Consider the following 272,719-nt stretch of genomic DNA (forward strand, 5'->3'; position numbering starts at 1 on the left):
AACATTGGTACTGCAGCACAGCTACTGCAACTACGTACTTCAGGAAGCTAGCATTAACGCTAAAGCACTGGCAGAGCTACGACTAAGAGCATGACTAGCAGTAACATAAACTGGTCATATGGTGCTCTATAAGGTGTTAGCATCTGGACTACAGAAAGCTAAAATTAGAGATTCAGCAGGACTAGGTATTAAGAGTCAACATTAGGATTAGCACAACTAGCCACTACAGGAAGCTAATGTCAGCACTGTAATGCAGCAAGTCATCATTGGAAGCATAGACTGTAAAAATGGCTGCTATGTGATGTTGGTATAGCTCAAAGTAACAGATTTACTCCATTTGAGCGACACCTTCCTACAAGGAAAAGAGCTTATGACTTTGTCACAGTTTTTCTTTGCACCAGAAGCTAGCATAGCATGCTAGCCAGGCCAACTAAGTAACTAGGCCAACTCGTATATTTTCATCCATCACAGGACACAAACAACTATATATAAAAATAGAAGTGATAATGTTGGGAGGCTAAAACTTGAGGTTTACTTTTATCTTTACGCTTTGACAATGTCTTGATTATTATGGTGTGTTCCATTTGTCCTCAGCAGTCAGAATTTCCTAACTTGGCAAGCCATATTAATAATGTATAGCACTCTCTATTCTGCACATTATCAATCTGGGTCTGGTCCCATTGCATACATTCAGGGAGAGACATTCAGCAGAACTGTCCAAGCTGATTGGGCGAAGCGACACCTAGTGTCCGCCTATCAAAATGCCTTAAGCAGCAGGCGCCATGAGAAACCACAACAATTTACGCAGGTCAAAGCTCACTTGTTTGGATAGTGATACTTGTAACAATTGTGGATTCTGAAAAGAGATGTGATAGCAGCAGCTATGCTTGCTGCATCATATTTTGGTTTAGCTGTAGACTCGCAAGCTCTTGCTTTTGACACAGCTTTTTGTCCTGCCTTACAACATCATACTGCAATGTGATTGGACGACCCGTTGTCGGTCGGTCTCGAATGGTTGAGTTGCAGGACAAGATGGATTCTCGTGTGTAAGTGAACGCATAAATATCAAGAGAATCCAGCTTGCAGGAAATTTTGAATAAAACGGCCCCTAAAGTCACATTTACAGGTTGGAAAGTTGGTGCAACAGGATCATACCCGACTTCTGCATTCGTGATGGCTGCTTCTCACAGCAACTCGTTGACTCTTTTTAGCAGTTCCCTGTAATTTATGCAACATTTAGTCAATCGTACCGGTACTACTTTTCTTTGCTCAGGAGACAGGATATTTTAGCGCTGTTTATATGAACAAAACACAGTGTAGAACAGCGCCATTATCCGTGTCATATTCTTAACACAGTGGCCATTGTGGCTAAACGAGCGATAAAGAATCTCCAGCTTTAACGTTTCATGTGCAGTTAAACAGCTCAGCATGGCTTAAAGACAACGATTTTGCAATAAAATGGGACTTAAAAATGCATTCTGAGAGTTAAGTTGGCTGTATTTATATATTTAATAATGGTTATTGTGCGAGTGTTCATGTTTTTCCTACTGTCCAACAAGAGGGAAACTGGAACGCAAAAAGGTGGAGATGATGTAATCTGCGACTTGTTAGTTTCAAATTCCGAGGCAAATGGAACGCCCCATTAATATTATAAAGTGGGGCTTGTATCGTATTGTGCAGCCAAAGAATCGGGGATACTTTATTTTCAGTTCATCCTGCATAACATTTGTCCTCGGAAGCTGTAATTTTCAACCTTGGAAGGCAAAATGTCGGAGAGTGGCGTAATCTCCAATTCGCCAACTTCAAGATCTGATGTAAGTGGAAAGCACCAACATCCTGGTTGCTCGTTTGGCCTACATGCAAACACCGAAAATATTTTTATCCTGCGATGATAACCCGGTATTGTTGATGACCTTTCCTGGCTCTGAATAAAAAGGCTTTTAAGTTTTGAATGGGTTTCTCTATTTAAAGTTTATTTGAACCACTAAACTGTCGCTTCATGCATGCTCAGTATGAGGGATTGCTGCAAAGCCATCAACAATGCAGACGACTGTCCACTGTGGCTCTACGCTCTTTCAGGAGGAGTGAATGCTGCTTGGAGAGACTTGATGCAACCTGCTGGGTTTCCTTAGAGAGGAAACTTTTCTCTATCTGTATGATTTGATTGAATTGACTTTGTAAATTGCCTTGAGATGACGTTTTGTGAACTGGTAATATATAAATAAAATTGAACTGAATTGAATTTGATGAAGACACAAAATGAAACAGAAAGACTTAATGATCTGTTGAGAAATGTAAAACAGAGTGACGCGTTTCATAAAGCAAAATGACTTGGGCTGCAGTTTCATTCATCATTTCTGCCAGCAGGCGCCTTGGATCGATCGTAGGGTGACTCTCCCGCCTGCAGCAGCGACCAACAGAAGTAGGTCACACTGTCTTGGCAGATTAGTGTCACTTCAGCTGGTGGGGGATATGCACACTGTAGTAGTAACGTAAATGGGTAGCTCTGCGATTGGTCAGTTAGAAGAATTAATCACAGTATGACAGCATGATGTTTTCAATGTTTTTAAAGCCTGTAAAAACGAGTTAACCGTCAAATTTAGCTGCTGATGTTTGCACACCTGGTAATGATCCACACAGTAAGTAGCAGAAAGTAACTTAAAACTTCATACTTTGATTATTTTTAACAGTTGTTTATTATTTATGTAACATTTAGCCCGTCATACATGTTTTACTTTTGTAGTTTTCTGATGTTTATCAGATGAGATGTTTCAACGCTGTTTATACGCAGAAATACAGCGTAGAACGGCGTGTCACTGACCTTGTTACTGTTGTAACAGTGTCGTTGACAGCGGCCATGCAGGCACTGAAGAATGGCCACCTCCTGTTTAATGTTTCACATTCACTGGAAAAATTTAGTACAGCTAAGATTTTGTAATAAATGTGACTTTAAATAGCACTCTGTGACTCAAGTTGGCTGTATTTGTACATTCAACAAAGGCTTTGCTTTGACAGTACGGTTTATACAGTATTCTGTGTGTCATGTACAGGTTCATACAGGTTTACTGTCAGACAAGCGGGAAACTGGAACATTTTCGATGACGTCACTCCGGCTTCCAGTGTTTCAAATGAGACACACTGAAGAGAAAAAATTAAAAACAAAGTTTGGCAGAAAGTTTGGTCTGTCAAATAAGATTTGAGCCACTGAAATGCAGAAGTCCTTTAACTCACTCGCTGCTCTAAAGAAGAAGTTAAAATTTCCATATCCACTGTGTCAAAGGCAGCGGTTAAATCTAAAAGCACAACGCAGTCACCAGTCAGTTGCCTAAAGCCCGTTGTTAAACCCTTAAAAAGGTAGATTTGTTACAGAGTAAAGCTTTAAAACCTAAAAATACCATGTCCTTCTAAAAGAAAGCCATTGCTTGTGAATTACCTTTTGAAGTTTTTTTTTTTAGATTAAAGGCATTTTGGAGAAAGGCCTGACATTTTAAACAATAGCAGGACCAAAAGCAGGTTTCTTAAGTAGTGGCTGGATTACTGCCTGTTGAATATTTACAGGTAAAACACCAAAGGACAAGCTACTATTAATAACTGAGTGCACAAAGGGTGTTATAGTGAGGAAAACTATCAAGTAAGGAAAGTGTTGAAGTTTTTCACAGTTTTGCCAAAAGGACCCGGCAAAGACCGTCTATGGAGCATGAAGGACCCACTCAACAGTTTAACATGAAGCTTGTCACAATTTTCCAGATTAATAACATAGAAGTGCGTTCTTCTAGCGTCATTATCAGAATCAGACATACTTTAATAATCCCAGAGGGAAATGACTTTCGTTACACACTCCAGATATTCAGATATACAAACATATATATATATATATATAAATATATATATATAAATATATATATATATATATATATATATATATATATATATATATATATATATATATATATATATATATATATATATATGACAAATATGTCAATTACAGAGGGGGGGGGGGGGGTCTGAATCAGTGAGGGAGGCGTTCAGACAGATAGCAGTTTTATTAGAACTCAAGTCGTTTAATATTCAATATAACACCTGAGGTTTATCCTTCTTCCGTTTACATTCAGCTCTCCTACACTTTCTCCTGACAGCTTGGGAGGTTTCATTAGTCCAGGGTTCAAACATGACTTTTACTTTCCTGAGCTTAAACGGGGGCCAAGCATCTAAAACGGTTTGGCAGGCTGAGTAAAACCACGAGCCGAGTTCATCGTAGTCATTGTCTACGGATTCAGGAAGGCTGCAGCTCTGACTGTGAACAACAGGGAACTGATCGGCACAACTGGGTTAAAAACACAACAATGTTGAACAATAGCAGGAGGAACGAATTTGGTAGAAGGAAGAGAAACATCAGACCCAGTTTAAACATAGTTAGTTCAAAGCTACTAGACGGAAAACAGAGTGGTTTACATTTATAGTTGTTTTTAAAAGCAGTCGCCATTAATTCTCCTTTTTCATAAAGCAGCAATCACCTGGTGAAAGTTCTGGGCTCACCAGCCCACAGCCGGATGTTAGTATACCTAATAAAATCAGAAGGTTACTGATATTAAAAAAAATGTATATATAAAATAAATCAAGAAATAGAGAAAACAATTAAACATTGGGATTACTGCCAAAGAAGAATAAATAAAAATTAGCAAAGCAGTTAATACAACTAGAACACAATTAATAAACAAATTGGTTAATAAATGAAAAAAAAAAACATATTTTAGTTATCTGTGTAAAAAATTAACTATTCAAAACAACAATTTCATAAATACTGAAAATGAAAGGTCACCAGAACATGTAAAGTGTTAACTAGGATAATTAAACAGTCTATAACATAAAACAAGTTAAAAAAACAGAAGAATCTGTGATTAAGAAAAATATCAATGAGATATTTTAAGCTGCTGTTAAAATTGAAATTTAACCTGTTCTCAAACATCTGGAACCAAACAAAATCCTGCAAATCTCACATTTAGTAGCAACTACACCAGACTAAACCACAATTTCTAAATGCAGATCTTGATCTTAGGAAACAGACCTTTTAATGGTTGACTTTACCAAAAACAAGAAACAAATTAGATACAAAATATACCAGAAATAATAAATAAACAAGGTCAACTGCAATCAGGATGTTTACTACATTCTGTACAGAAGGTGCCTTCAAGTGTTGTCTGTTTTTGGATAAATAGCCACAGCTTGGAGTCCGAGCAGTTTGTCATATTTAGATCTTAATGTGACGACATTTTTATTTTCCAGTAAACACGTTTAAACACAGAACAGGAAGACCCACATGGGGGTGAAGGAAGATAGATACCAAGACAAACTATTATGTAAAAGTCGGTGATGGGAAAGTTGTTTGAAGTTCACACATTTTGAGCACTTTAACAGTAACTCATACCAGGTATCTATTCACTATTAAAAACTATAATTATAGGAAAAAAGATGAAAATATGTTATGCAAACTAATTCTGGTTAAATAATGAAGGGATGAATGGCCAAACAAGTACATAAATAACTGCTAAATTAATAATATATAATTGAAATATAACATTAAATTACAAATGTAGAAGTACAACATTAAAATAAAATACCCGTGTTATATAATTTGAATAACAAATTACAGAATGCAAAAATAAATGACATAAATAGAAACAAATACAAATGAAAAAGACAAGATTAATGAGAAAACAATGAAAACATGCATGCATAAAATTCATGAGACATAAAAATAGTTAATTTAGTCAGATATTTTAGATAACTTATTAAAAAAGCTAAATAGTAATAAACAATGAATTAAAATAAATAAAGCAGTCATAAATACTGACCACTGCAGCTTCAAAAATACTAATTAATCCCTTCCCCCAAATCTAGAACTAGGTAATGGCTCATTTCATGGTAATTTTGTGGACTCTGTTGCAAATGAATTGCCCATTGGGGACAATAAAGTATTTCTATTCAAGTCGGCGTTCGTTACAACCAAAATACTCACTGCTGCTGCTAAAAATCTGAATCAGGGTGAAATTGGAGGTTTTTAAAGACTTTTGACCCAACTTTCACTGACAGGCAACAGGAGAGGCGAATCATTGAGCTTTGGCTCCCCCTGCTGGTCTGGTGTAAGAAGACAGACGTGGTTAAGAAAACATAATCCAGATATTTACTTATTTTATGTCAAGTAAGTAAATAAATAAATAAATTAATTAATTAAAAAAACTCACATATTAATTCTTATTTATTTTTGTGTCTAATCTGTCAAATTACCCTCTCAGTTGGTTGCGGAAGGTCCGTTCATGATGAGCCTGGTTCTGATCCTTGGCCTGGTTCTCTATACTTGGCCTGGTTCTCTATACTTGACCTGGTTCTCTATACTTGGCCTGGTTCTCTATACTCGACGTTTCTTCCTTATAAAACGGAGTCCCTCCACAGTGTAATAGTTTTTTATTTTATTTTCCTGTCAGACCACTTTCATGCTGGCAAAGTTGCACGGACCCACAGGCCTGTTATGCCTTCCAGATGAAATGAGGTGACCAAGTGTCATTAACTATTTAATAATATAATATTATAATTACGATTTAAAAACATGTTGTGACAAAAATATATTTTTTTCTATTTCATCTTGCATTAACCATCTTGCTTGTAGGGTTTGTATGAAACATTTTTTTGCTAAATAAAAAGACCTCCTGCATCCCTTCCAGTCGTTATTATTAAGCTTGCTGCTGTCTGGGCATGTGTAAAATGAAGGGCATGTCAATTGAACGATCTATTACCACCAACTGCACTAATACGGTGAGAAGGGAAAGATTTTAAAGAGTTTAAGTTGACCTAATTTATAATTTTCCTCTGAATCGTACACATAGCAAAACAACCGAGACATAAATGATATTTTCGGCTATTTGAGGCTCACAGCGCTTAGTCACATGTTTCTCCCACATCTCTCATTTCCAAATCTTTAGCAGGTTTTCTCATATTCTGACAATTTGTTCAGTTAGTTTGTGCTGTTAGTGGCTTTGACGATTTTAGTTTCCAGTTTTCGCCAACGGAAAACTTTTAATACGGGTGAGGGGGACTGGTTGGAGTGGTGGAGCGCTGCGGAGGGCAGTTAATTAGTTATTGTAACCGTGGGATCAGTATGAATATCAAACATCTTATTTTTCACAAAGGTTCAGGCAAAGAAACATGTTCAAGAACGTGTTTTTTTGTTATTTATGTTGGAACTCAGGCCGTTGGAATGGAACAAACCGGCCTGCCGCAGTTAGCCCTCCCCTCCACTAGAGGTCAGTGTCAGGACCAGGTAAAACCTTCCTACCGCTACCAATTACATTTCTTTACACATAATGCAACCAAGTAAGAAACGCTCAAACACGCCTTCAGACCTGGGTGCACCTGACAGAGGCTGTCGGTGCCGGAGAGGAGGATGAGGAAGAGTCTGGTGGGGTCCTCTTCATATGCTTGTATCCCCTCATCCTCATCCTCAAGCGAGGAAAGAGCAGCACTCTGATCCGGAGTGTCAGGATCCATGCTGACGTCCTCAAACGCGCTTCCTGTCTGCGCAAACAGGAACTCAAGTCTGATGAGCTCAGGTCCAAGCATCTTTTGGCTCTTCTGGTTGAGGGCGTGTATGAGGCAACCTCGTTCCACCTCACAGATCTCCAGGTGTTCCATTCACAAGGAACACCTGGAAGTGCCTGGCACTGGCAGACCTCCCTGAGGATTACATTTAGCATAGAAAAATTCACCTTCATGTAACAAAAACACAGCATCTAATAACGAGCAGTGGATATTTCCTGACCGGCAGCTGCAGTTACCTGGGATGAAGCGGTTCAGGTGGAGGTGGAACGACTCCAGGGAGGCGGAGCCCTCCTTTGGTCAGCGACCCAGTCTGGGTGTAGAGCGGCAGGCCTGGTTGGTCCTGGATGCAGCTGAGGTGCCGTCTCTGCGTGTCCCAGATGTCCTGGATGTGGAGATCATCCAGCAACGGGATGTTCAGGGTGTTGCGTCCTGCCAGTCCTCTGAAGGTGTCCAAGAGGTTCTGGAAGAGGATGGCCACTGCCCCACGCGTCTTTCGGCGACAGCGGAGCCCCCACTGCTCCTTGGAGATCCTCCGGATCACCTCAGCATCGCTCAGGTCCAGCATCCCGTGCGTTCTCCCCAGCTCGGACTGCTTGGCCTCAGTGAGATGGCGGGCGAGGGTCCACCTCAGAGATGCAGTGAGACAGCTGCCTCATGAAGGCGGGGTAGAGCTCGTGGCACTCGCTGGTGACACCACAAGCAAAACGACACATGAAGTGCCAGATGTGGAGTCGAACCACGAGGTCCACCCCCCCTCCCAGGAGACAGATGTAGTTAGAGTTAGATGATGAGATGCCACCAGGATAGAAACCTAAAATCTCCTCAGTTCTTACATGAAACAGGGCAGCTGCCTCCGCTGCAGCAGTCCCGGTCCATGTACAGGACCAGCGGGGGAGGTACCTCGGCGAGTCGGTACCACCTCATCAATCCTGCCGCCATGGCACCTGTTGCAGCTGCCTGATGATGCCCTGTGACCAACCCGCCGTCCTTCTTACATTGACGGCACTCCAGGTACTCCATGGCCATGAGGTACCAGCCATCAGTGTCCAGGACCTCCAGATTGTCCTGTACAGCAAAGCCTTTGTCATGGGCAAAGAAGGGGTCAGAGGAAGCAGGGGGCTAATTGAAGACCAGCTGGGGTTGGGATAGGGAACAATCAGAGGTGGAGGCTGGTGGTAAAATTACACTTCCCCAGGCGGTCCCTCATTAACAGCGTCCGGTGGATCCAGTCCTGCCAGGACTCGGGCAGCAGCTGAAGAAGGAAGACGACATTTTAACTTGTGACTGAGCCTGATGCAGGGAACTTCTAGAAGAGTTCCTCTCTGTCGGCTCACCTCAGCAGCAGATGGAGGATCCCGTCTGAGCTGGGCATCCTGCCTGGAGGTCCAGCGGCTGAAGGGAGGCTCCGCCTTCCGCCGAGGCCTCCAGCAGCTCCTCATCAGTTGGGTCCCCCATCAGCGGAGACGGCAGGTTCCCCCTGAGGCAGGGAGGCGGTGGAGGGACCTGCCTCTGCATCTTTATCTGAGGCTGAAGAACAAAAGACACGTCTCAGTGAAACATCAGTTACTTCTCGAACTACATGTCTCTTCGGGTACTCCGGATCTAGAGAGACCAAAGTAACAGAATCCACTCAGCTCAAACCACCAAACAAGATTTGTGAAAATCAGCCTTCTATGACATGCAGTGTGGTCACGATATTCTCCTAGAAAGACTTGAGCATAATGTAGGGATTAAGGGAAAAGCATTAGGTTGGTTTAAATCTTATCTGTTTGATAGATTCTAGTTTTTTTATGTTAAAAATTAATCTTCTTCAAACTTTAGGGTCACTTGTGGAGTACCACAGGGTTCAGTCCTTGGACCAATTCTCTTTACTATATATATGCTTCCCATTGGCAAAATTATCAGACAGCATGGGATTAATTTCCACTGGTATGCTGATCACACTCAGCTATATTTATCCATAAATCCAATCAATTACTTCAACTGCAGGCATGTTTTGATGGCATTAAAAGCTGGATGACTTTAAATTACCTGCACTTTTTTTGAGGACCAGAGTCCTCAAAAAAACTTCTTAATCAATTACTTAATCTGGATGGCATTAACTTGGCCTCTGGTAATGAAGTAAAAAATCTTGTTGTTATTTTTGACCAAGACATTAAATCCCATATTAAACAGGTTTCCAGAGTTTCCTTTTTTCACCTCCGGAATATCGCCAAAATTAGAAACATTCTGTCCAGGAGTGATGCTGAAAAACTGGTCCATGCATTTGTTACTTCAAGGCTGGACTATTGTAATTCTTTACTATCAGGAAGTCCACAAAATGCAGTTCAAAGCCTTCAGCTGATCCAAAATGCTGCAGCAAGAGTTCTGATGAAAATCAACAAGAGGGATCATATTTCTCCAATTTTAGCTTCCCTTCATTGGCTTCCTGTTAAATCAAGAATAGAATTTAAAATTCTCCTTCTAACGTATAAAGCCCTTAATAATCAAGCTCCATCATATATCAGAGCTCTGATTACCCCGTATGTTCCTAACAGAGCACTTCGCTCTCAGACTGCAGGTCTGCTGGTGGTTCCTAGAGTCTCTAAAAGTAGAATGGGAGGCAGATCCTTTAGCTATCAGGCTCCTCTCCTGTGGAACCAACTCCCAGTTTTGGTCCGTGAGGCAGACACCCCGTCTACTTTTAAGACTAATCTTAAAACTTTCCTTTTTGACAAACCTTATAGTTAGAGTGGCTCATGTTACTCTGAGCTACCTCTATAGTTATGCTGCTATAGGCTTAGGCTGCTGGAGGACATCAGGGTCTATTTCACTCTCTCTCTCTCTGCTGAGTTCTCCTACTGCTCTCCAATCTGCATTGTTTGTTGTTATTTCAACTTTAAATTTTTTGTTCTCTGTCATTTTTCTCTTCGTAGAAGGTACACCTGGTCTGGTGTTCTGTTAGCTGTGACATCATCAAGGGAGACAGATCATCCACTATTACCATCTAACATAGAAAGTACTCCTGGGTCAATGTGAGCTTCTGAGCTTTCTGTGTCTCTGCTCTGTCTTCTCTAAGCCCCAGTGGGTGGAGGCAGATGAGCGTTCACACTGAGCCTGGTTCTGGTTCTGCTGGAGGTTCTCCTCCCTGTTAAAGGGGAGTTTTCCTCTCCACTGTCGCCTCATGCATGCTCAGTATGAGGGATTGCTGCAAAGCCATCAACAATGCAGACGACTGTCCACTGTGGCTTTGTTTTTCTGTCCCTCCTAGCCCCTTTCACGCCAAGCAGAAATGGATCTAGAGACCAAAGTCACAGAATCCACCCAGCTCAAGCCAGCTCTTAGACACTAAGACAGTGTTGTGCAATTACACACTGTTTTAAGTTATTTAATGTTTGATAAATAACTCTCGGTTTGTTTGGTATTGTTTGGTGAATATCAGCTCTAGAGCTGATATCAAGACAATAGTTGAAAGGAATGAATTCAAGCATTGGCGATCTGTTAATAACAAACTCTGCACACATATAGATTAAATGAGTGACAACTTCTCTTCAAGTTTAAGAATTTATTAATAGAAGTAAAATGAACATCTGATGAGCAGTGGAGCGTGGTGAGGCCGGTTCTTCCTGAAGTCGACGATGATCTCCTACGTCTTCTCCACGTTCAGGATCAGGCTGTTGTCTCTGCACCAGACCACCAGCTGCTCCACCAATCCATCCAATCTGTTGTCTATACCTGCTAACAGTCTCTCTGCCAGCTGATATTTTGTATATTTCTGTGTTTTTTTCTTTTTCTTTTTTGGAAAGTGTCTTAGTATCCAAAAAAGATGTATTATTATTATTATTATTATTATTATTATTATTATTATTATTATTATTATTATTATTATTATTATTATTATTATAGGATGTACTTACTTTTCACACAATTTTTCATCCTTGGTTTAATCTATGTTTGATAAATAGTGCTTTGGTTTGAATTATTTTGGATCCTTATAAAGACCTGAAAGTTATTGGGTTTGTTTTCATTGTGTCTTTACTATCTTCCCAAGAATAGCACAGAAAGGAGCAGAAAAAAAATCCAAAACATGCAAGATGCATTTATCTGAGAAACATCAAAATGTTAAATAAATGCTTCAGTTTCAATTTGGAAAAGCTGCAGGAAAAATGCTGACTTTGTGACTCCAGGACCGCAGGTTTAAGCGCATCTAAAGAGGACACACATGTGTGTGAGCAGCAGGTGGCGCTGTGACTCCACGGTCGATGGACCAACACATCCTGCAGGCTGAAGCAGCCTCCTGCAGAGTGATCTGCTGTGTCCTGATCTGCTGACACACCCTGAATGTGAGGAGAAAAAGGCCCTGCTGCTGATGCCTTTCAGATGTACAGGCGTGGATTTTCATAATCTTACAGCATGAGACAGGAGCGGGCAGAGTTAGAGTCCGGGAGGCCAGTGGCGTGATGTGAACTGTGTGGTATGTAGACATGAATAATAGACGAGCTGCTGCTATTTAAATGTAAAGCTTCAGAGGAATGGATGCTTCAGAGAGAGAGGAAACTATGTGACTGAGTTCAATGAAACAACTTTGCCACGTGTTTTTAAGGTATCTGAATTATTTATTGTAATAACAGCTGAGTCTGTGGAGTCAGAAATTAGCTTTACTGAAAAAATAAACACATTACTGTTTGACTCAGGCTCTGCATATGTTGGCTGCTGTCTATCATGGAGCATTATGGTTCATTACAGGGTGTAAATCTCTCGCTCATCACTATAGTTTATATTCTTAGGTCAGCTGGTCATCATTATCAATCTGAAGCCTTGTTCATCCTCCTACATGTCACTGAGACAGGCCAGCCAAGGATGCCACTCTCAGGACTTTATCTCCTTTAGTGCTCCATCAGTACCATCAGAACGTGGAAGAAAGAGGCTTATGGATTATTTAAACTTATTTTTTTTTTTTAAAATCAGAGATTTTCCTAAGAAAATAGTTCTTGTTTTTAGGTCATTGTTAATTAGCATATTTAATTTGAATCAAGAGTTTTAATTAATTGTATTGTTACTGTATTTGTAGCTTTATGTTGTTTTATACAAACAGGTGTATCTTATAAATGAGATCTTGGTTTTCAGTGAGACAACCTGCAGTAATTTATCCTGAAATTTACTGCAATTTACTGTGATTTTTCAAGCTGTATGCAAACGAAATTTCGTTCTGTACGCATAAAGCTGTCTAAGAATAAAGGTATAATTAAAAAAAAGAACAGTGGGTATAAAGGTTTTTGCGATGGACGATGATGTGTGTAGCTGCCATCAAAGTCAGAATAAATAAATAAATAATAGATTAATAAATATTAGGTTAAAAATATAGAGTTCATAAATACATACATTTCTAGTAAAAAATAGTCTAATATTAAAGTCTTAATTTCGTGTATTTCATGTATATTGTTTGTTTTGATATGGGGGAACATGTCTTAATTAAGGGGGGAACCAAAGTTTGCTGCCGCGTGTTGACAGGGTGTTAACTTTTTTAATTATTGCTACCTATTTATTAAGAACATTCTGGACCAATCTAGCAGGCAGACACCTCGTTGATTCCTCTGGCTAAGACTGTGCAATAATAATTAAAGAAGATTGGATAAGGTGCAAAGTGCATGAAGGACAGAAGAGTTTTAATTTTCTCTCAAGGGAAAGCGGCCAATGAGGTACATTTATGTTTGTTACTGTTATCTTTGTTTGACCGTAAAGATGTAACGTGACAAATTTCTGTTGAGTCATGTATGTATGGTCGCGTTGTTTCTTTGATGTCTTTACACTGAAATAATTTGTTTTTATTTGCTTTCTGTCTGCATATAAAACAGTTCTCACAGCACACTATCATGCTCCTTGTGTGATTAAAGCCCGTAACTTTAAGAACGACTTGGTTTTGTGATTTCGACTTGAGGGGGAATTACAATGTGGACGACTGAACTTAGGAGCAGCCGGGATGAGACCCATGTCATACAGGTCAGTAAAGCCTGAAAGTGAAAGCACGAGTCAATGCTACAAGTTACCATTGTTTTATACACTCCGGTGCATAAATCAATCTGTGTAAAGATTTGAAAGAGATTAATGATTTTTTTTTTAACACGTGTGGAATATCTGCAAACTGGAAGAGAAAGTATCCAAGGAAAGAAATAGCAGTAATAACTGGGATAAAACTAGAGGCTATATTGGTGCAGCTATTATTACCAGTTGGAGATAATTCATGAGGGACTCTAAACTGATTGCAGGATTTCTGCTGGATAGGTAAGTTGATTGAATAACAGTGAAATTTATTTTGCCTTCATATTAGAAACAGGGCAGTGTGGTCCAGAAACTACTCTGTCCTCCCAGTAGAGACGGCTCGTTTGTTCGTCTCACTTTCACTTTAACAGATCATATCTGAGTCTGCTGGTCACCAAAAAACATTTCACACAATGACCGTAGCTAATAGCTATTAGCAGTAGGTTGGTACCAGATACATGAAGGAAATACTTGTTGACATTGTCACATTTCTGACACTTCACAGCTTCTGTAGTGGCTATTATGTCTGCTCCAGCCCTGCCCCCACCAGGTCAGATAGGTGTTCCTGGCATTGAACCCCAAAAAGGCTGCTGGCCCAGATGGAGTACCTGGCAAGGTGCTCAGAGCATAAACCTACCAGCTAGCCCTCACCTTCACCAGGATCTTCAACCTCTCCCTGGACCAATCCCAGGGAGAGGTGATGGTGATGGGAGACTTCTTCCCAGTGCCGAAGTAGTCTCCCATCACCAGCCTGAACGCTAACCGTCTGGTGGCCCTAAATCATGAGGTGCTTTAAGAGACTAGTTCTTCAGCATGTCAAGGACCATCTCCCCCAAGACTTTGACCCTCACCAGTTTGCATACAGTGCAAAGAGTTCCACAGAGGATGCCATCGCCATAGCTCTCCACTCTGACCTGAGCCACCTAGAGCAACAGCGGAGCTACGTACGGATGTTTTTTTTGTGGATTACAGCTCATCCTTCAATACAATAATCCTCACTACAAAACTGGACATTCTTGGCCTACCCCCTCTCACATGTGCCTGGATAAAGGAAGTTTGACCAACTGACCTCAGACTGTGAGATTTGGACCCCACCTCTCTTCCACCCACACACTGAGCACCGGCTCCCCACAGGGATGTGTGCTGTGCCCCCACCTATTCTGCTTCTACACCTACGACTGCCGCAGCCTTGTCATCAGGTTTGCTGTCCACTCCACAGTGGTCAGACTCATCTCACCAGGTGATGAGACAGCCTACAGAGAGGAGGTCTTTAAGTTGGCAGCCTGGCGTTCAGTGAATTTCCTTGCTCTGAACACCAAGGAAACCAAAGGAATCATCGTCGACTTCAGGAAGCACAGCACTGACTCAGCCTGCCTCTTCATCAACGGTGAGCGCATCCTCTTGATGAGGACACCAAGAAACCTTCAAGTTTCTTGGTGTCCTCATCTCGGCTGACTTCTCCTGGTCTGAGAACATTGCAGGAGTCACCAAGAAGGCTCAGCAGCAGCTACACTTCGTGAGAGTCCTCAGGAAGCCCACACTAGACTCCAACCTGCTGTTGATCTTCTACCGATCGTCCATTGAGGGTCTGCTGACATACAGTATCACAGTTTGCACTGCTGCAGACAGGGAAAGGCTCTAAAGAGTCGTAAAGTCAGCCCTAAAGATCACTTTTGTCCCTCTTCCCTCCCTGATGGACATCTACACCTCCTGCTGCCTCAGCAGACCCACAGCTGTCAGTGCAGACAGCTCCCACCCTGACTTTGAACTGTTTGAGCTGTTGCCCTCAGGGAGGCGCTACAGGTGCATTAGGACCAGAACAAACAGACTCAAAAACAGCTTCTTTCCTAAACCGATAACCACTCTGAACTCCCACATGCACTGATAAACATCTGCTGGAAAAAAAAAGAAACTTACTACTGCGAAATGATGACCAATGTTCAATATTTACACATATATTTAACAATTTATACAACAATATATTTTATTTCTGCAATAAGCATAACACCCAGGACTGTACCTTACCTCTTAATACACTGTATACATTTTTGATAACTGATATTTTGATATTTGTACACTGTTTGGAGTTCGCTGATCCAGAACCTGCTGCCCGCGTCCTCACTAAGACTAAGAACGTAGATAACATGGACCCGGTTCTGAAGTCCTTCAACTAAGACTAAGAACGTAGAGAACATGGACCCGGTTCTAAAGTCCTTCCATGGCTCCCTGGATCTCAGAGAATAGACTTTAAAATCCTTCTGTTAGTCTATAAATCCCTGAATTAGCACCTAAATACATCACAGACTTGTTATCAGGGCATCAACCCTCCAGACCACTCAGGTCTTCTGGCTCCAGCCTGCTCTGCAGAACCAGAACCAGAACCAGAATTTTATTGAATTGAAGTAAAAGTCGTCTTCACTCCTAATTTATTGTCTCTTTAGGAGCTCTCTTAAGGCATAAGATGCTTCTTGATTTTATCTTACAGAGGTAAAATTCTAAGAAACATCTTTCAGATCATCTGTGAATTCTAAGATGTTTCCTAAAATGACGTCACAAAGAGCTACTTTTAGTCGTAGGATCCTTAGTGAATACGGCCACCGGTTGAGGGAGTACCACGGGATGGAAGGGCCTGACAGGAGGCCATCATTAAAGTTTTCTCTCATGTAAACGTTTCAGTCCAGGCCAGACACAAAACTACTAAATTTGAGAAAGTCCACAGAGTTTGGAGCAACGCTGTGAGTCTGCCAGTGTTTCTCTTCCATCGGGTGTTTCTGCTTATTTTATTTTGTGCCCGGTCTCTGTTCTGCGTCTCGTTTTTATCTGGCTGCTGTGCAGCAGACGGGCTTTACGAGCAGCGTGACAGTTCCTATTCACCTCCTGCTTTCTGCTCTCATGACGGCGGGTCTTGTTGTTGGTGGTGAGTGTCTCTGTCTGCTCGTCGTGTTTCTCGGTGCTAATGCTGAGGTGCCATGACGGGTTTAAACATTGATTGATGATCCCATTGTCCCTCTGACACACTCATTGTCTTCCTGCCAATGCTACATGATTTCCTCCTCGTGTCAACTATTCTTTCACAGCTTTGCATTTACTCTGCATTTCCATCCATGTTTTATTCCTCAATTCTCAACATATTAAAATGTTCTTTACAGGTTCTTTAAATTCTGTTCATCCTGGGATCTCTCTCCATATTTTGTTTATTCATTTTTCTTTCATTCCAGTCCCTGTCTTGTTTAATTTTCCAACTAAACATGTCAAACTGAACAGGCAGAAATAGTGTTTTCTACCAGAACCCTGAGTCACAGCATCTTTCTGTCTGCCTGAGCCAAACCACGGTCTAAAATCAATGAGCCCTTTTCCTGCGCTGAATTACCAATGCCAACATTTTCACACATTTCTTTTACACTTCACGCTTGAATTAAAGTGGAAAAATTTGATAAGAAAAATATCGGCAGGGTTGAAGATTCTGTAAAAAGCAGGAAACAGACCTAAGACCCATGAGCACACGTTGTAATTAATCCAAACTTGCATTAGAAAAGCTCTGTCTGAGCTCTTCCTGTTTCACTAACTCTGAAACACTAACAAGTAGTTTCATGGTTCATTTATAGTGAATCTGTGCAACATATTGTGCAAAGCAAAGCCCACTTTTTTAGTTTGAAGGTCTGAAGTCCCCAAAATAAGAAAATACATTTACACCGTTTGAGAACAGTCATTTTGCTTTATGAGTATAATATTTTCCAAAATCATTCTCATTTGATTTTCTTGTGAGACCTTTCAGTAAATTAGTTTCCAGTGTCCTGAAACAGCCACAGCCGCCACAAAGCAGAAAGATGAACTGATAACCTGTAACTTTGGCCGACCTCTGGTGTCTGCGTGCTGCGTCATCAACAGTGTTATGCATAAAAAAGTTCAATTCAAGTCAATTCAGTTTAATTATAAAGTACCAATCCACAACACATCCCACCCAGAGGCACTAACCGGACGAAAAGGTACTGCAGCTCACTTTGCCGTCATTTAACAGCGCTCTGCTTGGGGGTAGATGAAAGATTTACACTGTTCGTTAGGGGCAAACTTGAGATATTCCTGGAGAAACAGTTGCAGCAATTCCCCTCATGGAGCGCGGTTAAAGCGCTGTACAAGTACCAGCCATTCATCATTTAAGCAGAGGTGGGTAGTGAGTTACATTTACTTGAGTAAGGAGTTTGCCAGGCCATTCACTTTGAAGCAATATTCTGAGCTCACTAAAATGTACAGACCAACAGATAGAAGCATAAAAAATGGTCATAGATTTGAGATTTCAACACATCCTTCAGCACAATGGGACGGGTATACAATAAAAACTGCCGTAGTTCATTTGCCTCCCGCCTGCTTCACTCACCTAGTGTACAAACTCTGATGGAACAAACTGATGGAATAGCCCTTCAAAGCAAGGAGTTTATCTGAAACCACAGAGAGACTAGCTGTCACAGGAGAAGCCAACCACAGATCAAGCAGACGCCTCTTCACCCCAAAGCACACAAAGCGCATATAAAACTGAGGGAAGGTGGCAACCAAGTTAATATCAAGGTTGGAGCACGGTGAGCATCCATGATGGTGGTTTTCATCAGTGGCTTGTCAATACAGCAAAAAGGCAACTAAAATAAGTCACATTTTCTTGAAATTAAGTGTTTTCGTCTTTGATTTGAGCGATTTAACAAGGTTATCTGCCTTGCCTAACAATGGAATTAGTATGTTTACTCCTAAAATAAGATAATTAGACATATACACTTTGAAATAAAATGATCAGAATCAGAAATACTTTAATAATCCCAGAGGGAAATTACTGTTTCAGTACAACCGCCATCACATACATCACAAACATTTCAGGGGGGGGGGACGATTTACTGGCCATGCTGCCAAGGACACTACTGTGCCCACAGGGCGCTGCCATTGAATCTGTGGAAAGATAGAATGCCACAATGGGGGAGAAGAGGAGAAATAAAAGCCAAATAGAACACACCCTATCCTCTCACGGTACAGTGTGAGATATCTGACAAAAAAAACCTCATGCACGTGAAGCACAAATAAGACGAAACACATTTAAGCAGAACGGTAAACATTTAAACATTTGAGACCAGTCGTGTGTAAGTTCATCTGTTTTTGTGAGCATCAGTTATGTGTGTCTGTTTGGGTGAAAGTGTTTATATTTCCGTGAATGCCCATGGAGATGAGTTGTTCCTATTTTAAGTGAAAAAAACTTATTCCTTTGGCAGATCTTATTCATCTGCTCAAATCAAGCGCAAGTACACTAATTTCAAGAAAAATGTGACTTATTTTAGTGTAAAGTCTGACACTGACCTCAGGAAATGTCATTCGGTAACCTATTCTTTTTTTTTCTTGTGTCCTGTCTGGCAATGTAGCATTAATAATTATTGTCTTAATGCCAAAAAGGGTCCAACAGATTTTACTTTCACAAGCGGAGCCTTACTGCTTTCGCCGTAGTGCTCCGCTTGATTTATGCATGCAAGTAGCTTCATTATAATTTATGCTGGGAATATTTCATGTTATATGGACACTAAAACAAGAAGGTAGAAGAGAAAAAAAGGAGAAAAGGTGAAAAATAGAGGAGATAAAAGGGAAAGAATGATACAACATCCTCAGTATGCTTCTTCACCTGCAAAGAGAGATATAAAAAGAACAGCAGAATGGTACCATCACTGAACTACATACAGTATTAATTAATGCAACATGTATAAAGTGACAGCTGAAGATAATAATAGGGGTCATTTGGTTCTATTCTAACATCAGTTAAATGCCACTTGTCACATCAACGGTACACGGTATGTGATTTCACAGCTCTGACAAAGGCTCATGCTGCGGTATCGCACAATGGAGCTGACATTCAAAATGTCTTTCCCTTAAAAGCTCAGCCTGGTGAATTCATTTACAGGAAGCTGCAAATATTCTGACAAAGACTTGGGTTTATAATTGCCATAAAAGAAGTCAATCACTACCGGGTTTTTACTCTACCCCTGAAAAACATTCCAAGCATTGGCCAAAACTGAGTGACCATACTATACATTTTCATATATCTGTAATGATCAGAGGCAGGGGACCCAGAATTCAACCAGACCAGCAGAGGTTTGTTCAAAGGAAAGGCTCTTTAATAACAAAATCAAAAACAAACAGGGAAAAATCCAAAAGAGACCGTCGAACCAAAAGACGGTATAAAAATAGACGGACGAGCAGGGCAGGAACAGGCAGGACTGAATGGCTCAGGTTTCTGGAAAACAGGGGGTCAAAAATCCAAAAGCAAACCAACAAACAGAAATTTGCAGGAGAAGACTCACCGACATTCAACAAGACAACCTGGCACTGATGTCTGGTCTCAGCAGATTATATGGAGGTGGAATCAGGTGAAGCCGGTGAAAGGTGATTGCAGCAGGGGTGGAGTCAGGCAGGTGTGCAGAGTAAGTAATTAGACCAGACATCAGTGCTGAGGCTTAAAACAAGAACAGATCAAAAATTCAAACCTAAACTAAGAAGCTTCTGACAACATAACTAAAACAGTAAACAAGAATCCAGACAAGACAGAACTCAAAAACACCCAGATAATAAAAGACAGGAGAGAGAAGGAAAACTAAAACTAACATAAACCAGAACAGAACTCAGAATATTACAATATCTTTTTATATTTCTATATTTTTTTAAAATATAGCCGTAACTGTCTGAGAAAGACAGTTTTTTTGTAACGTTTTATTGTGTTTTCACAATTTATAAAGAATCAAAAGCTTGTAAAATGCTATAAGAAGGTTAAAATAAACTGTAAACTGATGCACAAAGAAAGTGCATGTAAGGTTCATAAGCAATGGGAATTCCCGTTGACCGCTGTTCACGTGAATGCATCACAGGTGCATTGTGGGTCGCTGATTCCAATGGACACAGAGAGAAAGAATGAACAAGTGGACATTAAAATAAAATTATTCTGCATGTGGTCCGAGAGGTGCACATGGTAAATGTTCATCTGTTGGTTTTACTGTTGCCTTTTATACATAAACAAGAGGCTTTTGTGACTTTTATCTCGTTTACTATGTTAATGTTTAGATTTAGACACTAACTGAAGCGTCTTAAAAAGAATAGCAATATGTAACATTTGAACCAAATGTCCTTTATTTGTTGTTTTTGTGGTGTTCACAGAAGAGTGAAGAGAGAAAAAAATAAAAGCTTCAGACACCTATAAGATAAGTAGCCATTATTTTGTTGGACCTGTGCAGCTGCAATTGCCTTAAATAAATAATTCTCAAAACATTTTCATACCAATATGTGGTACCAGATACCAATTTTAAGAGATTTTGTCACAGAGAGCATGTCGTAATTTGTTCTAAATTTTAATGTTTCTCATATTTTTGCTAAACAACATTCAAATAATTGATTAAACAAACTATAAAAATGGGTTAAAATGGCTGAACTGAGTTTTCAGCCAGTTCAGCTTCCAGTTGAACTTTATTACTATAATTTCATCATAATTAAACATATCTATGTGTCGAATCCGTAGAAATTTCACAATCATTTGAAAGGAATTATTATTAACATAATGATTATAATGATTCACACGTCAGGGTGTGAATGTGTGTGAATGGGTGAATGACTAAAACTGTAGTGCGAAGCGCTTTGGAGGTCGTCAAGACTAGTTAAAAGCGCAATACAAGTACAAGCCATTTACCATTTACCATTTACCATTATTCAAATTGAGTTTGTGCTGATAATAAAACTCAATAAATTAGAAAAAATAAAACTGTTTCCACAACTGGGGGCTCGGGTTTTACAATTTGCCACAATTATTAACAAATGTACTCTACTCTGAATGTTATCTTTTCACAATCACTTGCAAATCCTGCATTAAGAGTAAAAATATTATAAAACATAAACTTGTCAAAAAGCTACATCTACCTGTATAAAATCTTAGTAATGTTTCATTATTTACAGCCTTATGATTGAAAACATTTGCAGCTAAGTTACATTTTAGGCTAACTGCGGCAGTGACACGAGCGTTTCTATTTTACACAATTCCTGAGCTACTTCCAGAGGTGGTAGTAACTACTTACATTTACTCAGTTACATTTACTTGAGTAACTTTTTGAACAAAATGGACTTTTAGGAGTAGTTTTACTGCAATGTGCTTTTACTTTTACTTGAGTCATATTAATATTCAAGTATCGCTGCTCTTACTTCTCCCTGCTGTGAGTAATTTCATGAATAAAGAACAGACTTATTTTAACGAAAAATGCATAAAAGACAAAAAACCCAGAATTTATGTCAAAGTGAACTTATATGTACAGAAGCTTTGTTATTTTAATGTTATTATATCTGCTGAGATCATTGAGCCATCTGGAGGTCAAATGAACGTTGTTTGTACCGGTGTGTACTGGCCCACCTAAAGCTCTGCTGAAGATCCACTGTGTTATAGTTTAGATCTTCATTATTAGCCTTTTTGTCCTGATATCAAGTTGAGATGGCATGTAGTTCAGTGGCTACTTAGCCAAACAACTCTAACTATTGGCCTCTCTTGTGGAGTCTGTGATCAATTATGTGGAGCGTTAGCCAAACAATGCTACTATTAGTGCTATCCTGTTTTGTAATTAGCTTCATAATGCTAACATCAAAAATAGAATTTCAAACATGTTGACAGTATTTATTTATTTACAGATTTAAAATATCTAGTTTGAACCTCTGGGCGTGTCTTTGTTGTCATTTCTGTAGGGACATTTTCCACTTCACATTCACGATTTTAAGGAAACGGAGCCGCATTTCCTGACTGTTTCATACAGAATTTCTCAGGTCAGCCAACAACCAGAAAAGATGCATATTTATTTTTGTTGGATCTTGACTTTCAGATATAATTGTTGTTTTCTGTTTCATGGACACAAGTGTTGGTTTAAAGTTAATCCATCTAATTTGTACTAAAATTATTGCCTCTTTTGTTCCTTACAGTCTTGGCCTTTATTCCTTCTGTTTCTGTCCTTTTCACCTCGTCTTTTCCCTGCTCACAGCTTTCTGCTTTCAAGGCAGATCTCCAGCCGTCCTTCTTCCGCCTCCTCTCGGCTTACTCAAGCTGGCAAGGCCACTTATCACAATTTAATTTTCTTTCTCAGCGTGGTGTGTGGCTGTTTGTGTGTTAGACAAACAAGGAAAAGAAAAAAGAAACGCAAACACTTTTCAATGAAAAAGGGAAAGAGGCCTCAAAAAAGCTTGTGGATAATATACTTTAGATCAGCTTTTAGTCAGCTTTTGGTGCCTTACAAAAGGATAAGAATGTTGTTTTCTTTTCCTCTTACAAAGATACATTGAAGTAGTAATGCTTTAAAATCTAGAGGCAGGCGCTGTCGGTCTGAAATCCTTTGTATGTTTTACTAGATCAGTGCTTCTCAAATAGTGGGGCGCACCACTAGGGAGGCATCAAAGTATTGCAGGGGGAGAGCTTAAGAACAGCCTTGCCTTTATTTGTCCAGAACATAAAGGCCTTCTACATCATTCTAAATGTGACAACAGAGCCCCTGTTTGGTCTGTACCCTCGGTCAAAAGTATGTTGAATACTAATAATAAACTCCTGAAAAAAGTGCAAAACTTAATGTAACTGAAGTTTGCCTTTAATATTAATGGTTTGATATGATTTTGCCATATGAGGTTCATAGCCAGTTAAAAGTTGACTGCAGGCCTGAGTCGGGGTAAAATCCATTTATATTGTTGTTAATATTATATAGTTAAAAAAAAGTGTGGCTATGTTGAATCAGTCTGTTGTTTAATCATTTTAGTTGTTTGAAACCATTGTTATATTTGATTAATGAACCCATATTTGTGTTATACATTTTAAGAGCAGCTTTAATGGATTAAAACAGATTAAAGTAAAAAAAATTGGCCTATTTTGTTGGTATGGGGGGGGGGGGGTACTGCTGGAATATTAGCAAAGGAATGTTCAAAAAGAATCTCCTTTTACTTCATTTGCTACCCTCAGCATGCTATGCTAGCAGCCTGCTACTAGCATAGCATGTGAAACAGCATAACTAGCTTTGAGAGGCACACATGCCCATTGTTACTTCAGTTATAATAAAATATCACAGATAACCTCCAATTTATGTAATGTAATGTAAATTAATCTCGTACGTGTGGAGGAAATAGGGGTTCTCCTTCACTCCTACTGTTTTTGCTCGCCTCAGCTGGTTAGGTTACGCTAGCAGCCTGCTAAAAGCTCCATGTAAAACTGCACAACAAGCTTTGATTCAAACATGCCAGTCTGAAAATGTCATGAATACACACATATATCGTGATATGGCGATGAAATTTTCTCCTCTCACGGCTGCAATCCAGGGCATCTATTTGTTAGTTCAGAGATCCGAGCTCCTCGGCTGTGCTTCCATCCTGGTGAACTTAAAAGTCTCAATCCATTGTTCTTCTTCCCGAAACGATCGTGCTGTGTCATAAACAAGTTAATGACATAGCACGTTTGCATCATGATTTTAGCTTTTTAAACCCAGAAAACAAAGACTGCGTTCTGGATGAAGGCTATGTAAACAAACAGAAGTCCATTTCCCGATGCCCAGGTATCCCACAATACAGTGCAGTTGTGACATCACCCTTTCAAGCCCCATAGTCACTATTCATTGTGTAACAAGACTGCCGACTTTCTCCTTTTCAGTGTAGACACAAACCATATAGAGAAATGGGAGAAGGGTATTTTTTACAGTTTAAATACTATATATTAAAAAGTAATAAAATCACTAACAAAGAAATGTAAATGTATATAAAAGTATAGTTTACAGGTTAAAACAGACAGCGGCAGTGGTAAAATGCATTGCACCGACAGCAGAAAAACAAGATCAGCAGAATACTTTGATCAGTTGAATTTTGTAGGATGTATTTCAACTTTTGAATACATTCCCTGGTTATAGCGCCCCCTACTGCTCAGGGGAAGATCACAGAGTGATTGGAGCCCTTAAAATATTGGTTAAACTGAGAAGTCTGGGTGGGGAAACTGATCATTGTTTTGTTCATACTAAAAACTAGTGTTTCTTTAATCACAATCAGTTTCATGGTGTGGCACTAAAAAGAGTTAATACATAATTAGATAACAAATTATAATTAATGAGATTAAAGATATAGAGAAATAACTCTAAATAAACACAGGAACAATTTCATGTAGTTATGCACATTTTTCACTTATTTCAGTTGTCTTACTGAAATATATCTTTCAAGAAGTATAACTAACAATTCGTTTTTCACCTAAATTGTGTGAATAACCTGCATTCCTTTAGTTTATTTAACTTTTTTCGTTTCTTTGGCCATTTATAGTCATCATACTTTTTATTTATACAGTGAGATCCCTTTAAAAGTACGAACGAGGGAAAAAAAGACTAAATGAAAATTATATGATGTAAATGATTTTTCTATTAAGATTTTTTGCTGTCTAAACAGAAAAATCTGTATTAGGTTTAGAATATTTTACAAAAATATTTATGACGTATATTTTCATGAGGCAGTTTGGACAGCTTTACAAATTTAAAAAATTTGCAAAGCTTAATAAACCTGCATGTTTATTAAGATGAAACTTTTTCTTTACTGTTTGGGACATATATTTTCTTATTATTATTCTTCCTCTTTCTTAAACAGCGTAAACTCAGTTTCCTTCAACTTAATTCACACCAAGGGATGTGACTGGAGACATGCAACAACTGTATAAAGCTCTAAAACATCAGATCTAATCATTACTCTAAAAAAGGACTGCGGTGTGTGTGTCTGTACTTGTTTTTAAGCCTATTCAGGACATGTTCTGGTTTTTTCGGCCAACCAGGCTCTTATGAGGACCTAACTCTGGGTCTAATGCAGCAGACCCCATTTACAGGATTTAGCGTTAGGTTTAAAGGTATGGCTTGATTTAACCTTTGGTTAAGGGTACGTTTAGGAATATTGTAATTTTCTGTGTATTTATTAGGTCTCGGCATCGATGCAGTTAAATTAATGGGAGTCACTGCGAAGTCCTAACAAGGGTAGAAATACAAACGAGTGTGTTCTCTTCTCCGCTCTCGTTGAATAAAAATAAACACGTTATTTATAGACTCAAAGCTTTCTCTGCACCACATTTACATAAATGTCACAGCAGCTCTCACGTCTTGAGCGTTACAACACATCATTGATCTGTGGCAATAGAAAGCTCCGAGTGGACTGTTTGTGGTGTAATTTGAGCATCTGTGTGCATTTTAGAGCACTAACTGTGGGTGAAGTGGGTCCAGTTTGTGAAAATTGCTTCTCAGCCTGAAGCCAAAGGTCAATAACCTTACAGTTTCATTGTTCCTGTGACCGTCTGTCATTTACAGTTCAGTACTGATGTTAACCTGAGGACTCATTTTGGTTTTAGGGGTTTCTGAAAGCTCCTGGTACGGAGAAATAATGGTGGCAAATGCTGCCCACGTTTAATTACTTCTTCTTATTCTTCCTCTTTATAAACACACACACACACACACACACACACACACACACACACACACACACACACACACACACGTGTATATATATATATATATATATATATATATATATATATATATATATATATATATATATATATATATATATATATATATATATATATGTGACTTAGACTTTCTTTATTGTCATTTTGTATGCACAGAACGAAATTTCGTTTTCATACAGCTCAGAAAAAATGCATTAACTCTACAGGATACATTGCTGTGAATTTACAGTACAGGATTAAAATGCAGTAATAAATTGCAGTAATTTACAGGATAAATTCCAATTGATTTCCGGATAAAGTGCAGCAGAGATTTTAACAGTAGACAGTTGCAATGTAAACAAATATGCAGTAAGTTTCCGGATAAAGGGCAGCAGTGATTTAACAGTAGACAGTATATATATATATATATATGTTTTTATGTGTGTAGGTATATACATGTGAATACATAAACGGGTTCTTAGTTTTCTTCTGTTTTGCTTTTCTGATTTCAATAAGTTGTATTATTTGAGTAAACATAATTTATGAATAAAACAATGCGTTTGGATATCTAATGTCTTGGGTTGTCAAAGGAACAAGGTGTCCTGTTTATTGGTGTTTTTCTGTTTTGTAAAGTATAATGCATAAAGTAACTTGTATATAAAAGGAAGGGTGTAGGGTCATATAAGTATTTACTTCTGCCCACCTCCTGTTCAAACAAATTAAGAGCAAATGTTTAATCATGTTTAAATGTGAAACTCAATTTGTTTGAAATAAATATACAAACAAATTTCAGTCATCAGTCTTAGTGTCAAAGCATTCAACACGACAAGCAAATATGATAAATAACAACTATGACATCCACCCTGACATCTCCAAGCCATTGCAACATGTATTCACATTTCTAACATAGCATCAGTTTGCACTGTTCTGTTTAGTCTCTTTTTTTGCCATTCTCAATTCTTTCCAATAATAAAACTAATATTTGTAACAGACAGGAATAACCCCAGGTTAAGGGTTATTTCCTTAATCATCCAATTAATATAGGTACAGTTTGCTCCTGACACTGAGTGGTGCACAAGTTGTAATCTGTGGTCAAGGGTTTTGCTCAGGGAGCCATTGGGACACACTGAGTTTTAAACCAGCAATCTTTGCCACCACAATGGTTCTCACTGTGGTCCAAATGTCTCAGAAATAGCGCTGATGGTTCTGGCCTATTTGCTACCAGCTCTCTTGCTTCAGTGTCATGATTCGCTGCACCTGAGATTTACAGTATGCCCAGTTTACACAATACATCATAACGATCCTGGTCTCTCAAAGAAGAAATACAGACAGGGGCTTATATTGATGATTTTAAACAGTTGCTATCCTACATCTTGATAAATCATTCTTGACGGCATGAAACATTCTGACAAACACTCTTGACGACGTGTCTGGCACCAGGTGGCAGGTTTTATCTGACAGTTTTACAGCTGTTATAGTTATCTTAAAGGTATACTATGCAACCGGGGTTGATTTTCCAGCGAGGCTCCCCCCAGAGGGCGAAAGTAAAAGTGCACTGTCGTAAAGATGCTCAGCTGTTCTGGTTTCTCCATCAAGCCAGGCGCGGTTGTTTTGAGCTTAGCAGACAGGCGAACGCAACGAAAAGTGGAAAAAACGGCAGTACAAACAATGACTAACACAGTGAAAGTATGAACATCAAGCTTCTCGCAGCGCTATCTTGGCGAGGCGGCCGCCGCAGTACCATCTCGCCAACATTCAAAAATAAAATAAAAAAATAATAACAATAATACTCGATATGCTTGCATGTTTATTTGACGTTAACACACGGTTCTTTGTTGTTGCTTTCGCGCGTGCATATAGTGAATGGCAGGGCAAAAACACATGGAGTTCTCGCCGTAAAGCAAGACCGACTCTCGCGGTCTTGCACGAGACTTCTGAGCCTGTGTGTGCGGGCTGTGAGCTCCTGCAATTACAAGTGCGGTATTTCCCCCACAGACCACCAGGGCGGCCGAGAAAACCTTTGTTCGACCTGAAATGACTCATTTAATCATCCAAAATGGTATGGAACACATTAATTAACTGAAAAATGTTGCATAGTATGCCTTTAATGGAGGAGTAAGTAATGATGACACCTAGTGTATCAGATCAGAATAACACAACAGCCTGCAGTTTCCTCGACGTTCCGTTGCTGCTGTGAAACTCCACTGAATTTTTACTTCCACAGGACAGATATAGCTATGATGTTGTATTCTGTTCTAGTTCTGGTCCGCTTCTCTTACCGGCTTCCATGTTTGTTGCAAATATAAAATACCAAATGCTGCGCTCTGTGTTGGGAACACTGGGAACTCTCATATGATTGGCTGAGGAACCAGGAAGTAAACACGGTATACATTCTGAACCAAAGTAGTTCTGGACCGTACCTCTAGGTTTGAAAAGAGAAAAACGTGACTAAGACATTGTTGATGGAGAGGAATGATTGTTTATAGGGAGTGTTTCTAACATCCTGGATAAGAAATAAGGAATGATTTAGGCTGATTTTATCGTAAGTTTAATTTCCATGGTTGAGTGACCTAAAGGAAGCACAGAATCATCTTGAGATGACGTGAGCATTATAAACCACTGTTAGGTAAAAGGCATGCGTGCTGCTTGTACAGAAACTTAAATTATTACGTTTCACAAATATGATTACTCTCTCCTCGGCATCAGCAGTTTATTAATTAAAAGAAATCTGTTAAAATGCATTTCTGGCTGAATTTCCACGTCTGGCTCGTTACCAATCGAGCGCTTTTAGACTGCTTCGTGTTGTCAAGGTTGGCAGGTGCTGTTTTTTCTCGATTCTTTATACTTTTCTTCATATTGCGATGCTTTTGTGTTTTGTTTTGTTTCCTTGACTGATTTTTTTTTGTAACTGTGTTACAAAAGCTGGAGGCGAACTGGAATGCATTCTGTGTCGCAGCCATGTGAAAATGAACGTGTTTGGAGGTGGAGTCCTTCATCATCTCAACCTTGTGTCACATCTTCATCAATAGGCTTCAGCTCTAGATTAATTAATGTTGTAAATCTGTAGAAATGTGGCATCTTAGCCTCCCTGTAAAGCACCATTACAGAAATAAGCAGCTAAACCAAAACATAAAGTGCATTTCTGGAGAGAAACAGGAGCGGTGGGAGCTGCGCGTAAACTCTGATCGACTCCGGTGGATGAACTCTGGAGGATTTAACGTCTGCTGATCGACTGTTTCCAGCCTGCTCGGTCAGCAGGAGCCTGAAATGTGGCACAGGGCTTAAGTAATTGGTTATGCTGGAAGCTCTGACTGATGGGCCTCTGCTCTGTTCTCCACTCAGGCCCTCCTGCTGCAGTTATTGGGCTACGGAGACGGTGCCAAACCGGGAAACCTGCTGATATCCACATTTAGATATTAAAGTGCCAGATGTCATAATAAGATGTTTAACATCTGGGAACAGAGGGGACTTGAGGAGGATGTGCGCTGCAGAGCATCTAGTCACTAAATCAGTCCCATTTCTCTCATGTCTTCTTTTTTCTTAGTATCTTTAATCTTCATTATTCATCCCATTCCTCATTCATCCTAATCTCTCCTTGTAATCTCTCTCCTTCCTTTCACTTTTCCCTTCTTTGCACCCTTTATTCCTCCATCACTCCCTTTTATTTATCCCCTCCCCCTACTCATTGCATTTCCTTCTTCTACTCCTCCTGACCTCCATCTCCTCTTAATCCGCCCCTCTCCTCTCTTGCCCATGCTCACGTCCCGACTCGGCATCCATCCGCGCCCCCGAGGCCAGCCGCGCTCCTCCTCACCCCGCCCGCCTGCGCGCTCTGATTGTGTGTGAGCGCTGGGAGCGAGTCGAGCAGCGGAGGACACTTTCTCCTCTTCCTCTCCTTCACTCCATCATGCTCTCTGCTTAGGCTGCGGACTGGCGCTAGAAGTGACGGTGAGTGCTTCCTCCTTTTTTGCGCATTTTTCGCCCGGTGCGTGCGCGTTTTGTGCTGTGCGCGCTTCTTCTGCGCTCTTGGCTCCTTGCGGGCATCCCTGGCTGCTGATTCTGGGCCATGTGGAGCTGCTCTGTGTGTGGGGGGGACGTGCCTCTTTGCAAGTGTTGCTGCTGCTGCTTTAAAGCCTGTAAACATCCCGTGTTGATCCGTGATTGATTACGCAGAAGCATTTTGTTGAAGGATTGTCATGAGAGACGCTGCGAGCGCATCCTCGTCCCGCCTTTCTCTCCAACTTTAAGGAGCGTGGGTGAAATATTTAAGGTGTGCAGCTGGGTTTTTGTTTTACTCACGTTAAGGTCCCTTTATCCGGAGCGGCTCCCGGTTTAATGAGCGTTCAGCTCCCAGGGGGAGTGGGCGCATGGAGCCGGGGAGCGCTGGGACACCGAGCGGTGTCCTAGGATCAAAAACAAACTCTGGTTTCTGCTCGGACAGCTTTCAGAGAGAGGAAAAAGCTCCGACTCTCTTATATAAAACGGGATTATTCTGAGAAAACTGTAAATAATACATTAAAATTTTTCTGGTTGTTTGAGCTGCTTCCTGGTTGTAGTAATTCTCAGATTTCATTGACGCGCCTCTTTGGATGGAAGGATCGGGCAGCAGGATCTGGTTGGGCTTTTTAGAGCAACAGAAATAAAAGATGCGCTTTGTTTAAGATTCAGGACAAATCATCCCATTTATCCGTATTTCCAGTCAGAAGTCCTCCTGATGTATGTTTCATTCACAGATCAGATTTGATTTTAAACGCTCTTCCTCTCATCCCCACCCGCTCATCGCAGAAACATGGAGCTGCGCGCACTTCTCCTCCGTCTGCTGCCTTGCAGAATGAAGCGCCCATAAAACTGGCACAGCATCAACATTCTCCTCAATTTTATTTCCACATTTCTGCATAATCTCAGCTGGTTTTACGCGAAATTTGAGCTCAAGAAAGCAGCTCTCCCTTTAACGTTGTTTGTTGCAGCCCATTGGTCGCATGGAGTTACACGTTAAAATGATCGCATTTAGCCTAAACAGCATCATTGAGGTGTGATTTGAAGAAGGGCAGGGCACTGTGGCATGTTATCTGTGGCTCTGCAGGCTTGGTGCAGGTCTGCAGGTCTGCAGAGAGGAGCATCCGGCATGAAGTGTGACTGTAGTTTCAATGAGGAGGCTGTGGCTGCAGCATGCAGAGGAGGGGGATCCTCCTCCTGTTTGCAGAAGCTGCAGCGGGGCTTCCCTGGGCTTTTCCTCTCTCAGTCTCTCCAGCTTTTCAGGGGCTTCCCTCCTCCTTTCTGCTCTCAGCTACACCATCAGATTTAGCAGTGATGGCGCATTTCTTGGTGCCAACGTAAAGATCGGAGTCAGTTGTTGTTTCATCTTCATGCAGCCTCAGCTCTATCAGCTCCTCTGTCCTTCCCACAACACAGCGATCAGAGTTTATCCTTTGCAGATTGAAGTTTGCCTTCACAACATGTTTATTGTTTTATGAGCCATGTCCAATTACTGCTCTACTTTATATACTGTCTGCTGGATTATTTATTACCTCCCCTGCTTCCCTCTCCACTGACTCTCCTCCATTATCTCCTATCTTCATCCTCTGCATTTGTTCTTTCATCTCGCTGCTGTAAAACAGTAACCCCCCCCCCCCCACCCCTCTGTTTTCAGCATCCTTCAACCTTTTTTTTTTTCTCTTTGGGGGTTTCTTTGCAGCGCTTTCATCGCTGCCACTCCTCACACTCCTAGATTTAAATAAAACACTTGGGAAAAGGCAAAGCCACATCCCCTTAAAGCCTTGTGGCTATGACCGAGCAAAGATTGGTTATGCAACACATTTAGTCCCCACATCCACTCAGAACATTTATCTACATCTTATCTTATGCTTGGCATGGAATATGAGCCACATAATGAAGAAACAAAGTATTTCTGTAACAGTGTGATGGAAATCTAACCGGACGCGCAGTAGGAGACTATCGCTATCGTGTTTAGGTTAGAAAGTGGAAGGAAAAATACACAAAGTTCTTTGCAAATGACAGTCAGAAGGCATCCATTTATATTCATCCAGGTCAGGTGGGAGAATGTGTCAGCAGAAAACCCCAAAATCTCCATAAATCTGTTATAATAATGGAAGAGTGGACAAACAGATCAGGGCTTGTTGTTAATTCAAGTGAGCGGGTTCTCCTCACTGCAAAAACAGAACTAAAAATAAGTAAAATTTTCTTGAAATTAGTGTATTTGTCTTTGATTTGAGCAGGTAAATAAGATTATCTGCCAATGGAAGGAGTTTTTTTTTTACCCCTAATTTAAGATAATTAGATATAATGCACTTGAAATAAGTTGATGGAGATGACTTTTTCCTATTTTAAGTGCAAAAATCTTATTCCATTGGCAGATTATCTTATTTACCTGCTCAAATAAAGGACAAATACTCTAATTTTAAGAAGATTTTAACTTATTTTAGTTCTGTTTTTGCAGTGCTTCTACTTGTTGCAGGAGGTAAGGTTGAGTTGGTTGTAGTTTGAAGCTCACTTTAAATGTCACTAAGTCTTCCTTCAGAGAAGCAGCAGATTCATCCAGTCTGAGAGTTTCCCCCTAAAATAACACGAAAAACAATATAACCAAAGTGGCAATCATCCTCAGTGTGTTTCTCCTGCTCAGTGTTTTGTCCTCCTCCTCCTCTGTCTCATCCTGATTGTCCTCCTGGGACATTTGCAGTGTCTTCCTGTCTTTTCAGTCACTTGTCTGCTGTAGCGCTGCCTCTCTGGCTCCTTCATTACAGAAAAGATTTGGGCTGCTTTCTCTCTGAGAGGAAGAGTGACGCGTGATTAGGCGGTTTTTGTGGATCTAACAAAAAAAACAAACAAAGTAGAAACACAAGCAGGTGGATCTTTTTCTGGTTTGGACCTCGTTGTTTCGTTTTTTAGGGGAAAATGTGACGGAAAGATGAACAGAAAGACTGCAGCTCAGAGGTTTTGTCATGATGGTTTACATTTAGATTCATGTTTTTCTTGTTGTTTATTTATGTGCTATATGTCTTGCCATATTTAGTTATTAGTTTTGCCAGTTGGGTCCTGCCATAAGGTTCTTGTCTTCATGTTTTAGATTTATTAAATGTGGCGTGCTCGTGGTGCAGTGCGACCCGTTTACAGAGACCTTAGTCCTCGATGCGGTCGACCTGGGTTTAAATCCGACCCATGGTCCTTTGCTGCATGTCTCTCTTCCTCTTCCTGTCAGCCTACTTTCATAAAAAGCGAGCCACTAGAGCTGCGTACCCCCCCCCCCCCCCAAAAAAAATAATAATAATTTGATAACTGTTTGTTTCTAGTTACTGGATGGTCTTACGTTTTGCCTTCTAGTTGTTTTCTTGCATTTATTTTACGTGGAGTCTTGTGCCTTCAGTCATATTATGTCCTTGTATATCTATTTTCTTTCAGTTTGTCAGCTTCCTTCTTATACTGCGTTCCATGAGTCCTCGGTGGTCGGACTTCTTGACCTCCAGGTTGTAAAATTTACCTGGAACGGCCCCTAAAGTCGGTATTAGGAGTCTGAAAGTCAGTGAAACAGGACGGTAACAGACTTCTGCATTCATGATGGCCGCTACTCACAGCAGCATCGAGGAAAACCTCAAACTTTGTCTGTTTTTAGCATCTCTCTATTATTTATGTAACATTTAGTCGGTCGTACAGGTGCTGCCTCTCAGCGCTCATCAGACGGGATGTTTCAGCTCCATTTATCTGCAGAAAATACCGCCTAGAACAGCGTTATAGTCATTGTTACTGTTTTAACAAACAGTGCGAGCATCCATGTTTTGTCCTACTGTCCAACAAGATGGAAACTGGATATGCAAAAAGGCAAAGACGACATAATCTGCGACTCGTTAGTCCCGACCGACTCAAAAGCAACGCACCCAATATAGCCCCAACTAATTAAACTTATTCAGTTCACCTGTTCCTCTTTTATTATAAAGTATTTTCGTGTTTTTGATTTATGGCAGTTGGCTTTAGGTGCATTGCACTGGATCAGTAACTAATATTCTATTTACAACACCTGCTCTTTTCAAGAATTTAATATAATCTACAAAAACATTATCTCCTGAAGACCTTTAACCTCTAATTTGACTTTATTTCTCAGTTCACCTGTCGCCTTATCATCAGACATGCTTGCCACCTGTTTCCCCTGCTATTTAAAATCCTGTTTTTCATTTACTCTCTGCTGGTTTATACTGTATACTATGCCAAGCCTGTTTGCTTTCATCAGTAAGTTTTTGCTTTTTTACTTTTCATTATATTATTTTACTCAGAAAGTTCCTCCTGCCTGCATTCGGGTCCTGCTCTTAAGAACCACTGGCCTGACAGGTTTAGTGATATCTGGGAGAAAACGGCCAGAGAACAAACGTCCCGCAGGCCGGCTAAATAAAACCCTGCAGGAGACGGTATGAGGAGGTTTTACAGGAACAAATAAAACACCAGAGAACATCTCAGACTGGATTAAAACGTATCTGGTATGATGACTGCATAGAAACATTGAAAGGTGGTTTCCTATCTACAGACTGGAATCTATTCTACGCGGAGCAAAATTTGGACACTGCCACACATGTTGACATTGTTATACCTACAAAAGAAACCGAGATCTACCCCAATAACAAGCCTTATATCACAAAGGAGGTTAAAGACTGCTTTAACCGGAAAAAAAACAAGCTTTTAAAATTAAAACCTTTACAAAATGAGCTAAATCAGAAGCTAAACAAAGCAAGAGAACATCATAAGAAGGCTATTGAGGACAATTTGATATCAATGAACTCAAAAGACGTGTGGAAATCGATGAAATTGTCTGTCAACATGAAACCTTCACAAAAATGGATCTATACTGTGGATGAACTGGCTAAAGTTTAATAATCGTGACATTTCTGCTGAAAATGACTCCATCCTTTGTGATGTGGTCCCACAGGAATGGGACAGACGGATTTTCATCATGTTACCGTCGATCAGGTATTCCAGACGGTATTTCTGCTTTCCTGTTAAGAACTTTTGCAGATGAATTAACACATGCTTGGAAACCAATTTTTCAAAGACCTGTTGATGCTCAAACTGTACTATCTTTGTGGAAGAAGGGTAATTATTATACCTGTTGCCAAAAAGCTCTGTCCACAGGAGAAACGAGACTTCAGACCTATCGCTTTAACATCTGTTGTGACGAAGTGTCTTAAAAAAATTGGTGGTAAATTATTTACAATCAGATGTGGGTCCACAACTAGATCTGTACCAATTTGCTTATAAATGTAAGAGAGGCACCAATGATGCGTGCAATAGCTTAATGCATCTAGTGGCTAAACACCTAGAAAACAACAAGGCTTATGCTGGACTGCTCTTTGATGATTTTAGTTCGGCTTTTAAAACTCTCCAGCCTCACGTTCTGTCTACAATGAAAAAAATGAATGTTAATCCATATTTTATCATTCTTTATTAGTCATTCCCAGTCAGGGTGAACAGGGGTGTGTCAGTTCACCTGTTCTGTTCACCTCATACATCAAGTGCTCTAGTTCTTATACACCAAACCACTGTATGTTGAAATGTTCAGATGACACAGCGATTCTCAGCCTCTAACTAGTTACAGACAGCAGATTAAAACCTTTGTTCAGTGATGTGAGGAACACTTTCTGACTCTTAAGGTCCAAAAAAACCCACAAGAACTGATCTTTAACCTGAATGCAGCTGGAGACCCCTCTCCAGTGGTCATCCATAATCAGTTAATTGGCCAGGTAGATTCCTACAAATATCTTGGATTACAAATTGACAATAAATCATCGTGGATTGCTCAGGTTGACTACGTTTTCTGCAGGTTGAGGCCGTTTGGTGTCAGTCAGAAAGTCCTGCTGCTCTTTTACCACGCTGTGATAGAGAGCATCATTAGGTACGTCGTTTCTGCCTGGTTTGGTAACCTGTCTGTCTCAAAACCCCCGTTTACACTACACTTTTTTTAATCGAGCCGAGCCGAGACCAGTCTGAGCTTGGATCAGTTCACCAAGCCGAGACGACCGTTTACACACCACACTATCCCGGTTCCTTGGTTGCTCCTCGCCTCCTAGTGGCGATCTGCGGTACTGCTGCTCTCTGGAATTGAAGGCGGGACCGAGCAAATCAAAACGGCGGCGCCCGTAACATTCAGGATGTTATGGTTAGACAGAGTCGGCTTTTGGGAAGTGGAAAAGAAACAAACGTCTAATAAGGATTTACAGACGCAGGAAACAACAACAGACACTGAGGTTCATCACGCTGCTAAGCAGAATCATCTCTGGAAACCGTGTGGCACGTTAAGGAAGCTAGTATTATTATGAATGTCTGAAATTTGTCTGAATGGAGTGTGAATCGGGACGTGCAGCCAGACACGCCGGAAAAACACGGACAGTCAGCTGACTGTAAGGGGATGATGCGGTCTGCTCATGCGCTCTTTATCAGAAAACCGGGATAAAAAAAACAAACAGTCTGAGACCTGCTCAGGAACTGGTCTGCAGTTAGCGCGATCTGGTTATGTTTAGCGCGGTCCGGTTCAGTCTGCTGACCGTTAACACACAAGAGTTATCTCAGTTACCGAGCTCGGACTGGTCTCGGCTCGGTTAAAAAAATGTCGTGTAAACGGGCCAAAAGACTCAAAGAGTTGTGAAGTTGATGGGAGTCAAGCAGCACGCCTCACTTCAGATCATCTTCAATGAAACAATAAGCAGACAGGCCCAGAAAACATTTATGTTCTTTATCCAGAGTATCGGCTTCTTCCTGCAGGAAAACGTCTCAGAGTTCCTGCCTGTAGACTGAATTCCTAAGAACTCATTTGTTCCGCTTTCCATTAAAGCAATAAGCAGCTTCAAACAGTAAATTGTGGAATAGGCAATGGTATCCAAGATTTTAAACTAAACGGACACGCTTCTTTTATATATTAATCTTTCTTATAATGGATTTATAATTTTTTTATTTTGTTATTGTGAATGTAATGCGACATGCTTCTTTTATGCATTTTCTTATAATGGAATTTTTTATAGTTTTTATGTGTGAATGTAATGTGACAGCCATGGTTTGGACTTTGCAGCAGCCAGAGACAAATGTCCTTTGGGACAATAAAGTTCATCATCATCATCATCATCATCATCATCATCATCCTTAACATGCAGTCCGGTTCTACTGAGTCCTGCTAATGACCCGGTTGTTTGATTCAGGCGTGTTAAAGCAGGACGCAGACCCTCACTGACTGGATACCAGACCTTTTGTTTAAAATCTTTTTGCTTAAAATCGACAAGCGTACATAAAATCACGACTCCGCTGTCAGACTGTGGCATTTTTTTTTTTTTTTTGCTGCTTTTATGATATTTTTTTTCTAGGTAAGCAAGCGATCGGCTCTGCATCAAGACCCCAGAGAGAATAAATTGAGTGATTCTGATCAGTAAATGTGTTCAGTTCACAACGACAAGTCAAAGAAACCTATTATAAGTCTGAAAAAGTATAAATTAAACAGTAATGTCGACATAATTTGAGTAAACGAGTCTATCCCATCTCATTAAAAAACGGTCTGATTACCACAGTAAGTTGAGTGAAGTGAGATTTTCACTTTCTGTCCAGCGCTTTGATACCAGTCATTAAGTTTGATCCACAGAGGAAGGCTGAGCTGTATTTTAGGATCAACTGATGAATTATTTATTATCCTGCTGCCACATGTTGGTACAGGCACTCACCTGAGACGGGCTGCAGCTCGTCTGTATCCACGTTACACAGGTTAGGAGGCCCTGTTGCTATGGTTTTTATTCAGTGTTAATTACCGCCTGGTTTTTGTGTCTGTGTCGCGGTTGTAGCGTCGTGTAACTCCTGCCGCGTGTCGTACCTGCAGTAAGAGCCTGTAACCATATCAACGCGCCGCTGCAACAGCTGCAGTCACACATGAGTTACGTAAAGTTCCTGCAGACCCTGCAGTGTCTGGCGCCGCCGGTGTCCCTCGGCGCTGTCGGGTTGCATCGGAGCTGACAGGCGGGAGGCAGCGCACAGGTGTGACTCAGAGCCAAAACACAGAACTTTAAATAACCAAACATGTCAGGATCCAAAACCCCACAATGCAGCAGGACCAGACAGCAGAGCTGAGGGTGAAAAAAAGGGTCCGACCAGAACCGGGGCCCGGTGGACCATCTGTTACTGCTTATGAGATGGACTGATTGGGTTTATGGAGCGTCTATAATTACAATCAAGTGCAAATTCTGCTGTTTTATTTTTGTCTCAGGATGACATTTGATGTGGTACTGCAAAAAATTATCACAGATCAAAATACTGAAAATAGAAAAAATGGAAATATTTCTTTATATCAGAGGAAATACTGAAATATCAGAACACAAGAAATTAAATTGGAGGTAGTCTTTCACCTTTTTATCTACTTTACGACCTGCTACCAGCAAACCATCCCCACAGCATTATGCTACCACCACCATGATAGACAGTTAGGGTTTAAAAGGTGCAAAGCCACTTTACTTTGACTTTTTTATTTATATGTCAGTAGCTCACTCTGGTTGCATACAAAGTTTTTATGAAAGATTATCATGTCCTGCTGGTGTATTATTATTGTTTTTGGTATTTTATGCTTTGTTTTTGCTCAGTTTCTTAGTAAATAAAATATTTCGTGTTTATTTTTAATACCAGAGGAAGCACGTACTGCACATGTGCAGCAGGGGCTAAAACAAGGAAGCGGCTAACGGCTATTAGCATCTCTGAGCAAAACAATGAAGAAAGGTCCACGATCCAGTGGAAAAAAAACACAAAAAAATATTATTCCAGGAGGGAAAAGCCTGGAATGTCTCTGGGAATCCAGTCTGAACGTTGTTCACTGAAGCAGACGCTAAACCTGCCGAGGCTCAGATGTGATGCAGAGTTGACTGACGTGAGTAAATGTTCTGATATGAGGTTCTTAAAGTTCCTGTAGATCGTTTTATTTGATTAATAACGTTGGTCTTCATCACGCTGAGCTGCTGCTTTACTGTGAGGCGTTGCAGAGAGTCAGGCTCAGTCTGGTATTATTTAATACTGATTTATTAATTAAGCAAACCGGCATTCTGCGGCATTCTGTGATACTGCCAGTAGATGGCGCCACATTTGTTTATATCTGTTAATGGCGCCCGGTGCTGGGGTTATTTTAATTCACAAAAAGGGCCATAAAACTCTATCAGGATGGAGGCTTGGTGTATATAACTTTATTTTATCATGATCAAACAGTTTTTGGTATTTTTTTTATAAGCATATTACGTAACTATTTAACTTTAGAGGACTCTTCTGAACTAGTTGCCCTTTTCTTGACCCTGGACCTGAACAAGCCCTGGATGGAGGGAAGGTCGGCCCTGATCATCTTCTAGGCTGACCCAGTCGTTACGTTCAGTCTGGGCCGGTCCTGTTCTGGTCACACTGAACAGCAGCTCCTGTAGATGCTGTAGCGCCTGAGTTGTTGCAGGAAGTCCAGTTTCTGCTGAGCCTCGTTATGAACGCTTGGTTCAGGTCCAACACAGCCACATGTTTCTAGATGGTTAGAGAAAGTGTGAGAAGATCCAAAGTAGCATCTACGTTGTGCTCCTAACGCCTGTTTTTCTGCACACCTGTGCGTCGTATGTCGTGTAATCCCTGAATCGTTACTTCTGCCGTACTTCTAACCCAGAAGAACCGGGCCAGCCCCTTCAGAGCTCACCTCCTGATCTGTGGCAGACAGGCAGGTGAGGACCCGCTGGAGGATGCTGCATCATTTATGAACGGGTAATGCTTGTGCCGGGAGAATAGGAGCGGCAACGACCGCCTGCCGAGAAGCAAGCGAGCGCTTCCTCTGCCGTCGTCTTCCTTTCAGACGCAGCGAACACACACCTGACCGGCAGAGAGACGTTTTCTGTGCTCAGCTCGTCGGCGGTGCACTCTGGCTGTAAATCTGAACGCCTCTCAGTTCCTTCTGTGCCATTATGTTACATAACCAGGAGAGTAACGCCAATTTTCTGCTGACGTTCCCGTCTTTTCGCACTTCTGGCCTCCAACCAGCTTCCTTCCTCCACTTTAAGCATTAAGCTGAACCATCCAGGTTCCACTATAATTTACTTTATTCTCACTGAAATAACGACATATAACATGCAGACTTCATCTCACATCTCGGTCACTTCACCCAATCTGACGTCACTGGACCTGGCAGAGCGATTCATCTGTCAATGTTCGTTTCATCAGATTCTCTATGAATTTGTGTAGAAACCGTAACTAAATGAATACAGTTGGGTGGATGAGTGGTTCTGCTGTGTTTTTTGGTTTTTCAAGACCCTCAGGTCCAGGGAAAAACGCTGGCCTGCCTGCATTATGACAGTAAATGATTCGGTCGGGCGCTCTGGATCAATCGGCTCCTTTACACACCGATCGTTGGTCTGCATGCGTACCAAATTATAATTTAAATCGGTTTATTCCTTCCGGGCTCCTCACCTGCTGCTTTAATGTTGTTTTATTTTCTAAGCACTGATTTAAAAATGATTGTCCCTTGTTTGTTTTTTTAAAACCGAGAACGAGAAACCTTTCATTACTCGAATATGATCATTAATGGAAAACGGCGGCAGTGCCTGTTTAAAGCCCAGCAAACACAATGAATTATTAGTGGATGAATCCTAATTTATTTGTTGGGAATTATTTATACGTTCAGATCCAATCCAGCCCAGGGTCACAAACCCTCCTCAGTATTTACGCCTGAAATATTTAAAACTGTAAATGAATCAGTTCACACTCTGAGCTCAAAGACGCTCAGCAACAAGTGGCTTTCCTGCAGATCCTGTCCTGATTTGATTTGCGGTGTTTCCGCTGATCATTCATGCAGATTTGCTTTGATAGATTTAGTCTCTGAAGGCTTGTTTGTGCTCCGAGTTCTCTGGGGTTTGTCTTCAGGGCTATAAGTATCAGATTTAGCTGCAGGTCCTTTCCTTCTGCTGCAAACTCGTCTCTTCTGTTTCCCTCCTTTATTCAGCTTCATTCATTCGATCTTGTTTCCTTCTCATTGCATTCAGTCTGTCGTTCATTATCTGCTTTATTCTCATTTTTAACTCCGTTTTCCACTTGTCATCCTCTGATCTCTCATCCCCTCCTTTATTGAAGCTCTTTTTGGCTCAGTTGTAATTTTCTGCCTCTCTGTAACGCTGCAGTAATAACTTCATCTCCCCGCCTGTCGGTGCCGCCTGTCGGTGCCGCCTGTCACGCCGTGATCCGAGGCGCTGCAGCGGTGTTGCAGGAACCTGTGCTGGTTTTGTGTGGACAGGTTCATGCTGGATCAGCTCCCATCAGGCCGTCGGTCTGAAGAACTGAGACTTTTGATCTCTAGGGTTCACAATCTGTCAATTAAAAAAATGTCCCTTTGAGTTTTTTGGTCCTTGCTCTGGAAATATGGACTAAAATATAAAAAAGTTTTATTTTCTTCAACCTTTAAGATCAACCCAGTGAGTTTCAGGGCTGTGATAAAAAAAAGCTCTGTCACCTCTGGATGTGTGGAGGTCCAACAGCAGGACTTTTATAGACCTCAGTACTCCAGCTGAAGATTAAAGCAATAAAAGAGTGACCAAGGAAGGTGCTGCAATGCCATTAAGACTCTTAAACACGAGCAATGAAAGTTTAAAACGTATCCTGGTATGGACAGAAACCAGTTTATGGCGTTTCCTCTTCCTGTTGTTGCATTTTGTTCCGTAGCCTAAAGAGGAGAACATTTCACCACAGATTAAATAAGGCATGTAGGTGGAAAGCTTGACCTCAGTAAAGTGCATTAATTGGAAAAAAGCCTTAATTGACAGCTTACCTGTTTATCACATTAAGGTGTTTAGTGAACTGGTGACAACAGGAGTCTGAGGACAGCGTTGATAAGATGCTAAAAGCGCCCTGAGAGGTCCAAGCAGGACAGAGCTGCAGAAAACTGAAACTCTGGGATGAACGCTGTAAAAAAGGATTTCTGCTGGGATTCACCTTCAGGTTCCTCCTCCTGCTCCTCCTGTGCTCCTGGTACTGGTGTCTCAGTGGGCTTTTCAGAGTCCAACCGTATGATCACTGCAAACTGCAATATTAATGTGGCATACACTGATTATGTAATGATAAAAAAAAAACACACATTTTATGTAGAACGCAGCTTTAAAAAGGTCTTTTTATCTTCATTGATGGTACTATGGTGTCAGATCACACATGCTCATTTTGCTGCAGCTTTTCACGCCATTTCAAATTCTATTCAGTTTATTTAGAAAGCGCTAATTCATGTCATGTCATCTTAAGGCTCTTTACAAAGTCAAATTCAGTCAAACCCTCCAGTCAGGTTGGTTAAAAAGTTAAAAAGTGTGTGAGGAAACCAGCAGGTTGCATTGATGCAACACGGAGCCACAGTGGACAGTCGTCTGCATTGTTGATGGCTTTGCAGCAATCCCTCATACTGAGCATGCATGAAGCGACAGTGGAGAGGAAAACTCCCCTTCAACAGGGAGGAGAACCTCCAGCAGAACCAGAACCAGGCTCAGTGTGAACGCTCATCTGCCTCCACCCACTGGGGGTTGAATGTGTTTTCGTGTTTTAGTCTTGAATGAAAATGTGCATCTTGACCTAAACGAGGCTTCAGCATCACCTGTTGGACCTGAGTGGTTGCTGCTGGAAAGCAGAAGAAGCCTCCAGCAGATAATCTCTGTTTAAAAAAAAACATAACTAAAAACAACGCGTTTTACCATCCCTCACTGCAAAAACAGAACTAGAAATAAGTAAAATGCTCTTAAAATTAGTGTATTGGCCTTGATTTGAGCAGCTAAATAAGATAATTTGCCAATGGAATAAGATTTTTGCACTTAAAATAGGAACAACTCATCTCAATCATCTTATTTCAAGTGCATTTTATCTAATTATCTTATTTTAGGGGTCAAAATACTCATTCCATTGGCAGATAATCTTATTTACCTGTTCAAATCAAGGATAAATACACTAACTTTAGGAACATTTTACTTATTTTTAGATCTGTTTTTGCAGTGCTGCAGAGGTTAGTGTTAAATAAACTCAAATTATCCCGTTATTCTGATAGAGCTTCATCCGTAGAGAGCATCTGAACCTCCCACTCATCACCATCCTGCCTGTGTGACAATCAAAAGCCGCCTCGTCACTCCCCAAGCTGCTCTGCTCCACCGCTTGGTCTCAGCTTTTGATTGGCAGGAAGTAGATGTTTCCACTCGCGCGTGTCCGCTGTCCTCCCTGCGGATCATCAGGAGACGAGGAGACTTCCCAACGGTCCGTGAAGACATTCAGGACCGTGGAGCCTCGTTGTTTTTCTGAAGCAGGTTATTTATTTATTTATTTTTTTGTTGCTCTGGGACGTTGGCAGGATTCTCAGGTACTCAGAGATGTGAGGACGCACATGAAGCGTCCACCGTCAACAGATTGCTGTGGTCCGTTTGAACTCAGCGCCGGCTTCAGGCCCTCAGACATCACACACGCCCCACAGATGCACCCCACCGCTCCACCCACTCACAGCCGTTGGGCTGCGTCCAGGAGCTGCGCCGCCACCTGTCCTCTCATTGGCTGCTGTCCCCACGTCCCTGTGAGCGTCTTAAATCTCCGTCCATCACACCGTCCACTTTCTGTTTCCCTTCCCCACGCTTCAGTTCACACTCCCAGAGACCTGCAGCTTTTAATTATCCAAACCAAGAGACCCCCCCCCCCCCAAAGCTCTTCTAACTGTGAAGAAAGAAATCCAGATCTGAATAACACTTGGTGATCTGGAGGGAATTTGGAAGTGTGTGTATAATGTACGCACCAAACACTACGGCGGGAGTGAAAGTCGTACAAACAGAAAAAGTATTTGAATGTTTTACAAAATTAAAACTTGGATGGTTTGGAACCTCTGAGCTGTAAGATGAATATTCTGTGATTAAATCTCTAAAAGAAATCGCACAACTTGGAGCCTAATTCTCTAAGAATAGCTGAGATCATCAAAAATGAAGCAGCAGCTCTTAAAACTCTGATGCCTGTAGAGCCAGGGGTTGTGTTGTTATCAATTATATTGAAATTCCTTTCTAATATATTGTTTATAAATTTTTTCACTTTTTATTATTCAATATTTTTCCTATTTTTAATTTATCCTAAAAAAATAAAGCGTTACTAGAACCAAACCTTTAACCTGCCAGGGCGCTGAGACTAAATAAATTCCCTCCATGAGGGCGATAAAGTTTATCTTATCTACATATTAAAGATTGTGTGATTGATAAAAAGGTTGTTATTTTTTATTTTATTTTTTTAAATTTGCTAATTTTCTGCACCATTCAGGTGGAAGACCAGCCAATCAGGTCTCTCTGTTCAGGTGGTGGATCAGCCAATCAGCTCTCTCTGTTTCCACCATCTTCCTGCTTCAGACACTCCTCAGCTCGCTAAAACTCCTCACTACTCCTAACATTTTTTACTTTAGGAGTTCTCTGAAGGCCAAACATGCTTTGTGAATAACTTTTATCTCACCGAGGGAAAATCCTAAGAAAAATTATAGAGTTCTGGAAATTCTAAGATTTTTCCTAATAATGACGTCACTGAATATGGGCGCTGGAAGTTAAGCAGCCGTCATGGAACATTAATTCCTGTCCCAACTTTAATATGCGTGCATGTCTTTTATTGCGTTCCTGGTTTGAATAGCGCAGCAATACAGGGACCATGCCTGCAGCCATGACTCCTCTGTCCTAAAATATATTTATCCATATTTAGGCTAAAATAAAGAACCAAGTAGAAAATCCCTGTTGGCCAAGTTAATCAGAAAGCAGGTCATGCTGTCAGTTTCACTTTTAGCTTCAAGATCAGCAAATGTTCTGGTGTGTCCATCCCGTAGAACATTTATGATCAGATCTGAAAAGATGTCAGGAAGCCTCTAAGGTCTTCAACCACTGGACCGGTACCGGTACCGGGCCTGATGGTACAGGACCAGGTCAGTCAGTGAATATGTAGTGACAAGCAAAGTGGGATAATTGTTTTCAACAACAACAGAAAAACGTGTCTGCATGATTCTGGTGGTGCGCTTGAGCAGGAAGAAGACAGACAGGAAGCATCTTATGATATTAACTCTTGTGAAAGTCAGGCTGATCATGTGTAAAGGAAGGGAACCCTTGATTTATACCAAAAATGGTTCCAAGTCATGCAGTTTAAAAGGCAAGGCAACTAAACTTTTAAGAGAAATGGATGCTTACATCAGAATTTGAAAGGATTTTATCTCAAGGGACTTTTTGGTAGAATAAAATAAATGTTACAATAATTTCTCTTTAATAATTTTTTTTCTTCATACTGTGAATTTCAATATCTAGTTTTGGCTATGCTTTATAAAATTAGGGGAAAGCTCATTTATTACATCTATTTGGTCACCAAAATCCTGTCTTTACATGAGGGAATGTCTTTGTTTTAACAGGAGATTCTGTACTTATGTATTTTATTTTACAGAGCATCCGTCTTTAAACGTGACAGCGCTCTTCTCCGAGTGAAAGCACGTTTCTGAGACGCCAAACTGCGGCCGGTAGCTCAGGTCTGAGGTGTCAGTTTGATTGAATCTTCTGTTATTTTTCCAGCAAAAAACCCAATTATCATCACCAGACCAGCAAGCAGTTTCATTTTAGATATTGCTGGATTTTATAGGTTAATTATCAAACCCTATTCTCAGCCTGTCAGCAGTCCATTACTCTCCTCCTCCTCCTCCTCCTCCTCCTCCTCCTCCTCCTCGGCTCTAAACACTTCGGGTTCTTAAATCCGGGCCGTTGTCTCGTCAGATCAGCTCGAGTTGAGTTGCTGCGTTTAAAAGTCGGCCTCCCTGAATCCGGTCACTGATCTCATTAAACCAGCAGCAGCCACAGAGGAGCTGCAGCTGCACGTGTGCGTTTGGGTTTCTGATGTCATATTTGGGTCGTTTAGGTCGGCGTTCAACCGTCTCCTGCTTCCCCGGCTCTGCACTCAGCAGCTGCTGCAGTTTGATTGAATCAGCGTAGAATCACTTTAGTTTCTGCCGGATGCTGCAGAGCGAGGGTCAAGACGCCTTAATGAGAAGCTGGACCGTAAAAACATCCTCTTATTTATCTCACTTTAATCAGATGTGCTGCTTTTATGGTGTTTTATCATATCAACGCTCAAACCTTGTAATAACTTCCTGGGTGAGGAAGGTGATGTAGAAAAGTCTTCTTCGCTTGTCTCCCGGCCCGAGGGAAGCTCACAGACGACTCCAGCTGAACTGGTGCGTCTGTGAAACGTTTTGTTTGTTGTTATGAGGCCACATGGGATCTAAAAGCGTTTCTTCCTCAGATAATGAGTGAGTTACATAAGACGCTAACCCGTCATGTGGAACAAGCCACAGTGACATTTTAGATCTGCTCATCCTCAGCAGCCGGAGGTGAGAAGCTGGTTTTCAGGAAATTATGCAAAAACAAAACTCCCGCGCTGTATTGTATAAAATCTGGAGCATGAGGAGACTCTACAGCTTCACATTAAACCCAGAAAGATGCCCCTGTGAGTTCCTCACCGGTTCCCTGGGTCGCTGCCATCGGGCTTTGGTGCGAGTGCGATTCCCACTGCTTTCTGTTTGCAGGAGCTAAGGTCAGGGCTCAGACAGAACTTTAGGTTTCCAGAACTTTTCTCAGTAACGATGGACGACGTCACATCAAATGACATCTCTTACTCACCGTCTACCTTCTGCATGTTGAATTATCAATTAACGCAAAACTGAGCTTTGAGAAAATAATCGCGTAAAAGATCAAAGCGTTATAGATGTAGCTCCAGATACATTTTACCGTTAAGGTTCGCTTCTGAGGTTGTAACGGTGCTCTAATCCTAAAGATATGTACCGTATGTTTTGGACTATAAGTCGCATTTATGTACACATGTATTTCACCCAATCCAAGACTAAAAACTGACATTTAAACTGGTAAGCCGATTTATTACATCACACAGCTGCATCCACAACCGGCTGAAGAACATGAAACATACCTGTCAGTAAATTAGCAGCTCCTACCAGCAGGTTTTATTCAGCGCATTTCAGAGTAACGGACCATTGTCTGAATCACACCTAAATCAGACCGTGAGCGTAGCGGTGCCACGTGCTAAGCTAACAGTATGACACGGATGTTTCAGAGCAACATAAAGCTCACGTACATCAGCGAAGTTGCAAAACACCTGGACAACAGAGCTGTAAGCTAGCACTAGCTGCTGTTAGCTATAAGCTAGCGCTAGCTGCTGTTAGCTTCACAGACAGCCCAGTAACAGGTTCTGTCTCAGTCTGGGTCCTTAGAGCTGCACCACGCAGCGCTTTGCTGCATTAATGCAGTCCAGTCTTTGTTCTATAAGTTAATCTTTCAATTAATCTTTAAATGTTACAGGAGCAGCAAAATTTCACAAGCCTAGAGCGCCCCTTGTGGCTACAGACGGTAATGTTTACTCCTTGGTTCATGTTGGTCAGTATGAATTACCATTTAAAATTTATATATGAGTCACACCTGAATATAAGTCCAGGATCGGCCAAACTATGAAAAAAGTCTGACTTATAGTCCGGAAAATACGGTAAACAGAGAGAAAAATGTTATTGCAAAGTTTTTTTAAAAGCAGCTTTAACTCTAAAGAGTATTCTACTTTCTATATTATCCAGGTTGTATGCTGGTGAAGGTTCTCAGTCATCCAGGTCATGGTCATTCCAAAAAAGTTAAAAAACAAAACTGGACTTTTTTTCCAAAGTTTGAAGATGTTTCGCTTTCATCTAAGCCATTAGAAGGCCTTTTTGGGCAGTACTATAAAGCAACTCCACATTACTCCAGACATTTTGAATTGAGAAAGCTTTCTGGATAGGAAGCGAATCGTCTTCAAACTTCAGAAAAAAGTCCAGCTGTTTTGTTTTTTTAACTATTTGGAAGTATTATCCTGGTTGTTTAGCAAAAGCAGTTGCTTTAAAATCACTACAGGGTTCAGCCTCTGCATTTAAAATGTAAATAAAATGTCTAATCTACTAACAAACCCTTTGTTCCGGGTTAGTTTGGGTTCACATACAGTGAGCGGCAGAACAAATATAAAGTGTAACAGCCTGACCCTGCAGCGCGCACACAGCAGACAACCAGCAGGAATATGGGTTTTCTGCATAAAGTGGTTGAAAGCTGGTTTGAAGCAGCCTTTCATTGCCAAGCAGAGCGCTGCTTATCGTCGCTACAGTGACTAACGCTGGGTTCAAGTGCCTCAGACACCCACAAACGTCCCCATCTGAACAAATGTGTGCACATTACGTTGGATAGGAAACTAAGTGCTACATTTTTTATTGCTAGAAAACTCTGTGATGCCAGTCATCTTGACTTTTTAAACGGTTACTGCAGAACTATGAATATTAACAGTTTAATTGAGTTTTGGCATTCTCATCCTGGATGGATGTGTGTGTATTTCTTACGGGAGCAGAGAAGGGTGCTTATGAGGCCATCGGATTCCCGGAGACGCGGTGATAAATGTCTGGCTGTGAGTGTCAGCAGGAGCCATTGCTTTCTCATGCGACGGCCTGCCTGCCTCTCCTGATAACACGTCGCCGTCCTGTTCTTCTGCTCGTCTGGCGGCTCGTTCACAGCCACGCACATCTCATCTCACGCTGAACGCTGCTGTGGCTCTGATGGAAATACGGGACAACAACAGGGACATTAATCAAATATGTGAAAGCAAAACATTTAGAGATTATCAGGACCTGCTGCCTGTTCTGTTTAGTGTCTTAGCAAACAAAACACAAGTGGGTCTCAAATTAGGCTTTGTTGACATGATGAGGATTTTAAATGTCTTTTCTTTGTGTATCAGATTTATTAGCTTTGTTCTTGTTGGAGTAAGAAACGTGTCATTATTGAGACGCCGGACCTCCAGTTCTGATCACGATTGGTTCTTATCAGTAGAACCTAAACACACAGAGACATTCAGAATGTCTAATTAATCTAAAACATTGTTCATTCTTCCATATTTTTACTCTCCGGGTCGCTGTTCCTGCATTTCTGTCCACTCTCCTCAGATCATTTCAAAAACAGAATCCCATGTTTTTTGTTCTAGATAAAATTCAGAAGTCTTATCAAAGCTGCTGTCAATGAACTATTATACAGGATGACTGAAAAGCAAATTACATTTTGTGTTGAATTGTTTTCCTGTTACTTGTTGTTACACATCTTAACATACATGTGCGTAACCTACACTGCAAAAAGGAAACTAGAAGTAAGTAATTTTTTTTTTAAATGAGTATATTTGTCCGTAATTTCAGCAGCTAAATAGGATTATCTGCCAATGGAATGAGTGTTTTCACCCCTAGTATAAGATAATTAGATATTCTGCATTTGACTTGGTAAAGTGCCTTGAGATGATATGTTTCATGAATTGGCGCTATATAAATAAAATTGAATTTAATTGAATGTTTAATTGATATAAGATGATGGAGGTGGGTTGTTCCTATTTTAAGGGCAAAAATCATATTCCACTGGCAGACCATTTAAACTTAGCTGCTCAAATCAAGGACAAATACACTAATTTCAAAAAAGTTGTATGAACTTTTAGTTCCGTATTTTTTAGTGTAGACGTTCTGGGTGAGTTATTGGAAAGTTTGAAATAGTATACAAGTTCCAGGAATGTGAATTGTAATTTTTGGAAAAAGTAACGTTGCAAATTGTGCATTTTAAGTTTTCATGGAGTAAGCTGCAAGTTTCAATAATGTGTAATTTTACAGAAAATAGCCTGTAAGGGTTAAGAGTCAGCCTCAAGCGGAGCAGGTTAAACATCTTGGTGTCCTGTTCACCAGGAAGGACGGACAGAACCAGAGATGGACAGACGGCAGAAACGCTGATCCGGTCTGTTGTGGTAAAGAAAGAGCCGAGCCACAAGGCAAAGTTCTCCATTTACCGTCCATCTACGTTCCCTGACTCTCATCTATGGCCAGGCGGTCTGGATCAGGACTGAAAGAAGGAGATCCTGGATACAAGCGGCTGAAATGAGCTTCCTCTGGTTTCAAGGCTCAGCCTTAGAGAACGGGGGAGGAGCTCAAACTAGAGCTGCTGCTTCTCCGCATCGAAAGGAGGCAGTGGAGGTTTAGACGTCTGATCAGGATGCCTCCTGCTTCCCTTTGGAGGATCTCCACTTGAATCCCACTGGGAGGAGACCCAGAACTCCCTGGAGGGATTATATACATCCCGTCTGGCCTGGGAAGGCTTTGGGATGAGCTGGAGGATGATGCTGGGGAGGGGAAGGCCTGGAGCTCCCTGCTGGACCCGATTCCCCTGCAGCCTGACCTCAGATAAGCAGAAGACGATGGATGGATGGATGGATGGATGGATGGATGGATGGACGGACGGATAGATGGAAAAAGTAACCTGTGCATATTCAGATTCTGCTGGCTACCTCCAGTAAGGTCACTGCAACTTAAATTATATTTTTTTCTACAAAAAAGTTACAGAAAAATTAACGTGAAAGTTCCAGAAACATAACCATCAGTGATTTTTAAAATAACCTGTAAGTTCTCAGAAAGTAGGCATTATCATCCAGGACAGTCCGCTCTAAGTTACATGAAAGTATAGTAGTAACCTGAAAGTCCCAGAAAGTAACCTTTACTGTAAACCTTTTAGGACAGCCCTGGTCCTCAGGACCCACATGTCCCCCCCCCCCACACACACACACACACACACACCTGACTTACATAAACCGGTGATGAAGAGGCGTCTGCAGTCCTTTCACTCAGGTGTGCTGCAGCAGAGACCAGGATTAAAAAACACTGTTTTAGGGGGTAACCTAAAAGGCAGTAGCCTTTAACATCACTCGTAAGTTCCCAAATAATTTACCCAGAAAGTAACTTTTCTACATTTTTCAGAAATTAAGCAACCGAAAGGTTTCCAGAAAGGAAATTAAGGAAAATTAACTGATTTGTTTTAGAAGGCTGTTTTTGTCCCTTCCAGTTTCTGTTGCCATAAATTCCTGCTTCTGCAGCACATTTGTTTGATGAACTTATCTTCAGATAGTGTGATGATGATGATGATGATCCTGATGATGATGATGATGATGATGATGATGATGATGCAGAGCAGCACCCAGATTCCTGGACCTGGAAACGACTGGGAGTTGCTGTTGCTGACTCTTTATTGTTTCTGTCGCAGCCTGAGATTAAACTGCAGATCAAAGCCAGAAAGCATCAAAGTCAAGCTTTCAGAAACAAAACTGCTCCATTTTTATAGTCACTCAGATTCTGTCATGCATCTCCTGACGAACAAACACCGTTTTCCTGGTCTGAGATCTGCTGCAGCGTTAAAACAGACGCCTGAGGCTGATCCGGCAGAAAACATTCATCTCTACGGGCCTCTGCTGCTCCTCCATTAGAAACCACGTCTGCTTTATGTCCCTGGCTGCTGTGCAGGGTTGTTTTCATATCTGAGCGGCCTTCACGGTCCCTACGACCAACACCAAACCGACCATGAAGGCAGAGTAAATGAAAATGCCAGCGAGCGACGGCGGCTCTGCCTGAAATGAAGACGCTGTGGAAGGCGGCGGAGAAGAAGCATGAAAGAGAAGAAATGGGCTTCAGGGGAAACCTGCAGACAACGGGCGCCGCGGCTGCAATCACGGCGGGTGACTTAAACGAGCCGTGGAAGTCATGGAGATGATGGCGGCTACATTTCACAGCCGTTAACCTGGAGCTGCCTGGGGAGTCAGGGCGGAGACACGCTGTGGCGTTTCCAGACCAAACAGAGGACTTCCCTGCTTCTCCCCAGAAGAAACATTCACCCAGAAAAATCCAGAAGCTTCTGATTACAGCCAACCTGAACCTCCATCGCTGCAGCGTCGGACTCGGTCCCAGTCGGAGGATTCCTGGGAGTTTCATGGAGAGGGATGCTGAAACTTTAGCCTCGTGAGACCATCCTGATCTCGCGAGCTTTCAAGGTTTCACTCGCAGATCAGTCTGGCTACTCTCCGTTAAAGAAAATTTGGAGCCGTTCACCAAACGAACGTCCAATCAGCGTTTGGCTTTGAGGCGGGTTGAGGTGTGACGCAACGAGAAGATCGACAGTTCAGTCTAAAAAACATGGCGGCTTCAGCCGATGAAACTAGCGTTAGCGTGGCTATCGAGCAAGTTTTATCGGAATTACAGAGTATTTCTTTGCCGAGCTAACGAGCCTTTACCTGCAGCAGCAAGAGTAGCTTGGCTTGTGGTTGTGTTTTCGTCGTCGAAGCATGTTGACGAGTACGTCATATGCTTCGTTGATCTGATTGGTTTATTTGGCCCGTCTATCACCAACATAGGCCAATCAGCTAACCAGTATTATCGCCCCTTCCCATAATTACTTCAACGGAAGGTTTCCAGATGGATATGCGGAGCAAATCCATCAAACTTGAGCTTGCATGGTAAAAGGATTACTAGAAAACGTTTGGATTTTGTGAACTAAAGCCTGAGACGTTCAGGTTTAGGAGTCAGTGCGAAGTCAGAAAATCTGATGTTCGAGGTTCAACAATTGTTCACAGATTCACACCATGAAATCTGCAGGGAAAAGTGAGAGCTTTAAGTATTTGCCCCATCAGAGTTCTTCTAGTTTAGCTTATTAAGTCAAACAGTCACGTCACAAAAGGCCGTTTTCAGGTAACAGTTTCTCTGCTCTTTGTGTCTCTGACCGGTTGGACGATGACAAACTGTCCAGTCAGATACATTTTTACAGATCCAAAAAAGAGTTTTCCTGTAGATTAAACAGAAGGATTGTTGTTTCCAGCATATTTCAACTAATAACCCGTCTGAGACGCAGAAAACCCAACTGTCCATTGATCGGACGGAGCAGCAGAACCTTAAGGACCGGTTCTCCGGTGGGAACGGGTCGATGCACTGCAAAAACAGAACTAAAAATAAGTAAAATTTTCTTGAAATTAGTGTATTTGTCCTTGATTTGAGCAGGTTAATAAGGTTATCTGCCAATGGAAAGAGTAATTTTACCCCTAAAATAAGATAATTAGATATAATGCACTTGAAATAAATTGATGGAGATGACTTCTTCCTATTTTAAGTGCAAAAATCTTATTCCATTGGCAGATTATCTTATTTACCTGCTCAAATAAAGGACAAATACACTAATTTCAAGAAGATTTTAACTTATTTTAGTTCTGTTTTTGCAGTGTGGCTCCCATTGACTCAGGGGGTGAACTGATGTTCCTGGGGAGGAAGATCAGGCGTCAGGATCTTTCTCAGGACCGATGGCATATAAATGGCCTCTGCTGTGGTTCCTCCTGATCCGCGGGGCACAGAACGCCTGAAACAAGCAGCTGATATCAGCGTCCTCAGAGGACACCGGGGAGGAAGTCGGAGCTCTGGAGCTTCACAGAGAATAAACTCTTCACACGCATCAGCAGCCAGTCCTCTGTGACGAGAAGCAGGACTCTCCTGGGAGGAAGTAGAGAGTGTTCCTCTGAGGAAGGACAGTTTTATTCTGCCTTCTGTTGGATCAGCTTGGAGTCTGGTCCTGCTCAGGGTCCTGAGGAGGATGCTGGGCAGAGGCAGCGCCTCACCTGGACAGGTGATAAGTCACTCAGGTGCCAGTCCCTCTGTCTTTGTAACCAGACATGAACCCGAGCAGAGAAACAGTCGGTGTTGGCTGATGGTCTTCCTGCACTGCAAAAACAGAACTAAACATAAGAAAATTCTTCTTGAAATGAAAGTATTTTTCCTTCATTTGAGCAGGTAAATAGGACTATTTGCCAATGGAATAAGATTTTTGCACTTAAAATAGGAACAATTCATCTCCATCATCTTATTACAAGTGCGGTATGTCTAATTATCTTATTTTAGGGGTAAAAATACTCATTCCATTGGCAAATAATCTTATTTACCTGCTCAAATCGACAACAAATACATTCATTTCAAGAAAATTCTACTTATTTTCAGTTCTCTTTTTGCAGTGTGCTGTTTCCTGAAGCTCTAACCCCCACTAAGTATTCAATAGATCTTTTTTTTTTTTTAAACAATAGACAAAATGCTGAATTGTTTCCTTCATGTCGCTGAGTTAAGACTGAGTCATTCAGCTGGAATTAAAATGATATCACAAACCACAATTTAGCAGATTTTTATGGCTCTGCAAGAACTTATTATTGATATTATTGCCTCAGCGTTGCGACTTCATTAAATTTTACTCTTCATATCAGTGCTTCCTGCATTGATCTGCTATTTGCTTATGTTGCATCATAAAATATGTGCATGCTGGAACATTTTGAAAAGGGACTCTAAAAAACTGGATAATGAGCTCCTTATTTTGCAGCAAATCAAAACTTCTCAGAGCCAAACAGCAGCAAAGTGCCGTCTTTATGTCGTCCTAAAAGCCTCTAAAAGTTTTCTAACCAGCAGTTATTTTGTGAAAAAAAAAGGCATATAGAGAATTTGAAGCATCCAGAAGAACTGGTACAAACATAAAATGTATAAAATAAATGTTTTATTTTAGATGGAAACAGACCTCTGCAGAGGCACAAATTATCTTCCAAAAATATTTATACTCACTAAACTTCACAGATTTTGTGAAGCCGCAACCACAAATTTCAGTCTAATTTATCTGGATTTTAAGTTATAGATCAACAAAAAGTTTTCATATTTTCCACAGATTGATATCAAAAAGTGTAATATTTATATTCCATTTATACAGGTTTAAAATTAATTGCAGTTTTTAGATTTTGCCACAGATTCTCATTAGATTTACATCTCTATTTTCTAGCAGAGAGTCGTCTTAGACTCCAGACCTGCAGCTTTTAGACGTGTCCCTTGCTCTACATGCAGTCAGACTACAGAGCTCTGCTGATGAACTAATACTGGAGTCAAGTGTGCTGAAGTGAAGACGCAGCTAAATTAATTATAGCATGAATAATGATAATAATTTTGCACAAAGTAATAGAAAATAGTTTGAGTAGTAAGCGTAAAGCACATTTAGATTTAAAAAGATTAAGAAATGTGGTTAAAAAATGAAGGAAGAAGTTGATGAAATCCCAGCCGTGGACCAACTACTTTAACAGTCATGTTTTTGGGCCGTGGGAGGAAGCTGGAGTACCCAGAGAGAACCCACACCTGCACAGGGAGAACATGCAAACTCCATGCAGAAAGACCCTAAGCTGGGAGTGCTGCTACCACCTGTGCCACCATGCAGCCCTTTAGGTAAAACCTCTTTTAAAGCAAAGCTGAAGGTTTTTGGTTTGTTTTCAAATCATTTAATTCATATAGATAAAATTTATCTATATAGTTCCAATTCACAACATGTAATCTCAAGTCTCTTTCCAAAGTCAGACTCCATCAGATCCTCCAGGTTGGTGAGAAAGTTTCCTCTCTAAGGAAACCCAGCAGGTTGCATCAAGTCTCTCCAAGCAGCATTCACTCCTCCTGAAAGAGCGTAGAGCCACAGTGGACAGTCGTCTGCATTGTTGATGGCTTTGCAGCAATCCCTCATACTGAGCATGCATGAAGCGACAGTGGAGAGGAAAACTCCCCTTTAACAGGGAGGAGAACCTCCAGCAGAACCAGAACCAGGCTCAGTGTGAACGCTCATCTGCCTCCACCCACTGGGGCTTAGAGAAGACAGAGCAGAGACACAGAAAGCTCAGAAGCTCACATTGACCCAGGAGTACTTTCTATGTTAGATGGTAATAGAGGATGACACAGAAAGCTCAGAAGCTCACATTGACCCAGGAGTACTTTCTATGGTAGATGGTAATAGAGGATGACACAGAAAGCTTAGAAGCCACACCTGGTTCTGGTTCAGCCACAGTTTATCATTAAAGTGATCAGTTAGAATTAGAGGTTCTCTCATCCAGTGCAAAGCAGTTCTATTTGAAATGCAATCTCAAGTAAACATAAGTGTTTTTGTGAAAAATTTGCTTTTCTGATGACGCTTATGCATTAAAAAGAAACTGTGACGTTCTTTAGAGGTTTTCTACCAAACGTCGTACAAAGCTGCTGATGGTTTATTGGTATGGTCCAAAGATTTGTTTGGTATGATTTACATGAAAACAGGAGCTTTTGTAAAGAAGCCGCTCTTCTTTTATTTATTTTTCTTTTCAATATTTGCATCCCTTCGGTTCGGCTCTCGTCTGGAGTCGTGCAGAGACGACCTAGCGATGCCTCGCAGAGTGCGCAGCGTGTTTTTTTGCTTTTCTTTCATCCCTCTGCTCCCTGCAGGCCTCTCAGTCTCTCACTTGTTTTCTCTGCCACTCGTTCATGCCATCATCCCTCGTTTCCTCTCTCTCTCAGCCCGTCACGCGCAGCTCTTTGTTTTATCCAGCTCTGCAGCCTGACACTGAACGGCACTCACAGCCTCTCTCTTCGCCTCCCGTCATCCACACATTTGTTCTTCTGCACGCACACAAACACTGAAACACTCATCCAACATATACCGTGCATTTAGGTCATATAGGGTTATGTTGTTTAAATGAATCCATTACACCTCTATCCACTTTATCATGAACCTACAGTGAAAACAAGCATTTTAGTATTTTAAAGGGTCAGATTCCCTAAATAAGGGCTCCAGGTCCCATTTTGCATTACCGTTTTATCTGTTCCTCCCTCCATTTTGTGCCTGTAAACAAAACCCTATGTGGGATGCACTTAAACCACTGCATAATAGTTAACATTTTTGTGTATTTGCTGGATAAATAGCTTTGAAATACATAGCATGATTCATTTCAGTGTATTTTTTTTCTTAAGATATTCTATAACAGCCTTTTTCTGTTTACTCTGGTAAATTTTTGGATCAGTTGATTAACTCCAAGCGACTTTCTGTTGAGAGATATTTAGGAAGCACGGACACCTCAGCAAAAAGGAAAATGTTGCTATTTCTAGCTTTTACTGGAGAACTTTATTGTTCTAACAGCAGATGCACCAATGTGAAAATTTGAGGCTGATTTCAAAATTCAATTCAGTTGTATTTATATATCGCCAATTCACAACACGTCATCTCAAAGCGTTTCACAAAGTCACTTCAATCAGATCCTCCAGACAGATTGGTTGAAAGTTTTCAATCTAAGAAATCCCAGCAGGTTGCATCGAGTTAGTAGCTGCGTTTACATGGACAAAAATAATCGTAATAAAGGGCCCATCGGGGAAAAAAATGCATCATGTAAACACGCCAATCGGAATAAGATGATCGGATTAAGGTCAATCGGAATGAAATTATAATCTGAATGAGAGGGTTGGTTAATGCAGATTGATAATCCGATCAACGTTCATATAAACGCTTGTCAGGATAAAGTTATTCTGAATTCTGACCCGAGTGCGCCTGACGTAAACGTGACGTATTTCTGCGTTTGTGAGTTGTGGAAATGTGTCAGGAAGCAAAACTGTTGGGGTTCCTGACACAACCTTTCTATTCGAAGCATTAAAAGAGCTCAAAATTATTATTTATTCAGTAACGTTTCAACCGTAATTAGAACATCATGCAAGTCCAGCCTGGGAGCTCAGAAGACAAATAATTTTGTAAGGGAATTTGATAAACTGCACATGTCAGAGTGGTTCTATTCTGAATAAAGCCAGGTGCACATAAACACACATTACGATCGGATAAATTGATTGTGTGCCCATATAAACGGTACGATCAGATTATTCAATCCGAATACATTTTAATCCGATCGTGAAGTTTCGTGCATGGAAACATAGCTACTGACTTGCAGCATTCACTTTTCCTGGATGAGGATGGAGCCACAGTGGAGATTCGCCTGCAATGTGTCATTGGCTTTGCAGCAATCCCTCATACATGCATGCATGTAGAAACGGTGGAAAATTCCCTTTTAACAGGAAGAAACCTCCAGAAGAACGAGAACCAGGCTGAGTGTGAATTTACGATTTATTGTTGATTAATTAGATTAAGGTTAATTTCATCTGATTAACAGATAAGGTCCGCTTAGAGACCTTCTTTCGGTGTTATAGTATGGCCTCCACCCAGAAGAGGGCGCTGCAGCTCATTCTAATGTGGAGCCAGACCACGGTACTTTTAAGAGAAAAGAATCATGGTGGAGGTATCGTAAAGCGGTCCAAACAAAGTATAACAATACTTCTGCAGAGTATTGTTATTGTTTCAACCAACATGAATCAAGGGGTAAACATTAGCGTGTTTAGCTGAAAAAGGGCTCGTTAGGCTTGTGAAAACTATCCTGCTTCTGTACCACTTAAAAATGAATTCAAACAACAAAGACTGAACACGTTTGTATGTTGTTTTCGATGTTTCAGTCTGCGTTCACACAGCAGAGCGTTGCATGGTGCAGCTTGAAGGGCCCAGACCGAGACAGAACCTGTGACTGGGCTGTCCGTGAAGCTAATACTAGTGCTAGCTTACATCCGTGTCGTACTGTTAGCTTAGCACGTTGCACCGTTACGCTCATGGTATAATTTCAGTGTAATTAGACCGAAATGCTCTGATGAGAACGTTCCCGCTTGGAGTTTGTTGCTTGTTGTGCTAATGTACTCCGCTCATCCTCCCAGGTTTGTTTCATGTTATTCAGCCTGTTGTGGATGCAGCTGTGTGATTGAATAAGTTGTCTTACCTGAATAAATGCCAGTTTTTAGCCTTGGATTGTGTGAAATAAACTTATTTAAGTTTTTTTCCTCTTTATGACGCATTTTTTGACTGATGCAACTTATAGTCCGAAAAATACGGTAATTAGCATGCGGATGGGATTTACAAAGTCTTCATAGTTTCTTCAGCTTCTCATACCTGTTTCTTGCTATTGCTCTGAGAGTTTTAGAAGCTTTTTTTTTTAACTCCAGGACACTTTGATCAGACGATTAAATTACCTCCTTAGGATGACATGAAATTCAGGAGACTCGTCAATTCTAATCATATCCAGGACAATTGGACAATCTTTACACCGTGTGAAAAATGTAGAGAGAAAAGCTGAACATGTCAGGTAACTGAAGAGTGACATGAATATTGAAGCTGGGTTTGTGCATGGATTATGTTGAACAGTGTGTGGAAAGTCTGGAGAAAGTGAGGTTTGCATGAGTTTTGTGAGAGGTGAGATGAAGCGTGATGGAGGAAATCACCAGAGTACAGCCCATCTTCTCAGCATACCTCAAAGATTGACAGCCGGGGGGAGTCGGGACTCAACTGAGGCCCGTATGAGCCTTTTATTATATTTTAGCTTTATTTACTGTTTGTTTTTATGCAGGAAGTGGGATATAAAACTGAAACTCTTTTTTCCCCCTACAGGATTTCACCTAACAGCTGCTTAGCAGAGCTCATAACCCTTAACTTCACATTTGAAAAACCAAATGTGAATCTAATTTCATCCTTTGCTCAAAAAACCTTGAATCCAAACACCTTTTTTGAAGGAAAAAAAGAATCAGCTCATTAAAATTATTTGTTCAAAAGATTCATTCACTGAATCATTCAGTTCATGTAAAAAAATGTTTGGTTCCTTACAGTCAAAGTGTGCAACAGGTATAGCTTAGGTCACATTGAATGTGGTATTTACAGAGGCTTAACTTAATTTTCTGTTCCTTTACATTTAAAATATTCAACAAGAGTGCTATTTGTAGCCTTTAATTGCCTATTTTGTTGCTTTACAGTTAAAACACGTAATAAAAATCAGACGGACTTTTCATGCTCTCTCATTACCTTATTTTGAGGTTCTAGCAACTGGAAGGAAGTCAGTTCAGATGGAAAACGGAAGAAATATCACTCTAAATACGAACTTTTTGATCAAAAATCTAATAACTTCTGAAAAGCTATAACTCTAAATTATGTCAGAAAAAAAATCTATTACATAAATCATTGTATTTATCCCAAATCCTTCCTATCTCAGTTCATTGGTGTAGTATGTGTGCACGAATCTGGCGGTGATTCGTTCACTTTGTAGCGCAGGCTTAGTCACAGAGCGAATGAATCACGAACTGATTCGTTCAGTTTTGCATGAATCAGTCAGCAGCATTGACTGAAAGAATCAGGGTGTGGTTGGTTCACGCTGTGACGCACCGCCACTTTCAGCAACAGCACAGTACTAGTTAGCTAGGGTGACCATATTTTCATTTGGGAAAACCAGGACACCTTTCAATCATTTGTGTTAGAAAACTGGAAGCTAACGTGAAACTCCTCTTCCTCGATGCATCATGGAGACGCTGAGAGGTTCTCTCCTCGCTGCAGTAACGGCATGTTCTGGGCTCGCTGCTATCTGCCTTCTGACAGGTTCATGTCGACCAAGATCCTCATCTGGAAACTTCACATCCAGCTTTAGGTGAAAAATGTGTGTGACACCAGGACAGGAGTGTTCACGTTGTGCTTCCTGATGGCAACCAGACGCTGAAATATACAGATAACATGTTGAGAAACATATATGTCGTTGAGATTTGTCCAACAAACCATTCACCATTTTGTTTCACAAATTCTGCAGTTTTAAAGGATTTTATGTGATCCCAGTCTGTTTCTGAAAAATATTTTCATCTTTATTTTAATGCCATGTGTATCTTAATATGTATATTTTTTGAAGACGATGAAAACAACACAATCATTCATTAGGAAAAGTCACAGTTTTAGCTTTTAAAATTGAGTCTGTCAAACATGATGATCACACACGCACATGTGCTCCGAGCCGTTTGCATCCTTGCGAAACGCAAAATCATATCAGTCAGCACACAATTTTCCACTTAGGTAACTCATTTTTTAGATATGCATAAATTTATTTCAAAGAAGCTGCAGTGCTCTCGTTAACATGCGCGATAAGTGCTGCGTTTACTCCGGGTCATCAGTGGAACTGCTTCTCATTTGCGAGCGGTTCTGCTAATTGAGCAGGCCCAATTTAAAACAAAGGCAGCGTGGAGATTAAAAGGCTGGTGACACAGAAAAGTTTAACAAGGGTGAAACAAAGGAGGTCAGGGAGGAGGAACCTCTGACTTAAAGGAGACGACAGGGACTGAATTACCTGAATGGATTACAGGAGCGAAGAGACTGAAGTTTAGAAAAGTTTCTGACCCTGTTATGAAGAATCATCCTGCCTGATATTACCCCGGCTTTGTGTGGAAACCTCCTTAAGTTACAATCTTCCTCTACATTACAGCCACTAATTAAACTACAAAAAAGAGCAGCAGGAATAATCAACAAGGTTGGCTATCTGGATCATAAAACTTCTCTATTTATAAATTCATTAAGCCTTATTGACTTGGTGGATATCCGAACAGCGTGAATCTTGTTTATCCATAGTTTATAGCCAAAAATAAACACCAGAATATATAAAAAAAATCAAAGAAAGACTTTATAATGTAAGGGAGAAATGGAAATTAAAAACGCAGAAGGTTAGAACCACATCAGAGAGGTTTTGCATGTCAGTCCTTAGTGTAAAACCAGAGCAAAGCTTGGCTGTTGAATTAAAGCAACAAACATTAAACAGTTTAAATCACAATACGAGGAAATTACCTTTAAAATACATAAAAGATTTTTATCTTGCTCTTTCATAACAATTATTATTATGGCGTTACTGTTATTAATACTATTATGTCAAGGAGTATTGTTCAATGAAGTATATTGAAAACAGTACAAATATGTTAATTTTCATCATTCAATTAATGTATCCTGGTTGGATACTCTGTATAAATAGGAAGAAATTATGATTGTGATGTTCCTGGATAAGAGGTGGGTTATTATAAATATATACTTCTACGCACGTCATTTGTCACTTAGTTCTTACTGTAATTTTTTATTGTACTTTTCAACAATCAATAAACTTCAAATCCAAAGAAATGAAGGTAAGTTTAGGTTTTTTTAAAGGTTTTAGTGGCACTAGTGGCCTTTATTACTAGTAGAGGGGCAAAAAGGAGGAAAGAGAGAGGACAGACATGGAGCAGTAATTGAACCCTCAACAGCTGGACTATAGCCTCTGCAATTGGTGCGCCTTGCTCTACCATTGAGCCACATGTCGCCTCAAGATTTGGTTTTCCAATATGCAATGAACTTCCTTTTGATAATAAACACTTTTTGTTGTCCAAATGTATTTAGCTTTTGCATGCATACACCATTGGTAGGGCTCTGTAATGTATTTTTTAATAGAATCTGAGCTATCCATTCAAAAATGTATGGCATGCTCTGTAGTCTTCATCGACTTATTGGAGATGCTTATCTCTAACCTTGTTAACTTTTTGGAATTAAAAACAATGACTTCTCAATTTTCTTTTTCAACCAATCAGAACCTTTGACCTGTCCACTAAACCTTGATAATATGGACACATTCACAGTGACCGCGCAGGACTTTTGTCATGTGGTGACACAGAAATATAAGGTTGTGTGTCATCAGCATAAGGTATGATAATAACATGTAGTTATAGGAGGAGCATGCAGATGTTCAATACAATTAAAGAATGTAGTCCTGACTTCTGAGTAACCTCACATGTGATCTTTGTTTGCTCAGATTTGTAATCAGTAAATGATAAAAAGTAGTTCCAGTTTGCAAAGAAGGATGCCGTCAGTAGTTTTACCGCGAGCAAAATTGCTCGAGTATGCACAAACAGTTTAAGCAATATGGAAACCTCTGCGTCCCACATTGGACATACAGTAATTGTACATAATCAAAAGTAGTTCTGCTTTGATCAACATGTTATCTGCCTTGAGTTTTAGCATAATTTATGTTCTATGGATTTTAGGTAAGCCTGGATGGATTTTCTGTCGAATGATACCGGTATTTGCCTTCAGCTACATATATATCCCATGCACATCCTCACACTTAACTTAGCTTTGATAGTTATTGATAGTTAAAGATAGACTCTGCAATTTTTCTGGAAGTTTCCCCAAGTCCCTTTTTGAATAACTGCGCACACTGTCCTACCTGCTCTTCCACTCCTCGGGAATCATGTGAAAAAAAAAAATCGCCTAAATCCATTCTGGTCTTATTTCTTCCTACTAAGGCCTTCCTCTTCTTCTCATAAACTTATACACGGTTCGCTTCTTGCGACTCCCCATATTCAAAGTTTACGGTGAGAGCAGAGGAGCTACAATGAATGGCTAACACTGAAGCTAACCACTTAGCTAACCGCTAAGCTAACCGGATACATAAACACTAGAAGTGCGCAGCCAGCAAGCAGAAACTATGAAGGAACGAGCATGCAGATTGTCGTTACGTGAGAGTGTCAGAACGATTAACATGTGGGACAACCAGTAGATAAGGAGATACCTTCAGAACCTGAGGGACAGAGGGGGGTGAGAGCAGGAACAAAACTCTGACCAGTCACTGTCAGTCAGACCAAAACGACAAAGATTGGTTAGATTTTTTTACAGGCTTGCAGCTCCCACAGAGATCTAATTTCTGAACCTCCTCTTTCTGAATCCCTAATGTATTGACTAATGTCAGGATGGAAGGACCATTATATTCACAATAACAAAAAGTGTTTCTGAACAGGAATACCAACTATAGCTTTAATTTATTCATGTTAAATAAGTAAAGCAATTCTAAAACCTACAGCTTTATGCTGATAAAGACTAAAGGCAAAAATGCCAAGAAACTGAGCTACTATATATTTATTATTTTACAGCCTCTTGTTTTTTTATGTAGGATTTCAGTGGTTGGTCCTATAAATAAATACTGAGTAAATATCAAAGTAAACAATGTAAGAGACAACCCAGGGTGGTAAATACAGATAAAGTGGAGTCCAAACAGTATTATCATAACAACAGAATCCAGAGGACAGGGTTGTTTGTCCTGTTTCTTTAAAATGGTAAATGGTGAAGACCAGTTTGCTCACATGCAGTTGCTGCTTCTGACACTGCCGATGTCCTTCTTGTTCAAAAACCACCACAGTGTGCAGCTTTCCACCAACACATCATTAATTTATAACCGGAAGGTTCAAACAAGCATCTCCTTCTCTCTCTCTGCTATCCATGGTTAAAAAGCTTATCATTATTATTTTTTCTGTATTTCTGTTCTTTCTGGTTTGCTCAAACATTTGTTCTTAATTTGCTGAGATATGCTGGGATGTAATAAAACATCTGGGACCCAGACTGACTTCTGAATGTTTAGAATAATCGTTAAAATGCACTGAACTGTTGAATGAATGTGGGTATTCTGTTGGATTAAAAATCAAATAGCCAATTAGCGATCAACAAGAGTTTTCTGAAAACCTTTAGACCAAACCCCTCTGAGATGCTCCTGTATGATTAATGGCAGTTACGCCAACGTAGATTAACTTTCAGCGTCTTTCCCAGCAGCCCTAGCTCGGCTGTGTTTATTTCTGGTCCCCAAGTTTTGCTCTTATAACCGACAAAGAGATCTATGTTGCACACAGAGGCTTAGCCATGTTAAATCCGTCGGTGCTAATCCCGTCATTAACCTGATTTGCTCTAATGATGGTTCCTCCCACAAGTATTCTCCAGGACGTTGAAGACCTCTGGCTCATGCTGTAGCGTCTCATTAAATGAATAATGGCTCCTTTTGTGTCTGAGTGAGTTGCACTTTCCCACTGAGAGAGTACTCGGCTGAAGCAGATAATTCACTGCTGCAGAGGTCCTGATTGGTCAGGAACCAACTGGTTAATATTATATGTGAACGTTTCGGTGCACTCTGAGCAACTTAACATCTACGCTTGACATATTGAGTTAGTGTCTCTGTCCATAATGTTGCTGCAGACTTCCATCAGGATTTTCTGCTGGTTGAGTTGAATTAATTTGTCTGTTTGACAGAGAAAGAAGAAATTGGATAGATCCTCTAGACGGGGTTCCTCTTTGTTGAAACATTTCGTCTCTTGACTTCTTTAGTCTGTAGCATTGCAGGGAGACTCAGCCTTATAAGTAGAACGTTTGCATAGTGGATCGCTTAGTGTGACGATCAAAACTGGTTCTTCACATGCAAAAGAGGACCATCAGCGGCGAGAACGGTGGAAGGCCTGCAACACACAATGCTTAAAAGCAGTTAAGGAGAGGTTGGCTGGAGGCAGACAGACACCCTGCAGGGGTTTACACATCACGTTATCACGGTTCCTCTCCTCCTAGTGACGATCTGCGGTACTGCAGCTCTCTGAGGTTGAAGGAGGGGCTCAAGCAAATCAAAATGGCGGCGCCCGTAACATTCAGGAAGTTATGCTTGGTTATAATTGCTTTTTGCGGAGAGTCAGGTGAAGAAGGCAACCTTTGGTGAATTTACTTGACAGAGTCGGCTTTTGGGACGAGGATAAGACAAACGAACGTCTAATCAGGATTTACAGACGCAGGAAACAATGACAGACGCTGAGGTTCATCTCACTGCTAAGCAGAATCATCTCTGGAAACCGTGTGGCACGGTAAGGCTAGTATTTTTATGTATGTCTGAAACCACAAAATCAGTCAGCTGGCTGTGAGGAGATGACGCGGTCTGCTCATGCGCTCTTTGTTATCTGAGAACCGTGCCAGGGAAAAACCGGGCCGAGCCCACCTATCAATCTGGTCTAGATTTAGCACGGTTCGGTTTAGTTTGCGTTCCATTTACACTGGAAAGTTATCTCAGTTACCGTTCTCAGCAGGGGTCCTGCCACACGGCCATCTCCAGCCAAAAAGCCAAGAATGGGACCCTGATGACCCAGGTATCACACCAACCCCTGGCAGAAAGACCACCCAGCGCCACGGGGGTGAGACCCAACCAGAGCGCTCAACACCAAGCCCCCCGTGTCAGCCAGAAGTCAGAGGGACCAATCAGGAGGCCGCATTACCTGCTCTAGTTTATTCACCCATTTGCCGTATAAATAAAACACATTGGAAAAGAGATGCAAGTAGCTCAGGTGATTTGACATTTACACTGTAGGGCTGGAAGATATAGAAAAAAACTACATCGATAAAATAAAAATCATATTGACCGATATCGATAATTATCAACAAATTCAAAACATATATTTTAAGTGCAGCCCTGGCCATTTTATGCTGTTGCTTAGTGTTGTATTAATCTTTGCCCTACAGTCAAAGTGACCGGTTGCCTCTCAGACGCAGGGCCAGGAGACAAGATGTCTGTGTAGGTAATCCACTGTTACTGAGTGCAAGGCTGAATGCTGCATAAATACTGTACGATTGTCTAGGAGAGACTGCCTTTGTTTTGTCTCCTGCCAAGGCCACTGTGCATTATTAGGGAGAGCCGAAAGCGAGGTCGACAGGGGCAGACGCTAGGCTGCAGCCGCGGGGTGTGAATACTTCCATGTTATCTCTGCTCTGTTTCTTAATAAAGTGCTGGAACTTCATCACTCCACCGTCTCCTCCTACAATAATTCAGGGAAGTCAGTTATCTGTTCAGAATTCCCATAGCACTTAGCAACCTATTTTTAGATACAGACATAAACATTAAATTCAAACTCAACCCTTTATTCAACCAACTTTTTACCAAAACTGCAAGTTTTTAAAAAAGAAAAAAAGAACAGGTGCTCTCTGAACTCTTTGAAGGGGCGGAGCTTGGTTCCTGGGTCTGCGTTGTGATTGGTTGGGAGGATGTAATGATGTAATATTAACCTAAATGGCTAGAATGCAAAAAGAAGGAAAACTGTTATTCTATTTAACTTTTTATTGACCCTTTTTTTCTATCGATCGTTATTGAATTATCGTCCAGCCTTATTATACAGACGAAAACCATAGCCACCCGATGTAATATGACAAGAGAGACACATAAAAAGATGATAAATAAAATAAAACAAAACCCCAAAATGCTTTCATCAGCCATCTTTGTGTTTAAAATCATCACTACTTGAGGAAAGAAGCTTTTATTGTGGGGTGATGTCCCACATTTAATTGCTCGATAGCGCCTCCCAGAGGGGAGGAGTTCAAACAGGTCTCTGGCCGGATGCAAGTGGCTTCCCTCTGGCTTCCCCCTACAGACAAAAACATGGTTGTCTGGTAACCGGTCTCTCTAAGTTACCCCTGGGTACGAGTGTCTGTGTGGCCTGGTGTGGACAGGTGACCTGCTCTGGGACCACGCCTCTCCTCCAGTGACCGCTGGAGGCCGGCCTCATCCTCCCTTACACCTGCCAGGACAGGTGTAAGGGAGGATGGATGGAAACAAACTGTTGCATTTGTTGCTGCTGATGTTGTTCTCTGATGTTGAGCAGGTTGTCAGGTTGGAGGTGGATGTCTCCAGATCTTCTTTACTAGTTACCTCTGTTAAAATCTTGGGCTGGAATTTGAATGTTACAATAAGTTAAAAGATTAACATTTATTGACTGATTGTCTGCAGCTCAATATGGTTATTGCTGGTGATATTGTCTCATAATTTATTGCCCACCTGTGCACCAGGTATTAATGCAACTCGTTTAGTGTCTGTTTCTTTATTTTATTAGGCTTTGACAATTCAAAAGCCAAAGCCTAATAAAATAGGCTTCTTATTTTTATAGAGAAAAGTTACAGGCTTAAAAAAAACACTGCTGCTCTCATACTTGTTGAGTTTATTTCCTGTTGCCATGACTCTGCTTAAACTGCTCATTAGTCTGCAGAGAGCCGACTTGGACCCGATTCTCTGGGCCCAGCAGAAAAAGCTGTGTTGTCAACTACTTTCTGTGGGCATAGACGCCAACAGGCTGCTGTTGTGCAGGGAGAGGATTCATGGCCTCATTTAGCTGTTGGCCGCGCTCAAAGTGAGATATGGGGGGGGTTATTTAGCGAGGCGAAGTACAATGGAAATGAAATCAGTTAAACGGAGAGCGCTGTCGCTGCAGCTGGCACTTGTGATGCAGGCGGAGGAAAACAAACGTCTTCAGCGTTGGAGCAACGGTGTGGCCGGAGGAGATAAGACCTCTGGCTGCTGCAGGGATTCCAGCCATGATGTTCAGTCTGAGCGTCACTTTGGAGCGATGCTGCACCCGTCTTTGCATCCACCTCTTCATTGACTTTGCAGTAAAAGCCTGTCTGGTGGTTTCACTGCTGTTTACTGTCCGTGTTGCTGGGCTGGCAGCAGCCAGGTTGGTTGGCTCCTGCAGCTTTGACTTATTGGCTGTACAACAACTTTAATGAGAAGAGAAATTAAAAATGCACCAGTGTGTGGGCTTTACTTTTTAATCTTGCACTCTCAAACTTGTAGGCTTTCAAGTTTCACATCTTACTGGTGTTGGATCATTTGGTTGGGAGTTTTCCCCTTTATGCCCATTTTAGTAACTTGTGCTCTTTAGACGAGGCAGGTGTCACTAAAAGGTTATTTTTCTGCTCTTTCCCAATGAAGCCTGACATTTAAATACTTAGTTGCATTTGCAATTGTACCTTCTTCAGAGCATTTAAAATCACATATTGATGAGCTTTCACTTTAAAATGCAGATGTATATCTTTCAGATCTGGTTTTCTGTCAGGTCAGGTCTTTTATTTCGGTAAGTACGTACAATTTTGTTTTTATAGTACCTTCAAGATAGTGCTTCAACAAACAACGGGTAAAACAATAGGCAAGACAAAATTAAACTAAATCAGATTCAAAAAGATACGTTCTAAGGCAGGGATGTCAAACTCATTTCTACATTGGGGCCACTTTGGCATCACAAAGTCATTAAAGGGGCCGGTTGCACATGTATAGATGAGACTGTTGATGTCAGAATTCCTCCACTTTATGACATGATATGCCTTTTCTGGCTCTTAGGGCCGAATAGATTGCCTTGATGGGCCGGATTCGGCCCTCAGGCCTTGAGTTTGACTCATATTCTAATGGAAACCAGTGAGTGCCCCACAGTGGGACTCATGTGTTCTCAGTGCCTTTATTTTTATGTATTTAAAATACAATTTGTTACATTTAAATGTTTTGCAAGGCATTCTTACACCTTGATAAAGACATCTACCAGGTTTATTTCTTTACATTTATATTCCAAGCTACCAGATTTTTGTGTAATCTTTTGAAATTATCAGTAATTCTTCAGGCTCTCATAATGTGTTTTAAAGGTGTTTAAATGTGTATTCCGATATCGAGGCAATTTGTTGCCAGCAGGAGTCATTCACAAGCTGAAAATTGGGTCCCATAAGGGATTGCCCAGACGTTACATAATAGCTGATAAATGTGTGATGCAGGTAAAATGAGGATAGTTCCCAGATTTGAGTTTTAATAGCCGTTTGAGACCCAGCTAAGATCCATATAGGGGGCCCCACTGGACTTGCTGGAGTTTTCCTCTCCACTGTCGCTTCATGCATGCTCAGTATGAGGGATTGCTGCAAAGCCATCAACAATGCAGACGACTGTCCACTGTGGCTCTACGCTCTTTCAGGAGGAGTGAATGCTGCTTGGAGAGACTTGATGCAACCTGCTGGGTTTCCTTAGAGAGGAAACTTTCTCACCAACCTGGAGGATCTGATGGAGTCTGACTTTGGAAAGAGCCTTGAGATGATATGTTGTGAATTGGCGCTATAGAAATTAAATTTTATTGAACTGAATAGACGTGGAGAAAAAGCAAACATCACAATGAAGAATTAAGGAGATCTTAAAGGACTTTGAATGTGGTACATTTGTTGTTGCTGATTTACTGATCTACTGGGATTTTCCCAAAAAAAACAAAACATCTCTCTAGTCATAATGGTCTGAAAGAAAGAGAAAATACCCGGTGAGCAGTCACCAGTTGTGAGACCAAAATGTCTATTTAATTTCAGAGGAATAAGCACAATAAGACTGATTGCAGGCGAAAGAAAGAAAGCAGTTGCTTTAATAACCCTTGATTACAACCAGGACATGCAAAATAGCATCCCTGATTGATTGCACAACACATCAAACCTCAAAGCGGATCGGCTCCAGCAGCAGGGGACCACAGCAGGTATCGCTCCTGTCAGCTAAGATCAGGAAACAGCGGCTACAATAATTCACACAGGCAGAATGAGCCAGAGCGTTTAACCCTGCCTGGTCTGGCTGCAGCATTCAGCTGGTCGGCTCAGGATTTGGTGTGAGCAACATGAAGCCACGGATCCATCAGAACTTCAGGCTGGTGGTGGTAGTCTGATGGTGTGGGGGGTGTTCGGTTGGTCTCTTATTGCCAACCGAACACTATTTTAAGCACTGCAAAAAGGGAACTGAAGGTAAGTAAATTTTTTTGAAATTAGTTTATTTTTCCTTGATTTGAGCAGGTAAATAAGACTATGTGCCAGTGGAATAAGATTTTTGCACTTAAAATAATAAAAATTAATCTCCCTCATCTCATCCTGCACTTGCAATCTTATTTCAAGTGCGGCTCAAATCAAGGAAAAATACACTAATTTCAAGAAAATTTTACTTACTTTTAGTTCCCTTTTTGCAGTGAAGCCACAGCCTTTCCGAATATCAGAGATTCATCGCATCCTCTCCATGGCTTTTTAAACTGCTACCATGAGAACAGATGCTGATTCTAAGTTCTCTGTTTCAGAACAGGTGATTTCCACCAGGTAACTAAACTCAGAGTCCAATCACCCCTGAGTTGAACGCCTTTCAACATGGCAACAACAGGACATAAGAAGCCTGGAAGCAGGATTAGAAATGAAGGGGAATATTAAACCATAACTAACAAAAAAAAAAAAAAAAAAAAAAAGCGAAAAAGCGAGTTAGCGGCAGAAAATAGCTGAAAAAATACATGAATGGAAAATTAAAGCTGGAAGTCTCAAAATGTGATGCAGAATAAAGAATTGCTTTCATTCTGTTTAGTCCAAATAAAGTCAGATTGCCTGGATAATCTCTGATAAAAACCAGAGGAACTATATGAATGGAAACTAAAATATATGAATGGAAAATTAGAGCTGGAAGTTTCAAAATTTGATACAGAATGAATGACTGCTTTTATTCTGTGTAGTTCCTTTATTAATCTTGTGGGTCTCTGACTGTGGAACATCTTTAAACCATAACTGAGTGCAACAGTAACATTCCTGACACGCGACATGCAGCTGCCTCTGAAAGATTTCCTGCATCTCCTTCATTACTAAAAAGCTGCTGTTGGCATAAAAACAAAGATCAGCACAAAGAAATTGTTCAGAACTGAGAGCGTCCCTCGTTGTGTTAGAAAAGCGATGTTGTGGCTGAGAATATTAAAATAAATCATTGACAGTGGAGAAAAACGCTTGAAAATATATTAATCCAGGAATGATCAGACGTTTAATCGTGGTGTGATCAGCCTTCAGAGATTTCTGAGGAGTATTTGCTCTGCAGCATGCAGGCTCCTCCAGGAAAGGACTCACCTTTTCTGACACCTCCTTATGCAGATCTCAGCTAAAAAGTAGGAAAAACTCAGAGTTAGCCCAAACAGCTCTGCTCGGTAGCAGGGTCGTTTCTCAGAGTCATTTGTTGTCATAATTTAACTCAGGGCCAAGGCTTCCCAGGTGTGAAAACAGCTTTTATCTATTTCATATGTTTCTGTTTAGGATCTTGATTCAAAGGTGGTCTTGTTTAGTTGTATGCTATTGGTTAAATAATGAAATTTCGCTAAAGTAATTTGATACTTAACTGAAAATGAGTGAAAAAGTCCTAACAAAGTCAGAATGCCTGGACAAAAAGCAGAGATTTAATTGAACTCTGACGGCTGGGGAGGAAAACGTAAATAGGGTGGCAGCTCTCTCCATGTCTCAGAGGGTAATTGTATTAATCTGAGGGTTTGTGTGTGTTTGTGATCAATACTGGGATGTAACCTCCTGCAGGTGCCGATGGGAGAATCTCATTAGCTGTTGTAATGGATGAGGAGAGCAGCGGGTAGCCGGCTGCTTCACCCAGCTCCACGCTGACATCATGCCGCCGCCGCCGCCGCCGCCGCCGCCGCCGCCGCCGCCCACCCAAGCTCAGTTCATTACGCTGAACAATCAGCACTGATCCTATGCTGGTCACAAAACAAGCATACCTTTAATTAGCGCGGATGTTCAGACTGGCTTTATCAATTTCATGTTGAAGTTGAACATTAAACCCATCTGGCTGAGCGCTATTAAATGCAAACACCGAGCTAATCCAGCCCGTAAACAGCAATAAACCACCAGAGCATCTGGAATCATCAAAGCTGTCCAATGCAGAAGTATTCTGAGCCGTAGTCTGCCAGCTCTGGTCCTGCAGAGACACACTGGCACTCACAGAGCAGTGTGGAGTGCTGGATTAGGGTTAGGATTAATTTATTTACTTATACACAACCCTAACACAACCTGTGGCCATGACGCCCAGAGGAAACTGGAGCGGCTGGCAGCCAATGTGACGGTGCAGAGATGATGGTCAGCTTACACCTGGGTGACACAAACGTATATATATATATATATATATATATATATATATATATATATATATATATATATATATATATATATATATAAATATATATATATATATGTATGTGTGTGTGTGTGTAAAAGACCGAAATTATAGATTGATAATTATAAGAAAATTCTAAACATGCATTTTAAGTGAAAGCCTGTTTCAAACTCAACCAGCGGAGCTTGGTCGCTGGGTCTGCGTTGTGATTGGTTGGGAGGATGTAATGATGTAATTTTAACCTACAGGGCTAGAATGCAAAAGGAGGGAAAACTGTTATTCTATTTAACTTTTTATTGACCCTTTTTCCCCCCTATCGCACCACATGTCTGTTGATCAATTTATATTGTTATCGAATTTTAATCCGGCCCTAAATGGATTCCTCCCTTTGGGGTCAGTCTTTGCATCAAGCTGAGGAGTTACAGTTTTGTGAATTGTTGGCGTAGCTCTCAGTTCAGTGGTCCGTCTACCGCCTGACTCGTTGGTGACTCTTTGTTAGCGGAATATATATATATATATATATATATATATATATATATATATATATATATATATATATATATATATATATATATATATATGTTGGTCGAATGTTTCATATCAGTGCATGTCTGATTCAATCAACACTCTAAAACGCTTTTACCGTTGAGTCAGAAGAAACAATTCAAAGTTTAAAGGCGCAGTAAAGAAGCATCTTAGTTGTTCTGCTTGTGTTTTTAAAGCAGAACATCAGGCAGCTGCTCTGTTCCACCAGAAGCATACGTTATCTGGGAACCCAATTCATTAGATTTTAATTGTTTAATGTAAAAACTGTTAATCAGGCAGCCAGATGCTCACATGGGTGTATTTATGTGAATAAGCATAAAGCCAGCGACAGATTAACATCAGATAGTTACTTATTAATGCCAGGAAAGTGTTTACCTGCTCTTATCTTTTTAATTGTTCTTAAATCACTTCTGCATGACGGCTGCAGCAGCTCCCAACTCTGCCTCACAACATGCAGCTTTCACCTGGTCCATAATAATTCTAACAAGCTCAAATATATTCATAGGCTCACCTAAATGTTTTATTAAGAGCAGCTGAGGTTCTACAGTTTTTTAACCTGACAAGATAAAGGTCTATCATCTTTTTTTTTTTAGTAGTTACGGTCGATTTTATCAGCTAGTTTCTCTGCAGCATAAAAAGGGGTTTATCTGATGATCTTCAGCACATTGAGGAAGTCCTTGGAGGTCAGTGAAGATCTAAGAAGGTAAATGTATAAAAGTTTGGAAAGTCTTCTGGAGCCATTTCTAAACTAAATAATATTCGAATCTATTTTGTTTATGTGTATTGCTCCAATTTACTTCATGTTGTCTTAAATAGGGTTTCACAGAAAAAACAAGGAAATGCAATCCAGTTGTACAGACAGGTTCCGAGTCGCATGGTCAAACAAGTCAAGTTCAGTTTATTCTCCAAACTGGTCAGAAAGTTTCCTCTCTAAGGAAACCCAGCAGGTTGCATCAAGTCTCTCCAAGCAGCATTCACTCCTCCTGAAAGAGCGTAGAGCCACAGTGGACAGTCGTCTGCATTGTTGATGGCTTTGCAGCAATCCCTCATACTGAGCATGCATGAAGCGACAGTGGAGAGGAAAACTCCCCTTTAACAGGGAGGAGAACCTCCAGCAGAACCAGAACCAGGCTCAGTGTGAACGCTCATCTGCCTCGACATCATTAGTTTAAGTTTGTAGTCCAACTGTTTTTAAAATCATTAATATTCGTTTTTAGTTTCCATTTTCATATGTTTTATTTTGTTTAAATTTTTCTACATTATATTCCAACTTGCTTTTATTCTGTTTTATTTTCCTATATTTTAATCATGTAAAGCACTTTGCGGTGTCTTTGTACTGAAATGTGCTATACAGATAAATTTGCCTAGTAGAGAAACAGCTAAGCAGATAAACTCTGAACCAGTTTTCAAATTATTATGATTCCTTTTTCTACAACCTCAGAGAAAACCAAACAATTTCCTTCAGCTAAAAGGAAATAAACTGGAACTGTGAGACAACGGAGCCAGCACAGCAAATATGTGCTTTTGGTGCACATACCTTGTAGATTAAAGGCTAAACTCACTACTGACAGAAACATTTTTATAGATCTGAATTTGTGGGACACACTGGGATCAGATTTAACATTTTTTTTTATTTCATTTTGGATTTTAAATAGTTTTATTCCCATGTCATTTGCTTCAGTCAATGACTGAGATCATTGCAGCGTTTTTTTTAAACATCATCTCTTTCAGAGTCTTACAACATCCTGCCTTAAGGTATTTATTTTTTATTTTTAAGAGTTTGTCTTTATGCAATGACTCCATCCACACAGGCATATATCAGATGATTTCTCTTTAATCTTGAGGAAGAGGAGAAAGGCTTTAAAGATGCTTTCTGTGGGTTAACGCGCTGACTCATCGCTCTCCTGTGGGCTGCAGGTCTGAGGTTGTCTCCAGAAGCTTTTGCTTTTACTTTAGCATGACTCAAAGCGTTGATGTTTAAACATTTAGAAATAAGAAATCTGTGTTAATGCGAACCCTCTGAACATCAGAAACAATTTCACAAAGATCCTGGAAGCTGCACACAGACAAGTATTCCAGTCAGAGCCGTTAAAATAGGAAGAAAGCCAACGGACTGATGTTTGTTTTCCTGCAGCTCTCACAGGAAGCGGCGTACGGGTGAAAGCCGGCTGGCTGCACGGCGCCGGGTAAGCCGCTGTAACAATGGAAACAGGTGTTGCATCACCCGTCGTCCTCCCCGGAGCTGTTGCTGCAGCGATATGCAGATCGCTAGCGCTAATTTCCACAGAGACTCCGTCATGATGCGGCTGTTTGTGCTCTCCGTGGAGCTGCCTCGCTCCCAGTCTTCATGTTTGTGCCTATTTAGAGCTTATCTGTCAGCTGATGTTAATCAATAATGGCCAATTACCCAACCCTGTGCCACCTTGACTCAAGCTAACCACGCGAAAGCCACATTTTGACCTAATCACGCGTACTCCCTGTGCCGCTTTAAACAGATCAAACGACATAAACTGTTTAAATTCAACAGCAGTTCAGGGTTTTGTTTCTATTATGAATGAAAAATATCTTCTCAAAGGTCTGGAAGACTGAAAAACAAAAGGGGGAGTTTCAGTGGCCCTCAAAAGTGTACAAAACCACTCTGAAAATTCCTGTTTCTTGTGATGTAAATCAATCTGATCATTATAAATCCTTTCAAATGTGATATTTTATCTGCTAAATTATACTGAAAACAAACAAATGTGTTAGAGGGAAGAAAATCTGCAATGGTTGCATTAGTGTACACGTCCATAAACTGATGCCTTGTTGATACAACGTTAGATGTTCAGCAAAAGATCTTGATATTTGTCCACCAAAGTTCTCCAGGTCCATCTGGTCCATCAGGAGGAGGATATGCAGCCGTCTTCAGGCCACGCCCACAGATCTGCAGTCAGATTTAGTTCTGGACTCTGGCTCAGTTTTTCCTCTCTTGTTGATATGCACTGCAAAAATACAACTAAAAATAAGAAAATGTTTCTTTAAATGAGAGTATGTTTCCTTGATTTCAGCCTGTAAATTAGGTTATTTGCCAATGGAAAGAGATTTATGCACTTAAAATCATCTGCATCATCTTATTTCAAGTGCAGGATGTCTAATTATCTTATTTTAGGGGTCAAAACACTCATTCCATTGGCAAATAGTCTTATTTAGCTGCTCAAATCAAGGATAAATGCACTGATTTCAAGAAAATTGTACATACTTTAAGTTCCCTATTTGAAGTGTGGATGCGTGACGAGACTCTTTGTGATGTTGAAAAATAAAACCCTCCTTCATGGTCAGCTTTCTGGCAGACACCTGAAGGTTGTGGGTCAAACCCGGCTGGTGTGCGGAGCGAAGTAGAGCTTTGCTGAACGCACCTTACACACCCACTGTTGGCGTTGCAGGTCAGACAAAGTAGAGATTCTGTGTTTAACAAAATCAGTTTTCATTAGAGGAATCAGATCTGGTCACCGTCCACAGCTCTCTATCCGTCTCTGTCAGGAGGACAGAGTAGCTGGACTACACTGCCCTGTTTCTAACATAAGGCCAAAATAAACTTTTATATAGAATTAACTTACTAGGTTTATTGTTGCTAGCACGTACTTGAATGCACTTGAATGCACTTCTAGTTTAGACATTACAGTCAGGCAGTCTGGTAGACAGCTCAGGGGTCCTATCAGGTAGTAGACTTAGACTTAGACTTAGACAAACTTTATTGTCATTGTGTATGCACAGAGTGCGTACACAACGAAATTTCGTTTGCATACAGCTTGAGAATTTCAATGAATTGCAGTGGATTTCAGAATAAAGTAACTTTGCAGGATAGTTTCAGGATAAAGTGCATCAGTGATTTCACAGTACAGCAATTGAAATGTAAACAATGCAGGACACATGTCGTACAGAGTCCAGTTTTAGCTTCACAGTGACACAGTTTACCGTAATGCCCCTAATATCCATTGAGCGGAGCGGCCTCATTGCTAACCAAAGTTGTATTTACACATTTTACAGATTTTTGAGGACATTGTATCAAATAAAATCAGTCAGTAAACACAACGGTAATCAGATTTAAGGCGCACCATCAATTTTTGAGAAGATTTAAGGATGTTAAGTGCACCGTATAGTCTGAAAAATACGGTAAAAACTGTTCCAGTTCTGCCTTTAGTTTCCTGTAATTATACTTTGTTAATGTCTGTCTTTGCTGTCTGTGGTGTGTTTGTAGAGATGTTAATGTGAAGATGACCTCAAGAACTAAAACCTTTACTTGTTGGATACTAACACTAAAGTAATAAAGTATAAAATAATAGCGCTTCAGTAGAAGACAACCATACTTGTCCCGTTTCCACTCGTCTTCTAATTAAGCCTAAGACCGTCTCATCATCTACACCAACGCATTACAATGAAATCAGTCAACCCAGCCAGAATACTGCAGGAAATCATAAAATGTGTTGATCTGATGGATCGGTGGAGAATGTCTGCGCATAATGAGCCTTTAAGTGTTGAATCTGAACTCTGGAAGTAAAAGCAGCTTTTATGGCGATGAACCGGGTGCCGTCCTGGATCGCTGCAGTCTGTAATATCTGCTCCTGTTATATTGAAGCACAGAACCAAGTGTTCACTGCTCTTAGGTTATATTTAAATTCAATCATGGGAGAGGAATTTAATTACACCTCCAAAGGGTTTTATTTCACTGTAACAGATTAAACCAGATTTAAACAATTACCTGGGCTCATATTGCAGTCCACACTGCTCAGGCTGCTGTGGAGAAATCTCATATTTTGTTTATGCCGGAGCTGTTTTTGGCCCCCGGAAACATGCAGGCATCACTGCAGGCTCCTCCTTTCTCCATTCCCATCATGTCCTCCTCTCTCGTTATTTCCGGTGCAAAAAAATATAGCTTACATCACCGTTTCGCTGCCTTGCTCAGGAGCTCTCCAGCTGTTTTAACGAGTACATCCCTGCAAATGAGCGCCGACGCGTCCAGTTCAGCCCACAGTTTCCTAAACTACTCCCCCTCTGATAAACGCCGGCCGTGTGCTGCATATGTGCGCAGAATGGAGAATTTGAGCATAAAGAAAACAGATGTTCACTGCAGCAGTTCCTCATATGCGCCATTATTTATCACCGTTCAGAGAAGCTGGCTTCCTACATGTGCTAGGGCAGCTTTACAGCCCTACAAAAGGGAATATGGGAACGCTAAATGCTTGATTGACTCTATTGAATCATGAATGGCTCATGTTGAGGTCTGGACTTTGACTAGGCCACTGCAGGGCTGTAGATGTACTGCTGGGTTGTGGTGAAGGTGCTGGGCTTCACCTTTGACAGACGGGTTCTACGGTTGACTAAACAGCGCTCGGTCCTATGGCTGTAAAACCAGCCCAGACCATCATCCCTCCACCGCCGTGCCTGACGACTTTTGCTGATTTACTGTGTTTGCCATTCTCCACGCTGTGCATTATGGTCAAAAATTAGTTTCAACTTTTGTTACTTAAGTCGTGCAGCTTTGCAGGCGTGACTCATGCTCTCATCTTGTTTTAGTACGAAGAGGCTTTAACCCGTCCAAACATGTCACACCTGTTGAGTCTTTTTATAATCAACCTGCCTTATGCCGGGTGTACACTGTACGATATTTTACAGCTCAAACCGCAGCGTTTAAAAGTTCACAGCTCACCATCTCTGTTCTTACCGTACGTCTAAAAACCAAACGTAGGTCTCAGCCTCGTAGAGAGATGCCGCTTGTCGGACTCGTCTATCCGGAAGCCAAACGTAAACAGTAGAAGAAGAAAAGTGTCGATGCTCTCTGTTAAATATGAGGCTCATTAGAACGAAACTCGCTGCCTTGGTAATTCTACGAGTTTCTCCTCCGTAGTTTGACTCCATGTCACACGAACCGCCATCATGATTCTCTCCATTCCTGTTTTCCTCTGAGAAGAAGAAGAAGAATTCCCTTGTCTGCACATGCTCAGTGCGTGAGGTTGGGGGAAATCGGCTCGTAGCTCTGCTTCACCAGCAGGAGGCGCTCACCATCACCTCAGGAGGGCTGACTGGATGTCAGACATGTTTGATTTTCATCCGACCGTCTGATTCCTGATGGGGAGGTGGTCAGAAGCTGATCGCCCCTCGTTACGCCCTGGATGCTACACAATGCAGCTGAAACTCGGCCTGATCCAAACAATCCTCCCACGACTGAAGAATCGGCCCAAGAAGGGCAAAAACATCTTTATTCACATTTCTCTTACCTGCTCTGATTTTTTCTACTTATTAATAATCTTTCTCTGTAGGATGACGGACTTTAAATAGTTTCAAAACGGCCTTAGCAGATTGATGAGCAACAACAGCTGCTCCTCTGAGGGTATTTGCTGTCTTTGCTCGTTGCTCGTTGGGTTATTCAGGCTGTTAATCCAGAAGCAGCACCCTGGTACAACTCTCCCTAAATCCCACAGAAAGTGGAGCGTTTTTGTAAATAGCGATAGATAAAAACCCCGGCGTGCTTTTCTTCAGCCCGGCTGTACCCTGCGTGCATATGAAGTGATTTTATTGATCAGACAAAGGTTCAGAACAGATCTGCTGAGTGCAGCGTTTTCCCCGGTGTGGGCGTGTTTTTAATATACGGGTGCTGTGACCTGTGAGCGGCGCATGGAGCGGCGACATCCTGATGAACACGCCACCAGCTGGGACGCCACCTGGAACATACAAGCCTGACCGATAACACATTCACAACCAGAGTTTCTCTCAGGTGAAGGAAGGAGGAGCTTAAAGCCGCATATGTGAATCATCCACGCTGTTTACTGTTGTTATTGTTCCTGTTGCTGCAGATCTGCACCGCAGAGTCACGTCTCTGGATGCATTTCACTCTGAACCTCAGTCTGTCTGCAACATCTCCACATAAACGCCGTGTGGCAACCAGTAATGCGATAATGGCAGATAACGTAATCATTTTGCCCATTTTAAATGTAATAAAGCCGACAATCTAATAAAGTTTCTCATCCAATAAAGTAAAACCATTGTGCAAATAACACAAACGGCTTGTTGTTACGTTGTTGCAGCTCATTGTACACTGATAACTGTATATTAAAAAATATTTCAAACTGCAGCTGATAGTAATGCATAATTGAAGAACCACATTTATTTGAAACGTTTTATTTACATGTTTATTGCACTTTTTTACAGCGATACAGTTAGGCCCACAATTATTCATACACCTGGCAGCTTTGGATTTATTATAATTAACATTTAATTGAGTTTATTTTTTGATAGGACATGAGACAATCTTTACTTACATTTTATTTTAAAAAAGTGCAGACAGTAATTTCAACCCTGGAAAATAGAGCTGGGCGACATGGACAAAATATAATATTAAGATATTTTATAGTTTTCAGGTCATAACGATAAATCCAACGATATAGCAAAGTCATAAAAAAAAAGGAAATGGTTGTTAACAGGTTGCCTTGAAATATTCCATAAAACTAAAATGATATTACACAGGTAACATTTAGTGGAATCAGTTCATTAAGTATTCAGTTTCCGAGTATGAAAATAAAATTCAACATCTGTTTATTGGATTGAAAATTTAATATACCAAACTAAAATCCACCACAAATTCTAAAGTGCAGTTTACTTAGAAAGACTGGCTTTGCAAATAAAGAAGATTTCTCAAATAATTTGGGAAAAAATGTGACAATCAACACAAAAATGCTGCCTTCAACGGAGGTAAACTTCCAAAGCATTTAACAAATGCTGGAAATAGTTGAAATTCTGCCTGAAAAAACTACCAATCAGTGGCAGAACACAACCGTCTAGCTGGTTGTTACAACTTGTTACAGTTTCTGGTTCTTACTCAAAAACACCCAGGTACTCATGAGAGTCCACCATCACAATATATATTAGCATTTAAACCAGGGATGTCAAACTCATTTTGGTTGAGGGGCCGCATTCAGCTTAATCTGATCTCAAGAGGGCCACACGAGTAAACTCATTGCAAGATTAAATTAAATAGAACTAATAAATGTGGACTTGTTGTTGATTTTTATATTAAGTTAATTTGACTTTTACACAATATATTATGAATAATCTCAGCGTTTTTAAGAAAAGTATGTGCAATTTCAACAATACTTTTACTCAGTTAAACATTTACTTGTGCATTATGCATAAGAACTGATCACAGTGATTATACAATGTTGAAAAACATTTATTCACATTTTTTGGAACTTAAAAACACTGTCCTGCATGATAAAATACATCAAACAAATAAAAATTAAGAAATGATTTGAATTTTTTTCACACCTGAAGCTTAATCTGTTAATTAAAACACAGCGCCCCTCTTGGACAATATAGGAACTGCATATTTTCAATTAAATGAAGTACATGTTCTTTTCAATAATTGTTTTATCATTCTCTTCCTTTTATCTTGTCCACTTGTGAAAGTCAAATCTGATGAGCTCTTTGTGGCATCTTATTGCCACATTGCCAGACAGGACACTGGGAAAAAATAAATAAAAATAAAATAAATAAATAATATATATATATATATATATATATATATATATATATATATATATATATATATATATATATATATATATTTATAATGATAAAGCATTTAGCCACAGGGCCGGACTAAATTGTTCGGCGGGCCATCACGATTGATCCTTATTAACTCAAATTATTATTATTATTTACTCCAAACGTCCTAGTATGGGCCCCGGGGACAGTGCCAGCCGTATACTTCAATGGCACACAGGATATGCATGCATGGCACTTAAATCCTATTTGTATCCTGTCAAATATTGCACCCGAGCAGCTCTTTGCTGCAGCTATACTGCAAAGGAAGACATTTGTCTGTCTGGACCTTTCTGAGGGAAGCTTCCTTGAATTTTCATTTCTGTGTTTTGCATAAAGTTGAATTAAATACCATAAAACAGATGCATGTAAAAAACAAAATGCAAAAGAATATGTTGATTTATGCGTACCTGTACGTACATAATGGGCATTCAGATGCATCCCAGAGGGAAACAGAGCGAGAACCTGCAGACACCTCGTCCACCTGCTCTGCAGCAATGTTCCTGGAACCTGTTATGACTTTTATTTTCGGTTTGTGGTGTTTCTGTGCAGGTTTGCCGTTTAATGGTGGAGGCTAGCGTGAGGCTTCGAGGGGAAATGTAAGATTTAATATTTGAGCCTATCCTAACGCCTTTATTTTGTGGTTTCCATGGCGTTGAATGAGGAAGAGAGCAACAGGGAGAGGAAAGAAAACTTGAAGAGACACCTGCATGACGTCTGGTCATTATATCATGGGAGCCGTGCGGCTACGCTGACCTTTTAAGTGAATGCTTCGCCTCCTCCCGCCGTTATTTGTGGACGTGTTTTATCATGGCTTTCATTCAGTTTTTTTTTTAACGGAGAAAAAAGCCATGTAGAGATTATAAGCAGACCTGAAGGACAGAAGGTGGAAGCATTAAATTATTTCTAAATGCCGGCTCTGATAATTCAGATGAATAACCACTTTGCTTTTCAACATTCAACAGACACTTTTTGTAACACAGAGAGTCCAGGAAGGAAAGAGAAATGAGCTATTTATATTTGAACTGAATCTTTATGGACAAAGTTTACTTTAATTTTATCTGTTTATTTCCACCAAACGTAGATTTTTCCGACAGCAGCAGCAGAGAAGCAGAAGGTTGGAGCAGAAAATTCATCATAGGATTAAAAAAAGAGCATCACTGCATCAACAACTCAACATGCTGTCCTCTCTGCTTCCGTAAAGCAGTCTGCTAGCATCTCTGGAGTGTTTATCTCCATTTCATTCCTGTTTTCCATCCCAAATTCTCATGTAAATCTTGTCCGTTGTGGCGCCCTGTTTCCCCTGAGCTCAGCTTTGCGTCGGCTACAAGCTGAAAGATTTATTGCAGCTATTTGTTCCTTTTAACACTCGCTGTCTCTGCCTCTGTGTGTGTGTCCATCACTGTTGCTCCGTCATGCCTCAACAATTATTCATCTAAACGAATGCTTTCTCTCTTTTTCCCCCCTTTGCATGTTTTAATCCTGTGAGATTGCTTCTCATTGGCCTCTGGTGCGACGCGTTCTCCGGTTTTTACCTTTCCGAATCTCGCTTCATTTTCAGCTCAAAGCTACCTTTGTCAGTCTGTGCTTGTGATAAATCTTGAAATCGGTGTAATGCTTCCTCCATTAATCTTAACCCAAAAAGAGGAGGAAAACAAAAGTGAGGTTACCGTGCTTTAATCCTGGACATGTAGGACACCTTTTTGGTCTTGATTTTGGTGTTTTGGTCTTTAAAATTTATTTTCCCTGTGTTGTTGTGTCATGATGCATTGATCTGTATCCTGCAGGCTGCTCGCATCATGCTCTGATCGCTGTGCAGCTTTTAATGACACTAACAGAGACTTATTAACGTCTATCTCACAGCCTGATGCTGCCAGGTAGAAAATGCCATCTGGTATTGATTTGACTGTGATGCATTATGAGCGCAGAGCCCATTTAATGAGTCCAAACCTTCCTTTTAAGATTTCAGGCACAAAGCCGGCTTCTCTTATCCTGACCGCCTCATGGTCAAGAGCTTTTGTTTAACTGATCACTGAAATACACGGGAGGCTCCGATGTCTGGTTGGGAATTAAATTAAGGTACGACATCCATAATCATGAAGGCGAAGCTGCATGTTATAAAAGATGGACTTGACTAAGTGGAAGAATGCACACTGCTGCGGTAATAAAGTGATTCAGAGGAGATGTGGCCATCCATAAAGAGTCTAAACTAACATGCTGTCCTCATTTCAAAATGAAAGTAGTTTTACCTGCTCATCAACATGGAAACAGTGTTTTTGATGAGATAAAAATCATTTGTAATTTTGGATTTAAAAATCAAACTCTGCTGCTCGTGCATTTGCATGAACCAACAAGTGAATGGAGAGAAAATGACCACGGCTACTTTTTAGGCTATAAACAGCAATAATGAAGTTGTATTTTTATATTATATCTGTATATCTACTGAGGTTTGTGACCTAAGAAAGTTATTGACTGAAAACAATTGTTAAGTAAGTAAGTGTCATGACCCAGAAAAGTAAAAGAAAAGTAAAGTTTCCTGGGTTCATTATTACTAGAAAGCTGTTTGACAGATAAGTTGATTCCTCTGATTTTAGTTTTTTAGCTCTCTTGTTCTGTTCTTTGTACTTTCAGATTTATTTCTTAGTCTTTTTCCCTTGGTTATGTAGTTCATTTGGGTCTTAGTTCTGCCACATCGATGTCAATTAGTTTCCCTCTGCTTCAGCTACACATGATCTCTCCATTAACTCGGCTGTATCCAGTGTCATTCTCCTCTCTTCCCTCAGTACTTAAGCTCACAAAGTGGATATTTCTTTGCTGTTAAACTGCTCGTTTCTCTTCCAATGCTTTATGTCCCTTACTCTGTAAGTTTTAATCATTTGGCTCATGCCATGTTCCTGTCTGTGATTTGGTTGTTTTCCAACCCTACACAACATTCAATTTCATATAGCTCTAACATGACAGAGCTGGTGTTTTAGAAGTGGACACACGGCTGCTTTGTGTTTTATTGGTCTGTTTGTTACGGTGATGCTGCTAATGTGTCAAATCTTTATGCTGATTCTTAAAAGGATTTAAAAATATTTTTATATTTGTTTAAAGTGTCCTAACTAATGCGTTTAGAACACCAAAGGAGATATTTTAACCATTTTCTGTTTGTGCACGTGTCATCTGCATGGAACAAGAAAACATTTTTATGCGACCTGTAAAATACCTTTAAAACACTCTTTAGTGCCTTTGTGTAAACTTAGCTGACAGGGATTTATTTTTAGGAAACGGTCACATTGCAGCTTATATTGTTTATGTCTGTACTGAGGATACAGCAGAACAGCAAAGGCCCCAATTTCACAGGGTTTCTATGGCTCCATCCAAATACCCTTATAGAGTAAGTACTCTTTAGCCAAAGCGGAATGCGTCAGCGGTCCCATTGTTGTGTCATTACATACGCTTTTAAGTTATTTAATGTTTAATAAATAACTCTCTGTCTGGTAGGTATTGTCCTGTGAATCTCAGCCAAACAGCTGAAATCAGGACAATAGTTGAAAGGAATCATTCGAGCACTGGTTTTCTTTTAACAGCAAACTCTGCAGAGTTATTTATTCTATAGAATAAAGGAGTGACAACTTCTCTTCAGGTTCAAGAATTAATTAACAGAAATAAATGAACATCAAGAGAACATCACTACATAATGCTGTTTATCTGAATTAACTTTATATTTCTATAAACAAATCTTCTCTACCAGGCTAGTGAAACTTAACTAACCTACTAAGCAAAAGTAAAATAAGAAGAAGCTAAGGAGCTATGTACACACAAAAGAAACAAAAGACAAAATAAGAGTAGAAAACCATCAGAATGATTCAGTGAATCCTGGTTCACCGCAGATCCAAATTAGAGAACTAAAGTTTGTCAGGGTTTTGTTTACCGATGAACTCAGGACGCACACACGGGACTAAAAGTTTGAGTCTTTATTGAAGGAAGTATGCTGGATGAGTGATGAAGACCGGAGGTTCAGGACTGCAGAAGGTCAGGGATGAATGTGATGGCAGGAGCTGACGGCCCGGAGTGAGAGAGAGTCACGACTTTCCAGGCAGCCGGGAATGCTCAGTTCTGCTCGGCTAGCAGCCCCGTAGCCACAGCAGGTTAGCAGTTCGTTGCAGACACCAGGGCACAGAGCAGAGCCTTTCCAGGATGGCTAGTCCAGTTAGCAGTTCTCTTAAACAAGAAAAACAAATCTTCCAAGGCAAAAACGGGGACTGGCATGGAGAGGTGTGGATTGATGACGGCCCAGTGCTGAACTGAAGGCAGAGGGAGGTTTAAATAGAGCACTTTACAGGTGGAACAAGGGTCTGGCTAATTGACTGGTAAATGATTATCAGGTGTGACTGACTGCTGAGGAGGTGAAGTGAAAATTGACAGAAAATAACTGATGACTGAAAACTAACAATAAATAAAGTCAAACCTAACCCAAAAGAGATGAAAAAATGAAAATAACAGAAAAACAAAGCCAAACCAAAACTCAACCATGACAAAGTTCATCTTAAAGAATATGGAATGACGTTAAATCAGTTTAATTAATTTAGAACAACATTTGATATGTGTTTCAACCCATTCACAGTGCAAATCCTGAGTTATATAAAACATTATTTGAGGAAATAACACTTCAAAGAATGATTTGCTCAGTAAAAATTAAAAACCTTTAGGAGACTTGATTTTTATTAATGTAATTATTTCTCCAGGAAATACTTGTAAATCTGGATGCTGTAGCAGACGATGACTGGAAATGATGCGTGTTGGAGTCGTGTTTACATTGTAGTTCACTTAAATTACACAAAACACCTTGAAATCAACATTAATCTTTCCTATTAATGCTCTAATAATGTTCTCAGCACTAATGAACAATGGCGGAACGAAACAAAAACAAACATTATGTTTAAATTACAACGTAGTTTTACTCTGTGGTAGCCGTGAGCTATTAAGAAGGGCTAACTAGTGCTATGCTAGCAGGTGTTTGCCGCTAATTTAAAAATACTTTTTAGCTCTATTGGTAATAATGAGCGGACTGGACAACACAAACATTAATGTTCCATCGGTGTATAAAACCTTTATGGAAATAAAGTTTGTTATAACCGTAAAACACAGTGAAACACATCAGCATACCTCTCAACTTTTGACGACAGTTGAGAGTGAGATTGTGGTCCAAAGACGGGGGGGGGGGGGGGGGGGGGGGGGGCTTGGGGGTGCTGTTGGTCGATTCAAGACGGTCCGACGGGGGGGGGAGGGTGGGGGGGGGTGGAGTGCTGTTGGTCGATTCAAGACCATTTAATTCGCACGCAACACGGACCGTAGAAGTGTTTCACTTTGGATGAGGGAAACTTGTTTGCGCGGCGGCGGTCCTTGCAGCTGTGTTCCCTCTACTACTGGACGTGCGGAAACCATTGTACCGCAAATTGGTTCCGCCATGACGCGAAGCGTCCGTACGCGTGCGTTTCAAGAGTGAGATTTTGATTGTAAGATTGAGATTTTCAAAGTAATGCGTGTGAGCGTGTGCAATTGATGAAATGCGTGTGTCACACGGTCAATGCGTGAGAGTTGAGAGCTATGCACATCAGCATAGCATGGTTTTAAGGAAGCTAGCGAGAGCTAGCCTGTTAGCTCGGTTAAACCTTGAAACACAGTGAAACACATTAAGAGTGAACCATTTTAAACTTTCCCTGTCAAACCTCAGTCTTTGTCTGGTTGTGGTGACAGGGCATCTGGTCTCAGTGAATTACTCCAGGGTAAAACTGGTTCTCCGGCCAGGGGAGAGGAATCATCTGACTTAGGGGGAAAAGGACTTTACTCAGCTTGGTCGACCCTGCAGATGTTTGTGAGTCTCCAAAGCTCACACGGGCCCATGGTGGCTTGTCTTCCCAGTGGAGAACGCCTCTCCTCGAGGGTCCACAGACAAAGAGGAAGATAAATCCTAGGGGGCTTGGTGCATAGCAGTGTTCGCACCCCCTGCTGTAATCGCGTTGACTGCTAAAGCTCAGGACACTTTGATTGAGAATAAGACTGGGCAAGGACAGCTTGTTTACAAGCATTGGAGGAGAATGTCAGTTTTATCTAAAGGTAATATGGCAGCTTTGCAAACCTGCAGCTAAGCTGAACCACACGACTTCTGGAATGAGGTATTTTTTGGACAGATGAAGGCAAAGTAGTGTTTGAACATGAAGCACAGCCGCTGTGTTTGATAAAAACCAAACACATTTGAGCATTAATCCCTCAAATCAACAGTCAGGCAGGGTGGAGGAGGTGTGATGATATGGGCTGGGTTTACAGCTGCAGGAACACAGCAGTTCATTACAGTGGGCCAGTCAAAGTCCAACCTCCAACCTGATTGAAATGCTTTGGCACAATTGATCTTTAGAGAGCTGCGGAGAATCTTCTGTCTGCAAACTTAATTAAACTGAAGCAACGTTCTAAAGTTTGAGTCAGATAGAAAATTACTGACATTTACTGCTGCTAGAAGCAGGTCTACAAGCTGCTGAATCAAGGGGTGTACTTTCTTTTTTCATTTTAGCCTCATTTTTTTGGTTAATGTCAGTGAAATCTGCTGTGTGTTTTTGCAGTTAATGGTTGATCTACACATGATTAATTTTTGTCAAAATAATGAAATATATGGGTAAATACAATACTCTTTTCCTCCTGTCTTTTAAGATTAGCGCTGCAGTCTTAGCACCGAGACTAATGATGTTCTCCGATTGATGAATCAAAGGGTCAGACTGTGAAAAAAATCAATTATTCCTCCAAGAAAATACTGAGACGGCCTTACATTGACCTGCAGGCACCAGCCAGGAAGATTTATGAGGCTGATAACGATCAAACCTCTCCTTATAATGACACAAGAGAGCCCGCAAGCAATCAAGAAACGATCCATAACCTGGCAAGTGTGCAATATTTATTAATACATAATAAATGGGACATTTCCAGGGTGACACTTGTTGTCAGACAGGAAGAGAAAAGTAATGAAGCCATCAGTTGCTGATAAATGTCTAATTACGACACGTTTCTCATCATTTGTTTGCAGAAAATGAGAGAAGATGTAATTTTCCATTAATGCTAATGATGCAGAGAAAGAGTCCCGTCTTCTCAGAGGGTTGGAGATGAAGTTATATCGTCACAAATGGTGGAATAAAACTTCAGATTTCTGTACCTTGGCATTGTTTATCTAGTCTTTATTTAGTCTTTGTTCATTTCTGCATGCGTCTTAATTCTGCGCTCGTTTTTCCCCGAGTTAAAATTTTGCAATTAACAAAACCATTCAAAGCTGTGCAGCTTCAGTTCACAACAACAATCTGGGAAAAGCCGAGCGGTTTAAGGATCCTGTTCACCTCTGACTGTTGAACAGTAATTAAAGATAAGAAGCTCCATGTCTGCAGCCGTTTCCACACCCTTACGCAGCAGTAAAACTCTTCATCCATCACCCTCTGGTGTCTGAGTATTCCCGCTGTGTCTCCAGGCCCCCAGCCACCCACGCTTCCTCATGCTGATGCAGGGCTTGCTGGTTTCAGACACTTTTACGTCTCTAGATCATCGCTTCTTCAAACATCATCAGGATCTGTCAGTTTATATCCCTCACACACAGCCCAGCCACTTTGAACAAATAACAAATAAATAGGAATACTTCTACCAACGGCTGCTGTGGGGAACTTACCTCTGCTTCCTGTCCCTCACCGTCGTCTCCTCTGTCTCCTCATTACTACAGCACTGAGAGTTTGGACGGATAAATGTGGAGCTAACGGGTTCCTGAATGGCAGCTGCAGTCGTGTGCTTTAATGAGTCCCACAGCGTTGATGCCCGGCCCGTAAAGCTCTGGGTGAAACCTTTAATCTGCCCTCCTCACACACACCGACCCGTACAGACACCCTGTGAAGGATCTGAGCTGCGGTGCTGCTGATGTAATGGCGGCCACGCGGTGAATGCATTTAATTTATGCTATACGATCCTGTCTGGTGCAATCTGATCCAGGAATGTGTGGCGGATAGAAACCGTGAGTCCAGCTGAGATGAAATGGTTCCTTCTCTGTTCTACAGCGCAGGTTTTTAAGATCTCAAGAGTTTTGGAAAAAACTTTTCACCACTGAAGAAGACAGAGGATGCCTCAATTTGGTTGACCGTTAAAGCTCCAATTTACATAATTTGCCATGAAGACAAATTAAATTCAAGCCATGAATGGTAAAGTGATGGTGGTCAATAAGCTGCAGATATGTGGAAATCTACAGCTCAGCTTCTCGCTCTGGACCTGCTAAATCTAAAAGGGATGGACGTCATCTCTCCCCAAAATGTTTGTGAATAATCCAAATACCTCACATTGATTTGCAAAGACCTTCAATCATGTAAAGCACTTTGTGTTGTCCTTGTACTGAAATGCGCTATACAAATACATTTGTTTTGCCTTGCCTTAAACATATATAGCCACATTATATGCTTATAAAAAAAGACCAAAAGCCATTTGATCGTGATAAAATAAAGTTATATACACCAAGCCTCCATCCGGATAATGTTTTATGATCCTTTTGTGGATAAAAATAGTCCCAGCACCGGATGCACTTGGCAAATATAAACAGATGTGGCGCCATCTAGTGACAGTATTGCAGAACTATCATAATGCCAGTTATGCTTACTTAATAAATCAGTATTAAATAATGGCAGACTGAGCCTGACTCTCTGCAATGCCTCACAGTAAAGCAGCAGCTCGGCGTGATCGAAGACCAACATTATTAATTAAATTTAAAAAATCTACAGCAACTTTAAGAGCCTCACATCAGAACATTTACTCACATCAGTCAACTCTGCATCACATCTGAGCCTCGGCAGGTTAGGGTAAGTTATAAAAAATAAACACAAAAGCCTTTATTTACTAACAAACTGAGCAAAAACAAAGCATAAAACACCAAAATAACAACTAATATGCACCTTTAACTCTTTGTCTCAATGTATTTGCCATATTAATGTTACAGTGATAAAAATTTCAATTAAAAGAACTATACCCGATCATGCAAACATTCTAACCGTGAGTGAGGAGAACGGTTTAGTTTGAACTGTTTTACCCCAATGAGACGTGCACGAGACTAAACACGCGCGTCTAACTCGTGCATAAACCTCCGGAGGTAACAGGGCTTCATTGAGAAATTTAATTTGTTTTCTTTGACATAAATGGCTAAGTCTCAGGTAGATGACACTTAAACATATGCCGTGCTGATTTGTTTACTTTTCCCGTCGTGGATGCACTGGAGGAGCTGCTGCTTAGCAATGGCTCTACACCTCATTTTGCCGTTGGCAGAGAAAAGTCGTCCGGGTTTTAGTTTGCTGCTTTTTCCTACTAAGCTTGGACTCATTGAAAATCAGGTATCGAATCATGTCTTTAACTCATGCTCATACATTGCGTAAAAAGCATTTTTCTTAACCAGACAAAGATAAATTCAGGTAAAGTTCCTTTAAAAAAAGATTTAGAACTTTTTTGCAGTCTTTGTAATCAACTGTGGCGACATGCTAAAGCAGTCAAAGCCCTTCAAGTTTAAATATTGCTCTTAGAAACACATCTGTTTTACGAAGGGCTTCTTCAGAACACCTGTTACATCAAAGGTTTGATTTTTGTCACTAAACTGCACATAGTAACTGCATTTAATCATATGTTTAAATTTACTGATATACTCATGGAAGCATAAGTGGAGAAAAAGTTTTGTCCAGACAAAAATAAACATTTTTATTATCTGGAATTCACCACTGTCATGATAAATCTAAACTGTTGTCATGATAAGAACATTTTCTCTGTAATGATAAAAGATACGATAAACGCCCCTGAAATACGCACCTTAAGAGCTTTTCAACAAGTTCTGGCCTTGGCCTGTTGATTAACCTGTGACCTGAATCAAGTGGAGCAGGAGAACATCTAAAACATGCTGCTAGTTGGAAACCTATAGCTTGAACATATGAACAAAGACATGCAGGTAAACAAATCATCAGTGGTCAGTTCAGAGAGGAAATTATGACGTCTGACATTATTTAAGGAAGATGGTACAGGCAACATAAGGGATTACACTGACCTCCAATCAGTGTACCAGTATCATCGGCTGGTGTTAAACATTTCTTTCTTCAGGTTTGGTTTTCCAGTACAATAATAAACTCTATTATTTTATAAATCATTTTGTTGTTCTGTCCTGTCGTTGCCGTCTGACTCTTCCGTTTGCATTCATATGTTTGAGGTACATTTGTGACTTTGATTGACAGGCGTAGTAAATTAATCTGATTGGATGAAGAATGACACAAAAAGCAATGACTGACCATGGGTGCAGAGAGCTGCACTCCAGGGAGTATCTTTAAGTAGCCAATTAAAGGTAGAATCTTTTTCTGAATACATAATGTATTAACTACTTTCAGGATGGAAGGACCATTTTATGCAATAAAAGAAAAAGTGTTTCTGAACAGGATAACCAGTTATAGCTTTAAAGACCAGCATGACCAGTCACATGGAAACCAAAAGTAGCATTTTTGCCCCATAGCAATGAAATATGACACTGCAAAATGGGCACTAAAAGTAGGTAAAGTTTTCTTAAAGAGAATTTCTACCCCTAAAATAAGATAATTAGACATCCTGCACTTGAAATAAGATGGTAGAGATGTATTGTTTTTATTTTTATCTTAATCCCTCATGGTGTCGCAGGTGTTGCTGGTACCTATCTCCAGCGTTATAGAAAAACATATAATAAAAAAAAGAACAAGGTCATTAAAATGCAGTTAACATATACAAGTAAAAGTGGTAATTGTACTATTGTGTATTAAATTGGTTAGCCGGACGCCCATGACCTTGTTTTGCATCTCTGAAAGAAATACTGTGATATAATTGTTAAAATATCCTTTTGCATGACACGTCTTCTTTAAAATTAGGTGGCCTACACAAAATAAACCCAAAATGGAACGAGAATACAGAAAAATCTCAATCCAGGCATATTTTATGAGAGAACAGATGTGATCATTACTTTTTATTTCATTATTTATGTTTATTGTGTCTACACTTTGATGGGGATGTAACAAGCTGGTAAACCCCCTTCTTACCGCTGCCGTATCTTTAAAATGATCCTCAGGACGGATTTGGCAGTGAAACAACATCCAGCCTTTTAATAAACAGAAAAAGTAAACTGTGCAGATCTAATAAATGTTTTATGTATAAATAAATAAAATAAAGTAATCTTACTGAGACGTAATGTCTGATTCTCAAAGTTGATTTGTTCTAGACATAAAATAAAAGGAATGTAAGACAGAAAACATTTGTTGTAGGAGAGTCAATATGTGCAATTTTAAAAATACAACAAATGTATAATACCAATAATAATAATAATAATAATTCTGTAAATTAGCATCACTCTCAGGACATTTTAATGCACTTCTACAAACCTTAACACATTTGTAAACCCTGGATGTGATACAAACTTTTTACATGTTGGAATCCATATGTGCAAACCTGTAAATCTGCACAGGAAATTAGAGACCATGATGCCTTAGGATGTAATATAGTGGCGGTAAATCAGCGGTGCACGTCTACATGTTGTGGAAAAAGTTGTGCACAGTGCAGCCGGTTATAGCCCTGAGGACGGCACCGTGCAGCAGCAGAAAACAGAAAGAAAACGAGGACAAAATCTGCACGCTGTAATTGAAGTAATTAATTGGATGTTTTTTCCCCGGTTGTTGTTCTCTGGATGATTAAACGTGGCTGATACACAGGAAACATGTAGTCCATCCTGGACCGTAGCGCCTCCTCCGCTTTGGTTTCTGGATTCCTGTGGAGCTGCAGGATCATTGAATGTTGTTGTTTGAGACAGAAAAAAAAGAATGGATGTGAGAGAAACGTGGAGCGAGCTCTGGTCTGTGAACCCACCTCTGGTGTTAGTGAAGGTGTCAGGCGGGTCTCCCTTTATTGAGTTACTCTTTATGTATTTCTGTGTGTTTTGGTCTGGGAGGCCACGCTGTTGAGTTTAATCTGATTCTCTGTCGTATTTCTGGTTCTTCTCTCATTCACTGCTGAACACTTGTTTGTCCTGTGGAGATGAGTGGCTGGTGTGTGGATTCAGGCAGCAAAATAACAACATGAGGAGACGAGATGTGGACTTTGGATGTGCGGATCGGGTTTTTGTGTAGAGCTGAACGGAAAACAAAACCAAAAAAAAACAAAACATTTGTTCCTTTCTTGTCACAGTTTGCAATGTGTTTAAACAGCTTTCCCAAAGTAAATCATGTGTTTGGTTTCGGTTCCCAAAGTAATTTCCTTGTTTACCGGTTGCTTCACCTCTTGACCTGATCTGAACACACGGCATGTTTAAAGGTCTTTGCAGAAGATTAAATAGATAATCCTTGCAGAGTTTTGGGGCAAATGAAGATTATACTCCTGATTACATGTTCTAGAACCGGAGAGTTCCCCAACTGTCTGGGTGTGGTGGGGGTTTATTAAGTTGCTTAATGGCAGAGCAAAGTGTGGGGGCAGCAGTGGTAGCTTAATCAGGATGTTTATTAGTTTTCGGATATTTAAAACCGAAACCGGACACAATGGTCTCAGGCCGAGGCCACTAATTCATGATGTAGACTCCAGACTAGAAGCTCCAGGGAAGTTATTTACGTCATTTGATGCAATGATTGTTATGCGAGTCTGGCTTCAACATAATTATCTCACCAAACGGCCATAAAGAACAGAACCAAAAGAGATTGCACCTTTTGCTCATAAAAATCTGCATGAGTTTGTCTCCCAGCACACGTCCAAACTGATGGAAGCTGTGAGTTTTTCAGGAAGCCCTTCAAATAAGAAGATTTAAAGCAGCACTCTGTGAGTTTTGACCCAAGTAATGGCCTAATTTGAGATAAAATAGGGCTGGACGATATAGAAAAAAAGCATATCGATAATTATCAATAAATTCTAAACATATACTTTAAGCGCAGCCCTGGCCATTTTATGCTGTTGCATAGCAACCTAATTTTTAGATACAGTACACACAAACACTGAATTCAAACTAAACCCTTTATTCAACCAACTTTTTACCAAAACTGTAAGTTTTTAAAAAGAAAAAAGAACAAGTGCTCTGTAAACTCTTTGAAGGGGGCGGAGCTTGGTTCCTGGGTCTGCGTTGCGATTGGTTGGAAGAATGTAATGACTGCAGTATTAACTACATGATTGGCTAGAATGCAATAGGAAGGAAAACTGTTATTCTAACTTTTTAATAACCTTTTTTTCTATCATAGATAAATATTGTTATTGAATTATCGTCCAGCCCTAAGATTAAATGATGTTTTAGGTCATTATTCAGCCCTTAGTGCTTATAGGTCAGATCCGTCGCTGAATGGGTCATGTGACCTGGACCCATTTTAGGTCACCAACAAAACAGATGGATGGATATGGGTGTAGATGATGGATGGATGGATGGATGGATGGATGGATGGATGGACGGACGGATGGATGGATGGGTGGATACGGGTGTAGCTGATGGATGGATGGATGGATGGATGGATGGATGGATGGATGGATGGGTGGATGGATGGATGGATGGATGGATGGATACGGGTGAAGCTGATGGATGGATGGATGGATGGATACGGGTGAAGCTGATGGATGGATGGATGGATGGTGATTTGAGTATTTTAACAACAGAAATAAAAGCTGATCTAAATCAAGTGGCAGAACAGCTGATCTGTAGCTTCTTTTCAGTCACAACAACTTAACTTCTAATCAAAATTGTTGCTCTCTTCGGGGGTTTTATTGGTCTTCTCTGTGGGACAGACACATTCTCCGTGTTCTTCAGAACATGTCAGAATAAATAAAAGCCCCAGAAGCATGAATCCGGGAGGCTGCTGTGTAATTGTCTGAATTTATTACTCCGTCTGCTTTTCTAGATGAACATCATTAGGAGACAAATGTGCTCCTTCTTGGTAATGTTCCTAACTTCCTCTGCTTTTATCATCAAATTCAACATTTTATTGCTCTTTGTGAGTTGCTTTTGTTTGTGATTTTTCAGGCACTCTAAAAAGAACATTTGCTTGAAAAGCACAACAGAGAATCTCGGAGGCAGATCAGATGAACTCATTCAAATGTAAATCTTTATCCTGAGCTAATACTTTCAAACATCTGCCTGTTTCTAATTGCTTTGATGCTCCTTTGGAACCAGTCGAATTCCCCTCCAGTCAGTAGTTTCTGCTTTTGGCCGCCGTCCACAGTCTGTCATCGGGACTGGGAGTTTATGCATTTGAGGAAGCAGCCAGATCTTTTCAGCTCATCAAACACTGTTTGCTCCCACCAACCCAGAGGAGTAAAACATGATTAACATTGTGGATTTTAATTAGTAGAATAATTTCTTACAGACAGAAACACGCCTAAGGGACTGAGGTTTAAAGGAGAAAAAAATACTACAACAGAGACCCTCGGGTCGCGTCAGTAAACAGAAAAAACTAATTCTACATGTTGAACGTACGCATGCTATAATAAAATCCAGTTTAGATCAACTGCTCCCCATGTTTGTCTGGTTATCACTGCACAGCGTGAGAATTTTATTTCATAAGAATATTCAATTTGCTCAATAAGCTCTCTGACACTTTGGAGCAACGTGCCTTAAAACTCTTTTATATGTGTCTGATATTCACTAGTTGAGCCAAAACAAGGTTTAAGCCCTTAAGCCCACAGGGTTTTAGGTGCAATTTCTGTCTGAAATTACATTTCTGAACTAAATCCAGTACAGCAACAAGGTTATAAAGGGAAAATGTAAGTTAGTATTATGTGACACAAAGGCATCAAAGAATATTTTTCAGGTGGAACCACTATTGCAAATGTCACCATGTCTGATTTATAGGTGATTAAACAAATAAAAAAAATAAAAAAAAAATTCAGCCTCACCTAAATCTTTTCCAAAATAAATACCGCAAAACACCATGAATACCCTTTGAAATTGTAGAAGCTTCTGACTTTATAGATCCACATCTGACTATAACTGCAACAAATCTGGACTGAATCAGTTGAAGCATATTTGTTCCACAAAGGCTTTAGTGAGCAGTGTGCCAGGCGGACCTGTGATTTTGGCACAGTTGTCCCAAAATGGGCCAAAACTGTGCCAAACGTGTTTTTCACCCCATACAAGGGAATCTGGTGGAATAAAAGTGCTGGTATCCATGATAGGACTCCTTCTGCATATGACAAAGTATTTGTTCATAAGATTTACCCAATGTTTCCTCAAAATGTACCATTGTGCATAGCAAAAAATCAATAAAATGATGAGAAAGTGGGCTGAATTGTGTCCTTTTGTCTCAAACAACAATTTTATTGAAAAAATACTTATCAATAAAAAAACAAACAACATGAGCAAAACTAAATTATCAATAAAACAAGAATGTGAAAAACTTTCTAATAAGTAGCTAACAATAAAATGTCTAAATAAATGTGCAATAAAAAGCTATCAATAAAAACAAAGCTGCAGCAGAAAATGTGCAAAGACTTTCACAGTAAAAATGTAGGTGTCTATGGCTCAGTGTCTGGTTCACCTGGATAGTGCCACATGTCATCGCTGTCATCAATAGGCGGAAGGTTAGCTTGACGCGCCCGCCTTGGGATTGGCCTGGATGAACTACTTTTATTTTGGGGGGGGGGGGGGGGGGGGGAAAGGCAACCACACGTTTCACTGCCTTGGAGCAGTCTGTAGCCGACGGGCAGGTGACTGATACTCCTCATCTTCTGCTGCACTGTTGTCACTGGGGAAACAAAGACTAATGTTGAAGATTAGATTTGGCTGTGTATATCTAAATGGCTGGCTAAAACTAAAGCTGCATATGACACAGATTAACAATAAGGGTAGGAATACAATCCTAATCATGTAACGACATATTTATGTTGTAACCACAACGGTATGCAGAATAGACTTCTCACCTTAAAGAAGAGGAGAACTCAACCAAAGTGGTTGGTTTCATGGTCCTTTCTGTACCAGATGGTCCCGCTTCCTCCTTGCTGTAATAACATAGAGATTTCAGATAATGAGATGATACATTATTTCCTACTGTTCTCCAAAAAACAATAAAACAACAAAATCAGTGTCAGTAAACAGCAGTTGTACTGGAAAAGTGTAAATAATATAACCGCTTCATGAAATGCTTTTAGATCATCCAACATACATTACAGGTAAATCTTCTTTGGTCTACAGGAGAGGGATAGTAACTAAACTTTCTGATTACAGAACAATAACTTATTTCTTACTGCTCCAAAAATAACACAAATTAACACTGGTATAGAACAGCAGTTGTATTGGGAAAGTGTAAATGATATAAACACTTCATATAAGGCTTTGTAGACCACCCAACTTACAGTAAAAGTTATTTTGCTGCTGAAGCATGAGAAAGGGGCGAAGCTAATCACAACACGATACATTTTTACCTACAGCTCACTAAAAATAGCAAAATACCATAAAACAACACTTGTAAAACATCACTTTTATTGGAAAGTATAAATGCTATCACCACTTCATAAAACGCCTTTTAGATCATCCAGCCGACAGTAAAAGTAACTCTAGCTTTGTGCTGCGCAGCAGCGGGGGCAGTTAGGGGGGGGGAGCTAAACTTTCTGATTATGAGACAATATATTATTACCTACACCGGACAAAGAAGTGCTATACCTTGTTGGAAAGGCCAGAGTTTGTAGTTTCCAATGATACCAGCCATGGGGGGGAGGGGGCGGAGCATTCCTGCCCAGTGAAGCATTTTTCTGAGAGGGTCAGCAATTTCTTCTCCTGCGTTTAAAGTGCTGTAAAACCAAAACTATGTATGAAAAAAAAATTTATGACATGTTTTAGAAACTTTAAAGTTTCTTTTTTAGAAGGACTTAAAAACAAAGTTACACTTTTTGATCTAACCTTAAAGCTTGACATAAATGGGACGTGGCCCCGCCCCTAGCGGCCAATCCCGGTATCGGTATGGACGGGCTTAAGGGGTTAAGTTAGAAATTTATATTTGTTTAGCCCGTCCAAAAAGAATGATAGTGTACAAATAATGTCATTACTACCTACAACAATTAGGCATAAAATTACCAGCATGGTGGAAGGCATTTAAAACAACTGCTGGCCTGCCCAGCTCTTTTCTATTAGACAAGGTACATTTTTAGGATTTTAACTCTATAAATGCTTTGCATTGTGTTTTTTGTATCTAATACAAGTTTTTGTGGGTCAGAGATTGCAGATGGGAATTAGCTCTGAGAGCTAGAAGCTGTATAAAGTTTTTGCTCCTACACATGTTTCCTGTTCAGCCAACAAAACTATGTAACTAGTGAAGTTGAGCAAGCTCTGCACTGGTGGCAGCACAACCCTTTCCTCAGGAGGGGGGGGGGCTTTGTGCCACTCTTGAGTTTACGTTTCTTCCCTGAACCGCTCGCCTTCCTGCCACCACAACACCCTCAGCTACATTTTCCTGCACATGGGGCTGATTTAATGCAAAGTGAGGCTGTTTGTATGCTTCCTATGGAGGTGACAATTAAAGGCAGTGGTGTCAAACACATTTGGCCCTCTTCTATGGCATTAATAAAAACCTCTTTTTATTTTATAGCCCACTTTACGTTTACATAAAGTTTCAAAACGCTACAGTCAATAAGACAATCTGTATAATATGAACAGGAAGAATAAAATGCAGATAAAAGACACAAGTAGAAACCTTTTTTAAAGCTTGTCGCAGTCTGTGGAGCCCTTTGATGCGGAGGCAGAGCGGCCCACAGCAGGAAGAAGCTCGGTCACTGCCGGTGCCGGTCGAGTCCTGGCAGCGTGGAGAAGCTGGGTGTCAACGGAGCAGAGAGAGCGGGAGGGACGGTCTGGAGATGGGGGAGTGAGAACGGGTGTGATGTGTTGGTGTTTACGCGCTCTCATCAGGACCGATCATCACTCTGCTAATCCTGTTAGCATCCACAGCTTCACCTGAAAGCTTGACTGGCAGCTCATTATATTAGTTATTGTGAGTGTTAGTCTCATTATTCTGTTTAAAGGCCGGCTGATGATGTCCTCCACTCAATTCAATTTTATTTATATAGCGCCAAATCATGAAACATGTCATCTCAAGGCACTTTACAAAGTCAAGTTCAATCATATTATACAGATTGATCAAATAAATTCCTATGTAAGGGAACCAGTTGATTGCATCAAAGTCCCGACAAGCAGCAGTCACTCCTGGGGAACCGTAGAGCCACAGGGAGAGTCATCTGCATTGTACATGGCTTTGCTGCAATCCCTCATACTGAGCAAGCATGAAGCGACAGTGGGAAGAAAAACTCCCCATTAACGGGAAGGAAAACCTCCTGCAGAACCGGGCTCAGTATGAACGGTCATCTGCCTCGACCGACTGGGGGTTACAGAAGACAGAGCAGAGACACAACAAGAGAAACCAAAAAGGCACAGAAGCACACATTGATCTAGTAATCTGTTCTACATTAGATGGTAGTGGCGGGTGATCTGTCTTCTCTGGATGATGTCACAGTTAACAGAACGCCAGACCAGGTGTACCTACTATGAAGAGAAAAAGAGAGAGAGCAAAAAGTTAAAAGCTGAAATGACGACAGACATTTCAATGTAATACAATGCAAAACTCCATGTTTCTGTCGGGGTGGGAAATCTCTGCTGACGTTGGAGGTTTGGGACCTTTTGGTCTGGCGTCTAAAGTTTAGCTTCAAATTGTCGTTTTTTTTCCCCTCTGCTGCCTCATCGTTTTACCAACTTTCCTGTCGTTTCTCAAGTCAGAGCTTTCTTTTCAACGCTTCAGTCACATTTCTTTTAAAAAAAAAAAGGAGAGATATACCAGCTTGCACTTTTATCCCAGCTGTTATTTAAGGCTCTGGATACTTGTTAGATGCTAATAATTGCATCAATGCTGGCAGATTTCAGCTCCTGCTCAGCGCATAAAAAACGCCACTGATCAATAATCCAATCTTTACAGTACGGTGTTGTGAGAAGAAGAGGCTTGTTGTTATTTCAGGCACGTCTCAGTGAGAGGGGAGCCGGACAGACAAAGAGCTGAAGCCTCAGCAGAGCGCCGTCTCATCAGCTCCTGAGACTTTCAGATTCCCACGCTGCCGTCTTCACGCCCGGCTCGCCCCGTAAAGCCACTTCTATTCTGCAGCATGAAAGAAGCAGCACGATCATCACAACTTAAACCAACGACGCCCCGACGGTTGAAGGGATGAGTGGGGGTCTCTGCTGATAAAAACCAAAGCAGAGAATTTAATTCTGGCCGCCCACCTCTCTGTGGGCCGCGTTAACTGGCACTAAATCCAACGTATAATTAAGTTATCCGTAGAAATATTGGCTTGTGAAGCCTCTAATGATTTTCTGCGGAGATAGAACCCCAAACAAGTTCTTCATTGATCTGTTTGGCTGTTTGTTGCAGGAGTTTCAATTTGATATCGAAAGGAAGCCGAGCAGAAACACCTTCAGGTGAAATGCAGGCGCAGACGCTCGTGTTTGCTGTTTTAACGTTTTAACGCTTTAACGTTGAAAGCTTTTCCCGGTCAGGTGCACAGATTTGCAGTCAAACGTTTATTTAGCAAATCAGAAAACTAAATGGTTTGTTTTCTGTACTAATTAGATTTGCTTCTGTCTTTCAGGGCCGGTGAAGCGACACAGCTCCATGAGTCTGATTTGGGTGAGTAGAGCCGCCCGGATGCCTGACTAACTTGTGCGTACATAAATCATGCATTCTCGCACAAAGCCGGCCGGCCGGATGAGAAGCGGTGAGGATCAGAGGGTTTATGCATGAACAACTGTTTCAGGAACACACACAGAGGGTGAGAGTCTCAGCTCAGAGTCACAGAGAGGCTGCTTTGTTTCTGGAGCCAGCTCTCATCTGGCCTCTTCCCTCCGCTCTGAATACTAAACGCCTCGCTGCTGTTGTCCGCCGGCCTGGAGACCGAGAGCTGCGCCAAGCCATCTCTGTGTTAGTGTGTTGCTTTGTGTTGATGTGTGTTTCTGTGTGTTTGTGTGCGTTGCTGCATTTGTGTGTGTTGCTGGTCCCATTTCAAACGACTGTTTCATCCTTTAAAGATGCATCGATCACAGGGCGATACCGATTTACGATTTTGGAAAAGTTCAGACTCACTGATTATGATTTCCCTTTAACTATCGGTGAGATTTTGTAATTATTTCACATTTGTGGTGCAGAAATTAAGCGCAGCTTTCTGTGTGCGGTCAGCAGGGCTTCTCTAAGAAACTAAAACTAAGAAACTAAGATGTTCTTTGGTCAAACTGGTGAACCTACTGTATGATGTTCTCTGGTGCGCAGATGTCTGGTTTCTACGTTTTCTGGCCTTAAATGTAACGAGAACTTCAGGGAAAACTGGGATTGTGACTTGGAAAATCAGACGTTGTAATTTCAGCACAGCTGCTGCGCACAACATGTAGGAGGAGATCTGCTTCTACGAAAAGCTCAACTCCTTCCTTCCTTCCTTCCTTCCTTCCTTCCTTCCTGCTTTCCTTACTTCCTCCTGCCTTCCTTCCTTCCCTCCCCTCTCTCCTTCCTTTCTCCCTCCTTCCCTTCCTCCCCTCCTCCCTCCCTTCCTTCCTTCCTTCCTTCCTTCCTTCCTTCCTTCCTTCCTTCCTTCCTTCCTTCCTTCCTTCCTTCCTTCCTTCCTTCCTTCCTTCCTTCTTTCCATCCTATATTCCTTCCTTCCTTTTTCCTTCCTTCCTTCCATCCTATATTCCTTCCTTCCTTCCTTCCTTCCTTCCTGCTTTCCTTACTTCCTCCTGCCTTCCTTCCTACCCTCCCCTCTCTCCTCCCCTCCTCCCTCCCTTCCTTCCTCCCTTCCCTTCCTTCCTTCCTTCCTTCCCTTCCTTCCTTCCTTCCTTCTTCCTTCGCTTCCTTCCTTTCCTTCCTTCCTGTCTTCCTTCCTTCCTTCCTTCCTTCCTTCCTTCCTTCCTTCCTTCCTTCCTTTCTTCTTTCCTTCCTTCCTTCCTTCCTTCCTTCCTTCCTTCCTTCCTTCCTTCCTTCCTTCCTTCCTTCCTTCCATCCTATATTCCTTCCTTCCTCCCTCCATCCCTCCCCTCCTTGCTCTCTTCCTCTCTCCCTCCCTTCCTTCCTTTATTCCTTCCTTCCTTCCTCCCCTCCTTCCTCCCTTCCTTCATTCTTCCTTCCATCCTTCATTCATTCCTTCATTCCCTCCGTCCCTCCCTCCCTCCTTCCTTCCTCCCTCCTTCCCTTGTCCCTTTATTCTTTCCCTCCCTCCCTTCCTCCCTCTCTCCCCTCCTTGCTCTCTTCCTGCCTCTCTCCCCTCCTTCCTTCCTCTCTCCTTCCCTTCCTTCCTTCCTTCCTTCCTTCCTTCCTTCCTTCCTCCCTCCCTCCCTCCCTCCATGGTGTTTAGCTCCTCATTAACATTTTATATCTTTCTATCTCAGATCAGGAAGTCGGTGTCAAACGTTCCTTCTCAGCATCTCTCAGCATCCCGTCCGTGTCTCTCAGAGTTTTTGTCCTGTGTGATAAATTTAACTCTATAACTGTTCTTCTGTCAGGCTTATAAACATAAACTAGGCTAACCAACTTTATCTATAAAACGCTTTAAAAACTGAACAAAGGGCTGAACATAAAGAATTGATTGAAATAAAAGACGAAAAAAATTATAATTAAAACTGAAAACATGAAATAAAACATAAACTCCTTACACCATAAGACAGTATAAACGTAAAAGCAGCAGCAGTAAAGCGCCACACAGACATGGACATCAAAACTTCATTAATAACCAAAGAAAGTCTTAAGAGGAGATTTAAAAACAACAGACCTTTCTAAATAGTCTGCTTTAATGTGCTGTTGTTTATGAAAGATACAGTTTGGTTTTTATCAGGGCTGACATCAATATCTGATGTTAACATTTCTGGCCAATAACCGATATTTACCAATATTATATTTATTATACATATTTCCACGGCCCTAAAGACAGGGCGGTCGTCTCAGCGTCTGCATGATCTGAGGTTGGTGCAGACCTCAGCAGGGATGAGGCAGAGTCATCATGAGAAAATCATGACGGACAGATTTAACAAGAAACTGAGAAACTTACAGAAAGCCTGCATCCAGCAGCAGGTCAACGGAGCAACAGCATGGAGACGTGGAAGTTTGCAGCAACGAAGAAACAGAAACAGGAAGCTGAATACTGCGGGGAAGAACCTGAGGACGGACAACACAGAGAATCTAAACATGAATAAAAACAAGAACACAAACAAACTGTGGTTGTTTATTTACTAAATCATAATTTCATGCAGTAAAGTCTTTAAAATCCAGCAGCAGTCAGGTCACGGTGGACGGGTTTATTTTTATTTATCATCAGCCACTGCTGGTGACCAGTTCTGTGGTTTTAAGCTTGCACTGCAAACACAGAACTAAAAATAAGTAAAGATTTATTGAAATTAATGTGTTTGTCCTTGATTTGAGCAGCTAAATAAGATTATCTGCTAATGGAACGAGTATTTTGATCCCTAAAATAAGATTATTAGATAAACTGCACTTGAAATAAGATGATGGAGATGAGTTGTTCCTGTTTTAAGTGCAGAAATCTTATTCCGTTGGCAAACCATCTTATTTAGACTCAGAATCAGACTTAGCCATACTTTAATGATATATATATATATATATATATATATATATATATATATATATATATTTACAACATTCCACACAAGGTCTTACCATATCAGAATAGTCATATCACTTCCCTTGGGAATCCCTGCTCAAATCAAGGATAAATGCACTAATTTCAAAATAAATTTTGTAATTTTTAGTTCCATTTTTGCAGTGTGAAACCTCTCATTCTTTATTCTTCTTATTCATTCTTCACGTTTCCACTTGATTCCTAACCTCCTGTTTGCAGAAATCAAACCGGCAACCCTAAAGATCCAGCGTGTGTTAGCACGCTAAAATCCAACTAGATGTTTCATATGCAGAACAAACCAGACTAACGCTCGCCGCCTGCGATAAAATGAAAGTGAACGGATGATTCTCCATCAGGAAGCGACGGCGGCGGCCCTCATGTGTGAAAACGCCGCTGGAGGCGCCGTCTGCCATGTTGGGCACAGCTTCCTGATTCCACTTCACAAAGATCTTTTTTACTTTAATGCTTTGGAACAACATGAAAACTGCCTGCTAATATAAAACAAGTAAATCCATTAAAACACATCGACCCACTGGAGGATAAGCGGTTTCCAGAGAAGCAGTTAAATGGTTTAGATGTTGAAAGCGATGATAGTTAGATGGATTTAAATCCCTTCAGAGCTGCATAACGAGTTTTTTAACGCGTTGTTGTGTCTCAGGTTTATAGTCTCAGCTTCGTGGCCGTAGAACCGTCAGCTGGTGCACAGAGAACACGGTCTGTGTCCGTAGAAGGTTTTGTTTCTGTGGTCTGCAGCTCTGCCTGGATACAGAGGTGGGAGGAGTGTGGCTGGGCGGTAAATGGGTAAATGAGAGCGGACCAAAGGGGAACTGACTGTGTTTGAGGAGGCACGGTGATCCACGGAGATTCCTCTCTCTGGATCTGTGAATGTTTAGGGTCACATGTTTTCCTAATTCGCTGCCACACTGCAAAAACGGATCTAAAAATAAGCAAAACGTTCTTAAACATAGTGTTTTTATCCTTGATTTGAGCAGGTAAATAAGATCATCTGCCAATGGAATCAGTATTTTGACCCCTAAATTAAGATAATTAGACATCCTGCACTTGAAATAAGATGATTGAGATATATTGTTCCTATTTTAAGTGCAAAAATCTTATTCTGTTGGCAGATCATCTTATTTACCTGCTCAAATCAAGGAGAGATACACAAATTTTAAGAAAATTTTACTTATAATTAGTCCCGTTTTTGCAGTGCAACCACTGTGATCTCCGGCTGGAACGTGTGTGTGGCCTTCCTCTCAGTTAACGCCTCCTCAGGAAGCACAGGACGAAGCACACGGTGGGTTTTATCACCACTTAGCCTCCCAACCTGAGTGAAAACCAGCATCCTCAGACGGTACGTGTGTAAGTATGAAAGCAGACAAACCGCCTGCTGTCAAACTGTCAGCGTTCAGGGATTCAGGGCTTAGAAAAAAAAGATGCTGTCCAAACGTAAGCTGTTATTTCTACCTTTAAAAAGGTCACTGATGTGTCTCTCTGACTGAAAAGTTGACCTTTTTTATTCTGACCTAATGGGTAAAGGAGTGCGGAGAGTTGAGTTTCTTTAAACACCTCATATTCTAAATGTGAACTGCAGCAGACACTTTTCAGGTTCGTTCTTTTCACCCTGAGATCCAAGTAATGTCAGAAACGCCTGGTTCTGGATGAGCTTCAGCTCAATAATGGGTCCAGTGTGAGTTACCTAAATCTAACCAGAGCCCTCCTCGTGGAAAAAGCCCAAAGCACCCGAGTAGTTTCATCAATATTCAGAAGTACCAAAAAATTGTATTATTTTTTTTATTTAAAACTTCTCCAAACGCATATTTTATGCCTATATTTTCATGGATGTTGACTTCAAAACAGGTTTCAGTTCACCTTTAAGTACCAAGTAATGCCTTTAAACATTTATATAGTGAAAATGATAGATAGATAGATAGATAGATAGATAGATAGATAGATAGATAGATAGATAGATAGATAGATAGATAGATAGATAGATAGATAGATAGAAAATACACACTCAAGTGTGCATGTATATCTATACATTACATACATAGCATGTGTATGCACACACACATTTCTGCATAATAATAATAATAATAATATTGAAAGTAACAGTAAACAAATGACCAAAAATATCTTCAATGATGTAATGAATACAGAGTTGTGGTTCTAGCTGAGGATTAGCATGTACTATACATACATGTTTAAATGCACATACTTGCACCCATTTCTTGCTGATACTCATTCCCTGGATAACAGGATGGATTATTTATATCTGTACGTAATGAATGCACAGCCAGAAGTTTTTGTCAGGTTGCTCAGCAACGTCTCCTACCAGCGCGGTGCTGCCGGTGCGCTAGCAATAGTAACGGGTAGCTAACAGTTAGCTAGCATCCTTCCATCCACACAACAGAGCGACGGACCGGCTGAGAGACCCAGGCCAGCCGACGGCGTTGCCAGGTTTCCCTCATAAAGCTTCTGTTGGACACGTTCTCTGTAATTTAGTGCGCTAGTTTACCTTTTGTCCTCTTTGTAGGAGAACAGCACGTTAGGTGATATAAGGCATTATTTAATCATCCAGTCCCTGCCACTGTCTCCTGTCCATTGTGGGAGGTAGAATAGGTGAAATACTTTCCTGCAGCTGCTTTGGCCTCTCTGGGAAAGGCATGAGTCTATTATTACACATTCACCTGATCATCTCAGCCGTCCATAATGCAGGATCTCTGAGGTGAAGCAGGTGATCGCTCTCTGATCTATTCTGCAGTCAGAACCTCCATCTGCTCTGTGACCGATGTCTGTGGTGGCCGACCAGCGACTTTGGCTCCACCGTTGGATTTAAGCTCGCTGTTAGTTTACTCATTTAATGAATAACTTCATTTTGTAAAAGGATTCAGGCTAATTCAACATTTCTGTATCAGAAATACACCGTAACGCCTTCACTGTGGTTTACCTTTTCCTGTTTTCTTTATTTACTCTGCACCTTTTCTGTTTCACGTCAGTTTAACAGCTAACAAAAGGCTGCTGTCACCTTTTTTTTTTCTAATTCAGTACAAAATGTTATACATTTGTAGACTATGCTGTATGACATAACAAAATGACTCACCTTTCCAGGTGTATTTGTATAATTTGGGTGTGGAAAATTACAACATGTAATATATATATATATATATATATATATATATATATATATATATATATATATATATATATATATATATATATATATATATATATATATATATATTGATTTGGTTGATTGCAGATTTCCACACAGTTATGCTGCATGGATGAAACAATGGGTGCAGAATATGTGAAGGGTGCAATGGGTGCAAGTATGTGCATATATACTTGTATGTATAGTATATGCTAATTCTCAACTAGAACCGCAGCTCTGTATATCATTACATCATTTAAGAAATTATTGGTAATTTGTTTACTGTTATTTTCAATATTATTATTATTATTATGCAGAAATGTGTGTGCTTACATGCTGTGTATGTAATATATAAATATACATGTACACTTGAGTGTGTATTTAGCAAATTTATGTGATTTGTCTAGTGTAGAAACTGAAGCTCTATGGAGATTAAATTGGTTAATTAATTTAGCTCTATTGTAAATCTATGTCAGATTTAAAGGCTAATGCACCGACACAGCATAAAAGTATATGGCATTTGACATTTTAAAAGTCTTAAGCCCACCTGAACATGAGAAAATCCTCGTTATTCGATGCTGTAGTGCACATATTCCCTAGTTACTGGGGGGAAATAGGGAGTACCAATATGGCGGCTGGTGGCTTCACGGTGACGTGTACTACCAACGGCCAATCAGCAATCCAGTGTATAAATAGAGATCAGTGGATAAAACCCAAAGCTAAAAGTAGGAGTGACTACATGGAGGCTGAAGGGACGCCGGTGGACAGACACTGGAGCAGATAAAGCTACTCTGGCCATCAGCGCCTGTTAACTGGTGGAGCAGCCGTGGAAGTGGGACCCAGACGGCAGCTGAAAAACAAAGCAATGTGACGTCAGTGGAAGCTTCTTGTTTTTTTATTTTATTATTTTGTAGCCAGCAATGCAACCAAACAGACCCAATCAACCCCCAACAATGGACGACAAACAGTTTAAATACAAATTAACCTAAATTGGGAGAAATTATTATTAGGGTTACATTAAATGAAAATAGAAAATACAACATTATTCAAATTAGACGAAGAACAAACAAAACAATACATTTACAAACTAATGCAAACTGAAAACTTTTTAAACCCATTCCAATAGTTACTTAAAAATCTATTGCAACAAAAAAATCCCCCCTGGCCAGTATCGCCCCTCTTTATCTGGCTCTTAGTTTGAGCCATAAGATAAGATAAGCTTTATTGATCGCACATTGGAGAAATTCTCATACCCGGAACCAATAAACTGGGTGCAAATCCCTGGGGACTGTTTTGTCTGCGCACCTGAGAGGGACCCGCCAGCATGAGGTCCCGCCACTGCAGGTGAAACCACACCCAGAAAACAAACTCCAACCACACAAAACGAACAAAAAGGAAAAACTGTTGATGCGCTGTTTATCCGTTTACCATTAATGCATTTCTAAAATAACAATATTCAACTTAACATGAAACGCTGACTCATCGTTACAGTGCCACATAATAAGCTAACTGATGCTTGAACGAATCAAACTGCTCTCACTCAGATATTTAGACGTTAAATTAAGACGGTGTGTAATTTTAATCCTTTCAACAACACAGTGCATGAAGTGCAGTGTTGCCTTAGAGCTCATTTATTTATCAGTTTTAATGAATTAATTGCATATCATTGCTCTTACACAGGGTAGATGTTTATGTACATCTTTCTATACTTCTCAGGGCGTTTTCACAGTTTTTTCAAAAACGTTGGATTTTCACACATATTTAGTCAAGTTCATGATAGTTTTATTCTTTTTAATAATTGTTTCTGAGACTTCTGCCTCTTCAACAAAGTCAGTGTTTTTCTGAACATACAATTTAAAACATGCAAATTTATATATTTTACACCTTATATAGAAATGCAGAAAACATGACATTTTTTATTTTTTGGTCTAACGTATCAGTTACGATCCAAAGAAAATTTGAAAGCCTGGCGTTTTTTGTTTTGTTTTTTTAAAGCAACCAAAAAGATTTTCTTTTTGAAAAATGTGAAGTTTCCTCACAATTACCTGTATCAGGCTTTAAAGCAGGGGTGTCAAACTCATTTTGGTTTAGGGGCCGCATTCAGCTTAATCTGATCTCAAGAGGGCCACACGAGTAAACTCATTGAAAGATTAAATAGAACTAATAAATGTGGACTTGTTGTTGATTTTTATATTAAATGAATTTCACTTTTACACAATATATTATGAATAACCTCAGCGTTTTTAAGAAAAGTATGTGCAATTTCAACAATACTTTTACTCAGTTAAACATTTACTTGTGCATTATGCATAAGAACTGATCACAGTGATTGTACAATGTTGAAAAACATACTTAAAAACACTGTCCTACATGACAAAATACATCAAACAGATAAAAATTAAGAAATGATTTAAATTTTTTCACACCTGAAGCTTAATGTGCTAATTAAAACACAGCGCCCCCCGTGGACAATATAGAAACTGTATATTTTCAATTAAACGAAGTACATGTTTTTTTCAATAATTGTTTCATCATTCTCTTCCTTTTATCTCCTCTTTCTTTCACCTTTTCTTTTTCTTCTTGTTCTTCCTATCCTCTCCTACTTTCCCATTGTAGTGTCCATATCATTTGAGATATTCCCCGCATGAATCATAATAAAACTATTCACATTTATAAATCAAGCGGAGCACTATGGCAAAAGCAGTACTGCTCCACTTGTGAAAGTCAAATCTGATGAGCTCTTTTTGGCATTAAGACAACAATTATTATTGCCACATTGCCAGACAGGACACTGGGAAAAATAATGATAATGCATGTAGCCACAGGGCCGGACTAAAGTGTTCGGGGGGCCGGATCCGGGCCGTATATTTGACACCCCTGCTTTAAAGGGTTAAGCAAAGATCTTGTTTGAAATAAGAATTTAGATTTTTTTACTGAGTCTTTTAATCTGTCGATCTTTGTTGTCATGATCAGACGCAGAGAACTGAAAAAGATGGAAAAGATTGAAGCCAAAATCCAAATAAAAGCCTTCAGGTTGAGAAGGGAAGTCCGATTTGTTCGATCTAACGTCTAAAAACCAGCGTGTTGGTCTCTCCAGGCTGACGTTGGGTAATTCTTCCTTCACAGATCAAAACCTCCTGCTGATCATTAAACGTCTGATTAAGTCACACCTGCGCAGACAAACACCATCATGGTGGCCTGACTTCCACATTAAGCAGCAGCTGTGCCGTCGCCCCAGGCCTCTGGCTCTGGCTGCTGACAGGACGGCTGATGTAGAGCCTGATTTCCAGGCAGCCGAGGCGCTGCTGTTGGAAAATGTGCCGGGCGTTCACGGAGGGAAGTCTGTGCTGGAGCAGAGGGAAGGCCGAGCCGTTGTAATTAGAAAGGGAGGCTTTAGTTGGGAGATGGATGGCTCTCATTCCCACACAGACAGCCGTGGGGAGATGGAGGTGAATGCCTGCATGTCTTTGCTGGTTTCCTGGTTGTTTCAGCGTTGCTGTGTACACATAATGTCGGGTTTTGTATGTATTTGATTAGGCCGGCTGTAAAGTCACGCGGCTTATTTCCATTTCATTTTAACCTGATTGGGTGGGATGTGGCAGCTGCTGCTCTGCAGCTGGAACACTTGAATAATTTAAAGGAAAAAGACGTCGGCCTCTTTTGGGATTTGGCGCCACTTTGAAGTTAAGCTGCTATGATGAAAAGGTTTTTAAATTAAGTGTTTTATAATTTCCCAGAAAAGCTAATCACCACTGGGCCCATAAACAACAACTTTCCTTTTTATTTTGTCTATTTTTTGTCTTTGTTTGGTTTCAGGCTCATTTCAGAGCTCAGCTTCTGCTTGACCACAAAGTCTGTGTGACAAAAATCAGGTCACAGGCGTCTGCAGCACGATTCCCAGAAAAACGGTTAAATGTCTATTTAAAAGTTGAATCCAATACATTTACAAATCTCTTTTTGAGTCATAAAATTAAAGCTCTTTACACCAGACCGGCGTTCACCCAGTCACGCTCACAAACAATTCATGTGCAACCTCGGGTTAAGTGCCTTGCCCAGGGGCACATCACCATTTGACAGGAGGAAGCTTCTAGTTGCCATACGATTCTCTACCTGCTAAACCACGATCAGCCCGTTGCCAAATTCACAGCAAAGACTCAACAAACAAACAAAAAAATGTAATTTTCAATTTTATTTCTATAGCTCCAATTATTTTGGTTCCTGTGTAATCTCTGCCTTCTGTTAGATAATCAGCCCGGTTCAGCTGCCTCGTCCTGCGGTTCTCCTCCCAGTCTGCTTGTTCGTCCGCCTGTGAACTGTCCTGTTCTCCACGGGCGATATAATTTATTACTTATTTATTTTATTAATATTTTCGTGTTGAAGGAACTCTATCAGCTCTGTCTCAAACCCCATCTAACCTGACAGAGAGATTGTGTCTGAATATATGTCGCTTTTTCTGCTCTTGGTCGACTGCAATAAAACATTCAGCAGATAAATGTTTATTGTGCGGCGCATCAAATAAAGTGGTGGACCGGCTGCACACAGTGCAGGTGTGGGAGGATGAGACAGACAGCAGGAAAGGGGGGGGGGCAGAAATTCAGTGGCGATGGGATTTTAAAAGTAGTCCTGTGCATCGATCTGTTTGTGAAAATTAGAGACATCTAATAATTCTGGTTTTCTCCTGTTTTCTGGATGCCAAAACGATGCAAATCTTTAGGGAATCAGTCCTGAAAGTTCCTTAAAAACAAAGTCTGTCCTATTCTTTTTCTGCTTATGGTCTTTTTTTTCTCACACTGAGCCTGGTTCTGGTTCTGCTGGAGGTTCTCCTCCCTGTTAAAGGGGAGTTTTCCTCTCCACTGTCGCTTCATGCATGCTCAGTATGAGGGATTGCTGCAAAGCCATCAACAATGCAGACGACTGTCCACTGTGGCTCTACGCTCTTTCAGGAGGAGTGAATGCTGCTTGGAGAGACTTGATGCAACCTGCTGGGTTTCCTTAGAGAGGAAACTTTCTGACCAACCTGGAGGACCTGATGGAGTCTGACTTTGGAAAGAGCCTTGAGATGACGTGTTGGGAATTGCCGCTATATAAATAAAATTGAACTGAACTGAATTTGGCTTTATAAAAGTCCTAACGTTAACATCACATTACATACCTGATAAAAAATAGTCTTTAGTACATATTCGACCCGTAAGCGACTTGTAGTAAGCTCGTTTTAATCACAGCTGGACCCCATTTATAGTTTTGACTCCATCTATTTTAGTGAAGCTGCTCTAAGGCATAAAACCGGCTCACCTTTTAGGAGCCACCACTGTACTTTATATAACATTTCTGGATTTATTTCACTCAATATATGCAGAATGAAGCATCAATATATTTTCATATAGAAAGCCATTTTAGGGAAACTGCCGTCATATATTTACTCTGAGTTCACTGCAGTCCAGACCGCACACAGTCTGCAGTTTAAGGCGCCGTTTGTGCAGAGTCAGCAAAGATGCTGGAGCGATCTGCAGCTCAGGTGGAGGTTGGAGTCTCATTTCTTTAACTAGTTTTCAACTAAAACCGACACATCTTGCACCTGTAACATCTAAGTGTTTCATTTTTATGTTTTATTGCATTATACCTTGTTGTTATTGTCAATAATCTAATAATACTTGTAAGGGACCAGACTTAAACAGGGACAAAAGGTGTTCCAAAAATTGGAAAAACTTCAATTTAATAATGTCAAAAATGGTCAACAAAAGGGTCAAACTTCAATACAGAATAACTAAAATAATAAATAACATGGATTTGGGCCAAACTCAACTGAACAATAAAATAACACAAACAAACTGACCTCCAGATAAAGAGCAAAGGCTGCTTAAATAGAGGTGGAATAACCTAAACTTTCCACAGTAGGGAGGCTCATCATAACACAATAAAATATAAACATAAAAACTAAATAAAGCAAAATCATCTTTAACTTAGCACAAATAAGTGAATGTTAAAGTGAAAATAGCCAAATAAAGTTAGTGGTATGTTCCTGATTCCCCCTCCAGCTGATTTGTTTGCTAAACCTCAAAAAACAAGAACAAGTGTAAGTAAACCATTCAGTCAGATATCAACTAAAATGTGCACCCATTAGAAAATATACGTATAAATAGAATAACTTCATCTTAACTTATGTATAGTGTAATCTGGAACCAATAAATGTAAATTATGAAAAAACAATATTAACACTTGGTGGTGGAATCATCCACAATACTGTTAGTGCCACTTTGTAAAGCATTTCTTTCCTGGGGAAATAAAGTTAAAATAAAATAAATATGCAGAGTCAGCCATCAGCTCATCACCCGTTCTCTGAACGCTTCTGTTAGCTACGTATTTTCTGACCGGAGCGGACATTTATCACTGCTTTCTGCAGTCTGAAAGCACGTCGTGCTGAGGAGGAGCTTTTCTCATTTTAAATTCATTAATCAGTAAACAGCACGCAACGTCACGTCTCTGATATTAATGTCCTTTAGCAACGCTTCTGCCTCAAGCTGAGCTGGACTTTAATGAGCTTGGTTACGCACAAACACAAACATGTGTCAGGCTTACACAAGAGAAATGCTTTCAACAGGCAAGGATAGTTTGAATGCAACCATCCATCAAAACCCCCGGTGCACATAGTTTACATGCAGAATGCAAACATAGTGCAGATGTGGCTTAGGAGATGTTGCTTTTAAGCTTAACGCTTTATTAGACAGCCATGCCTGGTGAAATCCTAAAGAGAACGCTGCTCTTGAGTACAGAGCTACTTATCGTTGCCAATTAAGGTGCAACGCCTGATTGACTGGAGGTTTTTGGATACAAAGTAGCTCAACTGCAGCTGATCACACATCTTTGCACCAGAACAGGTCTGATTTTCTCTACAGGCGTGGACTTATTCTAGTTAAAGCCACAATATGTAGCTTTTGACCACTAGGGGGCCGAGACCTAAAAGGTTCCAGGTTTAGCTCCCCTGTACGCTGCTAGCATGTGGTCGCTCTTATTTAAGGGCCGCTCTAGGTCACATGACTCTCTGAGTGACGGATCCGTGCCTCTCAAGTTACGTAGTCGGGTTTTTGAGAAGGGCAGCCCTCACAGACCATCAATACATGCCCAGTGCTGCATATTGACATGGAAGATCGAATACCGTATTTTTCAGACCAGATTATAAGGCGCATTAAATATTCTTACCATGTGTGTAACATCATTCCTCCACGTCCACAGCTCTCTATCCGTCTCTATCAGGAGTATTTGTATTTATTTGTATTTATTTTTATTTAATCAGGACAGTGCACATTAATGAACAATCATACTCTTGTACAGATTGTAAATGAGCCAGATTATAGCATAGATGCTAATTTACATCTGTCGTCCTGAGGCAGGAACAATAAAAAGACAACAACACAAGATAAAATACAATATCAGTCAAAATACTAGACACACGTTCAAACAATGACATTACAAAAAATAAAATTAGTGAGTGCATGACTGAGAACTTTTAAGAAACTGTTTAAGGTGCTTTTTAAATGTGCAGTAAGTGGGACATTCCCTGATGTTTGTTGGGAGGCTGTTCCAGAAGTGACCCCCTCTGACGGATAGAACAGTTTGTCCAAAGGTTGTTCTTCTGTGGGGGATCTCTAGGTCTCCTCTGGAAGAGGCTCTAGTGCAGATACGTCTGCCAGGAGGCAGGAGGACAGAGTAGCTGGACTACACTGCCCTGTTTCTAATATAAGGCCAAAATAAACTTTTATACAGAATTAACTTACTAGGTTTATTGTTGCTAGCGCGTACTCCAGGCCGCCTTACATGAATGCACTTCTAGTTTAGACATTACAGTCAGGCAGTCTGGTAGACAGCTCAGGGGTCCTATCAGGTAGTGACACAGTGTACCGTAATGCTCCTAATATCCAGTGAGTAGAGCGGCTTCCTTGCTAACCAAAGTCGTACTTACACATTTTAACAGGTTTATGAGCGCGTTGTACCACATAAAATCGGTCAATAAGCACAACGGTGATCATAAATAAGGCGCAGCATACATTTTTGAGAGGATTTAAGGATTTTTAGTCTGAGAAATACGGTAAAATATCTCAAATTAGGCTAATATGTGTGTCAAAAGTTAAGTATTGGTGCTTTAGCAGTTTAACAACAACCTTTAAAAAAAAAAGGCTCTTTTGACTCATTCCCACAAACCTTGTTTTATGTTTTCATTTCAGAACATATTGGCTGTGCGGTGGAAGGTCCTGGGTTTGAATCCCGGTGTGGGGTTTGCATGTTCTCCCCCATGCAGGAGTGGGTTCTCTCTGGGTACCCCAGGTTCCTCCTGGTGAACAGTTAGGTGAACCGGTCTCTCTGATGAACTGGCGACCTGTTCAGGGTGTAACCCGCTCCAGCGGGTAGAGATCACTTTGAGAAACAAACGTTCTCTACAATATAATTCTTGTAGTCTTGAGGGGATTCAGCTACGCACTGCTACAAGAATGCTTTATAACATAATTTCTTTTTGTTTGAGAAAAACATCTGCTCATATATTCATAAAATCCACTTTGTAGAAATAAAGCAGAAACAAGATCTACAGTCAGTTTACACCAAATGAAACCTCCTCTCAGTAGCGCTGAGTGTTTCTACACAACATCAATGTGGGGATCTTAAAAGGAGGAGTCCCACAAAGCGATTTGCACTGCTGATTATGATCTCTACAGTTTTTGGCTTTGTAGTAGAAAACATTTTGCTAAACGAGAGGCTGGGATTTTGAAGTCATGCTTGGTGTGTTCTTATTTGTTCATCCGTAGTGGGGAAAAAAAAAGAAAGATTTGTGTTGTTACATAAAAAAAGATCTTGAGCTGAGATTTTATTATCACTGGCTTTGGATACAGTTGTGGTCGGTGAAGGGAGAAATGAGAAGTACGGTGACAGCTAAAGCATCGGGCCCTGTCGGGGTCTACGTGTTGTTGGTCAGAGGCGGTGTGATGAATTCATTTTTCCCTTAAGACACGCATGCAGGCAGAAGTTGAGCAAACATAAAGGTGTTTAATAACACAAAAAGCAACGTAAAAACACGTAGTTTAAAGGGACAGTGCGTAAATAATTTGGCTTAAATACAAATTTTGGAAAAGTCTAATAACCTCACATCAAAAATTAAAGCGTTCCCATTACTGAGAATCAGTAGTTTATAAATACATAGATGTTTGTGCACCCACTGTGAGGCGCTGTGTTGCGTCGCTATTTCTGATTTCAGTAGCCGAAAGAGGACAAACCTGTCAGCCATACATGTTTTCCCCTCTCTGTCTCATATATGAGGAAGTGCTGTCAGTGGAGGAGGAGAATAAACAAGCAAAGACGACCGTAGATCATTCTATTTCTGTTGAAATGGAGGACCGTCTAAACTCTTTGTCCAGCGAGAGAAAGGAACCAAGAAAAGAAAAAGAAGTAAAAACCGGGAGAAAACGAGAGTCTATATCGGTGCAGCTATTATTACCAGGTGGAGATAATTCATGAGGAGGCGGGGATTTAAAACGGATGCAGAGGTTGCACCTCTCTGCTGGACAGGTAAGTTAATTCAATATAACAGTTGTTACAATATCACGCCTTGACGCTGGTGATCCTCCCCGAGTTCGTTAATAAAAGAAAACAAAAGCAACAAAGTCAGTGAATGCAAATCAACCAAACATTTAATATATGGAACCAAGTACATGCAGATCTGATCTCTTTACCCTCAAACCTCTGCTTTTATGCCTAACCTCGGTTGCAATCGCACATATAATTCAATGAAACGTTATTTTACTCATGATTACAACATATAATTCCACACAGTGGAGTTTATTTTGGCTTTATATTAGAAACAGGGCAGTGTGGCCCAGCAGCTAGTCTGTCCTCCCAGCAGAGACAGCTCTCTCTTCATCTGGTCTCCTTCTCAGGGAGTATACTCACTTAACGGTGAGGTAGTTTGTAATTCATTTAGTGCACCACTAGATGGTGCCCCAGTGTGTTAGATTTATTGCTTCAAAGGAGCAATAAGCCATTTTTCAGCACTGTCTGTAGACCAAAACAAGAGGTGTATCAAGCCACGTCTCCCTCTACACCCCCTTCTCCCCCATTGGCTCATTTGAGCCTTTTTACAAAGGATATAAACACAACAAAACAGCATCACCTTTCAGAGGAACATGTCTAGAGAAGAAGTAAGTAACTCATGACTTTATAATGCTGTTAGCAAGAGAACGTCTCTGCCATTTTATTCCTGTGAGTGGCATTGTGTCGAAGGGGGCACCCTGGATTTACAAAGTGCCAAACACACACAAGAAGCTGTCCCTTTTTAAGGGTCTTAAGCTCCAGACCTAGCTGCAAGCAGGGTAGTGTAAGACATTGCAATGGCCTGGACATTTTAAAGAAATTGTAGTAGCAGATCAAAACTGAGATATTTCTGTCTGGATCTGAGGATGAACAGAACCGCCCTGAATACCCTGTGCTTCAGTCTGAGAGGACTGCATGCATTTATTTTAACAAAATCCACAGATTATTCCTGCTTACACCGTCAGAAAAAACCTTTCAGCACGCAGCAATAACGCTTGTTACAAAAACGCCAACCTTCATTAAATCAATTTCAGGAAAGAGACCTTCATCAGGAGTTTTGCAAATTACTGTAAATGTCATCTAATTGAACCATGTCATATCTTCGGTGAATTTAGCTACAAAGTGTTCAGGGGGAAAGCTCTAAGGTAAAGAAACGCGTTTTCGTTGAATCTCTTTGTCAACAAATCACCCAGGGAGACTGAGACAACGTTATAATTCAGTCTCAGCCCATTACGCCACCCTGCAGATCCATTCCTTCTTATTTATTCATGTTAGAGCTTGACAATATCATTACAAATAAAAAAAACTATAACAGCACATCCATTCAGACTTCTCTGCCTATATTGTTTCGTGGAAAATAATTTTTGTCTCGTTCAGCCGAGTGTGGAAGCACACAGAAATATTTCAGCTTGGATCAAAATGAAACTGACTTGAATTGAGAATGGAGCATTTACATTTACTCTTTACTGTTTCTGTTCACGTATTTCCAACTCAGAGACGGACTAGGCTGACAAATGCATTTCTCTGTCTGTTTTAGAGGAAAAGCAAAAGTCATTACCTCCAAAGACGGTCTTCTAAAATCACCAAAAACAAACTAAAGGGCTGCTGGCTAATGACATTTCTGGCCTTTTTGCAGAGCTTTCACTTAAACCTGTATTTTAGATGTAGCTCTGCTGATTTATAGCAGGTTGTAATGAGGGAACGGCTTCAGGAAGTAAACACACAATAAAGTGAAGCAAGGTTTTTAAAATAATATTCAGATAACAATTAACAACACTACTGGTAATTAATTTTCTTTCAGCTGTGTGCCACGTGTGTTTTTTTTCTTTCTGAAACTTATTTCATATTTCTGTAGCAGTAAGAAGACCCCAAAGGATTTATGAGTAAAAACAGGACCGTTTTAAAATAACAGTCTAATGTGGAATCCAGGGCTGACCCAAGGTTGAAGGGAGCCCCGCGCATCTTTCTTTCCAATTTCTTCCTCAAAATAACATCCTTAACATCGCTTTATTCAACGATTCCAAACTTCATTTCAATAGTTGTGGTTTAATCTTAGACAACGTGTGGATACCAAATTAGCTATTTTTAACAAAAGTGAACTTACAATAATGAACCAAGAAAAAAAGCAAAGGCGGTTCAGTTCTTCCAGCAGTTCTGGGAGCTGCTGAGTTTAAGGGGTTAAGTAGAATTTGATTTGAGGGTCCTCTGTTAGGATAAGATAAGAAATACCTTTATTGCCCCACAATGGGGAAATTCTCCTCCTTTGTGGAAATACCATCCAGCTTCCATTTGTAGGTTTGGAACAACAAAATAATCTTTTCAGCCGACGCCTTTGGAAATCAAACTTTGTGTAAACACAAAGACTTCATTGCCACTGTGATCATATCAAAGCCGGTCTCCTCTCTAACGATACCACGGTCCGGTTTTCCTCTCTCTGGTTTCTTAGCCACATCATTTTTGATTGCCGCTGTGACCCAACAGCTCTAATTTCTGAGCTAAAAAGTCTGGATGGGTCTGTTTCTGTTACAAATCTCATGGGCTTTGTACGCCTTCATTTGTCTCATCTATGGTACTTTCTCATATTTTTCTGACTGACATTTACTGGAACATCCCGCTTTGTGTACACATTTCAAAGGTCATGTTGCGTTTTCAGATGTGGCAGATATCTGGATAATTTCTGACAGATAGCTGGCTGAGTGCCTCCAGCCGAGCCTGGCGCTCAGCAGGGACCGACCCAAACACCCTGCTATTATATCCCAACACTGCAGCAGCCTGTTCGGCTCTCTGATCTGATTTAATCCATCGTGCTGCTCTGAAACAGAGCAGACTGCGAGTGTTGCAAACCAATATGTTGCTGTGCAGCGGCTTATTTACAGGCGGCCGTCGCTCCAATCATCATCAGGCTTTTGGTCTGAAACAGTTTCTTTAAGTTGAAGTTGACGACCAGGAGGGGAGCTAAAGAAAACCCAGAAGAATTTGGTTTATGATGCATGAGATGCATTACAGCTCTTGGTGCTTTTGAGCTCAAATGTCCATATCTGTGGTTTAGGAGTAAATCAATTAAAATAAAAGTGCATCAAGATGAGTAAAATACAGCGATCAGAAGTATTCCCTTCTTTCAACCTACAGCAACCATTTATAAATGATTGAAACTGACCAAACGTGTTTTACATCCATGTTATGTCCTGGATCTTTAATTAGCCAGATTATTTTAAATGTTTAGGCTTGAAATATGTCACATCTTGAACATGTGCCACATTATAGTTAATTAAGAATAAGAATTCCTTCATTGTCCCGTAATGGGGAAATTGGGGTGTGACGCACAACAATTAGCAACGAAAAGAAGAAGAAAAAAAGAACAAACCAGTCTGATCTAAAATTAGCTCTAAAGAAACACCAAGAGTAGAAGATAAAAGTAAAGTAAATAATACATTTTGCACAGTGGAAAATATTGGTAACACTTTATTTGAAGGGGTGTACATAAGACTGACACTACACTGTCATAAACATGACATAACACCTGTTATGAACATAAATGACTCTTTATGAATGTTTAGAACTGTTGTCATTCGGTAAACTATGACACTATTAAAGCAAAGTTGACATTGTTTAACATGTCTTTGTTATGACAAACCCTTAACTTAACCTGGTCACTGTTAGTGTAACGTTGTCAAGTTAATGTCAAGTTGTTCAAATAAATTGTAACCAAAATATTTAAGTGACAAAAAGAGCTCCAGCCTATTTGCACAACACATGATAATAAAATGTGTAATATGCATGATAGTGCTGCAGCATCTCTAGCTAAGGCGTGTGAAAGTTGCCTTAGCATCTGGGAACAGTGTCAACAATTAATGGTCGGATCAGAACCGGTGCAACCATCAGCATGATGTAAACAGTTATTATGTTTATTGTTAGCAGAGGTTATAACGTCTAGCAGCAGCTGGGAGGAAGGACCTGCGGAAACGCTCCTCAGAGCATCTGGGATGCAGCAGTCTGTCCCTGAAAGAGCTCTGCAGCTCTGCAGCAGCTCCATGCATGGAGGGGGAGACATTGTCCATCAGTGATGTGATTTCCCTCCCAGTCCTTCTGTCTCCCACCACCTGCTCTGGGTCCAGGGGGCGTCCCAGGACAGAGCTGGTCTTCCTCATTAGTTTATCCAGCTGCTTCCTCTCAGCTGCAGATCAGATGCTGCTCCAACAGACCTCACCATAGTTCCCATAGAGGTTAACGTAACGGCACTACAACGCACACTGAACCTGCTGAGTCTGACTTAATCCTGACTCAGCCCTTTTCCTATGGGCCCTCGGCTATGGGACGTTTGGGACATTAGTTACGACCATGTAAAACTAAAACTTCCTTTTTGCCCCAGAGAAACCAGGTAAAATGCTGCACAATCCACCATAATTATGAGAAAAAGACTTGAAACCAGCTGAGCCACAGAGGGGCAAATAGCAGAGCTGATGGTTTTATTAGGGAGAATAGTACAAAAACAATAGTTCACCTCAGGTCAGTCTGATAGTTGGGAGGAGGAACCCCTGTTGGAAGTTATTAGATATGTTATTAAAGGTCCAAACATCTACAAAGGAAGGTAGATGTTTTATTTTCCAGAAATCCTGCAGTGGAGAGGGGCCGGTTCAGCAGGCCAAGGTGAGCCAGAGAGTTTATGGTGAACATTGGAGAGCGGGATAGATTAAAATGTGGGAGCAACCAGCCGATGCAAAACGCTGACAGGAGCCGCCTCGAGGTCTGTGGCGCCCTCAGTCACTCAAATGAAGAGCTGCTGGGACAGCTACAGTCTTCAGAGGGGGAAATAAACTCTATATAATCAAATCTATTCACCTCAACAGTTACCCAGCAGGCAGAAGATGCAGTCTGTGACTGGAGCTCCCCCTACTGGAGAGAGCAGGTACACCGCCAGAGAAAGTCAGAGAAGGAGGAGAAAGGATGAAAGCTGATTAACCCACAGATTAAACAGGACAGACCTCGGCTAACAGGGAGATTTGGTTGCATTTTAAAACTTATGATGAATCTGTTCATAATTAGAATTTACAGGTTTGTGTATAAGCACTAACAGATGAGCATATCACCGATAAACACAAGGTAACATAGGGATGATACATGCTGAGATGCACAGATCAGAATTCTGTGATTGGTTATTAATCACCTGTTTTGTTTTTTAAACCTTTCACCAATTTTTTTGAAATTTTTAAAAACAAAGATAAAAAGCTGACATTTTGAGCTAGCTTTAGCATCTTATATTAATTATTAACACAGATGATAATTAAAAAAAACCTGCAGATTCCATAAAAGCAGCTCTGAGACTTCCAAAAAGTCACCAACTTCTCCACATCCAGCATGTTCTGTAACAGCTGGAGGTTAAACACAACTTTGCTGCAGCTACTCCAATTAGCCTTCCTGTTAGCTTCTGAAAACCTCCTGCAGTCCTGCTGAACCACAGACCTGCCTTAATATGTCATAAAAAATAGTTTCCATTCAACCTTCGTCCATCTTTGTGCTTCATCAGACCTCGTTTTCAAACAGGTGGTCGACCTATTAAATTGTCCAATTCTGACTTATTTCTCTAAACATATTGGTTAATAATAAAAAATATGTGGCTGGACAAACTACAGTAGCCACTGAGCTACAGGTCACAGAAAGTCTGATGCTTTTCATAAAAATTTGAAATTGGATTTTTTTCTTAAATTAATTCATTGAAGGTAAAGTTTCACCCATTCACCGCTAAATGTTGTTTTTATTTCCATAAAGAATTAAATTATCATATTGGTCTATTCAGATCTAGTTTGTGTTAAAAACCGATTTGCAAAATCAAAAAACTTCACAAATTAAATGTGATATCAAATATTTACGCTTCCTTTGGTAACTCTAACTGCTAAAGACTGTAAATCACCATCATGAGAAAAAGAAACTTTCAATGATTGGCTTCGCAGTCATGGATAAAACTAAATGCTCCCCGGGATTCAGCCGCTTCTCTGGGCATCAGCTCGGACTCTGAGGCGAATCGCTCCTGGAGAGATTTGGGAGCAATCTTAAACTTTTCCCTCATGTGAACAGTCGTTCTCCCTTCAGAAAGATGAACTTTAAAAACTTTAAAATGACCTGATACCCCCGTCCCAGACTGATGGGCAGCAGCAGCCACCTCCAGCTCCATTTCCTGATTAATCTAAACCCTCTGCAGTCCAGCATGGAATAATCTTAGGACGGTTTAAAGTGGTTCTCTCCTGCTGCTCAGATGGTTCGTTTGTTTTCTTCAAGGATTACAGACGTTCTCTGTGAAGAACTTTGAAAGAGGAAATGTGTCGACAGCTTAATGTGAATAATTTTATCCAGGTGACCTGATGTACGGCTGATGAACAATATTACAGGTGATAGACGGTGGCATACGACGCTGAATGTAGCCGCTGATCATTTATCTCCTGTGTTTTCGTCAACACGTCCCAGCTTCTCTGTCCGTCAGCAGAACCTGATAGAACCTGATAGATCCTCCTCTATAATGACGTGGATCTTTCCTCATCCTTCCCTCCATATTTCCCCTCTCTTCCTCTCTTCCAGCTGGAGATAAATTCTTTCTCAGATCGATGTCGGCGACGTCTTCTGCGTCTAAACTGTTCAAATTAACCTTTCAGGTTGACTTTTTATTTATATCTCATCAGTTTCAGCCCTTAAAGACCGTTTTCAGTTAATTTATTGCAGTCTCACTCCCATGTTTAATCACATTCGGCAGCTTTTATCTTCAGCCGGTCAGCTGTCGGTTCCTTTCCCACGGACAGACGCAGCCTCCGCTGTCTGCAGCAGACTTTGTCAGACATTTCTGCATGCATGTTTAAAAATAACAACAATAAACCGTAATAATAGGAATATGGGATACACGAAACCAAACTTTAAGAGCTGGTTTTCATTCAGTAAAATTATGTTTAGTATAGAAGTTAAGATTAGTTCAAACCTTCTTTGTTTCACAGTCTATGTGAAGAGCCTGACAACCCCCCCCCCCCCCTACATTCATACACCATAAAAATATGTTTTTAATATCCTCCCAAAACATGGAGCCACAGGACCATAAAAGCGGTTTTGTCCATTGCCGTGTGGTTCGGTTCTGCCACAAATCAGGACCGGTCCAAACTGCAACAATTCAATTTTATTTCTATAGCACCAATTCACAACACGTCAGACTCCATCAGATCCTCCAGGTTGGTGAGAAAGTTTCCTCTCTAAGGAAACCCAGCAGGTTGCATCAAGTCTCTCCAAGCAGCATTCACTCCTCCTGAAAGAGCGTAGAGCCACAGTGGACAGTCGTCTGCATTGTTGATGGCTTTGCAGCAATCCCTCATACTGAGCATGCATGAAGCGACAGTGGAGAGGAAAACTCCCTTTTAACAGGGAGGAGAACCTCCAACAGAACCAGAACCAGGCTCAGTGTGAACGCTCATCTGCCTCCACCCACTGGGGCTTAGAGAAGACAGAGCAGAGACACAGAAAGCACAGAAGCTCACATTGACCCAGGAGTACTTTCTATGTTAGAGAAGACAGAGCAGAGACACAGAAAGCACAGAAGCTCACATTGACCCAGGAGTACTTTCTATGTTAGATGGTAATAGAGGATGATCTGCCTCCCCTGATGATGTCACAGCAAACAGAACGCCAGACCAGGTGTACCTTCTATGAAGAGAAAAATGACAGAGAACAAACAAGCGAGAAGATCAGAGATGGGAAAACATGGACGTCTACTAGCAGGAGCTTTCAATAATCTGGCAAAGATTTGTAGGCAGGAAGGCGTTTAAATGGAGCAGATAACAGGTGCGTGGCATGAATGGAGACATCATCTGTGTTCTTCTGACCCAGAAACACCGGCATGAGGCGGAGAGGATTACTGGGTTTACCTTCTGGATCTGGGGATGGATGGATGGATGGATGGATGGATGGATGAATGATAAATAGATGGATGATAAATAGATGAATGGATGATAAACACCTGGTTTGTTTCTACCTGAAACAGTCGATATGTTCTCTGAGGATTTAGTTTTAACTGTAAATCTGTAGGAAACCCGTTTCTGAAACAACAGTTTCTGACTTTCTAAAAGTCGTGATTTCCAGTTTTTCTGTCTTTATCCTCGCAGCACAGAGATAAACGTTGTTGTGTCGCTCCAGCCGGACGCTGGCTGTAAAACTCAGAAGATGTGAAACCTTCCTGTTTTGATGTCATCACCTGGTTAGAGAACCGGTTCCTTCAGCCGTCCCACACAAACGATTGTTTAACTAGGAGATCGATAAGCAAGCGGAGCGTCTTGACTCTTCCTGCTTGAACTGGGGTGCAGGGTGAGAGGGATTTGGCCTGACGTGCAAATAAAGCAGGTCCTGCTTGGCGGGCGCTGACATGTCCTTAATAAAGAGATCACAAGTTGGTGCACTCTGACATTTCCAGCAGAGAGGAGATATAGAAGTTCTGAGCTGTAATGAAGACCTCTGCTGCCCTCAGATCTACTCATATATTACCAAAGGAACATTGACAAAGCGTTTTTTTTACCTTTCAAACTGCAGGATGTCACAGAGAGATTTTCTCTGGTTTAGGTATCAGAGACCGTAGCAGTAAGAAAATAAATCCATCACAGCCGTTTCAGTACCAGACAGGACTGAGTGAGATTAAAGGCTTTATTTAGGAGCTGATGGGGCCACTGCAACGTTTCGGATCATTGTTCTGCTGATGACCCGGTTTGCACTGAGCTCCAGTTGTCAGACTGAGGAATAGTTTGATAAACAGAGAAGTTTATCAAACATACTTGATGATTGTTAGGGCGGTGTGAAGATTTGCTCTGCAGGCTTTTTCCTACCAACCCTCCCAAAGACATCTTACTTTTTCCAGTCTTTCTCTACTCTTCCATTCACGCACTTTAACCTTTAATATGCTACCTTAGGTCTGCAGAGGATGGAGATGTTGGGATCATTTTCTTATTTTTTTATTTGTCCTGTCTGGCGGTGTAGCATTAAAAATGATTGTCTTAATGCCAAGAAGAGACCAACAGGTTTTACTTTTAGCAGTGGAGCCTTACTGCTTGATTTACATATGCAAGAAGCTTTATTAGATTTTATTCTGGGACTATTTCATGTTCAATGGACACAGAAACGGGAAGGTAGAAGAGAGAAAAAAGAAGAGAAAAAGATGAGACAAAATGCTAAAAGGGAGAAAAGATGACAAAATAGAGGAGAGGGAATAGAGAGAGCAGTATAACATCCTCAGAGTCTGCTTCTACACCTGCAGAGAGAGATATAAAAATAACAGCAGAACCAGCTGATAAAGTATTACAGGTAGAAACAACCAACGACTTGATACCATCACTGAAGAATATACAGAATTATTTAATAAGACATGTAGAAAGTGATAGCTGAAGATAATAACAGGGGTTTTATGTATGGAAGTGAGTCTGAAGAACTCAAGAAGTTCAAGTTTGGAAATGATTTGGTCCATCACAGAGACACACAAGCATGCACACACTCACACCTGAGGGCAGTTTACAGAGACCAAGCTGGGAGTACCCAGAGAGAACACACAGCTGTGCAGGGAGAACCTGCAGACAGACCGCTGGCAGACCTTCTTGCTGCAAGGCAACGGTGCTACCGACTGGTTTCACACTACCAGTTATTCAATATTGTGAATAATGATCATTTCAGAAGCCAACGCCTCCCTGTCAGAGGTGCTGTCCACCTGCGGGCAGAACCTGAGCTCAGCTTGTCTCACTGCTGTGCTTTGGGTCCTGAGCAGAAGTGGGCGGCTTTCTGCAGAGCTGAGCCACTTGTGCGTTTAGATGCCGTCATCTCAGGGCCTGTGCACGTGTCTGTGTGTTTCTGAGCCTGCCGCTGCCGGAGCCAATAAACAGCAGCAGCAGCAGCGGCGGCGGTGTACGCTCATCACCCACGCACATGAAACCCACACACACACACACAGAGAAGTAACGCTGCATGCAGAGACAGAGAGGCAGAGGAGGTGACAGATTACCGCGAAGGAGGAAGTAGTGGGTGTAAATTATTCAGCAGTGTGAGAGAGAGAAAGGAACGAGGCTGTGTGGTGACACTTTTCCCTTCTCTTTCCTCAAGACAGGATGGAAAAGCATCACATGCTGCCGAATGTGCAGATCCTCTGTATCCATGCCTCCATCCACTGATCGCTCACCTCTTTTCTCGTATTTTATCAATAATTTACAACAATTTTCCTGGGCACAAATAAATAGATTGTCTGCAGCATCAACCTACGCGTTCCTTTCTGATGATGACCGATTAAAAAGCCTGTTTGAATGAATAAAATACAAACTTCACATCTGTAGAGAAGCGACGCACAAACTAGTGCACTTTTCACATGCATTCTTTTTCTTCTTCCTACGTCTTTAGATTGAAAACTATTTTTAACGAACAGCTGCAAAATGTGCCTGGGTGCACAAATGTCACCCGATACGGAACAATTTGAAGCAGGAAAAGCCACAATTACTTCATTTATAGGAGCAATCGCTTTAAGAGTGGCACTGATCTGTCTGTGCACCCCCCCCCAGTGTTGTAGTACTCGAGTCCGAGTCATTAGCTAAATTTAGAGACTCGTGACTTGACTTGGACTTGAGCACTGATGACTCGAACTTGGACTCGGACTCCTACATTCAGATCATTCTGACTCGGAAATTGAGAAAAAGACTCAACTTTTTTTTATATCATTAGGCTATAATTTTAATATGTCATTAGAATATTATTTGGCGTATGATTTTAATATCTAAATTATTAGTGCAATGTGGTGGAGTGTCGATTTTTTTTTTTTAGTTTAAAAACATGTAGGCTCTGCTTACTTTAGTGCGGAACTTGGACTCGACTCTGATTTTTTTTGAATGACTTGGACTTGACTCGGACTCGACTCGGACTGGAACACTGGAGACTCGAACCTGGACTCGGACTCGAGGCATAGTGACTTGACTACAACACTGCCCCCCCCCCCCCCCCCCCCCCCGCCTCTTTTCTTGTATTTTATCAATAATTTACAACAATTTTCATTAACACAAATAAATAAATTATCTGCAGCATCAACCTGTGCGTTCTTTGCTCTGATGACGACTGATTAAAAAGCCTGTTTGAATTAATAAAATACAAACAACAGTCATGCATTCTTTTTCTTCTTCCTGGGTGCACCAACCGTCGCCTAACACGGCACAATTTGAAGCAGGAAAAGCCACAATTGCTTCATGTATACTAGAGAATGGAGGGAAATTATGCTTTTCTAGTCCTGCAGACCATCCAAAGCACTTTTACACAACAAGTTTCATTCACCCCTCCACACTCAGTGTTCACATTCCCCATCGATGCACAGCTTGTTAAGAGTGGCAGATAGAAGCTGGAATCAAACCTACAGCTTTCTGATTACCAGACGACTGCTGCTCCATCTGAGCCGCAGCCACAGCTTTCTGTTTGGAGGCAGACAAGCCGTCTCAGATCCGTGAAAAAGAAACATGTTGATGATCGCCAAGGACATTTTGGAGGCACTGCATCCTTTTGGATTTGGCATAAAAGCAGCGAAATGTGTTAGAGAATCAGAAACGCTGCAGCCTCCATGTTTGAATGCCACAGCATGGAAACCTGAAAACCTGGATACCAGAACTGAGAAGATGTCTGGAAGAGGCTGAAACGTCTTTGACAATTACAAGAAGCCCAGTTTCTTTTATTCTCTTTTTTTAATACCTTGACCTGGAGGACATAGACTCTACACCAACATGGTGGTGGTGCTGTGATGCTCCAGGTGTAATATTCAGCTATCAGCTCGTGACCTTAAGCCAAATTGCTGTTAAACTATTGGATTATGCAGAAGGGCAACGATCCAAAGCCCACTAGCATGTCCACTGGATGGCTCAAAAAAAATAAAGAAATAAAGAATAAAACAGGAACGAATGAAGGCTTTGGAGCGGACCAGTCAAAGTCTGAAATCGTGAAGTATTTCTGCGTTGCTGAGTGGCAGAAATACGACGGAATGCAAAACTGTCGATGTTCCCGATAAACCTTTCTGTTAGAAACGTTAAAAGAGCTCTAAAATATAATTTATTCAGAAACGTTTCTACCATAATTAGAACAACATGAAAGTCTAACAAACTCGGTGGACTAACAAACTCGTATAAAGCTGTTTTGTTTTACTACTTTTTGTTGTTTAGCAAAGACGGAAGTTCTTCTTCTGTGGTTTTGTGATATGTGATAACTGAGCATGTCAGAATGGTTCTATTCTGAATAAAGCCAGGTGAACATAAATACACATTATGATCAGATTAAATAATTGTGTGCCCATATAAACGGTACAATCCAATTATTTTTAGTTTTTTTTTTTTACATTTCAATCCGATTGTGAATCTTGTGCATGTAAACAAAGCTACAGAAAGTTATTTCACACAAGGCCAGACTGCTTTAAATAGCGTTCCTCCCTTATGAAAGGAAATAATCATTTAAAAACTGCTTATTTACTCAGATTATCTTTGTCGGATATTAAGATTTGCTTTTATGGAACAATATATTTACCGATGAAAGTGGAAAATCTGTCAGGAGCGGGGAGATCTGATTGGTCAGTAGGAGGCGGGGTGAGGTAACCGGGTTTGGATCGACTTAGAGGAAACACGCCGGGGGAGCAGAACGTGGTGCAGGGAGGAAGAGGAGGAAGATGAGGGACGAGGTCCGGGAAAATAACGGTCCAATAAACCAACAGTGTGGGGGTTGAGCAACTGGAGCGTGATATGATCAGAGAGGAGAGACATCTCCCGTGAATGCATGAACACAAGGACAGAGGGAGCAGGAAGGAGGCGACAGAAAGACGAGTGTTTGGATGCAGACGTGAAAAGAAAGAGTGGCCAACATCCAGAATGCAATCAAAAGAGGCCCTGATGGGTTCATGGTGGCGTGACGTTCACCTCCAGAACGTTTCTCACCAACGAGAGAAAACGTCCTGACTGAGGAGGAGCAGGAAGGACGTGAAATTAGTGAATCAATAAAGTTAAACTATTATTATTATTATTATTATTATTATTATTATTATTATTATTATTATTATTATTGTTATTGTTATTATTATTATGAAAAGACAGAGTCCACAATAGAGAGGCTTTACAGGGATCATCACATATTAGAATATTTAGCCTCAGCTGAGTTTCTGTGTGGAGTTAGCCTGCAGCACCACAGCTACAGAAAGCAGCTTAGGTCATTTAGTGCATACCTCCATCCATCCATCCATCCATTCATTCATTCATTCATTCATTCATTCATCTATCCATCCATCCATTCATTCATTCATTCATTCATTCATCTATCCATCCATCCATCCATCCATCCATTCATTCATTCATTCATTCATTCATCTATCCATCCATCCATCCATCCATCCATCAATCCGTCCATCCATTCATCCATCCATCCATCCATCCATCCATCCATCCATCCATCCATCCATCCATCCGTCCGTCCATCCATCCATCCCAGCTGGACAAACATCCTTTAACTAATAAGGAAACAGCTTTGCAAACCAAATTAAAAGGACAACATAAACTTTGATCTATGAAGACATAAATCTTGGTGATAAAATTGTGATGCGACAAACATTTAAATGGACATCATTTTATCGTGGTTCAGGTAGAAGAACTGGGCTGAAAGTGAGTTAAAGGCATACTATGCAACATTTTTCAGTTAATTAATGTGTTCCATACCGTTTTGGATGATTAAATGAGTCATTTCAGGTTGAACAAAGGTTTTCTCGGCCGCCCTGGTGGTCTGTGGGGGAAATGCCGTACTTGCAATTGCAGGAGCCCTCGGCCCGCACACACAGAAGTCTCGCTTTACGGCGAGAACTCCATGTATTTTTGCCCTGCCATTCACTATATGCACGCGCGAAAGCAACAACAAAGAACCGCGTGCGGGTCGTGTTGGCCCGCCCTCTTGGGGGGGCCCGGTCCGGGGGGCGTCTGGTCGGGGGCCGGGGCCGGGGGTCGGGCACAAGCAGTCGTATAGTCGATTTGGGGTGACCCCCCCCCCCTTTGGTCAGTGTTGGATGTGAGTGTTATGTGGGAATGTGTGTACAGCGGATGTGAGTGTTATGTGGGAATGTGTGTACAGCGTCTTGTGTACACACTCCACAAGGGAGTGTGTACACTCCCTTGTGGCGAGTGGGGCACAAGGGAGGGATGGGGTGAATGAGTTTTTTTTTTTTTTTTTTGTTTTTGTTTTTTTTTTTTCCCCCAGGTATGGGGGTGGTCCGCTCCCTCTCCCAAGAACATCTCAAATCTCCGATAGGTGCGGAGCCCATCCCCCCACGTCCTGCCCTCCTCCACTTCGTTGGCGGGCGCCTTGGCCCCCTGGCGCATTGGTTGGCTTCGGGTTTGGGGCGGGTTCCTGGGCGTGCGCCGGCCCACTCCCGGCGGCCTCTTCGCGGGGCCTGGCCCCCCGGGGGGCGGCCGGGGCCCTCGTCGCGGGGGCGGGGCGCCCCTGGGGCCTCTGGCCCTCAGGGCCCATGGCCTGGACCACTTCAGCGGGGCTAGCTGCCGGCGGAGCCCACGGGCTCGTCCCCGCGGCTCTTGAGGGCGTCGGCATTGCGGTGGCTGGGGGATTTCCTCGGGGTCGTCTCTGCTCCTTCCTTGGGGGGGGGGGGGGTTGCAGATATCCTGTGTCGGCCCCTCCTGGGCGACCTGCTTTAGGGACCCCTTTGGGAGTCCGGGGTTACGGGTCCCCTGACGCCTGCCTCTGTGCTCGGGGAAGGTGGGTCTTTGGTTCTCCACAATCACTATCAAGCTATTTCTGGATAATCTTCACCTAAACTAGTGCACTTTAACATCTCCCACTGGTGCTGGGTCCCAGGTATTAAATGTTCACTTATATACAGTAATCTTATAATTTATTTATTTATTTATTTATTTATGTTGTGTCACTTTCTTTTTTCAAATATCACATTACACATGTCAGCTTACATAATAATATATATGATTTAGCAATGGCATCTAGGTGTTATTAGAGTGTATCTGTTGCTTTATGTCTGTTGGTTGTGCTGTTCTTTTTGTGTCTCTTTCCAGGTGATGGAGCAGACAGAGGACGTTTTATCATTCTCTTTCTTTTATCTCCTCTTTCTTTCACCTCTACTCTTTTTTTTTTTCTCTTTTCTTTCACTTTTTGTTCTTCCTTTACTCTCCCATTGTCATGTCCATATAATTTGAAATTCTCCTTGCAGGAATCATAATAAAGCTATTTACAAGCATAAATCAAGTGGAGCACTATGGCGAAAGCTGTTTGCTCCACTTGTAAAAGCAAAATCTGTCGAGCTCCATCTGGCATTGAGATATCAATTCCTATTGCCATAGTGCTAGACAGGACACTGGGAAAAAAAAAAAAAAAAAAAAAAAAAAGAACCGCGTGTTAACGTCAAATAAACATGCAAGCATATCGAGTTTTATTATTATTATTTTTTTTTTTTCTGGTTTTTTTTTTTAATGTTGGCGAGACGCTACCGAGGCGGCCGCCTCGCCAAGTTAGCGCTGCGGTAACCCTGATGTTCATACTTTCACTGTGTTAGTCATTGTTTGTACTGCCGTTTTTTCCACTTTTCGTTGCGTTCGCCTGTCTGCTAAGCTCAAAACAACCGCGCCTGGCTTGACGGAGAAACCAGAACAGCTGAGCATCTTTATGACAGTGCACTTTTACTTTCGCCCTCTGGGGGGAGCCTCGCTGGAAAATCAACCCTGGTTGCAAAGTATACCTTTAATAATAAGTAAAAACCCAAATCATTGATTGGGATTTATTAAAATGAACGATAAATGAAGAAAGTTTGCTTGAAAAGAAAATATTATATAAAGAAGTAAAAATTCTTTTGATCTACTACAAATAAATCTTGCCACGATTTCATCATCATTAATATTGTTATAGGTTTTGTCTTGAAATAATTGTTTTATAAGCCATTTCTAGACGGAGACAAAATTGAAATGATATTAAGCAACCTGGTGCTGTCTGGTAATGTTTACTGGAGATAAACAATCCCAGGATTTTACTGACTGCTGGACAGATTATAGAAAATTACCTGAAATTGAAGCAGTTATGAAATGTTCCCATGGAGGATATGAGTTAAGGCGTATTTAAATGAAAAGGTGGCGCAGTAGCCGGTTCGTACTCGTACCCAAAACTGTCCGAAACTTTAACGACATGAAGGAGTGTGAGGAGGAGACGTGCAGAACCGGGTCTGGACAGATGATCAGAAAACCACAAACGCAACTTGAACAAGTTATTTGGGGCAAGGCAAATTTATTTGTACATTTCAGTACAGACACAATGCAAAGTAAAACATAGGAAATTAAAACAGAATAAAATGTAGAAACAAAATAAAACATGGGAAAATAGAAACTAAAAGCAAACATTAAAAACAAAGTTGAACTAATGATGTTTCAGTAAAACAGTTTAACTAGAACAGTTAAAATCCTAAACAAATGTGTTTTTAATCTTGATTTAAAGGAACTCAGGCTTTCAGCACTTTTACAGTTTTCTGGGAGTTTGTTCCAGATCAGTGGAGCATAGGAACTAAATGCTGCTTCTCCATGTCTGGTTCTGGTTCTGGTTCTGGTTCTGCAGAGCAGGCTGGAGCCAGAAGACCTGAGTGGTCTGGAGGGTTGATGCCCTGATAACAAGTCTGTGATGGATTTAGGTGCTAATTCAGGGATTTATAGACTAACAGAAGGATTTTAAAGTCTATTCTCTGAGATCCAGGGAGCCATGGAAGGACTTCAGAACCGGGTCCATGTTCTCTACTTTCTTAGTCTTAGTGGAAGGACTTCAGAACCGGGTCCATGTTCTCTACGTTCTTAGTCTTAGTGAGGACTTCAGAACCGGGTCCATGTTCTCTACGTTAGTCTTAGTGAGGACTTCAGAACCGGGTCCATGTTCTCTACGTTCTTAGTCTTAGTGGAAGGACTTCAGAACCGGGTCCATGTTCTCTACGTTCTTAGTCTTAGTGAGGACTTCAGAACCGGGTCCATGTTCTCTACGTTCTTAGTCTTAGTGAGGACTTCAGAACTGGGTCCATGTTCTCTACGTTCTTAGTCTTAGTGGAAGGACTTCAGAACCGGGTCCATGTTCTCTACGTTCTTAGTCTTAGTGAGGACTTCAGAACCGGGTCCATGTTCTCTACGTTCTTAGTCTTAGTGAGGACTTCAGAACCGGGTCCATGTTCTCTATGTTCTTAGTCTTAGTGAGGACTTCAGAACTGGGTCCATGTTCTCTACGTTCTTAGTCTTAGTGGAAGGACTTCAGAACCGGGTCCATGTTCTCTACGTTCTTAGTCTTATTGAGGACTTCAGAACCGGGTCCATGTTCTCTACGTTCTTAGTCTTAGTGAGGACTTCAGAACCGGGTCCATGTTCTCTACGTTCTTAGTCTTAGTGAGGACTTCAGAACCGGGTCCATGTTCTCTACGTTCTTAGTCTTAGTGGAAGGACTTCAGAACCGGGTCCATGTTCTCTACGTTCTTAGTCTTAGTGAGGACTTCAGAACCGGGTCCATGTTCTCTACGTTCTTAGTCTTAGTGAGGACTTCAGAACCAGGTCCATGTTCTCTACGTTCTTAGTCTTAGTGAGGACTTCAGAACCGAGTCCATGTTCTCTACGTTCTTAGTCTTAGTGGAAGGACTTCAGAACCGGGTCCATGTTCTCTACGTTCTTAGTCTTAGTGGAAGGACTTCAGAACCGGGTCCATGTTCTCTACGTTCTTAGTCTCAGTATAAGGACTTCAGAACCGGGTCCATGTTCTCTATGTTCTTAGTCTCTGTGGAAGGACTTCAGAACCGGGTCCATGTTCTCTACGTTCTTAGTCTTAGTGGAAGGACTTCAGAACCGGGTCCATGTTCTCTACGTTCTTAGTCTTAGTGAGGACTTCAGAACCGGGTCCATGTTCTCTACGTTCTTAGTCTTAGTGAGGACTTCAGAACTGGGTCCATGTTCTCTACGTTCTTAGTCTTAGTGGAAGGACTTCAGAACCGGGTCCATGTTCTCTACGTTCTTAGTCTTAGTGAGGACTTCAGAACCGGGTCCATGTTCTCTACGTTCTTAGTCTTAGTGAGGACTTCAGAACCGGGTCCATGTTCTCTATGTTCTTAGTCTTAGTGAGGACTTCAGAACTGGGTCCATGTTCTCTACGTTCTTAGTCTTAGTGGAAGGACTTCAGAACCGGGTCCATGTTCTCTACGTTCTTAGTCTTAGTGAGGACTTCAGAACCGGGTCCATGTTCTCTACGTTCTTAGTCTTAGTGAGGACTTCAGAACCGGGTCCATGTTCTCTACGTTCTTAGTCTTAGTGAGGACTTCAGAACCGGGTCCATGTTCTCTACGTTCTTAGTCTTAGTGGAAGGACTTCAGAACCGGGTCCATGTTCTCTACGTTCTTAGTCTTAGTGAGGACTTCAGAACCGGGTCCATGTTCTCTACGTTCTTAGTCTTAGTGAGGACTTCAGAACCAGGTCCATGTTCTCTACGTTCTTAGTCTTAGTGAGGACTTCAGAACCGAGTCCATGTTCTCTACGTTCTTAGTCTTAGTGGAAGGACTTCAGAACCGGGTCCATGTTCTCTACGTTCTTAGTCTTAGTGGAAGGACTTCAGAACCGGGTCCATGTTCTCTACGTTCTTAGTCTCAGTATAAGGACTTCAGAACCGGGTCCATGTTCTCTATGTTCTTAGTCTCTGTGGAAGGACTTCAGAACCGGGTCCATGTTCTCTATGTTCTTAGTCTTAGTGAGGACTTCAGAACCAGGTCCATGTTCTCTACGTTCTTAGTCTTAGTGAGGACTTCAGAACCGGGTCCATGTTCTCTACGTTCTTAGTCTTAGTGGAAGGACTTCAGAACCGGGTCCATGTTCTCTACGTTCTTAGTCTCAGTATAAGGACTTCAGAACCGGGTCCATGTTCTCTATGTTCTTAGTCTCTGTGGAAGGACTTCAGAACCGGGTCCATGTTCTCTATGTTCTTAGTCTTAGTGAGGACTTCAGAACCAGGTCCATGTTCTCTACGTTCTTAGTCTTAGTGAGGACTTCAGAACCGGGTCCATGTTCTCTATGTTCTTAGTCTTAGTGAGGACTTCAGAACCGGGTCCATGTTCTCTACGTTCTTAGTCTTAGTGAGGACTTCAGAACCGGGTCCATGTTCTCTACGTTCTTAGTCTTAGTGAGGACTTCAGAACCGAGTCCATGTTCTCTACGTTCTTAGTCTTAGTGGAAGGACTTCAGAACCGGGTCCATGTTCTCTACGTTCTTAGTCTTAGTGAGGACTTCAGAACCGGGTCCATGTTCTCTACGTTCTTAGTCTTAGTGAGGACTTCAGAACCGGGTCCATGTTCTCTACGTTCTTAGTCTTAGTGGAAGTACTTCAGAACCGGGTCCATGTTCTCTACGTTCTTAGTCTTAGTGAGGACTTCAGAACCGGGTCCATGTTCTCTACGTTCTTAGTCTTAGTGAGGACTTCAGAACCAGGTCCATGTTCTCTACGTTCTTAGTCTTAGTGAGGACTTCAGAACCGAGTCCATGTTCTCTACGTTCTTAGTCTTAGTGGAAGGACTTCAGAACCGGGTCCATGTTCTCTACGTTCTTAGTCTTAGTGGAAGGACTTCAGAACCGGGTCCATGTTCTCTACGTTCTTAGTCTCAGTATAAGGACTTCAGAACCGGGTCCATGTTCTCTATGTTCTTAGTCTCTGTGGAAGGACTTCAGAACCGGGTCCATGTTCTCTATGTTCTTAGTCTTAGTGAGGACTTCAGAACCAGGTCCATGTTCTCTACGTTCTTAGTCTTAGTGAGGACTTCAGAACCGAGTCCATGTTCTCTACGTTCTTAGTCTTAGTGGAAGGACTTCAGAACCGGGTCCATGTTCTCTACGTTCTTAGTCTTAGTGGAAGGACTTCAGAACCGGGTCCATGTTCTCTACGTTCTTAGTCTCAGTATAAGGACTTCAGAACCGGGTCCATGTTCTCTATGTTCTTAGTCTCTGTGGAAGGACTTCAGAACCGGGTCCATGTTCTCTATGTTCTTAGTCTTAGTGAGGACTTCAGAACCAGGTCCATGTTCTCTACGTTCTTAGTCTTAGTGAGGACTTCAGAACCGGGTCCATGTTCTCTACGTTCTTAGTCTTAGTGGAAGGACTTCAGAACCGGGTCCATGTTCTCTACGTTCTTAGTCTCAGTATAAGGACTTCAGAACCGGGTCCATGTTCTCTATGTTCTTAGTCTCTGTGGAAGGACTTCAGAACCGGGTCCATGTTCTCTATGTTCTTAGTCTTAGTGAGGACTTCAGAACCAGGTCCATGTTCTCTACGTTCTTAGTCTTAGTGAGGACTTCAGAACCGGGTCCATGTTCTCTATGTTCTTAGTCTTAGTGAGGACTTCAGAACCGGGTCCATGTTCTCTACGTTCTTAGTCTTAGTGAGGACTTCAGAACCGGGTCCATGTTCTCTACGTTCTTAGTCTTAGTGAGGACTTCAGAACCGAGTCCATGTTCTCTACGTTCTTAGTCTTAGTGGAAGGACTTCAGAACCGGGTCCATGTTCTCTACGTTCTTAGTCTTAGTGGAAGGACTTCAGAACCGGGTCCATGTTCTCTACGTTCTTAGTCTTAGTGAGGACTTCAGAACCGGGTCCATGTTCTCTACGTTCTTAGTCTTAGTGGAAGGACTTCAGAACCGGGTCCATGTTCTCTACGTTCTTAGTCTTAGTGAGGACTTCAGAACCGGGTCCATGTTCTCTATGTTCTTAGTCTTAGTGAGGACTTCAGAACCGGGTCCATGTTCTCTACGTTCTTAGTCTTAGTGAGGACTTCAGAACCGGGTCCATGTTCTCTACGTTCTTAGTCTTAGTGAGGACTTCAGAACCGAGTCCATGTTCTCTACGTTCTTAGTCTTAGTGGAAGGACTTCAGAACCGGGTCCATGTTCTCTACGTTCTTAGTCTTAGTGGAAGGACTTCAGAACCGGGTCCATGTTCTCTACGTTCTTAGTCTTAGTGAGGACTTCAGAACCGGGTCCATGTTCTCTACGTTCTTAGTCTTAGTGGAAGGACTTCAGAACCGGGTCCATGTTCTCTATGTTCTTAGTCTTAGTGAGGACTTCAGAACCAGGTCCATGTTCTCTACGTTCTTAGTCTTAGTGAGGACTTCAGAACCGGGTCCATGTTCTCTACGTTCTTAGTCTTAGTGGAAGGACTTCAGAACCGGGTCCATGTTCTCTACGTTCTTAGTCTCAGTATAAGGACTTCAGAACCGGGTCCATGTTCTCTATGTTCTTAGTCTCTGTGGAAGGACTTCAGAACCGGGTCCATGTTCTCTATGTTCTTAGTCTTAGTGAGGACTTCAGAACCAGGTCCATGTTCTCTACGTTCTTAGTCTTAGTGAGGACTTCAGAACCGGGTCCATGTTCTCTATGTTCTTAGTCTTAGTGAGGACTTCAGAACCGGGTCCATGTTCTCTACGTTCTTAGTCTTAGTGAGGACTTCAGAACCGGGTCCATGTTCTCTACGTTCTTAGTCTTAGTGAGGACTTCAGAACCGAGTCCATGTTCTCTACGTTCTTAGTCTTAGTGGGAGGACTTCAGAACCGGGTCCATGTTCTCTACGTTCTTAGTCTTAGTGGAAGGACTTCAGAACCGGGTCCATGTTCTCTACGTTCTTAGTCTTAGTGAGGACTTCAGAACCGGGTCCATGTTCTCTACGTTCTTAGTCTTAGTGGAAGGACTTCAGAACCGGGTCCATGTTCTCTACGTTCTTAGTCTTAGTGAGGACTTCAGAACCGGGTCCATGTTCTCTATGTTCTTAGTCTTAGTGAGGACTTCAGAACCGGGTCCATGTTCTCTACGTTCTTAGTCTTAGTGAGGACTTCAGAACCGAGTCCATGTTCTCTACGTTCTTAGTCTTAGTGGAAGGACTTCAGAACCGGGTCCATGTTCTCTACGTTCTTAGTCTTAGTGGAAGGACTTCAGAACCGGGTCCATGTTCTCTACGTTCTTAGTCTTAGTGAGGACTTCAGAACCGGGTCCATGTTCTCTACGTTCTTAGTCTTAGTGGAAGGACTTCAGAACCGGGTCCATGTTCTCTACGTTCTTAGTCTTAGTGAGGACTTCAGAACCGGGTCCATGTTCTCTATGTTCTTAGTCTTAGTGAGGACTTCAGAACCGGGTCCATGTTCTCTACGTTCTTAGTCTTAGTGAGGACTTCAGAACCGGGTCCATGTTCTCTACGTTCTTAGTCTTAGTGAGGACTTCAGAACCGGGTCCATGTTCTCTACGTTCTTAGTCTTAGTGGAAGGACTTCAGAACCGGGTCCATGTTCTCTACGTTCTTAGTCTTAGTGAGGACTTCAGAACCGGGTCCATGTTCTCTACGTTCTTAGTCTTAGTGGAAGGACTTCAGAACCGGGTCCATGTTCTCTATGTTCTTAGTCTTAGTGAGGACTTCAGAACCGGGTCCATGTTCTCTACGTTCGTAGTCTTAGTGAGGACTTCAGAACCGGGTCCATGTTCTCTACGTTCTTAGTCTTAGTGAGGACTTCAGAACCGGGTCCATGTTCTCTACGTTCTTAGTCTTAGTGAGGACTTCAGAACCGGGTCCATGTTCTCTACGTTCTTAGTCTTAGTGGAAGGACTTCAGAACCGGGTCCATGTTCTCTACGTTCTTAGTCTTAGTGAGGACTTCAGAACCGGGTCCATGTTCTCTACCTTCTTATTCTTAGTGAGGACTTTAGAACCGGGTCCATGTTCTCTACGTTCTTAGTCTTAGTGGAAGGACTTCAGAACCGGGTCCATGTTCTCTATGTTCTTAGTCTTAGTGAGGACTTCAGAACCGGGTCCATGTTCTCTACGTTCGTAGTCTTAGTGAGGACTTCAGAACCGGGTCCATGTTCTCTACGTTCTTAGTCTTAGTGAGGACTTCAGAACCTGAGTGGTCTGGAGGGTTGATGCCCTGATAACAAGTCTGTCAGTGTATCAACATCAATGAAGCCCTCATTAATGTGTTCTTCTCAAAGGATTCTGATTCTTTTCCGGTTCTGTACCATCTCGCTCCATTTGGACTCCATAGCCTCCGGTCTGATTCACCATGATGGCGGCGAGTGTTTTCACTGTGAATGCGTTTAAATCCCCATCGGTTCCTCCTCCGTAGCTGTGATCCTGTATTTGCAGCGTGATGACAGGCGGGGTGTCGGCTGAGTGATCCTCTGACGCGTTCCTCAGGTGGATAAATGTTCCTGATGTGGAGCCGCACTTCATTTAAAACATAATAAAGCAAAATAATTATAATAAAAGTCATGATAGGAGTGGAAACAAATTTACACATGAAGCAAGATTTTTCCAAAACTACTGACTTTTAGCTCTTTGAACTCAGAAATTTAACCCATTCAGGTGCACAACTCAAGCTATATGAACACATAGTATACCTATCAGTCAAGACAACGCATCAGCCCCATGACCTTTAGCCAATGGCCTCTACAACACATGAGGGGTAGAGTTTTACTGTGTTTTGCAGACATACTTTTTGCACTTGATGCATCTATGTTGTTTTTTCTCTCCATCTTTCACACTTTGCACTGATTCTTCTTGTTGCCAAACATGTACTGGAACAGCATCACACTTACTTCAGGCTCTGCAGATTTTGGTTCTATAGGTTGGGTGGATAGGGCACAAGCATTCTCCCCCTGAATCATCCTCATTTGGCACATAGGATATCAGGGTTGTGTAACCCGTGTGTGCAAACTTGGAAGACTTGACTGGATTTTTGACCCGAAAACTCCAGGAAGGATAAGAACCCCGAAGTAGCCATGTAAATGGATTTGGCCCATTTCCTTCCACCTCTCTCCAAAAACACGTCTTCCTTCTAAATTGGTGCAGTCAAGAATAATTTTCTGGATGGAATCTGGGATGAAAAGCTGAAAAGAAGACTTCATGTCCTGTGTGTGAGTTACTGCCATTTGTGTTGGTCCTGGTTGCATCCTTATCACATTGGTAGCCTGCGGGGTGACTCTTTTCTTGGGCGAGACCATTCAATTTCAAAATTTGACTTCCATATTTCCTCACTTATTCCATGCTGACTGTCTTGTTCTTTCTTGTTCTTGGCCCTGTGGCTGGCTGCTGACGGCCTGGTCTGGTTACTTGTCTTCATTTTGGAACTGGCTGATGCTCAATCTCGTCATGCTTCAGAGTCACTGTCAGACTCTGAATTTTCAGAAATGCTATCCTCAAATTCTGAAACCTCTTCTTTTGAATCTTATCCCTCTACATTATCATCAAAAACTTCTCTCTCTTCCAAAATCAGTTCCAGTGCCCTCTGTGCATAGTATATTTTGACCACCTTGATTGGTTGTTATAAGAAACCACCCTATCAAAGCTATATTTATACTCTATCTACTACATTTGTAGCAGAAAGAGTGTGAGAAACTAAAGACTACCACAAAACAGAGGGTCAAATGTGCCCAGACAGGAGGAGGAAAGAGTGTTGTGTACACAGAACGTCAGCTTCCACATCTCAATTAGCCCCGGGTCCAGTGGACCCGGACATCTTATATGTAATAGAAATGTGTAGGGGGGGTGTACGACGTGTACTCATTAAAATCGTTTTCTGATATATGTTCTTCACACAAAATGAGCCAAGGCCAGTGAATTTGAGTTTGAAAAATGAATTGATCGTATCATTTTTCTTTCAGTAAAAAATGAAAACGGGTCCCACAGACCCGAACACCACATAAGGGTTAAATGTTTCTGCTGCTGCACAAACTGCTCTGCTCTCTCTGTGAACTCACTCTCAAGCCTGCCTGTCAACTTAAGTCGCTCCTCTCGCCGTTTTTCACCTGTGGGTTGAACCCGGGTCACAGCGTGGAGCGAACCACCAGAGCAACACAGGATAGACGAAAAGCGTCAAAGTTTCTCTCTGCAGAAATAAAAACGCTGTTCTCACTTCACCCTGTGGCTCAGAGCTCATTGAATAAATTCACTAAGAGCTCTCCTGTGTTTGCAAACTGAGACTTTATAGCTTTCACAGTTTTATTATTCCAACCCGTCGCTTTAAACCCACAGAATGTGAAGTGTTTGCAATTTATTGGGTGAATCTTTCTAGTTGATATGATGCAAGTTTATCTCCATCTGCAGTTTTCCTCAGCTAGCCGATCTTTATTCATTCACATGTGGCAGGAGGCAGCAGGAAAATTTTCATATGAGAATCCTTATTCTATTTGCTATTATTTCTGTTTTTGGCTTTTTTCAAGCTTTTATATGCATATATAATACACATTTGTCATACACAAATAAAGTCTTTAGCCAAAAACATTTGCAGACATTTACCACCCAAAACTGCTGCTGATTGGATCAGAGAGCAACATTACTTTCTTCTGCAGGGAAATTTACTTAATGGGCATTTTTGCTCCTATTTGTTAATTGCTTCAGTTGTGGCAGCAGAAAGGCTGATAAGCAATCTATCAGGGTTGGAGGACACGTTGACTGGTCCAGAGGAGTTAGACTTAGCCTGGAGACTGAGAACAAAGTGCCAGCTGCCTTTGCTGACCAGCTAAATTCATATTAAAGCCTCAGCTGTTCTATGGTAGATATTTATGCTTCTTTTCTTGCCAGAAAAACCTCCACGTCTTTATCTGTCAATAATAAAAACTCTATATGGAGTGCCACAACATCAAATCAAAATTCAACGGAAGGCAAGTTTATCCAAAGAGCAACATTCATATACAATGCTGTCAATTAGATTTTATTTACATTGCTACAATTCACAGCACGTCATCTCAAGGCTCTTTACAAAGTGGAATTCAATCAAATCCTCCAGACAGATTGGTCAAAAAGTTTCCTGTCACAGCTACCAGAACGCCAGACCAGGTGCACCTTCTATGAAGAGAAAAATGACAGCGAACAAAAAGTTAAAAGATGAAATAACAGCAAACAATGCAAATTGGAGAGCAGTAGGAGAACTAAGCGGAGTGAGAGAAATAGACCCTGATGTCCTCCAGCAGCCTAAGCCTATAGCAGCATCAGTTGTGGGTGTCTGCCAAAATGTTATGAGTGAAAGCATTAACACAGCCACAGTGGACAGTCGTCTGCATTGTTGATGGCTTTGCAGCAATCCCTCATACTGACCATGCATAAAGCGACAGTGGAGAGGAAAACTCCCCTTTAACAGGGAGGAGAACCTCCAGCAGAACCAGAACCAGGCTCAGTGTGAACGCTCATCTGCCTCCACCCACTGGGGCTTAGAGAAGACAGAGCAGAGACACAGAAAGCTCAGAAGCTCACATTGACCAAGGAGTACTTTCTATGGTAGAGAAGACAGAGCAGAGACACAGAAAGCTCAGAAGCTCACATTGACCCAGGAGTACTTTCTATGTTAGAGAAGACAGAGCAGAGACACAGAAAGCTCAGAAGCTCACATTGACCCAGGAGTACTTTCTATGTTAGAGAAGACAGAGCAGAGACACAGAAAGCACAGAAGCTCACATTGACCCAGGAGTACTTTCTATGTTTCTGTGTTTTCTATGTTCTATGTCGATCAAAGATAAGACATTAATATATCAGAAATCTTTAAGCTTTACTTAAAGTAGTATTTATGTCAAACACGTTAAAATTAATAACAAAAAATGTTGCAAAAACTACTATAAATCAGTATCATGCTCTCTAGGAGCAGTGATGGCCTTCTTCATTCACTCAGTGATCCAGCCTACTGTTCATTATTCAGGATATTTTATCAAAAGATGGAAATAAAAAGGGTTTCATTCCTGAAAGGAGGCAACGGTTTCTACACACCTGCTCAGGTTTTCAGGGATTGTTCCTGAGTTGAGGAGCAGAAGAACTAAATGTTGCCTGGTTTGGAGTAAGCAGCTCTCTGGAAACATGAAGGCTCTACATGGTCCATGCTTGACAAGCAATTCAGACATGCATTTCAGCCCAAGTGCATTTAGTGATTTATTTATTTAGTTTTGTTTTAAAAGCAGCAACTTTAGTTTTTGGCTGGGCTGCAGCTGATCCTTTGGTCTCTTGTAGTTGTCTTGTTTTTTTACAGACGCCACCATAGATACTTTACCGTCACAATAATCTAACGTGTACTAGAAATGAATTTATGCTCCATTCTTTTTTAAGAGTTTATGATGACTATATATATATATATATATATATATATATATATATATATATATATATATATATATAAATGAAATTGATATGGTCCAAATTTTCACATTAATGAGTTTCTACTTCAGTCACCAGAACAGTGAGCTTTAGATGTGCCTGCTGTGGGTTTTACCGTATTGAACTCGGTCCCTTTCTCTAATGTCAGGCTTCCCGTTGAAAAGTGATAAACTCCTCCTGAGAAAATCTCCTCTGCCCTGCTGGCTCATATTTGCATTCATCATCAGTCTTGCTGTCATTGATGTAATCTCCTCATCCTGTGGGAGTTCATAAAGTCCTGCTCTCTGCACGGCACCTAATGCATGTTACGTTATCTCAGCATCCGGTTAATTTTAAATTCTGTCTGCAGAAAGACGGACCGAGCCTGCAGGCGCTGCAGAGAATCGATCCACCTGTAGAACCAGCAGTAACATCTGGAAAGAAGTCAGCTTTTTGAATGCATTTATCTGTTCTTCTCATCGTTGTGCAGGAGCACTTGATCATGCTTCTTTACAAGGTGCAGCACCTCTGTGGTGTGGTGGCTAAGCCTCCATCGTTGATCCAAGGGACCTGGGTTTGAATCCTCATTGGGTCAGGATCGGCATCGGGACTAAAGGTTCTGCAAAGTCTGTGTGTAAGTTGTAACGGCGGTCTGTGGCAGTCCCTGGATGAGGGCTCACTAACTTCTGCGTTTGATTGAGATTTGATTGAGATTTCCAGACCATCAACCCTCCACCACCGTGCTTCATAGTTGGAATGAGGTGTTTGTGTCTGGTTTTCTGTAAAACCTGCATTAAAGCAATAAGCTGGTGAAGATTCTCAGTGATCCAGGTCATGGTCATTCCAAAAAAAAGGTAAAAAACAAAGCAACTGGACTTGTTTTCCGTAGTGAAGACGTTTCGCTTCCTCTCCTGGAAGCTTTCTCAATTCAAAAAGTCTGGAGTAATGTGGAGTAACAAGCTTTATACTACTGCCAAACAAAGGCCTTATAATGGCTTAGATAACATGCAGATTCAACAGAAACAGGTCCACCCCTTAGTAATGGGCTGTCTTAAAGCCATTAAACCAGCAGATTGGACCAAAGCTGGTCCACTCCTCTGTAACGAGGAGTTGTTAGGGTTGTTATTGGCCTGGTTTAAAGGAACGATGTTTTGATCACCTGAATGATGGTGAGAGTTAAGGTGATGATTGGCCGGAATTAATCCTATAGCTGTATTGTAAGTTTTTGAGAGTTGGAACCTAAGGCCTTCTCCTCTGTTTAAAGTTGTTTTCTCTCTCTTAACGTAGATGGCTTCCTTCCCTTTCAAACCATCTGTCTTCTTTGTCCAAAATGTGAACATTTTGGTCCTCACAGACTGTCCTTTGTCCTTAAGGTGTAGGTGGACAGCAGAGTCTTGTCCTGAGGAGGTAGCTCTCCTGTGTTGAGCCATGCATCTGTGGAGAGGCTGTTTGGTTTCTCCAATATAAAGATCTGAACATTCCTCACTGACTGAACTGCATACACCACTCCGCTCATCTTAGGTTTGGGGGTTTTGTCCTTAGGATGCACCAGCCTCTGTCTTTTTTTTTTTTTTTACCTTTTTTTGGAACTGCATTAAAGCAGTGTTTTTTCAATCCTGGACCACAGGACACACTGTTAGGTGTTTACCTGCTGCAGCGCACCTGTTTCTAACGGGCAATTAAAAGCCACATGATGGTCGCAGAGGAGGTGGTGCAATCATTTTATTCTGTGAAGCAGAGATGCATCTAAAACCAAACGGACCAGGTTTGAGAACCTTGGTGTTAAACCTAGAAATCTCAGCTTCAGGCTCATCTGTCCAGAGGAGAGGCAACTCAAGTGCCGCCGTGTTCTGCTGTCCCCAAACGTTTACCCTACAAAATAGTTATGGTCCTCAGATTGTCTGGAAATTGCATTAATATTCATAACCAGTGGCTTCATTGCTCCCATTCTATCTAAGAACCCTTCACGTTAACATGTTCTTAAGTGCACTTTAACGGAAGTTGTCTAATTGGATGCGACCATTTCTAAACACTGTGATGAGTTTTTTTAAATGAAGATAAAGAGGAAGAGGAGTCTGAGGTCAAAGCAGTGAAGGTGATGAGATGCAGGTCTGCTCTGTGTTGAACACTAGAGTAATAAAAGACGGAAAAGTCCACAGCCATCAAAGTTTTCTAGGAGTTCAGCTTCATCTGTATAACTGAGGAATGACTGAATGTGTTGCCGTCAACCTTTAACTGAGACCTTTACGTTGAAGCAGAGACGAATGAGGAGGCGAGGCAGGAGACGTGATGTTGATTAGAGTCACTCACAAAGGTCTCAGCTCTAATTTAACACGTTTACAGACGGGCCCGAGGGCAGCGAAGCACTTCGTCATGAGTAAATGACGCGTTCTTTTACTTCTCCTAATATTATCACCAATTATTAAACCAAAACACATGACCAGCGATCGATATTCCTCAACAGTGCCTCTGAAAGGGAGGCTAAAGTGTGCAGGTCTCCAGAGAGACCTTAGAAATGCTTCTCGCTGAACTGAGCTCAAACATTTATGCCAAAAAGAATCAAAGAAACTTCAAAGTGTAAAAGTGGAAAGCTTCTGGGATTGTTTTATTTTACATTTTTACTTAACATGGTGTGCACGTACAACCGGCCGGTTGCAACATAACGATGAGCCGAATCCCCGACCATCTAAAGCACAAAGTTGAAGCGCTTCACTCCAGTCATCCACTCTGAATAACATCTTTTCTTTACAGAATGCGAAGGATGCTGGTCGAAGGTCAGAACATTTCTTTATCGGGTCGAGTTCTGATCCTCATCCGCAGGCTGAACACGTCCGTGCCACGCCGCACAGTTCACGGCAAAGCAGAGCAAACTTTTCAGTGGGCCAAACCTCTGAGTATTACAAATCTTTTCTCATTTGTCTTGTGTGATAACGTGATTTTCTGAGACACTGAATCTTTGGGGATTTTAATGGTTACAATCGGCTTTACTGGCCAAGTTTTTAGCACACAGACAAGGAATATGACCTCAGCTCCGTTTTGCTCTCAAAGCACAGACATTTTAAATATAAATATACAATTTTGGTGGGAAATAAAGATTTCTGTTGACTGTTCAGTGTCCATCAGAGGGACAGCCTGTCTCTGTGGCGGCTGGTTTCAGCAAGCAGCGCTCTGTAGCGCCGCCCTGAAGGCTAACATCTGAACTGTCTGTGTCCAGCATGGGTGGCGTCTGCAGAGATGTTAGCTGCTCCTTTCCTGACGCCAGACCTGTAAAAGTCCTGGATGGAGCAACGGTCAGGTTCTGAAAACACCAGTGGATCAGCCGATCCACTTCCTGTTCATTTTCAAACCATAATCATTAGGTTTAAAGCTAAAGTTGGTGATCCTGTTCAGAAACACTTTTTGTTATACTGGGTAAAATCGTCCTATCCATTGGTTGTGCCACATGCCAATCATTAACGCCACTGTTCGTGCTCGTTCCTTCATCGTTTCCGCTTGCTGGCTGCGCTCTTCTAGTGTTTATGTACCCTGTTAGCTTAGCCGCTAGGTTAGCGGCTAGCTTTGGTGTTAGCCGTTCATTGTAGCTCCGCTGCTCTCACCGTAGACTTTGAACATGGCTGAGAGTCACAAGAAGAGAACCACGTTCATATTTATGAGAAGAAGAGTAAGATCTCTGTAAAAAGAAATAAGACCAGAGAGGATTTGGGAGATTTTTTTCACGTGATCCCCCTGAAGAGCAGGTAGGACAGTCTTGTGCGTGCGCAGTTGTTCAAAAAGGGACTTGGGTGAAACTCCCAGAAAAATTGCCGACTCTAGCTGTAACACTGACTCTTGAAAAACATGATAGTTTTAGGAATTTATCTAAATATTACACGCGTTTCATCTTTTGAATGGAATTACTAAATTAACTTTCATGCTGTTCTTATTTATTGAGATGCATTTATGTGCAATTAAAGGAGCTATAAGTAAGATGTTTACACTAAAACCAACCTAAATCATTCTCATTTGTCACCTGTGACAGTAGGAACATTGCCTATAGACAATCCGTCCTCTCCATCAACAAAGTCTCAGTCACGTTTTTCTCAGAGATTGTTTCTATTGTTTTTCTATCACAGCCGGAGCTTTTAGGTCTACCTGCATATCAGACGCTATACTTTCTGTTCCTCAGAGGACCCTGCTGATGCTGATTAGAGTAAACCTCATTTCTTGCTGAGTGAATATAACAATAAAGAGTTTTTATCGTCATTTTGTAACCGTAATGAGATTTTTAATAATTTTTAAAAGCGATTAACATACAATCAGTCCATTCTGGATCAGCATTCAGGTTTTACTGCTAGCTTCAGCCAGAATTATGCCACCTCTTCCACATGTGCGCACACAGCTCCAGGCTCCACAGCTGCTCTGAAACGAGCTGCGTCCTTTTACCGCAGCCCTGGACTGCCAGACCCTCCATGCCTGCGTTCAACCTCTCGTAATTGCACTGCTGCGATGCCACATGTGCGCAAATAACAGTTTTTTTCCGGCTTCTTTTTCTTTTGACTCATTGTCAGGTCATGGTCGTGCGGGTCGGTATAATTAAGCGGCCCGTTTTGTTCACTCTTCCCAGTGGCTTGCAGCTAGTGCCTGGCCAGCGGCCCGAGTAACGGCCAGTTTGTAGTCCGACCAATCAAATTGCACGATAAAGGAGCCGCAGGTCCGTGGGAATGTTGTTTTTTTCTACCAAACATGTGGCGCAGATCCAGGGGCAGTTTGATAGACATGAGAGCGCACAGAGCAGCCATGAAATTATATCTGACTTTTGGGGGCATAGCCATTTTTAGGGGGTCTTAAGACTCCCCGTGTTCTCTTGTTCTCATTTCAGGCCTTCTGCTGTTGTCTCCGGTTCAGCAACAACTAGGCACTAAGAATGCGACAGTTGCATCCCATGTGTAGGATTTGTCTGTGTGCGGTGGCTAAAGTTATCTGTGACGGTGTCGCCTGCTGACCCAGACAAAGACGCCGTTTAGAGGCTCAGGAAACCGTCGCAGGTGTCCGGGGTTAATTAGCTGAGTACGTTGTCACACCATGAGTTTCCAGTAATTAACTTTCTCGCAGCATTCTAATTTTCTGGTTCATCTCTACACCATAATCATCATCATTACAAGAAATTAGGGCTGGAAATATCTGCCTCTATGAGTAATAAACCTGTATAATGTTTAAATTTTTCTTTCTGGTTTAAATTTTTTACACTGTTTACCTATAAATGTGTTGAAAATTGTATTTGTTTTCTGGAGCTGCACAATAGTGCTGCTGGTAGCACTTGTGCATAAAGGTCCTGGGTTTAAAGGGGCCTAACCACTTATTATATACTATAAAAAACACAAAAAACACATATACATCGTCAATTAAAACAATATATGCCAAGCCTTCTGTTGCAAATCCCACTTTCCGATCGGAAAACTCAGCTGTAACGGCAGCTAGAGTCGGATAAATCAGCCTTTTGTCAGATCCAACATGGCAGCTCCTCTCATCAACAACAGTAAGCTGTGATAAAACAAGTTTATTTTTCAATTCAGTTCAATAAAATTTCATTTATATAGCGCCAATTCATTAAACATTTCATCTCAAGGCTCTTTCCAAAGTCAGACTCCATCAGATCCTCCAGATTAGTCAGAAAGTTTCCTCTCTAAGGAAACCCAGCAGGTTGCATCAAGTCTCTCCAAGCAGCATTCACTCCTCCTGAAAGAGCGTAGAGCCACAGTGGACAGTCGTCTGCATTGTTGATGGCTTTGCAGCAATCCCTTTACAAGACGCCGTTGTGAGAATGCGTCTAAAATCAATGCCACATGAAGCGGCTGCAACTCTGAGCCGAACAAATGAAAAGTGATGCTTGGATGTGGAAAGTCCAGCTTTAAAGGACGTTTATAAGAGCTGCTAAGAACAAAACAGCAGCTTTCCTGGCCGTCGCCATATTGGAATCCCAACCTTTTGTGTTTTGAATCTTTATTTTGGAATCCCGACTTCTCAGACAGTGTTAGCTGAAACGCTTTTTTATTCCTAGCTTCTATTTTCAAATGTAATGCAGCGTTCACCCTGATGGTGTTTACTTTGTCCTTTTTGATCTTGAAAAGAACTTTGCACAGCAGACATATGCATTGTTGTGCAATCTGCCAGCAGAAACACGGAGCTGTCAGAAAGCAAGATGGCGACGACTGACGCCGCTAAAGAGCCGGCAGACCGTCCTGCAACGCCTCCCGGTGAAGAGACATCCTGGTCCACAGCGTTAGGGTTCATTTATCTCGTTTTTTTGCAGCTCTGCTGGGCTTTGCTGACTCGCTCGGCTCCGCTGCTTCTCCTTGTTTACTCCCTGCGTGCATGTCCAATATTGTACCTATAGTAAATGTGGTAAATATACACAAAAGCACTTTGTGTAGTAACAAATAAAGCAAAACAAAGTGTATAATGGAGAAATAAAATGACCCAACAGGGTGTGACAATTTAATGGAAAAACCTGCAACCAGAGCTACAGTAGCTACTGCTGGAAATTCATAAAGTACGTGACGGGGGCCCTTTAAATCCCAGCCTCACATATTCAGCTGGTGTTTGCATGTTCTCCAGTTTCCTCGCACACTTCAGAAACAAGACTTTTAGGTTAACTGGTGTTTCTAAATTGCCCTTCAGTGTGAGTGTGTTGCCCTGTGAAGGTACCAGCATCCTGTCCAGGGTGCACCCCGCCTCCCAGACGATGGGACACTCTCTTTACTTTAGAAAACGGTTTTGTCCTTAAGTTGATAAGAAATGTGTAGTTTGCTGAGGACCCAAATGCAGACTGGACACATGGCGGCTGCACCGAAATCTAAAAACTCAGAAAATAGGAAGGGATCACAGTCTAGAAAGGAACAACAAAGAAATGAGGTGGATGATGGCAGAGATGATGAAACAATGGAACGATCTGGGGATGAGGTAAAGACACCGTAGGGTTCAACGTTCTGTAAAGATGGATGAGCTGCATGAGAACCGGGGGGGATCAGGAGAATATAACGCGGGGAGGAACCTGAGCAGCGAAACAGGGGGAAGGTGACGAATAGCCACAGAGGAGAAAACAAGGGAAAAAACTTCCAAAAAACAGAAAACAGAACCAAGCATGGAGTGAGAAACTCAGCATAAAGGAAGGAGCTGGTGTCAACAGTCAACGGCCAAATAGCCAAACAAGTTCAAATCAAAGCGCAGAGACAGAAATATCACCTGAAGGATGAACTCAGGGAATCTGGGCTTCCAGACAGTCAGGAAAACCCCGGTTGTTAGTTAACATCACATTTATAAAGACGCTCTTCCAGTAATTAATAATTCAAACATTTAGCTTCAAATGTTTGAATCTGCTGCACTGAATATTCTGGGAATTATTGCTGGCTTTAAAAACATAAATAATCTGAAACTGTTTGTGGAAAAAAAGCCCCAGAACCTGCAGCGTAGGGCTGGACGATAATTCAATAACAATATATTTAGATCGTCTGCAGTTGAAAAACCTGGCTTCAAACAATTACTCGCCACTCTTGATCCGCGATATAACGTTCCGGGACGCAGGTTTTTCCCTAAATTGAGCAACTAATGCAGAGAATCAGTGCAAAATGAGCTGCAATCTGCTTCTTCCCACGCCACAACCTCGGACCTCAGCCCTGTTTCAGCCTCTCAATTATGAAACCTGAGAAGTAACTAGTGTACTATTCCCACCTAAATAGGCTATTTTATTTATTTATTTGGTATATTTATTTTGGTAATTTTACTGGTCACTTTAGTTTATTCTTTCAGTATTCAATAACATAACTCAGGTCTCTTGAGTTATTTTTCTTAAAAAAAAATTCTGTTATGGTTAAAAAAGTTGGTTAAATAAAGATTTAATTGGAATTCTGTGTTTGTTGTTCTTTATTAAAATTAAATCATTTAGCAATATCATAAAATGTCCAGGCAGAGCTGCACATAAAATATGGTTTTAAATATTTTCAATAATTATCGATATCGATCAATACGCATTTTTTTTTATCGATAAGCTTTTTTTCTATATGGTCCAGCCCTACTGCAGCGTGTCTCAGGAACATAGATGCAGGTTAGAATCTGGGCATCCTGCGTTTATCTGCAGACTCTATCAGCCGCGGCGCTCCTGTCTCCTGCTGCTTCCCTCCATCTGTTATCGTCAGACGGCGTGCTGGAAAACAGTCGGTCACGTTTCCCCTGGAGCCGCCGTGTTTGTGATGTTTGGGATGTTTGTGGCGTTTATCCGTGACCCCTCTGAGCGGATGATGGTGCCTCTGATTAACTGACATCTAAACACATGAGAGCTGATCACTGACCTACACCCCCCCCCCCCCCCCTGACTCCAATCTTTGCGCCATTGAACTCCTGTGGAATACGCTGACGGCAGCGTCTCGATCTGTTGCCTCTGTCTTATGAAACGGTCACGGCGGTTTAAATGCTTCACTGCAAAAACAGATCTAAAAATAAGTAAAATATTCTTAAAGTTAGTGTATTTATTCTTGATTTGAGCAGGTAAATACGATTATCTGCCAATGGAATGAGTATTTTGACCCCTAAAATAAGATAATTAGATATAATACACTTGAAATAAGATGATTGAGATGAATTGTTCCTATTTTAAATGCAGAAATCTTACTCCATTGGCAAATCATCTTATTTACCTGCTCAAATCAAGGACAAATACTCCAATTTTAAGAACATTTTACTTATTTCTAGTTCTGTTTTTGCAGTGTTCTGCTCATTTCTTAGCTGCAAACATTATTCTTAATCGCTTCTCTTCATCTTTCTGCAGCCTGCCGATGAGTAGGAGCTCTATGCGGATCGAGAGTTAAAGACAGAGCGCCTGAGACCGGTGGTGAGTCCCTTTTCTTTACCTTCTGCACAAACTTCATCCCAGGGTGAAGGGGAAGCATCTGAAATGTCAAAGGTTCAATCTGAAAAACTCACAGAGAAAAAGGGAATCAATTAGAAGAGTTTTATTGATACAAATTCAGTTTGGCGCTCAGACCTCGGCAGGAAACATGAATGTTGATTTATATTTTAATATACATAACAGATGTATGAGAGTAGGGATATTTCCCCCGGGTCTGAAACTGGTGGTGGAGTGGAGATAGATAAAGTAGGTAGTCCAAGAGTTGGTTGAGAGGCGATAGCTTTAGCTGGTCCCGCTAGGATAACTTAGATTGGGAGCTGTCCATGCTGAGCAAGCGTGAAGCGACTGTGGAGAGGAAAAACTCCCCTTTGGGAAGAAACCTCTGGCAGAACCGGGCTCAACATGGCGGTCTCTGCCGGACCGAGGGAGTTGCGGAAAAACTCCGGAGAGTCCAGGAGGAACAGCAGTCTGTTAGGAACGAGGATGAAGGTGCATTGACTAAGCCTGGTAGAGCTTGCTACTATGGTGGAGGAGGGGATGGAGGTGGGTTGAGGGTCATCCGAATCGAAGTCCGACATGATCAGTCTTCTCGCAATTGCTGAGAAGCAGGCTGAGGGATGATATGGAGCAGCTTTTAAGTAGAACGCTGGATGCTGATTGGACTTCGTGGAGGTGTGGCCCGGAGCAGATTGGATGTGACAGAAGCGGACCGGCCTCCAATTGGATGGAAGTAAGCAGAGTTTCTTCAGTTGAACTTTCACTTTAGTTCCATTTTAGCTTAAGATCCTCCGCAGTTACACCCGGTGGTTTACAGATTAAGCTGTCAAGTTTTATTTTATTTTTTTGTGTCAAATATTTTAAAATCAACACAGATTACAGGAAAAACGTATAAAATGATCATAGTTTCAGCGTTTATCCAAAGGTAACAGCGTTGGCGTCATTAAGTACCTGTTTTATTTCTTCAGTAACGGAGTAATCTAATTACTTTTTTTTCCCTTTCGGGACCATTTAATATAACGCTGCACTTATTATAACTCAATCAATTAAAGCAATTTTTCAAATAAATAAATAAATACAATAAAAAAATGCATTTAAACCAAAAAATATGCAACTTTTCTTAAAAGCAAACTCTGAGCTTCTAGAGAGTTTGTTCTGCTGCCGGAGGAATGTGGAGGAATGAAGGCGTTACGGCCAGACTTTTTCTGTTCCGTTCACATGCGACCGACGGATCAACTACGTTCTTATTTTAATTAATGAGAACGGTTCCACGTTCTCCGTTGACTTCTCCGGACGTCATCATCGACAGATCAAATTACGGAAACATTTTCTGATCCGGCGGGGTCAATCTCCACATCTGCAATCGTAGCAAACAGGAAAAAGAACGTCAGCAACCTGCGGTTTGTCAAAGTTAAAAAGTTTAAACGTGTCATTCAAATTCTTTGACACTTTAGATCATAAATAGTAACTGCATGCTTCCTTTGTCTAGTAACTAGTTACTTTGAAAGTGCCGTAACTAAGTTAATTCACCCCTTTTAGTAACTTTTTTAAAGTAACTTATCACATACTGATCATTACAAAAGTCATTAAATTAAATAACAGAATGTAAAAAACATAAAAATACTTAAAATAGAAATCAATAGAGTAAAATGTATTAAATAGAAATTTACATTTATTAAAATTTATGATGGCTCAGGGTTCGTTCACCTTTGGCCCATTTCATCCCTGCCTACTTCCATTTTGTTACTGTTAATTAACATTTTCATAACCAGCTACTTAATCTACTGAGAACTTCTTGTGTTACAGCTGAATGTTTTTGATTAAATATGGAAACAAATAAGAATAAACAAATGTAAACAGATATAATCTGGTTGAATTTGACTTTGTAAAGTGTCTTAAGATGATATGTTTCATGAATTGGCGCTATATAAATAAAATTGAATTGAAAAAATCTAATTGACTGTATAAAATCTCAGTTATAATTTATTTTGATCGTGCATAATTTTCTTAAAACCCTTTTATTGCATCACATCTTCAATTACTTTGTTTATGATATTGGTTTTGCCCATTGGATACAGAAATAATAATAAGAAAAGCGATTGTTATTATTATTATTATTATTATTACTAATATTGTTGTGATATTAATAATAGTAACAAAAACTATAAGAAAAACTAAAAGTAAATAAAATAACAATAATAATTAAAATTTCCAGAATAATAACTTATTATGGTGACTCAGTAAATCACAGAACGTTGATGTGTTGACGTGGTTCGACGTTAAAAAACAGCCCAATCGACAGACAGCGCTGCCATATTTCATGTTGCAGAAAAAATAAAACTTGAATGCATGTCTGAACTGAGGCTCTCCTGAAGTTCGGTTTGCACTGAGAGGAATTAAACTTGCAGTCGCTGCAAATCTTCATTCAACCCTCTGAACTGCAGAGGTTAGTAATCTGAACCGGCCCTGAAAACTAAAGCCTCTCTGAGCCGTTTTTCACTCCCGTTTTGTTTTGCTCTAAAATAAATCTTCAAGAAATATTGTCTTGAAACTGGGGAAATTAGAGAAATGTAAATGATGAGATAATTTGTCAGAAAAACAATGACCAGTGGGCACGGCTGGGGTCTAAAGCGATGCATTCTGGGTAAGTGTGATGGAAACGGCTCATTAGACGCAGTCAGCAGGAGTTCAGCCGTGTTAGGATGAATTAGGAGCTCTTTGTTGGTCGGTGGGGTCGGCGACCGACTTTCATGAATGACTGCAGAACATGTGCAGATTTTAGTTATTTCTGTGTTGTTAATTCAGATCTGCCTAACTCTATAAAAATGTTTATAGATGTTTTTATAGAGGCCGTTCCAAACTCTGTCTCCATGGACCACATTAACCATCCTGCTCTACCATGAAAATCCAGTTAGCTGCAGGTTTTTAACCCTCTAACGCGTCCATTACTCGTCATCTGCTCTCATATCTGACATATTTAAAGTATGTTTGGACTCTTCGACATTTACTGATCAGGTTTATGTGCGGCTGGATGGTGAATAGGACCATGAAGCAACAATTAGCCGTCACCATAAGCCAAACTGACGTCATTATAACAGGTTGTGTTGAAGAAACTGTGTTGTGTAAATGATAGAGGGACTCAGACCTGCCAGATGTGACCCTGACAGATGTTTTTATGGATGCTGTCTGCGTGGGTTTGGGTCTCCTTTCTTAAAACATCCATCGTCTTTTCTCTTGCATCTTTATCGGGCATCTGGGAACCACCTTTTGTAACGCTCTCATCCAGGTCAGAGCTTGAAATCATATCTCCAAAAAGCATCTTTATCTTCTAAGTGCACTTAAAGCCTCTTCCTGTCTGCTTTCTATGTTTGTTTGTTTTTCCCAAGCACTGGTAATACTGACCGCTGTTGACTCTCCGTCAGTTCTTTAATTTAATAAGTTCAGACATGACCAGATGGCTGTGGTCCTTGGGCAAAACCTAAGCCTCAAACAAGAGAAAACGACCCTTCATGTGGAGAGGAATCTTAAAAAGTGAGCAGCAGAACCTTCTGGCGATCGCACATCCCGTTTTTCTGAGTTTACAGTGTTTTATCCAGGAGTGTTAAAAGAAAACGTTAAAGCAGGAACATGATAAAAGTGATGAGTGCACTGTAGAGGGCATCAGGGGGAGGGAACATTATGTGGAAATGGTGACGCAACATGTCAGGACATTAAGCAGGAAGTTAGAGCTTGGGCACAAACACTTCCTCCATATGGATAACAGTAGCTGTGTTAGGTGTCGCCATCTTGCTTTCTGATAGTTCATTACTCCAGATGGCACAATAATATTAATATTCGCTGATCTCACCCGGTGCAAAATTCATTTTAGTCTCAAAAAGGATAAGTAAACACTATCAGGAGGAGCTATTGGTGTGTATAGTTTCATTGGAAGATGAACACTGCAAAAACAGAACTAGAAATAAGTAAAATGTTCTTAAAGTTAGTGTATTTGTTCTTGATTTGAGCAGGTAAATAACACTATTTGCCAATGGAATGAGATTTTTGCACTTAAAATAGGAACAATCCATCTCCATCATTTTATTTCAAGTGCAGGATGTCTAATTATCTTATTTTAGGGGTCAAAATACTCATTCCATTGGCAGGTAATCTTATTTACCTACACAAATAAAGGATAAATACTCTATCTTTAAGAACATTTTACTTATTTTTAGATCTGTTTTTGCAGTGAATATATTGGTTTTTGTGTGGGTTTTATAGTCCTAGTATGTGACTAAGCCTCTTTAGGCCTGTGGTAGTTACCATGACTCTGACTCTGATGACTGAGAGACTGCAAGCATAATCAGAACTTAGTAATGTCATGACTGGCTTTAAAATGAAAATGGGTTTTCTAAATTCATCGCCACCCTCCCCTTTAAAGGAGCCTTGGCTATCAGGTCACAGTCATTTAAATATGCTTTATTTTGGGTTCACATTTTAGAGCTTTTAAGGCAGAAGATGAGTTATTTTTGCTAAACCATTGCATATCAACATTAACTGTTTTTGTTTAATTGCAGGGTTCTATGTGAACTGCCGTTTTTTTATTTACTCAGGCATCTGTTTTGTAACTGCAAAAGGGCTAAAAGCCAAAGACAGTTGATTAGTTTTTTGTAAAAAGCTGAGATTTTGTATAATAGACATGGGTGGAGTTGTGTAAACCAATTATTTTGCCTTACAGGCTGCAAGTAAGTCCGGCAGAACCAACAGCATGTTGACAGAATCCATTTAGAGGCAGAAATTCAGCCGGAGAATCGATCAATAGCGAGATGGCTCGTGTTGCTCTGCTTTGTAAACAGACGTGGGGTTTTAGCTGAAATGGAAACAGTGTCTGCAGTTCTGCTGATGAGACCCGTCGGTCATGTTTTCTGACAGGATTATGAGCCTTTATTTCTGCTTCGGCTGGCCGAGCAGCTAATCAGTCCAGTTGGATTACTTTTAGAAAACTTTGAGTTCTTTCCCCTCAGGCTGATCCAAATTATATTGAAATCAGAGACGAGAAACTTGCGTCTCTACTTAGCCAACCCTAGACCCCAGCCCGATCCGGTGTTGTGAGGATCTGGGCTACTTTAATGAACTGTCCTGTTGTAAAGCATCTTAGAAGCTAGATCTAATGATCGCTGCTACAAAACGTAACAGTCATGTAAAATAAAAGTAGCTTTCCCTATGACTGTGTGATTATAATGCAAATTTATACAAAAAAAGAACTTTGAGCAATATAAAGTACAAACTGAAGAAAATACCGTTTACATTTTTTGTAAAATGTTTGTCAAAATGCAATTTGTATTGAGGGGGGAAAAAATGGGACACCCTCATGTTTATTTTGTCTTAAAGTGACTGAAGTCACCCTGCGCTAAAATGAGCTTTCTAAAAACAGCAGAACAGTTTCTTCACAGATCGGTTCTCACTTTGTCCGACAAAATAAAGATGCTAATCACTGACTGATGGGAAAGATGAAGCAGGAGCAGCAGATCTTGTTAGCCTAGCGCTGCCTTAGCCAGGCTGCAGATCTTGATGTTAGCATTCCCGCCACCTGGTGGTAGACATCGGTATTACGGCGTTTTGAATTGAATTCCTGCAGATGGATGCAGAAAAATATCCGTTTAAGGTCTGTGCTCCATAAACCAGCCTTGGAAACCGTGACGTCAGACCACTGTTGTGAATTCCTATTCTCAAAGAAAGCAGCCGCTGCTGTTTGTGTTCATGAAGAATAAAGCACAAATTTAAACTTGAAATTTGTATTTATTAGTTATTGAAGTTGTAACTATTTAAACTGTATGTTGTACGTTTTGAATGAGATTTCAATTATTATGAGTTTACAAATGTTTGTTATGCACAACTTCGGACTAATATGCACACAATTGTGCTTTTATGCACAAGTTTGTTTTGAGAGTGATCTTACCTCATATTAAGGCCCAGTCCACACGGATATCTGGGAAAACGAGTAACTTTTTTGCGTTTTGGCCTTTCATCCACACCGAAACTCTGACTAAAAATGATTATATCTGAAAACTTTGGCCAAAGTGAACATTTCTCTAAACTAAACTTTTGAGCCTGAGTGTTGACATGACAAAAGTGACTTTTAGGGTCAAGTGCATCACAGTGCGTGACAAATAATGTGGTGCTGACGTCACACGTGCAAACAATATTATTTTTTAAACCCTCTCTGGAAGAGATTAATTTTTATAAAGACCCGACTGCGTGTGTACTGAAGCTGGAACCTAACCCTTTCATGTGCACTACAGGTTCATTGTTCACCTTCTGGGCTAAGCGTTGATATCCAGGTAAGCCAAATAGGCTAACATCTGCTGGCATAACCTGATCTTCTTTTCCTCTTTGAACTGGAGGATGTTATTTAGTCAGCAGCAGTGAGCTGTTGGATAAAGAGCTGCAGGCCACAAGCTGAACACCCGCGCCTCCTCAGCAGGGTCTCAAGCTCTACTAATCATTTTCAAGGACATAAAATAAAATCCAGTTATAGTCGTTCAGGGTTGGGAAATTTGCCTCACACTTCACGTTAATTTTCCTCCAGTGCTGCAGCTTTACATCCAGAGCTGTGGATGTGATTTCACCTCATACTAAATCTAAGGCAGTTTCTTCTGTCATCAACCTCAGTTTTCCCCCCTATGTAAAAATGGACATTGGTTTAGTTAAAAGATATGAAGATATAGAGTGCAGATTTAGATATAAACATAACATTTATGCGTAGATATGATGTAGAAATAGATTTAACATTTATATTTAGCATTTCCTGTGAAAAAAATACACGTTTAAGAAAGCTAAATAACAGAAATGTGACAGTGAGAATCTTTGCTAAATGTTTACACGATAAAGATAGCTGTGAGACAGAAAGGAACAGTTAGAGCTGCTGACAAATGATTCGTGATTTAAGAACACGGGCGCAGACAAAGAGACAGAAGGAGGAGCTGAAGATGTCAGATTTTCACTGAGAGTTACCAGAATAATCAGACGCAAAGCTCAGGTTGAGCGGCTTTAAAGACAATCTACGCTGAGATGGTCTCTGGACATTAGCAGAGGACAAAGACTGCAGAGAGGTTTAACGGAGGATCTGAAATGTTGAAGGCACACGAGCAATGAATGCTTATTTAAAAAGCTACAGCTCACCCCTAAACCACAGTTCATTCTGAGTCAACCATTTTAACGTTCATGCAAGAGAATGATGCCTTTCCACTGAATGAGAACCATTACGTTTAATTAAGTTCTCTCTCAAGACGGCGTTTTAATAGAACGTAGCTCCATATGGAGATGCAGCAGATCATCGGGCTCTCAGTAACCAAACAAGAAGCAGAAAAATGTAACTTATACTTAATAAAATAGCAGCATTTTCAAAGAGAGGTATTTCTAACTGCTAATAAATAGGAAAACCTTGACAGGTTGTATAAATGGGTCTCATTAAAACAACTGCGATTACAAAAGCAATAATCTATAGCTCAAATTAAAAAGTGTCTCTCCTTGTAATGCACAAACAGAATCTGGAGACCTGATAATTCAGCCGACACTGAGAATGACCGTTTTAAATGGTTTATTAATAATAAACTGACAGGAGCACACACCGGATCAGGGCTGATGGCTGGGAACAACTCAGTGGAAGTGATAGTGTGCTGAATAAAAGCCACTAGCCTTCTCAGATGCCAGGAGGTAGCGCTGGCTCTGACGACCGATCCCAACGGCTCCGTCTGGGTGATTCGGATCACTGACTGATCCGAATCACATTAGTTTGCAGGGTAAAGGCTGAAAACGTAGTCAGTTCTGGGGTCACAGTGAGTCAGTCCCAGGCAGAGGTTTCCAGAAGGTCGAGTCTGGGATCCAGGCGAGATAATCAGCAACGAGAGGCAGGAGGTCGATGTCCAGAACACCGAAGCCAACAGGAGAAAGACAGGCAGGAGAAATCACAGGAACGAGACAGGTCGATATCAGGAAGGCAATCAGGGAACGCTGGATGGTCTCACACCAAGCCTTTCAAGAATCTGGCAGCTACATGCTGGGAGAGGCTGGAATATATGGTGCTCCTCACAGGTGCAGCAACTCTGCTTAATTGGAACCGCCGCAGGTGTACCTGCTCAGATCTTGATTACTGCGCAGCACAGGGAGCAGGAGTGGGGCACCGGTGGCTCGTAATAATCTGGCACTAGTGACTGGTCTGAGAGATGGTTATATAGTCAGAGGTGCAGGTGGATCTGGTGAAGGCTAATGAGAATGGGGCGGAGCTGCACAGGTGTGTCAGATGGTGAATAAGACCAGCACTGGTGCCAAGATCATGACATTCTGAGCTGTTTCACACGGATTCTCCTATTAGATGCTTCAGGTCGGCTGATCAGAGCCATCTAAACAGAAGCTACGAGGGGACAAAGCTTTTAGCATTGCTGCTCCCACATTACGGAATAGTGAATCATTTAGAAATCAGTATGTGTGATACATCTCACACTTTAGAGCGAAAAATGCTCCAACTACTCTTTTGAGCATATTAATACGTAATTGTTCCTGTCTGTCTTCGTCCTCAGTCTATCTCGTGTGTAATTTGCTGTTATCCACTTTGAAAACTCTTCTAAAAAAACAAATTTTTATCCCTTGGCTTTTGGCACAGCCTGAGACCTTTTGTTTTTGCAGCTGTGGTTGTTTTAAAGTGCTTTATACAAAGCCTGGATGATATAGAAAAAAAACATATGGATAAAATAGAAATCATATTGATTGATATCGATAATTACCAACAAATTCAAAATATTTATTTTAAGTGCAGCCCTGGTCATTTCGTGCTGTTCTTCAGTGACACACAAACACCGAATTTAAACTCAACCTTTTATTCAACCAACTTTTTATCAAAACTACAAGTTTTTTAAAAAGAAAAAAGAACGTGTGCTCTCTGAAGGGGGCGGAGCTTAGTTCCTGGGTCTGCGTTGTGATTGGCTGGGAGGATGTAATGACTGTAATATTAACCTACACGGCTAGATTGCATAAGAAAGGGAAACTGTTATTCTATTGAACTTTTTATTGATTCTTTTTTCTATCATCGATATACGTTTATCGATCGACATATATTGTTATTGAATTATCGTCCAGCCCTAATTATACATAAATAAAGTAAATTCATTTCAAACTGCCACAATCAAGGCGGCAACGTCAGAGGTCAGCTGGTCATCGATCATGATAGCCGGGTTTCTAGTTGCAGAGGAGGAGATTCCGTTTTGGATGCAGCTCAGTTTTTGAATATTTAAACAATAATTTCAAAAATCCTCAGATTTTTCTTGCTGAAGCAGCTCTGTGTCTCAGGTCTAAACTCCGCTGTGACCCGGCTGCTGCAGGCCTTCTGCTCTCAGACCATCTTAAGCAGGATTGCATCAATATTCATCTCTGCAGCTGTCAGCAGAGGCAGCTCTGTGGACGCTGAGCATTTCTCGTATTTTTTTTTTTTTTTTACCGCGAATATTCACTTTCCTCCTGGGAGCGTGCAGTGTGCTTTGCCTGGTGTTCTGTTTTCCAGACATTTGCATGTATTTCAAACTGTCACGTGAGCTAAACAGCTTGTGAAGAAGTGCACAGTGAAGCGTAAGACAAGGTGAGAACCTGGCAAATCTGAATCTTCAGTTCTTCCCACCGATGTGCACAGATATAAAGAAAGAGTAATTCTCTGAGTAAAGAGTGGTTCAGCAGCAGCTAAATCTGCCTTTACATCAGAATTCAAAGGATAAAACACCTTCAGAGAGGAGAATTGTGCTTCCATTTGGCTTTTATATGGCCTAACTGTAACATAAGTCATCTCAGGGCACGTTTCCCTCTAAAGAGCAGCTTTCTACCTCTGCTGCATCCTCCCACTCATTTTCCTTTCATGCCCTATTTAGTGTACACACCGATCCCACAACCGCTCAGACCTCGTCAGCCATTCAGCCGCAGCTCTTAGTAACTCAATGAAAGGCACGGGCTGCTGGTATACAGCGAGGACTGCGGTATGGAGTTATGTAATGACTGCTGAGCGTCATCGGGGCTTCGTTACTGAAAAAGCAGCATTTTCTTACTGGATCGATATTAAAAACGTAGCTCCCTGATAACGTAGCGCGTTTAAACCAGTGGAAACCAGTGGAGACTGGGTATAATTGATTCACAGAGGACACGTTAAAGCGTGGGCTGTTTACTTCCTGCTTTATGAATTCAATAAATCAGTCTGACAGACAGCAGGGGCTCCGACAGGTCGTTGCTGCAGGCGGGAATCACTCAGGAACGCTGAGTTGCATATTCCAGATCTCCTCAGGGGCGGTTCCTCGGTGAGAGGACCTCTGGTGCTGGGTTTAACCATAGACATTATAATATAGACGCGTCGTTGGGCGGTTCTGCCTATGCTGCGATGCGTCAGAGCATCCGCCATGTTGAATGTGTCAAATCTGCAGTTACTCAGTCACTTAAACAGTATCAGAGAGACTTTAATCTCTGAATATACTTTGTATTCGTAATATTTTTATTTTTGTAATATTACAAGTTTATTTTCGTATCCCTTTAGCTTCATTCTCCTGAATTTATTCTCGTAAAGAATAAAAATATTTAAAATAATCTAACCTGCCGCTACTGTATCAGAGAGACTTTAATCTCTGAATATACTTTGTATTCGTAATATTTTTATTTTTGTAATATTACAAGTTTATTTTCGTATCCCTTTAGCTTCATTCTCCTGAATTTATTCTCGTAAAGAATAAAAATATTTAAAATAATCTAACCTGACCCTATTACTCCAGGAGTGAAATAATTCTGCAAACTATGACTATTCTGGAAATGTTCCCTCTTAATTCTCATAATATGACGTTTTTCTCATAACATTACCAATTTTTTTATTTTATTTTTTTTACGTTATTGTCCTCGATCTTTTTTCCCTCATATTATTAATTTTACCTCTTTAATACTCACCCAAAAAGTCTGTTCCTAAAGTTTCACATGTGACACGGTTTTATGAAATAATGAAGACCACAATGTTTAGATTTAACAAATTGATCCTTATATTCATAACACATACACACACAAATATATACATATACATATATACATACACATATACATATCTATCTATCTATCTATCTATCTATCTATCTATCTATCTATCTATCTATCTATCTATCTATCTATCTATCTATCTATCTATATATGTATGTATATATATATATATATATATATATATATATAGTCCCACAGCTATTTATTTGTCTTATTTATAACACTTGAAAATCTTTATATGCACATCTATGTCTAAATACAGTAGTCTGTACTGTATGCAAGCTAAAACCTTGAAAAGGAATGGTCTTGCACAGATTTTTCCTAGTGTTGCCACTCTGCAGCTTTAGTGTGTCCAGTTTTGCAACATGGTGCAGCCTTAGTTTATAGAAGGCAGATACAAGTAGTAAAATTAGCCAGAATACATTTCCATGCAGCACAGGAATGAGGCATCTTTTCTGATTCACGTTCACTACAACAGAACTCAACTTTTTTTCTGCCACATACAATATGGCGGTGACGTTGACGTGCGAACCTGCGCCCAACGATGCGTCTACGTATATGACGTCTATGGGTTTAACTTTCTGAACGCTAGAGCAGCTGAAACGTCTGAGCTGGGCTGCAGGAACACAGGAATGACTCTGATTTCAAAATGAATACATGAAGAAAACGGATGAACAACACCACGCAGTTTAAACTGACAGAGAGAGCCAGTCATCAGTTAATGGAGAACACTGGATCAGCCGCTAGCTGCTATGTTCCCCTCATACCCAGCTAAAGCAGCGAGGGTTAGACACAGATATTTAAATTGAACCGGTTCCTGGTGCAGTGATGAAACCTTCCATCACAGCGTTTATCAGCAGTGGGCGACGGCTGGTGGAGACGTCTGGCTGAAGGAAGCAGGAGAGCAGAGGAAAGAGGAGAGGAGGTGTTTCTACTGAGGAAGTAAGCAGAGGCCGGTTCTTGAGGTTCTGTTGGCCGGCGCCGCCGACTCTAACCACAAGTTAACTTTTGATGGGAACATGCAAATGGAGTTCAAAACTTCCCACTCGCCTGACTTTTATTTAAAACCTGCCCATTTCAAGTGGCTTTGCTGATTACTACGGTAATTTGTAACCAGCAGTCTCATCTGTAGAAGACATTAGAGCTGCTTCTCTCTCAGGAGCGCCACATAATTAATAATTAATGCAGCGAAACAGAAGGTCCCGTCATAACTAATGTCTGACCGCGGGTTGCTCCTCCAGAGCAGCTGGGTAAACGCTGAGAGACGGGGGCGGCAAGATAAACTGCTGTTTAGGAGAGAGATCCAGATGTCAGATTCAGGCTGAGGAAATATATTTCAGAGTCAGTAGACTAAACCGTGAGTCAGGATGCACCAGAATCAGGTGTCTGTCAGATACAACGTGCGTCTAGATAAGAAATACCTTTATTGTCCTACAAAATGTTCCGATATCAAAGGAGCTGATGTTATCCCAGCTCAGTCAGAGACAGAAACTCAGCTTAGAGCTGGAAGAAGAAGAGCAAGAAAACTGGGAAGAAGAAAGGAGGAGGAGAAGATATAGAGGAAGAAAGTTTTTCCGTGGCCTCCAAGTTATGCCTCAGCAAAGTGTTCCAGATGAGGATCAAAGTCCAGCCCTTTCAACGCTAAACATTTGATAAACATCTAAAAAAAAAGATGTCCAACCTGACGCATCAGCGAATGGCGACAGCTCGCTCTGCAGAGAACCGTGGAGAACTGATTAAAGATGTCCATGCAGAGGAGATAACAGTTACCCAGCATGCCCTCAGACCAGCCGGGGTCCGTTGTAGATTTTAACGTCGCTCATCTTCACCGCTGGGACCTGGTGTCCCTCAGAGGTTTACCTTCACCTTGTGTCTTTTAAAATGTCAAATGCCATATACTTTTATGTTAGGTTCTAAAACTATCAAGTACTGAGAAAGTCATGTGCTAAAATATTTTGCTTTTTATTTATTTAAATACATATATATAACATTTATAAATATATAAATAACAATAGACAAAAACATATATTTACATATATGTTTACATACAGTATATATACATATATACACATACACATACTTATATATACATTTATATATATATATTTAATATAAATAACATGTTAAATATTTCAGCACCTAATTTCCTAGTAGTTGATATTGTTAGTACATCCACTGACTGTAGAATTACCTGTGAAACGTTTTCATACAGCCAGAAAACTGCTTGTTGTTGCAACCAAATCCTGTGGGATTCTGTGAGAGTAGGGAGGAGCAAGATGGCGGCCAGTGACTTCAGTTTTTCGGCAAAATCAGCACTCCAGTGTATAATATAGCTCAGTGCAGACAACAAGCAGAAACTAACCAGGAACGAGCACACACACCGGCTTTATATGAGCGCGTCAGAATGATGGTATGTGGGAGAACCAGTAGATAAAACCCAGAACCTGGGGGGGGGGGGGGGGGGGGGGGGTGAGAGCAGGAACAAAACTCTGACCAATTCCTGTCAGTCGGACCAAACAGCAGAGATTGGTCAGAGTTTTTACAGGCCGGCAGCTCCCACAGAGAATAATTTTTAACCTTCATTTTCTGAATAAATAACGTATTGACTACTTTCAGGGTGGAGGGACCATTTCACCCAGTATAACAAAAACTGTTTCTGAACAGGATTACCAACTATAGCTAAACTGTAATTTAATCTTACTGCAATTTACAAGCTGTATGCAACGGAATTTCATTCTGTACGCACTCTGTGCATACAAAATTACAAATAAAGTTGCCTAAGACTAAGTTTTTAGTTCCTTCTTAACATCTAAATCTCCAATTCAATCATCTGCCTCCATATCCTTCCCACCCATGAAGTTTGCAGCCTGCAGCAGCCTGAATAAAAAGCCGTTTCCACTCCACAGTAGCAGCTTTTTACGTCAAACCTACCCAACAGTTTTATCCACCGGCTCTCTTCACTTTTATCAATAATTCACAGATACTGGAAATATTCCTCCATACTCGGCTCCAGTTGGTTAATCCTCTGTTTACGACTGGCTTTAATGCAGCCGGTCCTCTCTCTCATTGATGCACTCAGTGGAGAGTCTGTGGAAGTGTTTTTGCTGACTGAATTAAATAAATGATAGAGCAGGTAGGAGCCACACTGCATCTTTATTTGTCCAAAGTTGGAGATCAACATAAAACTGTTTTTGAATTGTGTTGCCGTTTATAATTGACCCCTTGCATGGTGCAAACCTGAGTTAATGCAACATTGCTGCGCATGCATGTGTTGCATAGATTTCTCTGAATGTATGTGTACCAGCCCAGAGCTGCTAAGCAGCAACTATTTGTTGTTTGTCCTGCACAATAACCCAGAAACTGAGTTTCTTTTGCTATTATTTATTTCCAACCACAAAAATTAATGTTCTGGAGAAAATCCAGAAACTCTCCTAATTCTAAATTGTTTTAAATAAACTTACATGTTTGTTCAAAACAAATTCATTTCACAGACCCTGAAACTTAAATTCCTTCTATAGTTTCTGGTTTAATTTGCGATGAATCAAGAAACAGTGAAAGCTCATCTCAGTGGCAATTAAAATCTAGAACCAGAACCAAGTGTTCCTCTGTCTCGTTATCAAGACTGAGTGAGATTTCTAGTCACAGCAGGTTCATCCTTACGTATCTGCCTCAGAGTTTGATTCTGATAATCCCCATGCCACCAGGGATTCTGGCTGGGATAGTAAAAGTGAAGCAAGTGATGAAAATCTTCAAGAAATTGCAACAAATCCATTAAAATTCCTGGTTAAAGTTCAGAATCTGGCCGGTTTCTTTGCACACTAGCCACATTTGCCTTTTGTGAGGGATGCAAAGATATGAAAACTTGGTTCAATATTGATATCCAAAACAATAATTTATATATATATATATATATATATATATATATATATATATATATATATATATATATACAGGCCAGCTGACAGCTTTGCTAGGGCCCGGGACAACACAGTCTTTCTATTATTACAATTATATAATAATAATAATAATTTTATGTGTTTTTTTTTTTCCTAATCCACCTCATATATCTTTCAATCCTTATGTAATTATGTCTGTGTTGTGTGCACCTGCCTGTTGCTTTAATCCTATAAATTTTCCTGTCGTGAGATAAATAAAGGATTAGCTAAATAACACTTTTTAATAGGATATATGTACTTCGTAAAAGGTTCTTAAAAGGTCTTAATTACATATTCTCTGTGGGCTCCAGTAACATATGATAGATAATATCTACTTTGAAAGTTAACATGAACTGCTGCTGAAGATGACCACTGATCTACCTGGATGTTCTCTGGAGGACTGAAACGCCTCAGTCAGAGACGTCTGTGGGTCTGTCGAGGCAATAACAGAAGTTTCGTCTCCTTTTCTGTTTCTCGACGTTTTCTTGCTCATGGTTTTTCACGTGCTTAGATAAATTTGTTGTGTTTCCACTGCATTTAACCGGCTTTTTATAAAACATACAGCTTGATTTCATTTACGGTATAACTGATTAACTGACTGACACTGACCATTTTAATGATCAGAGGGTCCGTTTTGGGCCCCCTCTGTCCTGGGCCCGGGACAACTGACCCGTTTGTCCCCCCCTGTCGGCGGGCGTGTATATATATATATATATACAAAATTATCCTTTGACAGTATGAAAAGGCGACCTCACCACTGACATTGGTTCTCTGCTTCAGTTAAATCCCCCACAATCCTGTGCTGCATCGCTATCACATGACCAAACTACACCACATACCTCCCCCTTCCCCCTAAAGAGCCACAAACTGCAACGATATGCATATAAACATTGGTTGTTAACATCGCCCCAGCTTTTCTCGTGGGATTGACACCTATATGTTAGCATCTATACGCTGATGACGTGTGTGCTTGTGCACGCACAAATCCAGATAAATTCACTTAAATGAACGCTGTCCCTCTTTGGGATGCAGTGAGGTTAGAAAACCTCACGCTGCTGTCGGTGGGTGTCTTGCCATTTCTGCAGGTTGAAGCAGACTTTATGTCTAGGCTTCAGCTACTAGTACAAGGCCAACATTTTTTTACAGCGATGTCAATGAGGGATGCCTTGAAGAAGATGATGAAGATTGTGATGCAAACTAAAAATTTACCAAATCAAACCCTAATTCCTATAGATCCATAGCCTCGTGAGACCATCCTGATCTCGCGAGCTTTCAAGGTTTCACTCGCAGATCAGTCTGGCTACTCTCCGTTAAAGAAAATTTGGAGCCGTTCACCAAACGAACGTCCAATCAGCGTTGGCTTTGAGGCGGGTTGAGGTGTGACGCAACGAGAAGCGCGTCAGTTCAGTCTAAACAACATGGCGGTTTCAGCCGATAAAACTAGCGTTAGCGTGGCTATCGAGCAAGTTTTTTTTTAGAACTTTTTATTTAACCATTTTATAAATCTTACATCTTACATAACATAACATTTCCTGACAGAAACTCAAATAGTAAGTTTATACATCACAACAAACACAAAATACCAAATGTCTTTACAATTATGACAGCAGGCAGAGCAGACAATATCCACAATCTGTAATCTGTGGCCAAGCAGTACCCTTTCCCAATGAGGAATTCCATCAGATCCCTCCTTTTAGTAATCTCTCGTCCTCTCCATCAGACCCCCAGATATTCTGAAATACAAGTCCACCTTCGTATAAAAGTGTCCATAGTTAGCTGCAGGCTTGCAGTCATTTGCTCCATTATGTAAACATGTTTCAATCTCTGGGCCCATTGATTTATAGTTGGTGGTTTTACATCTCTCCAGTGCACAGTAATCATTTTCTTTGCTATCAATAAAAGAACCCTCAGTATATATCTCTGATCTGTGTTATATTTACTTTTAGGTATGGCTCCCAACAAAAACATCACAGGTTCAGGCATCACCTTTACTTTCAATATTCCCTGTATTTCCTTTCTAATATTGTCCCAAAATCCCTGTATTACAGGACAATCCCAAAAAATGTGTGTGGTGTCTCCAATATTTCCACAATTTCGCCAACATAGTGCTACACTAGGTTTTTTCACAAATGAGGAGATGATAAAGGGAGTAATAAAGTATCTGATCTTCACTTTCCAGTCAAATTCTTTCCATAGTTGGCTGCTAATTCCCCTATGACAGTCGGTACATATATCCACCCATGTAGAGTCTTCAATTATAACATTTAATTCTAATTCCCATTTTTCCTTGATATTGTTCGTGTTTTGTAATGTGTCAGTTACTAACCTTTTGTATATATTAGATATGTGTTTTTTTGTTGGGAAATGCTTCTCTATTACACTGATAAAGTACTCTTCTATTTCATTTGGTTTTTTTCTGACCAAATGCCTTTCTTTATGACTTGTGATATAATGTCTTATCTGAAGGTATCTATAAAAATCATTTGATGGGAGGTCGAATTGTTCTTGAAGTTGAGAGAATGATTTGAATTCTGTTTCTATAAAGAGTTGATTGATTGTACAGAGACCTTTATCAGCCCATCTTTTAAACCCCCTATCCCACACCGAAGGAGGAAATTCTATGTTCCCTACTATTAACATGGCCCTTGAGATGGACTCCGGTCCCCCGAGCAATTTTTTAACTGTTGTCCATACTTTTAACGTGTGTTTTATCCATTCGTTCTTTATTCTAATTTTTTGAATTGACTTTGTATCAATAAATGGCAGTATAGAAAGAGGAACAGCTTTAACTGAATCTTGCTCTATTTGAGTCCATATTGTTTCCCGGTCATTTTCGAGCCACGCCACAATTGCATTTATTTGGGCAGCCCGGCAATAATTTTTAAGGTTCGGGAGACTCAGTCCTCCTCTTTCCTTAGGTAATTGAAGGCATTTCAATCTAACCCTCGGCCTCTTCCCTTGCCAGATAAATGTTGAAATTAGTTTATCTAACGTGTTTAGAGTAGAGGCAGGTACTTTTACAGGAAGGGACTGAAACAAGAACAAAAGTCTAGGCAACAGGTTCATTTTTACAGTCTCAACTCTACCTATTAAAGAAAGGGGAAGGACCTCCCAGCGAGTCACATCAGTTTTTATTTGTCTAATTAATTTGCTATAGTTGGCCTCAAACAGCTGAGTGGGGTTAGGTGTAATAATAATTCCCAGATATCTAAATCCTTGTTTGGACCAGCGAAAGGAGACACTGTTATTTAGCTGTTCAGGCCAGGTGCCTGAAATCATCATGGCTTCTGACTTAGTCTCGTTAATTTTGTAACCAGACACTGACCCATATTCACACAGGCATTTCATAAGTGCAGGGATGGAAAGAAGTGGATTTTTTACAAATAGTAAAATATCGTCTGCGAATAGAGCTATTTTATGAACTGACCCCCCTTCATCTGCTATCCCTTGGATATGTACGCTTTGGCGTATTGCCTCTGCCAGAGGTTCAATACTTAGGGCAAATAAGATAGGAGACAACGAATCCCCCTGTCTCACACCTCGCTCAATCCTGAAGAAGCTGGAGCAGTGACCATTAACTCTAACTTTGGAGCTGGGCGCTTTATATAATAGATTGATCCAGGCCACAAATTCTTTCCCAAAGCCCATTTCTATTAGTGTCTGCCTCAGAAACACCCAGTCAACTCGATCGAATGCTTTCTCAGCGTCCAAGCTGAGAAACATTGACGATTGTGTGTCTTCTCGTGCTATTGTCTGCAGGTTCAGGGCTCTCCTTATGTTATTTGTTCCTTGACGTCCTTGTATGAATCCTGTTTGATCTGGTTGTATTAATTTCTTAATATTTTTTTGAATCCTGGTGGCTATTATGGAAGTCAAGATTTTATAATCCACACCGAGTAGACTTATAGGGCGATAGCTGGTACACTGATGAGGGTCCTTCCCCTCCTTATGTATTACAGTTAATATGGCTTCCGACCATGAATTTGGGGGGTCTCCTGATTTAAGTACGTAATTATATAATTTACATAGTATGGGAGTGAGTTCATGCACAAATATTTTGTAATATTCTCCAGAAAAGCCGTCTGTTCCTGGTGACTTATTGTTTTTTAATTTGGTGATGGTTTCCCTAATTTCACTTTCTGTAATAGGTTTTGTTAACAGTTCTGCATCCTCACTTGATAGTTTATTCAGATTAAGAGGGCTTAAAAACTCTGTAACTTTCTCTTCTTTAAATTCTAGTTCTTCAGCCGTATACAACTGTTTGTAATAGGTTGCAAACGAGTCTGAGACTTTAGTTGGGTCAGTCTCAATCTGATGGGTTTCTGGATTCCTGATCTTGGGAACTGCGCGACTAGATTGGGCCTTTCTTAGTTGAAAAGCCAGTAATCTGCTTGCTTTATTACCCATTTCGTAATATTTTCTATTGGTATATCTGAGCGCTCCCTCTGCCTTATATGTCAGAGCTTCATCCAGTTGTTTTCTAACCTCCTTTAATTTTTTTAAAGTATCGCTCTTTCCCATTTGTTTATGTTCTCTTGTTAACTTTTTTATTTCAGCTTCCAATCCTTGTTGTTTAGCCAGCCTTTGTTTCTTTATCCTGGATCCTATAGAAATAATCTGCCCTCTTATTGTGGCCTTACTGGCATCCCATACAATTGAGGGGGAGACACTACCATCATCATTTATGGTGAAGTATTCAACCAGGGCTCTATGTATTTCTTGTCTAATGTTTGTGTCTGCTAATAATGAGACATTGAGCCTCCAATGTCTGAAATGATTATCTATTCCTAAATTCATTTTCATGGTCACCGGGCCGTGGTCTGAAATAGTGATTGGCTCAATTGTGCATTCTTTTATCCTATGCAATTCGGTTTTGGTTACGCAGAAAAGATCTATCCTCGAATAGCTCCCATGAACCTGGGACATAAACGTGAAATCTCTCTCATTGGGGTGGAGTTGACGCCAAATATCTACTAGTCCCAGTTCCTTCATCATAGTTGATAATGCCTTAGACATTCTAGATTGAGATTTTATTATTGTAGGTAACCTGTCCAACTTTGAATCCAGGGTGCAGTTGAAGTCACCCCCCACCAGTATAATCCCTTCGCTTTTATCTGCAAGTAGAGTTGTGACCATTTTGATAAAATGTGGGCAATCTTCATTTGGGGCATAAACATTAAGTATGGTTATCTTTACTCCTCCAATTGTGCCTATTACCATAACATATCGGCCTTCGTCATCATGAAAGGTTTTCTCATTATTGTAATACACAGATTTACTAAACAATATAGCTACCCCTCGTTTCTTTTTTCTCCCATATGAAGAACTGTAAACCTGGTCTACCCACTCTCTTTTCAGTTTTAGATGTTCAGTCTCTGATAGGTGTGTTTCCTGAATCAAAGCAACAGAGCAGTGCAGCTTCTTTAGTTGTCCCAGAATTTTTTTCCTTTTAATTGGATTATTAATTCCTCTTATATTATAACTTATAAAATTCAGCTCAGCCATGGTCCATATATATAGAGTCTTTCGATATAACTCCCTGCCTGTTTACATTTGGATGTCAAAGGGTATCTACTGATTAACAAAGTGACTTTAATTATAACTGTCAGGAAAAACAAAACACAAAGAACAGTGTAATTAACACAAAACTGAGCTTCCACTTCATCAATCTGACACAGCATCTTAACTCTGGCTGTGCCAGATCCCCGATGGTACTGGGGCAGAGAGGTGTGACCTACCCTCTCTGTGGAAAAAAGCACACACAGTGCAAATATGACCAATGTTACACTAACATGTAAAAAAGGTCTCAGAGAGTGTATTCCACTCATCAACTCAAACATAGCCTCCTTTGGGCTGTCTAACACATTAATTTATTTTGTGACAACAATATATATTAGGATCATAATAATTTGACGCTTTACTGTATTCCTATGAGTCCGTTAGTTATAATCAGTGTGGGGTTACCGACCTTATCACTAGTTTACTTGAAACAACCTTTTTACCCGTCTCAATGGTAACATCCCTTTAGTCCTCCTCCTGCAAAAGGGTCTGAAGATCAGCTGGTGACAGAAGCGCTCCTTTTTTTCTCCTCCCTTGGCTCCTCCATCCATCCTTCAGCTCCTCCTCGATGCGCTCCCTCTCCCCGCATCGCGCGTCAATCCCCAGCTCCTTCAGCAGCGCTGCGGCACTCGTTAACGACGCAAACGTCTTCTCCCCGGTGTTCAGCTTAATTTTTATTTGCGCTGGATACAGGCACCTTGCCTGTATGTTCTTCTTTTTAAGCTGTTTAATAACTTCGTGGACTTTCATCCGTTTCTGCTGTAGCTCAGGAGAGTAATCCTGATCAAAATAGATCCGCTTGCCTTGAAAGAGAACTGTCCCCTGGCTCCATGCCTGCTTTATGATTGTATCTTTTACCGCCGCGTCCAGAAATCTCACTATTATTGATCTTGGAGGCGCCGTTGAATCTTTCGGCTTAGCCGCCAGTGAGCGATGTGCCCTCTCAATCTTAATGTCCAGGTCCGGTGGGAGTTTAAGTTCCTTCTGGAGTAGAGCCTTTACAAAACCAGCCATATCTGTTCCCTCACTGTCCTCCGGGATTTGAAAAATTCTGATATTGTTCCTTCTCAGCCTGTTTTGAAGATCTTCACACTTTGCCGAAAGTTCAATATCGCGGTGCAGCAGGTATCTTAGCGCCCGATGGTGGCGCAGCTCCGTGTCTTCCGCTGTGCTGAGTCTCTCCTCAAATCTCCCCATTCTTTCTTCGTGCTCCACCAGTTGGTCTTTTATGTCCGAAACAGATTGTTCAACGCGGCTAAGAGCCAGCTTAGTGTGGTTATGTCCCTCTTGATTTTCTTTTCGGAGTTTTCTCAGTTCTTCCAGCACCGTTAAGTCTGATTGACATGTGTTGCTACTAGCTGTGTGTTTGCTAGTCGGGCTCGGTGGATTCGGCTTATCGTCTTTTCCTCTCGAGGGGTCCAGTTTATCTTGTCTTCTTTGTCCAGCGGAGGAACTCATGTTTCGTTAATATATGTATTTATATTTCAGCGTCGAGTTATTTTAGTTGTCGTTTTTATTTTAAATGACATCCAGCGGAGCTCAATTAACACGCTGCAAGCGCATCCATGACGTCACAGGAAGTCGCTATCGAGCAAGTTTTATCGGAATTACAGAGTATTTCTTTGCTGAGCTAACGAGCCTTTACCTGCAGCAGCAAGAGTAGCTTGGCTTGTGGTTGTGTTTTCTGATTGGTTCATTTGGCCCGTCTATCACCAACATAGGCCAATCAGCTAACCAGTATTTTCGCCCCTTCCCAAAGTTACTTCAACGGAAGGTTTCCAGATGGATATGCGGAGCAAATCTATCTGGCGGAGTCAGGTAAATAGATCCAGGCACACGCCTGAAGAATGAAGGTTAAATATAATATCACCGTGTGAGCAGAGAGCCAGATGAAACAAAATAGGATCTCCATCGGTTAATGTCTGTTAAATAAGAAATAAATAGAAATTTATAACCAAATTTGGGAAAAAAAATCCAACATGAGTAAATAAAATCTGAAAACAGAAAACATCTCCTGCTCTATTTTTTTTCCCTTTTTCAGAGATAAAAATCAAATATCGACTCTCCGTTTCTGCTTATTTTTTAATTACCTCAATAAAGAAGTAAATAACCTGTTTTGGCGCTGTCTGGGCTCCATATGGGGACTTGATGAAGATGCAGGTGCGCGTGTGTTTGGGCGCTTCGTGTCCTGCTGAATCACAGATGTCCCCATTTGTAAATGTGCCAATTAGTGGCGACGTCATCTTACACAAATTATCCTGCAGAACGCCACAAACACCCATAAAAGCGAGATTTTAGAGTAACACGGGCCGGTGGAGGAACACAGTCTGGTTATCGGGTCTCTGTGAGAACTCGGACTCATCCCAGCAACCTCCTGGCCTCGCTGCTCAGAGGCTGCGGCAGACGTTGGCGCCCAGTCTGAACCGGGAAGCGTGGAAAGCTCCGGCACGGACGTCACCGCTGTGGACTCTGTGCTGCTCCCACGCACCTCCAGAAAATAAAAACAAAGAAGAGCTTCTGCAGATGAAAAGCTTCGGTGTGGCAGCCTGCTGACTCACCAGCTGCTGTTTAAATATCAGCCTCCGTCAGTCGCTCAGAGCTGGACTGCTGCTGCTCTCCTTTCAGCTGAATCCTTACAGCCGCGTGTCTTTGTGCTCCTCTCTGGACTCGCTTCATGATCAGTCCCTCCTAGAAATTAGCGGCATTAAGATCTACAGCTGGGAACGCCTGGCTGCTGAAGCTGGGCCAGCTGGCTCTGCCTGCTGCTTCACAGCAATCCCTCATCGAATTCCCCCTAACTCTGTAACCGAGACGAGGGAACGGGACCGAGACATGATGAGGTTTTTTTATGTCATCTATTCCTAGTCACCCAAAAGAAGGTTAAATCTTTTAATTATAAAAGTAATGACTGTGAACTGCATCAGCATCAGCTTCTGCAGACACTTTGCTGCAGCTGCAGAGACCCATGCTGACTGGTTTTAGGATGCATAGTTTAAAAAAGTCTCGCCTCTGTTATCAGGGGTGTAACGGTACACAGAAATCCTGGAACAGTACATGTTTGGGTTTTAAAGTCATGGTTTGGTACGATTTATTGGCTGGCGAAGATTCTCAGTGCTCCAGGTCATGAACAATCCAAAAAAGGTTAAAAAATAAAACAACTGGACTTCTCAAGTTAAAACGTCTGGACTAGTGTGGAGTTGGAGCTCCTCACTCTTTCAGACATTTTAAAATGAAAAAGCTTCCTGGATGGGGAGCGAAACGTCTTCAGCTTCAGAACAGAAGTCCAGTTGTTTTATTTTTTGTTTTATTTTTCAACCTTTTATGTTTTGGTATGCTTCAGTTAAGAAAAATAACTCAAAAGCTGATTTATTTTAGTTATTTATTTTTACTTTGGTCAGCAGTAAATAACGTTAATCCATCCATCAATTAATTAAGGGATGGATGGATGGATGGATGGATGGATGGATGGATGGATGGATGGATGGATGGATGGATGGATGGATGGATGGATGGATGGATGGATGAAATGAATGTAAATTTTTTCTGAGCCGATTTCCAATGTGCAAACAAGGGAATTCTTCTTCTTCTTCTTCTCAGAGGAAAACATAGCAGAGGAGAGAAGCATGACGGCGGTTCGTGTGACATGGAGTCAAACTACGGAGGAGAAACTCGTAGAATTACCAAGGCAGCGCGTTTGGTTCTAGTGAGCCTCATGTTTAACAGAGAGCATCGACCATAGACATAATATAAGAGTAGACGCGTCATTGGGCGGGTTCTGCCTATGCTGCGATGCGTCAGAGCGTCCGCCATCTTAAATGTGGCAAATCTGCAGTTACTCAGTCACTTAAACAGTATCAGAGGGACTTTAATCTCTGAATATACTTTGTATTCGTAGTAATTTTGTTTTCGTAATATTACAAGTTTATTTCCGTATCCCTTTAGCTTCATTCTCCTGAATTTATTCTCCTAAAGAATTAAAATAATTAAAATAATCTAACCTGGCCCAATTACTCCAGGAGTGAAATAATTCTGCAAACTGTGATTATTCTGGAAATGTTTCCCCTTAATTCTCATAATATGATGTTTTTATCATAACATTATCACTTTTGTGTTTGTTAGTTTATTTTTACTTTAGGACTTTTTTTTCCTCATATTATTAATTTTACCTCTTTAATACTCACCCAAAAAGTCTGTTCCTAAAGGTTCTCCTGTGACACGGGTTTATGAAATAATGAAGACCACAATGTTTAGATTTAACAAATTTATCCTTATATTCATAACACATAAACACACACACACACACATATATATATATATATATATATATATATATATATATATATATATATATATATATATATATGCGTGTGTGTGTGTGTATTTATTGCAGCACAGGAATGAGGCATCTTTTCTGATTCACGTTCACAATAACAGAACTCAACTTTTTTCTGCCACATACAATATGGCGATGACGTTGACGTGCGAACCTGCGCCCTATGACGCGTCTACGTATATGATGTCTGTGGCATCGACACTTCCGCCTTTTTTCTTCTTCTACTGTTTACGTTTGGCTTCCGAGTCCGAGTAGCGCCATCTCTCTACGGGGATGAGTACGACGTTTTAGACGTACGGTGTGAGCAGTCAGGTCACATCAGAGCGTCGGACCGTAGAGAACAGAGATGGAGAGCTGTGAACTTTTAAACGTTGAGGTTTCATCGTAGAGTTTGAGCTGCAGCTGAGTACAACAAAAACAACTGACAAGTGTATTTGTTAAAAAAAAAAAATATATATATATATATATTATTTCTTAATATGATATTTATGCTGCCAAAGAATAACAGGTAATTAAATCAAAGTTTGTCAGTGTGAGATTGTGTTTCTGCAGACACATATTCACCAGCGTTTCCAGTAAATCTCCGCTGGTGTGATTGCACTGACAGAAGTGGTGCAGGAGGAGGAAGACTGCCGCAGGGTTTCAAACACGGTTAGAGCTGCAGAGATTGTTTGGTGGATGAGTCAGAGTGAAGATCCAGACACACACAGCACTACATGCTGCAAACCGCTGTTAGGAACCAGGTTTCCCAAAACTTTATTCTGCTTCATTTTGGCTGAACATCTGTCACCTACCTAAGGCTGCACAATGAGCGGGCAGAATATGCTGCACTGTTTTAGCATAATCTATAATGAAACTGTTAAAATTGTTGCTATTTGTGTAATTTTTGATTCTTTTAGTTTTTTTACTTTGACAGGATAAAATTAATTTACACAACAAATAATTTGAAAAGTTGTCCCCCTGCATTGCTGTACAGGTGCTGGTCACATAATTAGAATATCATGAAAAAGTTGATTTTCTTTTCAGTAATTCCATTCAAAAAGGGGTAAAAGATTGAACATATTATCCTGCAGAGAAGAAAAAGAGGCTGGATTACAAAGAGCAGAGTGAGAAAAAGGTCAGAATAGTTTTCTTGTTCCAGGCGGGTCTCCTGCTGTTCCGTCTTTTCTCTCTTTTCTTTGAGCACTCCCGCCTAAAAGCAAAAAAAAAAAAAAAAAAAAAAAGACGTACTTTATCTCTCAAAGTTTGTATGAAATTGGCTGTGAGCCACTCGGAGGACAATTTGTGAGAAATTGCAGTCAGTTTGCAAGGCTGTGTGTTTTAAAAAGGATGGAAAGGGGCGTAAAGAGCGCTGGAGAATAGAAGCACTCAGACAGAAATCCCTCCTCTGTCCTCAGACGTGTCTCTGTGCTGCAGCTCTCACCGTTTTCTCTTCAAAGACCTTTTAGGCTTCTGATACTTCAGCAGCTCTGAGAGGCAGCTGGACCTCCAGAGTCTGCAGAGGTTCAACGTTCACTGATGGGTTTCTCTGTTCTTCACCGAAGTCATTCTGGAAATAAACTTCATCATTCAGGATCAGGAAGATAAAATGTGATTTTCTTTGTATTGGAAATCTTGTTGTACGGCGGTGCTGTTGGCTTGCAGCTAGAAGGTTGAAATCCTGGCTCTAGGGATTTCTTCATGGAGTTTGCATGTTCTCAGTGTGCATTAGTGGGTTCTCTCCAGGAACTAAAGCGATGGTTCTGGTGGACTTTAACAAAAAATATGCCAGGAATTAGATTTTTTTCAGTTGTTCGTATCTAAGTAGTCATCTTTGAATCTAATAAAGTGCCCCAGACAAGAACTGTGAGATTATTCTGGTTTCAACGGTTGTAAGAATCATGGCTTTCACTCTTTCTCATGCAGAACCAAACAGCAGTCAGTGTCCACTTTGTCTTTTAAATCAGCTTTGTAACTTGATTAAATTGCTGCACGTCACTATAAAAAGTCTAAGAGACACTAAATAATTTATAAAAAGTCAAAATGCAGGGTCCAGTTCTGCTTCAGCTTTCACGCTTTCACCGATGGTCTCACATTTCCTTCACGTTCTCTCTGATATACTATAAACTTCATTCTATAATGGAGAGCTAGCCAGGCCCTGCTGCAGCAAAGCATCCCCGACCATGACTCTTCCACCTCTATGCTTTACAGGTGGTGTGAGGTTTTCCTCCTGCATTGTGTTCTAGTGTTCAAATAATTTAATCTGAGTTTAGTCATCTGTCCATCTGATAAACAAATCTTTGCATATTTCCCATGAAAGTGGAACTCATGTCGTCTGTTCCTGATTTTTAAAATCTGAACTAGGACTAACCTAGTAGGTCCTGTGATTAAATTGGGTTTTGGAGTCCTTTTAGCGGTCTAGCGGTCTGCTCTCATGGTTAACAACCTTGTGTTGAATTTTTTCCATTTGCGGAGTATTTATCATACAATGAACTGATTTTTTTTTTTTTTAAGTATCTTTTTAACCCCATTACTCATAATCTGCTACAATCTTCTCTCAGAAGGCGTCTGGTGCCTCACATTGACATTTAAAGGAGCTGTAAGTAATACTGACACCTTGTGGCTCAAATAGGTACTACAGCATCACAACAATCTAATATGCCGTTTTTAAACGGTGTGTTGCTGTTGTGAATTTTTACTTCCACAGGACAGGTTTATGATGTTTTATTTTGTTCTATTTGTGGTCCGCTTCTCTTTTGCCAACATAAAATACCAAATGCTGCGCTCTGTGCTGGGAACCCTGGAAACTCTCATCTGATTGGCTCAGGAACCAGGAAGTAAACACGGGCTGCACTTTGAACCGAAGTAGTTCTTGACCGTACCTCTAGGTTTGAAAGGAGAAAAACGTGACAAAGACGTTGTTGATGGAGAGGAATGATTGTTTATAGGGAATGTTACTTCCATGGTGACAAATGAGAATGATTTATTTTACAGTAAATATCTTACTTGTAGCTCCTTTAATCTGACTTCAACAGACATGAGCACATTTAAAAAATGTAAACATGTAAAACACGTGGTTTAGTCAGGTAACAGTTATAAATTTAAAGTATATAGACGTCTGTGATGTAGCCAACGCCTGTGTAACGGTACAACAGAACCAAAGCAGTGTCACTGGGACGGATGTGTCATAAAATGTGATGTAAAGACAGATGATGTTAATTTCAAACTGTTATTAACCATGAAAAAGCCAAACGCTCACCTCAGGCTGAAGCATGCATGGCAGTACGTCCTCAGCCTTCTTCAACCAGGCAGAAAACTGAGAGGTCCTCCCTGCTTTTTTCCTGGTGATGAAAGGTGCAGTAAACTGTCAAAACTGTATTGTTTCTCATACTGAAGCGCCGCTGCCATTTTTAAATGATTTTGACGCAATAAATGATGAGCTGTTTGTTTTTTTATTGTTGGGATGAAATAAGCTGACTGGTTCTAAATGTTAACACTTCTGACAGGAAGGTATTTAAAAAAAAGGTTTGCAGATCTTTGGCCTGGAGGCTCAGCATCTTATCAGTGCCTGTGATGCAGAAAATGAATTGTTAGTCAGGTATTACAGAGCTGCCTCAGGCTGAAAGCAGTCATCACACAAAATGAGCGCACCATCCATCAGTGCCAAGGTTTTATAGATCCGAACATAATAAATACACCTGATTTATCATTATTCATTAAACTGAGGTAAATACAACCCCATACGTGGTGCATTCCACAAAGAAATTGGGTTAAAAAAAATTTCCCCTTACAAATGTCTCCTTTTTCTGCTTCTATGAGGCTTAATTTAATGCTTGATGAGAGAAAAATAATGTGCGTGAATACAAAAAGTAGGGAATGCGGGGGAACACCTGAATGAACAGATCTACTACAGCAGGAAGATGTGGCTGACGGCAGCAGTTTCCCATGAGGAGCGTTTCCCTGCTACCTGCAGGGAGGAGGACATCACGCCGTAACACGACCAGACTGGGGAACGCGTTTATTTCTGATAAACTCGTTTATTTCTGATAAACACGTTTATTTCTGAGAAACTCGTTTATTTCTGATAAACACGTTTATTTCTGATAAACTCGTTTATTTCCGCTGCTGTCAGCTGAAAACCCGACAACGTGAGGATGAACGCTGACCATTTCCTTTAACGCCGCTGTCATGTGCTCTCTTAATAAAAAAAAAAGTAAGGATGGAGAACGGGGGGGACTAAACACAGGAGGAGATTGTTGATCTCTGAAGGTCCTGTTATGAGTACCAACATCAAGAACCGGGCCGTAGACAGAACCCCCCCACTGAATCAGAACTAAAGGAGCGCTTTAAAGTACTTCTTTAATCTTGAGATCGTACAAGTTATTCTATATTTTCTATATATTAGAAAGCTCATATATTCTTATGACCCGAGGGAAACAAATTAAAAAATTCAATGACAAAGTGTATTTTTAAGACTTTTTAGCACAAGGCTCATAAAAAATGTTGCGTCGGGTGTCACGTGACCGTTGACATCATTCGTTGACAAGCGTTGATCTGTTGACATGGCAACAAGTTACTTCCTAATTGCAAACTAGCTTTCTCAAAGACAAATAGACGGATAAAACGGCTAAAAAGCGTGTGGCTTATGGTTGGTCAAATACCACACTGCAAAAACGGATCTAAAAATAAGTAAAATGTTCTTAAAATTAATGTATTTTTTCCTTGATTTGAGTAGGTAAATAAGATTATCCGCCAATGGAATGAGTATTTTTACCCCTAAAATAAGATAATTAGATATACTGCACTTGAAATAAGATGATTAAGATGAGTTGTTCCTATTTTAAGTGCAAAAATCTTAATCTATTGGCAGTTAATCTTATTTACCTGCTCAAATCAAGGAAAAAATACATAAATTTTAAGAACATTTTACTTATTTTTAGTTCTGTTTTGGCAGTGCAACAAGGATAATGTCTCCTTACACACATTTCCGAACCTGAAAAGTCCCGGAGGTGAGAAAATCCTCGCTGAATGGAACCGCCAAGTAGCCGGTAGCTTCTAAACTTTCATTTCAGATGCAGCGTTGCCTCACGAGTCCTGAGTGTTTCTCCCAGCAACCCATCTCGTTTATTCTTCTAAAATGTTTTTCTCAGACTTACCCGAATCCGAGTCTTTGGTGTTAAAATCATCACTTTGTGAATCGCCATCTGAACTCGTCGTTGTGTTCTCCATTGATCTCTCTGTAGCGTAGCCTGAGCTACATCAACAAACTACGTCATCGTACCACGTCACCCAAATTGTGGATTTTCAGCCTAGCGGTCGCCAAGGGACAATTTTAAATCCTTAAAAAAACATTTAACGGCGCAATCACGATCTTAATGCCACAAATTTTTTGAAAATATCACTAATGCATGTATTTCTGACTTGGTTGTTCCCAGAATCAAGAATTACTTTAAGCTCTTCAAACTGAGGACTGTGAAACAAATATGGAGAGAAATCATCTAAAGGAAGTTAATTGTGTGCATATGTATGGGGGGGGGGGTCTGCTGGGACCCTGGTCTGCTCCTGCTGATGAACGACCACTTTCTCTCTGATCAATCACCCCCCCCCCTCCCCCCATTACCTCGTTATGCTGGGGCTGTGATCTGATTGACGACTCTGAACAGAGTCTCCTTGGGGCATCCGCCCCCCCCCCATCCTCTTATTTATTACCCTTCCTCCTCTCTCCTTTACTCCCTCCACCTTCAGCTTGTTTCTCATCTGTCCTTTCTTCAGCTCTAAAGGTTTTTTTCTCCCTTTACATCTTTATAATTAATCTTTAGCAGCATTTGTGTTGCACATTTAAGTTTTACTACAATTACCCCTTTACTCTAAGTATCCCGTGTAAAATCTGACAAGATGGCAGTCGATAAACGAGGCAAGAAGTGACGTCTATGGAAGCTTTTATTATTTTGTAGCCAACAGTGGAGCCAAACTGAACCACCAACACACAACAATCAACAACAAATGACAAAACTTAAATGCAAATGAACCTGAATTGGGGGAAAAAAATATTATTATGGGTGCATCAAATGAAAATGGAAACACTATTTACACTAGAGACAAAGACCGAACAAAACAATACATTTACAAACTAATACAAACTAAAATAATATCTTAAACACGTTCCGATAGTTACTCAAAGATCTGCATCAACAGAAAAGAAAACCTTTCTGACTGGAACCAAAGTTTGTTTTCATGTAAAACATTTTGTTGAATGTTATGGTTACAAACTGGAGAACCGCGGCACAAGAGCTCAACACCTTCTTCCCTTGCTACTCTCCACCGGGTGGTCCCTTCACTCCAGGAGAAGACACGCCCAGAAGATAAACTCCTTTCATTCAAATTAAATCAACTAATTGAAAAAAAAAATCTGCTTATTTGTTAACTGTTTTCTATTAATGGGTTTTTAAAACAATAAAGTGCAATCTGAGGTTGGCTCATGGTCACAATAACAGAACCTCCTCCTGCTGCCAGTTACATTTATTTTCCATCCTGATGACCTGTAGCCCAAAGTCATTTATTTATCAGATTGGCGCCTTTTTTACTAAATAAATTATAGCTATACGTTCCACAGCTTTCTAATACCAACAGGATAAAACGTCTCAGTGTTGGACCGCAGTGATCTTAGATTCTCTTTGCAGATTTTAGGTCTGAGATTGTCATGGAAAAAAAGCGTTTCTGTGTTAATTAGTTTGTATATTTGGGTTTTTATCCTGCTGAGAAGCCCATTTCCAGTTATTTGACACCAGGACAGCAGATTTTTTTTACTTAGATTGTTTTGATATTTCATACAGTCCATAAATCGAAGCATTTATTAGAGCCTTCAGAAAACCCAGAGCATCACAGCTCGTCCGCCGCAGCTATTTATTCTGAAATAAGATGAACTCCTAGTCTTCAAAGACAAATCTAAAACTAAACATTGAAATCACTGCTAAGGAGTTTATATTAGGAATATATCTGGAAAAGGTTTCAGCTTTGACATCGAGTCTGGGCTGATTAGAGACAAAGGAAACTTAGCGCAGGTTAAATAACTCCAGCTTAGAGAAGCGTTTGAATAAAATCACCCAAAATAAAAATAACATTCACACCCATGATGTCACCTTACATGCTGTGTGGTCGGTGGTGTAGATCTGTTTCTGTCGGGGAGTTCTCTGACACTTTTGCTTCAGAACAGGTTGTAGGAGAAGACGGACCTTTATTTTGTAGTTTATGTGTTAAACGCTCCAGGACTGCATGTGTTTTACTTTAATCCACAGAGACAAGCAGACCTTACATCAGGAAAGGCAGGTTTACTGTTAGAACGTGAGTTAGAGGTAATCTAATCTCCCTACATAGGGAAAAATTTAAGTAAACAAAAAAAAAAAAGTTAAGCAATATCCTGTCCTGAGCTAATAGTGAGTTTTTGCTCCAGAACAGTTTGTGTCTATTTAAATGACGGATTATGGATTATGAAAAATATCATTATTGTTATTTTTATTAGACGTTTATTTGTCGTTGCACGCTGTTGTCGTTGCACAAAAACAAGCCGTGTTTGTTCCCAGATCGAGAAATAAAACCGAAAAAGACAAAATAAAAATAACGTAAATAAGTTATGGATTAAACTCCAATAAAATAAGATTCTAATCAATTTTATTTATTTATGTAGCGCCTGAAAGAGCGTAGAGCCACAGTGGACAGTCGTCTGCATTGTTGATGGCTTTGCAGCAATCCCTCATACTGAGCATGCATGAAGCGACAGTGGAGAGGAAAACTCCCCTTTAACAGGGAGGAGAACCTCCAGCAGAACCAGAACCAGGCTCAGTGTGAACGCTCATCTGCCTCCACCCACTGGGGCTTAGAGAAGACAGAGCAGAGACACAGAAAGCACAGAAGCTCACATTGACCCAGGAGTACTTTCTATGTTAGAGAAGACAGAGCAGAGACACAGAAAGCTCAGAAGCTCACATTGACCCAGGAGTACTTTCTATGTTAGGAGTCTTTGTGGTCCGGGCGGATATCAGGAAGTCGTGGGTGAGAATATCCACTGCTAAAAAAACTAAAGGAACAGATTTATTCAGAGTCTAAAATCAAGTCTGTTTAGCTTGTGGCTTGTTGTTCGGGTCGGTTCTGCAATAGAGGAGGTCGTTAACCAGTGTCGCTGTTCTGGTGTTCAGGACATTAACAGCAGGTCCACTAAAGAGGCGAGCCCAAAAACAGGAGTGGTTCTGCAGGTGCTACAGTCTTTCCTCGTTTACAGGAGTTTAGCAGTTCAGCATTTCACCAGCATCAGTCAGTACCGGTACCAGGAGGCGGTACCTGGACCCTGCAGAGGTCTCACAGGCGGTCCAACTCCACCAGGACGGTCCATCAATACGTTACTAGAAGGTTTGCCGTGTCTCCTAGAACCGTCTCTGGACCATGGAGACTCCAGGAGACTGGCAGCTACTCTAGGAGAGCTGGACCGGGCCGCCAGAGGTCCTTAACCCATCAGCAGGACCGGTACCAGCTCCTTTATGCAAGGAGGAACAAGACGGGTTCTGTCAGAACCATCCAAACTGACCTCTGGCATGAATGTGGCCATTAGAACCAGACCTCATGAGGGCCGACGGCCTCCAGAAGGTTCTGTGCTCACGGCCCGGTACCAAGGAGCTGGACTGGGAAGTACCAGAGAACACCAGAACTGGCAGGTCTGGTTCTGGTGCCTGTTCTGTTCACAGATGAGAGCCGGTTCACTCTGAGTTCATATGACAGACGTGAAAAGGTTCTGGTGAAGCCGTGGGAACTAGAGTCATGACTCTAGGAATGACATTTGATCAGGTTGGAGCTGCCTGCTGCCGTGACTTCAGATTAATCCCCTGATGACGCGGCTTCCTGCTGCTCCTGCAGAGGATATCCAGCAGGATTTTACACTCAACTAGAGATCGGTTGTGTTTTCAGAGCGTTCCTGTAATTGTGTTTGAGCTTTACGTGTGTGTGCATTTCAGTTAGACCGCAGCTCTCTCGGGCGGTGAGGACGGCACAGGGGATTGTGGGATGCCGTCTCCAAGAACTTGGTTGGTGCTGCACGAGTCCAGAGACCCACCCACCGAGGCAATGCGCTGGTTGCTCCTCTCCCATCAGGCAAACGTTTCAAGAACATCAAATCCAAAACTAAGAGACTCAAAAACAGCTTCTTGGCTAAAGCTGTGAGGGCTATCGCCCCCTGCTGAGAGGGCTGAGTCTGTTCCACGTCACAATAACGCTGCTGGGAACACATATCTGCACAGTCTGACTTATGGGGAACGTTTCATTGTTCAGTTCTCTGTATGAAGGTTTAAGGTTGCTGCACAGGATTTACTGCAGGCATGAATGTATCATCAAAGTGAATAATTCATGCAGCACAGTAATTCATATCGTTCAAAAAGGACTGACTTTCAGAGCTCGGTACAAGTTTTAGCAGACACTAAAGACTATTTTGCACGCTTGCTCTTCTCAGGAAGTGTGGTTGGCCAGTGCAGCCAGACAACTGACCTGATCTCTATTAAATAAATAGATAAATAAAAGAAATGTCTGCATCCTGAACCTGTTTCTGTCTCAATAAGAAATGTCACCACAGTAACACGCGGCGACAAAAAGAGTTTCTTAATTCTTTGTTTCTGCTTTTTATTTCCTGCTGCTTTGTGAATTTAGTGCATAACATGCAAAGAGCTGAGAAAGCTACATGGTTTCTGCTTTTCCACCTGGGGGCAGATTTCTTAATCTCAGCTCCTTCCTGCCATGTGTCTCATGTAAACGTTAAATAAAACGACTATTTAACCTCTGTGCACCTTAAACCGCTCCACTGCTTTTACCCATTATCTTCCTGGGTTTGTTCGATCCCAGTCTTCCTCTAATTCAAGGTCACCAGATCGTCTCTTCAACTTTGTCTGCTTTAAACTGACAGGAGAGATTTTTTAATTACAGCGGTCCTAATGTCATTTATCAAATCTAAAACTTGGACTCAAACCGCCGAGGAGACGATCCACACCAGCAGAAACAAGGTCAGGATTTTATGAGAGTATAATTCAGATTTAAGAGCTGGAGGCTTCGGTTTATTACCATTACAGAGAGAAACGCTGACCTTCAGCCAGATAAAGAAATCTCCTTTCAAGAGAAACAAAGTGGCTGAACTGTTTCAGCTTCCAGTGCTAGACTGGACGCCCTACGCAGAGAAAACCCAGGAAAGGAGCTTTCAGGCTGTCGACTGGTCCAGGTTCAGTTTGCGTTGCAGCTTTTCGACGCCAAAGATCGGCTGATTTGTTTAAAATCGAACATGAGTCGAGGGAAAAGACGACAGGAGCGTCTCGGCCTCCAGGATTGTTCCCTGCCTGTCGGGTCTGCAGCAGCAGACAGCAAACGTGGAGGATACACTGCAAAAACGGAACTAAAAATAAGTAAAATCTTCTCGAAATGAATGCATTTGTCCTTGATTTGAGCAAGTAAATAAGATGATCTGCCAATGGAATGAGTATTTTGACCCCTAAGATAAGATAATTAGATATACTGCACTCTAAATGAGATGATGGAGATGAGTTGTTCCTATTTTAAGTGTAAAAGTCTCATTCCATTATTTACCTGCTCAAATTAAGGACAAATACACTCATTTTGAGAAGATTTGACTTATTTTTAGTTTTGTTTTTGCAGTGTAAAGGTGTTTGCTGGTTCAACGACTCACAGAATTCAAACACTGAGCCCACGAGGTGCAGGGTTTCAAATCTGTGGCTTCATTACAGCAGGAGGCGGATTTTAAATCGCTTTATGTAAATATGCAAAAGTCCCCAAAATAAGAATAATATAGAGACACGTCTGCAGATGCATGACTGCAGTCATCAGTGATGTTCTGTGCTGTGGAAACTACAAATGTTTGGTGTTTCTTTTGCTTTGTGAGCCGTTAGAATCAGACATCACTGAACCGGCTGAACCGCTCTGATATCTGCTCCATCTTCATCTTCTAAGGAAAATAAAAGATGTTTTCTGTGTCGTTGCAGGTGAGCTCGTTGCGCCACTCTCAGCTCTACCCAGATCCCATCCCAGCCTAATCCCCCCCCCACCTCCATCCTCTCGCTGCTCGTGGGAACCCGGTGCAACCATGTCTCCCTTCACCTCTCCTGCCCCCTTCCTCCTCCTCTTCCTCATGCTCCTCTCCCCGCTGCCTCCCTGCCAGCCGGAGTCGCACCGCAGCGAGCCCAGCGTTGCCTCCCCCGGCCTGAGGGAAGCCCTGCCGTCCTCCCTCCCTTCCTCCTTCCCTCCGCCCCTGGCCTACGGGAACAGCACAGCTCCCGCTGTGAAGGACAAATGTGACCAGGAGACGGTGTGCTTGCCGGGGATCCTGCTGCCCGTCTGGAAGCCCGACCGGCCCGAGCTGGGCTATCAGGTGGCCAGAGCCGTGGTCTACTTCGCTTCTCTCATGTACATGTTCCTGGGAGTGTCCATCATCGCAGACCGCTTCATGGCGTCCATCGAGGTCATCACGTCTCAGGTGAGAGGAAAACCCAGAGCCAGCTGACTTAAAGGTATACTATGCAACCGGGGTTGATTTTCCAGCGAGGCTCCCCCCAGAGGGCGAAAGTAAAAGTGCACTGTCATAAAGATGCTCAGCTGTTCTGGTTTCTCCTTCAAGCCAGGCGCGGTTGTTTTGAGCTTAGCAGACAGGCGAACGCAACGAAAAGTGGAAAAAACAGCAGTACAAACAATGACTAACACAGTGAAGGTATGAACATCAGGGTTTCCCGCAGCGCTATCTTGGTGAGGCGGCCGCGGTAGCGTCTCGCCAAAACATAAAAAAATAAATAAAAATAATAATAATAATTTAAAAAAAACTTGATATGCTTGCATGTTTATTTGACGTTAGCACGCGGTTCTTTGTTGCTTCCGCGCGTGCATATAGTGAATGGCAGGGCAAAAACACATGGAGTTCTCGCCGTAAAGCAAGACCGACTCTCGCGGTCTTGCACCAGACTTCTGAGCCTGTGGGTCAGCAACATCAGCTGGACTTCCTAATTACATTTTTAATTTGCAGTTTATTTGCTGTATTGTATTACAGCAAGTGTTGAACTGACCTGTATGTACCTGGATCTGAATGTGGATTTGGATTTTATACAATCAGGAATCCTTTGGACGTGTTCGTAAAGTCCATTGATATGACATTTATTGTCATTTATATTGCATCGTCTATATTGGAGAGTTTGGGATACGTCTCCAAATCAACATGAAATATTTAAAAATCCTGAAGGCAGCCACCCTGCTCTGAAACGTGACTGACATGGACTTAAGGGCTGTTTCAGTAAAAACCTTCTTTTTGTCCATGTTTGTAAAGTTAAAATTATTTCCACAGACACCTTTCAGTAGTAAACAATGAATCTGTCCCTAATAATTAATCTGTGTTGACTCTGGAAATGTCATGTACTGTGGAGTTTCAGCAGAACCAAAACCCAGAAGCAGCATGACAAAAACGAAGACTTAACGTAAAAATGCAAACGGCTGGCACCCAAACACAAAATGGAAAAACAGCAGAGCAATGAGGAGCATGTAAAAAACGAACGGAAACAGCGATGAGAAATGAAAACCAGGGAGTTTAAATGCAGAGGGACCTGATGGGGAAAGGGTGAAAGTAATCAGGAAATGAGGAAACCATGGCTGGACCACCAATGATATCTCCATATTTTTAGGCTGAATGCCGATAAACAATACTTATCTGGATATGTTTTCTTTTTATAAAGTAATTATCAAAAGGCATCTCTGAATTGAAGCTTCCTTCCAAATGTCTCCCAGGCACATTAGAAAAAATTGCATTTAATGCGAAAATGCACTGTGAATGCAGTAAGCTGAATGATTGAGCAAAAAAAAGATGCAGAAGATCTTTGAAGAAGAGAAAAAATAGCTGGAAAGCATTGAAGAAGTTGAAATTGTTCAAGAATTTGAAAAAGTTGAAGAATTTGAACATGAAAGAACAATAGCTGAATGATTAGAAGAAGAAAAAAACTGAGGGAATGGCACCAAACATCTCCTAACTCATTCTAAACACTGAATCGTTTAACAAAGCAGAGGTGGAATTTCAAACTTGAATATACTGTAGCCATATGTGGGCCTGCATTTCTAGGAGTATAAGGGGTTTCGCCCCCATTGAAAAGCATTGGATGTTTGACACCTCCTAACTTGGAGATGCTTTACTCGACGAGGCCCAAATTTATTGTGGAGCATTCTGTATAAAGGAGGTACAGACTCTGTAAAGCAGAAGTTTGTACGAGCTTCCTATAGCTACTTCCGGTTAGCAACATGCTAACAGTTAGCCGCTAACATGGTTGTGCTCAGGATCACCGGGTGATTGTACTCTGTCAGTTTGGTCCAAATCCTGTACTGGGAAGTGCCTCAAAAAGGGGTGCCAATACTTAATGTCACCAAACGTGACCAAAGTTCATGGGTCAGATTGGCCTCCTTTAGCAACTCAGCCTCACCACATCTGGGCCCAGAACTCAACATTTGACCAAAATGGTGTGTAGTGCCATTTCCCACAGGTGGGTGGTGCTGTATTGGCCAATTGGGTCGTGTCTGGGCATCATGCCAGGTCCTGTTGGAAGCAAAGGCTCAATAGGCAAAGCAAGGCAAGGCAAATTTATTTATATAGCACAATTAAGTACAGGGACAATGCAAAGTGCTTTACATGATTAAAATATAGCAAATTAAAACAGAATAAAAGCAAGTAGGAATAAAAAAGCATGTAGGAAAGCATGTGAAATCCAAAATGGGAAAGAAAAGTGACACATAGCGTAAAGTCACTTGAAAATTTTAAAATGTCAAGAGGAAGTGACTGTGCGAATTTCAGATTCCTACATTAATCACAGCAACTGCAGTGAGCGTCAAAAGTTGCCATTCTATCCCAATGGAGCCTCTCCCTCTGGCCCTCAGAGTTCCGTCGTCATGGAAACTCACTGACACCTGCAGCGGGCCATTCTACCGAAGTGCAGACACTTTGTGTCAGAGTCTGCCTATTGGATTATAATGGAGAACTTTGCCTCGAACAACGCTCAATTTCTCCTGATCCGTAAATGGTAGAGATGTAATTTTTTCTGCGTTTATTTCTTAACAGATAGGGGAAGAAGACTTGCTATCGGTTTTTGCTGGAAATATTTTAATAAAGGCGTAAAAAATTATGATATAAAGGGGATTTTTAAGGAATTTCAAAAATCCTCTAAAAACGGTCCGGAATAAATCGCTCTAGCTGAAAAAGTATAAGAGATATCAAAATAATTCTTTCACTGTGAGTATCAGCAGGCTTTTGAGGACTATGTTGCTAATTTTTATGTTTGTACAAAAATCGGTGTAGGCACAGCGACGATGTAAAAAAGTGGATCATGTGGGAAAATGCAGCTCTAAAGCATTTTCAGGATTTTGCACATTCGCTACTCCCGAACAAATTGTTCCTGCGGCAAAACCATAACAGTTATCCAAAAAATTCCTTTTTTGTGAGTGCCAGAAGGGTTAGGACATTCATGTGTGAAAGTCTCATGCCTGTACATCAAACGGTTTAGGAGTAGCGACGATACGAAAACATGTGATGTTTTGGATTTTCAGACGTCATTTTTCAAAACCGCTCCATAGGAAATGAATGGGGGAGGTTTCGGGTTTGTGTCGCTCTGAGGTGATTTGCGGAAAATCTATAAATGCTACACCAATGAGGAATACATTTCCTGAATCCAGACAAAAATTCCTACGTTTTGATGTATAATTTATGGGGATAGGTTGAAAATTGAGCGAGTGAGAAGAAGTTGTTCGGAGAAGAAGAATTTGTTGAATTTCTAGAGTGTGCACTCTACCAACTGCCACTTGACGACCATAGCAACGCATGTTATTTGCTGAATTTCTTGAAAAGCCAAAATTATTTTAAGGAGGTACTATATGAAAATGGTAAAAGATATGAAACAGCTTGTGATCAGAGATCTATTAGCTGACACTTGTCCGGGAATTGCTTTCAGATATTTTTGCCAAACTGCATTAAACGCCTTTTGTCCTGAAGCAAAAACAACGTTATGGTGTTTGCTCAGGAAGAGTCTGAGGACATGGTTGCTGGACTTTGACCTTCAGCTGGGTCTGAGTTTCCACAGCGGCGGTCTGGCCCTGTCCAGCTCATCACCTGAGCTCGCTAGATACGGGAAGACGGAACGAATTGAGCTTGGATTGGCCATTATGGAAATGCTGTCAGATAAGTGGGAGGCGAGGGGAAAGAGACGATAAGAGCCCTGCGTTAAATGAGGACGACTCTGCCTACATTCTCCTCAAGGTCAGAGTGAATTAAAGTCCGCTCTGATTCCCCACGACACGTCTCTGTGGCGGACACCTCAGGTCCGTTCATCTCTGCGGGTTTGGGTCCATTTCTTAGAGTCATTGTGTTGTTGTTTTAACCCGTGTGACCCTCCCTGATCCCTGAAACCACAAACTCAGGAATTAATCTAAATTATTTGACACCAGGGAGGCCGTCTGATCCCCTTTGACAACCCGACACAGTAATTATATGAAGTCTTGATATATAAGCACTAATAAAAGTCTGTAATTAATGTTGTTTTGCTAAATATCTGACCTTTTGCTCAATGGCTCTGATAAATTATGCCGTTGCTTCTATGGCGACCTTTAAACAACCAGATGTTAATTTTAGGTTAAAGTCTTTCTGACCAACCTGGAGGATTTGATGAAATCTGACTTTAGAAAGAGCCTTGAGATGACATGTGATGTTAATTGGAGCTATATAAATAAAACTGAACTGAATTTAATAAATTGAATTGAAAAATTAATATTATAAATAATTTCTGAATTTTAGGCGGTCCGGTCCGGCTCACCCTGAGCTCCATGGTCTCCTTTTGAAATAAAAGTTGCTACATTTAAAAGTTACCTATATGTTGAGACAGCTATGGGGGGAAAGTGAATAAATAAATCAGGTTCTGGATAAACCTTGCACGGACCATTCAGGTGGAGACTGAGTGGACCTTCCACATCCACACGTGTCCTGCAGTCTGTTGCTGTTTTCCACCTAAACCGGACTGTAAACTCTTTAAATTATTAAATCAGTGCAAATCTGATGCAACATAAAGTTGCAAAAAATAATGTTTTTATTGGTAATCAAACTCAGGATCTGCTGCATCAAACGAATACATTAAACGTTAAAAGCGCTGACTTTTATGCTGTCAGTAATGTGTTGGGGGGGTTCAGCCGTACACAGATTCTTGCACCTTATTTGTTGTTTTTATGATGTTCTTCCAGTGATGGGTGATGTTGGTTAGTTATATTTTATCGCCACTTTCCTCCTCCGTTTAATGACACAATCAGACGTCCAGGGGTTTCTAATTAGCTTTGACTAGAAACATGAACACCTGTTTCTGATGTCTGTGTGAAATTATGTGTTTTTCTAAAACATCAGTGAGCTTTTCTGCTATAATTCAAATTAAACCCGTCTGAGGGACAGAATAAAGACAGAAAGTCAGGTTTAAAAGCTTTGAACAGAACTTCATGTCCAAACACGACTGGGGGAGATGCATCTAAAGCTAAATTTTTCTCTAATCTTATGACAGTTTCAGGCTTTTTTTTTTTTGCAGCAAATCTGGAGAAAAAAACAGCTGATAAAATAAATTTTACACCTGCTGCGAAACAAGAAGAAATTATAATAATTAACGAAACTCCCTGAGATCCTGCGAGTTTCTTTCTTTGTTTGCTCTTTAAATAGCTTTACTGTCTCGGGTCGGTGTGGGTGATGGGTGTGTGTGTGTTTCGCAGGAGAAGGAGGTGACCATCACCATGCCTAACGGGGAGACGTCAGTGGCGACGGTTCGAATCTGGAACGAAACCGTCTCCAATCTGACCCTCATGGCTCTGGGCTCCAGCGCTCCAGAGATCCTGCTGTCCGTCATCGAGGTAAACACCAGAGTCTATACGGTCAAATTTACCTTTTCTGGGAACTGAAGTTCATCACATTCAAAGATTTTACAAACTTTATTTATAATTCTGAGTATCCTCCACGTCTTTGCAGGTGTGTGGTCACAACTTCGAGGCCGGTCAGCTCGGACCGGGTACCATCGTTGGCAGCGCCGCCTTCAACATGTTCGTGATCATCGGGATCTGCGTGTGGACCATCCCCACGGGCCAGTCGCGCAAGATCAAACACCTCAGGGTGTTCTTCATCACCGCCTTCTGGAGCATCTTCGCCTACATCTGGCTCTTCCTCATCCTGTCTGTCATATCGCCGAGCGTGGTGGAGGTGAGGCCGCCTGTTCAGAGGAAAACCAGACAGGGACCCAGAGGGGGGACCGGATAGTCATCCACATGTATCGCAGTGTCCCGCTCCACCGACTAGCCCAACAACACTGATCTGGTTCAGTTAAAAGTTGTTTTTCACAGTCGGTAACTTTCACTTCAGCACAGCGTGAGTTAATCAAGGAGTTCCACAAGGCTACCGTCTACAACCACTCCAGCTTTGATCTACAGTTCACTTAAGATGTTTGAATCAACTCTTGATGACTTATTCTCAGTGCAACTCAAACATGCATAAAAGGAGATTGGAAGTTCTAAAAATATTATGCAGCGTCCCACACGGACAAGTCCGATGTCCTCTGGAGAAGCTTTTATGCCCAGACGAGACAAAGATTGAGTTCCTACAAAATAAGGATTATGTTTAAGCAAGGCAGGGGTTGGGGAATTTAAAGGAACTATACCTGATCTAGGGCTGGACAATATAGTAAAAAAAAACATATTGATAGAATAGAAATCATATTGATCGCTATCGATAACTATCAACAAATTCAAAACCTATACTTTAAGTGCAGCCCTGGCCATTTTATGCTGTTACATAGCAACGTATTTTTAGATAAAGACACAAACACTGAATTCAAACTCAACCTTTTATTCAACAAACTTTTTACCAAAACTGCAAGTTTTTTAAAAAGAAAAAAAGAACACGTGCTCTCTGAAATCTTTGAAGGGGGCGGAGCTTAATTCCTGGGTCTGTGTTGTCATTGGTTGGGAGGATGTAATGATGTAATATTAACCTACATGGCTAGAATGCAAAAGGAAGGAAAACTGTTATTCTATTGAACTTTTATTTACCCTTTTTGTTTCTATCATTGATATATATCGTTATTGAATTATCGTCCATAAACCCTCAACTTGTACAAGACTAAACGCGCCTAAAGCTCGTGTTCAGTCCTCCACAGGAAGCACGGCTTCATCGAGGGACTTTTCTTGATTCTCTTTGACATAAATGGCTTCGTCTCAGGTGGATTATATTTAATTATATATATTATACTCATGCACACACTGGATGAGCGGCTTATTAGCTGCAGCTCTGCACCTCGTTGTCCCCGGTTCATTGCTTATTCCTACTAAAAAAAAAAGCCTGGACTCATTCAATCATGCAATCAATTAGTCAATTGTTATTAGCAAATTATGTCTTTTAACTCATAATGCGTAAAAAGCATTTTTCTTAACCAGCCCGAAATAAATTCAGGTATAGTTCCTTTAAACTGGTACTATCAGGATGTTTGGCTAGCTGGCTTACATGCGTGTTGCAAAAAGTGGATGGGAAAATGAATTTCATCAACAGCCAGATGGTTGAAACTTGGACATATTTAGACTTTCAAACAGGATCTGGACAGTGATCCTGTTTGAAAGTCACTGATTTGTATAGGAGGACGGGTTTCAATGTCCTTTAAAAACAGCAGCGCTCCAACTGCAGAACTGACAAAGACTCCTGGAAAGGTATGGAAACGTTTTCAGGAAAAACTGAACGAAAGTCCGGCCGCCTTCAATTTAAACCTGTTTGCAGGTGTAAAAACTTCCCAAAGCTGCAACGTCTTGAAATTTCCTAAAAGTTAGGTCTGTGCCAGAATACCAGCCACATTCAATTAACTGCACTGATTGCACCATGAAATCTAACAGCTGCAGGGAGGATCTGTGATGACGGCGCTTTGTGCATCCAGGATGCAGCAGTCTGTCTCTGCAGCCCTGCAGCTGCTCCATGCATGGGGTGGGAGACACTGTCCAACAGTGATGTTGCTTTTGCTGCAGTCCTCCTGTGTCCCACCACCTGCTCTGGGTCCAGAAGGTAGAAGTCCTCTCAGCTGCTGCTCCAACACGCTGCACAGCAGAAGATGGCCGATGCTTACCTGACTCCGCCAGATGGATTTGCTCCGCATATCCATCTGGAAACCTTCCGTTGAAGTAATTTTGGGAAGGGGCGAAAATACTGGTTAGCTGATTGGCCTATGTTGGTGATAGACGGGCCAAATAAACCAATCAGATTTGTCGTCGCTCGTAACAGAGCGACGACGAAAACACAACCACAAGCCAAGCTACTCTTGCTGCTGCAGGTAAAGGCTCGTTAGCTCAGCAAAGAAATACTCTGTAATTCCGATAAAACTTGCTCGATAGCCACGCTAACGCTAGTTTCATCGGCTGAAGCCGCCATGTTCTTTAGACTGAACGGTCGCGCTTCTCGTTGCGTCACACCTCAACCCGCCTCAAAGCCAACGCTGATTGGACGTTTGTTTGGTGAACGGCTCCAAATTTTCTTTAACGGAAAGTAGCCGGACTGATCTGCGAATGAAACCTTGAAAGCTCGCTAGGTCAGGATGGTCTCACGAGGCTAGGCCGATGCCGCCACAGAGTCCAAAACGGTCTTCGGGAGCATTCCTGCCACCTGGAACTGCTGCTGTCCAGAAACGTGTCTGATGGGTTAGCTGGTTACTCGAACCCGGCCCACGGCGTGGCTCGTTGGTTCTTTGTGTCTCTGCGTTGGTCTGTGATGGACTGGCGACCTTTTTGCCCAGTGACTGCTGGACAACCCTGAGATAAGCGTGCACCGTTGGATGCTTGCTCTCATCCTCTGTGTTGCTCTGTGTTCAGGTCTGGGAGGCCCTGGTGACGCTGCTCTTCTTCCCGGTTTGCGTCCTCCTGGCTTGGATCGCCGACCGCCGCCTGCTCTTCTACAAATACATGGGCAAGCGGTACCGCGCCGACAAGCGCCACGGCATCGTCGTGGAGACCGAGGGGGACCTGACCCCCACCAAAGGCGGCATGGAGATGATAATGGATGGCAAGCTGCCGGCCCGGGGGAGCGCCGTGGTTCCCGCTGAGAACGGCGGTGGCGGCACTCAGGACGGCCCGGCGGGCGCCACGGCGAACAACGTGGGCGCGGCGGCGGGAACCAGGGGCAACCTGCCCAACTCAAACAGCACGACCGTCAACGTGGAGAGCAGCCGGGAGCTGGACGAGAGCCGCAAAGAGGTGAGTGGGCGAAGAGGAGGCGTCTTCCTCCTGTGGACCCGGACGTCTGAACCACGTGTCGTCTCCTGCAGATGATTCGCATCCTCAAGGAGCTGAAGCAGAAATATCCGGACAAAGAGCTGGACCAGCTGATGGAGCTGGCCAATTATTACGCCCTGCTGCACCAACAGAAGAGCCGCGCCTTCTACCGCATACAGGTCAGCATCGTCCTCCAGATTTAAAAAAAAAAAAACACACTCTGGCTTAAATTAGGGCCAAAGCTTGAGGAAGGCCTCCGTATTTAGACTTAGACTTTCTTTATTGTCATTTTGTATGCACAGAGTGCATGCAGAACGAAATTTCGTTTTCATACAGCTCAGAAAAATTGCAGTAGCTCTACAGGATACCTTGCAGTGAATTACAGTCCAGGATAAAAATGCAGTAATAAATTGCAGTTCAGTTACAGGATAAGTTCCAATTGACTTCCGGGTAAAGTGCAGCAGTGCAAAGTAGGCAGTTGAAATGTAAACAAATGTAAACATGCAGTAAGTTTCCAAAAAAGTGCAGCAGTGATTCAACAGTGGACAGTTGCATTGTAAACAATTATGCAGTAATTCCAGATAAAGTGCAGCAGTGATATTGGAGACTAAGAGTTGAGCAGCATTTATAATGCTGGATAAGGGTACTGTACAAAAGTGCAAATCAGCAAGTGTGGTACACAGTCCGTTTTTATACTTCAGCAGTTCAACAGTCGAACTGAGTTTACCTCCTCTCTGCCTCCCCAAGGCGACCCGGATGATGATCGGAGCCGGGAACGTCCTGAAGAGGCACGCCGCCGACAGCGCTCGCCGCGTGGCGGTGGTGGACGAGGAGGTGGTGGTGGAGGACGACCTGGCCGTCTGCAGCCACATCTCCTTCGAGAGCGCTCACAGCCAGTGCATGGAGAACTGCGGCGTCCTGACGCTGGCCGTGGTCTGCCAAGGTAGTACGGCCAGAGATCAGCTCAAAGCTTTCCCTTCTTCAAGTTTTTCCTCATCCTTAAACCGGCGTTTCGTGCCTTTGATCAGTTTGATTAAAATTGTTTTTGTGTCTTTGAAGAAAAAACACGACTTTTGTAAAGGTTGACGTGTCAGAAAGTGGAAGAACCTCCAGCAGATGTCTGCAGGCATAACCTGAGTACCGCATAAGGGATTTAAACCTTCCAATCGCTTTGCTTTGCAGCATAATTTGGCTTTGTTCCTATTCCAGTCGTTTCTGGGACTTCAGACTTTTTTAGTGTCGGTCCTCAGGTTTTCAGGCATCTCAGAGGAGTTCTGGTCCGTTCCTCTCCACAGAAACTCTCTGACTCCTTTGATTTTTCTTCAGTCTCCTTAATAACAATCATCATAACCATCTTTATTAATCATTGCAACCTTTGCACATTCAAACCATCGCTCAGGAAGCGGTGAGCCTCCACTGAGCAATCCATCACGATGTTGGTGGTGACTGCGGTCTTAACCGCCTTCAGACAATTAAACGGCTTCTCCTGTGCAGTTTTGGGCCGGTCCCTCACCATCTTAGACCACATTAACCAACTCGTCTCTCTTGTTTCATTTAATTAAAATAAAGCCATTTATCTGTTGTTCTTGTGTTCGCGGCGTTTAGGAGGCCTGGGGGAGAACACCTTCTACGTGGACTACAGAACTGAAGACGGTTCTGCCAACGCCGGGTCCGATTATGATTACAGCGAGGGAACCCTGGTGTTCAAACCTGGAGACACTCGCAAAGAGATCAAGGTGAGTTCAGTGGGAGCGGTCCTGCTAAGACAGAAACAGCTGAAAGGATAAAAACCTGAGGCTTAAACAATGAGACGTTAGAGATGAAAAACTGGATTATCAGGTCCACAAAGCCGACGATCAATGTTTCCTCCTGGATAATAAAAAAGAAGCAAATCTCTGTGGTTGAAAAGGAGGAGTTGTCTCTCTAGCTCCTACTGATGAGCATCTCTATGGGATATCGATTGTTATCTGAAAGGCAGACCAATTAAAGCGCTAAAGCCTCGTTCTCGTTGAATATTTGCCTGTTTCTGTCCTGCTTTCATTCTGGTTTCTGCAGGTGTTTCCTTCCAGGCCGCTAAATATGACCTGCACAATGCAAAAAGGGAACTAAAAGTAAGTGAAATTGTCTTGAAATCCATGTATTTCTCCTTGGTTTGAGGAGCTAAATAAGACTATTTGCCAATGGAATAAGACGTTTGCACTTAAAATAGGAACAATTCATCTCCATCATCTTATTTCAAGTGCAGGATATCTAATTATCTTATTTTAGGGGTAAAAATACTCATTCCATTGACATATAGTCTTACTCAAGGAAATACACTAATTTCAAGACAATTTTACTTACATTTAGTTCCCTTTTTGCAGTGTGCTAACAAGTCTGCTATCAAAAGAGGATAACCTTCATAAGCTCTTCCATTCAGGCTTTTTCTCCTGTTGCATTTTCTCACAAATAATATCTAATATCCTAATATAATTTCTCCTCTGCTGTACATGCTTCTGCATTTAACACACATGATTGCCATAGTGAAAGTGTGTAAGCCCTTTATTTGTCTGATTTTATAGTTCTGTATTCTGTGCTGCTTTCAGATAACGCTGTTCACTAAAAAAAAAAAAAAAAACGAAGCCTGTCACTTTATATTTCATCCAGTCAGAACCTTTCAGGCAGCAAAACAAAGAAAAGGGATTAAAGCAAACTAAGAAGCTTAAAGATGCTCTTTCCTAGTAAGATAAAATCAGATTAGCTTGTTTTAAAACATAAATCAGTCAATAGAAATGTCTTTTTTCTCATTATGCCAACTTTAGAGTCTAAAGTAGTAAACATGCTAATCTTGTGAAAGGACTGTAACTGCTGGTTGCAAAGATCAGTTCCTTCTTTCCTGAGAAGATTCATGTGATCCAGCCGAGCCCAGAAGTCTGCTGGTAGATTAAAATATACATAATATTCCCTCTAGTTAACATTTTTTTGTCCAGAAAGTATAGGCTTTCTAAATGTGACAACAGCGCCCCCTGCTGTTTGGTCTGTACCTGCAGTCTGATGAATACTACTAATAAACTCCGACAAAAGTAGAAAACTTAACGCAACCGAAGTTTATCTTTATTATTAGGGGCTCAATATTGTTTTTGCCATATGAGGTTCATAGCTAGATAAAAGTTGACTGCAGGTTTGAGTTTTATATTGTTGATATTATATAGTTAAAGTGTGGCAATGGTGAAACATTCTAGTTGTTAGAAACCATTGTTATATTTCTGGGGGGGCTCCAGAAAGTATCTGAGAACCACTGCTCTGGAGGAGTATTACTTTGGCTTTTTGGTTTTAAAGTTGTATAAACAGCTGCTAAATGTGACTCAACGCTGGAAGCGTGCTGCGGCATCCTCGGTGCACAAAGGAGCGATATCACAGATCCTTCCTCCCAGCAGCCATTAGACTTTATAACCATAACTGCTCCCAACAAACTCAATAAGATTTTCAAATTCCTTCTGTTGATTGGACTTTTTCCATAATTTTGTTAATAGCATTTTTCTGGTTTTATGCAAAAAAATATCCAGGCACATTTTGTAAATTCTTTAGGTTATTGTTTTGAATAGAAACATAGAAAATTATCCCACTCAGTTGCACATTTCTTAGAGTTTGCTACAGTAAGTAACATGTTCTTGAAATGCACGTATTTGCCCTTAATTTGAGCAGGTAAATAAAATTATCTGCCAAAGGAACGAGTAGTTTTACCCCTAAAATAAGTAATTATATATGCTGTAGTTCAGATGATGGAGATGAGTTTATCCTATTTTAAGTGCAAAAATCTTATTCCTTCAGCAGTTTAAAATTGCTGCTTAAATCAAGGACAAATACATTAATTTCAAGATTATTTACTTTTAGTTTCCTTTTTGCAGCATATTCTAATAAGTATAGAGATCTTTAAAATGTTGTCTATTTCCCCTCTTAGTGCACAGTCTCTTTTTCTTGTTATTTCGTGTTACGTTTTGATGGATATCTGCATGCTTCCACTCACGTCTTTTTCATGCTGTTAAATCTGAATGTTCCCACTCGGGGATTAGAAGGTTGCTTTCTATTCTTTTCTATCTTTAGGTGACTAAAAATCACCAATATTTATGACGGTTCTCTAAGTCTGAAGGTATTGGCGTCATGTGATGCTGGGATGGAGCTGGAGATGAGGTCCTCTCTGCAGTCCTGCAGCTTTGATCAGTCTTGGTGAAGCAAGAGCTGAGCCAAAAAGCAAAAAAAAACCTCATCTATGATCATGATTTATTAAACAAACCCGGGATACGTGCAGCTGAAATGAACTCTCCGTCCTCTGTAGGGTGGCTGGGTCTCATCTTTAGAGATGAAGTGATGAGGCTCTGAGGAGACCTGCTGCTCTTTTTGCTCTCTTTTCCTTTTTACTAAGAATATCTTTATCCAATATTAAATCTTACCTGAGCAAAAAAAGCAAAAACAGAAGAAACCTATAGGTGTTATGATATATTTTTCTGGGATGAACCCGGACACAGCACGCACACACAGAGTCAGTTCTTATGAGTGAGTTTTATTGAATAGTTTGGAAGATGGAGGATGAGACCAGAGTCTTTCAACGGACGGAGGTGAAGGATGTAGAAGCTGGCTGGCAGGAGGAGTGTGGAGAGACTGACCGGGAGGAACTCTGGAGCCGAGCACTGGAGAGCAGGACATCTGAGCCGAGCAGAGGCGAGCAGAGCATCGGAGCCGAGCAGTGGCGAGCAGATCATCAGAGCCGAGCAGAGGCGAGCAGAGCATCTGAGCCGAGCAGAGCATCAGAGCCGAGCAGAGGCGAGCAGAACATCAGAGCCGAGCAGATCATCAGAGGCGAGCAGAACGTCAGAGCCGAGCAGAGGCGAGCAGAACGTCAGAGCCGAGTAGTGGAGCACAGGATGTCCGAGCCGAAGTGGAGGGCTGAACGTCCGAGCCGAGCGGTGGAGGTCTGAACGTCTGAGCTGAATACTGGAGGAAACAAAACTGTCGGAAAGTCTATGGGCTGACTGAAACAAGACCAGGTGAACGGAGTCTTCAGGCTGACGGGTACAAACGGAGCTGACAAGAAAAACTGGCAGGGACTGAGCGGGAGTGAACGCTATGGACCGGCAACGGGAACCGAAAGAGGTGAGTCTGATAAAGCGGTGGGAACAGGTGGAAGCAGTTGTGGGTTAATTGCAGCCTGCCAGGTGAAACTGATCAGGCTGCGCAGGAACAAGAGAGAGGGAGAGAGGCTCAGCATGCAGCCAATAAGCTGCATCCTGACAATAGGGAACATTTTTTTTTTACCTTTTATATTCCCTTGCGCTTCAGTTGAAGTTTGTGCAATAAAACACCATTTTTAACAGTCCCAGTTATTTGAGCATGTAGCCACTGGCTTTGGTTGTAATAAAGAAGACCTATAAGCCCCTAACAAATTAAAGCGCTAAACATAAACCCTGATTCATCGTTCCATGTGCAGAATGCCTGCGTTGTAAACACGGAGTGGGCTTTCCATCATGGAGGTGTGCGCGCGCTGCTGAGGGCTGCAGAAAAGCCCGCAGGGCGGAAGTTGTACGAGACGATCAAAGCGATAGTAAAGAGGAGACGGCGTGATTCATGATGAGCGTCCCAGCAGGAGGGAAGAAGAAGAGAGAGAGAATGGAAAAATGAAGCTTACAGAAAACGGACGAAAGACGCAAACCTTTAAGTTCTGAACCTACTGTATGACCAAGTATGATATTTATGTCGTTTTGATTTACAATATTCTGAAAAACGCATTAGTGTAGGTCCACTGTTACATTAAAGCGCAGGTAAGGCAGCATTATAATAATATTTTATCTGTTTTAACAGTTTCTGACCTGTGCAAGAGAATGCATCTAGTTAAAGTGGCTCAGATCAAAACTAATCGGTTTCCTTTTAGCATCAAATTATCCGATCGACTCTAATGGGCGAGCAAACACCCGACTCGGCTCTGGTTGAGTCTCTGGCGGTATTTAATGCTCCTGTCGTTTGTCGGGGTTTCAGCTGGAGCTGCTCGTTATCCGGCTGAGCAGATCGGACCCCGCCGGTTCTGTTAGGGAGTTTGCTGGGTGGGCTTCACCAGGAACTGCAAAAACACAAGTAAAAATAAGTAATATTTTCTTAAAATGAGCGTATCTGTCCATTATCTGAGCAGGTAAATAAGATGATCTGCCAATGGAATAAGACTTTTGCACTTAAAACAGTAGCAAAGTGCAGGATGTCTAATTATCTTATTTTAGGGGTCAAAATACTCATTCCATTGGCAGATAATCTTATTTATCTGCTCAAATCTAGGACAAAAATACAAATTTTAAGAATATTTTACTTACTTTTAGATCCGTTTTTTTGCAGAGAGAAGCACTTTCATTATAACAGAGTTTAGGCCGACAAAGATTTTCTGAGGCAGCAGAGTCGCTTGGATTGATTGGATCAATAGATTTATTTCTTTGCTCGAATTGTTCATAAAATTCAGAAATGAAAAAGAAAGGAGTCTGGATGTTGGTCTTCTCATTTTGTTGCTGCTTCTCTCTGACGGGTTTTTGTGTTTGCAGAAATTTATGCCAGAGATAATTACTGAGGCTGAGACACAGGAGCTACAGACTTCTGCTGCTGCAGGTTTTACTGGATGCTAAACATCCAGTAAAACCTGCAGCAGCTGATTACGACCTGGCGGATTATTATGGGATGTTAACGGCGAATAACGCTCTGTAGTTTTATAACAATGACCACATAAATGTCTCTCCAAATGAACGCTGGATTAAATTCATTTGACCATCTCAGAGCAAAATAAACGTAACTTACCTCCATCCGTTGCTCTCTGCCAAGGATCACGTTCACCAGAGAGGAAGTCCTAAACATCAGACATTCTACTGCAGACATTTGTTATGGAGCCCAAGTTTAATGAGATCACTCTATGGATAATATCAGAGAAGCAGGGGGGAAAAAAAGCAAAACTTTTCAAGTTTCTGCAACCTGGACTCTGCTCTCCTTTGCCTTCAATCCACCTGACTATGTGGTTCCTAGAGTCTCTAAAAGTAGAATGGGAGGCAGATCCTTTAGCTATCAGGCTCCTCTCCTGTGGAACCAACTCGCAGTTTTGGTCCGTGAGGCAGACACCCCGTCTACTTTTAAGACTAATCTTAAAACTTTCCTTTGTGACAAAGCTTCTAGTTAGAGTGGCTCATGTTACCCTGAGCTACCTCTATAGTTATGCTGCTATAGGCTTAGGCTGCTGGAGGACATCACGGTCTATTTCTCTCTCTCTGCTGAGTTCTCCTACTGCTCTCCAATCTGCATTGGTTTTTGTTATTTCAACTTTTAACTTTTTGGTCTCTGTCATCTTTCTCTTCATAGAAGGTACACCTGGTCTGGTGTTCTGTTAGCTGTGACATCATCAGGGGAGGCAGATCATCCTCTATTACCATCTAACATAGAAAGTACTCCTGGGTCAATGTGAGCTTCTGAGCTTTCTGTGTCTCTGCTCTGTCTTCTCTAAGCCCCAGTGGGTGGAGGCAGATGAGCGTTCACACTGAGCCTGGTTCTGGTTCTGCTGGAGGTTCTCCTCCCTGTTAAAGGGGAGTTTTCCTCTCCACTGTTGCTTCATGCATGCTCAGTATGAGGGATTGCTGCAAAGCCATCAACAATGCAGACGACTGTCCACTGTGGCTCTACGCTCTTTCAGAAGGAGTGAATGCTGCTTGGAGAGACTTGATGCAACCTGCTGGGTTTCCTTAGAGAGGAAACTTTCTCACCAACCTGGAGGATCTGATGGAGTCTGACTTTGGAAAGAGACTTAAGATGATGTGTTTCATGAATTGGTGCTATAGAAATAAAATTCAACTGAATTAATGTCTGCTTCCTGTCTAACAGCATGGACAAAGCTTTTTAACTCTAAAAACTGACACACATGCTGGACACAAACTGTATAAACTTTTACTTTCAGCTTAAAGCTACTGAGCGCTGTTTCACCCTCCACAGAGATAACCCCCCCCCCCACACACACACACACACACACACATGCTGTCTCTGTGATTAACAATCCATCCAATCCTGTTTCCTGATTGTTTGAGAATGTATATATTCACATGTACAATAAAGATTTTTGTATTATTATTTTTTTAAATGTCTCAATTGAGAGCAAAGTGGAGCCAAAGTCAAATGTATTATTGTATGAAGCAACTTGGCCATTAGAACTGGTTCTGGTTCTGGTTCTGACGTTCTGTCGCTGCTAAACTAGCAGCATCGTTATAAGGAAACTTCAGCCTGGAAATATAAAATTAACAACTATTCCTGTTCTGTTCATTCAGAAGTTTAACATAATTGTTTTCTTAGCATATGTCGCCTTATTCACTATGTTGTCATTTATAGCCTAAATATAAACATTTTTAGTGTTTATTATAACAGAACAATATATAATGGAGTCAAAACACAAAAGCAAAACAGGTTTTAATTTCTTTCTGTTGTTTTTCTTAGAGCATAACGGCCTGTTTAAATTTCTAATTAGTTAATATTGCATTTGATGAGGTTTCAAAATATTATGAATTAGCAGATGTTTGGATGGTAAATTAGATGTTAAATGATAATTGTAAAAGCTAATATCTTAATGTCTATGTAATCATTTAGGCCCGAGGGAAAACCGTCCAGCTTTGGGTCTAGATGTCATGGATCTGATGAGAAAATATTTAATTCTGTCGTTTGAGACTTAAAAGCTATGATTTAACATCTCTGCTTCATCTGCCTCAGAGATCCTTTAGCAGTTTGTGGAGCGTTTGCTTCAGAATCCAGATATTTTAACCAAGAAATATCCAAGCTGGCAAGAAATTCTGGGACAAAATCATTTAATTATGCAACTAAGGTGGAAGATTGAAAACCTCCTGTAAGACTTTAGAGAACTGAAAACAATAAAATATCAGTTTCTACATTCCTGCTTGACCCTCCGCCTCCGTGTGCCTGCAGGTCGGTATAATCGACGACGAGATATTCGAGGAAGACGAGCACTTCTTCGTCCGTCTGCTCAACCTGAGAGTGGGCGATGCCGAGGGGATGTTCGAGAGCGACGAGGTGGGCAGCGCGCCCAAAGCCCGGCTGGTGGAGCCCCTGGTGGCCACCGTGACCATCCTGGATGACGACCACGCCGGCATCTTCACCTTCAGCGAGCGCATGGTGCGCGTCAGCGAGAGCGTGGGCACCATGGAGGTGACGGTGGTGCGAAACTCGGGCGCCCGAGGCACCGTCATCCTGCCGTACCACACCGAGCCGGGCAGCGCCAAGGAGGGCGAGGACTACGAGGAGTCGCGTGGAGAGCTGGAGTTCACCAACGACCAAACCACGTGAGTCCAGTGGGGTGTTGTCGTGAGATTAGCAGGGGGGGCGGAGCCTCTGCAGGCTCCGCCTCCTGCTGCAGAAGATCAGCTGCTTTGCTCCTTTTGTTGTAAAAACATTTAGACCTAACGCTGGTGAAGATTCTCAGTCATCCAGGTCATTCCAAAAAAAAAGTAAAAAAACAAAACAACTGGATTATTTCCGAAGTTTGAAGACGTTTCACTTCCTCTCCAGGAATTTCCACCCCCTCAGTAATTAAAGTGGTTAAAGTCATTGTAAACCATCAATCTGCTGGCCTACAATGACTTTAACAACTAAGGGGTGGACCTATTTCGGTTTAATTTGCATGTTATCTAAGCCATTATGAGGCCTTTGTTTGGCAATGGTATAAAGCTTGGTACTCCACATTACTCCAGACCTTTTAAATTGAGAAAGCTTCCTGGAGAGGAAGTGAAACGTCTTCAAACTTCTGAAAATAGTCCAGTTGTTTTGTTTTTTACTTTTTTTGGAATTTATACCTAACAGCCATGCGTCCAGATACGTGTAAAATAAACACACAGATTCATACTCATACATTTGTGATTCGTAATCGTAGATTTGTAATTCATACTTGTGCTCTAACTCTGTAACTTGTATTCGTAACTTCTAAAGTTGTATTCTCACGAGTTGACAACCATGAACAAATACAAACCTTAACTTTATTCACATTTATTGACTTACATTTACAAATTCAGACACCTACGGCTACATTTACAGTGGGTATAGATGATAGATGGATGGAGATCATTATTCCAATATATATATATATATATATAGATAGATAGATAGATAGATAGATAGATAGATAGATAGATAGATAGATAGATCTATCTGTATAAATATATATATATATATTTATATAGATAGATCTATCTATCTATCTATCTATCTATCTATCTATATGTGTATATATATATATATATATATATATATATATATATATATATATATATATATATATATATATATATATATATATATATATATATATATATATAACACTTGATTTCTATCATTTAAACTTCCCTATTAGACATTTTCATCCCCACAACACTGACATGCAGGTTTTACAAGCTGAGTTATTGCTTTGGGTTATTCCTGCTTCATCTTCATCTTTCCTGTCTGTTCTGAGCCTCCTCTTCACCGCTGCCTGTCCTTTGCTCAGCCCCACGCTGTCTCTGTCCTAACCTTGGTGGCTGCCATCCATTATTTATCAAAGCTGACTGGAGGGAAGTCCCTGCGCGGTTATGGGGAATCCTCCCAGAGATTGTGACTTTATGCTGCATGGTGGCTGATTGATGATAGAGCGTATCCTGGATAACCTCAGTGCAGCATTTTACCCTCACATTCACATAAAAACACTGTGATTTTCTCATGAATGAATACTACAGTTAAACAGTGGGTTTCCAGTGTGAGATCGTGGCAGTGCAATAAAATATGAATTCATATCAGATCAAGTCTCGTTAACTAATCAGAGTCTCATCAGTGGGTCCAGCTCCTCCTGTCCGGTTCAGCTGTAGTTTTATAGGTTTTGAGGAGACATGCGGTCTAATCTGCAGGTTTATTAACACACGTGAAGAGAGTTTCTCTGAAACATTGGAACCAAAGAGTTAAGAACCTGGACAACTTTCTTGTTTTTAATGCAAACGTCTGGGACCCTTTTCAGACCTATAATCTACTTTGTTTCATTAAAATATTACATGTTTAATTAGTTGCTGTGCAGGTTGAAAGAAAGGAATTAACTATAAAATTATTTAGCACTTTCTAATTGAAGGAATGATGGATATTATCATCTCAGTGATTTTGTCCCTTGGTGCAAAAAGTTTGGACCACAAAATCTACCACAAACCGTCCGGTTGGTTTGTTATCAGTGAGAAATCTTTATTCAGCCAAATTTTATCGCTTTTTATTGAAAATAATTTTGTTAGTATAAATATCCTGCCCTGGAAAAGATCAGAATATTGTTGCTGTAACGCCGTTTCCAAAGGATAAAACATTCACTGTTGGGATGTTTGCCACTCTTCACCTTCTCATCCTCGTCTTCTCTCCACCTGATCGGCTCATTTCTTCGTTTCTCTCATCTGCTCACAGAATTGCTGCTCTGGATCGCTGAGCTGTGACTGCATCTGCCCATCTTAGTACCAGCTTCACGTGTTTTTTGTTTGCTGAATTTCTGCTGTCGTCATAGAAAGTACTCCTGGGTCAATGTGAGCTTCTGTGCTTTCTGTGTCTCTGCTCTGTCTTCTCTAACATAGAAAGTACTCCTGGGTCAATGTGAGCTTTCTGTGCTTTCTGTGTCTCTGCTCTGTCTTCTCTAACATAGAAAGTACTCCTGGGTCAATGTGAGCTTCTGAGCTTTCTGTGTCTCTGCTCTGTCTTCTCTAACATAGAAAGTACTCCTGGGTCAATGTGAGCTTCTGTGCTTTCTGTGTCTCTGCTCTGTCTTCTCTAAGCCCCAGTGGGTGGAGGCAGATGAGCGTTCACACTGAGCCTGGTTCTGGTTCTGCTGGAGGTTCTCCTCCCTGTTAAAGGGGAGTTTTCCTCTCCACTGTCGCTTCATGCATGCTCAGTATGAGGGATTGCTGCAAAGCCATCAACAATGCAGACGACTGTCCACTGTGGCTCTACGCTCTTTCAGGAGGAGTGAATGCTGCTTGGAGAGACTTGATGCAACCTGCTGGGTTTCCTTAGAGAGGAAACTTTCTCACCAACCTGGAGGATCTGATGGAGTCTGACTTTGGAAAGAGCCTTGAGATGAATTGTGTCATGATTAGGTGTTATATAAATAAAATTTAATTGAATCGAGTCTTTGACCTTTTTCAAACTTCTTCTTTCCTTCCTTTCTTTTTTCTTCCGCCGTCTCCAGCTATCTGCTCTCTGTGGTGACACGTCTCATCTTGCCATCCTCACTTCGCCCTGACTTCCTCTCCTCTAATAACGGGTCGTCAGTCGCTCGTGTCTTTCAAACATCCGACTTCATTACAAGATAATAAGTCGTCAGAGATAATCCTGCCTCTTTGCTCACTCTTACCTGCCAACCATAGACCAGTAGTGTTCGTGTGCAGTTATTGGAACGTCTCCTTTTTGTTCTCTCTCCATTTGGACTCAGTTATTGATTCGGTGTCTTCGCTCCGCTCTCCACGGCGGCTGCCTCTGATCACAGGCAGCAGGACGAGTTTCACCGGCGTAACGAGGACGGCCTGCAGCGAAGCCTCCTCTGCCGGTGAAGGGTCTTTACGGCATGATGTGAGTCTGACGCTTTGTGTTTGTGCTCGTGTGCAGTCAGACGCTCCTAGTGAGGATAATCGATGATGAAGAGTATGAGAAGCACGAGAACTTCTTCATCGTGCTGGAGGAACCCCGCTGGTTAAAGAGAGGAATCTCAGGTGAGTCGAGACGGATTTAATTGGGTTTGCTGCTAATTGGGAGCTCCAACCTTAGACTTTTGTCATCAAAGTGTTTTTAATGTTCGCACATTAAACTCACTTCACCTGCTTTGAGAAGCAACTTCCTGGTTGTGTTGCGGTTTAAAATCAGGCTGTAATTGGGTCTGAGGGTTGTATTTCACACAGTTTTAGTGTTAGTTTATGTTAGTTCCTTTTTGAGAAAAACTGTGGAGACTCTCGTGGTTTTCTAGTTGCCTTCCAAGCAGCTTAACGTTCTCCTCTTCCTTTAAAGCGGCCTTCATTCTCAGTTCTTCACGCTTCCAGACTTTGGCAGCGTGTTGATCAGTTAGTTTAAAGTCGAGGACTAAAGATAACGATGCTGTGCTTCAGGCCACGATCTCTCCCTCACTCTCCAGGACAGAGTCAGGATTCAGGCCAGAAGGTCGCCTTTATTATTGCTGCATAGCTGTGGCGGCCGACAGCGAAAGCAGCTGCAAACTCGCTATGAAAAGCAGAAGTCTGCCACATAATAACTCCATACCTAAGCTACATAACTATAAGAACTATAGAAATTAATTAAATGAACTAATTTAAGCTATAAAAACTATAGCTAATCACCTGTCCTGCTACGGCTGCACTGCATCATATGACGACTCTCTGTAATGATATTAATATTATTAATTGGCCATTTATTTAAATATGAAACGACCTTATCTTTTCCAGTTTAAGAGTTAATTGTAATAACTGTTTTTGATATGAGTATATTAAAGGTGAATTATTTTGCTGATTGTGTGGCGCCCCCTGGAGGCCATGACGCTACTAGCATTTGCCTATATGGCTTAAAGGTCCGAAATATATATATATCTATATAATATATATATATATAGTATATATAATATATATATATATATATATATATATATAGATCGATCGATCGATATATATAGACTATATATCTATCATCTCTATCTCTCGATATATAACTCATCATATATATACTCATCTATCTCTATATCTATATATATATCGACGATAATTATTCTCCGATCGATATCTATATCGATCTCATCATCATACTGCACTCTAGAGATATCGATATATATCTCGACCTATATATATAGATAGATATATATATATCTATATATATATATATATATATATATATATATATATATATATATATATATATATATATAAATTGGTTCACATTACAGTGGCTTGAACTTATTGTCACATTACCACCACAACGATACATTTAATTTAGGGGAATTTTATGTGACAGAGTAACACAAAGTGTTCATAGTTGTGAAGCAGAAAGAAAATTATACATGATTCTTTTTCTTTTTTTACAAATAAAAAAACTGAAAAAGGGCATTGTGCAAAAGTATTCAGCCCCCCCGAGTAATTACCACTGCAGGTCTTTTAGGGTACGTCTCTACCAGCTTTTAGCATCTAGTGACTGAAACTTTTGCCAGACGTCTCAAGCTCAGTCAGATCAGATGGAGAGAGTTTGTGAACAGCAGTGTTCAGACCTAGTCACAAACTCTTGATTGGGTTTAGGTCTGGACTTTGACTAGGCCATTCTAACACATGAATATGTTTTAAACCATCCCATCATAGTCCTGGCTTTATGTTTAGAGTTGTCGTCCTGCTGGAAGGCGAACCTCTGCCCCAGGCTTAAGTCTTTTTCACACTCCAGCAGGTTTATTTGGCTCCATCCATCTTCTCTGTCCCGGCTGAAGAGAAGCACCCCCACAGCATGATGCTGCCACCACCGTATCAGACGGTGGGGACGGTGTGTTCACTTTGCATGTTGGCCAAAATGTTACATTTTGTTCTAGTCTGACCAAAACACCTTCTTCCACATGTTTGCTGTGTCCCCAAAATGGCTTCTGGTGAGCTGCAAACAGGACTTCTTGTGGTTTTCTTTCCATAACGTCTTTCTTTTTGCCAGTTTTCCATAAACACCACCTGTGTGCACAACTAATAGTCGTCCTGTGGACAGATTCTCCCACCTGAGCTGTGGATCTCTGCAGTTCCTCCAGAGTCACCGTGGGCCTCTTAGCTGCATCTCTGATCAGCGCTGTCCTTGTTGGGCCTGTAGGTTTAGGTGGACGGCCTCGTCTTGGTTCATTGCTGTTCCGTACTCTTTCCATTTCCAGACGACGGATTGAACGACGATGCGTGAGATGTTCTAAGCTCAGGAGATCTTTTTATATCCTGAGCTGCTTCATACTTCTCACCTGTCTGGTGAGCTCCATGGACTCCATGATGCTGTTTGCAACCAGTTGCACTCAGAGAAGAGGAGGCCGCATACTTCTGCACACCAAACTTTTCAGTTTTATATTCTGAAAAATTTTTAATTTTCTTTCTACTTCACAACTGGGTACATCTTTGTGTCGGTCTTTCACTTAAGATTCCAGTAAAATATATATACATATACATATGTTTGTGGTTGCAATGTGACAAAGTGTGGAAAAGTTTAAGCGGTGTGAATACTTTAGAAAGCCGCTGCATTTGGTGGTGTGTTTTTTGTCAGTCCAACCTGGGTTCAGGTTCAGCCCTTTGAGTTCGGAGCATTTTACTGATTCAGGGTTCAGAGTAAAAACCTCTAAAAATGCTCAAACCCCGTGAAAAACCCAGAGCACCAAAAGTTTTCACTCCCTGTAGGGATCCACTTCACCAGCACCCGACTGGCCATTCAGTTTTAATATTTTCTTTTACAGCAAAAACATGTTTCAGATACTTTAGTTTCTTCTTGGGATTCAAGGAGTTCTGCAAGAAATAATTTGAGCAGTCTGTAAATATAAGAGGAAAGACTTTCTCAGCTACTTTTAGGGTTTTAAATGTATCGTCCTGTTGAATCATGAAGTCTGGTTTCTTTAACACGAACTGATGACTGTTCTGTTTGTTTCGTCCTCAGCTCTGCTGCTCAACCAAGGTAAGACCGTCTGATTCTCCTGCTGCCTCAAACTGAAGGTCTGAAACTGCTTCAGTGCATGGCTTTTTATTATTTAAAACAATCTCACCCCACATAAAGCTGATTAGATTCGTCAGGAAATGTGTGTTTGGCGTAATCTTCTAATTATTTCTGAATTAACCCTGTTACTTTTAAAAAGATTGTCAGCACATAATGAAAGCTGCAGATTAGATTTACTCCGTCTCCTCTGTCATATTCTGTGTCCACCACGGCCCAAAGATATTCCACATTTAATCACATAAAACTCTCTTAAATATGCAATTATCAGCAGAGCAGCAGATTTGCCTCAGATTAAAGGGGTTAGATGGTGAATTCAGCTCTGTTTGCTCCTTCGCCTGCATGTTAAATCCTCACACCGTGCATTTTTGTTTAAGCTTTGGGTTTTTCGTGCCATCTCTCAGGTTTTCCAGGACTTTTCTCCATTTTTTGTGCTGTTAGCTGCGTCTCTAAACCTTTGCATTGTGAGCAGGCTGGTTCTGGTTCTGGTTCTGGTTCTGCAGATCAGGCTGGAGCCAGAAGACCTGAGTGGTCTGGAGGGTTGATGCCCTGATAACAAGTCTGTGATGGATTTAGGTGCTAATTCAGGGATTTATAGACGAACAGAAGGATTTTAAAGTCTATTCTCTGAGATCCAGGGAGCCATGGAAGGACTTCAGAACCGGGTCCATGTTCTCTACGTTCTTAGTCTTAGTGGAAGGACTTCAGAACCGGGTCCATGTTCTCTACGTTCTTAGTCTTAGTGAGGACTTCAGAACCGGGTCTATGTTCTCTACGTTCTTAGTCTTAGTGAGGACTTCAGAACCGGGTCCATGTTCTCTACGTTCTTAGTCTTAGTGAGGACTTCAGAACCGGGTCCATGTTCTCTACGTTCTTAGTCTTAGTGAGGACTTCAGAACCGGGTCCATGTTCTCTACGTTCTTAGTGAGGACTTCAGAACCGGGTCCATGTTCTCTACGTTCTTAGTGTTAGTGAGGACTTCAGAACCGGGTCCATGTTCTCTACGTTCTTAGTCTTAGTGGAAGGACTTCAGAACCGGGTCCATGTTCTCTACGTTCTTAGTGTTAGTGAGGACTTCAGAACCGGGTCCATGTTCTCTACGTTCTTAGTCTTAGTGAGGACTTCAGAACCGGGTCCATGTTCTCTACGTTCTTAGTCTTAGTGGAAGGACTTCAGAACCGGGTCCATGTTCTCTACGTTCTTAGTCTTAGTGAGGACTTCAGAACCGGGTCCATGTTCTCTACGTTCTTAGTCTTAGTGAGGACTTCAGAACCGGGTCCATGTTCTCTACGTTCTTAGTCTTAGTGAGGACTTCAGAACCGGGTCCATGTTCTCTACGTTCTTAGTCTTAGTGAGGACTTCAGAACCGGGTCCATGTTCTCTACGTTCTTAGTCTTAGTGAGGACTTCAGAACCGGGTCCATGTTCTCTACGTTCTTAGTCTTAGTGAGGACTTCAGAACCGGGTCCATGTTCTCTACGTTCTTAGTCTTAGTGGGGACTTCAGAACCGGGTCCATGTTCTCTACGTTCTTAGTCTTAGTGGGGACTTCAGAACCGGGTCCATGTTCTCTACGTTCTTAGTCTTAGTGGAAGGACTTCAGAACCGGGTCCATGTTCTCTACGTTCTTAGTCTTAGTGAGGACTTCAGAACCGGGTCCATGTTCTCTACGTTCTTAGTCTTAGTGAGGACTTCAGAACCGGGTCCATGTTCTCTACGTTCTTAGTGAGGACTTCAGAACCGGGTCCATGTTCTCTACGTTCTTAGTCTTAGTGAGGACTTCAGAACCGGGTCTATGTTCTCTACGTTCTTAGTCTTAGTGGGGACTTCAGAACCGGGTCCATGTTCTCTACGTTCTTAGTCTTAGTGAGGACTTCAGAACCGGGTCCATGTTCTCTACACTCTTAGTCTTAGTGGAAGGACTTCAGAACCGGGTCCATGTTCTCTACGTTCTTAGTCTTAGTGAGGACTTCAGAACCGGGTCTATGTTCTCTACGTTCTTAGTCTTAGTGAGGACTTCAGAACCGGGTCCATGTTCTCTACGTTCTTAGTCTTAGTGAGGACTTCAGAACCGGGTCCATGTTCTCTACGTTCTTAGTCTTAGTGAGGACTTCAGAACCGGGTCCATGTTCTCTACGTTCTTAGTGAGGACTTCAGAACCGGGTCCATGTTCTCTACGTTCTTAGTCTTAGTGAGGACTTCAGAACCGGGTCTATGTTCTCTACGTTCTTAGTCTTAGTGGGGACTTCAGAACCGGGTCCATGTTCTCTACGTTCTTAGTCTTAGTGAGGACTTCAGAACCGGGTCCATGTTCTCTACGTTCTTAGTCTTAGTGAGGACTTCAGAACCGGGTCCATGTTCTCTACACTCTTAGTCTTAGTGGAAGGACTTCAGAACCGGGTCCATGTTCTCTACGTTCTTAGTCTTAGTGAGGACTTCAGAACCGGGTCCATGTTCTCTACGTTCTTAGTCTTAGTGGGGACTTCAGAACCGGGTCCATGTTCTCTACGTTCTTAGTCTTAGTGAGGACTTCAGAACCGGGTCCATGTTCTCTACGTTCTTAGTCTTAGTGAGGACTTCAGAACCGGGTCCATGTTCTCTACGTTCTTAGTCTTAGTGAGGACTTCAGAACCAGGTCCATGTTCTCTACGTTCTTAGTCTTAGTGAGGACTTCAGAACCGGGTCCATGTTCTCTACGTTCTTAGTCTTAGTGAGGACTTCAGAACTGGGTCCATGTTCTCTACCTTCTTAGTTTTAGTGGAAGGACTTCAGAACCGGGTCCATGTTCTCTACGTTCTTAGTCTTAGTGAGGACTTCAGAACCGGGTCCATGTTCTCTACGTTCTTAGTCTTAGTGAGGACTTCAGAACCGGGTCCATGTTCTCTACGTTCTTAGTCTTAGTGAGGACTTCAGAACCGGGTCCATGTTCTCTACGTTCTTAGTCTTAGTGGAAGGACTTCAGAACCGGGTCCATGTTCTCTACGTTCTTAGTCTTAGTGAGGACTTCAGAACCGGGTCCATGTTCTCTACGTTCTTAGTCTTAGTGAGGACTTCAGAACCGGGTCCATGCTCTCTACGTTCTTAGTCTTAGTGAGGACTTCAGAACCGGGTCCATGTTCTCTACGTTCTTAGTCTTAGTGAGGACTTCAGAACCGGGTCCATGTTCTCTACGTTCTTAGTCTTAGTGAGGATTTCAGAACCGGGTTCTTGTTCTCTACGTTCTTAGTCTTACTGAGGACTTCAGAACCGGGTCCATGTTCTCTACGTTCTTAGTCTTAGTGGAAGGACTTCAGAACCGGGTCCATGTTCTCTACGTTCTTAGTCTTAGTGAGGACTTCAGAACCGGGTCCATGTTCTCTACGTTCTTAGTCTTAGTGGAAGGACTTCAGAACCGGGTCCATGTTCTCTACGTTCTTAGTCTTAGTGGAAGGACTTCAGAACCGGGTCCATGTTCTCTACGTTCTTAGTCTTAGTGGAAGGACTTCAGAACCGGGTCCATGTTCTCTACGTTCTTAGTCTTACTGAGGACTTCAGAACCGGGTCCATGTTCTCTACGTTCTTAGTCTTAGTGGAAGGACTTCAGAACCGGGTCCATGTTCTCTACGTTCTTAGTCTTAGTGAGGACTTCAGAACCGGGTTCTTGTTCTCTACGTTCTTAGTCTTACTGAGGACTTCAGAACCGGGTCTATGTTCTCTACGTTCTTAGTCTTAGTGAGGACTTCAGAACCGGGTCCATGTTCTCTACGTTCTTAGTCTTAGTGGAAGGACTTCAGAACCGGGTCCATGTTCTCTACGTTCTTAGTCTTAGTGGAAGGACTTCAGAACCGGGTCCATGTTCTCTACGTTCTTAGTCTTAGTGGAAGGACTTCAGAACCGGTCCATGTTCTCTACGTTCTTAGTCTTAGTGAGGACTTCAGAACCGGGTCCATGTTCTCTACGTTCTTAGTCTTAGTGAGGACTTCAGAACCGGGTCCATGTTCTCTACGTTCTTAGTCTTAGTGAGGACTTCAGAACCGGGTCCATGTTCTCTACGTTCTTAGTCTTAGTGAGGACTTCAGAACCGGGTCCATGTTCTCTACGTTCTTAGTCTTAGTGGAAGGACTTCAGAACCGGGTCCATGTTCTCTACGTTCTTAGTCTTAGTGAGGACTTCAGAACCGGGTCCATGTTCTCTACGTTCTTAGTCTTAGTGAGGACTTCAGAACCGGGTCCATGTTCTCTACGTTCTTAGTCTTAGTGAGGACTTCAGAACCGGGTCCATGTTCTCTACGTTCTTAGTCTTAGTGAGGACTTCAGAACCGGGTCCATGTTCTCTACGTTCTTAGTCTTAGTGAGGACTTCAGAACCGGGTCCATGTTCTCTACGTTCTTAGTCTTAGTGAGGACTTCAGAACCGGGTCCATGTTCTCTACGTTCTTAGTCTTAGTGGGGACTTCAGAACCGGGTCCATGTTCTCTACGTTCTTAGTCTTAGTGGGGACTTCAGAACCGGGTCCATGTTCTCTACGTTCTTAGTCTTAGTGGAAGGACTTCAGAACCGGGTCCATGTTCTCTACGTTCTTAGTCTTAGTGAGGACTTCAGAACCGGGTCCATGTTCTCTACGTTCTTAGTCTTAGTGAGGACTTCAGAACCGGGTCCATGTTCTCTACGTTCTTAGTGAGGACTTCAGAACCGGGTCCATGTTCTCTACGTTCTTAGTCTTAGTGAGGACTTCAGAACCGGGTCTATGTTCTCTACGTTCTTAGTCTTAGTGGGGACTTCAGAACCGGGGTCCATGTTCTCTACGTTCTTAGTCTTAGTGAGGACTTCAGAACCGGGTCCATGTTCTCTACACTCTTAGTCTTAGTGGAAGGACTTCAGAACCGGGTCCATGTTCTCTACGTTCTTAGTCTTAGTGAGGACTTCAGAACCGGGTCTATGTTCTCTACGTTCTTAGTCTTAGTGAGGACTTCAGAACCGGGTCCATGTTCTCTACGTTCTTAGTCTTAGTGAGGACTTCAGAACCGGGTCCATGTTCTCTACGTTCTTAGTCTTAGTGAGGACTTCAGAACCGGGTCCATGTTCTCTACGTTCTTAGTGAGGACTTCAGAACCGGGTCCATGTTCTCTACGTTCTTAGTCTTAGTGAGGACTTCAGAACCGGGTCTATGTTCTCTACGTTCTTAGTCTTAGTGGGGACTTCAGAACCGGGTCCATGTTCTCTACGTTCTTAGTCTTAGTGAGGACTTCAGAACCGGGTCCATGTTCTCTACGTTCTTAGTCTTAGTGAGGACTTCAGAACCGGGTCCATGTTCTCTACACTCTTAGTCTTAGTGGAAGGACTTCAGAACCGGGTCCATGTTCTCTACGTTCTTAGTCTTAGTGAGGACTTCAGAACCGGGTCCATGTTCTCTACGTTCTTAGTCTTAGTGGGGACTTCAGAACCGGGTCCATGTTCTCTACGTTCTTAGTCTTAGTGAGGACTTCAGAACCGGGTCCATGTTCTCTACGTTCTTAGTCTTAGTGAGGACTTCAGAACCGGGTCCATGTTCTCTACGTTCTTAGTCTTAGTGAGGACTTCAGAACCAGGTCCATGTTCTCTACGTTCTTAGTCTTAGTGAGGACTTCAGAACCGGGTCCATGTTCTCTACGTTCTTAGTCTTAGTGAGGACTTCAGAACTGGGTCCATGTTCTCTACCTTCTTAGTTTTAGTGGAAGGACTTCAGAACCGGGTCCATGTTCTCTACGTTCTTAGTCTTAGTGAGGACTTCAGAACCGGGTCCATGTTCTCTACGTTCTTAGTCTTAGTGAGGACTTCAGAACCGGGTCCATGTTCTCTACGTTCTTAGTCTTAGTGAGGACTTCAGAACCGGGTCCATGTTCTCTACGTTCTTAGTCTTAGTGGAAGGACTTCAGAACCGGGTCCATGTTCTCTACGTTCTTAGTCTTAGTGAGGACTTCAGAACCGGGTCCATGTTCTCTACGTTCTTAGTCTTAGTGAGGACTTCAGAACCGGGTCCATGCTCTCTACGTTCTTAGTCTTAGTGAGGACTTCAGAACCGGGTCCATGTTCTCTACGTTCTTAGTCTTAGTGAGGACTTCAGAACCGGGTCCATGTTCTCTACGTTCTTAGTCTTAGTGAGGATTTCAGAACCGGGTTCTTGTTCTCTACGTTCTTAGTCTTACTGAGGACTTCAGAACCGGGTCCATGTTCTCTACGTTCTTAGTCTTAGTGGAAGGACTTCAGAACCGGGTCCATGTTCTCTACGTTCTTAGTCTTAGTGAGGACTTCAGAACCGGGTCCATGTTCTCTATGTTCTTAGTCTTAGTGGAAGGACTTCAGAACCGGGTCCATGTTCTCTACGTTCTTAGTCTTAGTGGAAGGACTTCAGAACCGGGTCCATGTTCTCTACGTTCTTAGTCTTAGTGGAAGGACTTCAGAACCGGGTCCATGTTCTCTACGTTCTTAGTCTTACTGAGGACTTCAGAACCGGGTCCATGTTCTCTACGTTCTTAGTCTTAGTGGAAGGACTTCAGAACCGGGTCCATGTTCTCTACGTTCTTAGTCTTAGTGAGGACTTCAGAACCGGGTTCTTGTTCTCTACGTTCTTAGTCTTACTGAGGACTTCAGAACCGGGTCTATGTTCTCTACGTTCTTAGTCTTAGTGAGGACTTCAGAACCGGGTCCATGTTCTCTACGTTCTTAGTCTTAGTGGAAGGACTTCAGAACCGGGTCCATGTTCTCTACGTTCTTAGTCTTAGTGGAAGGACTTCAGAACCGGGTCCATGTTCTCTACGTTCTTAGTCTTAGTGGAAGGACTTCACAACCGGGTCCATGTTCTCTACGTTCTTAGTCTTAGTGGAAGGACTTCAGAACCGGGTCCATGTTCTCTACGTTCTTAGTCTTAGTGGAAGGACTTCAGAACCGGGTCCATGTTCTCTACGTTCTTAGTCTTAGTGGAAGGACTTCAGAACCGGGTCCATGTTCTCTACGTTCTTAGTCTTAGTGGAAGGACTTCAGAACCGGGTCCATGTTCTCTACGTTCTTAGTCTTAGTGAGGACTTCAGAACCGGGTCCATGTTCTCTACGTTCTTAGTCTTAGTGAGGACATCAGAACCGGGTCCATGTTCTCTACGTTCTTAGTCTTAGTGGAAGGACTTCAGAACCAGGTCCATGTTCTCTACGTTCTTAGTCTTAGTGGAAGGACTTCAGAACCAGGTCCATGTTCTCTACGTTCTTAGTCTTAGTGGAAGGACTTCAGAACCGGGTCCATGTTCTCTACGTTCTTAGTCTTAGTGGAAGGACTTCAGAACCGGGTCCATGTTCTCTACGTTCTTAGTCTTAGTGGAAGGACTTCAGAACCGGGTCCATGTTCTCTGCGTTCTTAGTCTTAGTGAGGACTTCAGAACCGGGTCCATGTTCTCTACGTTCTTAATCTTAGTGGAAGGACTTCAGAACCAGGTCCATGTTCTCTACGTTCTTAGTCTTAGTGGAAGGACTTCAGAACCGGGTCCATGTTCTCTACGTTCTTAGTCTTAGTGGAAGGACTTCAGAACCGGGTCCATGTTCTCTACGTTCTTAGTCTTAGTGGAAGGACTTCAGAACCGGGTCCATGTTCTCTACGTTCTTAGTCTTAGTGGAAGGACTTCACAACCGGGTCCATGTTCTCTACGTTCTTAGTCTTAGTGGAAGGACTTCAGAACCGGGTCCATGTTCTCTACGTTCTTAGTCTTAGTGGAAGGACTTCAGAACCGGGTCCATGTTCTCTACGTTCTTAGTCTTAGTGGAAGGACTTCAGAACCGGGTCCATGTTCTCTACGTTCTTAGTCTTAGTGGAAGGACTTCAGAACCGGGTCCATGTTCTCTACGTTCTTAGTCTTAGTGAGGACTTCAGAACCGGGTCCATGTTCTCTACGTTCTTAGTCTTAGTGGAAGGACTTCAGAACCAGGTCCATGTTCTCTACGTTCTTAGTCTTAGTGGAAGGACTTCAGAACCAGGTCCATGTTCTCTACGTTCTTAGTCTTAGTGGAAGGACTTCAGAACCGGGTCCATGTTCTCTACGTTCTTAGTCTTAGTGGAAGGACTTCAGAACCGGGTCCATGTTCTCTACGTTCTTAGTCTTAGTGGAAGGACTTCAGAACCGGGTCCATGTTCTCTGCGTTCTTAGTCTTAGTGAGGACTTCAGAACCGGGTCCATGTTCTCTACGTTCTTAATCTTAGTGGAAGGACTTCAGAACCGGGTCCATGTTCTCTACGTTCTTAGTCTTAGTGGAAGGACTTCAGAACCAGGTCCATGTTCTCTACGTTCTTAGTCTTAGTGGAAGGACTTCAGAACCGGGTCCATGTTCTCTACGTTCTTAGTCTTAGTGAGGACTTCAGAACCGGGTTCTTGTTCTCTACGTTCTTAGTCTTACTGAGGACTTCAGAACCGGGTCTATGTTCTCTACGTTCTTAGTCTTAGTGAGGACTTCAGAACCGGGTCCATGTTCTCTACGTTCTTAGTCTTAGTGGAAGGACTTCAGAACCGGGTCCATGTTCTCTACGTTCTTAGTCTTAGTGGAAGGACTTCAGAACCGGGTCCATGTTCTCTACGTTCTTAGTCTTAGTGGAAGGACTTCACAACCGGGTCCATGTTCTCTACGTTCTTAGTCTTAGTGGAAGGACTTCAGAACCGGGTCCATGTTCTCTACGTTCTTAGTCTTAGTGGAAGGACTTCAGAACCGGGTCCATGTTCTCTACGTTCTTAGTCTTAGTGGAAGGACTTCAGAACCGGGTCCATGTTCTCTACGTTCTTAGTCTTAGTGGAAGGACTTCAGAACCGGGTCCATGTTCTCTACGTTCTTAGTCTTAGTGAGGACTTCAGAACCGGGTCCATGTTCTCTACGTTCTTAGTCTTAGTGAGGACTTCAGAACCGGGTCCATGTTCTCTACGTTCTTAGTCTTAGTGGAAGGACTTCAGAACCAGGTCCATGTTCTCTACGTTCTTAGTCTTAGTGGAAGGACTTCAGAACCAGGTCCATGTTCTCTACGTTCTTAGTCTTAGTGGAAGGACTTCAGAACCGGGTCCATGTTCTCTACGTTCTTAGTCTTAGTGGAAGGACTTCAGAACCGGGTCCATGTTCTCTACGTTCTTAGTCTTAGTGGAAGGACTTCAGAACCGGGTCCATGTTCTCTGCGTTCTTAGTCTTAGTGAGGACTTCAGAACCGGGTCCATGTTCTCTACGTTCTTAATCTTAGTGGAAGGACTTCAGAACCAGGTCCATGTTCTCTACGTTCTTAGTCTTAGTGGAAGGACTTCAGAACCGGGTCCATGTTCTCTACGTTCTTAGTCTTAGTGGAAGGACTTCAGAACCGGGTCCATGTTCTCTACGTTCTTAGTCTTAGTGGAAGGACTTCAGAACCGGGTCCATGTTCTCTACGTTCTTAGTCTTAGTGGAAGGACTTCACAACCGGGTCCATGTTCTCTACGTTCTTAGTCTTAGTGGAAGGACTTCAGAACCGGGTCCATGTTCTCTACGTTCTTAGTCTTAGTGGAAGGACTTCAGAACCGGGTCCATGTTCTCTACGTTCTTAGTCTTAGTGGAAGGACTTCAGAACCGGGTCCATGTTCTCTACGTTCTTAGTCTTAGTGGAAGGACTTCAGAACCGGGTCCATGTTCTCTACGTTCTTAGTCTTAGTGAGGACTTCAGAACCGGGTCCATGTTCTCTACGTTCTTAGTCTTAGTGAGGACTTCAGAACCGGGTCCATGTTCTCTACGTTCTTAGTCTTAGTGGAAGGACTTCAGAACCAGGTCCATGTTCTCTACGTTCTTAGTCTTAGTGGAAGGACTTCAGAACCAGGTCCATGTTCTCTACGTTCTTAGTCTTAGTGGAAGGACTTCAGAACCGGGTCCATGTTCTCTACGTTCTTAGTCTTAGTGGAAGGACTTCAGAACCGGGTCCATGTTCTCTACGTTCTTAGTCTTAGTGGAAGGACTTCAGAACCGGGTCCATGTTCTCTGCGTTCTTAGTCTTAGTGAGGACTTCAGAACCGGGTCCATGTTCTCTACGTTCTTAATCTTAGTGGAAGGACTTCAGAACCGGGTCCATGTTCTCTACGTTCTTAGTCTTAGTGGAAGGACTTCAGAACCAGGTCCATGTTCTCTACGTTCTTAGTCTTAGTGGAAGGACTTCAGAACCGGGTCCATGTTCTCTACGTTCTTAGTCTTAGTGGAAGGACTTCAGAACCGGGTCGATGTTCTCTACGTTCTTAGTCTCAGTGAGGACTTTAGAACCGGGTCCATGTTCTCTACGTTCTTAGTCTTAGTGAGGACTTCAGAACCGGGTCCATGTTCTCTACGTTCTTAGTCTTAGTGGAAGGACTTCAGAACCGGGTCGATGTTCTCTACGTTCTTAGTCTCAGTGAGGACTTCAGAACCGGGTCCATGTTCTCTATGTTCTTAGTCTTAGTGGAAGGACTTCAGAACCGGGTCCATGTTCTCTACGTTCTTAGTCTTAGTGGAAGGACTTCAGAACCGGGTCGATGTTCTCTACGTTCTTAGTCTCAGTGAGGACTTTAGAACCGGGTCCATGTTCTCTACGTTCTTAGTCTTAGTGAGGACTTCAGAACCGGGTCCATGTTCTCTACGTTCTTAGTCTTAGTGGAAGGACTTCAGAACCGGGTCCATGTTCTCTACGTTCTTAGTCTTAGTGAGGACTTCAGAACCGGGTCCATGTTCTCTATGTTCTTAGTCTTAGTGGAAGGACTTCAGAACCGGGTCCATGTTCTCTACGTTCTTAGTCTTAGACTTCCTACATTTTATTCCAACTGTTTTTTGTTTCTTGCTTTTATTCTGTTATTTCCCAATTTGCATTGTCCTTGTACTGAAATGTTCTATATAAATAAATCTGCCTTGATTAGATGGTCACACACTATCCAGCAGAACGTAAACGTAGTGTCTGCATTTCCAGTGTTCTGATTGGACGATCTGAGCTTGGGGCCGTAGGATTTGTGCCCCACAGCTGTCTACTGAGAGCGTACTGAGCATGCTCACTGTGACTTCAGACATTCATTAGTTAAACAAACGTTGGTGGGCCCCAATATTAAGGCTCCTCAGGAGGATTTAGCTGCTGAGCTTAGATACATAGACACAAATGTTTATTACAGAATTTATTGTCAAGGAAATTTGTCTTTTTGACAGTATTGCTTTATACAGAACGACCATCTCCCACTGATTATTGCAAAGATAGAACCCCACAGCGACATCTGGTGGGGTCTGGCCCCACTGGGCCCAAACGCAGAGACGCCACAGAGTATGAAATATATTAACATGCATAAATATGTAGGAACCCTGTGAATAAACCAGACGCAGACATCTAGTGGTGGCAGGGCTCCTGCAGTGAGTGATCAGCGTTTAAGTGTTAACGAATGACATCTAAGTATAAATGTGAAAAAGCATCAGTTGCAAACTAAAGTCACCGGCGAATACAGAGAAGGGCCACTTTTAAAACCTGCAGCAGTCAGAGCTGAATCCCAAACAGCTGCTTAGGAAGTCTGAATAAACACAAACGAGAAGATGCCCTGCTGCATATTCAGCCGGATCAAAGCTGCTCTGATCGCCTCTTACTGACAATTAGAGGATTCAAACGGAAACATTTTAACGTTGCCACCGGCCCCGACGAGCGCTAACACGTCCCCGCGGCAGGAAAGTCAAACTATAACTGACCTCCAAGACTTATTGAATAAGGAAACGGTGAAGAAGTCGGTGAAGTTCCAGCCGGTTCCGGCCCGCCGAACAATTTAGTCCAGCCCGGTGGCTAAATGCATTATCATTATTCAAGAAAAAAAATATATATATTTTTTTAGTGTCCTGTCTGGCAATGCGGCAACAAGAATTGTCTTAATGCCAAAAAGAGCTCACCAGATTTGACTTTCACAAGTGGAGCAGAACTGCTTTTTCCATAGTGCTCCGCTTAATTTATGAATGTGAATAGTTTTATTATGATTCATGCGGGGAATATCTCAAATGATATGGACACTACAATGGGAAAGTAGGAGAGGAAAGGAAGAACAAGAAAACAAAGAAAAGGTGAAAGAAAAAGGAGATAAAAGGAAAAGAATGATAAAACAATAATTGAAAAAAACATGTACTTCATTTAATTGAAAATCTGCAGTTCCCATATTGTCCACGAGGGGCGCTGTGTTTTAATTAGCAGATTAAGCTTCAGGTGTGGAAAAATGATTTTAAATAAATTTTTAATTTTTATCTGTTTGATGTATTTTGTCATGCAGGACAGTGTTTTTAAGTTCTAAATAATGTGAATAGGGTTAGATTTTCAACATTGTACAATCACTGTGATCAGTTCTTATGCATAACGCACAAGTAAATGTTTAACTGAGTAAAAGTATTGTTGAAATTGCACATACTTTTCTTAAAAACGCTGAGGTTATTCATAATATATTTTGTAAAAGTGAAAATAACTTAATATAAAAATCAACAACAAGTCCACATTTATTAGTTCTATTTAATCTTACAATGAGTTTACTCGTGTGGCCCTCTTGAGATCAGATTAAGCTGAATGCGGCCCCTAAACCAAAATGAGTTTGACACCCCTGGGTTAGATGAAAGTAATCACCCCCTACGGTCCGGCTGCAGCCTTCGTCTGCCTGTTTCTGTCCAGCCTTCGCTCTCGCCTCTTACTAATACCTGACGGCGGCCTCGCCCTAAGACAAAACAGAGGACCCAAAATTCAGCCAGACAAGCAGAGAACGTTTTAGATAGTTTAATAATTAAGCAGGCAATGGTCGGAACAGGAAGACAGGCAGGGGGAAGGAAAAGGATAATTAGAGTTCAACAGTCCAGAAACCAGTCCAAAATCCAGCCGGGTGATCCGAGGTGCAAGAATGTCTTGAGCAGAATACGAGAGCAGAGTCGTAGCGTCGTTACAGGTCCATAACCGGCAGGCGTTCAGATCCAACAAGGTCTAGGCAAGCTCAGAAAAACAGGAGACAAGCAGGAATTGAATTACGGGCTGGAAGGCAAAAACGTTAGATAAGACTCACCGGAAGGTTTGTAATAATCTGGCACTGAAGAGCGGTCTGAGGCAGCTATATATAGAGGAGTGAACAGGTGACTGGAGTTGAAAACTAATTGGAACTGATCTAAAGAAGGGTGGAGACTGGAAATGGAACAAACTGATTGGTTGGTGACTAGTGACAGGCAAACTGATTGGCTGGTGGCTCAACTCAACTGGCTGATTACTGGCTGGTGAGAGAGGAGTGACAGATTAAATAAAGGGAAGTCCAAAACTAAAAACTAACCCCAAACTATCACATCTATCCCAGACAATCATTATCCTGCTCAGTAAATACGCCAACATTGGTCTTGGCCTTGATGTGCAGTTCTCGTGTCTCCAGTGCTCACATGTCCTGAAGTGGCGTCAGGTCATAGTGACTTTAGGATAATAATCCAATAACAGGTTGAAAAACTTTTTTTCTGGCCAAATAAAGTCAACTTTTATTTCTGCAGTGTGAAATAAATGCAGGTCGGCTGAGAGCAACCTTCTTTAGCTCCTGATCTCATTCCCTTTACTCTCTGATTGGCTCTGGGCTGTTTCCCCGACGTGAGCTCCGGTTGGCTGGATGAGAACCAGAACCAGGAAGTGGGCCGAGAGCTGACAGATGGGAGCGTGTGAGCGCAGCCGCCAGCGCTCTGGGCTGAAACAGTTGCTGCTTCTTGCTCTGCTCAGCAGGCGCCTTTCCTCCAGGCTCTGTTGCCTCTCAGTCTGGCTGGTTTGTTGCCGCAGTAGTTTCCCTTTAACTCGCGTTTCTTCCCAGATTTGTGGCGCTTCTGTGGGTTTTGCCGCGTGGGATTCTGAAACCAAAAGGAGCTGGAGGACGGGTTCAGACGGCGGAACGGTTCATTTATTTAGCGCTTGGATTGAGATTTGTTGAAGGTTTGCTGTGTTTCAGTGATGGAGGTTCCACTGACTCAACCTGAGCCGAATCACTTCAGGCTTTGATGAGTTATTTAAAACTTTATTAGAAAACATGGTTGTGGACAAATTAACAATCCATCCTGCCATCCATCTATTCATCATTGATCCATTCATCCATTCATCCATCCATCATTCATCCATTCATCATTTATCCATCCATCATTCATCCATTCATCATTTATCCATCCATCATTCATCCATCCATCCATCATTCATCCATCAATTGATCATTAATCCATCCATCCATCCATCTATCATCCATTCATCCATCCATCCTTGCATCCATCCATCCATTGATCATTAATCCATTCATCCATCCATCCTTGCATCCATCCATTGATCATTAATCCATTCATCCATCCATTCATCCATACATCCATACATCCATTCATCCATCCATCCATCATTCATCCTTTCATCATTTATCCATCCGTCATTCATCCATCCATTCTTGCATCCATCCATTCATCCATTCATCCATCCATCTATCATCCATTCATCCATCCATCCAACCATCCATTCATCCATCCATCCATCATTCATCCATTCATCATTTATCCATCCATCATTCATCCATCCATCCTTGCATCCATCCATTCATCCATTCGTCCATCGATCATTCATTCATTCATCCATCCATCCATTCATCCATCCATCCTTGCATCCGTCCAATCTATCAATTTATCATCCATCCATCCTTGCATCCATCCATTCGTCCATCGATCATTCATTCATTCATCCATCAATTGATCATTAATTCATCCATCCATTCATCCATCCATCCTTGCATCCATCCATCAATAGAACAATAGAAATTATTCAGTAGCTCTAACATCACCTGCTTGATGATTTGAGGCAGAGAAACTAAACAATCATCTTAGAAAATGAGGGGAAATTGTTGAGGATTAAAGGATTAAAGGACTTTATGACTTAGTTTTAATGAATCTTTAATCAAATGTTTGTTTCTGACAATTTGTTAAATCTGGTCATTATTTCAAGATAAAATCTCCAGAATTTAGATCGATACATGAACAAGGCTGTGAGGAGCAGTCTGACTACGTGCTGCTTGATCTTTTCTGGATATCTGACCATGGCAGAGATCAACCATCTATTTTTTATTTATTATTTTTGTTTATTTTAGAGCCAAGCTTAAGAACCTGGAGGAGGTCCTAATTTCCCTTTATTACATCCACTTCAAATGCATTTCGCCGTCTTTGTTTCCAATCAAACTGGAAAACTACACACAATAAAATATCTGAATTTCAGCTGGATTCACACCAGTTGATAAATGTAGTTTCTCATCTTTTCTAAAATAAAAAATAATGACTTTGATTTACTGACACAAAGTGAACATAAGGCGTTAAGTTATTCTGGTCTGTGAGCCTAAAGGAGGTAGAGCAGGATCGTTGTCCCTCTCTGCAGAGCCGTCCCTGAAATCTGCTGCATGGCTCTCAGTGTGCTGATCTCTCACAGATAAAAACACACATTACATCTTCCTCATCTTCCTCATCTTCCTCCATCTCCCCCTGTCATGCCCAGACTGACGCCGCCGCTCCCCAGGGAGCCGCCCAGGCCTCAGCCCCCAGACTGTTGTTGATTCTGGATCCTGGGGGGGAAGAGAAAGGCGTTTTTTTTTTATTTCATTTCATTGTTTCTGTGTTTTTCTCTCTGTCCCACAGAGGCAGCGGAGGGGCAGCTGAGCTCTGAGGAAGAGGAGGCCCGGAGGATCGCTGAGATGGGGAAGCCCATCCTGGGCGAGCACAGCCGCCTGGAGGTGGTCATCGAGGAGTCGTACGAGTTCAAGGTGCACATTCACTCCTTTCCTTCTTCTGCACCTCTGTGGGCCGCGTGTCGCCTGAGTTTAGATGGTTATAATGTTTGATTATAGCAGAAACTTGGTAAAAAAGAAATACAAAAAAACAACTAAACCAGAAATGACTTTTTAATTAATTTAATTTAAACAAACTGCTCTCCATCTCTGTTCTGTATGGCCTGATGCTCTGATGTGACCTGACTGCTCACACTGTACGTCTAAAACGTCGGACTTAGCCTCGTAGAGAGATGGCGCTACTCGGACTCGTCTATCCGGAAGCCAAACATAAACAGTAGAAGAAGAAAAAGGGTCAAATGTTGATGCTCTCTGTTAAATATGAGGCTCACTAGAACCAAACTCGCTGCCTTGGTAATTCTACGAGTTTCTCCTCCGTAGTTTGACTCCATGTCACACGTACCGCCATCATGATTCTCTCCTCTCCTGTGTTTTCCTCTGAGAAGAAGAAGATGAATTCCCTTGTCTGCACATGCTCAGTGTGAGGTTGGGGGAAATCGGCTCGTAGCTCTGCTTCACCAGCAGGAGGCGCTCACCATCACCTCAGGAGGGTCGACTGGATGTCAGACATGTTTGATTTTCTTTTCTTTTTTTTTTTATCATATTTTTAATGTTGTTAAAACATGTACAATGCCATTCAGATTGTAGTGTTTAGCAGTTGTTACAATTCCTTTGACCGTGTACAATATAACAAGAACCACACAGCAATTCAACATTTTTATAATTTGATAAACCCCATCCAACCCCAACTACCCCTGTGCTGGTAAAGAGAAAAAAATAAATAAATAAAATTGGGAGGAATTAAAAAAATAAAAAGAAAGGGAGGGGGGGATTATTATCCCAAATGGAAACACCCTACATTGGGACTTGTTTACTAGTGAGAAGGGAGAGTTACAAGTTTATCAAAATAACCTAGTAAAGGGCCCCATACAACCAACCGTCTGGTTCCTGATGGGGAGATGGTGAGAGGCTGATCGCCCCTCGTTACGCCCTGGATGCTACACCACACAGGAAGCACTATGCAGCTGAAATGAAGCCCGATCCAAATTGTTGCACGACGGACGAATCGGCCTAAAAAGGGCAAAAAATCGTACAGTGTACGCCCGACTTTAGACAAAAGGATCTGAAATGGAAAACCCTGTGGTCACCTGGACATGTTTCATAATCCACCTTTGCTCTGTTTCCCTCCACTGGACCAATGCCCCCCCCCCCCCCCCCCCCCCCCCCCCCCACTGTGGCTCTGAATTATTGAAGATGCATTAGTTGCCCTCCGTACAGCGGCTCGCTGGAGGCGTGCACCTCTGCAGGTCTCTGCTGCAGAAGCACCCCCCCACCCACCCCGCAGCTCTATAACTACTTTACAGTCCACACACATTACTGATGATCATTACTGCTTTCCCTTCTAGAAAAGTAGATGTAAGTATCTACAACTCAGCTAACGCCTCGGCCTAATCTCCTAAACAGCACGACAGATTCCACACAGAAATAAAGCCAAAACAAAAACTCTGGCTCTGAAAAACTAAGCGCACCCTTCGCTGCCTCCATGGGGTCCAGCTTTGACGACCAGGTCTGTGGTTTCTTTCAGAGATGGAACCAGTCGTGTGAAAGCGTGGCCTGGAGATAATAACTCAGGCCGCTCCGTCATGCCGCTCTTCTTCTACGACACAAACAGCAAACATCTCTCCTTATTGACTTTTAAACCATTCTTCTCGGCTTTTAAACGCGTTTACGGCATTTCTGTCCTTGACGGACCGCTTTCTGTTGGCGGAACCAGAAACTGGAGATCAGGCCGTAAAATGTTAGACAGGCTTCTTTGGCTGTTTTTAAGTGTTTTCAGTAGCTTTTAAACCCTGTGAGACGGTTTGTTTCTGCTTTATTTCACTACAGTCTTTGTGATGCGTCACTTTCTGCTTTTTGTCCTGTTTTATTATTATTATCTGTGTCTCAGTTTGACCTGTTTTAGTACAGCTTGTTTTTTTATTTGCTTACAAATGAAATTAATTTTGATGAGACTAAGGTGCTGGTAGTAAAATATATTTAACAACTGATCATAAATAAGGGTGAGCTGCTCTATAAAAGCGGTTCCAGCAGTTTTCTTGCTGTGGAGAGTTTAGGTGTGACTGCAGCCAATGTTGGGGCGGAAAGACATCAGCAATGACCTCAGAAAAGCAGCTCTCTCCTTTAAGGACTACTTTAGTGTTCTGAAGTAAATTACCTTTTCTGTCTGAAACTGTGACGTTCTCACCCTCTTCTCTGCTCACGCCTCGTCAAAGCGAGATTAACGAGTTTCTGCAGGCCTCACCTGAGCGCCTGTCACCTGTCCCTGAGCGTCTCTGATCAAGTGTGTTCTGATTGGCAGAGCACCGTCGACAAGCTCATTAAGAAGACCAACCTGGCGCTGGTGATCGGCACGCACTCCTGGAGGGAGCAGTTCGTGGAGGCCGTCACCGTCAGCGCAGGTGAGCTCTGTTTGGACCGGTAAGGGTGACGGATGGAACCGTTTATCATTCAGGATCGCCATCAGGTCCGTTTGGCGCTGACCGCTCCAAGTTTAGCTGTAAAACGTCTGGTTATCAATCTGGATCTGTGGTGCTCTTAAAGCCACTGCTGTGTTCTTAATGATGGGTGTCACAGTTTTGAAAATGCTGATTTTAACGTCACTTTCGTCTTTTTTTTTATCTAAACCAGTCTTGAGCCAAGATGTTTTGTCTTAAATTAACCCTTTCATTTAATTTTCACAGCCTGGTCCTGTTTCTGCTCAGGGAGAAAAATCAGAGACCTCTGCTGCCACCTGGCTGTGGAAAATATACCTGGTCTCTATTTAGATTTCCAGAACTTTTTATAAAAAAAACTCTCTGGATACTGCTCCTACCATCCAGCCTCTATCATTCGTATTAGGGGAACATTTTTAGCATCTGTGATGATAAACATCACCTGGATAAATAAGCAGTTAAAGCAGTTTAGAGACATATTGATACAGAATGCATCAGTACAGCATGATATACAGTTCCAAAAAAAGTAAAAAACAAAGCAACTGGACTTGTTTTTCGTAGTTGAAGACGTACTAAGGGGTGGACCTGTTTCGGTTGAATTTGCATGTTATCTAAGCCTTTACAAGGCCTTTATTAGGCAGTAGTATAAAGCTTGTTACTCCACATTACTCCAGACTTTTTGAATTGAGAAAGCTTCCTGGAGAGGAAGCGAAACGTCTTCAACTATGAAAAACTAGTCCAGTTGCTTTGTTTTTTTTACCTTTTTTTTGGAATGACCATGACCTGGAAGACTGAGAATCTTCACCAACATGATATACAGTATTATAATGCACCATCAGATTCTTGAGACCCAGTAATTCAACCAATACAATGAGTTCAACGTTTTAAAAGGCTTATTTTCAATAAAGTGGTGTAGCTGGAACAGGAAACGACCGGAACTCGTATCAGGATCTCTGCAGAGAGGAGAATAAGGTTAGTGGAGTAACTCAGTGAGGGTGAAAACACACCGAGGAGGTAGCGCTGGCTCTGGGGGATTGATCCTGACGGCTCCGTCTGGAAAACTGGAGAGATACGGATCAGTAACAGGAAATCAGAACAAGGATCGCTGGGTGGTCTACTCACACAAAGGCGTTCAAGAATCTGGCGCTTACATGCTGGGAGAGCCAGGAAATATAATTAGGAATAAATTATCTCACCTTAGCTACGATCCTTTTTAATTTTACATTGGCCACCTTTACATACATTTACAAGGCAATATTTAAAAATACAACTAACTGGGGCCTCAAATAACATAATGTTTCATCATTTTTTTAGTATTGTTTAAGTAGATAATTGATGTCACCTCCTTTTGTACTGGAGCCTGAGGAACCAGGAAGTAAACACGGGCTGCACTCTGAACCAAAGTAGTTCTGGACCGTACCTCTAGGTTTAAAAGGAGAAAAACGTGACTAAGACATTGTTGATGGAGAGGACGGATTGTTTATAGGGAATGTTACTTCCATCCTGGGTGACAAATGAGAATGACTTAGGTTGATTTTGCAGTAAATTTCTTACTCATTGCTCCTTTAAAATAAGACTAAAGCAAAGACAAGCCTATCACACTGCAAAAACGGAACTAAAAATAAGTCATATTTTGTTGAAATTTGTGTATTTGTCCTTGATTTGTGAAGGTAAATAAGATGATCTGCCAATGGAATGAGTATTTTGACCCCTAAAATGAGATAATTAGATATTCTGCCCTCTAAAGAAGATGATGGAGACGAGTTGTTACTATTTTAAGTGCAAAAATCTCATTCCATTGGCAAATCATCTTATTTACGTGCTCAAAACAAGGACATCTACACTAATTTCAAGAAAATTTGACTTATTTTTTGTTTAGTTTTTGCAGTGCAGAGCTGAATAATTCATGTTTTTAACGCGCCTTACCTCTCCGCTCTCCTCCAGGCGACGGCGACGACGACGAGGAAGGCCGTGAGGAGCGTCTCCCATCGTGTTACGACTACGTTATGCATTTCCTCACCGTCTTCTGGAAGGTTCTGTTCGCCTGCGTCCCACCCACAGAGTACTGGAACGGCTGGGCCTGCTTCATCGTGTCCATCAGTGTCATCGGGTTCCTCACCGCCATCATCGGGGACTTGGCGTCCCACTTCGGCTGCACTGTGGGGCTGCGGGACAGCGTGACCGCTGTGGTGTTTGTGGCTCTGGGAACCTCAATCCCAGGTGGGTTTGAAATGTCCTCTGCGTCGTTTTTTATGGTTTACTTTGTGTCTTCTTTTCATCTTTGCTTAAGCATGCATCTAATGCTTTATTTTGTTCCATTAGTCTTCCTGTTTATTCACACTTGCATTAACATAGATTAAAAAAATGACAATATTTATAACAAAGCATGAAAAATAGGTGTATTTTGCATATTTTGCCCTCCAGGATGTTGTCAGAGCAGAACATCTGGCCAGATGTTGCTGCTACAGAGCTAAAAAAAAGGAGAACATAAAGCTAAAAGCTGAAATAATCAGAATTTTGTGGGTTTTTTTGTATAATTTTGGATCTCATGATTGATTTTCTTTGGGGGGGGTTGTAATTAAGTATTACTGTGTGGTAGTTTTATTTTTCGTTGAAGCCATTATGTGTCTCATTATCTTTTTTTATGTCTTTTCAGTAGGTTTTGGGTCAGAACTTTAATTATTTTTCGTTGTGTTGTTTATGCAGTCCTCTGTGGTTCCTCGCAAACAAACGTTGAAACCATTTGAACTTGTCACATTTTCCCATGTTACAACCACAAACTTTAATGTGATCATTTGGATTTTATGTCGGTAATGTTTTTATGTTTTCATTTTTCACAAATTTAAATGGAGATAAAATCCAGTGCCTCCAGGAGCCACTTAACCTGTAAACAGAATCCACCTTTGTGAATTTTATCCTCAATATAAAAGCCTGTGAAGGCTTCAACTAGGGCTGATTTTATTATTTTATTTATTGTTATTATACCGAACCCGATTAATCAATTTTTACCCTCCTTTTCATTTTACAAAAATAAATTTAGATCAATTATTTTGAAAACTTGCTTTTAAATTAAGTATTTTGTCTGGGATTTGATCTGAATTAAAAAAGAAACTAAATCCAATCTGAAAAACATCCTAAAACATTGTTGTTATTGTAAACAATGAAAATATAACTAAATGTTTGCTGCTGTTGGTTTTACACAATGAGGTGAGAACAGGCTTTAATTCACTTGTGTAACTTCAACTTAATAAAATAAGTAAATGTAATAAATTTGGTTAAAAAAAAGTTTCCTCTTTGCAATATTTTGACTATATATTACTCAGCATTGCTGCTATTCTCTTCAAGGAAGCCTAATGAGTTCATTGGCAAAATAAAAGCCAGATTTTTCCTAATATTAAATCTTGATAAATTGTAATTTCGAAGTAATCGATTAAAGCAATTTATCGCCCAGCCCTACCTCAGAGGTTTGTTAGAGAACAACTACCGTCATAAAGGCCCAGGAACACAGTGGAACGGCCAGGGAGGGAGCTGTGGAGAAGTTTAAAGCAGAATTAGATATTAAAACAATATATATCCCAGGCAAATAGGCCTGTGCGTTATGGAAGAGTGACAAGAAGTAAATGATATTTTAAAGCTCGCCATAAGACTCCTGTTTACAAGCTGCAAATATGTGAAAGAAGACGCTTCTCCTACAGTAAAATGGAAACTTTTTGCTCCAAAAAGCTGTTTGTAATGGAAACCAAACTCCACTCATTACACTGAACACGGCATCTCCATGATAAAACATGGCGGTGGCAGCATCATGATGTGGGACGCTACAAAATAGCAACATATTTTTAGATACAGACACAAACACTGAATTCAAACTCCACCCTTTAGTCAACCAACTTTTTACCAAAACTGCAAGTTTTTTAGAAACAATAAAATAACGTGTGCTCTCTGAACTCTCTGAAGGGGGCGGAGCTTGGTTCCTGGGTCTGCGTTGTGATTGGTTGGGAGGATATAATATTAACCTACATGGCTAGAATGCAAAAGGAAAGAAAACTAATATTCTATTGAACTTTTTATCGAACTTTTTTGTTTCTATCATCCATATACGCCTGTCGATCGATAAATATTATTGTATTATCGTCCAGCCACAGCTTCCAGCAGGAATTCCACCCTGAACAATTAGACATAAATCCACTAAGCAATCTGTGCCAGTAGTCAGCGACATTCACAGATGCTCACAATCCGTTTTTCCAATAAGAACGGGGAAACATTTCCGTTTCTAGATGTGTGAAGCTGAGCCGATCTGCTGAAGGCCTGCAGTCGTCCTGTCAGCAGAAGGTGGTTCTACAGACGAGTGACTCCAGAGGCCCTGCCCTGGATACAAATGCAGACCACATGTTTGGTGCTTTTCTTCAGTAAAACCTTTGAGCATTAAGCATGGCTACAGTTACACATTGCTTCACGTTTCTCACAGACGTCCTGGTGAACACGTTGAAGCTTGTGGTTGTGTTCTGCTAACGTTGTTCCTCTCTGAGCAGCAGAACTTTTTTCTGCCGCCGTGTCTCACCTGCTCTCTTCTCCCCTTTCCCCCCCCCACCCGCAGACACCTTTGCCAGCAAAGTGGCCGCCATGCAGGACCAGCACGCCGACGCGTCCGTCGGGAACGTCACGGGCAGCAACGCGGTCAACGTGTTCCTGGGGATCGGCGTGGCGTGGTCGGTGGCCGCCGTCTACTGGGCGGCCAAAGGCAAACAGTTCATCGTGGACCCGGGATCGCTGGCCTTCTCCGTCACGCTCTTCACCATCTTCGCTTTCATCTGCATGGCCGTGCTGCTGTTCAGGCGCCGGCCCTCCATCGGCGGCGAGCTGGGCGGCCCCAGAGTGTCCCGCCTGCTGACCACCATGCTGTTCTTCGGCCTCTGGCTGCTCTACATCTTCTTCTCCAGCCTGGAGGCCTACTGCCACATCAAGGGCTTTTAGTGGCAGGGAGAGCGCGGCCCAGCCTGTCCTCTACAACCCGCCTGTACACCCTCACCCCCCCACCCCGCCCCCCTTTGAGGTAGAAATCTGACAGAGACATGTTTATATGTAAACAGATCACAATGAACAAACCTTCTGGGACCATGAGGGAAGCTGCTGAGCAGGTTTTCAGAGTCCTGGCTGACAGGAAGTGAGCTGGGCTGTGACGACTCCTCACACCCTCAGAAACCTTTGGTGTAAAGATAAAACAGAGACGTTAAAAATCCTTTACCCGCCGCGGCTCTACAGCTTCATCTTTCTACACCGGGGAGGTGGAGAGAATGAGTCAAATGTTTACAAAGCGCTGATATTTCTCGTGTTTACCGCGGCGGCTCGTTCCTGACGCGCCGTTTGGACGAAGGCCGTCCTCCGCCCGCTGTAAATACATCAGACACTGAAAACGGCTGAGAGGAGGAAAAAAGGGTTTCCCTAAATGTGATTATTTAGTAGAACCTGAGTTTTTAAAAGTCCACTACGGACCAGAGAGTCAAACGTCTGTGTCGTCTTTAAAGTTGCCCCCCCCCCCCTTGCATGCAGAAGCAGCTAGAAAGCCTCTTCACAATAGAACCCACGTTTAAAGGGATGAGCGGTGAAGGATGCGGGTTCCTCCTCAGACGGGTGGTCTCTGCAGACACTTCGCTCATATCCGTTGGCATGACTGACTGCGGCATGCCGCCTTTAATGACTGCAGACGCACAAGCACATGCAGTCTAACCAGACAGCAGTATTAGTTTACAGAAATTAAGCTTTTAAAGCCGCCAGAATACAACGGAGTCGCTTAGAAACTCCCTCCAACGATGTCTTCTGTTGGCCTGCAGGATTCTGGTGTGCAGCACGCTGATGCTCTCAGATAACAAACAACAGATGCCTTAAGGAAAAAAAACAAATCACTGATAAATGTTGGTATTTAAGCTTCCAGCTGTACAAAGCGCCCAGCTTTTCACTCATACATGGTGTTACCCTTGATTTAGTCGTGTGCAATATATAAAAAAACTGGTTCTGCTGTCTACTTTAACACTGGATCTGGATGCTTCTGGTCCAGCAGACATTGATAATTTTGAAGAATGTGCATCAGAGAGAGGGTGGAAATGTCTCCAGGAAGCGTAGCTCTGCGGTGCGTCAGTGTGGAGACAGCCGTCAGGACCTGCTGGTCCTGAAACAGGAAGTCAGCGGTGAGTCGGTCATTTTCGTAGACTGCTGAGCTCTGATGGCGCCGGAGTACGCGGCCCTGCAGGGAACGTACGCTGCTCAGTATTTTAACGCAGACTCCCAACCAGTCTGACTGAGGCTACTGAAATGGACCGTAGAGGAGAACCTGGGAGCTACGGAAACCCTGAACTGTGTAAAAACCGCCTAGGACTCTTTTCAGGGTTTTTATCTTCTAGTTTGAGGAACATGAGGAGTCAGTCCTGGAAAAATGTCTAAAAAAGCAGCGAACAAAGCGAGTCGCCTTAGTTTGCTACTAATGAAATCATGAACAACTAGCAGCCTGGGTCGATATAATTATTGTACTTTTCAATGAGACGTGCGTTAAAAATCCAATATTTGTGGTTCTTGCATTTGAAACTTCACCCTAAAATTGCTAAGTGCTCCACATCCTAACATCACTGTTGTGTTAACGTCAAAGATTGAAGCCGTTTACCCCAAAGTAACACTTTGTAAACTTTCTAAAACTGATTTTGTATCTTTTCCTTGCAGGTGAAGCCAAGGTTGACTTTTTTTATATTTACAGACGACATTTAGACGAGCATCAGTGTGTAAAACTGGTCGTGCAGATGACATTACGCAACACTGTAGTGGATTAGAGTTTAATATATTTTCCACAGCTTCAACAGTGAAAGCATCCAAACAGCTGATGTTACTGAGGCACGCTGTCTGCTGCTGATACGGAAGGCTGAAACTGCCAAAATCAAGTAAAAATAAAGTTTTAAAAAATTCCATGAATACATAAATTCAAAAGATATACTGTTGAATAACTTAATTTTTCCAATTTGTTTCCCTAACATTATTTATTCCTTATCCAGCTGTATTTATGAACCTGCTGTCCGTTCCAGAATGAAAGCAAAAGCTCTAAAGAAAAAACTGAAGAGAGTAACTTTGGTTTGTCTGGATTAACTCTATAACGAGTAATCTTTATCCTAAACCAGTCTGGAGTGACTCTGGTTTCTATAGAAAGGGTTTACATTGTCTAGACTCAGTCTGGAACCAGTTTGCTTTGCTCAGAAGATGATTGGAACGAGCCGAGCTGATTTGGCTAGAGACGGTCTGAAGTGGTTGTAGTTTGTTTTACCTGGAAAGAGTTTCATTTAGCTGAAACAAATCCTTGTTTTTAAAGCGTTTGGTGTTTCTGTAATTAAATTTGAATCACTTTGGTTGGTCCAGAATTGGTCTAGAATAAACTGATTAGCCCGTAAAGTGTTTGAAGCTGCAGCCGTACGTTGAAAGTAAGGAGGCAACCAAAGTCTGCCAATAAAAGCTGATTCTGATTTTACTTTGTTTTCCAGATCAGTTTAGCTGATTCCTCTAGAATCCGTCTACAGTGGATTCCCTTTTTGTCTAACAGGTACTTGGTTTGTCTGGAATTTATCTATAATTACTTTATTTTTCTATAAAGAAATTTTGTTTATCTAGATTTTGGCCTGGACTAAATGTGGTTTGTCTTGAATGTTTATTTTGTCTAAGAATGAGTTCGTCTGGAACAGGTTTGATTGGTGAAGGTTGAGGATAGAGTTCCCAAAGTGGGGGTCAGGAGATGATCCAAATGATGATAAAACAGTTTGACTTTACAATATGCTTGTTTTAATCAAACAAATTGATGTATGTAATCATGGATAACTATTTAGTTCTAAGAAATTCACGAATATTCGACATCAGAAAACATCCAGTTTTTTTCTCCCAAATGTGTGAAATTAAGCTTAAATTTTTTCGTTCTTTTTTATTGTGGAAATGTACTTTATTTTCTATAAAAACTATGGCCATAATACTTTTTTTGGGGGGGAGGAGGGTATACAAGGATATGAGAATAAACACAAGGGAAGACTATGTTTTTTTGTAAAAGTTCTCATAAAGTTACTGCTATAGTCTCATTTATTCTCGTTATTCTCGTTAGTCACTGATTCCTTTCATTACATAAAGCTGGATGTCGTCTGCATAAACAAAGATATTTAACCCAGGCGACAAATCAGAGACAAAAGTAGCCTATAACTGTGTAGAACAGCATGAGTATTTTAAATAAATGTCTTTGAATTGGACTATATCAGAACCCAGTCCCGCTATTTTACCTTTGTAGTTGATTGAATTGTGCATTTTAAAAGATTATGCATTAATTGAGTCAGTTGAGAATTTAAAAATGTCAATATAGTGATTTCTGTCTCCTTGTCCTTTTTGCACTTTAGCTCCTTCATGGGATCAATGGAGACTTTCTTAAAAAAGAAAAACCTAAAAGAGACAAAATAAGGGAAAACAACTGTGATGGAAACCGAAATGTGAAAAAAAAAGAATTGTTTTGGGAAATAAATGGGAAAAATTAACAGAGAACAGAACACTGTGTTTAAAGCCTTATGGTTTAGTTTACTTTTCATGGAATATAGATATATTTACTGAGCCAGTGGTACTTTTTGGTCTAGTTTTTCTGGATATTGGCCGGTTCAGTCTTCCATCGCCTGGTTTCTGTTGATGTGGAGTTGTTGTGAGGAGATTATTTTTTTATTTTTATTGAAGAGAGGCTGTGCTGCGTCTCCTTGAGGCCGACGGTCTGCGGTTGGTCTTTGTGTGCAATATTCATTTAGTCTCATCAGCAGCGTTCACACCTTCTCCTGCCGCAGTGTTTACTGTAACCCTCCGTGCATTTCTTCACCCGGTCCTTGTGAAGGAGGGCCTTTACGTGTAAAGTAGCATGTTTACATGAGGAAACGGTGTGGGACGCGGCCGGAGAGCTCGTCGGTCTCTGGCTGCAGAGGTGGAGACGCCGCCACAACGTCCCGCCGATGCTCCGCCTTTCCGTGAACTTCTGTACTAACTGTGGGCCTCGGCCTTTGCTGTTCCTTAGATAGATGTGATCCAGCCCTCGCCGCCTCCCCCCCCCGCGTGTTCTGTGTTTGCATCGCCCTCCGTGTTCCTCTGCACATGCATGATGAATCCGTGTGTTTGTGTGTTAGCAGCATGGTCTACTGTGATGGACGCCAGAAGACTTCTCCTTTTTTTTCCTGCGTTGTCAGATTGTGTCTGTGAAACCACATCTGTCCACTGTTTCCTCTTTTTGTTGCCTTGGTCTGCAGGACGCCTCCTCAGAGGGGCTGTAGGGCTTTTATTTTGCTGTTTGATATCCGTGTCTGTGTTGGTGTTCACCCCCCCATTACTGCTCCTCAACGTGTCTCTGTGAACTTGTTTAATGTGATGATTTTTAAAAAAAAATATTTCTCTCTGCCTGAATCTTTGTAGGGAAACTACGACCGAGTTATTATAATAATATCATGTGATAGACATATACATTACCCAATATTCTAATAAATTAACTGAAGTTTTTTTCTTTGTATGAATTGCAAAAGAAAAAAAATCTGGGAAAAAAAACTGTGTTTTTTTTAAAAAAAACATGGCATGAGATGTAACGTGTTACTGAAAGAAAATGAAGCTCTTAATTCAAATGAGGTTGACCTTGGTTAAATATAGTTTATTTATTTTCAACGTGTTATGTGTCCGAGTCGTTATTTGTTGTGATAAAGTGGAAGCAATGCCAATTTAAAAAAAACACAAAGCTGTGCTGACTGTAAAAAAAAAAAAAAAAAAACTGGTAGATGTTGGTTCAGGTAACAAGCTGGACGCTTATCTATCCCGATTCAATTAAATTTTATTTCTATAGCTCCAATTAACAACATGTCGTCTCAAGGTTCTTTCCAAAGTCAGACTCCATCAGATCCTCCAGGTTGGTGAGAAAGTTTCCTCTCTAAGGAAACCCAGCAGGTTGCATCAAGTCTCTCCAAGCAGCATTCACTCCTCCTGAAAGAGCGTAGAGCCACAGTGGACAGTCGTCTGCATTGTTGATGGCTTTGCAGCAATCCCTCATATTGAGCATGCATGAAGCGACAGTGGAGAGGAAAACTCCCCTTTAACAGGGAGGAGAACCTCCAGCAGAACCAGAACCAGGCTCAGTGTGAACGCTCATCTGCCTCCACCCACTGGGGCTTAGAGAAGACAGAGCAGAGACACAGAAAGCTCAGAAGCTCACATTGACCCAGGAGTACTTTCTATGTTAGAGAAGACAGAGCAGAGACACAGAAAGCTCAGAAGCTCACATTGACCCAGGAGTACTTTCTATGTTAGAGAAGACAGAGCAGAGACACAGAAAGCACAGAAGCTCACATTGACCCAGGAGTACTTTCTATGTTAGAGAAGACAGAGCAGAGACACAGAAAGCTCAGAAGCTCACATTGATCCAGGAGTACTTTCTATGTTAGATGGTAATAGTGGATGATCTGCCTCCCCTGATGATGTCACAGCTAACAGAACGCCAGACCAGGTGTACCTTCTATGAAGAATAAAAGACCAAAAAGTTCAAAGCTGAAATAACAACAAACAATGCAGATTGGAGAGCAGTAGGAGAACTCAGCAGAGAGAGAGAAATAGACCCTGATGTCCTCCAGCAGCCTAAGCCTATCACAGCATAACTATAGAGATAGCTCAGGGTAACATGAGCCACTCTGACTATAAGCTTTGTCAAAAAGGAAAGTTTTAAGATTAGTCTTAAAAGTAGACGGGGTGTCTGCCTGACGGACCAAAACTGGGAGTTGGTTCCACAGGAGAGGAGCCTGATAGCTAAAGGATCTGCCTCCCATTCTACTTTTAGAGACTCTAGGAACCACCAGCAGACCTGCAGTCTGAGAGCGAAGTGCTCTGTTAGGAACATACGGGGTAATCAGAGCTCTGATATATGATGGAGCTTGATTATTAAGGGCTTTATACGTTAGAAGAAGAATTTTAAATTCTATTCTTGATTTAACAGGAAGCCAATGAAGGGAAGCTAAAATTTGAGAAATATGATCCCTCTTGTTGATTTTCATCAGAACTCTTGCTGCAGCATTTTGGATCAGCTGAAGACTTTGAACTGCATTTTGTGGACTTCCTGATAGTAAAGAATTACAATAGTCCAGCCTTGAAGTAACAAATGCATGGACTAGTTTTTCAGCATCACTCCTGGACAGAATGTTTCTAATTTTGGCGATATTCTGGAGGTGAAAAAGGGAAACCCTAGAAACCTGATTTTCTACATTATTACCAGAGGCCAATTTAATGGCATCCAGATTAAGTGATTGATTAAGAAGTACATTTTTGAGGACTCTGGTCCAAACATAACTTCTGTCTTGTCAGAATTTATCATGCCATCAAGACATGCCTGTAGTCAAAGTAATTGATTGAGTTCATCAGGAGTTATGGATAAATATAGCTGAGTGTCATCAGCATAACAGTGGAAATTAATCCCATGATGTCTGATAATTTTGCCAATCGGAAGCATATATATAGTAAAGAGAATTGGTCCAAGAACTGAACCCTGTGGTACTCCACAGGGGACCCTAGAGCTCGAAGAATATTTATTATTAACAACAACAAATTGGAATCTGTCTGATAGATGAGATTTAAAGCAGCCCAACTTCTGGAGAAGTTAATTTACTAAATGCCATTTAATGCCATTTGAAAGAAACTGTGATGTATGTATTATTGGCCTAATCCTGCTTCACTACTAAAGGCCCATTTTTACCCCGGTTTAAGATTTGACAATAAATGAGGAATCATTGATCAGAGGTAGAACGGTTTAAATACATATTTAATTCATAGAAATTAAATATGGAGACAGAGTACATACCATTACAAGATGTTGTTCTCACCGCGGTGGATAAGTCTGTCTGTCTGAAGTAAGTTTTACCAAGACATTCCTTTTATCAACTTTAAACTCCTCCTGCATGGCTCAATGGGATGATGACTGACCCCCTCTCCTGCTGACCACCCCCTCAGGACAATAAAACTCCATATTTATCTTACGCTGAAGCAGGAAGGGCTGACCCCCCTCTGCTTTCCTCAGTAACCCCAACTAAGATATATTTTTAATTCTCAACAACCCCTCTGTTTTGATCCCTCAAAGATCAAACCAATAACTAGGCTAAACTAAGTATATGTCTAGAAACCCTTAAACAAAATGTAAATGATAAGATGTAATATTGTAACCCACTGTCCCCTCTGTTTGCGACTTATGAAATCAAATGAAGTTCAAATGTTCCCCTTAAATGTAAAATAACCCAAGTATAAGTCAAAAAGCTACTAACCCTATCTGAATCTCTAACCTACTAGAATTAAGAAAAGTAAGCACCTTTATCCGAGAGGTGCAAGGCTGAGATAAATGTGCAACTACCAGAAACTATTATATGATCTAAATATGACTAGGAGTCCTAACCTAGATTAATAAGATGTCTTTTTAGAAATAAAGATAACCCATGAAAGCACTACACTCAGATCAAACCACAGAATATAAAAAAAACAAAAAAAAAACAGATTTTCATGTAATGCAAAACCAAGAGTCTAACAATACTAATATTGAACACCTTATGAATATGGAACTTATAAGACATATGCAGTGATTACAAAAACTCTCATTTTCTTTTTTCTCTTTTACACAATGCATTCAATTGTTGTCATGATGTCTTGCATCTCGGAGATGTCTTCTTCTCGCCTTTAAAGAAGATGGTGTAAAGAGTCAGTGTTCCAACCGCGGTCTCCACACATCTGTATGTTAATCTTTATTAAAAATAAAAAACGAAAACAAAATAAACTTCCAGCTGCCCCTCCGTGGGTGGCTATCGGCGCCTCGAGCTGCCCCGTTGCCGGATGGCAGTTGAAAACCCTTCCAGTCAGCCAGTCTGACCCGAATGTTGGCCTGGTATTGTTCCCTTAAACCCTCTGTTTGGCTGGTACACACGGCTCTGGAATCAGATGGGCCCCTGACCTCTGGCCCACCACCTCTGTCTGTTGATGACTTTAGCGTGCATTCTTCGAGGTTGGGGGTTGGTGGACTCCCTTCACATTTCTCCTAATTTTATGTCTCCTGAAACTTACACGACAACCGTTTAGATATCAAATGTCATGTGCTACCTGTAATTCCGGAGGTTGACTTCGGTCCCGAAAAGCTCCTTTCAGTCATATGGAAACATATCCTGTAATGAAATTAACTGAACACTCCCACAAGAAACACACTTCACATCTTCCATTGTTCCCTCTCCAGCCTATGAGAAATGTAATAGTAAATGAGACATTTTATCGCAATTTCACTTTCCCCGTCCTTACGCTGTCCTATAAGAAAATGCAACGACCACACAAATACGTTAATCTCTGTTGATGATTCCCCTGTCTGTAAAATCAAAAATTAGTTAATGCAGTTGTGAAATCAAAGTATAGTAACGAGACGCATGTGGGGCCCGTTCGTGTTGGACCAACCTTTTGTCTAAGTTTCCTTGAGACAGTAAGTCTGCTGCCTAACCTTTGACCGTTAAATTTAATCTCTTCTCTTAGCTCGGTTCCTGGGGTTAACTGGAACAATCGTAAAACCTTGTGACATGCACTTTTTAAAAGAGTTATCTGCTCACAAGACTGTCATACTTCCTTGGTGCATCCTGTGTTTGACACATGCCCACTGAAGTGTGAAACCAACCTTTGTTCTACATGCATCCTCATCTGTTTAGGTCACTGGGTTAAAGTTAACATCTATATTACTTTAAGCTACACTATTATATATAAGTGATTATATTTCCATAACACTGTTATCCTGTAAGAATGTCAGAATGTTCTCTGGATTAAAAATTAAAGATTACCATCCATCACACCACTCCACACAAAACCTTTCAGCACGTCACCACATTTTGAATCCTATTTTAACAGGGTCTTTAATAAAATTAATTTAGTTATAAATCAAGTTACCCTCTGTTTATCTCTGTTTTATCCAGTTTTTCCTAGTTCCTATAGTTTTTCTATTTAATTTAACATTCACTTTGTTGTCCTGCTTAAACTGTTTAAGCCTTTTTCCAAGAACTCCCCTCATAGAATCTGTCTGTAGCAGATACGTGTTGTCTGACACTCCGCCCATTAAATTATTAAATGGTTCCAGTCTGTTTTGGGAGTCACTTAACAAACATTCCAGAGAGCCATGGGTAAGGTCTTTTCTGGGGGGTTTCTTTTTGTTTAAACAACCGTTATCTGATTTACAACGCAGTTACATACCTCCGTGGTGTCCTGCACAAGAATCCTTCATTCAAATTCCTTGTGCCAAGGGTTGATATAAAGTTTAAGATCTATATAACTTTACGATACAGTGTTATCATATAAATGTTTATGTCATATCCCTCTGCTTGGAACAAAATTAATTTTGTTACAAAACATTAACAAAGAATAGTATTATCCATCACAGGGAATCAATTAACTGCAAATAATTATCTGAATTGAAGTATGAAAAACACTGCCCTATATCCTGGATTCAGATCAAAACATAATGCAATTTCATAATCCCACAGATCTGCAAGAAGCCCTCCAAAAGTTGTGTAAGATCAGTGTACCCATTGAAATAATGATTGTAAACTAATGTGCTCACAGCAAGTTGATGGTATGAAAATGCTGAACGTTCCAAGGTACTTACATACTGATAAAATATTGGGTTTTGCCTGAATAAAACACCTGGTAAGGGCAAATTCTGGTGAAATTCTGGTACGTTGTAGCAGGCAACTGACCTATCAGTTATATAACAGAAAAGTAAATAGACATCACTATATTTTCAAAATCGCAAACCTGTGCGCTGGGATATGCTCAATCAGCTGCGTTTAGAAGTTATTACCTGCACCAATCCATTTGCCTAGAAGCTCAAGAGTTGGAGACACAGAAAAAATATTAGAAATCACATTCCATTAAATTTGGTCAGAAGTATATTGGTAGAAATAACAGTCTGAATTACCTTAACAAAAAAATCTGTTATCAGTCTGTGGTCCTTGAGATGGACTGGACTGACATTTTCAGCAGATCAGGCAGAAAAGAGATTGGAGCTTAGACGTTGCACTCACAGCTTCCATGTGTGGAACTCCACATTTCGTCCCCCACGTGTTGCAGTGATTCGCTGTCGACGCACCTCAGTGACAAAGTTCTGGTCCACGACTCAGAAACTGGATGAGGCATGCAACTCCAGTGTATGCAGACAGTCATTTTCCCTTGACAGCTTAGGATCTGTGCTGTTCATAGGCGTTGGCCATTGTTCCAGGGTGAGGAAACATTGTTCATGGGAGCGTTATCCCCTAGACGGAGCACTGACCTTCTTGAAGGTGAGGTGGTATTGGGACTTCTTGCCAGGATTTAGTGATGTGAAACAGTCCTTGGCCCAGTGTCCAGCGTAAGCAACTGTCCCAGATGTGATGGGTGCCCCACGACACACATATCGGCTGTAAATGCTCAGTTTCATTCTTCCAACCCCAAATCGGCACCGATCTGCGTCTCATGTCATCCGTGTCCATACTCCAGAACGAACAGACCTATAACAAAATTAAGATAGAAAAAGAAAAACAGGGGGGAAGGGAACTCCCCCACCTTAAATTAAAATAGAGACAGTTCTCGATGGAATCAGCTGCTTACTCTCACTCCTTCCTATGTTGTTTTCCAATAACTGTAATTTTACCAACTTTTAGTAATTAACAAACTCAAGCATTATGTATCACCCTTCCTTTGAGTCACAGGCAAATGGTGTATCAAATATTGTCTGAGCGAGCGTATCAAGATTTAAAATCATCAGCTGAGATATTGAAGAGGGCACGTTGTTTTTTGTTGTTGTAACACTATTACTCTAAATAATTCCCCTAAATTGGACTGATTTATTTAGGATCCGCACCTGTGTGTTAGATCCATCCTACCGATTTTTTCAGAAGATATCAAGAGTCCCAGTCAAACTCAGGAACCTTCTGCTAAAGTGTATAAAGAAAATGCTGTATAACTACGTCTATCAAGGAAGAAAGTATAAAAAAAACACCAAAGGTACAATTTAAAAAAGCTCTAAAATCAGTTATGTGCCTATGTTTAGTACATTTTTAAGTCAAATTCTGCTGGCCACGAACAATCACCAGCAACTGATGTTGAAAAGTTTATTCACCAGAATTTGCACATTACCAAATGAACAAGTAGAAGATTCCTCTGTTCTTAAATTACTGTGTGACAAGGACATCTGCAGTTTGTGGGACTATGAAAATGTGATTACATATAATGAATAATTTGGGGACCGTCCTGTGATGATCCCGTAATATTTTCTGTATCCACTAGTTTCTGCCGTTCTGTAATATTAGTATCTATAATAAAACGATGCAAACCATTAACATTGGTCATAGATTCCTCAATTTTAGCTGCTTCATTTGAGGATAACTTCAAAACTGACTCATGACTAAATGCAGGGTTAACAAAATCTGTCAAATCAGCCGCAATATCCGTTTGCCCACACTATTAAGGTACAGTGTAACCTCAACTTTTAACTCTGTTTAGTTCTGCATACTGTGTTTTTCCCAGGCCTGCAAATGAGCAAAAGCTGAGAGGGGTTTACTACTCTCTATTAATCAGCTAGATTAAAGTCTGACGGATTATATCTATTTATTTATTTATTATAACTAGGACTATCAAACAATGAAAACCTTTTAATCACTTTTTAATCGCAAATTATATTTAATGTCTGAAAGTATATACATTCATTAGGCATTTTGAAATGCTATTTTGCAATAGATAACGCTAGTTAAAATTACACTCTAACAGAAGGTGTTAGAAAAATATAAATGTCATCATTTTATTTTATCAAGCTACAGGCATTTGGTTTGTTTTAAGAGTTTGCTTTCAGGAAGGTACCATTGTTTTTAACCTTAGATAAAATGATTTCCCCAGATAAGGAATGTCTCCTTTATCTAACTGCACATGAAGCTGGTGATTTGATCATCACCCAGAATGAAACTTGCTCCCTTCTTTGTTTACCCCCGTGTTGTAAACTCAAGCCTGTGATTAAATCCTCCTGACCTCATGTGATGTGTGACAAGAAAGACAAGGGGACAGAGGCAGCCCCGTGTCCGTGTTGGTTTTCCCTCCAGGACAAAGAGGCCATTCATCACAAACCTAACATAAGGCATCTTCCCTTTTTTGTTTTTTCCCAGTTTATAATGCCTCAAACAGATGTTTAATGTTCTCCAAAATGTTCGACAACTTTACCAAATGTCTAACCTCTTTCTAACTTTTAGGCTACAGTTCAAAATAAAAAGTTTTCTCCAAAACTCACCAAAATGCAGGCCGTGGTCTCTCTCCAATGCAACTCACCCAATCAGCTTGCAGCCAATACCTCAAATGCTTTACTGCATTGAAAGTTCTCCTGCACTTCAACAGACATCATTAATGCATCAACCTTTTTTCTAATGATTTCCAAATTCCCCTTTAGTTTTTATTTACACCCATATTGTTACTTATTACTTTTTCTTAACAAAATTAAACTGCCCCCCAGTCACTGCTCTAATCTTGGGGTCCATGCACGTGGAGAAATTCACACCATCCTGAAGACACGCACACACCGCAGCAGAAATACACACACACAGACAGACTCACATCGGAGCCGCGGACTCCGCTTTCAGTTTGCTCACACAATGGATCCAGTTTTCACCGAGACAAAACATTGGACAGGACATAACAAAACAACATTTGAGACAGACAGCCTGGCGCATTACAGAGAGACCCTCGTCCCTTCCGTAGTCGACGAAACGTTTCCTTATTTTAAAATCTCCTCGTCTGATCGTCGTGCTCAGAACCCAGTTCTGTCGCTAGAGAACAATGTAAATGTTCTCCTGGGGCCCCTTTTGTTAATCTCTTACCTTCTATAACAGCTCACTCTTAAGGTCTTGCTGCTCTTAGCCTCAACTTAAAGATGTTATGTATTCTTGGCCGTCCTATCGCTGTGCTGCATTAGGGTGTCCCCTTCCCCAAAGAAAGCACTCCATCTTAGTCCTAAATTCACCAGTTTGTCAGTCTGGTGCAGAGGTGACAAAATCTCGGGACTCTTTTTATTCTTTGTATTTTATCTTTTTTATTTGATTTTAAATAAGTTTTTTGCAATCTCAACATTTAAGTTTCTCAATTGTTATTCTTATGTTATTTTATTTATTTTTGTAAAGTCTCAACAGTTAAGTTTCTTGGCTGTTATTTCTATTTTCCTTCTCATACAGCCTCATCATCTAAGATTACTTGCCATTTAATTTTCTATCTAATTTTAAGTTTTTCTGACGCAAACAAACACATAAATCCCATTCAATCATTTCTCGGTTTCAACATAAATTCCATTCAAACCTAGTTGTACTGTTCAGCCTCTGATATTCTGAGAAGAAAGCTTCTCATTTACAGCAACACTTGATTTAGCCTACATCTAATCTTTAGCCAATAGGAGAATTAAAATCTCCTTACTTTTTTTCGGGTCGACCCTGTTTTGCTGTAAGTGATTACTTCTTCGTGCCCAAATTCAAAAGGTTCCTCCACTTTAATGTCAAATCCGGGTCACGGCTGACCAAATTGTGATGTATGTATTATTGGCCTAATCCTGCTTCGCTACCAAAGGCCCATTTTTACCCCGGTTTAAGATTTGACAATAAATGAGGAATCATTGATCAGAGGTAGAACGGTTTAAATACATATTTAATTCATAGAAATTAAATATGGAGACAGAGTACATACCATTACAAGATGTTGTTCTCACCGCGGTGGATAAATCTGTCTGTCTGAAGTAAGTTTTACCAAGACATTCCTTTTATCAACTTTAAACTCCTCCTGCATGGCTCAGAGGGAGGATGACTGACCCCCTCTCCTTCTGACCACCCCCTCAGGACAATAAAACTCCATGTTTATCTTACGCTGAAGCAGGAAGGGCTGACCCCCCTCTGCTTTCCTCAGTAACCCCAACTAAGATATATTTTTAATTCTCAACAAAACACATGTTTTTCCTTGTTATTATTGTCGCCCACTGCCCGCCCACTTTCCTGGTGGTAATGTGTTTACCTTCATGTGAACGCACTTGTCTTCTTCTTTTGTTTTCTATTGACGGATGGCAAACAACTTAAGGTGCATTTACTGCCACCTACCAGACTGGAGTGTACATCGATGATCTCAGAGGGAAATTAATAATACATACCTCAATGGTATGCACAAATGTGCAAATTTACATCCAAACACACTCACATATATATATGTATGTATGTGTGCATATGCACATGCAAACACATACATACTTTAAATATGATTGAATAACCCAGTGTTTTTTTTAAATCTAATTAATTGCCTTGTAACATAATTTGATTCATTTCCTTAAAGATTTATCATAGAAAATCCTATTTTCTCTCTATTTAGTATTGACTTTAAGTGCTGGCGTTCCTCTGAATACTTATTACATTCTAATAAGACATGTTCCACTGTTTCCATCCGATTACAGTAATTACAAGTCCCTGTTTCATGTTTCCCTATTCTGAAAAGAGAACTAGTAAGTCTAGTATGACCAATTCTAAGTCGAGATATGACTACCTCTTCTTTTCACCTTCCATTCATACAACTATTACCCCCCACAGTCTTTTGAATTTTATATAAATCTCTACCAGTGTCATGATTAGCCCATTGTTCCTGCCAAACCTTACAGATTTTATTTTGAATAATAGCTTTACCCTCACTTTTGCTTAAAGGTATACTTAAGTAAATAATATACTTAAATAATATCCGATTTCAGGGCCTTTTTAGCCCATATATATACTTCTTCATTTCCTTCTATACTTACATGAGCAGGAATCCAGACAAATCGAACAAAACATTTCTTATTATGTAGCTGAACTGGTAAGTTATATACCTAATAATAAATTTATTCTACAAGATTTTCCAGATTGTATACTTAATAATGCAGCTTGACTATCTGATGCAATTATAGATTTACTTTCTTCCCTATTTTTATCATCAAGCAACCATTCTAAAGCTAACATAATGGCAAATAATTCAACTGTAAAAACTGCTAAATGATCTGTTCTCCTTTTAATCGTGACTTTATGGTGTGGAATATTCATAGCAGCTCCCGTTCTGCCACTATTTGGATCTTTAGATCCATCTGTATATATATGATTATACAAAATATGATTCCAAAATAATTATTAACTATAACTCATTCTGGAGTCTTTCCCTTTTTAAGAAATTCCCCCAATTGCAGATCAACTTCTGGTGTGATAAATAACCGTGGTGGATCTGGTGACTGTGGAACCGTAAAACTATACCAGAACTGAGTCAAACCATAATTTTGAGCTTTCACAATCAGATTTATGATGTTCCCAACAGTCCTGCTGCACAGCCTTAGTTGGATGATCATAATAATGTCCCTGTAGATTTACCCCTTACACATACATTAGTTTCAGTCTTCTTAACCTTAAAGGAAGCTCACCAGTTTAACTTGCAAAGCAGCTAAAGGAGATGATCTGAAAGCTCCACAACATATTTGTAACCCTTGTGTTTGTTCACTATCAAATTTTCTCAAATGACTGTCAGCAGCTGCCATAAATGCTATACACCCATAATCCAAGGAAGATCTCACGAGAGCCTGATAAACTCCCAACAGCACTTCTTGAAGCTCCCCATTCCTGTCCAGAAAGACGTCTCAACAAATTATTCATTACTTACGTTTATTTTGAACTAATTCTATGTGCTTTCCAAAAAAAAAAAAAAGAAGTAAAAAACAAAGCAACTGGACTTGTTTTCCATAGTTGAAGACGTTTCGCTTCCTCTCCCGGAAGCTTTCTCAAACATCTTACAGAAAACAAGTCCAGTTGCTTTGTTTTTTACTTTTTTTTTTTGGAATGACCATGGCCTGGATGACTGAGAATCTTCACCAGCAATTCTATGTGCTGTTTCCAAGTTAATTTTTCATCAAAGATGACACCTAAAAACGTCGCTTTATTCACCCATGGTCTTTGATTTTTAATAGATGTATAAAAAAAACAGGTGGTATATTTGCTTTGGCTCTCATCAAAACTATATGAAATTGAATAGGATATGATGGCTGTTCTAAAGGAGATTTTTGACTAGAATGTTAATGCAGCTAAAAGAGGAATTTTGAGGAGCTTCAAGATATCAAAAGGCTAAATTAAACACGTCATCTATTGCACAATCATTTGATGCCATCTGGTTACGCTAAGCTGAGGCGAACCTCAGAGGGACAGTTTAACGTGAAAAGAGACAAAAAATATATGATAAAACAAATCTAACCATGACGTAAACATCTGAATGTGATTTTGTGGCTAGGTCAATGTGTTCTGGCCTTGTCAGGGACTGGAACGCGAAAAGAATACCAGATGATGGAGGGGGTGAAAGGGAACTCTTAGTAATTACTGAAGGACACAAAGTGTCTGCGATGACATCAACTAATTGTATTCTGCTCACATAATAAGTGCACACGAGGAACTTAAGGCGGGATTTCAATCTGAAGAAACTCTATTGCCTACCTCCCATCCATCGGAGACTCATCCGTCTTCGTCGCAAGCCTATCAGCTTTGAACTGCTCCTCCTCGAAACCAATCAGCATCCTGGCTTCATCTTAAAAGAACTCCACATCCTCGTCTCGGCCTTCTGCACAGCGGGCAAGCATTGCGCCATGTCCTGTTTGGACTCTGATGACTGGATTCAACCCACCTCCATCCCCTTCTCCACCATCATACCAAGCTCCGCCTGGCTTTCCTACGGTCCTCCTTCAACCTCGTCCCTATCAGAGTGTAATTCCTCCTGGACTCTTATGGAATTCCCAGTCACTCCTTAAAACGGTCCGGCAGAAGACTGCCATGCTGAGCCTGGTTCTGCCAGAGGTTTCTTCCTAAAGGGGAGTTTTTCCTCTCCACAGTCGCTTCATGCTTGCTCATCATGGACCATTCATGTAAACCTGTGTTTATCCAAGTTGGACATCTAGCTCAAACAGATCATCATATGGACTGAACAAAACTTTGTTTATCTCCACTCCACTACCAGTTTCAGGCCTAGGGGGAAATATCCCTATTCTCATACACCTGCTTATGCATATTGAAGTATAATTCAGCGTGAATGTTTCCTGCCGAGGTCTGAGCACCAAAGTCTTAAAATATTGTATCAATAAATTCTTCTAATTGACTTTTCTATCCGTGTGAGTTTTTCAGATTGAAATACAGCTGTAACCTTCACAGACAACTTTAAAATCTTTTGGGAGAGGAAACATCTGTTCAACAGATATTGTGTTGTTCTAAATGGGTCAGGTGCAAAATGCCTGATTTCAAACATTTTCTATTCTGTGAACCATGCCCCATCAGTGTTGTTCCAAGACAAAATACAGCAAGTACAAAAACAAATGATAAGCCCAGTACAGCCCGAACAAGTCAAGATAAAGATACCAGAAAGATGACACAGAGAGAGACATTACAAGAGGATTCACCCCAGATCTCAAAAGGACAAAATGAGTACTCCCCTTTAACTCCCACAGAGAACCCAAAACCTCCATCCCCATGAACACCGGTCCAGGCTGCACCCGCCTCCCCTTTTACACCGCTAAGCCCAGATGACCCTTTTTGGAATTCACACACACAACATGAAAAAGGTTTTTAAGATGTGTCCTACTGTTGACATCCTCTCCACATAGCTATTCTGATGAGCCTATTTCTGTGACAACACCAGTGTCTTCCAAAAGCAGCAGAGCTCCAGATCCTCCTCCTCTACGTATCAAGGAACATGCCTGTGCTCAGGACTTTCAGATAACTTCTCTGTGATACACACACACACATACATGAATTTAATGAAGCGGCTACTCTGATAGAGTAGACTCCTCCAAACTATAATTTTCATTGTGAGAGCAGACAGCAAAGCAAAGGTGGAGGAGTAGCAACTTTGTTTAATGATTCACTAAAGTGTAAAAAGGTGTTTTTGGGAAAATTTGACTCTTTTGAATACCTGGCTCTCCAGGTAAAGAGCCCGGTACGAACTATGTTCTTAAATGTTTACAGATCAGAACTTTTTAAATGATCTTAGTGACCTCTTATTTGTGATATGTGTTAATTATGACTGTTTCGTTATTGTGGGAGACTTCAACTTTTACGTTGACAACCCTGAAGGCAGAGGTGGAAAGAACTGTGTGATACGTTTAGAACTTTGGTTTAACTCAACATGTTAAACAGCCAAGGCACAAACAGGGACATATTTTAGACTTGATCATCACTAAGGGTCTAATCATTTCCAAGGTAAATGTAACTGATGTTGCCATATCTGATCACTTATGTTATCTTTAAAAGCATAATTACCAGTGACTCATTTAGCCAAAGGGACATCGTAAGGTGTGCCTTTAAGGACAATTCCACAGAAACTTTTATCCAAGCTTACTCAGCTACTTCAACCTTGTGCTGCAACTCAGTATATGAACTAGTAGATAAGTTTCAGTCTAAAGTCTCAGATATCATTGACTGCATTGCTCCAGTCAAAGTGAAGTTTGATTCCGGGAAGAAATAATCTCTGTGCTGTTATTCTGTTTTTATTTTTATTTTCCTATATTTTAATCATGTAAAGCACTTTGCATTTTCTTTGTACTGAAATGTGCAATACAAATAAATTTGCCCTGCCTTGCCTTAGCAGCTGCTAAAGAAAACCCGTCAGAGGCAGAACTGGCTTTCTCTGCTCTGAAAGCAGCCTTGTCCTCTGCACCGGTGCTGGCTTTGCCAAACTGACAAACCATTTATTCAAATGGTGGATGAAAAATCTGGTTTCATGTCATCTGTTTTGTTGCAATCTCATGGTGACAAATTGCAACCTGTGGCTTATTATTCCAGTAAGCTTGGCGCAGTTGCAGCTGGTTTACCCAGTGTTGTATAAAGTACTGAAATCTCAGAGTCAAGTAAAAGTTTAGGTACCTCTCCAAAATGACTTTGATAAAATCCCAAGTCACTGACTGAAATGTTACTTGAGTTAAAGTCTTAAAGTATCTAAAATGTCTTGTACTTAAGTTTGAAAATTACTGTAAAAATCGATGTACTCAATTAATGTAATGAAAAGTATAAGTAAAAAGTAAAACAAAGCAAATGTAGTTTGAATGTCATTTTTTTGATTTTGGTCACCTTTGAAGGTCAAATTCACTTAAAATAATATATACAACCAAGTGCAGGAGAAATATAGACCAAGTTTAGACAGAAAATACAACCTTTTTGTAAGCTTGTAAGCTTTTAGTTTTTCTTCTTCAAGTAAGGTCAATGTTATACAAATTCTCTCTCTCTCTCTCTCTCTCTCTCTCTCTCTCTCTCTCTCTCTCTCTCTCTCTCTCTCTCTCTCTCTCTCTGTCTCTCTGTCTCTCTCTCTCTCTCGCTTTCTTTGTAACGAGTAACTAAACCAAACATTGAAAATGTATCGTAGTAAAAGTATGTAATTCAATTTGAAAATATTTTAGCAGCTGTATTGATCAGCTGCTAAAATCTGCTAATCCTAAAGTTATTAAAAAAACACCTTTAAATTGACATTAATATTCCATATTAATGCTGTAATAACGCTCATAGCACTATTGAACGATGGAGGAGTGAAACATCAAACCTTATGCTTGAAACAACCATAACTGAATATCCGGAAACAGGAAGTCACCGGGAGCTAAATAGCATTTTGCTAACTTTAACAAACTTTAAGGGCTTCGACTTTATTTTTAGTCATAATGAGTGGCCCGGGTAACATAAACATTAATATCCCATAAATGTATGTAACCCTTGTGGAGAAAACGATTATTATAACCATAAAAACACACTCAAATCACATCGGTAATGACATGGTATCACAATGCTAGCGGGAAGCTACTCGGTAGCGCCATGTGTTTAAAAACACATCATGTAAACATATCTTCCACACAACCATGTAACTTTCCCTTTGGTTACATGCCTCGTGTGACTTCGGTTCACTTTGGCCATCCAAGGGAGAGCAGTGGAAAGGGGAAAACGTTGGTCATTTCAGCAGCAGACATGCGGCCATGAGCTAGCCGAAACGTGGTTGTAGCGGGCAGCTCCGAGGTCCTGCACGCAGTCTCTGACCCGGTTGTAGTCGCGATTTCAGCTCCTTTTTGCTCTCAGTTTGGGAAAGTGGGTCCTGTGCCGACCTTTCGGTCGCTCCATGCTTTCTGGAATCAGCTTCCTGCAACAGCTGAGAAGAATAAACAAGGCTGGTTTTTGGCATTCTTTACTTCAGTAGCTGGTTGCGCAGAAGTTAGACTGCAAACTTAGCTCTGATTCTAGTCAGCAGACCTCCGGACGAGGAGAGATTTCCCCCCTGTGCTGGCTTGTTGGTCTTTCGATGCCCATGTGCCCCCATGCATGGCTGGCCAGTATGGGTGGCTGGCACCAGCCAACCTCTCCTTCAGATCCCCAGATGAAGATAGAAACTGGTTTAGTCTGAAGGGATCGTCTGTGGGGAGAGGTCTGGCTCAACAGCAGGGGCACCCCTACTGTGAGACTGTCTCTGCTTTGATGGGTGAAATTCGCCTTTGTTCCTGACCCATGGGACATGTTGCCATTTCTCACTGAATGGCAGCTGCACAGTGGTGCAGTGTGTAGCACTGTTGCCTTGCAGCAAGAAGGTTCTGGGTTCCAACCCTGGGTCTTTCTGCATGGAGTTTGCATGTTCTCCCTGTGCATGTGTGGGTTCTCTCTGGGTACTCTGGCTTCCTCCCACAGTCCAAAAACATGACTGTTAGGTTAATTGGCTTCTCTAAATTGTCCTTAGGTGTGAGTGTGTGTGAAAGGTTGTTTGTCCTGTTTGTCTCTGTGTGGCCCTGCGACAGACTGGCGACCTGTCCAGGTGAACCCCGCCTCTCGCCCAGTGAACGCTGGAGATAGGAACCAGCAACCCCTGTGACCCCATGAGGGATTAAGTGGGTCAGAAAATGGATGGATGAGCTTTAATGGCACTACAGAGACGTTTCAAGTTGTCTGTGGAGGTTTGACTGATCTGAGCGTCTCTTTCTTTCTCTGAGCCACTGATGGATTTTGTTGTGTGTAATTTTATTGCAGTTTAATTAATTATGTTCTAATTTTATTTCCATAACCTTTGTTATGATGGTTGTGTTGCAACTGCAACTGCAATTTTTCTTTTTAAAGATAATAATAACAATAATAATAATAATAATAATAATAATTGAACTTTATTGATCTCACAATGGAGAAATTCACTTCTGCATTTAACCCATCCCCTTGGGGAGCAGTGGGCTGCCACTGTACGGCACCCGGGGAGCAGTCTGGAGATAAGAGTCTTGCTCAGGGACCCAGAGTGGCAGTCTGTGGGAGTTAAACTCGGAACCTGGATGGGAAAGAGAAGGGGGTGCGCAGCTAAAAAAGTTTGTGAACACCTGCCGTATACCTTTCTGCTCAACATGGAGCTGATTTTTCTTTTTGGGAGAAATAACCTGAAACTGATGCCAAAAGACCAAAACCAGCGTTTTACTGAATTTCTTTGGGAGTTGAACCCGGGTCAGCCACGTCGAGGACTAAGGCCTCCATACATGGGTTGCACTACCCACTGCGCCACCAGCGCAGTGGGTGGCGCACACTACAAACCAAACTGAATATACCTGACTCAAGCTGCCATCAGAGGTCTGCACTGACAGAAGAGCTGAAGAATATGGCTTGAAATCAGATCCTCTCTGAGTTTACATGTTGATCTCTGACGGTTTACAGATTCTTTTGGTGAGCTCAGCTGCTGGGCCTGAATACGACCGTTATTCAGACTTTAGCTGATTGTTTGAATCTGTGCTGCAGATTTAATTTCTCATTTCTGACCTAAAGTGCTTCAGCTGCATCTCTAAAGCCTGTGACAGATTCTTCTGAAGATGGGAAAACCTCACAGGAGAAAAATATTGTTTTCAGGAACTGAATGTGTGATTGGCTCTTTGTATTTTCTTGATTTTCTTTGTTTGGTAGCATTTAGTTGTTGAGTTTGGTACTTTGAACTTTAATGGTTTAATACGTTGTTGATGATTCTCAGGAGCAGCAGCATCTGATGCTTCAGATGATTTTACTTCAGTTTTTTAAATCTTGAGTCTGTTTTTACTCCCTGTGCCTGAACTCAACATGTGTTTGTTAAATGGCTGTGATATCCTCTCCCTGTGTGCTCTTCTTGATGTGGATGGTAATACTGATGTTGACTGATTTTGGTATGAGGAGCAGTTGTAACTTTTTTTTTGCATTAAAGCCAAAACTTAATGTTTGGTGATTTTGTTTTCCTGTAATGAGTAAAAAAATGTTGCTATTCAAATACGTTATTGTTTAATATTGATTTGTCGAAATATATTTACCAAACAGCCGACACTTAAAATGTGACGTCATCAGAGCATGCGCAAGACGAAGGCACTGGCAGACGAACTTGGTAGCTCACAACAATACGGGACAACGCTACAAATTTGTGAGTTTTTTTTCTTTATCATACAATTGTCTGTTATATTATTTCAGGTTCACCTTATAAGTATTTGGAATAGAATAGAATAAATTGCTGGAATAAATAGTTAAAAAGTAAATTTATTTTACCGCTAACGCATGACTGGTTAACATTTTTAACAAACGCCATTTACAGACGTTTCTTAGTTTGACAGTTTGTATTTTTGACGGTTTCAAGTTCTTCTCTCGCATTTTCTGTATTTTAACTGTTTTTAACTAGTTTACTTGAAATGTGAGCAGAATGCAAATGTAAACTTTTCTGACTCATGATGTCGGAAGGTCGGGGTGGTGGTCGCGGTGTGCTGCAGGCCTCGGTTACATTATCACGACAACTTTAAAAAAAAAAAAAATATCTACCCTAAAGTCTTTATTTTGTAAACTGTTAAAACAAAATTTAAAAGTTAGGAATTGTGTCTCGAAAATTGACTCCCCAAATTTAACGTTTAGTTTGTGCAGAACAGCGCTGTTCTGTTTTATCAGTGTGTAGAACATGCAGTAAGTGCAGTAACACAGAGTCGCCACTAGAGACCGCTGCAGACTTTCTGTGCAGAATCAATACCGTCAAAGGTTTCATGAATTTCAGCCGTACAGATTTATTCAAACCGATCAAACGCAAACATATTTAATTTTACACACATATATAATAGTTAAGTTCACATTTAAACGTTTATGTATGGAAAGTAAATTTTTAAACGTTGTTTTAGCCTTTAGGTGTCCTATTGGAGGAGAGCGTGACACGTGACCAGAAATAAACAGCTCGGCTTGTTTTTTCATTGACGTTTGTAGTTTAATTTGGATCGTTTATCGTTATTTAACACGGCAGAACAACAAGAGTAGCTTTAATCGCCATTTTATGTTTCCACAATTTTGTTTTATGGGTTTGTAAGTGTTAAATATTCCCGAACCAGGAGTGAAACCGTAGTCTGTGAGAATCAGGTTGTCTCCTCCACCGTTTCTCTGGTATCGCTTCTCGGCCTTTTGGCTAAGATCAAGTGTAGTATCTGTTCTTATCAGTTTAATATCTGATACGTCCCCTACCCGGGGACCATATATTAAATTGATTTTTGGAACAGGGAGATGGAATAGGGGCTTGCTCCGTCCACTCCACGCATCGACCTGGTATTGCAGTACCTCCAGGAACGGTGCACCCCCCTAAACCTGATAAATGATAATGTCATAGTGACTCTTGATAGTAGTCTTACATCACTTTATTATAGTTAAAATATCTTTGCTTAGATGTAATAGTCAATTTAATGTGTGATTTATAGTTCTGCCTCAGGAATTTGAGCATATGACATCTAGAGGTAAACTTCTTATGTTTTATTGATAGTTTTATTGGATAATTTAATCAGATATTTTTGAAGATCCTTGTTTAATTTATAATGGTTCTGATCCAAGTTTAGGTCAGTTTAGATTCAGATTATGAACCCCCAGCTCAAACTAAATATACTTGTGTTCTCCTGCTGGTAAATAATGTTTATTGAAGTTTTATTACTACATTTACTTGAGGCAGACTAGGGGTACATTATGTGGGATATCTGTGTGGAAGGAGAAACTAAATTAAAATGCTAAATGACTATTAGTGACACTAATATCACTGTTGTTCTAGGTTTGCTCCTGTGTTTTGTAGAATGTGAATGCAACTTCTTTGTTGTGTTGATACATACAATTTGTCAGAACATTAAAGAAAAATATGTTTTATTCTCTTTCTTTAGGTGAGTTTTTTACATTTATGTAAAATATAAAATGTGGACTTTAAATCGTCAGATACGAGGTACCTTGGATTCAAACGGACAAAGACTGGAGCGGTAACAAGTGAAGATTGTGAGACGTCTTCTGCTCGGTGACTTCAGGGAACGGGGATCTGGGTCTAACGATCCTCTGGCTTCTAGGCAACAATGCTGGTCTGAGAAGAACCTAATTACTGGTAGCTAGACAGTAAAATGCACATTTAAGGAGTTATTCTTTGTTCACAACAAGCATCTTCATCTTTCCAATGCTAACTAAGGTTTTTTGCTTCTTTCTTTAACTGGCAAAATATGAAGTCAAACAATGAACTGTTGTAATGGTAATAAAATCGACAAGTTATTTTCCGTTCATCATAATTTGAGTAGAGAAATGTTCTGGCTCAAGGACCGCGGAACCGGTAGGGCCGGTAGGGCCGCGACCCTACCTACTTTTGATGATCAAACATGTAAAATAATATATCAATAAAATTAAATTATTCAATAGCTATTTTTTTTTTATGCACAATAGTCTATGGCAGCAGCATCATTCTCCAATGAGAAAGCGATAAATCATCCCATCTAAAAGTGTATAGGGTAGTTCACTGCTATTGTTTTCATCCGTTTTTTTTGCGCATGCGCGACTGGTAGGCAAAAGGCGAACACAATGGCGGACGCAAACAGAGAAACTGCTCCAGACAGCCGCAGAAGCGGCTGCTACAGCAGCAGCAGCAGCCGCTTCTCCGGCCTGTGTAGCGATCGCTACCTCCCCTCCGCCGCTATTTAAGTAGAACAATGACTAGAGCAGAATTAAGTTGTATTTACCGGAGATGAAGTGTAGACTGCAAATTCTGTCGTAGTATGATGGCTCCCACAGTCAATTGGGAGTGTCTGCCTGCGCTCTTTTCATTGAAAATATCTTTCTTCCTCATTCGGTAAACGACAGAAACGTACATCCAACGATTTGGAATGCTTCTCTGTGCAACCGGGAGCAAAACAAGTCGTAGGCATTGCTTAGATTACAAAAATAAACGAAGTAAAAGTACGCTCTAAATCACCCGTTTTGTCACGTAGTAGACGAGAACAGTACTGTTTGTCATAGACATAATATAAGAGTAGACCCCGCATTGACTGTCGCTGCGCAGGAATTACGGCCGCCATCTTGGGGCGGTCGACTTGCTACCCAATCCTGCTGATTTAAGCTGAACACACTAATGATGCCTCAGCACTGTGCGGCTCATTTTTGTTTAAATCGAGGGACTATTTACGTCAGGGCTCGAGGAATAACTTTTCACAAGTAAGATGAAAAGATATCGTTTATATTTTTGATTAGAATGTGATTTTTGTAAAATTAGGCAGAGAGATACAGGTCTACACGTCCAAGTCTTTGTGACTTAGTCTCTCCAAAACCGCATCTGCTCCGTGAAGGCATCAGAGCTTTGTTAGACATTAGTGAATAAACAGCATATATATATATATATATATATATATATATATATATATATATATATATATATATATATATATATATATATATATTCAAACTAACCTACCTGATGAATTTGATCAAGTAAGAGCGACATAACAACATAATGGCATGTCAAAAATACACCTTCATTAAAAGGACCCCCCCCCCCCTCACACACACACACTTACATTTTTGTTTATTTGGCTAAAAACGGAGTTATCTGTTTTTGCAAATGAACTCTTCAGTGAACCCTCGCTATTTCGCGGTTCACCTTTCACGTTCTCGCTGCTTCACGGATTTGCGTTGATGAGCCGTTCCAGTTCTCAAACATAATTGATGGTGGCATGTCGGTTTATTTCCAAAAATGAGAATCTTCACCAGCATGTCGGTTTATAAGATTCTTTTTGCCCAGAAGAACAACAACTACCGATAACTATGTTCTTCTGCCGAAAAAAACTCACCTGCTCCGCGGGCTTTAGAAGAAAAAAATGCCACAGAGCGGAGTCAGGATGCAGCGGCTCAGTCAGAAGAGCAGTGAAATACACGAGTCACAATTTGTCCTACTGTACTTTGTATTTTTGTTTTCATAATCATTTTTCATTTTCTCCCGTTCTAATACAATGACTCGCGGTGGGGCGGTGCTGATCTCCGCAATAAGTATTCAGTTCGTATTGATGATCAAATTATTTTACAGCACAGTATTAGGGTTATATATGTCTATGCTGTTTGTGTCTACACGCCGGACCCGGATGTAGCGCTGACGTCACGCGTGAACTACCCTATTGGCTGATTGTGTCATGTGATGTAAACAAAATGACCGCTACTTCGTTTGCTTAGTTAGCTTTAAGGCTGTGTCCACTGCAAGTGACTGCAAGATACTCCGTCGTATCAAGACCTATCTGAGATCAACAATGACCCAGAAAAGACTAAATAGCTTGATGTGCGCCAACACACAGGGATCTTTTGACCATAGTGGATGCTTTGAGGATAGGACTTCATCCAGCATAATTACAGACGGAGACACTTTTTCGGGAATATTTAGAGCAGGGGTGAGTTTGACTTTTCTTTTTAAAGTATTTTTATTCTGTAAATATTGTGTTAGCTGTAATATAATGATTGTAAGTGGAAATAAATACGGGGCGTGTGTGCTGGAACGTCAGAAAAAAAAAAGTTAAATAAATGGGTAGTTCACTTTCATCTGGGTTTTTCGCGCATGCGCGCCGGACTGATGGGCCCGACCAATTTGAAATGCGTTCCGCGGTCCATGTTCTGGCTGCTTCTGCAGAATCTGGGTTTAAGCAGGCTGAAGCTGGATTTTCTTCCTTTAATTTGCCACATAGTGTCTTCCTCTCAGATAAATGCTATTTCACAGCCACACCACTAGGTGGCAGCACCAGACCTGTTTCTCTGAACTAAGCAACAGGAAGCGGTTGTGCTAACAGAAAAACCAGCATATTAACGTTTCTGTTCTGTTACGTCCCTTGGCTTAGTCTAGGGGTTATATGGGACAGACATAAAATGAGGAAGTGGACTGAGGAGGCAAAGTTATCTTTTAAACATTTATTTACTTCTAATTTTACATTATTTACAATTCAGACGGTTAAAACTTCAGAGAGAGCCCAGGCCAACATAACAAACAAAACAACCCTAATCAGAAAATAAAAAGAACTTACCTAACAACAATGAAAGTAAAATAGTACAAACCTACAAACTAACCTAAACCTAACAATCACTTAAACAAGAGAAAACTGGGGTTAAACCAAAAGGCAGCTCTCCCCTACCAACCCAGTCTGACCAAGTGTACATTAAAAAACATGACAAAGGCAGGCCTTTGCACTGGCAAGCATCTGCAAGAGGTGGTACGGCAGGCAAGTGGCCAAGAGGCACTGAGGTGCAGGATCACAGCCTTTAAATAGGACACAGGTGATTGCTGATTGCACTGGACTCTGGAAACCACACCCACATCCTGGAGAAGGTGGAGCCTAGCACAGGACAAAGAATTAGCACAAACACAAACATCTACCTGGGAGATGTAACACCCCCACCCATAAGAACAAACATAATTGTTTGTTAAACCATGCACACAGTCACACTCTGGAAAGAGTGTCTGCCACGATGTTGTCACATCCTTTCTTGTGCTTGATTTCTATGTTGTAGCTTTGTGAAATTAATGCCCACCTCATGAGTCGTTGATTGCTGTTATACATACGTGAAAGAAACACAAGTGGGTTGTGGTCCGTAAAAATCTCTACCGGTTTTGAAGTGGAACCCACGTACACTTCAAAGTGTTGAAGAGCCAGGAGCATTGCCAGAGTTTCTTTCTCGATAGTTGAGTAGCGCCTTTGATGGGGGTTGAACTTCTTACAGAAGAAACAAACAGGATGAGGTACTCCTTGGGCATCATCTTGAAGGAGAACAGCTCCAGCTCCAATCTCACTAGCATCCACTTCAAGCTTGAAAGGCTTGGAAAAATCTGGAGCAGCAAGAACAGGAGCATTTGACAAGAGAGCTTTTGCACAGTCAAAAGCATGTTGACATTCAGTACTCCAAAGGAATGGTAGCTTTGGACTACACAAGGAGGTCAGTGGTGCTACCACTTCAGAAAAGTTCTTGCAAAAACACCGATAGTAACCAACCATACCCAAGAATCGGCGTAGCTCTCGGCGCGTTTCTGGCACTGGAAAAGCAAGGATTGCATTTACCTTTGCACTGATGGGACGAACCTGGCCTTGTCCAACTTCTTTTCCAAGGTACATCACGGTAGCCTTGCCAAATTCACATTTAGCCAAGTTGAGTGTCAAGGAAGCATCAGCCAGACGCTTAAACACAGTGGCTAGAGTGGCAACATGCTCAGACCACGTGGAAGAAAAGACAACCACATCATCAAGATAAACCTTACAGTTTTCCACGTCCGATAGCACAGTTGACATCAATCTCTGAAAAGTTGCAGGAGCATTTCTCATCCCAAAGGCCATCACGGTATATTGTAAAAAGTTGTCGGGTGTAACAAAAGCTGAGATTTCGGAGGCTTTGCTGGTTAAAGGTACTTGCCAATAACCTTTAAGAAGATCCAACTTAGACACATATGCAGCCGATCCAACACTGTCAACACAGTCTTCAATACGGGGCAGTGGGAAGGAATCAGGTACTGTAACTGCATTAACTTTACGGAAGTCTGTACAAAATCGTGGCGTGCCATCTGACTTCGGTATGACCAAACATGGAGAACTCCATGGACTGCAACTTGGTATGGCCAAACCATACTTTAGCAGATAGTTCACCTCCTTTTTCATCAGTCCTCTTTTAGTCAGATTCACACAATAAGCATGTTGCTTAATTGGCACAGCATCCTCAACATTTATGTCATGCTCTATCACTGTGGTACGTGACGGAATGTCACCAAAAAGTTTTGGATGAGCGTATATAAGCCTCTCAATGTCCAATCTCTGTTCACATGTCAAGTGAGAGAGATATGTAGACAACTTGGACAGTACCTCAGAATTGAGCATTCTGGCACTCTGGTAGCTGACATCACAAAGCTTAAGCCCATCTTCATCTGCACCCTCCTTCAGTCCTGAAGAGCACAGGAGAACCTCTGGAGGCGGCTTCTTTTGCATTGAAGATTCAGCTGGCTCTTCTACAGGGCTGCAAAGAGATCCGGACCGAGGATGAAAGGTTTTAAGCATGTTTACATGACACAAGCGTGTTTTTCGTCTCCGGTCTGGGGTTTTAACCACATAGTCAGTCTCATTCACTTTCTTGTCCACCAGATATGGTCCACAAAATCGGGCAGATAATGCCGAACTGAAAGTTGGTAAAAGAAGCAAAACCTCGTCACCTGGATTAAAAGATCGAGGGACAGCTTTCTTATCATACCAACATTTCATCTTCTCCTGAGCAGAGGAGAGGGACTCTGCTGCTGCCGACCGGGCCTTATGGAGGCGTTCTCGGAACTGTGAAACATAATCCAGAACATTAGGTTGAACTGGATTATCTGTGGACCTGAACTGTTCTTTAAGGAGCTTTAAAGGTCCTCTTACAGAATGACCAAACACCAGTTCAGTTGGACTGAACCCAAGAGATTCTTGCTTAGCTTCCCGAATAGCAAACAACATCAGGGGTACTCCTTCATCCCAATCCTTTCCAGTATCCAAGCAATATTTTTGCAACATGGCCTTGAATGTCTGGTGCCAGCGTTCTAATGCCCCTTGTGACTCCGGATGGTAAGCACTTGAAACAACCTGTTTAATCCCAAGAGTCTGCATGACCTGCTTGAAAAGTTTGGACATAAAGTTGGTTCCTTGATCTGTTTGAACTACTTTTGGTAAACCAAACGTAGTGAAAAACTTTGTCAATGCTCTGATCACCAGAGGTGTAGTTATTCTTCTAAGAGGAATTGCTTCTGGGAAACGTGTTGCAGTACACATAATAGTCAATAAAAACTGGTTACCATTCTTTGTCTTGGGCAATGGACCAACACAGTCCACGATGACATGCTCAAAAGGCTCACCAAGTATTGGTATAGGATGAAGAGGGGCAACTGGAACAGTCTGGTTTGGTTTCCCTGCAACCTGACAAATTTTACAAGTACGACAAAACTCTACTACATCAGCCTTCAACCCAGGCCAAAAGAAATGGGTAAGTATTTTGTTGTAGGTTTTCGTAACTCCTAAATGACCAGCCAAAGGATGTTCATGTGCAAGGGACAATACCTCATGTCGATATCCAACAGGCACCACAATCTGATAAGTAGCGCTCCACTCATTATCAGAACAAGTTCCTTGCTCCAAGGATACTGTTGGATGTGCAATCCACTTGCGCATTAGAACACCATCCTCAAGAAAATAGGAAACCTTCTCATTTCCTGTTTTAGAGAAAACAAAACATTTGTTCAGAGAAGGATCTGATTTCTGAGCAGCAATGAGATTCTCACGTGTGACTGGCAAGTTCCACTGAGGAAAATAAAAGTCCTTTAATTTGCTCTCAGAAGAATCTTTGGAGACTTCTTGATGTTCCATCGAGTTTGGCAAACCATCCTCAGCCAGAGCCTGAGCCAACAGAGAATCCTCCAGATCAGTCTCGGCAGCTCCACTTCGTTTTTGAGCCCTTGTGAGAACACAGGCAGGAAACACAGATGGCAAACACGTCGCCAGGTCATCATTCTTACTGTTAGACTTTGGACTTTCAATTACTTCCAAAACAGGGTGCACTTTTCCACCAGCCATGTCATTTCCCATAATAAACTGAACTCCTTTAATTGGAAGTGAAGGGCGAACTGCCACCGGGAAAACACCACTAACCAACTTTGACTTAATGTGCACAAAATGCAACGGAGCTACAACATAACCCATTTCAACTCCTTGCATCAAAATATTCCCATTACATGAGGAATGGTCACCCACTGGCAACACATCAGCTAAGATCACAGATCTTGACCCTCCTGTATCTCTTAGCATTTTAATGGGCTTTTCATCTTCCACCTTTCCAGTCAAGGATACAACACCGTCCAGAATGAATGGTGTGAAGCAAGGATCAAGCTCCTCAACAGCATTCCCTTTCTTGGCATCAATGGTTTTAATCAAACCTACCCCTTTTGATGGTTTCACTGCAGCTGACTGATTCTTACGTTTTAAAGAGGGACACTCCACAACAACATGACCAAGTTTGTGGCAATAGAAGCATTCCCTTTCAGTCCTTGAAACTGAAGTTTTTCGTGGGCTTGGAGGATCTTTTCTTGGGAAAGATTCTCTGGTGGGAACTTCACGTTTCGGCACAAAAACAGTTTTATGGGTCAACACAAATTCATCTGCAACCACAGCTGCTTCCTTTAAAGTTGAAACCTTCTGTTCATTTAGATACACAACAATGCGCTCTTGAAGACCATTTTTAAATTCTTCCAGCAACATTAATTCACGTAAAGAACTGTATTCAAGAACTTTACTTGCCGAAAGCCATTTGTCAAAAAGCGTTGCTTTTTCGCGAGCAAACTCAACAAAAGTCTGATTTGCTGTCCTTTTATGATTACGAAAACGTTGTCTGTACGCTTCTGGAACAAGTTCATAAGCAGCAAGGATAGCAGACTTCACTACATCATATTTTAAACTTTCTTCCAGAGACAAAGCAGAACAAACTTCTTGTGCTTTGCCAACCAATTTACACTGCAGAAGCAGAGGCCAAACCTCTCTCGGCCAATTTAATGAAGCAGCGACACGTTCAAAAACATTGAAATATGTATCAACTTCTGATTCACGAAATGGAGGTACTAACACAATGTTTTTGCTCACATCGAAAGAACCTGGGGGTACAGAAGAACAAGTTATTTCCTCAGCAGCCGATGAATTTACAGAGCTGGATTGAGAAGTACTGGTTTGAGGGTGTGTGGAACCTATGGAAGATTGAGCCTGTAATTCCAACTGGCGCAATCTTACTTCCCTTTCAATCTGAAGCTCCAACTCCAGCTTTTTCAGCTTCAAAACTCGTTCGGTCTCTGCTTGCAACTCCAACTTACGAAGTTCAAACTCTGCCTGACGAGCTTGGAGTTTATCCTGAGCCTCTAATTGCAGTCTTGCCAGACGTACCTTAATTAATGCCTCTTGCTTTGATGGAGAAGAAGGTGAGGCAGCAACAGAAGGTGAGGCATCAGTACTCACGCTTCCAACCTTTGGCTGTTCCACACCAGCAGGCCTCTTTCCTTCCTCTGACACAGCAGGCATCAATCTCTCATTAGGAGACCTATCAAGAGGAACTTCCAAAAAAGGTGTCTCAGAAACAGGAAGCAATCCTTCTTCCACAAGCTTGTTTGAAACAACAAATTTCAGCTCTTTTTTAACCATTTGTTTAGTTACATTCATCTCAAAATGAGCTGCTATAGAAAATAGGTCTTGTTTTCTGCACCTTTCCAACTCCTCCCAAGAAGGATTATCTACAAAAGCACGCAAATTGAAAATACGAGTTGCCATACCAACACTCTTTGCCACATACACCTAAGAACTCCAACAATCCACTTCAAAATATACAGACAGGATTAATAACTCCCGGACGAGCCCCCACTTTATGTTACGTCCCTTGGCTTAGTCTAGGGGTTATATGGGACAGACATAAAATGAGGAAGTGGACTGAGGAGGCAAAGTTATCTTTTAAACATTTATTTACTTCTAATTTTACATTATTTACAATTCAGACGGTTAAAACTTCAGAGAGAGCCCAGGCCAACATAACAAACAAAACAACCCTAATCAGAAAATAAAAAGAACTTACCTAACAACAATGAAAGTAAAATAGTACAAACCTACAAACTAACCTAAACCTAACAATCACTTAAACAAGAGAAAACTGGGGTTAAACCAAAAGGCAGCTCTCCCCTACCAACCCAGTCTGACCAAGTGTACATTAAAAAACATGACAAAGGCAGGCCTTTGCACTGGCAAGCATCTGCAAGAGGTGGTACGGCAGGCAAGTGGCCAAGAGGCACTGAGGTGCAGGATCACAGCCTTTAAATAGGACACAGGTGATTGCTGATTGCACTGGACTCTGGAAACCACACCCACATCCTGGAGAAGGTGGAGCCTAGCACAGGACAAAGAATTAGCACAAACACAAACATCTACCTGGGAGATGTAACAGTTCTATCTGATGTGTTTAAAAATACTTGTGAATAAGAAATTGATTAATGTTCTGCATATTAACTTTATGTTGAGTTCTTGCTGTTTTTGTTGGCGGTTAAAAATAGAAGAAACGTGTTTAGAAGGCTAACAGCTGTAGCTTTGGTTATGCAGCATTGAATTGTGGGTAACCAGACAACGTTTATAAAACGTTAGATCTATCCTAAGTGATTAAATTAGATTAAATTGTGTGCTACAAAGTAGCGCACAGATAGTCAGAGATGGTTTAATAGATGTAGAATAGCAGCTTCCAGGCTGTGGTTATGTCAGCTGACAGAGTGACGGCACCATGACCCATGAAGGTGTGTGTGTGAAAGACATGGCAGAGCGTGAGGTGAACAACTCATACTTACCTGGCAGGGGAGATACCATGATCAAGAAGGTGGTTCACCCATGGTGAGGCTCAGCCATTGCACTCTGGGCTGTGCTGACCTATGCGAATTCCCCAAATGTGGGAATCTCGACTGCATAATTTCTGGTAGTGGGGGACTGCGTTCGCGCTCTCCCCTGATTTACTGTTAAAGAAAATGATTTTTGAATATCTTATATTCAAATATATGTATTAGGTTATTCTGTAATCAGTCGGTAGCAAATAAAATATTATACATAATGTTCGATGTTGGTGTTTTCGTAATTAATTTTCGTCAACTCCATACGGACTATAGGAAAACGGGAGCGCGCACAACGTGACTCGTGACGTCACCACACGCACAGCTCGTCTGGATTCCACCTCCTGTCATTAGTAGTCTAGATGATAATAAGTTATTACTTATATTGATCATAAAATGAAATAATTGTATGAATAATGTATTTATAGTTTAATGTGAGAGGTAATATTTTGTGTTAAATAAATTATAATTTAAGTTCTTTAACTTTAACATACAAATCTATTTATACACAACACCATATTTTATTGAAAACATTTTTAAAACAATATTTTTAATATGTAAAAAAAAAAGCCTAAAAAAAAAATCTTAAAAAGTTACGCCGCGGTGCATTCTGGGAAAGCGATCATATTTCATATTTGTATGGCTTTGTAAATATTGCTCGGAGTTAAATTATTCTGTTCAGAGTGGGGTTTTTTTTTTTCAATTCACCTCTTATGATATTACATCTTTCAATCCTCATGTCATTTTATTTGTTTTGTGTGCATTTGCCTGTTGCTTTAATTCTACAAATTTTCCCATTGTGGGATAAATAGAGGATTATCTCATGTTATCTTATTTTACATACTCCTTATATTACCATATAACAAAAGAAAGGACTTTGGTCCTGTTGGTGTTTAAAGTGCTTAATAAATACGATTGGTATGACATGGTAATAGCGGATGATCTCCCCTGAATGATGTCACAGCTAACAGAACGCCAAACCAGGTGTAGAAAAAAGAGAGAGAACAAAAAGTTAAAAGTTGTGAATAGCAGCATAACAACAGAGATAGCTCAGATTAACCTAAACCACTCTAACTATAAGCTTTGTCAAAAAGGAAAGTTTTAGGCCCAAACTTAAAAGTAGACGGGGTGTCTGCCTCACGGACCAAAACTGGGAGTTGGTTCCACAGGAGAGGAGCCTGATAGCTAAAGGATCTGCCTCCCATTCTACTTTTAGAGACTCTAGGAACCACCAGCAGACCTGCAGTCTGAGAGCGAAGTGCTCTGTTAGGAACATACGGGGTAATCAGAGCTCTGATATATGATGGAGCTTGATTATTAAGGGCTTTATACGTTAGAAGAAGCATTTTAAATTCTATTCTTGATTTAACAGGAAGCCAATGAAGGGAAGCTAAAATTGGAGAAATATGATCCTTCTGGTTGATTTTCATCAGAACAATGGCACATCTCTAAAAAGGACGTTCTAACATGATTTATCAGAGTTAAGGAGAAACGGTGGAGCTTTTAACACCCCTTACTATGATTTGGGAATTTTAATTTGTTTTTGTTAGCCTTCTGATCCTGAAAGCTCTAGGAAAATCACATAAAAATTAGCAACATGATCAGTAATAGTGACCTAAGTGTTAATATAATCCTGTGTTTTTTTTTATTAATTTTTTTACACATTCCATCTTTCTTTTTGTCCAACTTGAATATTTCTGATTTTCAAACAATTTTTCATATCAGAAAAAGATGAGCTCAGTACCTACATAGAGCCCTTTTCAAATGGTTTCATTTATTAAGTAATAGAAGCCAATAATGGTGTTTTTGAACCCTCACAGGGAGTCTTACATCATGGAGGACGAGGTTTGATCCACTCTTCTTTGCAAAATTGCTTTAATTAAGCCATTTTGGAGAGTTTACCAGCTTGAGCTGCATGTTTCAGGTTCAGCCACAGCATATCAGTCAGATATTAAGTCCAGACTTTGACTAGGACACTCCAAAACCTTAATAATTCAGAGCTGTAATTTGCTGGTGTCCTTCAGATAATTATCCTGCTGCATAAGACAAGTGTGCTTCATGCCGTTAGCAGATGAGC

At 41.3% G+C, this 272,719-nt stretch overlaps 1 protein-coding gene and 2 non-coding genes across 3 annotated transcripts; all 3 read left to right on the plus strand.

Annotated features, from left to right (window-relative positions):
• The first annotated feature begins 29,816 nt into the window (after nt 1-29,816).
• On the plus strand, nt 29,817-238,809 carry slc8a2b (solute carrier family 8 member 2b). Its single transcript, XM_036131588.1, has 17 exons — nt 29,817-30,043; nt 100,937-100,974; nt 152,646-152,708; nt 188,582-189,072; nt 194,355-194,492; nt 194,608-194,835; nt 197,478-197,858; nt 197,930-198,055; nt 198,624-198,819; nt 199,482-199,612; nt 206,838-207,211; nt 210,525-210,628; nt 213,552-213,569; nt 229,239-229,363; nt 231,747-231,846; nt 233,824-234,099; nt 236,474-238,809. The coding sequence occupies exons 4-17, from the start codon at nt 188,683-188,685 to the stop codon at nt 236,848-236,850; spliced, it is 2,964 nt and encodes a 987-aa protein (XP_035987481.1). The 5' UTR covers nt 29,817-30,043; nt 100,937-100,974; nt 152,646-152,708; nt 188,582-188,682; the 3' UTR covers nt 236,851-238,809.
• A 21,553-nt stretch (nt 238,810-260,362) lies between these two features.
• LOC118560530 lies at nt 260,363-260,553 on the plus strand. Its single transcript, XR_004929420.1, has one exon. It is a non-coding gene; the product is annotated as a U2 spliceosomal RNA (small nuclear RNA).
• A 10,045-nt stretch (nt 260,554-270,598) lies between these two features.
• Nucleotides 270,599-270,763, plus strand: LOC118560529. The gene has a single exon (XR_004929419.1). It is a non-coding gene; the product is annotated as a U1 spliceosomal RNA (small nuclear RNA).
• Nucleotides 270,764-272,719: the final 1,956 nt, after the last annotated feature.

This window comes from Fundulus heteroclitus, unplaced genomic scaffold (genome assembly GCF_011125445.2).
Source record: "Fundulus heteroclitus isolate FHET01 unplaced genomic scaffold, MU-UCD_Fhet_4.1 scaffold_44, whole genome shotgun sequence".
NCBI lineage: Eukaryota > Metazoa > Chordata > Actinopteri > Cyprinodontiformes > Fundulidae > Fundulus > Fundulus heteroclitus.

What these genes read in the sequence shown, in the direction of transcription:
- slc8a2b (XM_036131588.1), top strand. Translation starts at nt 188,683, where the DNA reads ATGTCTCCCTTCACCTCTCCTGCCCCCTTCCTCCTCCTCTTCCTCATG. An exon ending in TATCGCCGAGCGTGGTGGAG is followed by an intron (nt 194,836 to 197,477) that starts GTGAGGCCGCCT and finishes CTCTGTGTTCAG; the next exon opens with GTCTGGGAGGCCCTGGTGAC. An exon ending in ACACTCGCAAAGAGATCAAG is followed by an intron (nt 199,613 to 206,837) that starts GTGAGTTCAGTG and finishes GTGTGCCTGCAG; the next exon opens with GTCGGTATAATCGACGACGA.